General features: G+C 46.6%; 6 protein-coding genes and 1 long non-coding RNA gene across 18 annotated transcripts; 3 read left to right on the top strand and 4 right to left on the bottom strand.

Annotated features, from left to right (window-relative positions):
* Positions 1-55,397: 55,397 nt before the first annotated feature.
* Positions 55,398-87,245, top strand: KCNH3 (potassium voltage-gated channel subfamily H member 3). The gene is made up of 14 exons (XM_035103891.3): positions 55,398-55,527; positions 56,779-56,913; positions 63,571-63,701; positions 63,911-64,163; positions 69,528-69,685; positions 72,060-72,267; positions 75,482-75,748; positions 77,553-77,752; positions 80,564-80,813; positions 81,695-81,909; positions 82,690-82,976; positions 84,066-84,169; positions 84,309-84,376; positions 86,643-87,245. The coding sequence occupies exons 1-14, from the start codon at positions 55,398-55,400 to the stop codon at positions 87,243-87,245; spliced, it is 3,009 nt and encodes a 1,002-aa protein (XP_034959782.2).
* A 2,085-nt stretch (positions 87,246-89,330) lies between these two features.
* MCRS1 (microspherule protein 1) lies at positions 89,331-106,082 on the bottom strand. 4 transcript variants are annotated; one of them, XM_035103887.3, is made up of 14 exons: positions 106,011-106,082; positions 103,909-104,038; positions 100,933-101,071; positions 100,525-100,683; positions 99,382-99,491; positions 98,393-98,501; positions 96,694-96,832; positions 96,524-96,599; positions 95,137-95,165; positions 94,127-94,219; positions 92,823-92,905; positions 91,628-91,715; positions 90,399-90,526; positions 89,331-89,823 (listed from the first exon to the last, which is right to left on the bottom strand). In XM_035103887.3, exons 2-14 carry the CDS (start codon positions 104,016-104,018, stop codon positions 89,737-89,739), a joined length of 1,350 nt encoding a protein of 449 aa, XP_034959778.1. In that variant the 5' UTR covers positions 104,019-104,038; positions 106,011-106,082; the 3' UTR covers positions 89,331-89,736. The 4 variants fall into 4 exon arrangements, with proteins under 4 accessions (XP_034959778.1, XP_034959781.1, XP_034959780.1 ...); XM_035103890.3 differs by having other exon boundaries at positions 103,909-104,022; XM_035103889.3 differs by lacking the exon at positions 106,011-106,082 and adding an exon at positions 104,298-104,454 and having other exon boundaries at positions 103,909-104,022.
* A 3,984-nt stretch (positions 106,083-110,066) lies between these two features.
* ITGA7 (integrin subunit alpha 7) lies at positions 110,067-172,404 on the bottom strand. 7 transcript variants are annotated; one of them, XM_088661392.1, is made up of 26 exons: positions 171,998-172,396; positions 147,566-147,693; positions 145,416-145,495; positions 142,960-143,215; positions 141,974-142,096; positions 134,401-134,608; positions 133,277-133,470; positions 131,435-131,523; positions 131,130-131,257; positions 129,819-129,914; positions 128,982-129,043; positions 128,561-128,730; positions 127,624-127,773; positions 127,212-127,324; positions 126,489-126,678; positions 125,156-125,239; positions 124,983-125,062; positions 123,453-123,530; positions 121,396-121,498; positions 120,277-120,453; positions 116,634-116,735; positions 116,315-116,428; positions 115,715-115,813; positions 114,920-115,045; positions 114,116-114,266; positions 110,067-112,686 (listed from the first exon to the last, which is right to left on the bottom strand). In XM_088661392.1, the coding sequence occupies exons 1-25, from the start codon at positions 172,165-172,167 to the stop codon at positions 114,156-114,158; spliced, it is 3,231 nt and encodes a 1,076-aa protein (XP_088517518.1). In that variant the 5' UTR covers positions 172,168-172,396; the 3' UTR covers positions 110,067-112,686; positions 114,116-114,155. The 7 variants fall into 7 exon arrangements, with proteins under 7 accessions (XP_088517518.1, XP_088517517.1, XP_088517519.1 ...); XM_088661391.1 differs by having other exon boundaries at positions 114,154-114,266; XM_088661393.1 differs by lacking the exon at positions 141,974-142,096 and adding an exon at positions 141,434-141,553 and having other exon boundaries at positions 171,998-172,309.
* Positions 172,405-183,501: 11,097 nt separating this feature from the next.
* BLOC1S1 (biogenesis of lysosomal organelles complex 1 subunit 1) lies at positions 183,502-194,945 on the top strand. The gene is made up of 4 exons (XM_035103886.3): positions 183,502-183,609; positions 185,678-185,750; positions 192,641-192,773; positions 194,465-194,945. Exons 1-4 carry the CDS (start codon positions 183,549-183,551, stop codon positions 194,573-194,575), a joined length of 378 nt encoding a protein of 125 aa, XP_034959777.1. The 5' UTR covers positions 183,502-183,548; the 3' UTR covers positions 194,576-194,945.
* Positions 190,455-196,697, bottom strand: LOC148686754 (uncharacterized). The gene is made up of 2 exons (XR_015947980.1): positions 196,575-196,697; positions 190,455-191,632 (listed from the first exon to the last, which is right to left on the bottom strand). It is a non-coding gene; the product is annotated as an uncharacterized LOC148686754 (long non-coding RNA).
* Positions 196,698-197,183: 486 nt separating this feature from the next.
* RDH5 (retinol dehydrogenase 5) lies at positions 197,184-211,570 on the top strand. 3 transcript variants are annotated; one of them, XR_004691849.3, is made up of 6 exons: positions 197,184-197,322; positions 202,997-203,332; positions 204,585-204,843; positions 209,185-209,348; positions 210,160-210,369; positions 211,219-211,570. XR_004691849.3 is itself a non-coding variant. In XM_035103881.3 (5 exons), the coding sequence occupies exons 2-5, from the start codon at positions 203,017-203,019 to the stop codon at positions 211,440-211,442; spliced, it is 963 nt and encodes a 320-aa protein (XP_034959772.1). In that variant the 5' UTR covers positions 197,184-197,322; positions 202,997-203,016; the 3' UTR covers positions 211,443-211,570. The 3 variants fall into 3 exon arrangements, 2 of the variants coding, with proteins under 2 accessions (XP_034959772.1, XP_034959775.1); XM_035103881.3 differs by lacking the exon at positions 210,160-210,369; XM_035103884.3 differs by having other exon boundaries at positions 210,160-211,570.
* A 1,729-nt stretch (positions 211,571-213,299) lies between these two features.
* On the bottom strand, positions 213,300-234,266 carry CD63 (CD63 molecule). The gene is made up of 8 exons (XM_035103885.3): positions 234,201-234,266; positions 232,784-232,864; positions 221,011-221,199; positions 219,950-220,024; positions 217,427-217,522; positions 215,434-215,568; positions 215,256-215,339; positions 213,300-214,003 (listed from the first exon to the last, which is right to left on the bottom strand). The coding sequence occupies exons 2-8, from the start codon at positions 232,847-232,849 to the stop codon at positions 213,938-213,940; spliced, it is 711 nt and encodes a 236-aa protein (XP_034959776.1). The 5' UTR covers positions 232,850-232,864; positions 234,201-234,266; the 3' UTR covers positions 213,300-213,937.
* Between the last annotated feature and the right edge of the window lie 5,811 nt (positions 234,267-240,077).

The following is a 240,077-nucleotide window of genomic DNA, read 5'->3' as shown; positions in this document are numbered from 1 at the left end:
TAAACCATTATGACCATGTGATGTATTTAGCTTCCTACCCTGAATAGAAGATTGTTGAAAAAGTGTAACTTGTAACTGTTGAGTTTTATAGCAGAAGAGAAATTTGAACTAGGGACTTTCTGGCTAAGAGATTGAGTTCTTAGCCATGACTTCCCTACTCTTACTATCAATTAAAAATGTCTAAATAATTGTTCTCATGGGACAAGCATTAATAAATTGTGGTGTGTTCCAGAAGCACGGCACTGTGTAGGTTAGAATAGGATGGTAGCAATAAATGGCAAAGCAAATCATTTAGAAAAGCATCACTATTACATCAACAAAACATTGCAGCTGTTTGAAATAAAATTTCTTTGCTGTTTCTCAAACCTGCCAGTCAACCGGAGGCCCAACAGCATCTACCTGGTTGCAGACTGAAGCGTTTTGCAACGGCGAAAAGGATATTCAAGCACACCAAGGCGAATCAAGTACTTTAGAGGCATGGGTAGTAGTGAGAAATGAGTGAGGGCAGCATATGTTTTCATCTTCCATTGGTTAGAGTACGTTCACTTCCTGCCTTGGAAGCTTAATCAAGCACACCTCAGCTACTGGTTTGAGAAGATTCAGGTGGGTGTTGGAACATAGGCAACAGGTATAATAATAATAATAATTTATTATTTATACCCCGCCCATCTGGCCGGGTTCCCCCAGCCACTCTGGGCGGCTTCCAACAAAACACTAAAATACAGAAATCCATCAAACATTAAAAGCTTCCCTAAACAGGGCTGCCTTGAGATGCCTTTGTCCCTCCAGATGTTGCTGAACTACAACTATCTGGCATTGGCATTGGCATTGGCATCGCTAGCTAGGACTCATGGAAGCTGTAGTTTGGCAACATCTGGAGGGACAAAGCCACTTATCTAGGTTACAGGATTAACCATTGCAAACATCGAAGGCATGATAGAGTTCTGTTTGCTCGAATGTGTGTAGTGGTTAGAATAGAATGTGTGTTTGTTTTCCATATCCTTGAATACTGAGTGTGTTTGCTTCTATTTGCTAGTGTTCACCAATGGATCTGAGTGCCAACAGTGTTATCAAGGAATCCAAGCCCTGCATCCAAATCCTGCTTGCAGCTTCATGCCATCTCAAAATGTGGTGATTCATTTTTTTAGCTTTTTAAAAATCCTTTCTCCTAGTGCAGTGTTCAACTTGTAAGGGGGGAGAGGGGAGCTAAGAGCAGGTGACCTCCTAAAATTCAGCAGCAGAAAATTCATGTTTTACAGAGCTAGAGCAAGCAAGCTTATCCTGATTTTCCCAGTGAAGCCTTTTAGTTGTCCCCTGCCGTATATAAGCCACACATTTGAAAGTAAAAGAGATCCACTGACTCGTTTATTAGGAAGATGCTGTGAGAAAGGTGTTTTCCTCGGTGAATATAATCCCTGGAGTAGCTTGTTTTGGTTCAGCTTCATATAATTAGGAATATACTTAAGCTGAAATGAAAAATGAAGTACGTGGAAATAAGTCTATCCATAAACAAAGCCTTTAGCTTTGTGAAGTGGATTTGAATAATCTTCGTCTTACAAATGTCTTGAAAATTTACTACTCTGGTGAGCCTAAGCATTTTTAATTGGACACATTTTGGCAAATATCAGGTTTCCAGATCACCCACTCCTCCTCTACTCCCCCCCCCCAATATCACTGTCTCTTCTGCTTGCCTGCTGCTTGCCCACAGCAGGTGTAGGGGGTAGAATAACCTGCTCTACAGGGATGAATGAATTAACTCTTAGGTCCTGTGCCAAAAGTTTGCAGGAATGCATCCAAATATGCTCCCACTGCAACACAGACTTTTGACCATCATATAACTCAAAAAAAAGCTTAGAGTGGCTAACGAAGTTCTTAGAAAGACGGTGACAAAATGAGCAGGGAGCGTGCCTATGTCTCTGTGGCATCGTTCAATTTTTAAAATAAAGTTAAATGTTTAGTCTTCCTGATCCTGGAAGTCCTGAGCATAAAAACACTCAGCCTTGCCACAGAGGGTGGTTCCTCAGAAGTTTGCACCACGTGCTGGAGAGGCAGTTTATTTTTCAATTTAACCCCTAGGAGCAGCTTGCCTCTATTTGTGTAAATGACTGCAGTGGAAAATGAAATGGTTGGAAGAAAAAACAACCACCTCTGTGTGCATATCTCTCCCCCCCCCCCAAAAAAAAATATGTTACACACGTAGCTTTATTGAACTGTGGCAGCGGAGGATCTGCAGCAGTTGGGCTTTCATTTGGAAGGCTTTCGAACAGCTTCCCTTATAGTGGTCAGCTGTGAAATTGGAACTGTAGAGTTAGAAGGGGCACCAAGAGTCATCTAGTCAAGGAGCTACCCAAATAATGGTTCTCAGTAGATACCATTGCATTCAGGTCAGTGTGTGTACTTAAATCTTTTGGGGAAGACCCCAGAATTGTTCAGCTTTTCTTAGAGAAAACCCCAACATAGTTGAGCTTTTGTTAGACCAAAAAAAACCCCAAGTGGTCCCCCCAAAAATGTGACTTTTCGATTGACTTGCCTAAGATCCAGGACAAGGCGCCACATTTTGGAAGTTTCCTCCAGACGGCAATTCTGCCTTTGAAATCTTTGAGATACTCTTGGTACCGACTGCCAAATGGCCGCACTGATAGATATTTTCCTTGCGGGCTAAGAGCTAGGAGATCCGCAGAGGAGGCAAGCTGGAATTGCAGATGAAGCTGCCTGCAACTTCTCCCCGTCGATGGGCAAGTAATGAGTGGCGGAGGTGATTGTGCATCCAAGTGCAGGAGAGGGTAGCTGGGCTTGGGGGATGCAGAACGAGAAAGAGGAAAAGGTGACGTCACCTCTCTGGTTCCTCATCAACTCATAAGGACTGTCGGTTGTAGCTTACTACTCATAATAACTCCCTTGTCCCCACAGGCAACTGGGTTGCTAATGCACAGAAGCAAGGGTTCCTATCCTCTTCTCCCTTCCCCCCCCCCATGCTATGCAGAGCCACTAGCAAAGGTCTCCGCCAGTGAGGAAGCCCGTTGCTCCTTGGTAATAGTTGGGAAGATTTTGTGTTCCAGGAGAGCTGCTGTGCCTCTATGAGCGCCGCTTGGCAAACAGGAATGCAGCTTTCTCTAACTTGCTGCCTTCTGGATGGTGCTGATCTGCAACTCTCATGCTGTCTGGGCCGGATGGGAGGTGTGTGGCTCAACAATATCAGGAGGGCAGCTGCTCTGGGAAGGTGGCATGGATGTAACGGGCACTGCCTTTCCCACCAGCGGCATCATTCAGGGATGTGGCAAGCAACACCTGTTATTCTGCCACAAGCTCTCAGAGCCACAGGGGTCCTGCTAGAATAAAAAGTGGGCTAATCAACCACATTACTTGGTATTGTGTTCAAATTGCTGCTTGACTGCTATTCAGCAAAAGCTTTAGGTGTTTTAGCTGCCCCCCACTTGCTAAAAATGATTCCCATTAAGGGGCAAACAGCAACCTTGTCATCCTTGGCTGTTTCCAGGACAGGACACCTTGTCATTAATATTATATTTTGTTAGGCAGCCTGCACATATTTTTTTTAAAAAAACCAACTTTTTGATAATGCCTAACTAGCCAGCCTCCATTAGGATATCTTGGTGGTTGGTGCATCTGTCTCAAAGCCTTTTCACCTGTGAGTCCATGGGAGCAGCTTCTCTGCCATCTCTTGAGACTGTTCCCCAGTTCTACGTAAATTCTTTTTTTTTTTTTGCCAGTCTATATGATTAGGAACATACAGGCAGCCTATACAGGGAAGTTTGCAATGTTTGATGTTTTAATTATGTTTTTAAATATGCCGTAAGCCGCCCAGAATGGCTGGGGGAACCCAGCCAGATGAGCAGGGTATAAATAATAAAAATTATTGTTAATATTACAGGGAGGGTAAGTTTTACGTTAGGCTCCTGGTAGGCCACAAATACCCACTATGAGATTATCTCCTTTCTGCTTTTGTGACTGGGATGCTTCTCTGTGGAGTGGGAGGTGCTGATGCTATTCCTGCTGCCTCCTCCTTTTCTGTCTAAAATTACTGCTAGCCAGAGCTCGAAAAGGTAAGTTTTGCCTCGCAGAGCCTGCTTTTCCATCCTTAAAATCCTCCTCGCTTCTAGGAGAGCATACAAGATCAGGTACCGGTAGTTGCATAAGCGATCAGGTCAATTCCAGCGTGGCAATGCCCATCTTACCTGGATCATTGGGTCGTGTGTTTATTTCTTGTAGGAGCTTGTAGGATGCTATGGGCGGTGAAGAAAGAACCGTCGTATTTTGGAAAAGAGCAAGGGAGATTTGGTGATGGGGAGTGCCTTGCTGTTCTGTTCTACCACAAAACATAGCTTGGCACAAGCATGGGAGCATTCTCTGAGAGGAGATTGCAGCTGCCGTTAGTTAAGCCATAGTTCGGCTCAACATTACTCCTGAACCAAAGTTCATGTTTCATCTCCTCCAGACAAACGATAAGCTTCAAACTCAAGAACAGACCTTGGCTATAGCTTGTGGTTTTTCTGGAAAGGGCTAAAATGTGAACCTGAGTTTAGGCATAACACTAAGACAAACCATGGTTTAGCTCACGGCAGCGAAGCAGCAGGAAGGAGTGCAGCGGCTAGCTCACGTGTCCAAGTTAAGCCAGAGGTTGGCTTAATGTGACAGCAAAGAACTGTGTGCATATCTCTCAGTGTAAATTATAGGCAATGCTATTTTTCTAGAAAAAGAGGGAACTCACCATGAAAACCTCCCTCATTCTCTTAGAATGGCAATGGCGCCCACCTGAGAGGTGCCGGAACTGAGTTCCAGCGAGTCCCGGCTGAAAAAAATAAGCCCTGATTATACGTAAAACATTTTTAGTAAAATATTTTCGGGTGTGTGGCTAAATGGAGCTCTTCTCAGGCAGCTTTTTCCGCCAACCCCCACCCCGCCCGCTACTTTTGAGCTTTAAAAGTTCTGACACTTTTATGCTTAAATAACTCTGGGCTCCTTAAACTTGAAACTCGCCTTCAGGCTATTCCTGAAGTTGTTGCTTTGCTAAGATTTCAGAACATGTTAATCAGTAACCTAGTTTAAGTGTGGGCGAGTTAACTAATCTCCAGTAGGTACAGACAGGGCTATTACCACGTTACTGCCTCTCCAGCAGGGATGGACAACCTGTGGACCTCGAGATGCATGGCCAATGGTCAGGTGTCATGGGAGGTGTGGTCCAACTATATCCAGGGCAACTGTCTACCAGCTCTATCTGGTACGCAGGCTGAGACCCTACCTGCCCGCAGACTGTTCCGGCAGAGTGATGCATGCTCTAGTTACCTCCTGCTTGGACTACTGCAATGCGCTGTATGTGGGGCTACTTCTGAAGGTGACCTGGAAACTACAATTAATCCAGAATGCGGCAGCGAGACTGGTGACTGGGAGTGGCTGCTGAGACCATATAACACCAGTCCTGAAAGACCTACATTGGCTCCCAGTACGTTTCCGAGCACAATTCACATTGTTGGTGCTAACCTTTAAAGCCCTAAACTGCCTTGGCCCAGTATACCTAAAGGAGAGTCTCCACCCCCATTGTTCAGCCTGGACACAGGTCCAGCTCTGAGGGCCTTCTGGCAGTTCCCTCACTGTGAGAAATGAGGTTACAGGGAACCAGGCAGAGGGCCTTCTCGGTGGTGGCGCCCACCCTGTGGAACGCCCTCCCATCAGATGTCAAGGAAATAAACAACGACCAGACTTTGAGAAGACATCTGAAGGCAGTTCTGTTTAGGGAAGTTTTAAATGTTTGATGTTTTATCGTGTTTTTAATATTCTGTTGGGAGCCGCCCAGAGTGGCTGAACCAGTTCCAACTGGTCTGGACTGGTTCCAACCAGCAGGGGCCGGTTCCAACTGGTCTGAACTGGTTCCAACCAGTCTGGGCTGGTTCCAACTGGCCCAGACCTGTTCCAACCTGGAACTGATTCAGACCAGTTGGAACTGGTTCAGACCGGTTGGAACTGGCCCAAGCCGGTTGGAACAGGTCAAGACTGGTTGGACCAGTTCCAACCGGACCGGTTCCAACTGGCTTGGGCTGGTTCCAACCGGTCTGGGCCAGTTCCAACCAGTCTTGGCCGAACCAACTGGCTTGGACCTGTTCCAACTGGTCTGGGCCAGTTCCAACCGGTCTTTGTTGGTTCCAACTGGCTTGGAGCGGTTCCAACCAGTCTGAACTGGTTCCAACCGGTTTCGACCGGTTCCAACTGGCTTGGACCTGCTCCAACCAGTCTGAACCAGTTCCAACCGGCCTGGGCTGGTTCCAACCTGTGGCCTTGCAGATTGTGCTGGAATATAGCTCCTGCCATTCCTGGTTATTGTCCATGTTGCCTAGGGTGGGTAGATTATAAGACTGGTTGGAGTTGCAGAACAACCACATCTGGAGGGCAACCAGTTGGATAGACCATTTGTCTGAATCGGTGGATAAGGCAACTTCCTGTGTTCCTGTACTGATAATTCAGCTATTTTAGAAATCATTATTAGCATTACTTTTGTGTGAAAATACAACCAAGCGAAAATTCTCACTTCCCCAAGGAGTTGCAGACAAGAAAAGTGTGCCACAGACAACCCAAACATATTCCCTTGTTGCCCAATCAGTTGTGGAATTGAGTCATCTGTCTATATTGGGCAGGGTATTTGCTTTCCAACTTTGTATAATTGTGCATTTAGCCGCAAGTGTTACATAAGAAGCTGGAGCTTCCCCCCCCCCCCCGTTTAGAAAGCCACAGGAATATAAACCAGAATCACTAAAATGAAAGTTTTCCAATATGGTAAAGTGCATGGGAACAGCCCTGTAGCGAGTGAAGTGTTATTATTTAGAGGAGGCGTCATTCGCTGCAACCCTGGTGCTGGTTGCTGTTAAGATGGCTAAGCATAATTAGAGACACTGGACCTCAATTGTGTTTTGATCATTAAAGTAAACAGTTTTAAATTATTTCATAACAAACTGTGACCTTAATCGTACGTCACGCTAAGCCACATTTATGTGTGGCTTTATTTTCATTTACAACAAGGAAGGGGAAAATTATTTTTAAAAGATCTCTAAAAGGGCTTAGAAGTTGGAGGAAAAGATGTAGGTTCTGACATTCTAGTCACTGGCCAATCAGGCTTATGCATGGCTGGCTTCGGTTGGAAGCTAGTAAGTACAGTGGTACCTCTGGTTAAGAACTTAATTCGTTCTGGAGGTCTGTTCTTAACCTGAAACTGTTCTTAACCTGAAGCACCACTTTAGCTAATGGGGCCTCTTGGTGCCGCCGTGCCACCGGAGCACGATTTCTGTTCTCATCCTGAAGCAAAAACCTGAGGTACTATTTCTGGGTTAGCGGAGTTTGTAACCTGAAGCGTTTGTAACCCGAGGTACCACTGTAGAACTGGCTTCTGCTGAACTTGAACCCAGGCAGAGAATTGTATGTGTACAAGTATGGTTCCACTGGGGGGGGGGGGACTCCTGCATCAATGTCTATGGCAGGCATCCCCAAACTGCGGCCCTCCAGATGTTTTGGCCTACAACTCCCATGATCCCTAGCTAACAGGACCAGTGGTCGGGGAAGATGGGAATTGTAGTCCAAAACATCTGGGGGGCCGAAGTTTGGGGATGCTTGGTCTATGGCGTGGAGTGAATGAACACTAAATGAAAGAGCCAGTTTTTGTTGCGATCTATCATGACATAGCGGTGAGGAGAACAGCTCAATGTCACAGAGCTAAAATTCTCAAACTTTGGTTCCCAGGATTCCTTGATGCGAGCGGGAAGCTAAAGTGAGAGAAGTGTGGGTGCAGAAACCTCTGACTTTTTCATCTGTCAGCTTGACTGTAGAAGTAAGACTCCCTTCTATTGCTCCACCCACTTCCCCCCTGGCCTTGCTCGCTCACTGGCATGCAGCACCTAAGCGAATGTGGCTTGGGGGGGGGGATCCCCCTGCTTTAAGGTGCTGTGAAAGTGGGTTATGCTGCAAAAACCTAACTAGGCGCCCCCTCCAAAATCCATTGTTAACAGTTTTGCAGCAGCTCCTCCTTTTCCTGTTCCCCTCCTTTTGCAATCCTTTTATACACACACACACACAGAGAGAGAGAGAGGGGGGGGGCTTTCCGCCTGTTGCAGCAAGCAGCCTTCTTTCATTTTACCCCACAGTAGCAGGTGAGTACAAGACCCCACCACCACCACCACATTATTACACACTTTTTTAAAAAGCAAACTTCCTTGATATGTGATCCATTGCACAGACAATAATATCTTAAGTAGGTTCAAAGAACACAAAATATTCATATAAGAATTTGACTACATAGAAGTCTCTTAGCTAGCATTTAATCATATACTGTAACAGCATGTTGAAATGATCAAAGGTGTGTGGATGGTGTGTTTTGTTTTTTCTTTCTTTCAAAGCAGTAAGCAGAACTCATTAATTTGATGCGGGCTGTACCTTCCTGAACAAAAGGTGAGGGGGGAATTTGGGTTTCCCTTTTTAAGAGACGTGTCCCTCCGTTTTGTACTTAATTTCAAAATGTCAGCAGATAAGAGGTTACTCGCCGTACTTTATTTCTCTGCTAAGAATTATTAGACTCTGTCCTCCAAGCCTATTTTCGGGACGGCTTGTAATGAAGTGTTAAACACAATAAAAACTCATACACAAAGGCTAAGAATAAGCTTATCTGTACAAAAGCAGAATAAAAATAATGGCCACTGAATATTTTGGTGTTTTGTTTTGTTTTGTTTTTATAAAAGAGGGCATTTCTAAAGCCACAGGTTCTGCATATGCAGGGCAGGTTTGAATGTGCTCATCAATATATGTCCTTTTAAATGGGGGCGGGTATTATTTTTGTTTGTTACTGTGGTGCGCATTTTTTGTGCTTTCGTGTTGTTAACTGCCCTGTGCTCCTTGAATGAAAGGCGGTATAGAAATTTAATAAATGAATAAACTAACGTAAATATACCAAGGAGCTCAGAACAACAGCTGACCCAGTTCGCTAAGTCAGCCTGCAAGTATGGGGCTTCCTCAAAAATCACACTGTGTGCTTAGTTCCTAAGTGGGCATTAAAACCTGGCTTTCCAGTTTCCCAGTTTTTTCACCAGCATGCATTTTCACTGTATTTATGAATACTAGTTGCTAGAAACCACAGGAGGGGAGAGGGTTTCCCACAGGCAGGCACTTGCGAGTACAGGATGCTGAGCTAGGTGGGCTAGGGGCCTGATCCCACAGGCCACAGACAAGTCCCTATTTGGTAAACTCCTGTCCCTATTTTATTTGTTGCTTGTTGGACTATTGTTAATGTCAAAAAATTCCTTCAGTAGCACCTTAAAGACCAACTAAGTTTTTATTTTGGTATGAGCTTTCGTGTGCATGCACACTTCTTCAGATACACATGCACACGAGTGTGCATGCACACGAAAGCTCATACCAAAATAAAAACTTAGTTGGTCTTTAAGGTGCTACTGAAGGAATTTTTTTATTTTGCTTCGACTCAGACCAACACGGCTACCTACCTGTAACTATTGTTAATGTCGCTAACATTGCAATTCATCGTTGTCTAGCTGCCTTTTCCAGCAGGGTCCTTAAATGTTGAATCTCTAGGAGGGGGAGCAGCCACACCTCGATTCTAGTGTGCACCCACCCATATGAAGGTGTGTGCATTAACAGTAAGCCTAGACCCTCCAAGGGTCCCTATTTTCCAGGAACATTCCCAGATTTACAGAAGCCGGCCCGGTTTCTGATTTGATCCCGGATTCTCCTGCTTTTCCTTAGGATGTCCCTATTTTCATCGGAGAAATGTTGGAGGGGATTGAGTTATGCAACCTCTGAGCCAAGGAGATAAGTAACTATACAACCTTTAGAAGACATCCCTGTATAGGGAAGGGTTTGTTTTTTAAAAATGTTTAAGGTTTTATTATCTCCTGGTGGATTATCAAGTCCAGGAAGTATGAGGCCTTGATGTGCTTCCTTAATAAGGTAAGAGTGTATAACTGAGGAAAATTTAAATCTGAAATATGCATATTTATATAGCTGGGCATTGTGTTCTGCTGTAAGAGGCTTGCATATCTGGTGCCGTATTTTAAGATCACTATTTGTGAATTGGCAGCAATTAAGAAAACCAAAGCCTTTTTCGAATACTGTATAGGGAAGTTTACTAATGCTCCCTGGAAATGACAGGGGTATTACAAGAGAAATGAGTACAGTATATTCCTGCGTATAAGACTACTTTTTAACCCAGGAAAATCTTCTCAAAAGTCAGGGGTCGTCTTATACGCCGGGTCGTATTTCTTATACAGTGAGTATATCCAAAACTGGATTTTAACTGGAAAAGTTGGGGGTCGTCTTATACGCCCAGTCGTCTTATATGCCAGAATATACAGTATTTCAAGAGAAATGCTAAGTATTACAAGAGAAATGCTCTACACCTATTGAGAGGGGGAGAAGGAGGCAAAATGGGGCTGGGATACCCCATCATCAGGTGACTCACAAACTCTGTCTAATAGCAGCCCATGGCACCACAGAACTACATTCCATACAGCACTTCAAATCACAGTGGCTCTGAATGAATCACATTTTCCCCAGTGAAAAGAACATTACATTTTGAATGCTGGCCTGGAGGAAGAATGCAATATCCCAATATCCATGAAAGTCTTGGATTGAGAGAGAGAAACAATTTATTCTTTGGAGAAAGTTCCTGCAGACACACACACACACACACACACACACACACACACACACACACACACACACAACACACACACAGCAGCAGCATTATGTGTTTGTTGCTTGATTTTCCTAGAAGGACCTAACATTTTATTCTAATCTTTTTCAGACATGGAAAAGAGCAGTCAGGCATTTGAAAGTTTTGATGAATGGATCTGAATTATCTTTCAAACTGCCACGATTTCTGTTTTGCTATTTTTTACTCGCCTCTCAGGTGCTCATCCCTCAGCATAACATTTTCACAGCTACCTCTTAATTTTCTACCACGAGGGCTAGAAACGCATACATTTTTAGAAATGAAAGTTAGGGTTCTCCATGGAACCTGAAGGATGAATACAGAAATGAGCACTTTTAGACGCTCACTCCTTGGCCGTTTCTCTCTCCTCCTGATTCCATCTTCTTTCCTTGCCGCATTTTTTTTACCTTCCCATTGTACCCAGAAAGTATTTTCACCGCCCATCCCACACATGCTGTGCTGGAGACAAAGGCACTGCTTAATAGGTCGGGTGCTCGCCTACACAAGAGTAGGAGATGGTACTGGAGAAGCAGGTACACAGTGAGATAACACCCCCGACCTTGTCACTCTGTCTTCTTTTGCTGATGTGTAGATCAAACTTGCCTTCACTTCTATTGCTGCTAAAGACTCCTTAGATTACTTAATTGTCAGTGGGACGGGGACAATTATAATAAACCCAAGACCTATCTATCTGAAACAGGCTGTTGTGTGAGCAATGGACCCAGACCTTGTTCTGAGGCGACACTTATTACTAACTGTACTTGTGTGGAGGACGATCACAAGAGCTGTGTGTACTTCACGTTTCTGCAGAAGCAGTGAATTTGGCAGTGGTTAGAGAATCTCTTTTCTTTTTTTTAAAGCGGAAATTGAAAGACAGGCTTCTATCCCCTTTAGTTACAAACAAAGGCTGGTTACATTTCACAAGCCAGAGAATAACCTAACTAGGATATCCAGTGATCAGATCGGGGCCTTAGTTACAAGGTTTTTAAAAACCCTCATGTATAGCAGAATAAATAAAGTAAATTAAGGAACTATAAACCCCTCTGCTATTTTTGTGTCTTAGGCTGCAAAAATTGGGTTACCTAGGTGAAGTGTACAGTCTGTTCTGTTACAACTGGCCAATCACAATTTGCTCCAGTAGAGGCTATGCACAATGATCCCATCAGGTGTTACTCCAGAGTAAACCCAGGCAGGGTCAGTTATAGCAAAGTAAACCCAGGCAGCAGAATAGAACCTCTTGCATTTCACTGCTTCCCAAACACACTTTCAGGGTTAGGATGGGGGAAGGGTAGTCATCAGAAATGGCACGGAAATCCAAATTTGTGCAGTTTCTAACCTGGCAAGTATCTATTTGTTTTTTAAAAAACAGGGCTATCCTGCCTTTCTGTTTGACCATCAGCCCCAAAGGCAGCAAACAGTCATTTAAAGCACATTAATAAAAATTTACAAAACAAGCCAAGTAATTTAAAACAGCAGCAACAAAATCAAAGCCAGTGTAATAAAATCGCCTGGGAACCACATGGCAAATGAACCGAAAGCACACTGAAATAAAGCAGTCTTAACCAGGCGTTGAACCATCACTGGGGAGGGAAACCAAATCAGCCCCATAGGTTGGGCACCGCAAGCAAGAAAGCCTTGCCCGGCAAACCCGCCAGCTGCACTTGTGATAGTGGCATGGGACATGGGTGGTGCTGTGGTCTAAACCACTGAGCCTCTTGGCTTGCTGATCAGAAAGTCAGCAGTTTGAATCCCCACAATGGGGTGAACTCCCATTGCTCTGTCCCAGCTCCTGCCAACCTAGCATTTCAAAAGCACACCAGTGCAAGTAGATAAATAGGTACTGCTGTGGTGGGAAGGTAAACGGCGTTTCCGTGCTCTCTGGCTTCCGTCACGCTCTCCTGAAGCGGTTTAGTCATGCTGGCCACATGACCCAGAAAGCTGTCTGGGGACAAACGCCAGCTCCCTTGGCCTGAAAGCGAGATGAGCACTGCAACCCCATAGTCGCCTTTGACTGGACTTCACCATCCAGGGGGCCTTTACCTTTACCTTTTACCTTTAGTGGCATGGGGCACAGGGCAGGGGTTTCTCAAAGATCTCAGCAGATTAGGGCGGCGGACCAAGTGTCTGTCTTTGTGAAGGACATGTGGGTGACGGCCCTATATTTGAAGAGCTGCTGGGTTTAAAGATCAAGAATCATAAGACCAGGAGAGCAATAAGATAAACACAGGAAGCTGCCTTATACACATTCAGACCATTGGTTCGTCTACCGCAGTATAGTCTACACCAGGGTTTCCCAAACTTGGGCCTCCAGCTATTTTTTTGGACTACAACTCCCATCATCCCTAGCTAGCAGGACAAGTGGTCAGGGATGATGGGAATTATAGTCCAAAACAGCCTTATCTGCAGATGTTGGGGACCAAACCGAGGACCTTCTGCAAGCAATGCAGATGCTTTGCCACTGAGTCACATCATTTCCCCCAAACAATTCTGCGTCAAGCAGTTCCTCTGCTTCTGAAGCACCCCCTTGTAAACTTGAAATGAAATGAAGCAAACTTTTAGCATTTTAGTGTGTTTCGTTTCAAACCTTTGCAACTCCTGATTATATATATATATATGCTTTTCAAGTTTATACATTTCACTGATTTTACAATCATTTTAACATTTCAAAACTTGACTTCCCCCTCTTTCTGTGGTTCTTTAAATTTATTTTTAATATCTTCTGCATATCCAAATTAACTTAATTAGCTCATTTATTCATCTAAATAAATACTCTTATAAAACTGCAGGTTATTACAATAATCCTGCCAATGTTCCTATCTGTTTACATTTTATCTGTAAATATTCAATAAACCATTTCCATTCTTTTATAAAAAGTTTGTTATCTTGATTTCTTATTCTTCAATCAGTTTTGCCATTTCTGCAAATTCCAGAAGTTTTTGTATCCATTCTTCCTTTGCTGGGACTTCTGCTTCTTTCCATTTTGGGGCAAGTAACATTCTTGCCGCTGTAGTAGCCTACATGATTAACTTTCTGCACAGTTTGGGTAGTTCTGCCCCTATAATTCCCGGAAGAAAGGTTCTGGTCCCCCCCCCCCAACAAAAGTTATTTTGAACATCCTTTTCAATTCATTGTATATCATTTCCCAGTAAGCTTTAACCTTAGTACAAGACCACCACATATGATAAAAAGAACCTCCTTTCTCTTTACATTTCCAACACTTATTTGATTAAGATTTATACCGAGTAAATTGCAAATCCTGCTTTTGAAACTTCGAGAGGTCCTTTAAAAACAGCAAACAAATCTTAACGTTTTGGGTGAAAAAGTATGACCTACTCTAGTTAATCCTTTCTTTTTTAACCTCGCCTTTTCCCTTTCTTTAATCCTTTCTTTTTTTAACCTTGCCTTTTTCCTTAAAAAAAAAAAATCCAAGATCCACTATAAAGGCAGATAATGTTGGGGTTTTTTTATTAAAAAAAATAAGGATTATGAGTAAATATAAATTAAACAATTTTATAAGCAAATTGAGCTGGGAAATTTTCCTCGAGATGTCCTTCACCCCTTTGAAAGAATCCTCTTATTCTCAAATCCCTCACTAGGTTCAAGGGCTGCTGAGAGAGAGAGAGAGAGAGAGAGAGAGAGAGAGAGAGAGAGAGAGAGAGAGAGAGAGAGAGAGAGAGAGAGAGAGAGAGAGAGAGATTTTGGCTTCAATCCTGAACCATTCTGGAGGGAGCTGGTTGTGCTTCTCTTGTGGGACCTGTTGCCGAGAAACAACCTTGAAGGCCAAGTCTGTGTCTTTGTCATGCAGGAATAGCAGCAGGTGAGGCATCGAAGTGAGACAGCTGGAGTCAACTGCTATGAAAGAAATCAAGGCTGGGATGGGCATGTTTTGAACAACCAGGCTGCTTATATAAACTCTTTCAGAGGGTTCCAGTGCTTACAACTTACGTGTGCTGTACATTGTATCTGTTCCATCTTCTTTGTTTCAGTGCAGCTTATAAAAAAGAAGTTTCTAGCCCTCACGGCTTTTGAAACTTCCTTATTGTAGATTTAACAAAGGCTTGCAAAAATAGATCTGAAGAAGTGTGCAGGCAGACGAAAGCTCATACCAATGACAAACTTAGTTGGTCTCTAAGGTGCTACTGGAAAAAATAGATCTGTTCATTGAAAGCGAGTCAAATGATCTTTTTGGCACTACTCGGGAGTAGGCCTCCATGGGTGCAAGAGCAGGGGCATCATATGAACCAGCCCTATGCGACTGAGACCCCATCTGTACTACCGTGTTTCCCCCTTTTTAAGACGGAGTCATAATATAAGCCATGGCAGGATTTTAAAGCCTTTGTAAAATATAAGACATACCCCGAAAATAAGCCATGCCTGCAGGGTCGGCTCCCAGCAGCGCTGGGCATGGGAGAGAGGAGACTGAGCAGCCACTGTGGCATTGCGCTGCCAGAGACTCGCAGCCACTGAGGAGCTTGCGGCGCCGGGGCTTGCAGGCGGCTCTCGCCTTGCCGCCCTTTCTCCGGCGGCCTCCCGGGTGGGCGCCCAGCAGCGCCGCGCGGAGCACCGGATCGAGGAAGCGGCCTGCCGGGTCGGCGCCCAGCAGCTCCGCACGAAGCACCGCCTCCTCAATCCAGCGCCGCGCTGCTGGGCGCTGACTCTACAGACCGGCGGTGCTCCGCGCGGCGCTGCTGGGCGCCAACCCGGGAGGCCGCCAGATCGAGGAAGCGGCCTGCCGGGTCGGCGCCCAGCAGCTCCGCACGAAGCACCGCCTCCTCAATCCAGCGCCGCGCTGCTGGGCGCTGACTCTGCAGACCGGCTCCTCGATCCGGCACTCTGCAGGACAGCTTTCTTTTGGGCAAGGAGTTTGCAAAGAGTTTAACAGCGCAGTCCTGTCCCTGCGCATTCGGAAGCAAGCCCTGGACCGCTCGGGGGGCCTTACTCCACTTCGGGCGAGGAGTGGGGGGCCCTAAGCATTGCCGTTTTCGGCGGCACGTGGGATCCGCGGGCGGGGGGCGCCTCAGCTCTGGCGTCTCTCCCCCGGGCTGTTTCCTTGGCAATGGGGAATAGAAGCCACGTCTCCCCCGGGAGCAGGAGAAAGGGCGGAAAGGCGAGAGCCGCCCGCAAGCCCCGGCGCCGCAAGCTCCTCAGTGGCTGCGAGTCTCTGGCAGCGCGATGCCGCAGTGGCTGCTCAGTCTCCTGCTCTCTCCAGTGTCCAGCACCGGCGCAGCTGGGCACCGACCCTGCAGGCTGCCTCCGGAACCCAGCAGCAGCAACGCTGGCTGCCGTAATTACAGTTAAAAAAAAATTAAAAAGACACCCCCCCGAAAATAAGCCATAGGCTTATTTTCTTGGGTAAAATAAATATAAGACGGTGTCTTAAAATGTGGGAAACACGGTATGCTTTTAAAGCAGCATCATATCACTTTAAACTGCCACAGCTTCTCTCAAAAAATCCTGTGAACTTGTAGCTTATAAAAGGGTGCTCTGGGAGCAGGTGGCGCTGTGGTCTAAGCACTGAGGCTTTTGGGCTTGCCAATTGGAAGGTTGGCGGTTTGAATCCCTGAGACAGGGTGATCTCCCGTTGCTCTGTCCCAGCTCCTGCCAACCTAGCAGTTCGAAAGCATACCAGGGCAAGTAGATAAATGGGTACCACTGCGGTGGGAAGGTAAGCAGTGTTTCCATGCGCTCTGGTTTCCGTCACAGTGTGCCGTTGCTCCAGAAGTGGTTTAGTCATGCTGGCCACATGATCCAGAAAGCTGTGGGCAAACACTGGCTCCCTCGACCTGAAAGTGCGATAAGCGCCGCAACCCCATAGTTGCCTTTGACTGGACTTAACCATACATGGGGTCATTTACCCCCTTTTTCTAGTATTATTGGGGGTGTTGATACTGGCCTACCCTACAGGGTTGTTGGAAGGATTACTGAAATCATGTGTGTGAAGAGTTTTGAGCACTTGGGGAAAGTAGCATATTGCGATATGAAGTGTGTTTTACCTGCGGCATATTAGAAGCAGGACACTTGAATGTATCCGGCAAGACCATTGAAATAAACAGGAGTCCACAAAGGACACACCTGCTCAATTTATTGCATGTGATTGTTTATTGGAGGGTGTGTATGTGTGTGTGCAGCAGGTATACAGGTTAAGGACCCTCATCTGTGCAGTATCAACAACCGTGCAATAGAGTCATTGTCTTTGCTAGTATCCCTACCTTAGTTTTTTTTAAAAAAAACACCACCCCCACCAAAAAAACAAAGCAAACACCACTGCTGAATCTCTTTACTCAAGCCGAGTTAATTTAAATACAGGTGTTGCCATTGAAATTTCTTTCTATTGAGTGCAAGATGGAGGGGGTGTTTGATACAACCAGGGGCTCTACTAAGTATTATTCCACACGAAGAGAGTGAAGGGATTTCCTGCTGAGTTAAACTGCTCCCTTTGGAAGAGGAAAATAACAGGCATTGATTCTGTTAACAGGCTCCCCCAAGCAGATGAAACTTCAGGGCAACCTTTATAGGGTGATTTGGGGGGGGGGAGATGTAGGGACTTCCAGCGCCTTTGTAATAATCTGTTTAAAAGTGTACAGGTTGAACAGGCATTACTTGGGTGCAGAAACGAGCATGCAGCCAGGCAGCCCTAGTCTCAAAGCAGCATAAATTCCCTCCCTCCAAATCTAAATCAGCCCCTTCCCACAGTGCAGACAGAGGTGATTCGATATGGCTCTAGATGAGGTGCAACTCTTTATAATACAGAGTTGGTCTGCCAACAGGCCTGGTGCCAGCTCCCCATTGAGCACGTCCTTGAGGATCCTGCCATCTTAAATTTTGACCAACCCAGGGCAGACCCCACTGAGACAGGAGTGCGCAAACATGCTGGGGATGTAGGCTGGGGAGAGAACACATTTGAGACTCTTCCCTGCCATGCAATGCCTCAGACCTTCCTGATGCAACAAACGTGAACAAACATTGTCGCCTTTCTCTCGGCCCATTCCCTTTAACTGTAAGGAAAGGGGGGGTTAGTTTTAGTTAACTCAATTTAAAAAGTTTGACACACTTAGACTTAGTGGGTGAGCTGCTTCTGTGATGTGCAAAACTTCAGCCAATTTCTTTCCGTTGTATCAGAAGCAGTTTAGTCCTGCTGGCCACATGACCAAGAACGCTGTCTGTGGACAAACGCCGGCTCCCTCAGCCTGAAAAACGAGATGAGCGCCACAACCCCGTAATCGCCTTTGACTGGACTTAACCGTCCAGCGGTCCTTTACCTTTACCAACCTGCTACTAAAGGCACAGAGCTGACATATAAGGTGCAAACCCTAAAGTTAAATTATTTGGTCCAGTTTCAGCTTTATGGCTTGCAATACAGAGCCTGTCAAAACCCACTGCCTAGAGTGGCATTCTGACATTTGAAAACGCCATATAAACTGGAGAATCTGTTCCCTGCTAGCTCTGGATACCTCTGTAATATTCCACGGCCTCTCTCACTGTGGGCGCTTTGAAGATGCTATGGCCTGGTGGAGTCACATGAAGTGCATTTATGGCAGCCTCCCATGTGACGACCTAATGCTTTTAAAGAGTGCACATTGGAGCCAATTGCTGGGGGTCCCCCCCAAAGTTGACGGGCATTGCGATTCAAATGGTGCACATGCATCACGTCATGGGATCGATTATGCAGGGCAAGGCTTACCTCCCCTTCCCCACCCCCCGTATTTTATTCAAGTCGGCACGCCTGAGGGTGCGTGTTTTTCATCCTCAGTCCGTTTCAGTTCTCTTTCTTCAAAATAACAGACCCAGTTTTTGTGCCTGTGTGCATGTACGTGTGTTCTCTGAGATACGTGTAGCTTCTTAATCTGCACGGGAGCCGAAGCAAAACAACAAAACAAAAACAAAACTCCAAACTTGCAGCTCTACAGGTTGGCTGTCCCTTTAAGGGAGAGCCACCGGGTGTGTCTTAAGTAGCTATGGTAACTTTCAAGTTGAGGATGCTGTGCGATGCTCCGGGTGGCTGAAATTGACGAAAGATGGTTCGGAGAGGGGAGGGAGTGGGCTTCACTTAACAGCCGCTTCTTTCCGAGGGTTCGAATAACCGCTGCCCGACGAGCTGCCAAGTCACGCGAATGAGAAAGCGGAGCAACTTTCGGCTCGGGGACGGTTTGGGGAGCTGCAGAAGAAGAAGAAGAAGTGGCGACGGCAAGAGGAGGAGGAGGAGGAGGACGGCGGCGAAGGCGGCTCTGCGCTGATAAAGGCAGCGCCTGGAAATTATGCCCCGGGCGTCCAAAGCTTTGCTGGCGATCGCGACGCCTGGCAGTTTCTGGGACTTGCCGTCGGAGTTGCGAAGGCGCACAGACCGGAGCGAGCCGGGGAGGAAGATGTTGGCGCTGCTGCAGCGGGGTCTGCCGGGTCCCAGATGGGGGCGCGAGGAGAGGGCAGCCGGAGGGGAAGAAGCCCCGAGCCCCTACGGCTCCGCGGATGGGGACGCATCCTAAGCAGGAGGCAGCCGTCGGGGGACTTCCAGCCGGGATCTCCAGACCACGACCCGGGCTTTTTTCTTCTTCTCGCTCCGTCCAGTCCGGCCACCTGGAGGGCTGAGCCGGGCTTCGCGCCAGGCCACGACCGAAGGGGACTAGGGTCCGTCCGTCTTTGGAGTGGCTGCTCATTTGGGAAGGGAGGGCGCCCCCCTCTCCTTTTTGCCGTTTCTTTGCCGGATGCGCTTACCTTGCTGTCTGGGCACGGGCGAGATCCGAAGGCTGGGGCAGCTGTAGACTTGGCAGCGAGCCCCCCTGCGCCCCACAAGAAGTGGGAGTTGGGTGGGTGGAGAAATCCTCTGACTTGGGGAGACTAAGGGTGTTTCTTCCCCTTCCCCCCCCACCCCCACGACTTCTGCATCTCTTTTTCTCCCAACCATTGGACGATGGAGAGGTCCTCGAGCAAGTCTTAAAATGCCGGTGATGAGGGGCCTCCTGGCTCCCCAAAACACCTTCCTGGATACCATAGCAACCCGCTTTGATGGCACGCGTGAGTTGACTTCCCACCCTCTCTTTTTTAAAGTCCTCTTCCCTCCCCCACCCCCAAATCCCAACCTTGTTGTCTTGGCCTCAGTAGGGAAGCTTGAGGGCTGTCACGTCTAGTTGTTTCCTCTGCAGAAGACCTCCACTCGCTGGGAAAACCTCTCTCCAAAATACGTTCAGGTCCCCCTCACTCTTACCACTCACAATTTCATTCCTGAAACCTTTAATCCGAGCCAGCCTGGATGGGCTGCTCAAGGAAGTGGTGGTGGTAGTGGTTTTTTGCACTCATTCGAGTTTAGAGGCCTGTTTCAGAGGCAACACGATTCCTGCATTCAAAGCGGTCCTTCTGGGTGGGGAAGAGCAGAGCAAATTAAAACGGCGTGCGTGTGCATCGTGCAAGAGGACACATGCTGGGAATCTGCAACTAACTGTAGCTCCCCAGGGTGTGATGTATATGCAACACACTTGTGCACTTATCACATGTGGTGCAAGCCACGTATGGGCTGTGTGCTATTCTTTAGTGGGCTGCAAATTCAGTCAGTTCTATCTCCCCCAAATCTCAATGGACTCTCAAAAAACCTATACAAAGGTTGTTGGGTTGTTTTTGTTTTTTAATGGCTTACCACTGGGGGTTGCCAGCTACAGACAGTGGCTGCAGACACAGTATACCTTTTAAAGCACATTCTTTCCCTCAAAGAATTCTGGGAACTGTAGTTTTGTTAAGGGTTGCTGGGGGGGTATATTACAGTGCCTAGAATCCTTTGAGGGAAAGAATGTGTTTTAAAGGTATGAAGTGTGTGCACACTCTCCATGAGGGGGCTGCTATGCCTTTTAAGATTAGCGCTAAAGGGAGAATTTCATCAAGTGGAGCTCCCTCCCCCCCCCATCACTGCGCCACTGTGGCTAAGGAGAGCAGCATTTAGTGTAAATCATGGCTTTTATGTCACTTACAGCAGTCCTTGGAGTCTCCATTTGGTGACCCAAGTGATCAGGTATCCAAAATAGCTTCTTCTTCTTTTGTTGTGTCCAGGATCTTTTCTTTTCTTTCAGAATTTAGCCCTAGGATTCCTAGGGGATGAATATGCCATTTCCTTCCTTCCTTCCTTCCTTCCTTCCTTCCTTCCTTCCTTCCTTCCTTCCTTCCTTCCTTCATGTATAAACCTGAGAATGCAATGTGTGAATGTGATAGACGTGTTTGCAAACCTGTGTGTCATGAGATACACTCCTTAGGGGGCCAGTATGAACTGTTGCCACTTGCCGAGAGTGCACTTTCAGGTTGGGTTGTACACTTGTGGGTTGTGTGGCATGTGAAATGTGACAATACAACAACTAGGTATTCTACAAGTTGCGGTTCCCTGCTGGGTCTATGCTTGGCAACAAACCTTCATTTGTCATCCATATTCTGTGTGAAATGGAGAGCTGGGCAAAGAGGGTTTTTTTTATTTAAAAAAACAGGACTGGGCTGTGGAAAGGTTGACAGTCCAAGTGATGGAGATAAGAGTGGTCTGTTCTGCGGCGTCAGAAGGGTGTAGCCAGAGATCTGATTTTTCATTTTGACTTTCCTCCAATGAGCTCAGGATGGCATACTCAGTGTCCCCCTCCTTTTATCTCTCACAACAGCCTTGTGGGGTAGGTTGGGCTTGAGAGGTGATGACTGGCTGGCCCAATATCTCCCAGTGAGCTTCTCCTCTGAGCAATGGTTTACCCCTGATTCTCATTCCAAGCCCACGACTGCAGTCACTATACATAGGTGGTGCTGTAGTCTAAACCACTGAGCCACTTGGGCTTGCTGATCAGAAGGTTGGCAGTTCGAATCCCCATGACAGGGTGAGCTCCCGTTGCTCTGTCCCAGCTCCTGCCAACCTAGCAATTTGAAAGCACACCAGTGCAAGTAGAGAAATAGGAACTGCTGCGGTGGGAAGGTAAACAGCATTTCTGTGCACTTTGGTTTCCATCACAGTGTTCCATTGCGCTAGATGCGGTTTAGTCATCTGGCCACATGACCCAGAAAGCTGTCTGTGGACAAACGCCGGCTCCCTCAGCCTGAAAGCAAGATGAGCGCCACAACCCCATAGTTGCCTTTGACTGGACTTCACCATCCAGGGGCCCTTTATTTATTTATTTACCTTTTTATACCACACTGCCTTTCAAAACAACACTGCAAAAAATTATTATGGTCAACATAAAAACCTAAAGGGCAGGGGTGAACTGAAATGGCTGGATGTGTGTGTGTTTGCTAAGGGGCAGGGTGTCCTTTTTGATGGAGGGAAGTATCCTCTTTACCCTTTGTTACAACTTTATTAGTGGCCTTCCTTTGGAGAGCTTGGAAGGCCACACTTTTGCTAAAATGGGGGCGATTCAAAGGATGGACCATGTAGATTTAAGTAAGGTCCCCCTACTCCCCTTCCTTAAATAACTCAGGCATTGTTGAGATGGCTCATTGTACTATGGGGAAGAAGCAAGGGTTCTGGGACGAAGGACTGAGTCACACAACCTTTTTGGAGAGACTTTTTCATCACCCTGAAACCAGATTGGCTCCCTCTCCCCAGTTGAGCAAGTTTGGATTGACTTGTGATGACAGGTGATTTGAATATATTCACCACTTCGCAGCTCATGATCTCTGTTCAAAGCTGTATATTGTACAAACATCTATTCATTGCAAAAAAAAAACCTACAAAGAAACCACTACCATATATATGGGGTGTATATACACACACACACACACACACACACACACACCATATATGTGGTACAGTGGTGCCTCGCTAGACGAATTTAATTCGTTCCACGGGTCTTTTCTTATAACGAAAAATTTGTCTAGCGAATCCCATAGGAATGCATTGAATTTTTTTTTTTGCCCATAGGAACGCATTAATTGAATTTCAATGCATTCCTATGGGAAACCGCGATTCGCTAGATGAATTTTTCATAAAATGAATTCGTCTAGCGAGGCAACCTCCGCTAGAAAAAACCTTTCGTTAAGCGGAAATTTCGTTAAGCAGGGCATTCATTAAGCGAGGCACCACTGTATATATGATATATATAAACCATATATATGGTATATATGGTATATATAAAATAATGCACCACTACCATATAGAAAATAATGCACAACTTGAGTGTGGACCATGGTGTGTGTGGCTAACCTGTGGCCTGCCAGATGTTGTCCAACTCCCATCAGCTGCAGACAGCATGGCCCAATGGTCAGGGATGACGTGAGTTGTAGTCTGACAACATCTGGAAGGCCAGAGGTTCCCCGCTTTCAAATGGACACATACAGAAAAGATAAGGACATACTGAGTTTTCACCACAATAGCCCAAGCTAGGAATTTGTGCTTGGCTATGACTTCCCAATAACTGTGGCTTCTCATTTCAGAGAAGGCTTGCATGTGTGATCATCACATGTGCCTTTCTACATCCAAGTTGCACATCAGTTGCTCCATGGAAGTACCTTCTGGATAGGAATGGTGTGAAGTGCTCTCCTAAATTAGTACTAAATGCATCCTGTGTCCAATGGTTTGAAGAAGACAGTGAGCAGACTTGAAATATTGGAAGGGCTGCCACACAGAGGATGGAGCAGGTTTTCTGCAGTGTTCTTCAGCCTTTGGTCTCCAGATGTTGTTGGGCTACAACACCCATCATCCATGGCCAATAGCTAAAGCTGGCTGGGGATGATGGGAATGGGAGTCTCACAACATCTGTGGTCCCAAAGTTGAACACTGTTCTAGAGGACAGGACCAAGGGGTAGAAATTACAGGGGAGCAGATTTAGGGTAAAGATTGGAAGAAATCTTTGACAGGCAAGACAGTGGAACAGACTGCCTCAGGAGATGGTGGGCTCTCTTTTGATGGGAGCATTTAAGCAGAGGTTGAGCAGCCAACTTTCAGGGATTCTGAAGCAGGTGCCTGCCTTGCAGATTCTGGAGTGAGCAAGGGGGTTGGACTAGATCTGCAAGATATCTTCCAACTGTGGGTAGTATCCATCTCAATAAGTGCAAGAGTGGAATAAATTCTAGTTGCACAGTTGGACTTTCCCCTCTCTCCTCCCCACACTACTCCAAAGGGGGTGGGTAATAAAAGGAGAATTCATGGATGCCAAGATCCAAGTTTGGGACAAGTATACTTTGGTGAGAGAACCCCAGCAGAGATTTTAAATCACAAAATATGCAGCAAAGTATGGAGATATAGGCTATTAGACCTTTAGAATATGCTCTTGTGAGTTACAAAGCTTCCTCCTTCCCCTAGCATAGAAAAAGACCACACGTTTGGGTAAGTTTAAAATCATTTACTTACTCCAAACTCATTTACTTACTCATTCCAAACTCTCCGAAGGTCAGTTTCATGTGCTTTTCCGTCCAGCATTCAGGAACAAGTTGCACATGCAGTAAAACTTGCCTTAGTTACAGTGGTGAAAGTTCCTAAATTATTCATATAGGAACTCAAGGAAGACTTGTTAGAGCCATGTGGCTAAGCTGGAGCAACCAGTTTAGACCTCACACGCTGAGTTCATCAGGTAGACTGAGGTACAACAATAGGCTTGATTCCTTCCTCCGAAGGCAAGGGAGAGAGACCTAGCTAAGCCTGGCAGGACAGCTTACTCTATGGCATTAACCCCTTAGTGCATAAATTAAGCATGTTGGTATATGAGGCTGGTTATCCCACAATTAGTAGGTGGTGGTTTTTGGTTTAAATTATCCCACTTTTTAGCAAGGAACCCTCAAGTCTGCTTCCTTGCCTTGCTCTGGTTTTAATTGAGTTAATAGGAAAGGATGAGAGGAGGCATAGCTGCCAAGTTTTCCCTTTTCTCGCGAGGAAGCCTATTCAGCATAAGGGGAAATCCCTTAAAAAAGGGATAACTTGGCAGCTATGAGAGGAGGGGAAGGGATTGGGGGGGGAGAGCTTTCCCTACCCTGCATTCTTGTGTGCATCCACACATGCACCAATTCCTTTTCTACTATTTTCTTGCTGTATCTCCATCTGACTTTTCCTATGGGAGAAGCACAGAGGCCAGCCCTACCGTTGGGCAGTGGAGCTCAGCCCATTAGGACAAATGGGGTACTGCTCCCACCAGCCTCGGCCTGCTCTCCTCTTTAACCCCAGCCCTTGTAGAACCCAGAGGGGAGGAGGATGGTGACAAATGTAGAAGGAGTTGCTCTGTCAGTCATTGGCTCGGGTCTCCCTGCCTTCTAGTCCCAATGGCCACTAGCCGTTGCCGCCATTAGGCAGTGTTGTGACCTCCTCAGACAGCAGATGCAAGGGAGCAGTCCTTGACTGTTCCCTTCTTCAGAGGACGGAGCTGTGCCCCCCCCCCGGACTAGCCTGTGACCCTCAGGTGCAAGAGGTGGTGGTGGATACTAGGACATCACTAGTACTGAAATAACGGCCAGTCCAGTTCCTGGAATACTTAGTGGTGAAGGGGGGGGAGGCACCATCTTGTCCTTTGCCTCAGGTGGTAAAATGTATTGGGCCAGCCCTGAAGCAGTATTATTGATTGATTGATTGATTGATTGATTGAATTTATATACCGCCCTGTACCCGGGAGTCTCAAGGCGGTTCACAGAATAAAATCAAGATATAAAACCATAAAATGCCTAATAAAAATAAAAACAACAACCCAATAACACCCCCCCCAAAGATCCACATTTTAAAAGGGTAAAGGTAAAGGGACCCCTGGTGTGGGCTAGTAAAGTGGTCCCTGGTGTGGGCTAGTTTTTGTTGGTTTGTGATGGTGGGGCATGGGAATAATCAGTTGAATATTTCTGGAATAACGGCTCATCCACGCTTCCTTTTGTGCCATGCTTAAATAAAGTTTACCAAATAGAGCCTGAAGTAAAGGAATGCATAGTAAGATTACCCCCACCCCCACCCCAGGAGCAACCAACCTTCACAATATCGCCTGTAAGCTTTTGAGATACACAGATCTCTTTCTCCAAACACTGAATCTGAGGAAGCGTTCTGTGTAACTCGCAAGTTCTCATCTGACACAATGCATTTAGATTGTTCCGTTTTACTGTATGAATGATCCCTATACACTTCCAAAAGTATTTTCTCCTTTCCCTTTCCCTCCCACCTCTCAGCCATCCATTTTTCTGAATGTTTCCAATACAGTGGTACCTCGGTTTATGAACACAATTGGTTCCGGAAGTCTGTTCATAAACTGAAGCGTTCATAAACTGAAGCGAACTTTCCCATTGAAAGTAATGGAAAGTGGATTAATCTGTTCCAGACAGTCCGCAGAGTACTTAAACTGAAGCGTTCATAAACTGAAGTGAACTTTCCCATTGAAAGTAATGGAAAGTGGATTAATCTGTTCCAGATGGGTCCGCGGAGTACTTAAACTGAAGCGTTCATAAACTGAAGCATGGGTGTAATTGGTTCCGGAAGTGTGTTCATAAACTGAAGCGTTCATAAACTGAAGCGAACTTTCCCATTGAAAGTAATGGAAAATGAATTAATCCGTTCCAGATGGGTCTGTGGCGTTCATAAACCGAAAATTCATAAACCGAGGTGTTCATAAACCGAGGTTCCACTGTACTACCAAGGGAGCTACCATCACTTTGCAGTTGCCCCTAAGCAAATTATTGTTTTACTCGTCTCCAAGTCAATGTCCAAACTGAATCATTTGCAGGTTGGTTATTTGGGACTGAGAGCAGCCTTACAGAGAAGCAAGGAGAGGGTACACCCAAGGAGAAATTAAAAGAAGCACCCAAAATCTACAGGGAAACTTTATCTAAGAGTATCAGCACACTACCATGAAATCTGATGCAGTGCAGGATAGCATAATTAATGTTCCGAATTAAAGAGCATATCCAAGCTATAGGGCATTGGTAGGCAAACTAAGGCCCAGGGCCCGGATCCGGCCCAATTGCCTTCTAAATCCGGCCCGCAGATGGTCCGGGAATCAGCGGGTTTTTACATGAGTAGAATGTGTCCTTTTATTTAAAATGCATCTCTGGGTTATTTGTGGGGCATAGGAATTCATTCATTCCCCCCCCAATATATATATATATAGTCCAGCCCCCCACAAGGTCTGAGGGACAGTGGACCGGCCCCCTGCTGAAAAAGTTTGCTGACCCCTGCAGTATAGGGCAAAGGGCCCCTCTAGACCGGCTTTGGCCTTTTAATTGGGTGTATTCTGCAACAGGTCATTGATGCAATAATAGTGCATTTGTGGTATATTATACTGATCTATTTACTGCTTTATTAGTGGTTCTTTGATGCTTCTCCAATGTCAATGCATTGCTGCTGTCTGGAAGTATAGTGCAACAAAAGTGGGACAAGACTAAGCTGGAATATTTGTTGTATTTTTTGAAAAAATACAGGGTTTCAGAGGAAATCAAGTGATGTGCACTAATTTTTTTGGGGGGGGGGGAGAGAAGCAGCATGCCTGCCCCAAAACTTTTGCAGGTGCAAATAGTATTGAAATCAAAACCAAGTACAGTGGTACCTTGGTTCTTGAACACAATCCATTCCGGAAGTCCGTTTGACTTCCAAAACGTTTGAAAACCAAGGCGCAGCTTCCGATTGGTTCAGGTGCCCCGGACACAATAGCTGACAGCCGCATCAGAGGTTTGGGTTCTGAAAAATGTTGCAAAACTGGAACACTTACTTTTGGGTTTTCAGCATTCAGGAGCTGATTTGTTCATTGACTAAGCCGTTTGAGAACCAAGGTTCCACTGTATAGACCCTGATACCATCCTGAGCACAAATAATCATGAATGCACAATAACAAGCATGGCTGGATGGGGCTGTGGCCCACTAGGAAGTTTACCACGCAAGTCGCATTGGAATGATTAGCAGCAGCAGCCACATTTCTATAGAGTTTGCAAATTATGTGCCTTTCTTATAAAAAAAAAATGTCCCATCTTTAAAGACACCTCTCTTCTGTTTCATTTCTGGTCAACGGATTAAAGTGGTTGTGGCCCATTTGGTGGTTTTGTTTGTTTGACCCAAGCACAAACTACTTGAGAACAGCCCTCTTGGGAATGCAGTTTGCACAGTGTTAGGATAGCCTGGATAGCTCAGTTGGTTAGAGCATGGTGGTGGTTGCAAGTTCGATTCCTGTATGGGACAGCTGCCTATGTCTGCATTGCAGAGGCTTGGACCAGGCGATTTTCAGGGTCCCTTCCAACTCTATAATTCTATACAGAGGAGTTTGGCTAGCTAGGAGTTTCTGAGAAAATGCTCTGTGTATTTTGAGGGAAGTTGTGGGGGTGCGGGAGGGAGAAGTTGCTCCGAGCCGAGCTTACTGTATCTTAAACGAACACCCGGCAGAAGGCTTCTTTCCCCTTCACAAGTTTGATCTTCTAGTTCTGAAGAAACTCTTGCATCTTATTCCCTTAAGGTCAGCTTCCATGACACAGTAGCAGCATCTATCTACCTCTTGCCCATGTGCTGTGCTTTGCTTTGCTTTCCACACCACAGGAGGCACACATGTATCACGGTCTCTCTCTGTCTCTCCCCCCATTCCTACGTTCTGCAGAGCTGCTGCCCCATATCAGCAGCTTAGCCTGTTCCCACCCATTGCACCAGACCCTTCCAGTCTTCTTCTTCTTCTTCTTTGGTGATCACTCGCAGCCAAGTAAGATTGTCTTCCATAAACACGGTTCTAACATAAGTCCGTAAGTGACTGTGGAGGCCAATTCTGGATCCACACGTCTTTCCACAGTGCGGTCATAGGTTTCCAGGCGGGAGTTGATCACGGTGAGGGTTTGCCAAGTGTGCCATCCTCTTAGCGCATTTCTCCCTTTTGTCCTGATTTCGAGTGTCTTCAAAACTCATGAAAACCTTTGGTAAAGGCTGTTCTCCAGTTGGAGCACTCGCAGGCCAGTGTTTCCCAGTTGTCGGTGTTTATACTACATTTTTTTAGATTTGCCTTGAGAGAGTCTTTGAACTTCTTTTGTTGACCATCAACATTACACTTACCATTTTCAAGTTTGGAATAGAGTACTTGCTTTGGAAGACGATAATCAGGCATCCGCACAACATGACCAGTCCAACGAAGTTGATGTTGGAGAATCATCACTTCGACACTCCCGATCTTTGCTTCTTCCAGTACACTGGCCTGCCTTCCCAGGTGATGTGTAAAAAAATTTGGAGACACCATTGATGGAATCTTTCAAGGAGTGGGAGATGGCATTTATAAGTGGTCCATGGTTCACAAGCACACAGTAAGGTTGGTACTACAATAGCTTTGTAAACAAGCATTTTGTTTTCCCTATGAATATCCCGGTCCTCAAACAGTCTACACTACAATCACTCACAGTACCAAAGGAGGGGTGGCAGAAATCCAAAAGGAATAATGAGATGGCGGGGATGGCAAGTCTGTAGCCCAGGAGTCCAACATCTGCTTTTCACTAGCCTGGATAGCTCAGTTGGTTAGAGCATGGTGGCGATAACACCAAGGTTGCAAGTTTGATCCCCTGTGTGTATGGGACAGCTGCATATCCCTACATTGCAGGAGGTTGGACTAGATCAGGCATAGGAAAACTTGGCCCTCCGGATGTTTTGAGGCTACAGCTCCCATCACCCCTGACCACTGGTCCTGTTAGCTAGGGATGATGGGAGTTGTAGTCCCAAAACATCTGGAGGGCCGAGTTTGCCTATGCCTGGACTAGATGTTCCTCAGGATGCCTTCCAACTTTATGATTCCTGGGTGTAGCTGGTGAGATCCCCATTGAAAGGTTAGGGAAGACCTCTGCCTGGGGGCCAAATCTTACGTTATATCATCACTACAGCACAGAGAAAAATGGACCGAGGAAGGAAGGAAAATCAATACCTGTGTGATTGGGAGAAACTATTCCCAAATGCAATTTGTCTCTCTTCCTCTCTCTGTCTCTGACCCCAAGCTTTTAAAGCAAAAGTCATGGTCCCTGGGTCAGGCAGTGGCAACACAGTGGAGAAAGAAGAGCACAAGCCGGCTGGCTGTAGAAGCGAATGCCTCTGAGCAGGCTCAGCTCTTTTCTATTTTCATATTATGTAGCTAGCCTGCTTACGCAGAGAAAGGTACTCTTAGGAAACCTGGGTTACAGGGCTTGATATCAAGATGTAGAACAGATTTAGTGTGGGCTGTAGTGTACCAACAAGCCCTCTTTCTCCCCCTTGTTTTCTTTCTCCTCACCCCCCCTTCCTCGCAAAAGCAACTTGGTCACATAAATCTTTTGGGAGGATATTTTCAGAACTCCTGTGCCCATGGTTGGAAACTGACAAGATACTATGAAGTTTTGGTTTCCTCTTCCCCCCTCCCCCCCTCTGTGTGTGTGTGTGGGAGTGTGGGGGGAGTGTGTGTGTGTGTGTGTGTGTGTGAGAGAGAGAGAGAGAGAGAGAGAACTTGGGTTGTTGTTTAAGCAGTGGAGTCTCTTGCATCCAGTCACCCTCTTAAGGTGGAATGTGGAAAGAGGTAGCAGGCTCTAAGAGGTGCTATTTCAAGGAGAAACATTCAATGGTTTACCCCTAATTTTTTAAAAAAAGAATCTGGTTTTTTTATCTTGGATAGCAGCTGAATTTTATTTTTAATTTTTGAAAAGCAGGATCTTGGAGAGCCTCTGCCATTCAAGAACCCTCCAGATGACCTGCTTAATCAGCATTCATCTTGCTTTGCGTGTGCAATGCTTACAGAGTGGTTAGACCCAGGGTTCCCACGCTGCACAAGGGGGCAATTCGAGCTTGTTTAGACAAAGTTAATGGCCTTTTAGGCTTCTTCCACATAAACAGGAATTCACTTTTTGAAAAATAAGAATTATTATTATATGTCACGAGCGGGGGGGGGGGGTGAGGATCAGGATTTTAGAGACGCTTAGGTGGCTCATGGCCTAAAAAAGGTTGGGAACCGCTGGGTTAGACTATGCCCAATCTATGTTGAGCATTTGTTTTGATTTGTCCGCAAGGTTGCTTATACACCCCATCACTTTCCAAACCACCAAAAGACTGATTCTTCTTTTTTTTAAGTGGATTTGCTATGCTAGGGCAACAGAATGCTTAAATCCATTTTAACCATGCAATTGCAATTGGATCCCTCCTGCAAAACAGTGACAATCTGGAGACACCCTCGGAGACCCCAGTGGTGGATGACAGAGGCCAGTGGTCTTGCTGAGTTCTACTGCCTTATCTCCTTGCTTGGAGGGCTGTAGCTCCAAACAGGGAGCATAGGAAGCCATGCAGGGCTTTGGTTCTTAAGTCTCATGCAGAAGAGGATTGCATGGAAGCTTACCAGGAATAAAGGGCAACGGCACCGCTGTTGTTGCTTAAATTTGTCACACGGGTGTCCTTCCTCCACCTTTCCCCTTCGCTCTCCTTCCCTTGTATGGCTTCTCTTTTTAATTTGTTAGCCCGAGTGCAGGACCTGCCCCATTTAATGGATGCGAACTGCTATGGGAGACGGTTGCCAGAATGCCTAGGGAGGGGATTCCACCAAGAGGGGGGATTCCATAGGGGGGGGGGAAGCCCTGCTTCTCACACTTGCTCTTCTTTTAGATCAAAAGCAAGTTAGGTACGTTCAGGCTAATGTGCTTTTAGGTAGACACTGGCTTTAGCAAGGCTGTCTGAGCTAAGATTTGAAGTCTGGAGTTTCCAGTCTAAATCCTTTGGGTACTGGACCAGATGAACCCATTGTCTGATTGAGAAGATGTTTTGAACTACAACTCCCACCATCCCTAGCCATTGACTAGTATGCAGGTTTCTGAATTTTGGGGGTTATGGTGGGGGTTTTGGTTTTATAGTCCAACAACATCTGGATTTGGAGAAGGCTTCTGGTTTAGATGGCTTCAAAGGGGGAGCATAAAAATTCATACAGGATCACCCCATCCCATGAATTTCTCTGCCCATCACTGGCTTTGCTGGGGATTCTCCAACATGCAAGCAACCGATAAGCCATGCTAGCTAAATGGAACGTCCAGTTTCAGAGGCAGTTGCTGGGGGACAAAGAATGGGGGCAGCTTTTGACTTCATGTCCTGGTTGTGGAGGGATCAGATTTAGTCACTGATGAATGGTTGCAGAGTTATCAAAGGACTGGCCCTTCCGCTAACGCCGCAACACTGTTTTTTTTTGTGTCCCTTTCTTCAAAGAGTTTTCCTTGCTGGATGAAGTGTTCAGGATCCACAGTATATTAAGGTCTACAGAAAATGTCAGGTCAAGACGTTGTTGTTGTTGTTTAGTCGTTTAGTCATGTCCAACTCTTCGTGACCCCACGGACCATAGCACGCCAGGCACTCCTGTCTTGCACTGCCTCCCGTGGTTTGGTCAAACTGATGTTCGTAGCTTCGAGAACACTGTCCAACCATCTCATCCTCTGTTGTCCCCTTCTCCTAGTGCCCTCCATCTTTCCCAACATCAGGGTCTTTTCCAGGGAGTCTTCTCTTCTCATGATGTGGCAAAAGTATTGGAGCCTCAGCTTCACAATCTGTCCTTCCAGTGAGCACTCAGGGCTGATTTCCTTCAGAATGGATAGGTTTGATCTTCTTGCAGTCCATGGGACTCTCAAGAGTCTCCTCCAGCACCATAATTCAAAACATTGATCCCTTCATGGATCAATGCCTTGTCGCGGCAAAGGGGCTTGAATAACTCAGAGAAGCTATGTGCTATGCCATGCAGGGCCACCCAAGATGGACAGGTCATAGTGGAGAGTTTTGACTAAACGTGATCCACCTGGAGAAGGAACTGGCAAGCCACTCCAGTATCCCTGCCAAGAAAACTCCATGGACAAAGACAACAGGTCAAGACAGTTTCTCACAAATCCTTAATGCCCCATCTGGAATATTAAGGTTTATATACTATTGTTGTACTGTGTATTTTGGGTCTATGGACCGCAATGAAGTTGTGTGTGTATTAAGGGCCACATCTAGGGTTGGCATCCATGTCTTGGGAGAGGCTTGGTTTCCTTTTAACAGCCACATGTTATGTGGAAATCCAGAAGTCATGTGACCATTTCCTAGCGACACGGTAGTGTGAGAAGCTGCACCTGCCGGTCTTCTGCCTACTTTACTGTTAAAGGCACGACTCTACTTGCATTCTGCTGCTGGTTTGAGCATCCTAGCATTTAAAAAATGCATGTTCTTTCCTTTTTTTCTTCCTTCTCTAAAGCAATTTAAGCAGTTCCTATAACAATACTACTGTACTGTGTGTGTTTTCTTTTTTAAAAAAATTAATAATAGGGCACACCTCTGTAGCACGTATAAGATTATTTAAATCAATTTGGGCATTTTAAGAGACGGAACTTGAGGGGAATACATTTGCAAATGTCTCTAGGCATGGAAGCCCGGGGGGGGGGGGGGAGAGACGACATGCGACGACAATGCCTGCATCAATCTATAAATAAATGATCCCTCCATGTAGTACTTAGTAATATCGCTGCAGTTGGGCTGCTGTGTAATTTGAGCATTGACTGAGCCAATCTGGGTCCATCTCCTGCACCCTTTCCTGTTATTTTGGGTGCAATTAGAACTCTACCGCAGTGACATGAACACGCACGTTGAACTCTGGCATTCTGTGCCTGCTTTGTACAGTGTGGTTTGTATCTAATGGTCTTTCTGGATATATATATTTTTTAAAGGGGGGGGTAATAGTCTTGAATGAGACGAGTGTGCTGCTAGCCTGACCTGCTGGTATATTTTTAAATCCTAGGAGGATTAGAAGTGGGAAAATAAAAGTATTCAGAAAGAGAGGCTTTAGGGTCTTTTTTTTCTGTTTCCCCCTCACATATCATTATCACAAGGGTTAAACTCTGCTAGATGCAGAGAGATGATTCCCTCATTAGCTGGCATTGCAAATGTGCCTCGGCTTTGAGATGAGCTGATATTAGCTCACACTTTCCCTTCCTAATCATTGGCTAAATTAGTCAGATTTCTGCAACATTGATACTTACCCATATCTCCCTAAAGAAGATACATCTGCAATGTTAAATATGTGTGTGTGCATATGCAGAGGCATAAACGCACACCTGTTACATAAAACAGATGCAATGGGTGCAATTCTATGCATGTATACTTGGAAGAAGATCCCACTGTGTTCAATGAGTTTTACTTTCAGTGTGCATAGAACTGCAGGCAAAATTGTTAGTAACTGCTGTGGAACAGTTCCCTCTTCCCCACCCCCCCGTGCTGTGGAACAGTTCTGTGCTCTTTGCTCGCTTTCTAGGCTTGGGTCTGAGCAGTTTCCCCCCGTGCCTCCAAGGGAAAACTCACTCTTTAGTGGTAGCTCGGAACAAATGGAAATCTGGGGGGAAATCCAAATTTCCCTTTGCTCTAGTTGAATGCCAAAGAGAGGTTTTCCCTGGAAGGAAAGTGCAGGGCAACGCAAAATGTGGATAAGCTTTGAGAGACTGAGCTAGACATCAGAAACTCTCCGGTTTGAATGTTACCTCAGCTATAACCTGAACTTTGCGGCCTTAGACACTCCCTCTCAACCTCAGTCCTTCCCTGTGAAATATTGTGGGGGGATAATTATACTGACTTACCTTCCGGGGTTGTTGTTGTTGTTGTTGTTGGTGGTGGTGGTGGTATTTTGTTGGTGTTGTTAAGGATTACTGCAAGTTAATGTACATGAAGCCCTTTGAATGCTTGAAAGTGCTATCAAAATGTTAAGTACAGTAGTAGTATTCTTATCCATTACAGGGACATATGGTGTAAATAAACCCATCTCCCCTGTTTTAATGCTGCACAATGCTATTTTTATATAATCCACTTGGAGATTTTCTTTACAGTCAAACGGTATGTGCATTCCGTTAGGTAAAGACCGATTGAATGTGTTCTCATGCCTTGAGAGCTTACACATGAGCGGAGCCTTTTTAAAAAAAGGTTGTTATTGAATATCCATCATTATACAATAGAACATAAACAATAAGCAAATAATGTATAAACCAATGAACATAAATAAATAATCCATAATAATAATAATAATAACAATAAATAATAATAATAACGATGAAAAAAGAAAAAGAAAAAATCAAAAGGTTCACCAAATACCAATCATCCCCGCCACCTTTCCCCCTCCCCCACAAACTTCCCTCCTTTGTTTACTCAACTTCTGTTTTCACTACTAGTCCAATTTTGTAAGTATAATCAATCACTTAGATATATTCTCTGTGTGCATTCTGTCTTTCCTATATTCCTCTATCTCTCTTCTATCTCTCTCTTTTAAAGCCTTTGGAAATTTCCTTACATAGCCCACTATGACATGTGTTCTTTGGGGAGCGCATCCTCCCTCCTCCCTCAGATCTGTGGGGGAGGCATTGCTCCATGTGCCACCTTTTATGGCAGCGCCACTGCCGCCACCTCCTCCTCCTCCTCCTCCTCTGTGGTGGTGCCCACACTCCAGAAAACTTTGCAGACAGAGGAATGTCTGGCCATTTCACTGTCGGCTTTCTGGCATTTAGTTCTAAACATGGCTAATTCTGGAAGGCTGTTAAAAGAAATAAATAAATAACACTGGCTGGTGGCAGTTGGTGTTGGGCTTTTTTGGGTGTGCGTGTGTGTTGTGTGTGTGTTTGCCTGCCAGAATGCAGGTTGAGAAAAACATCTTTGTGTTTTTATTTATGCTTTGCTCTATTTTTGATACTGGGTTTTAAATGTTTAGTATTATGCTTTGTGTTTGGTTTTTTTAAAATCATGGTTCTGTGTTGCTTTTTTGGGTGCTGTTGTGGTGGCAGAGAAAAGGATGTGGCGTACATGTTTTGAAATAAATATTTTCCACCATCGCATGATATGCATGGTAGATGAATAGGTGGTGCAGTGGTAACCTCGGTTCCCGAACGCCTCCGTTGTCGTACATTTCATTTCTCGAACGCCAAAAACCCGGAAGTAAATGCTTCCGCTTTCAAACGTTTTTTTGGAACCCGAACGTGTGACATGGCTTCCACTGAGTGCAAGAAGCTCTTGCAACCAATGAGAAGCCACGCCTCAGTTTTCGAATGTTTTGGAAGCTGAACGGGCTTCCGGAATGGATTCCATTTGAGAACCAAGGTACCACTGTACATTGTTAAAGGGACCTCTGACCATTAGGTCCAGTCATGACCGACTCTGGGGTTGTGCGCTCATCTCACATTATTGGCCGAGGGAGCCGGCGTATAGCTTCCAGGTCATGTGGCCAGCATGACAAAGCCGCTTCTGGCAAACCAGAGCAGCACATGGAAACGCTGTTTACCTTCCCGCTATAGCGGTCCCTATTTATCTACTTGCATTTTGATGTGCTTTCGAACTGCTAGGTTGGCAGGAGCTGGGACCAAGCAATGGGAGCTCACCCCGTCACAGGGATTCGAACCGCCGACCTTCTGATCAGCAAGCCCTAGGCTCAGTGGTTTAACCACAGTGCCACCTGGGTCCCTAGTACATTGTTAGTCAGTGCTAATGAATTGCCTCTTCCTGCTTTGTGGCACTACCCACAAAGAAAGGACTGCCTGCTGCAACAACCAGAAGGATTTTCATAGGGCATCCCAGGTACCGTCAATTAGCTGTGATTACAAACCAAATGTCAGCCCAGCTGCACCTTTACCTGACCCCACTGGCACCAATTCCAGGGGCCCCCGGGAGCCCAGGCACCCACAAAATTGTTGTTGCGGGTGCTTGGCCTCCACACCTGCCGCCTCCGCCACCCAAGTGCCAATTGCTGGGAACAAAGAATAGAAATCTATAACCACCATCAGATTGGCCGCTGTGTGATGCAATGTTAGGCTGACCATTCTCTTTGATCCAGGAGAATGGTTCTTATTTTCTTGCCCTACTGTTTTTTTTAAAAGTCTTATGCTGTTGGATAGAAACTCACAGTCCATTTAGGTAAAGGTAAAGGTACCCCTGACCGTTAGGTCCAGTCGCAGTTGACTCTGGGGTTGCGACGCTCAGCTCGCTCTCTAAGCTGAGGGAGCCGGCGTTTGCCCGCAGACAGCTTCCGGGTCATGTGGACAGCACGACTAAGCCGCTTCTGGCGAACCAGAGCAGCGCACAGAAACGCTGTTTACCTTTCCACCAGAGCGGTACCCATTTATCTACTTTGCACTTGACGTGCTTTTGAACTGCTAGGTGGGCAGGATCTGGGACCGAACAACGGGAGCTCACCCCGTCACGGGGATTTGAACCGCCGACCTTCTGATCAGCAAGCCTAATTTCAGTGTTAGTAGCAGCATGCTGATATTTTTCTTTTTTAATGTTGTCTTAAAGAAATCAACAATTTGTAAAGGAAGGGATGCCTCAAAAAGTGAAGCAAGAGGCCTTGGCAAAGACCTCTTTCCTTGAATCAAACGAAAACCACAATGGGCTCAGTGGAATACAACGGTTCAGGACCTTGGAGAGCTCCACCCCAGCATTCCTGAGAGATCTTGAACTGAAATTCTTGTGTGTGATGTTTTCCCCAGTTCTAGCTGCTAGCAAGGCTACAGCTCCTAGGCAAGCAGGCCACTTAAATGTTTTCCACCGCAGCACCTTTTAATATAAAAAGTTTGGTACAGTTTTCAGGCATGATGACTAGGGGTGCAAGCCTTAATTGGTTCAATCAGTAGATTAAACAACTAAAGCTTTAGTTGATTAGTTGGCGGTAGGAAAATTTAATTGGTGCGGCTGAGAGTTAAAGGCACATTTTCTTTCTTTTTTTAAAAAAATGTTACGTTGGTTCCAGCTTCTTTATTAGAACAGGGAGCGGAAAAGAAAATGTTAAAAGATGGGGTTTTTTTTTCTTTAACTGCAAGTTATCTCATGCTTCCTTTAACATACGAAATAGGGCACTCGTGTTGAGCTATTGGTAACAGGGAGAATATCATCAATGAATAAGCGATAGGTCGGTTAAAAAAGAGTTAATTTTTAATCAACTAAAACTGGGATTGGCTGACAGCCCTAGTGGTTACTTTTAAGAATATTCCAGATTACTTTTATTACGGAGGCTCAGAGCACTCTTTCAGCATTTAACTTCCAACAACTCTAATGTGTTACCACATATTGCTTAACATATGACTTTCCCAGATTTTTTGGGGGGGGGGGCTTTCCTTTCCTTTCTATATTTCTCACACACTTACTTGGTGCACCAGAGTCTCTTGAGATAGGAGCGTGTGACGCCATTGCTTGAATGAGCCCTTTGTATCTCCATGGGAATGTAGACTTTAGGCTGAAAGAAATTAAAAGAAACTGTGTGTGTGTGTGTGTGTGTGTGTGTGTGTGTGTGTAAATTTAGTTCAGATTCTCAGATTACCAATAAATACCCTTCAGTCAAAGTGTTTTAGTTGCAATTTCAAAATTTAAAGGCACCAAACAACTGAAGTTTGTTTTAAAAAAAGAGTTCATCATCTGGCTTTAAATCAAGAACAGGATATATTAGAGCTGTGGTGAATTTTTGCCCATGAACATTTCCAGGGCAAAAAGGTAGAGGAGGGAAGCATTTCATGATCCTCCCTCTTATGCTGTTTCACCACCTATTCAAAGCTGCTTATTTCTCCAATCTGTTACTTCGGTGCTATTTTCATTTATAAGCAGGGGCTTCTTCCTGAAGTGATCCCAACAAACCAGATTTTAACTACATGACATGGTCATGAAGTCAAATCAGAATGGGGGATGGATGAATGGTATCACTCTGAATCATGGGTAGCCGGCAAACTAAGGCCCAGGGGCCCAATCGCCTTCTCAATCCAGCCCGCGTGAATCAGCGTGTTTTTACATGAGTGGAATGTGTCCTTTTATTTAAAATGCATCTCTGGGTTTTTTTTTTGTGGGGCCTGCCTGGTTTTTTTACATGAGTCAAATGTGTGCTTTTATTTAAAATGCATCTCTGAGTTATTTGTGGGGCATGGGAATTCCTTCATATTTTATTTTTTCAAAATATAGTCCGCCCCCCCACAAGGTCTGAGGGACAGTGGACTGGCCCCCTGCTGAAAAAGTTTGCTGACCCCTGCTGAATGGTACTGTGTACATGCTAAACTTTTAAAGCATGTTTCCTCCCTAAAAATAATAATTCCTGGCACTGTAGTTTGTTAATAGGAAGGAGCCCACAGTGGGGGGGGGGACAATCTCCCCCATCTGAGCAACTCTTAAATCTCCCTACCCTTTCTCTGCTGGCCCCAAAGGGAAATTCTCCTTCCTCGAGCTGAACTCGGTATACCCCTGAGCTTTTAGCATGTGCATTTACCTCTTGCACACCCACACCCCCAGCCCACCAATAGCAACTGTTCCCCTGAGCTGCACTCCCCGACAGACTACTTTCCCTGAGTAGGCGAAGGGACATCGCAAGAGGAAGGAGCACACGGTGTCCTGGGGTATAAATAGCTCCAGCCGTGAGTTGTAACAATAGCTGCGCCACCTGTGCTGGGAACAAGTTGCCTATATGCAGGAGGGGAGCTGGTGTCAGCTCTCCCCATCTCGTTGCCACATGCGTACCCCTGAAGGTATAGATTTAGTTGTGTGTGTTGCTCCTATACAGAGGGAAAACTCTGAATTTCCTGTGCAAGGTTTGTGGCTGTCCGTTACTCATTAGGTTAAGGGTACCATAGCGTAGGGTCCCAGTCCTATAGTACAATGATCTGATGGGAACCTCAGCTGTCAGGGGCAACTTGTCTGCATAATAATAATAAAGTTGTTGTTGTTATTATTATTTATGCCCCGCCCATCTGGCCAGGTTTCCCCAGCCACTCTGGGCGGCTCCCAATTAAAAACACGATAAAACATCAAACATTAAAAACTTCCCTAAACAGGGCTGCCTTCAGGTGTCTTCTAAAAGTCAGATAGTTGTTTATTTCCTTGACATCTGGTGGGAGGATGCCACTACCGAGAAGGCCCTCTGCCTGGTTCCCTGTAACCTCACTTCTCGCAGTGAGGGAACTGCCAGAAGGCCCTCGGAGCTGGACCTCAGTGAATGATGGGGGTGGAGATACTCCTTCAGGTGTATTGGGCTGAGGCCGTTTAGGGCTTCAAAGGTCAGCACCAACATTTTGAATTGTGCTCGGAACCGTACTGGGAGCCAATGAAGGTTTTTCAGGCGGCCACTCCCAGTCACCAGTCTAGCTGCAACTAATTAGTTGTAGTTTACCCCAGCATGGGGGGGAAAGTGGGAAGCACCCTTGCCCTCTAAGGCCATGGCCCCAATCCAAATTGTTCCTCTCCCTCTGCTTCATTTACCCTTTTATAATGCCAGAGGTTTGATCACAGGCTTCCCCTCTGTCCTATCTAGTTGCATTCGGAGGAGTATACCTCAAAAATTTATACAGCTCCAAATTTGGTGACTGCCCCCTTATTGGGGGATCCCTTTTGACTAGATTAAGATGAACAGCTGAGACGGTGAACGGTTGCCTTGTATGGACACACCATTCATAGGAATGAGCTCATGTGTCACAGATGAGCAGCAAGGTAGAAAACTGCAACCTCAAACAACATTTTGCAAGGAATGCCAAGATGTGCATTGCAACGTCACCACCTGGTTGCAACATCAGAACTTTTCACACATTCTTTCTTTTTAAAAACAAAACAAAACCCCATCATAGTTGAAATACTTGTCGCTGCTCTTCATTCACTGTAGCCATTCAAATATTCAGAGGTTACATGCGTGCCACAGCTTCTCTGAAGATGGCATTCACGTTCGGGATTTACTTTCTGCAATCCCGAGGACCGGAAACTTCATTTCAATCTATTTTCAACCAATCTGTCATTCTCTCAGTTTGAATGCCCAGGGCGCATGATGCATGAATGTCAAGGAGAAGTATTACCGGTATAGCAGCCAGGGCCGGCCCACCCACAAGGCAAGTTGAGGTGACGGACTCGGGCGGCAGGATCCACAGGGGCAGCAGATCTGGCCTCCAAGAAACCCCAGCTACTGCCACCAGGGCCGCAACGGCAGCTGCAGCACTCTCATTGGATGCCAGATCTGTCACCTAATTGGCAGCCCCACCCAATGCCTCTTCCACAGCGGCTCTTAGTGAATAGGGGGCACTGCTGGTCTTCCCCCACCCCTAGGGAGGAAATGGAAGGAGCTGCCCTCAGGGGTCTCCTGAGCTTTGTACCTGCCCAGAGTGATTCAGAACGGGCCACTTCCCCCTCATGGTGGCCTTTGATTCCCAGTTCAACCATCAGGTCAGGTTGATGTGATTCTCACCTCTACAGTGGTACCTCGGGTTGCAAACGCTTCAGGTTACAAATGCTTTAGGTTACAAACTCCGCTAACCCAGAAATAATACCACAGGTTAAGAACTTTGCTTCAGGATGAGAACAGAAATCGTGCTCCGGCGGCGCTGCAGCACCAGGAGGCAGCATTAGCTAAAGTGGTGCTTCAGGTTAAGAACAGTTTCAGGTTAAGAATGGACCTCCGAAACGAATTAAGTTCTTAACCAGAGGTACCACTGTACTTGTTCCTGATGTATATCTTCATTCTCACCTTGTTCCCAGTGTACATCTTCCCTTCCCCTTTTCTTCCCTGATTGGAGGGGAAATTCTGTGATTCGCATCAGGTGCAAAAATATCTAACACCATCAGGCACAACTTCAGACCCTCCAAGTGTCCTTATTTTCCAGGGATGTCCCTGATTTAGAAGAGCCATCCCGTGTTCTGATTTGATCCCAGAATTTCCCGCTTTCCCTTAGGATGTTTCTATTTTCGCTGGAGAAATGTTGGAGGGTATGGAGTTATCCGACCCTCGAGCTATCTGGAGGCAATCCTGTATAGTTGTTTTTTAATGTTTAGTGTTTTATTATGTTTTCATATATGTTGGAAGCTGCCCAGAGTGGCTGGGGCAACCCAGTCAGATGTGCGGGGCATAAATAGTAAAATCATCATTATGGAATGGGACATACCTATTTTCATGGGAGAAATGTTGGAGAGTATGCAGCTAATGTTCTAATTTAGCAGATACAGAGTCCAAATCGCTGGCTGGTATTTTTGCAATTCTTTTGGGCCCAACGTGCTGCAAAGAACATTGAATTGTTTCTGATGTTTCCCACCCTAGCTGTATACAATCAAGTTGTATTCCAAGCCAACGTGCGGCGCAACTTCTGTCCAAATAGCTTACAGTCAGTGGGGAAGTCGGTGGGGTGAGGGAGAGGCCAAATGAGCCACCATGGTGGGGCAGTGGAGGGTCGAGCAGGGCCAGCATGACTGGGAATCTGCCCACAAGGTCCTGCTACAGTGAGGAGGCTGCCTGGCTGCGGGAGGGGAGGGGTGCCAATGAAGGCGTCTTGCCTGAAGCTGACACAGGAGTTGAATAACAGTGATGGTCAAAGGAAGGCACAGAGGGGGAAGAGGAAGAGGGAAGTGCTTCTTGCATTGGAAACAGAGGAGTGTAGAGAACAGTTTGACAGGAAGAATAAAGGAGGCAGAAGTGTGCGGTGAAAGAGGAGGAAGTTGTGGCAGGGGCTTGCAGGAGATCCCAGCTCACTCTCTCTTTCTCTCAGGACCTCTGGAGATCCTTCGCTGCACCAGACCTGGTGACTCACCATTGCTGAGCACAGCCATGCATTTGACCCACCAGGGGGGGCCTTGCTAAACCCCTCATTGCTGCTGCTGCTTTTGGCTGCCTGCCCTGCTTGGAACTGAAAAAAGCACACAGGATTGCCAAGCGCACACTGGGTGGTGGTGGGGAAGCAGGGCCAACAGTAAGGTTAAGTACAAGGAGCCAACGGGCTGAGTGGGTCGCTCAGGGTGCCTGCTCCCCCCTTTTGCTTTCGTCCGATGCACTTAACCAGATAACTCCCTGAGGATCCCAGAAACCCGGCTGCTCTATAAATACCTAACCCATCCCACATTGCTAATAGTGAGTAACAGCAGCAGGCAAATTACAGAGCAGGTCTCGGCGTTCTCGTAGGCACCAACTCAAGCAGATCTAACGGGTGCATGCGAAGCCTGAAATCTGCTGTCACCCTGGGTATAATTAGAGGGGGGAGAGGAGATGGGGAGCACAGTTAAAACAGCCAGGAGGAGGCGGGGGAGGGCTCCTGCCTGCCGCCGCCACCCTGCCACCCCTCGTCTTAATTGCCTTTTAATTTCAAAAGAGCTGCAGCGATGTACAACAGAGCAGTGGGGAGGTGAGCCCTCGGAGCTGCATGTTAACAGCGATGCTCGCACAAAGCAAGGCCGCCTTGAGGGTGAAGGGTGAAGTTGTGGCGTTGTAGAGAGGGCCGGGCCAAAAGTGGGGAAGGAGGAGAGCGCTTGAAAAGAGCAGCCCAGGGTATGATGCAACCATGGCAAGTTCACTTGGTGGCAGAGGGAGGGAGAGAAAGGCCTTGTTTCACCTTAACGAGAGAGCAGTCGTGTAGGCTGGCGCCTTTCCATGCTAAGGGCGGCGTGCCTTTTGAAATCTGGTGCAAGCATGGAACAAGAACGCAGAATGGCACTAGGCACAGAAACTGCAGTCTTTAGAAGCAGGTTTTTGCATAGCACAGGGGTGGCCAACTCCCAAGAGACTACGATCTACTTACAGAGTTAAAAACTGGCAGTGATCTACCCCCTTTTGGGGGGTTCAAGTCAAAGTTGTTGAGCTTTTTTGGGGAGGAGGAAGGCCCTTTTTTAAAAGGCATTCAGATCAAAGTTGTTGTTGAGTTTTTTTTAGGGAGACGGAGAGCGCCATTTGGGGGGGGGTGCAGGGCAAAAAAATTGAGCTTTTTTTAGGGGAGCCAAAGTTGTTGAGCTTCTTTGGGGGGAGCCAGTGATCTACCATTGATCTACCACAGGCATCCAGTGATCTACCGGTAGATCACGATCTACCTGTTGGACGTGCCTGGCATAGCAGATCGGGGTTCCAAACGAACATGAAACCCCAGGAATCATAGAATTGTAGAGTTGGGTCACCCAATCGATCTCAACAAGTGGTTACTCATCCAATTTGAAACCAGACTAGACCCTGCTTAGCTTTGGAAATGTGCTAGCAGTTTTGTCGCTGCACCACTAGGGTCGCCTGAGGAGAGGAGGGGCTTCATAATAATATTATTAATAATAATTATTTATACCCTGCCCATCTGGCTGGGTTTCCGCAGCTAATCTCTGGGCGGCTCCCAACAGAAAATTAAAAGCACAATAAAATGTCAAACATTAAAAACTTCCCTAAACTGAGCTGCCTTCAGATATCTTCTAAAAATCAGATAGTTGTTTATTTCCTTGACATCTGATGGGAGGGTGTTCCACAGGGCGGGTGCCACTACCAAAAAGGCCCTCTGCCTAGTTCCCTGTAACCAGGGCAGTCTCGAGCAGTTCAGGTGCCCTGGCGCTGAGGGGCAGAGATCGCTCTGGCGCCCCGCCCTCGCAGGGCGCAGCATGGTTTCCGCGCAGCTTCGCCGCGCAGCGCCCCACCTACCAGCCCGGCGCCACCGGGAGTCTACCTAGAGCCGGCCCTGCCTGTAACTTCACTCCTCACAGTGAGGGAACCTCCAGAAGGCCTTCGGAGCTGGACCTCAGTGACCAAGCAAATCAGTTCAATTGCGCTTAATCAGAGCAATGGTTGCAGAATCCAGCTTTTCTTGATACAGAGTTTGGGCTGCCCTTGGCTCTAAATGTCTGGCTGGTTTCTGTTTTGTTGTGAAGAACACAAGAGTGCATGCAGCTGTGAACTAAGGGACCCAGTGCCTTGTGGTGCATGTTCTTTCTGTACCAGGGATCTTTCCCGGGCACTGAGATGAAGCCGCTGTCTCTTGGAAGGAGGAGCTGCTATTTATAAAGCATTTCCTCATCTGGTGCTGTTGATTACAGCTGCAGCCGCAAGCATATAGGCAATTATAGGTAGCAGCCTAGGGCAATCATTTGTAAGGTTAGCACCTCTGTTGCAGGAGCAGGTGGAATGGCCCTTCGCTGCAAAGTGCCACAAGGATGGAAGGAAGGAAGGAATCCTATATAGACAGTGAAGTATCAGGAGGCTTGGCAATGGGCAAAGGCAACCTAGCAACACGTTGGGATGGGAGAAGTCCGATGAGAGATTTTAGTGAACAGTAGGAACCAATTCCCATAGAGACTGCATGCACAGCTCACGACTTCCCCCAGAGAACCATGGAAACTGTAGTTTAAGGGTGCTGGGAATTGTAGCGCTGTGTGCAATAAACTAGAGTTCCAGGAGTCTTTGGGGGAAGTTCTGGGCTTTAAAGTGTTTGATATGTATGCAGGTGGTGCTGTGGTCTAAGAGGCTCGAGTATATACTGTAATTTAATTTAATGTTCCTTGGGTGGCCCGGTACCATTTGATCCACAGACCGGTACCATTTGATCCACAGACCGGTACCGGTCCGTGGCCCGGGGGTTGAGGACTACTGGTCTAAACCATGGAGCCTCTTGGGCTTGCCGATCAGAAGGTCGGTGGTTCGAATCCCTGCGATGGGGTGAGCTCCCGTTGCTCGGTCCCAGCTCCTGCCAACCTAGCAGTTCCAAAGCACGCCAGTGCAAGTAGATAAATAGGTACTGTTGTGGCGGGAATTTAAATGGTGTTTTCAGGTGCTCTGCCTTCTGTCACCATGTCCCATTGCGCCAGAAGCAGTTTAATCATGCTGGCCACATGACCCAGAAAGCTGTCTGTGGACAAACGCCGGCTCCCTTGGCCTGAAAGCGAGATGAGCGCTGGAACCCCAGAGTCGCCTTTGACTGGACTTAACCATCCAGGGGACCTTTACCTTTACCTGCGGTATGTATGCAGCCCTTGAGTCTCTGTGCTTTCAACCATTAGAGGAGGAAGGAAAATCAGAGAGCACACATGCCCACACATTTAAATCACACCGAAAACCCATAGCTCCCCCCCCCAAATCCTGGAGACTGTAGTTTGTTAAAGGGTGCAGGGAATGGTAGCTCTGCGAGGGGAAGCGAGTTCCCAGGATTCTTTGGGAGAATACATGTGCTTTAAACGTATGGAGTGTACACAGCCTTTGCTGTTTTTACTGTAACACACACTAACAAGCCAACCCCTCTGGTATAGTGGTTGCAACCTATGAGGCTGAGTGAAAGGGTGGGAAAGCCAAACAGAAATCATGGATTGGGTGGCTGGAATATAGTACTGGGGGGGGGGAGACACTGATTTACATACTTTTGGCTGCAAAAGTGGACTTCTGCCTTTATTCTGAGTGGATTTATTAGGACGGTAGGTGTACCAAGGGCCAGATACAGAGCATCCCAGCAGAGTTATTTGTCTGTGTGATATGATGAAGGATCCTGTAGGAATTGAGAGTTGTCAAACCTTCTGGCAGCAGTCAGATTTCTGTGACAGTTTCCAAATGCCCAGGACATTTCTGTGATTTGCAAAACTGCCGAACTTGCAAGGAAGGACCGGCCTCGGAAATGCTATTTTTGGTTCCTTATTGCGCTCCCTTCCTGCTCTCGCAGCAGCCAAGATTTGAGGAAAGGGGGCTGTGCTTTGCTTGGAATGTGCTAGGTGAGAGTATGTGCAATTGCCTCTTGAGATTGCCCCCTGGTGGGGCTGCCATTGTGAAGGGAAGGCCATTAAGGACAGTGATGGCAAACAGGCAGGCTAATTGAAATAAGCAAGTTTGGAGAGAAGAGAGTCCTTCCAGCTGAATTGCAAGGAGGGGGGCTCTTCAGCAGCAGCTGAAACGTGGAGTAGTAGGTGAGGTGATACCTTCTATCGTACTGGCTTGCCTGTGGAATATGGAACAGAGCGCAGGCTCTGGCGCTGTTCAGAATGAGGGTTTGCTGCAGGAGCCAGACGGATGCCAGTTGGGATTATAGAAAGGAGTGGGGTCCCTTAGATGTTTGGGGCAAGTGCACCTTAACTAGAGCAGGGCCTTTAGTGTGCTTGCCCGTTTTGCGGAATAGCATTTCTAAGATTCGACAGGAGCCCACTCTCTGCATTTCTTCCCCTGTGTTGGCAAATGACAATTTCCCCAGGTGCCCAGCTCTGAAGTTTCCTTGCCTAGGTGTGCCCCTCCTGTTCTCCCACATTCTCCCTCCCCGTTGCTCAGTCCCTACTACCTACCCCACTGCCACCCAAAGATAGGTGGGCTGGCTTATTTATTTTACTAGCTTCTTGTCTTCTTTGGAGCATTCTGAAGACTCCTGTTTTTCCATGTGCTTGCAGCTTGCTCAGTTGTTAGGTTAGCTAGATGAGAAACTTGTGTCATTGCGTTTTATTAACTTTGCTAGGGGAGAGAAACCATAACTCTTGGTGGCAAAGCACCTGCATTACATATTGAAGGTCCAGGGTACCTGGCCTCTTCAGGTGGTGGGACGAAGAAGAAGAAGAAGAAGAAGAAGAAGAAGAAGAAGAAGAAGAAGAAGAAGAAGAAGAAGAAGAAGAAGAAGAAGAAGAAGAAGAAGAAGAAGAAGAATTTATACCCCGCCCATCTGGCTAGGTTTTCCCAGCCACTCTGGGCATCTCCCAACAGAATATTAAAAACACAGTAAAACATCACACATTAAAAACTTTCCTAAACAGGGCTGCCTTCAGATGTCTTCTAAAAGTCAGATAGTTGTTTATTTCCTTGACATCTGATGGGAGGGCGTTTTACTGGGCTGGTGCCACCACCGAGAAGGCCCTCTGCCTGGTTCCCTGTAACCTCGCTTCTTGCAGGAGGCAATCGCCAGGAGGCCCTCGAAGCTGGACCTTAGTGTCTGAGCTGAACGACGGGGGTGGAGACACTCCTTCAGGTAGGGCTGGGAATGTCCCCTTTCTGAAACCCTGGAAAGCCGCCCTTGCAGACAATAATAGTGAGCTAGATGGACCAATGGTCTGAATCAGTATATGTCAGTTTCCTATGTTCCAAGTTTGGGTTTTGCTTTTTTTTTGTACTTGCTAATCTTTCACTCCCACCCACACACCTTCCTTCTTCATTATTTTTCAAATAAAGTTTTCATTATTTTGGAATACTGTGCCAGAGGTTGGCTGGTTGCTTTATCTTAACTGTGGTTTTATCTCCCGTGAACCAGGCTGCTTGGGCAACACACTCTAAAGTTTGAGCAAACAGGGGGTCAGGTGGGCTAACTCTTCTTTCCAGTGATGATGGAGAGAGTTTGCTGGCTGTTTCTCAGTTGCCATAATAAAAAAACCTGAAGGCTGTGGATGTCCCTGAAGCCTGCAAGTTTAGGGAGTTATAAACTGGCTGGTGGCAGTGCTGCTTAAGAGTTGGAGAAGAGTTTGGATTTGATATCCCGCTTTATCACTACCCGAAGGAGTCTCAAAGCGGCTAACAATCTCCTTTCCCTTCTTCCCCCACAACAAACACTCTGTGAAGTGAGTGGGGCTGAGAGACTTCAAAGAAGTGTGACTAGCCCAAGGTCACCCAGCAGCTGCATGTGGAGGAGCGGAGACGCGAACCCAGTTCACCAGATTACGAGTCTATCGCTCTTAACCACTCCAGAGAAGCGGACACAGAGCAATGGATTCAAACTACAAGTAAGAAGATTCCACCTAAACATTAGGAAGAACTTCCTGACAGTAAGAGCTGTTCAACAGTGGAATTTGCTGCCAAGGAGTGTGGTGGAGTCTCCTTCTTTGGAGGTCTTTAAGCAGAGGCTTGACAGACATATGTCAAGAATGCTTTGATGGTGTTTCCTGCTTGGCAGGGGGTTGGACTGGATGGCCCTTGTGGTCTCTTCCAACTCTATGATTCTATGATTCTATTATTCTACACCACACTGGGTAGTGCTTTTACCTGCTCACCGAGGGAAGATGCCCCCAGTGGTCTCGTAGGCAGGGGCATATTCAGCTACAGGGAACCAGTCAGAGGGCCTTCTTGGTAGTGGCACCCACCCTGTGGAACACCTTCCCATCAGATGTCAGGGAGATGAGTAACTATAATTTATAAACCTTTAGAAGGCATCTGAAGGCAGCCCTGTATAGGGAAGCTTTTAAATGTGTAATGTTTTACAGTGGAACCTCGGTTGTCAAACGTCTCCATTGACGCACGTTTCGGCTTTCAAACACTGAGAACCCGGAAGTAACTGCTTCGGTTTTCCAATTTTCGGACGCCGAAGATGCCTCATGGCTTCCGCGTTGAGTTTGCCTGTTGTATAGAGGCTTCAGTTTTCGAATGTTTCGGAAGTCAAACGGTCTTCCAGAATGGATTACGTTCGAAAAGTGAGGTTCTACTGTATTCCGTTTTTATATACAGTGGTACCTCTACTTACGAATAACTCTACTTACGATTTTTTATACTTACAAATGGAGCTCTGTCCGCCATCTTGGATGCTGTTTAGATAGGATTTTTTCTACTTACGAATTTTTAGATAGGGTTGCTTCAACTTACTAATGTTTTCTCCCAATGCATTCCTATGGGATTCGGCTTACACATTTTTTCAACTTACAAATGTGCGTTCGGAATGCATTAAATTCGTAAGTAGAGGTACCACTGTATGTTGGAAATCGCCTAGAATGCATGGGACAACCCAGTCAGATGAGTGGGGTATAAATAATAAAATTGTTGTTACAAGCTCATACCAGTTTAATGGGCTTGATTGGTGAGGATGCTGAGAACCCCCGGAAAAATATCCTTAAAGCACACATACCCCTCATAGAACTACAATTCCCAGAGTTCCATGAGGACCGGAGATCATTCTGGAGCCAGTTTAAGTCTAAGCCCTAATGTATCACGAGAGGACCCTTATCTGCAGGTCCTGCCCACAGGAGAGTCTGTCACCGCTGGCTCCACATGTGTATTCCTGGAAACAGCTCAGTCGCTGCTGATTGCATGACACCCCCCCTCCCTTCCCTAGTGGCTCATTGCCTTGGTACCCACACAACATCTCCTCAGAGGTTTGAGATGAGCACATCTTGCCCACAGGTTCGGGGATAAGCTCTCCCTTTGGTGTGGAGTCAAGGAGGGGCAGGGGAGGCCCGGTTTCAGAGGGATATGAAATTCGCAACGTCTGAACTGTTCTAGGAGAAATGGCAGGAGGGAGAAGATTGAAATAAGGAGTGTTAAGAGAGGTGTAAAAAATAATAATTCAGGAACAAAGAAAGCTGCCTTTTACTGGGCCAGGTAATTTTATCCATCCAGTTCTGTGCTGTCTGCCCTGACTGGCAGGGATTCCCAACAGGGTTTAAGGCAGGGGACATCCCCAGACCTATCTAGAGTTGCAAAGGTTTGAACTTGTTGGCTTTGCCGGACGAAGCACTTTTTCCTAGCAAGAGAGGGATCTCTAGAAGGAAGGCCACACAGGCTTGAGTGAATTCTGCTTTGAGCCTTGGAGAAGCAGGTCTTGTTGGTGTTGGTCTCCTTGTCAGGGGTGCCAACTTGACTAAAATATTGAATAAAAATAAAATATCACACGATGGGGCATACCCACCCCATTTGAATGGCAATGCCCATCAACTTTTTTGGGGGGTCTGGCCCCCTCAAATATTTTATTGGGGGAGGGCGAAGGGACATCTCCCCAGTGCCGGTCTTTTGGAAATGCAGAATTATTTCTAGGTTCTAAGTTTTGCTTTGGAAATGGATGGGAAACTTCTAGCTACTAAAAGCATTTTTATTTAGGCAACCCTATCCAGAAGTATAGAATGCCGTCGTGTGTTTTAATCTGGTTTCAGCTGGTTGCTGGTTTTAATTATTTTTTAATGTTTTAAACAGTCATTTTAACTGTTTTTAACATATACTTTTAAGGGACCCAGGTGGCGCTGTGGGTTAAACCACAGTCTAGGGCTTGCTGATCAGAAGGTCGGCGGTTCAAATCCCTGCAACGGGGTGAGCTCCCGTTGCTCGGTCCCAGCTCCTGCCCACCTAGCAGTTCGAAAGCACGTCAAAATAAAGCAAGTAGATAAATAGGGACCACTCCGGCGGGAAGGTAAACGGCATTTCCGTGTGCTGCTCTGGTTCGCCAGAAGCGGCTTTGTCATGCTGGCCACATGACCTGGAAGCTATACACCGGCTCCCTCGGCCTATAGAGCGAGATGAGCGCTGCAACCCCAGAGTCAGACACGACTGGACCTGATGGTCAGGGGCCCCTTTACCCTTTACCTTTAACATATACTTTTATTGTTCGGCTCTTTTCGTAAACCACTTGGGGGTTTTATTACAATAAAGCGTTACGTAGATATATTTTTTAAAGTATTTTTTTAATTAAAGATTTCTTGGTTTACAAAACTATGTGCAATATCTTTTTTTTCCAAGTTACATTTTCTACAGATCAGTTTCACTTGTTATGTAAAAAAAAAAAAAATTCCTTCAGTAGCACCTTAAAGACCAACTAAGTTTATATTTTGGTATGAGCTTTCGTGTGCATGCACACTTCTTCAGATACACTAGAAACAGAAGTGTCAGACCCTATATATATACAGAGGGTGGTGGGGGTGGGTAGGAATGGGAGATGGGCTGATGGGAGTGGTAAACCTGTAGATGGGTGTTAATGGCTGCTGATGGCTGTTTTAATCTGGTTTCAGATTATGTTATGTAGATATTGTGAAATCAATCAATCCATTAAACAAACTCCACTGTAAAGCAGAGAGCAAGTGCTTAATCCTTTCCCTGCCAGCTGTTTCCCTTTCAAACCCAACCCCCTCAAGGTGCTTTTCTCTCTGTAGGGGTAAATCAAAGGCAGGGTGATGCGGAGCTATACCAAAATTTCTTAGCTGGTGGTGGAGTCTGCTCGCCGTTAAATTTCAGCATAACCCCTATTTACCGTGCTCCGTCCTACTTAACATCGCTTACGGCCGCGTCTCACCGATATGCCTTCCTTAAAGCTAGGTTCAATGTTTTTCCAACAAACGTGCTGAGACATAGATTTACTAAGGGCCAGGTCTCTTCAATGTGTGCTTGTGAAATTAAAACATCTGAATCTCTACATCATGTTATGTTTATCTGCCCTATGTACAGTTCGGCTCGTGCTAGTATACTAAACTCCATAATCCAGCCTATGGCTGACAAACCAGTTGACCTACAGCTTGCCTGGGTTCTTCAAGATGTGGATCCTTATATTACTCTACAGGTTGCTAAATTCCTAACAGCCGTCCTCTCGTACAAGAGACGGAATGGAATGTTAGCTGATTATTGATAGTTATAAGAATTTTCTATAATGACATCAGATATTGATTTTAGCGTAGTGCCTAAATTTTTAATCATAATCTTAAACTTTTCTTTTTGAATTGTTAATATTTGTCCTTGTGAGCTGTGAATTGTGTTATATTATTTGTGGCTTGTACGAGTCCGCTGTTTTATTTGTTTTGTTTTGTTGTGTTGTGTTTTATGAGGGGCGTAAAGCCGAATAAACATCTTTGTTTGTCTGTAGGGGTAAAGATGCCACAAACCAGCCTTCCTTTAAAGGCTCCTGATTGTCCACTTCTGGGTTCCACAGAAACTTGTGTAATGTGTAGTCTGGCCTTTGACACACAGAAAGGCTTGTCCCAAATCAACTAATCACCTTCACCTAGCAACTTTCAGTGGCTATAAACCTTCCTATATGAATGGGTTCGCTCACTCTGGTTTTAGGCATGGCCTGGTGTGTGTCTTAAATTGGCTTGTCCCGTTCCCTTGCTGTTTGCAAACTGCCCCAGTGCCAACCCTCTTTTCCGCGCACCCGCCCCCTTTAGTCTGCTGTAGCCACTAGGCTTCACTCTCCGGCCTGTTCTGGCAAAGCTCTCACTCTTTCATCCTTCTCATCACCAAGCAGCCTTCTCTAGGATCCATTTCCAGCATCCCACCCCCACCCCCCACGGACTGATCCTCTGGATATAGGAGGGACAAAGAAAAATGCCACTCCAGCAGCATTCCTATTCAAATCTATGCAAATGAATCAAGGTGATTGGGGGGGGGAGGACTCTGGCTCTCCACTGGTGAGAAGTTGGGGGTTTGAGTCCAGATGCTGCAGGCGATGACTAAACTCTGCATGGAACAAACAGGGTAAAAATAGTCAGAAACTGGGGATGTACCAGATGGCGCCAACTCCTGGGGAGACAGTGGGGAAGAGGAACTAGGAATGTTGACTCCCCCCCTTCCACCCCATACTGGGCATCTGGAGGATGGGACATGATAAAGCATTTTTACATTCCCAACTCCATGCTACAATCTATGGTTCCCCAACGCACCTTCTTCCTTTCCATTGCCAGATTATTTCCCCGCTCTGTCTTGATGCCAGTGTTTCGTGAATGCTTGCATTCCTAACCTTGCACAGCTCCCAGGTCCCCTTCCAACAGTACCAGGAGTTTCCTGCCTTGCCGCTGGTGCTGCTCCCTATATCTCACTCAGCCATGCATTTTCAGTAGTTTCACTGTTTATGCATCAAACATGCGCACTCCTTTTCTTGCACATGTTGCACCATGAATCCATTTCTGATGATCGCTGTTGAAATCCAGGGCTGGTTGCAACTGTGCAAACAGTTGAAAAGGGGTGTGTCGCAATGCCGTGCATTGTGAGAGTCACTGGTGGCTTGGTGTCTGTGCAGTATGCACAGTGCAGGTGGCGCTGCGGTCTAAACCACTGAGCCAGTTGGGCTTGCCGATCAGAAGGTCGGTGGTTCGAATCCCTGCGACGGGGTGAGCTCCAGTTGGTCTGTCCCAGCTCCTGCCAACCTAGCAGTTCAAAAGCAAGCCAGTGCAAGTAGATAAATAGGTACCACCATGGCAGGAAGGTAAACGGCATTGCCGTGCGCTCTGGTTTCCGTCACGGTGTCCAGAAGTGGTTCAGCCATGCTGGCCACATAACCTTGAAAGCTGTCTGTGGACAAACACCGGTTTCCTCGGCCTGAAAGCGAGATGAACGCCGCAACCCCATAGTCGCTTTTGACTGGTCTTAACCGTCCAGGGGTCCTTTAGCTTTACCTTTTTATAGTTGAGCCCTTAGTTCAAATATTCTGCTGAGAGCCATGGAGTGTTTACATCATCAAGCGATGAGATGATATCTGGGGGCTCCCCATGTGTTTTATTGTGCATTCGTTATTTGTGCTCGTGAATGGGTAGCTCCGTTGGTTAGAGCGTGGTGCTGATGTTGTGTCAAGAACCTGTTGCAGAATATGCCCATAATTAAACACCATAGATTTTGAGCTATAAAGCCTTAAATGGCGCAGGACTGCAATACCTCAAGGACCGCCACTTTCCATATGAATCGACCCTGAGATCAAATTCTGAGGCCCTCCTTCGTGTGCCCCCCTCCTCGAGAGGTCCAGAGGGTGGCAACATGAGAACAGACCTTCTCTGCACTGGCTCTTCATTTGTTAAATGCTCTCCCCAGGGAAGTTTGTCTGGTGCCTTCATTATATGCCTTTAGGTGCCAGGAAAAAGGGGTCCTTTTTAACCAGGCCTTTGGCTGACCTAATCAACATCCTATACCTATACCAATCCTATACCCAGGTGGCGCTGTGGGTTAAACCACTGAGCCTAGGGCTTGCTGATCAGAAGGTCGGCGGTTCGAATCCCTGTGATGGGGTGAGCTCCCGTTGCTTGGTCCCAGCTCCTGCCAACCTAGCAGTTCGAAAGCACGCCAAAATGCAAGTAGATAAATAGGAACCGCTACAGCGGGAAGGTAAACGGCGTTTCCATGTGCTGCTCTGGTTTGCCAGAAGCGGCTTTGTCATGCTGGCCACATGACCTGGAAGCTATACGCCGGCTCCCTCGGCCAATAATGCGAGATGAGCGCGCAACCCCAGAGTCGGTCACGACTGGACCTAATGGTCAGGGGTCCCTTTACCTTTACCTTTACCTCCCCAGGGAAGTTTGTCTGGCGCCTTCATTATATGCCTTTAGGTGCCAGGCAAAAGCGATCCTTTTTAACCAGGCCTTTGGCCAACCTACTCAGCATCCTATACCAATGATGGGCAACCTTTTGAGCCTGCTGTGTCAAAATTTACCAAAAAACCAAGCATAACTCGGGTGGTGTGTCACTTCGGGAAAAACCCCATAATTTTGCGATATTTATAGTTTAAATAACAAAAATGTATAATTGTTTCCCCTTTAAAAAAATGAAAAAGGGGAGGAAAAAAATTATTAAAGTTTTTAAAATTAATATATATATGTTTTAAAAGGGAAAAGCCCAGAGGCCTTTCCCAGTGGGTGTCTGGGCTCAGGCCTTCCTCCAACAGGTCTGCCGGTGGGGAGGTGGGCTCAGGTTGGGCCTGTGCCAGGGCTTCCTTTTCTGCCTCGAGGCTGTCCGTCAGGTTCGCGGGATGGGGTGGGGTCCGGCAGCTCCCCGGTTGCTGCACTGGTGTCCCCCAGTGTCCGGGCGGTGGCGGTGGCTGTTTCGGTGGCTCAGGAGCCCGTCCAGCAGCTCCTGCAGCGCTGGTCACTTTCAGGAGCTCCACGGCTCTGTGCCGACCGCCATCTTGCCTCCACAAGGCCCCCAGAGATGCGTCGCCTGTGGCATTCCGCCGCCGGCCGGAAGTGAGGTCTTGGCATGCGGCCATGTGTCACTGAAAATAGTTATGCGTGTCAGTGCTGACACGCGTGTCATAGGTTCGCCATCCCTGTCCTATACCCTTTAAAATGTGGCTCTTTTTTGGGGGGGGAGTGTTATTGGATTCCTGTATTGTTTTTATTTTTATTTCATATATTGTGACCTTTTGTGAAATGCCCTGAGACCTCCGGTTATAGGGCGGTATATAAATTCAATAAACAACAACAACAACAACAGCCTGGAAGGGCCCCAAGTGGTGTGAATGCCAGACCAAAAGCTAAGGAGTAATTGCCCAAGTAATTCTTTGGCTTACGTGGCAGGTTCTTGAACTAAGATCTTTGCCAGAACCAAAGTCACCCAGTAGGCATCTCTCCCTCTCTCTTGCAGACAGCAATTTTGTACTGGGCAATGCCCAAGTCCGTGGTGCCTTCCCTGTGGTCTACTGTTCCGACGGCTTCTGCGAACTGACCGGCTTCTCCCGGGCCGAGGTCATGCAGCGCTGCTGTGCCTGCAGCTTCCTCTACGGACCTGACACCAGCGAACTCGTACGCAACCAGATCCGCAAGGCCCTGGACGAGCGCAAGGAATTTAAGGCGGAGCTCATCCTCTACAGGAAAAGCGGTGAGTCCTTTTCTCACGGAAGGGGCTGCCCTGGTAAGGGCCTCGTGGCTCTGTGGGGCTTGGCGGGGAGGTGTCTCTCATATGTTGGGGTGTAGAAGGCTGAAGTCTAGGGCGGGGACTGGTCCTTTCACAGCAGCAAAGTGGAGCCTTGGGTGTGGGGGGACATAGAAAGCAGACCACCTTGCCCAATAGTGACTGCTCTGGCTGGCAGCAGCTCTCCCATCATCTGCTACCTGTCCCTTTCTTTAGATTCCAGGGATTGGAGCTCCTTCATGCAAAGCACTGAGCCCTGAGCCCTTTCCCAGTGTGGTTTTTCCATCTCTCCTATACGTCCTGGCAATTAGGGTTGTCATGTGCCCCTCTTTTTCCAGGACATGTCCTCTTTTGCATGGGTATGTAAAATGAAAGCCGTCATAGCGATCCCTAGTTAAAAGTAGAAGTCGAATGTGTCATTCTCCTCCCTTTTTTTTTTGGCCTGTGGAGAAATGCCGGCTCCCTCAGCCTGAAAGCGAAATGAGCACCACAACCCCATAGTTGCCTTTGACTGGACTTGACCATCCAGGGGTCCTTCACCTTTACCTTTTACCTATTGGACCAGGCATCCCAGTAATGGCAAGAAAGTGTAGGTGAGGCACAGACAGGCTGTTTAGCAGCTCTTCTCAAACCCTAAGAGAGCCAGTGTGGTGTAGTGGTTAAGAGCGGTAGACTCGTAATCTGGGGAACCGGGTTCGCGTCTCCGCTCCTCCACATGCAGCTGCTGGGTGACCTTGGGCTAGTCACACTTCTCTGAAGTCTCTCAGCCTCACTCACCTCACAGAGTGTTTGTTGAGGGGGAGGAAGGGAAAGGAGATTGTTAGCCGCTTTGAGACTCCTTCGGGTAGTGATAAAGCGGGGTATCAAATCCAAACTCTTCCTCTTCTTCTAAGGGCTCCAAGGGAAGAGAAGGTGAAAGGCAAGGCAAGGCAAGGCAATTGACCTATCTGTCCAAGTAGCGCCTCCTCTGTTCTGTAATCCAGACCAGGGGCTCCCAAGCTGAGCTGAGTTTTCATCCAGGTGGTCCACGGCACGTCTGCGAAGAGCACTTACAATTTGAATTCTACAGGATTCAAACTGTAATGCAATGAAATGCAATGCAGCCAAATACAATGATCAATAGAATATAATTAAAACCCATGCAGCATCTAGCACAGTGCATTACAATTGCTAAAACAGTTATTATCACCTGACAAACAAGACTGCTTGTCTTCTTAGGTGTCCCCTTCTGGTGTCTCCTGGATGTGGTGCCTATCAAGAATGAAAAGGGAGAAGTGGCTCTTTTTTTAGTCTCCCACAAAGACATCACAGAGACCAAGAGCAGAGCATCTGCAGACAACTGGAAGGAAGGAGGTGAGGAGACCCTCTGGCTAGGGAGAGCAGAGATTGTCCCATGGGCAGGTCCTTTTAGAGAGTGAAACTTGCCGGTTTCTTCAGCGAGGGGGGGTCTTAAAAATAAGTTGTTGGGTGTGAGGAATTCAATCTCTGGTTATTTTTTTGTGATTGGATAACATTTAGCTTGGTAAGTCTTCATTTGATGAAGAAGCACATAAACTGCTTTTTAAAAACAATTTGTTACTGGTTTTTTAAACAAATACAATAAGCACTAAACAACTTGTCCAGCAGGATATCTTAATGGTGTTTGTTTTATCCATTGTGTCTAGACATGCACTTCCACGTTCAACATATTACTTACCGTAACATAACCGCTCTACTGAGAATACTGAGTGGTTGGTGTATTGATTTTGGTCATTAGTATAGTTAAAGAAAGGGGTCCGCGTTTCTTGGAAGGTATCTCTATTCATTATGCCTTCGGTTGCCCTCCTGTGTCTGGTGAGATGCTCAGACATTGCTGTATCCCAGATATTATTTTCCTATAGGTTCAGGGGTATTTCAATCTGGCTCTTCCATTGCTGAGCTACCACTAATCATGCTGCGGACAATAAGAAATAAGCTGCAATTGGGAAACCATAGAATTTTAATTTTTCCTTCTGAAAAAATCAGGTAATGTGAAATAATAACAACAACAACAAAAATAAAGAAAATAACATTAATATGTAATACAACTACAAGTACTTGGCAATCGTTTCAAATGATTTCTGTGCAATTTGAGAAACATTTTACTTACCAAGCAAAACTAAATTACATATTAATTTGACCCAAATATCTTTTGAATTCCCAAGTCCTGTTACAACTTCTTAGGGACCCTTCATTTTTGGAATTCAAAAGATGGAAAATCCGACACGCCCGAATTGGGCTGCGCAGGGGTAGCTAACACAATGCCTTCTGGATGCTGCTGGACTACAAGTCCCATCATCCCTGATCATTGGCCATGCTGGCTGGGGCTGATGGGAGTTGTAGTCCATCAACCTCAGGAGAGTGCCACACCCCCAAGGCATGGTTGGACTAGAGGCCTGAGAGCTCTGAGCGATTGTGTGATGGAGAAAGGTCATATTTCAGTAGCTGCTAGAGATAGGAAATCCTAGGGAAATTGCTGGTGTGGGGAGTGTATCCCACACCATCCCCTATTTTTTCCTGTGCCTTTACATCTTCAGCAGGGCCTCATGTGAGATAATTATAGCAGATTTCCCTCCTTCTGACTACCAAAACATGCTACCATTTTTAGTCCGCAATTCTAAAAGTGAGAGGCAAGCATTCCTTGAACAGATGCTAAAGGAGGTGTGAATGAGGACAGGTGAGGAGGAGGAGGAGGAGGAGGAGGAGGAGGAGGAGGAGGAGGAGGAGGAGGAGACGACAGAGAAAATAAATAAAAAATACTGCTCCAAATGACTTGCAACTTTACCAGTAGAACCCTCCACACACACACACACACACACACACACACACACACACACACTGCAACAGAGTTAGCAACTTCCCCTCCCACACTGTCCGAAGCCTGGCTCCTGTGCCTTTAACAGCAGCGTGACAGGCAGACATTCAGCAGGTGAAGTTTGTTCCGCCCTGTGGAACACCCTCCCATCAGATGTGAAAGAAATGAACAACTATCTGACGTTTAGAAGACATCTGAAGGCAGCCCTGTTTAGGGAAGTTTTTAATGACTGGTGTTTTAATGTATTTTTTAATCTTTTGTTGGAAGCCGCCCAGAGTAGCTGGGGAAACCCAGCCACATGTGCAGGGTATAAATAATAATAATATATTATTATTATTATTATTATTATTATTATTATTATTATTATTATTATTCCTACATCTCCGTGCTGGGAAAACAGCTCTGTTTGGGAGCCCTGCCTGCAGCGAAGTGGCAACCCTGCTTATTTGGCTTATTGTAGCTTCTTAAGTACAGTGTACTTTGATGCTCTGGCCCTGTCCACTAGGGCAGATGCAGTGCTACACATAACTTGTGATGGCGGCGGCATCTGCTGCCCAAGCCCTTCTGCTGATGCACCTGTGCTGTTTGTTCTCTGCTGCCTCCACATTCAACTCCCCTGCCAAGGAAAGCCAAACGCTGCATTCTGAAAAAAGTTACACATATTTTTGCATAATATATGCTGCTTTTGCAAGCTGCAAAGAGGGACAGCGAACAGTGTAGAGAATTGGATCCCTGCCCTGCACCTGGGGAACCCTGCACAGCCCTCTCTGGCACCTGAAATTCCATGGAAACTGCCCATTCCAGCCTCCCTGATGGCCATTCTTTCCTATGTTTTTTATTATTTTGAAAGGAAACATGGTTGGACAGCAGCAACTTGCGGGTGGGGGCCGTGGAGTTAATAATAATACAGTCGCACCATGGTTTTCGAACAGAATGCGTTCCGGAAGTCCGTTCGACTTCCGAAACATTCGGAAACAAAGGGGCGGCTTCCAATTGGCTGCAGGAGTGTCCTGCAGCCAATCAGAAACCATGGAAGCTGCGTTGGACGTATGGCTTTTGAGGCAAAGTTTGCAAACTGGAACACCTACTTCTGGGTTTGCGACGTTTGAGTTCCAAGTTGTTTGTGAACTAAGCTGTTCAAAAACCAAGGTACGACTGTAATACAGTGGTACCTCGACTTACGAACGACTCAACAACCGAATTTTTTGACTTATGAATGGGGGTAATGGCCGCGCGCTTACGAATGTCTCGACATCCGAAAGAAAACTGTGGCGGTTTTAGATAGGGATTTTTCGACTTATGAATTTTTAGATAGGGTTGCTTCGATTGACGAATTTTTCCGTTTCCAATGCATTCCTATGGGAAATTGCGTTTCCAATGGCATTTTTCGACTTACGAATTTTTCGAACTACGGAGGTGCCATCGGAACGGATTAAATTTGTAAGTCGAGGCACCACTGTAGTTAGTTAGTTGTTAGTTTGTTAGTTAGTTAGTTAGTTAGTTAGTTAGTTATACCCTGCCCATCTGGCTGGTTTTCCCCAGCCACTCTAGGTGGCTCCCAACAGAATATTAAAAACACAATAAAATATCAAACATTAAAATCTTCCTAAACAGGGCTGCCTTCAGATGTATTCTAAAAGTCAGATAGTTGTTTATTTCCTTGACATCTGATGGGAGGGCATTCCACAGGGTGGACACCACTACCAAGAAGGCCCCCTGCCTGGTTCCCTGTAACCTCACTTCTTGCAGGGAGGGAACCACCAGAAGGCCCTCGGAGCTGGACCCCCATGTCCGGGCTGAACAATATGGGTGGAGATGCTCCTTCAGGTATGCTGGGCTGAGGCCGTTTAAGGCTTTAATGGTCAGCACCAACAGTTTGAATTGTGCTCAGAAATGTACTGGGAGCCAATGTAGTTCTTTCAGAACTTCTTCTTCTTCCCCAGCCACTCTAGGCGGCTTCCAACAGAACACTAAAAACAAAATAAAACTTCAATCATTATGTTATATGGTCCCAGCGGCCACTCCCATTCACCAGTCTTTCTGCTGCATTCTGGATTATGTAATTGTAGTTTCCGAGTCACCTTCAAAGGTAGCCCCATGTCGAGCGTGTTGCAGTAGCCCAAGCGGGAGATAACCAGAGCATGCACCACTCTGGTGAAACAGTCCGGCCATTTTATAGAAGAGCCACACTTCAGAGAAGCTGGTGGGCAGCAGGTCACAAGTGCACCTGCAAAATCCCATCTCTTGCAGGCACTATCACAGCAATTGCACATTTCTGTCGGCCCAAAGGTGCACAGAATCATGCAGTTAACACAACCATGCAACTAACGCTAGCTTGACCCTTGGGCACACTTACTGGCAATGTCTTTCCCAACCTTGAGATACTGAGCATTGAACCTGGGACTCTCTTTTTGCATGCAAACCATGTGCTCTTCCCCTGAGCTTGTATGTTGTTGTTGTTGTTGTTTAGTCGTTTAGTCGTGTCCGACTCTTCGTGACCCCATGGACCATAGCACGCCAGGCACTCCTGTCTCGCACTGCCTCCCGCAGTTTGGTCAAACTCATGTTCGTAGCTTCGAGAACACTGTCCAACCATCTTGTCCTCTGTCGTCCCCTTCTCCTAGTGCCCTCCATCTTTCCCAACATCAGGGTCTTTCCCAAGGATTCTTCTCTTCTCATGAGGTGGCCAAAGTATTGGAGCCTCAGCTTCACGATCTGTCCTTCCAGGGAGCACTCAGGGCTGATTTCCTTAAGAATGGATAGGTTTGATCTTCTTGCAGTCCATGGGACTCTCAAGAGTCTCCTCCAGCACCATAATTCAAAAGCATCAATTCTTCGGTGATCAGCCTTCTTTATGGTCCAACTCTCACTTCCATACATCACTACTGGGAAAACCATAGCTTTAACTATACGGACCTTTGTCGGCAAGGTGATGTCTCTGCTTTTTAAGATGCTGTCTAGGTTTGTCATTGCTTTTCTCCCAAGAAGCAGGCATCTTTTAATTTCGTGACTGCTGTCACCATCTGCAGTGATCAAGGAGCCCAAGAAAGTAAAATCTCTCACTGCCTCCATTTCTTCCCCTTCTATTTGCCAGGAGGTGATGGGACCAGTGTCCATGATCTTGGTTTTTTTGATGTTGAGCTTCAGACCATATTTTGCGCTCTCCTCTTTCACCCTCATTAAAAGGTTCTTTAATTCCTCCTCGCTTTCTGCCATCAAGGTTGTGTCATCTGCATATCTGAGGTTGTTGATATTTCTTCCAGCAATCTTAATTCCGGCTTGGGATTCATCTAGTCCAGCCTTTCGCAAGGCTGAGCTTGTATAGAAACATTTAATTTTTCACCTAGGTCTCCCATTAACTTTACAGGCATTTGTTTAAACTCTCTGTGAATTGTGCTCCTGGGTTTTGTGTGTGCAGGAAGAGATGTTTTTTCTTCTTCTTCTCCTACATTTGGAGATGCATGTCTAAAATACTGTGTTTATACTCCTTCAGAGGAGCAATGCCACACAGAAGATGGCATTACAGCCAATTAGTTCTGCTAGCTGGCAGAGTTACTCTGCTAGATGGAATTGCTGACAACCCCTTTGTGTGTGTGCAAGATTAGCATTGTTGCCTGTGCATTGTCGTAGCTAATGGGTAAAGAGCGTATGCATGCCAGCGTAGAAGGAGGGTATAGTATAGACAGAAGACATACAGCAAGACATGCAGGCACACAGGAGAGAAATTTCACCTGCATTCAAAATCTGAGCAGGAGTTTCACTGAATTCCATAGCGCTTAGAACTGAGCTATAGGATTCCGTTTTGGATTGCCCTGTAAAGTTTCTTATCACCATTAAAGACTTAGCATATCAGAGTGCTAAGGAATCAATAGGTTTTGTGTCTCTTTTGTAGGAAATGTTGTGTGTGTGTGTGTGTGTGTGTGCGCACACACACACACACATTGTCAGGCTTCAGGGAATTGGCTTCTTCCCCACCCTGCTTTGCAGTAGATAAGCAGAACAAAGGAAAAGGAGTCTTCTTACCAGTTAGAAACTTTAATAATCACAGCAAGAGAACAAAGAACGCATCTCCTAGAAATGGCGGTGCTTCCAATTAAGGGTTCCACCCGCTTACGTCGCTATTAATCCACATCACTTCTACGTTTCAAAATCTGAGTTTCTATCCTATGTGCTTTCTGTTCTGCCACTTTCTCAGCTCTTCTTAACCTTGGGGAGAACGGATGAATGTTTTCCAAATACAGTGAATCGGTTAACCCTTTCCCATCCCAGTGTTTCTTCTCCTAGCTGGTCCTCATGCTGTATTTCGCAGCTTCTGTCTTCTGAACTATGCCCCTCTTCAAACCACTGTTCCAAATCTATACTGTCCTCCTGCTCCTGGGAAGATTGAGGATGTGGATCAGGAGCAGGGGGAGGCTCCCACCATTCCTTCTCAGCGCTGTCCTCATCAACACGGTCCCTGACATAAATATGCACACCCCTTGGTAATGTGATGTTAATGAGCCGATAAACATGATCATAGAATAATAGAATTGGAAGGGACATATGCACAAGATTCACCAGAACTGGAGATCCACTCTAGGCAACAATAGAGAAGAGTGTGTGGAATCACCCAGAAATGCAAGTGTGTTGAGATCTTTCAAAGTGTTGGTACTAACCTTTAAAGCCCTAAACAGTCTCAGCCCAGTATACCTGAAGGAGCATCTCCACCCGCATTGTTCAGCCCAGACACTAAGGTCCAGCTCCCAGGGCCTTCTGGCAGTTCCCTCCCTGCAAAAAGTGAGGTTGCAGGGAACCAGGCAGAGGGCCTTCTTGGTAGTGGCGCCCACCCTGTAGAATGCCCTCCCACCAGATGTCAAGGAAATAAACAACTACCTGAGTTTTAGAATACATCTGAAGGCAGCCCTGTTTAGGGAAGTTTTTTATGTTTTATGTTTTATCGTGTTTTTAATATTCTGTTGGGAGCCGCCCAGAGTGGCCGGGGAGACTCTGCCTAATGGGTGGGGTATAAGTAATAAGTTGTTGTTGTTGTTGTTGTTGTTGTTGTTGTTGTTGTTGTTGTTGTTGTTGTTGTTGTTGTTGTTGTTATCATCTGCTGGGCACATGCACACATGAGAATTGCCCCTTCCAAAAGAAGGAGCATCTCTTGTCTTAACCCACCAAATGTCTGCCCTTGTCAGGTGGACGGCGACGTTATAGCCGAGCTGGGGCCAAAGGCTTCAATGCCAACCGTCGCAGGAGCCGGGCTGTGCTCTACCACCTCTCCGGGCATCTCCAGAAGCAGGGCAAAGGGAAGCGAAAGCTCCACAAGGTATGTTTGCATGGGGAAGGGAACCTTTTTAGATTGCTTGGGCTGCCCGCAGTGCTTTGCTGTCCACTTTACTATGTGGCCTGGACCGTGTGGGTTTTGATGCGGGAGCAGCCGATATGGGAGGAGACAGCCCTCCTTTTCAGGGCAAGCCCTGTGATTTGGTGTGCTGACCGCTCTTGTCCTTCTCGCTCTCCCCCCCCCCCAACCAGGGTGTCTTTGGGGAGAAGCCTGCCCTCCCCGAATACAAGGTGGCTGCAGCACGCAAGTCCCCCTTCATCCTGCTGCATTATGGGACCTTCAAGGCCGGATGGGATGGCCTGATCCTGCTGGCCACCCTGTACGTGGCTGTGACCGTGCCCTACAGCGTTTGCTTCAGCGGCACCAAAGATGAGGGGCTTCCGGAGTCCGCTCGGGCACCCCCCAGCATCTGTGATCTTTCCGTTGAGATCCTTTTTATCCTAGGTAAGGAGATCAGAATCGGATGAAAAGACTGGGAAGGGGCCATTACTCACGGTTAGAACAAGCAGGAGGCCGTAGAATCAGAGAATCGTAGAACTGCAGAGTTGGAAGGGACCCCAAGGGTCATCTAGCCCAACCCCCTGCAACTAAAACATCCATGACAGATAGCCATCCAACCTCTGCTTAAAAACCTCCAGCTTCAGTTCCCAGTCAAGGATGCTTCATGGCCAAAGGAATGCATATAAGCAGTTAGTTTACTCTTCAATGTCTTTTCTTTTTGAACTATTTTGTACTTTATTTTACAAGTATAAAATTATAACAATACAAACATCCACATCCACATTTACAGAAATCTCTGAACTTCCCACCTTCCCCTCCATGGGTCCCATTATTAAGCTTTTCAACTGCATATTTTTTCAATAGTCTGTGTTTCCATTATCTCCATAGTTCTTGCTACATTACAAGTGTTATTGCAATCCTGCTAAAGTTTCCATCTGCTTACAGTGGTCGCCAAGATAAAATACAATTTCCCCCCATTCTTTGTTAAAGTTTTGGTCTCCTTGGTTCCCGAGCTTTCCGGTCAGTTCTGCCATTTCGGCATAATCCAAGAGTTTAGTTTGCCATTCTTCTCCGGTAGGGGCTTTATCTTCTTTCCATCTCTGGGCCAGTAGCATCTGTGCGGCTGTCGTCGCTTACATACTCTTCATTGTCAAATGTCAGGGCTCTGTCCTCTCCCCCATGCTCTTTAACATCTACATGCAGCTGCTGGGAGAGATCATCAGGGGGTTTGGGCTGGGTGTTCATCTGTATGCGGATGATACCCAGCTCTACCTCTCTTTCAAATCAGAACCAGTGAAGGCGGTGAGGGTCGTGAGTGAGTGTCTGGAGGCGGTTGGAGGATGGATGGCGGCTAACAGATTGAGGTTGAATCCTGACAAGACAGAAGTACTGTTTGTGGGGGACAGGAGGTGGGCAGGTGTGGAGGACTCCCTGGTCCTGAATGGGGTAACTGTGCCCCTGAAGGACCAGGTGCACAGCCTGGGAGTCATTCTGGACTCACAGCTGTCCATGGAGGCGCAGGTCAATTCTGTGTCCAGGGCAGCTGTCTATCAGCTCCATCTGGTACGCAGGCTGAGACCCTACCTGCCTGCAGACTGTCTCACTAGAGTGGTGCATGCTCTAGTTATCTCCCGCTTGGACTACTGCAATGCGCTCTACATGGGGCTACCTTTGAAGGTGACCCGGAAACTACAACTAATCCAGAATGTGGCAGCTAGACTGGTGACTGGGAGCGGCCGCCGAGACCACATAACACCGGTCTTGAAAGATCTACATTGGCTCCCAGTACGTTTCCGAGCAGTTCAAAGTGTTGGTGCTGACCTTTAAAGCCCTAAACGGCCTCGGTCCAGGATACCTGAAGGAGTGTCTCCACCCCCATCATTCTGCCCGGACACTGAGGTCCAGTACCGAGGGCCTTCTGACGGTTCCCTCATTGCGAGAAGCCAAGTTGCAGGGAACCAGGCAGAGGGCCTTCTCGGTGGTGGCGCCCGCCCTGTGGAACGCCCTCCCATCAGATGTCAAAGAGAAAAACAGCTACCAGATTTTTAGAAGACATCTGAAGGCAGCCCTGTTTAGGGAGGCTTTTAATGTTTAATTATTTTATTTCATTTTTCTGTTGTAAGCCGCCCAGAGTGGCTGGGGAAACCCAGCCAGATGGGCGGGGTATAAATAATAAATTATTATTATTATTATTAAGAATGAACACTTATAATTGTTTCCTTGGCTCCGAATACCCACACGCACCAGTCTAGAGTCTATGCAGCTATTCCCAGGCCCATGCTTCATGTAACACTTGCAGCAACTGAGGACCACTCCAGCAGTTTATAACCCCAACGGGGGCAGCGCACATGCAACCGGAGGCTATGCCTGCTTGGAAGCTGCCTCTGCTCTTCTCTCTTCTGTTCCCTTCTGGTTCTGGGAGACAGGGGTGGAAGAAAGGGTGGGGAACTCCTGGTTCCTACCCTTACCTGGGAGGTGGAGCCAGAGGTCTCCGCAGTCAGTCATTAAGCACACCGCTGTTGACTGAATAGCAGTATTTGCAAGATCTCCAGCCTCTTTTAATCCACAAGAGAGAGTTTATTCACAACATGACCTCTTCCTGTATCCAGCTGTGTGATTTGTTCCAAGTTTTATACAGATACATAGCTCCCTTTGTTTGTTAAACCCTTGCTTTGCAAGGGACTGAATCTGCCCGCCTTTGCTGATGTCAGGATCCCTGTGCCAAGTTCAAGAAGCAAAACGGCTTTGTTCACATGTGTGTGTGCATGTAACAGATATCAAACTTTCAACAACAAAGAAGCAATGCAATATGCAGCGCCATGCTTGCCAGCTGCCAACCGTGGCTGATTTCTCCATTTCTTTATTTCATAAAAGTAATATACTGCTTGATACTATACCCTCAAAGTAGTTTACAAAAAACTGAGACTATATAATTATTATTTTTCTTCTCATTTCGCTTTAAATTTGTATAACTCCTTTCTATATTGCTATGCACAAGGCAGTTTATAGCAACAAAATATACAGCGAAGAACACACACCTTATAACAATCTGAATCAATACAAAAAGTCATAATAAAACATAACTTTAAAATGGAACGACTTAGATCTTCTTCTTTCTTCTTTGGCGATCACTCGTAGCCAAGGAAGATTGTCTTCCATAAACACGGTCTTAACAATGAGTCCGTAAGTGACTGTGGAGGCCAATTCTGGATCCACATGTCCTTCCACCGTGGGAACATAGGTTTCCGGGTGGGAGATCATCACGGTGAGGGTTTGCCAAGCGTGTCTTCCTCTTAGCGCATTTCTCCCTTTCGTTCTGAGTTCGAGCATCTTCAGAGCCCATGGCAGCTTTGGTAAAGGCTGTTCTCCCATTGGAGCACTCGCAGGCCAGTGTTTCCCAGTTGTCAGTGTTTATACTACATTTTTTTAGGTTTGCCCTGAGAGAGTCTTTAAGCCACTTTTGTTGACCACTAGCATTATGCTTTCCATTTTTAAGTTCGGAATATAGTTGCTTTGGAAGATGATAATCGGGCATCTGCAGCAGTCTATTAGAATATAATAGTATGCAATAAAATTAACACTCAGAACATCAGCAAATAATAATTAAACAGAAATTCACTCTTAACAATTACAATAAACTATGGTCAATAAAACTAAACGCAAGTCAAATTGCATGAAATACCACAATACATACAAAACCATGTAAAAGGATCAAATTGGGAAAGAAAGACACAAAACTTATAAAACTATTTTTAAAAAATCCTAGCAAGTAAAACAAACTATTTAATACGTTATAAGTCAAAACCCACAATAAACTGAAAAGCACACCAGCATTCTAGATATCTGGGAAGGTTTCCCTAAACAAAAATGAGTTTAGCAGGCACAAGTAATAATACAGTGAAGGCGCCTGCTTCCCTCTCACTAGGCAGGGAGTTCCAAAGTTTAGGTGCTGCCGCACTACCTCACACTACCACACTACCGACTGCTGGTGACAGCAGTCACGAAATTAAAAGATGCCTGCTTCTTGGGAGAAAAGCAATGACAAACCTAGACAGCATCCTAAAAAGCAGAGACATCACCTTGCCGACAAAGGTCCGTATAGTTAAAGCTATGGTTTTCCCAGTAGTGATGTATGGAAGTGAGAGCTGGACCGTAAAGAAGGCTGATCGCTGAAGAATGGATGCTTTTGAATTATGGTGCTGGAGGAGACTCGAGAGTCCCATGGACTGCAAGAAGATCAAACCTATCCATTCTGAAGGAAATCAGCCCTGAGTGCTCCCTGGAAGGACAGATCGTGAAGCTGAGACTCCAATACTTTGGCCACCTCATGAGAAGAGAAGAATCCTTGGGAAAGACCCTGATGTTGGGAAAGATTGAGGGCACAAGGAGAAGGGGACGACAGAGGATGAGATGGATGGACAGTGTTCTCGAAGCCACCAACATGAGTCTGACCAAACTGCGGGAGGCAGTGCAAGACAGGAGTGCCTGGCGTGCTATGGTCCATGGGGTCACGAAGAGTCGGACACGACTAAATGACTAAACAACAACAACACACTACCTCCTAGTCCTTACATGCAAAGGTGTAAAAGTTTCCCTCCTTCCTCTATCACAGCATCAGGCAGAGATTCCGCCTAGCAAACTGCCTCCTCAACCAGCAGGCGCCTTTTATAGCTCTCATTACCTCACGTTACTTCAATTGAGTAATTCCCAACAGACATTGTCTCCACATTCATTTCTGAGTCATCAAATGATAGGTCAATTGATAACACTCACTCACACACACACACAAACAAACACACGATACAACACTTTAGTGTGCAGTCATTAATTGCTCCCATTTATCAGGTGAAGCAGTTAAGGCAGAGCCACCTCCTTTACTATTCATGGTGCCTTTCAGCCCGCAGTCTCCGCTCCTATGCCTTCCTCAGCGTTTGAGCTGAAAGTTTGGGAATGTTCAGGGTGGCAGGAGAGGATATATTGTTTATTAATATCCTTCCTAACTTGCATTAGCAAGTTTCTTTACTTCGCAGAGTTTACATTCCCCTTTTTACATACACAGCAGATAGCTGGTTGCAGGCTCATGCCAGCTTCTCACTGTCTCAGATTGAATTGTACATTCCTGGTAAGTTCCCTTGAATCCCTCTTAAAAGAATAAAGACACCGCAGTCTTATTGATAAGTAACAAAAAGAAGGTTTACACATTATCAGGCAGAGCACAGTGTGATCCCTGAAGGCAGACTTAGTTACAAATATGTACATGCGGATCAATCCCATAGGGAGGAATGATCCCAGTCTTCGGCTAGCTGGAAGCAAGCAGAGCAGTCCTAGCTAGAAGCTGGTCAAATGAGGAAGGAAGTGAAAAAGAGTGAGGTGTGCTGCGTGACTCGTCCTTTTGTTACTTGGACAGGTTAGGGTCACGCCCACCTTCTATCACATGCAAAAGGGAGGATGCTCCAGCCAGGAGGAACAGGGACAGGAAGTTTTGACTGGCTGGATCCAACATTCCCTTGCATATCTTCTCTAGCATTACAAGGAATGTTGTACTTCCCAGAGAAAGGAGGCAGCCAATCCTGATTAAAGCTGTGTTTCTTTCCTTATTTCCATTTAGCTTCACGGCAGACCATAGTCTAGCTCAGCGGTGATGGGGAAACTACAGCTAGCCCTTCACATGCCCTGCTTGACTCCAACACCCATCAGCCCCAGCCAACATGGCCAACAGTCAGGAATTATGGGAAATGTAGTCCAACAGCAATCACTGGTGCAACTGCTGCAGACTTGCTCCTTAACATTTCCGCCCTTTCTTTCCAGATATCGTGCTGAATTTCCGCACCACCTTTGTGAGCAAGTCAGGGCAGGTGGTGTTTGACCCTCGTGCCATTTTCCTGCACTACCTGACCCGCTGGTTTGTACTGGACCTCATAGCAGCACTGCCGTTCGACCTCCTCTATGCTTTCAAGGTCAATGTGGTGAGTTTTTGGTGAGGCGCTGTTTTACAGGATGCAAAAAAGGGGAGGGGCAAAGTCTGCAGCTGCCCATAGATCTCCCGCTGGCAGCCTGGTGCCATTTTGCTGGGCAAAGCTGGCATTATAACCTAGTTGGGTAACTGAGACTAGTCTCTCTCCCTCTCCCTCTTCCTCAACCTTTAATTTACATGTAAGCAAAAACGAAACCCTAGAATATGTTTCTGCAGCAGAGTCATGCCTTCCATCCCTATGGATTACAAGAACCGTGATTCATCAGGCATGAGAGAAATCTACTCTGTATATGCTCAGAGGTGCTCTTCACCCCAGGCGTGAATTAAAATAGCCCATGCTAATGCATCATAGAGTTGATTCAAGTTACAGTATCAACATTGTCTGAAACACACTTCAGGGCCCAGTGAGGGCTAATAATCACTAGCATCTGAGCTTAAACAGTTTGGGAAAGCTGGCATGTCCTTCCAAGCTCGGCAATGCCCAATGGGATTGGTAGAGTCACCTCTGAGGGGATGTACGGCCTCCTTAGGTAAAGGTAAAGGGACCCCTGACCATTAGGTCCAGTTGTGACCGACTCTGGGGTTGCGGTGCTCATCTCGCGTTATTGGCCGAGGGAGCCGGTGTACAGCTTCCAGGTCATGTGGCCAGCATGACTAAGCCGCTTCTGGCGAACCAGAGCAGCACACGTAAACGCCGTTTACCTTCCCGCTGTAGCGGTACCTATTTATGTACTTGCACTTTGATGTGCTTTCAAACTGCTAGGTTGGCAGGAGCTGGGACCAAGCAACGGGAGCTCACCCCGTCGCGGGGATTCAAACCGCCAATCTTCTGATCAGCAAGCCCTAGGCTCTGTGGTTTAACCCACATAGGATGTCAAGCAGATCAGCCAAAGGTTCTGTGGTTTAACCCACAGCGCCACCCGTGGCCTCCTTAGCAGGAGACATTAATGCAACGATAAAAATAAACCAACTTGCAGAAGATTCTTAGGTGATTGCCCAGTGTTAAAAACATGAAAACACTGAATGCACCTGTTTTTTGTTTTTCAAACCATAACAGCTTCAGCGCTGTGTGTGTGTGGGAGGACAAACAGGACTGCAAACATTGAATGTGGGGAGGCAAGCTTCCTCTTCCCCCACCGCCTCCGTGGTGTGGTTCTGCTTAAAACCCCTCCCCACTTCAAAACTGCTGTTAGCTCTAGGCCAGAAGCTTCCATCAGCTCCTATGGAACTCTTCACTCTTAAATTAAGGCATAGTTATTCCTCTTTGCTAGGGGGCTGTCGTGGTACCTGGGCTCCAACCCAGTTTTGAGCTCTACCCACCCAGCCACCCCCACCCCCATTTTGCAGATGACCTCCCAGTTTATGGCAGGCCTATATCCAGAAATGTGATAACGAGACGGCCACTTGGGCTGTTCGCTGGTGTCTTGGTGGAAACGGCAAAAAGCTAAATCTAAGCGTGATGCACTTTAAAGCTGTTTAGCTAATTAAGCTAATTCATTAGCAGACCCGGTATATATTTTATTGCTATTCTTTCCCTTACTCTGCCCACCGCACCCCACCCCGAAAAAGTCATGCTTTAAATTTTGGGAGGAAAGATAGTAAACTTACATACCCTCCAACATTTTTCCGATGCAAATAGGGACATCCCATTCCATAACAATAATTTTACTATTTATACCCCGCCCTTTTTACTATAGGCAGCTTCCAACATATATAAAAACATAAGAAAACATTTTTTAAAAAATTCTCTGTACAGGATTGCCTTCAGATGGCTCAGGGGTCGGATAACTCCATACCCTCCAACATTTCTCCAATGAGAACATTTTCCTAAGGAAAAGTGGGACATTCCGGGATCAAATCAGAAACAGAGATGGCTTCTCTAAATTAGGGACACCCCTGGAAAATAGGGACACTTGGAAGGTCTGAACTTACATTTAATTCAGAGGGAGAGGCATTCTGAAGGGGCAAGCTCCCCCCTCCCCGACCCACCCACATCTGGTTGCAGCCCCATTCTTGAGGATCCCATCACCAGGAGGACCAACCTGTCCCCACAACCGTGGGTGCCTGGGGCCTGGGTGTCATGCAGCATGCTTTGCCCTGGCACCAATATTTGTGGGTGCTTAGTCCCTTGATGGAAAATTTTGTGGGTGCTCGGGCACCCAGGGTTCCAGGTAGTTGGCACCTATGCGCACCACTCTCCCACAACTTCCTCTCAGTCAGCCCTCCAGGACTTCCTCTTCTTCCGTAGTTCGATTCCCACCCGGGCCATCCACATTGTAGCTCCCCTCCCCTCCCCGAGGGGGCAATGCAAGTTGACGCAACTTCTCTCTCTCTCTCCTTTTCCCTCTCCTTCCCACCCCACTCAGTACTTCGGGGCTCATTTGCTCAAGACGGTGAGGCTCCTGCGCCTGCTGCGGCTGCTGCCCAACCTGGACCGGTACTCGCAATACAGCGCCGTGGTGCTGACCCTCCTCATGACCGTCTTTGCGCTCCTGGCGCACTGGGTCGCCTGCGTCTGGTACTTCATCGGGCAGCGCGAAGTCGAGAGCAGCCCCTCTCAGCTGCCGGGGATCGGTGAGTGGTTGTTTTATTTGGGGTGTGTGTGTGTCTTTGCTCTTCCCACCACATAAGCAAGGATTGTGCGAGTCAGTGGGGGCGTGGCACACGTGTGTGCGCGTGCGTGCACGCGCGTGCAAGCAAGCCGATGCTGCTGGTGCCACATAAATAATAGTCCTGGCGCGCACGCTCGCTTTCACTTTGGGGGCGATGAGTTCTCCTATAATTACTGTTGTCTGCCCGACTCCTGGAACTGCGTGACGGCAGGATTAGCAAGCAACCACTTTCTTTACCTTGACTCGGGTCCTCGGTGCTCAAAAGGTGGCGCTTATTCCCACTTAGCGCACAGTCGGGAGATATCTCCCAAACCCCTCGCTTAATTGATCTCCGGTGTGGGATTTACTGACACAAACGCACACCGTTTTCCTCCCCCTCCCCCCCGTCACTTTTTTAAAAAAGCAAGCAATATTTTCCCCTTGATAACTGCAGCTGGCGCAACTGATGTTAGGTGGTTTGGGGGCATGTTTTGGGCTCTTTTGTGTGCGCTGAGATGTTTTTGGCAAGAGAGGGGAAAGGGATTTCTATGGAGCTTGCCTGAAGATCCCAACTTCTCTTGGCCCTTTGGGAAACCAAAGCGAGTGAAAGGAAACAGATCCGACCCCCCCCCCCCGCTCATTTTTCGTTTGCACAGGTATGATGGGCAGAGGTGAGCAGGGATCTCGTGCCCCCTCCTCGTGTTTTTAAATGAATGAGGTGCTAACCAGGAAGTAAGCCCAACTGAATTCAGTGGGGGCTTACTTCAGAGTAGACACAGGTAGGATTGCAGTGGACAGGCTGTGGGGTGCTCCTCCAAAATACGTTATCTCTCCTCCCCCTTCCCCGTCAGACTTGTAGGACAAACCCCAGGAAACCCTCGCATTGTATATACTCCTGGGATTTCCAAAAAGTTTTGAAGTAAGAGTGAAACTGGCTTAGGGGAAGCCACACCAAAACGCAGTGCATTATTTCGGAAGAAACCAGTAGATCCGCCATGGATTCCAAGAATGGGTAAAAACGCCCTGAATCCACAGTAAACGGGAAAGTAAAGGGTAACCCTGAGAGTAGCTGGGGTGGGGAGAAAATGCTATGTCATTTCTGCCAGCATTGTGGGGGCATGGGCAAACTAATTGTGGGGAAGGGAGAACAGAATATTGATGGACAGAATATTCACACACACACACACAACCAAAGGAATTCCATGCCCAGAAAAACTGGTCTCTTCAACCTGTGTAGTCTGGGAGTCCTCAACACCGCCTCTGTCAGCTCAGGAAGGGAGACTGCTGGGCAGCGAGGCAGGCGGTAAACCAGCAGAATCCCTAATCTGTCCCCCAACGTCAGGAATGCACACACTAGATTCCCCCCAACTGGACAGAGAGCCTGGAGATAGAATCTCTATAGACCACAGCAACTCCCACTCCCTGACCCTCGAGTTTGGCCTGGTGCTGCACTGAGTACCCAGGTGGGCAAAGCTGGATGAAACCAACTCCACCCTGTTCACCCACCCGGGTTTCAGTGATACATGCCAGATCAGCCTCCTCATCCATAATCAGATCATGGATGAGAGAGATTTAATTCTGGGCCCACCCTGACATTCAAAAGTTGCTGGCCGATAGGACAACCCCCTGATCTCCCCCCAGCCCCACAACAGTCCGGAGGGGGGAACTGGCAAGGTGCTTCTTCTGCTGGATCCAGGGCGACTCCTCCTTTCTGCTGCCTGAAGACAGCATGCCATTGCTCTCCGCAAGTACCACACGCCTGCTGAATAAGCGCATGAGTGGGATGTGCTGAGACTAGCTCTTCTCTGACCTCATTCACCCATGCCTTCAGCTCGAAAGCCTGCAGCAGGGCAGCCATGGGCGTAGCCAGGGGGCGTGTGGGTGGAGGGACAGCTGCCCCCCACATATCAAGCTTTTTAAAAATACTTGCCGGTAATTAAAAGTAGAAATAATCAGAATGTTTGAAGTTCAAATGCTCGCTGAGGTCACTTGGGTGGCGCTTTCTGTCTCAGGTAGCTCAGTCCTACCTCTCCCCACCCACCCCACCCAATATAAATCCTGGCTACACCCATGAGGGCAGCCTTCACCTGTACAACTGCACACACAAGGGATTCAGCACAATCTGGACCCTGGTGGTGCAAGCTTGTACACATGGCAATCTCCTGTTGCAGACCTTGGGCACAGACACACAGGGCAAAAGGGGATGCCAGTCCCCTTCGTACCCTGAGCTGCTGAGAGCCATTTGACTGTCCTGTTATTGGAAACGACACCCCCTGTTCAGATGAAGCGTTTCCTTCTGTTCACGGGTTCTTCCTTGTGGCAGAAAATGGGACCAAATGCCTTAGCTAAGGAGCCCCAGAGCAAAGATTCTGTGATTGTGAGCAGTAGTGGAGGGAACTGGTGGCACTGTGGTCTAAACCACCGAGCCCCTTGGGCTTGCCGATCAGAAGGTTGGTGGTTTCGAATCCCGGGGTGAGCTCTCGTTGCTCTGTCCCAGCTCCTGCCAACCTAGCAGTTTCAAAGCACACCAGTACAAGTAGATAAATAGGTACCGCTGCGACAGGAAGGTAAGTGGCGTTTCCATGTGCTCTGGCTTCCATCATGGTGTTCCGTTGTGCCAGAAGCGGTTTGGTCATGCTCGCCACCTGACCTAGAAAGCTGTTTGTGGACAAATGCCGGCTCTCTCGGCCTGAAAGCAAGATGAGTGCTACAACCCCATAGTCGCCTTGACTGGACTTCACCGTCCAGGGGTCCTTTACTTTTTACCATGTTAAAACTGGGATATAAAAGCTCCCCAATGGCTTCTGGGACCTGGGTTGCAGGCGCCAAATCAGAATGTCTAGTCGCCATGTCCTACACGAACGCTAACCACTACGCCACACTGGCTCTTACTGGGGTGAACCTTTTTGCTTGCAAAGACACAGCTCCTGTGATAGGTGGAGCTGCAAGCAAGGGGCATTGTCTCGCTCTGCCCATGTAACATGATTATTTCCAAAGTTCTGATGTTTTTATTTCTGGAAAGGAAAGTGCTTACCTGTAAACGGCACAGGAGTGCTCATGCAAATGTGTGTGTTTGTGTGTGTGTGATGCTGCACCCTTTTCCAGATCCTTGGTTTCTTTGAAGGTTTTCGCCGGCTAGCTTTCGGGAGGAGGGGCTCTTTCTAATAACCTGCTTTCCCCCTTCCCCTTCCTCCCAGGGTGGCTGCAGGAGCTGGCCCGTCGCCTCGAGACGCCCTACTACTTGGCTCAGAGGAACAGCAGCGCTGAGGACGATTCCACCAACGGGACCAGCCCGGCTCTGAACGGCAGCACATGGGAGCTTTTAGGGGGCCCCTCGCTGAGAAGCGCTTATATCACCTCCCTGTACTTCGCCCTCAGCAGCTTAACCAGTGTGGGCTTTGGCAACGTGTCGGCAAACACCGACTCGGAGAAGATTTTCTCCATCTGCACCATGCTGGTGGGGGGTGAGTAAGGCCCTAAGCCTGGGGCGGCAGTGGGCTTTTTTAAAAAAGAAAACAACAACAACACGTCATTCTTCTCTTCCTCCTCCTCCTCGTTTTGCTTTTTGCAGCTCTTGGGCAATCTGGTTATCATGACAACCGTGGGGCAAGCACCTTCTATAAATATGGCTTTTATTTTGGTACCGTCCCAAAACTCCAGCAAGGCGCGGTGCTGGTGTTTTGAGAACCTTCCCTTACGGCAGGAAGGTAGCTTGAGGGCCCCAGTTCTTAAAAATGGTTGGTTCAATACAGGCCTAATCTCTAGGTGTTGTGGGACTTCAACTCCCAGCAAGCCCCAGCAAGCATGATCAATGGTCAGGGATGATGGGAGTTGCAGTCCAACATCAGACCCACTGCCCTTAGATGAAAGAAGGTAGGAAATAAGCGAGGAGGGGGGAACGTGAGCACCTGCTGTTAGTATCCACTGTGGCCAACCATCAGCGAGGAGGATGCAGGTTGGCCCAAGTGTTAGGAGCTTGTGGCATTCTTGGACAGGGACAGGAATGTCCATGAGCTTAGCCAAGGCCTACTGCACTCATGCCTGCTGCCCTAGAAAACGAAAGCAGAGAGTCTCGGGGTGCTGGCTTCTGCACCCAGGACCTGTTTCTGTGCGTCTGTGGAGCAGTCACAAAATCAGGGAACACCTTCAGCTGTCGCTAAAGTTAATGAACTGGAGGTGAAATGCCAGATCCCCCCCCAGGAGGCTTTAAAAGAGAAATACGCAGTACAGGGTCTCATCTGCAGCTCTGTTTCTACACCTGTTGATTTGAGACTGATAACCTCGAATGGACAACTCTGCCTTTCTGGGCTTGCATATGCAGCAGAATGAGCCTGGAGTGAGATGGGTTAATTTCTGAGGTGGCAGAATGGCCTGTACTACTTTACGCTGCAGGTGGTGGTGGTGGGGGGGTGAAGTTGTGTTTTTAATGCTCCCTTATGTGAAAAGCACCCCACAAGTAGAAAACGAGTACAGTGGTGCTCCTTTTTAAAAAATTACTAGCAGGGAATTTAATTACTTGCAGGGAATTGGGGGGGGGGGTTGACATTTCATAAAGGTGACCCACCACCTGCAGCCTGAAGAGGTACATTCTACTACCTCAGAATTCTGCAACCTGCATAGTGGTGGTAGTAGTAGTTGTAGTAATTTATACCCCTACCATCTGGCTGGGTTTCCCCAGCCACTCTGGGTGGCTCCCAGCAGAATATTAAAAACACAAGAAAACATCAAACATTAAAAACTTCCCAATACAGAGCTGCCTTCAGATGTCTTCTAAAAGTCAGATAGTTGTTTATTTCCTTGACATCTGACGGGAGGGCGTTCCACAGGGGCCCTCTGCCTGGTCCCCATAACCTCACTTCTCGCAATGAGGGAACCGCCAGAAGGCCCTCGGCGCTGGATCTCAGTGTCCGGGCTGAACGATGGGGGTGGAAACGCTCCTTCAGATATACTGGGCCTAGGCCGTTCAGGGCTTTAAAGGTCAGCACCAACACTTTGAATTGTGCTCGGAAACGTACTGGGAGTCAATGTACGTAGGTTGCAGGTCAATGGATTTTTTGTTCAGGGAAAGGCAGGGCGGGGAAGACCAGTGTCTTAGCCGCCATGCCTGGCTTGTGCTTTTAGGTCACATATATTGCTTGGACTTTGCACAGGTAGGCAGCACAGGGTAGCCATTAATCCCGCAGCAAGGGGTGGCGGAGGGGACATTCTGCTCCATGTTTGGTGGACTAGCTTTGACGCCGTTCTCCTTCCTCTCCTCCCTCCCCCCAGCCTTGATGCACGCGGTAGTCTTCGGGAACGTGACCGCCATCATCCAGCGCATGTATGCGCGCCGCTTCCTCTACCACAGCCGCACGCGCGACCTGCGCGACTATATCCGTATCCACCGCATCCCTCCGCCACTGAAGCAGCGCATGCTGGAGTACTTCCAGGCCACCTGGAGCGCCAGCAACGGCATCGATACTCGTGAGGTGAGGCGGGAGGCCTGGGCGGGGTGTGGGTCCGAACCACGAGGAAGCTTTCCCACCCAGGGGGGGCAGGGGATTGGGAGGAGGCAGAGAGGGCAGCTGGTGAGGAAGGAGATCAGGGCATCTCAGCAGTGCACAGGTGCCTCAGGAAAGCCGGTGAAGCATTCTGTTCTACTGAACACTTGTGAATATCAAATCCAAGGCTAAACTCCTGAGCACCATGCAGTTCAGGGGAATGGCATAGTCCCAGTCACTCTCTGCTTCACAGTTGTGATTAGAATAAATTGGGCAAGGAGCATGATGCGCCACACTGAACTCCTTGCAATAAGCGTTGAATACATGTGAGGATGCGGATCACAACAGAAGCAGGCAGCTGGGTTTTTTCCCCTGGGGGTTGAGCAATGATAGTAAGAGTGGAATACAGGGACATAGCAATGAATGCATAGAAAAGGTGGTTTGGCTATTAAGGGGGTCAAGGAAATAAGAGTAGGTGAGGAGCATAAACTAATGGAAATGTTCGCTCGCCCTCAGTCCTTGCTGAAATCCGCCCTCGTTGGTGCACACTGTTGGTGCTTTAACCTTAAAGCAGACATCCCCAAACTCGGCCCTCCAGATGTTTGGGGACTTACAATTCCCATCACCCCTGACCACTGGTCCTGTTAGCTAGGGATGATGGGAGCTGTAGTCCAAAAACAGCTGGAGGGCTGAGTTTGGGGGTGCCTGCCTTAAACCTTGCATTCCGTTCAGAATCTTCCCCTCTGGCCATCTTTCATTGTGGAACAGCTGCATCAATGGTTCCCAAACTTTTTTTGGGGGGGGGGGCGCCTTGGTTCCATGAGCTCCTCCCCAGCACCCCCTACCCTGTAAACAAAAAAAAACCACACACCATTAATCAGAAGAGCAGTTTGCACGACCCACTGAGGATAGCAGAATAAAATTCATCACAGAAACAACTGCACATTTATTCAAAATCCAGTTAAAATTATTTAATTTATTCACTCGATCCAGTTATGCCAGCTTTTCAAAGTGTTATAGTCACTTACACCTCCAATGTTTCCCTGCTGTCCCCTTGCCTCTTAGTGCCCCCCTAGGGAATCCCACTGCCCACTTTGGGAAAATCACTGAGAGTCCATTGTATCAAACTGCCCTATCAGAGCCTGGTGGGGGAGGGGAGGAGGAGGAGGAGGAGGAGGAGGAGGAGGAGGAGGAGGAGGAGGAGGAGGAGGACACCTGTGAGACCTTTTTCCAAGGATAAGAGTGTAAGATGAGCCCTGCATCTAGTTCAGCGTCCTGTCCATCCCAGTGGTCACCCAACAAGGAGGATCTGAGCACAAGAGCTCTCTCCCTTCCCTTGGCTTCCCCCAACTGGTATTCAGGAAGATTGCTGCCTCCGGCACCCAAGACTTCTTAGGTGTGGGAAGAGCTGTGTGCACATGGTGCTAAAACAGAAGGCGGGAGACATCAAAATGAGCAGCTGAATTCTGCGGCTTGTGTAAGACATTCATATCAAGCCTGTGTGCTGGGTTTTTATGTGGTTTTATTCTGCTGATCATGGAGAGGGGAGGGCAGCAGCAGCAGCAGCAGCAGTGTCCTGGCCAGTGGAAACTTCTTCCTCTGGCACATGAGGTTTCACAAAACCTTCCTGTATCTTATTTCTTTCAAAACAAAACAAGCCATTGTTCATCAGGTGCCGTTTGGTGCCCACTGCAAAATTCCGCACCGTCTCTGAGCTCAGATGGAAATGTAGCAGATGCAGGTGGAATTAAGCAGTATGTTTGTTTTGTCACATTGGCATCCCATCCTTACTCCCAAGGGATTCAAAGCAATGTAGGTAGTGTTATCCTCATGAGTCATGATGACATGGTTGTTGAATGCCTTAGGACTCAAAACGTTTTGGCTCCCAAATGCCACAAACCCGGAAATGAGTGATTTGGTTTGCTAATATTCTTTGGAACCCAAATGTCCGACGCAGCTTCCGATTGAGTGCAGGAAGCTCCTGCAGCCAATCAGAAGCCACACCTTGGCTTTCTAACGTTTTCAGAAGTTGAACGGGCTTCCGGAACGCATTCCGTTCAAGAACCAAGGTGTGACTGCATCAGCAATGGGTTGTGTGACTGGCTGTGGGCCCCACAATGAGGAACGACGGAGGATTTCGATCCAGATCACCCCAGTCCAAATCTTGCATGCTAATCGGGGCTTAAACTGGCTCTCTGCATTCAGGAAGAAAGATCTGCTGCTCCTTTTAAATCTTGGGCTGAATCATTCTTTCCAAAAGTCTCGTCCCAAAAGCTGGAGTTAAAGGGTAGAGCCATAGAGGCCATCCATTTTGGGGACTTGGTGTGTGTGTGTGTGTGTAAGGAAGAGAGGAAGAAATTTGTATTTGTCTGTGTGTGTCTGTATAAGGGAGGGAGGGAGGGAGGGAGGGAGGGAGGGAGGGAGGGAGGGAGGGAGGAAGGAAGGAAGGAAGGAAGGAAGGAAGGAAGGAAGGAAGGGGAAAGAATGTGTGTGAAAGAGGGAGGGAGTAGGGAAGGAAGTCACTATGGTAAGAGACCACAAACCGTAGAATCTACTCTGTATTTTTCATTTTGTCCTCCATTGTGATGTGGTCTCTACACTTGACTTTTATGCACTCGGTGCCATTAGTGGTGATGGTGGGTCTTTGGGCCCATTTAACCAGACTCTCTTCTCTCACTTTTGTGATGTGCTTTTGGGGAAAAGCTGTGGGGAGTGCGCCACCAGGCCACATGTGTTGATGATGGTCCCAGTCCTGATGCTGCCACCCTGACCATTGTTGCCTCCCTTTCCTCCCTCCAGTTGCTGCAGAGCCTCCCGGATGAGCTTCGCGCAGACATCGCTCTCCACTTGCACAAGGACCTCCTGCAGCTGCCCCTCTTTGAGGGGGCCAGCCGGGGCTGCCGGCGCTCCCTTTCGCTCAGCGTCCGCATGTCCTTCTGCACGCCAGGGGAGTACCTGATCCGGAAGGGGGATGCCCTTCAGGCGCTCTATCTTGTCTGCTCAGGCTCCATGGAGGTGCTCAAAGACGGCACTGTGCTCGCCATCCTAGGTACGGGGGGACCTCTTTTGTTCCTGCTCCTTCTCTTCCCTCCTAGAAGGGGTGGGAAATTTGATGGCATTTGGGAGGGAGGGAGGAACAGGCAAGCAGACTCCTCTGCTTAAGAGTTGCTGCATGTGGAGAACCAAAGGTTCAGACTAGGGTCTTCTCCTTGACATGCTATAAACACGAGAATGGGCCTTCTCTGCAGTGGCTCCCCAGGAAAGTTTGCTTGGCGCCTTCATTGTACACCTTTAGGCACCAGGCAAAAACATTCCTTTTTAACCAGGCCTTTGGTTGACCTGATTTACATCCTATGCCCTTTTAAAATGTATTTTTGTTTGTGTGGTTTTTTTGGGGGGGGGATGGTGGTGTTGGGTTGCTGTTTTTATTTTTATTAGGTATTTTGTGGTTTTGTATCTTGATTTTATTCTGTGAACCGCCCTGAGGCCCCCGGGTATAGGGTGGTATATAAATTCAATAAATAATAATAAAGTTTTTATATGGAGGGGAAATGGAAGCATATCACTCCGCAACAGCATCCTGAAGTTGTATACACCTCCAAGACAACGGGAACATTTCCACCCCAAAGATGGAAGATCTGTTCTGTTTTGTGTCCCCAACTCTTAAGCCCTGCCAATGCCACTTTCCATTTCGGGAGTTCATTTAGAAAACCAGCACCCTGCTTCTCTTGCTAAGGCAATCCAGGTAGGTGCTGCAGGTTGGCTGACCCAGGTGCACACGCACGCACGCACACACACACCCCACAACAGGGTTCCACAGAACTAGCTCGACAGACCTTTTGATGCCAAGGGGGAAGAGTGCCTCATTCAAAACTAGTTCTAGTACTATTTTGCAAGTTGGGCCTCACCAATTGCCTCTCGTTCTTTCAGGTAAGGGGGACTTAATTGGTTGCCACATCTCATCCAGGGAGGAGGTGGTCCAGGCCAATGCGGACGTGCGGGGCCTCACCTACTGTGACCTGCAGTGCCTGAGCTTGCCTGGCCTTCTCGCCAGCCTGGAGCTCTACCCAGAATTTGCCAGCAAATTTCGCCACGAGCTCCCGTGCGAGCTCAGCTACAACCTGGGCGGAGGCAGCAGCTTCCAGGTGAGTGGAAAGAACAGCTGCAACAGGGAGGAAAGCACTGTAAGGAATAAGCAACCATTGCCTTTGAAAGGGTCGTGGGTGCTTTAAGGCCCTTCAATGTGACCCATTTATTGAGCATTCATCCTGATTTGCTTGCACAAAGGGTCGGATTGTGTCTGGGTCTTTAGTGAGCATTTGTTCTGATCTGTGATATGACAAGAATTTATTCTGATTTACTTCTGGGATGTCTACATGCCTGCCTTTTAGTCATTCATTAATTCCATGCTGTTCAATTCATTTCCCTCCTGTTTTCAAAACTGCATAATGTCCAGTTCTTCTTCTTCTTCTTCTTCTTCTTCTAAGTAGATTGGTGACAGAATCCCCAAAACCACTTTAACTGTGCGAACCTAGTTTTCCAACATGCACTCGAATTCTTCCTACAAAACAGTGGCTTTGTGGAGACACCCTTTGTGACACTGTCACTAGGCAGAGCTCCTTGTTCTTCATGGCACTGCCTATTGCCCTTTCCGTTAGGATTCTTCTCCCGTGTTGCAGTCATGGGATTGTTTTTTATCACATGATGGTGTATGTTTTCATTCCACATTGTGGGAAGTGACAGAGACAGGATGTTTGTATTACTGTGTTTCTGTGATGTAGGACATTTGTCCGTTGTTCTTTCTCTTTGCTGTCTGATGCTGAAAAGGAAGGAGCTGAGTTACAATGCTCCGAGTGTGTATATGTATATAAACCTAGAAAGCATTTATTCAAAAAAGGCTGCATTTGCTTTTCCTTCCTTTGCAGGCCGAGACCCCATCATTGAGCAACAGGGCACCCACTGCATTGCTTTCCACGTTGGGGAAGGACTCAGATACTTCGTTCCTTTCACGCCGCAGAACTCCATGCTTGCCCCCAGAGACTGTGGACGACGAGCCCTCCAGCCCCTTGATCCCTTCCTCCGCTGGAGGCCACGGCAATCACCCGCCACGGTCAGGCTTTCCACGCCACCCACCTCCTGAAACTTCCTCACGTCCCACAGCGTTGCGGCTACATACAGCTCCCTGCAGTGGCCCCCCAGACCTCAGCCCCAGGTAAGGAGCACAGAGAGACAGACAAGATGAACAGAGCAGTTGAATGGAGAATGCAGGCAGTGGCGTAGGATAGCCTAGCTTTTGTTGTCTAGGCTCTGGCAATCTCTGGGTAAGATTACTGCAGTGAGTCATATGTGGGGCTGCCTTTGAAACAGCATCGGGTGCAGAATTTAGCAGCCAGATTGCTGATCAGGGCAAGATGGTCTGCAGGTGTAGCAGCAATGTTGGCATGACCGCAGCGTCTACCAATTTAGTCTACAGTAGGCTTATTTCAAAGTGCTTCTTTTGACCTATAAAACCCGCAGACAGCTCAGAACCTGCAAATACCATCTCCCCACATGAAGTAAACCGGACACTGCATTCATAATCTGATACCCTTCTCAGTGGGCTGTCTCCAAGGGAGTTGAGGAGGGTGAAGACACAAGAAGAGGCTTTTTCAGTCGTGGCTCCCAACTTACAGAGTGTCCTCCCTTCGGAAGCACACATGGCACCCTTATTGTATGCTTTCAGCAAAAATACTTTTATTTACCCAGGCCCTTTTGGTATTTAATATGGAGGGTCACCAGTTAAAAGGATGAGCATAAAAAGAAATCACAGGCATTAAGCAGGGTGGTAGGATTTGTTTAGACACACAAAAAAACACAATTTAGGTTTTGTTTTATTGCTGTTCTTATATTTGGTTTTAATGTTCCTTGTTATTTTTATCCCTGTTGTTTCTATTTTTATCCTGTAAGTTGCTTTGAGATGCTTCAGTGTAAAATGTGACTGATACAGTATAACAGATGAGTAATGTGCTTCTATAGACACCTCTGGAGAGTTCCCAGCATTTGAGTTCTCACAGAGAGGGGGCATGGAAGGGTTTTTCTCCTGCAGGAAACATCTGCTGCCCATGTGCTCTTAGTCCCCATCTGGCATACCTGCGGCACTTGTCCCCTAAGAACCTGCCCCATTATTGGACTATGAGCTTGCACATGGGAGTCTTCTGGTTACTCCAATAGGGACAGGCTTGGGGATCTGGGATATAGAATTCCATCCTCCTAGGGCTGGTATATGAGCTGCTCTTTCCCCACTTCCTATCTCCCTCTGAAGGGTTGTAGACGGCATCGAAGACGGATCCGGTTCCGACAAACCCATGTTTAGTTTCCGCCTCGGTCATTCGGGCCCGGACTACAGCAGCCCTTCACCTGGCACAGGTAAACCATTCAGCGTGGCCTTACAGGGAACAAGGCATGACAATTAGGAAAATGTGATATAGCAGCACACAGGTCAGTGAGTTCCTGTGGGCTTCATTTTCCATGCCTTTGCTAAACAAGCCCGCTTCTCTTCTTACAGACAGCGGCCTGCTCACAATCCCCCCAGAGCTATCTGGTGCAGACACCATTGAGAAACTGCGTCAAGCGGTAAGGTTTTTTTCCTGTGTGTGTCTTCATATATAGGCCTGGGCAATGCCTGTGATGGTGGCTTGACCAGAGAGTAGGGCTTTCAACATCACAGTTATCACCAGCCAAATGGCGATAAACCATGATGTTGAAAAAAGCTGCACTAGCCCCAGCCGGCGAGGTGCCAGGTGAAACTGCCACAGCGGGAGACTCAGAAGCAGCTGGCAGGCAGCTTCTTCAAAGTGCACCACTCAGTAGAGCAGTTTGACAAGTCAGGGTGGGGGTTTGATCAGCTGAGAAGCGGGCAGTTTAAGCAAGCCTGCTTATCAGCTGTTCAAGCCCCGCGCCTCCAGCTAATGCAATGGCCTCATCCCCCCCTGCTGTGTGAACACAGCCTTCACGAAGTGGCCTCATCTACCTTCACATGAGCAGGCCTCCCGGGAGAAAGAGGTGGCCCACCCATGTGAAAATGGACAGGCTCTGTGCACTTGGCTACTGCCACATGGCTGGGCTATGTCTTTCCTCATGGAATCAGAAGTAAGGAAACTCTGCGTCCGCTAGGGTGAAAGCAGGCAGGCGCCTTTGAGGGAGTCCCCCGGCCCCCATAAGGTGCTGGGGTGAAACCACCCCAACTTCCTCTGAAAGGCTCAGAGAAGCGGAGGGAGGAACAAGCTGTACAGCCTAGCAATGCAGCTTGCTCCACCCTCTGCGGCATGTGGTGGCTTCACCCGGCGATGCCCTCATCCATGCCTTTGAGGAAGTCCTTCTGCCCCTCTGGCAGGAAGAAGCAGTCGAGATACACCAGGAAGATACAGTGGTGCCTCGCTAGACGAATGCCCTGTAAGACGAATTTTCCGCTATACGAATAGGTTTTGCGATCGGAGGTTGCCTCGCAAGACGATGAGTTTTTTAATGGCCACCGCTTCGTCTTGCGAAGTGTGGCCATAAAAACCTCCGATTGCAAAACCTAAAGGGGCATTCGTCTAGCAAAGGGGAACGAGCTGCAGCACCGGAAGAAGGCAAAGGAAGATCAGCTGAGAAGCACTGACAGCTGTCAGCGCTTCTCAGCTGATCTTCCTTTGCCTTCTTCCGGCGCTGCAGTTCGTTCCCCTTTGTGTTCTGCTGGTCTCTGCCGGCGAGGGGCAACCGGCAGAGACCAGCGGAACACAAAGGGCTGTAACGCGGGAAGAAGGGGGGAGAAGTGGAGGAACTGATCCGTTCCCCCACTACTCCTCCCACCACCACGCCACGGATTCCAGGGAGCATCGGACGGGGCTTCGGAGAAGCGATGCGCCTCTCTGAAGCCCCGCCCGATGTCGGCTTTGTGCCAGGCGGCAGTGGGAGAAGCGGAGGAGCCGCTTCTCCCGCGCTGCCTGGCACACAGCTGCTTGCCTCGGCAGCCGCCGTCCGAAGCCAGGCGGCGGCTGCCGAGGGAAGCGAAACCCCCGCTGCTAACTGCCTTTGGCTGGGGTCTGGTGGCGAAAGCGGCAAGAAGGGGTCCTCCCCTTCTTGCCACTGTCGTCAAGCCAGATCCCAAGCAGAAGGCAGTCTGCAGCAGGGTTTTTTAATCGTTTGCCTCCCCCTTGGGGGAACGCAAGCGGCGAAAAAACCCCGCTGCAGACTGCCTTCTGCTTGGGGTCTGGCTTGACGACAGTGGCAAGAAGGGGAGGACCCCTTCTTGCCGCTTTCGCCACCAGACCCCAGCCAAAGGCAGTTAGCAGCGGGGGTTTTCGCCGCTTGCGTTCCCCCACTGCGTTCCGAAACTGCACCCCATGCCGGCTTTGCGCTGCGAGAAGCGGCGGCAGGAGAAGCTTCCGCCAGTCCCCCAGAGCCTATAGGAACGCATTAAGTTTCAATGCATTCCTATGGGAAACTGACGAATTGACCCGTGGAACAAATTAATTTCGTCTAGCGAGGCACCACTGTACACCAATATATCACAATGTCTGGAATGTATCACAGTATTTAGCTGCGGATGTATCACAATGTTGAAAACCAGATACAATCATACCTTGGCTTCCGAACGCTGTGAGTGTTTCGGTTTGCAAACATTCTTTGGAACCCAAAAGTCTGACCGGGCTTCCGATTGGCTGCAGGAAAGCTCCTGGAGCCAATCAGAAGCCGCGCTTTGGAAGGCTTCCGGAACGGATTCTGTTCGACTTCCAAGGTACAACTTGTATGGCCCAAGCCCTACCCCACTTCTAAATTGCTACTGCGCCCAAGAGTAAAGTATAAGCAAACAGAGGCTGCTAATACTCACCCAGTTTCTCCTTGCCTTGCTTCCCAGGTGGCCGAGCTCTCCGGGCAGGTTCAGCAAATGCGCGAAGGCCTGCACTCCCTTCGCCAGGCCGTGCAGCTCTTCCTTCTCTCCCAGACGCCGACGCACTCGCGGGCCGACCCTTCTGCCTACGCACCCTTTCCTCATGCGGATGCTGCTCCTGCCACGCCTCTGCTAAGTCCTCTCCGAGTAGACACAGGACTCCCGCCCGCCTTCTGCCCCCACAGCGTCCCACCGGCCCCCTGCCCTAACGGTGCCTGTGGCAGGGTACAGTGGATGTGGGCACCACCGGCCGGACAGAGCTCACCTTGGCCCGGCATGTACTGGGCACGGGGACCGGGCAAGGACTCCGAGACGGTGCCTGTTTCACCGGCGGGGCACGGATCCAAGGACCAAGGAAGCAACGCACAGCTGCCAAGCCAGCTCCAAAGAGTGAGCTCCCTTTCTCGAGCTTGCTCCCCCATGGACCCTACGGGCCTCACGGAAACCAAAACTTCCAGGACTCAAGCCTGCGATTCCTCAAGCCTCGAAATGGTGCTGATTGGTGCCGGGGATGATGGGTCTGTGTGCAGCGCCCCCTGCTGGCCAGAGGAGGAAGGCACGGGCCTGTGAGTCTGCTGTTGGAAACATGGGGGGGGGGAGTCGAAAAGCCCCGATACAGCATTTTAACGGGGCTGCAGCAGCTATCAACACAGGGACGGGAGGAAAGAACTGGAACGCAAGCTTAGGAATTCTCTGCAGAAGGCTGGAGCATAAGCAGACACAGAAGCGGGACCTATCCTGTCTGGATCGGGGAAATACATCCATTTCAAACTCAGATGCTTGAAATATGCAACTATATATATATATATATACACCCACCCCAGTTTTAGCTTCTCTTCTTCCTTCTGGCACTTTGATTGTTAGCCATGGGATGGCGGGGGAGATAAGAGTGTGAATCCCACTGTGCATGCTGTTCCTCTGGTGGGAGGGCAGAGGATTTTCCTAGCCCTCTGCAGTACTGGGGCTGGGCTAAAGTGGGAGCTCGTTTTATAAAATAAAGGTACGTTTTGGACTCTGACCTCATTCATGGTTTACTAGCTAATTACTCTTCCTTGGGGGTTTATTGTCCTCAATGCGGAGGGAGGGATGAGTGGGGGTCCCCTAGTGAATGAGATTAACTGAACAGTAGCATGTTAACTAGGCCTGTCCGATGTATTGATACATCACCCAGGGGTAGAGCACAACGGCGGCTCCACGGTGGTATATTGTGGGTGAAACCACGGCGCTCCCGAGGCTCTATGCCACCAGTGCTGATTTCAACATCAGGCCGCTGGTCGCAGAGGGAATCGATAGCAGCGGCAGTTCCACCAGCTGCCCAAAGTGGCTGGGGAAACCGAGCCAGATGGACGGGGTATAAATACAGTCATACCTTGGATCCTGAGCGCCTTGGTACTCGGAAGTTTTGGCTCCCGAACACTGCAAACCCAGAAGTGAGTGTTCCGCTTTGCGAACGTTCTTTGGAACCTGAACGCCCGACACGGCTTCTGATTGGCTGTTGAATGGACTTCCAAGGTACGACTGTAATAATTATTACTGTCGGGTCAAGCCGCCATTGTGCTCTGCCCATCATACCACAGCAGGAGGCGCTGGCTGCATCGCTTGGGCCGATACAACTTGTTCCTTCCTTGTCGTCTTTGAACTGCTCCACAGAGGCACAGGCAGCTGCATGCTCCTCAGTGGAGCAGTTTAAAGAAGCCTCCCACCATGTGAGCCAGAGTGGGGGCCCCATTAAACTGCTCCCACTCCCAGCTGAGCGAGCCCTGATGCCTTGCACACAAGCCAGAAAGGCATCGGCGCTCATTCAGCTGGGGGCAGGAGCCTTTGCGCCCCGCAGCTGAGCAGCACAAGGAAGCTCCGGCAAGAAACAGGGGTCAGGCAGCCTGTTCACTCCGCATGCTAGGGAGAGAAACTCTCTCTGCCCCCAGCACTGGGAACATCCTGGCACCAGGGTGAAACTGCCTCATTGCAGTGTTATCACCAGATTGCAGTGCTGAAAACCTGACACCGCCCAGGTCTAATATTAAACCCTCATAGTTCAAAAGACATTCACACCATGCACCGACTCTTCTACAATACTGAAAGAACCGCATCTTGCACATCTCAAGAGGAGCCCCTAATTCTGTCTGCAGAAGCTACACAAAACAACAAAACGTAACTAGCACAACTGGTACCCAAAGGATGTTTACCAAAAGATTGGCAGCATCAGACCAAAGTCAACTCTAAACACCACACTGGAAGCTTCAGTAAAAGCAGCAGGTAGCAAAACTATAGCCCACATTATAAACACTAGGCGTGATCTGATTTTGCCACTGCTTTTTAAACAGTTAGAAATCATTCTTGACAACTGTCACAGCACCCTTCAGAATCTTATGTTACCAAACATAGTTAGGCAAACCAGCTATTCCACTCTTCCTTTAAAAACTTTATGAAAATTAAACTCTAGACTACACTGCAGAGAGAGACAGGCAAGGCAAAACATTAATCACTACTGCTGCAGAATAATGTAGAAAGAGCAGAGTATCAACTGACGAACCTCAATCATTGCATGACTGCTTCAAAGCATGTTCCTCCCTCGCCCCAAACGTGAGAATCTATTTGGCAAGAGCTGAAAAGATGGTTGTGTACAAAGAAGCAGGCCACCAGCACGACAGAGAGTAGTGAGATTTGCAACTATTTATTAGCTCGTTTGACACTTACTCCCCCAGCCCTTAATCTGGTTTTCATCACTCTGTCCCAAAGAGAATCGAGCGCAACAGCCGCACAACCCTAGCCAGCAAATGCCTCACACGGCCAAGAACACCCAAAGAGGGTGCCGGTTTAAGGCCTGGCTCATACCTTTCTTTTACATAGATCCGCTGACTGATGAAGCAGAGCTCGCCGTTGTCCTCAGCTGCATAGGAAAAGGCCCCCAAGAAGTTTCAGTCCTAGCCTAGGGGAGGGCAGGCTCTATGGAGCTGCATCTTCATCATAAAGCATAGTGGTCCCTGCTGGCGAAAGGAGTCCGGGGCAGGGGCGGGCAGCCACACACAGGTCCACTGGAGCTTTGGGTTTGATTCAAGCCTCAGGGCTGGGCGATTTTGGCAGCCTCTGCCTTAATAAGCGCAATCAGGTCTTGGTTGATGAGGAAGACAAAGCGCAAGCTAGCAATCTAGGGGGAAAGAGAAAGGCAGTCAGACTGGGTGGGGAAGAAGTGAAAGCGCTGCATCTTTCACAGGAGAGCTTTCCAAACTTGTCATGTCGGTGACACACTTTTTAGACATGCAACATTTCACAACACAAGTAATTCAGTTTTTCTAGCAGCCGACAACACACTTTGGAAAGCTCTGTTTTATAGCTTAGCCACTTTCCCACCTCACTGAGAGGCCAAACTGGCTGCTGCAAGAAACTATGTCTTCCCAAACCGGAGGTTCTCTGGGTAGATAATAAACAGACTTCAAGGAAGTTGTCTACCTTCCAGCTAGCACTAGGCTCTTGGCTGACAGAAGCTGAAGAAACTGTATCTCAGCGCTTCTTATTTATTATGTTTGCTGGTTCTGTGCGGAATCAAAATTCACAACAGCTGGATGCATGCAAAGGAGTCTAGCATCCCATGGATTTAGGGCTGGGTTCAGCTGCTCTGGATACTGGCATCATCTTGTTATGGAACAAACGACCAAGAAAACTGTGAAACCTTTCACCACAAAGCAGCACAGCCTTCTGCCCTGCCCACCTCCAACAGCTCACCTCCACCACTGAGTTGTTGCTGAGCTTCCATTTGCTGCCACAAAGCACTGGGCGCCCATCCACATAAATGGGCCGCCGGCCTTCGTTTGCCAGGAAAAAGTCGCCATTGTTCTTCAGTTTGATGACACCTGTGTGTGCACGCATGGAGAAATGAGAAGTTAGATTTTCCAAGCAGAAGGAAGAAAATTGGCCACAACTGCTTGCAGAGAATGCCTTGATACTGTGTGTTTTGTAGCTGGTTCGAGGCCCTGCATCTGCTATATCCTTATTTGAAATTTTGGCTCTCAAAAGTGAGAAGCTCCAGCCAATTTTTCCAAGGCTATTTTAAAATGTGCGAACAGGGAAATGTCACCAGACTTGGACTTTCCTAATTGTGCCTTTTTAAACACCAATATATATTATTATTATTATTATTATTATTATTATTATTATTATTATTATTATTATTATTATTATTAGCATTGTTAGTCACTTTGTGTTGCAGCCTCAAGGGCCAGCAATTTAATCTCAGCCAGATCCAACCCCCTTCTACCTGATCATCTGCATTCACAAGTTGTTTGCTATAATAATAATTTATTATTTATACCCTGCCCATCTGGCCAGGTTTCCCCAGCCACTCTGGACGGCTCCCAACAGAATATTTAAAACACGACAAAACATCAAATATTAAAAACTTCCATAAACAGGGGTGCCTTCAAATGTCTTCTAAAAGTCAAGATAGTTGTTTATTTCATTGACATCTGATGGGAAGGTGTTCCACAGGGCGGGTGCCACCACCGAGAAGGCCCTCTGCCTGGTTCCCTGTAACTTTGCTTCTCGCAGGGAGGGAACCGCCAGAAGACCCTCGGAGCTGGACCTCAGTGTCTGAGCTGAACGATGGGAGTGGAGATGCTCCTTCAGGTATAGTTTAAAAGTCTACAGAATTCCATCCAATGTCGTCAAAGTCCTCATGTGGCCATTAGTTACCAATTCCTGATTTAGGGCAAGAAACAGCAACTACCTCGCCTGCAATTTCTGACACAGCAAAATACCAAAGGCACCTTGATATCACATGGCACTCACATCAGGAACCATGGAGAGAAACTAAACACTGAGGCGTAACTTATCAGCCCTATGCGGGCACTCAAAGGGCTGCCTTCCCTTTCCCATCCTACCACAATTTCACACCCCTTGTCCTACTAAGTCCTTCTCCCCGAGCAACTCAAAGGCAGTAGCCCAATCTCAAGCACCTTGCTTGCGGGATATTTTCCAGGCTGGCCCCTCGAGCGCTAGATCCACATCAATCTGATTGTCTTTGGTGGCTCTGCCAAGCGTGATCTGGAAGAGGAAACAAACAGAAACATTCACCGTGTGTCAAGGGGACCAGCGTTTTGCTCAGAGGAAATTGCAATCTACAGCCATCAAAACTAATTAGCCAAATCAACATGGCTATGGCAATCGTTCCATCAGCACAAGCATTTTACCTTGCCTAACAGAACAATCCCCTCTCCTCCCTTTGCGTGCCGTTATGGGGGTTCTCTCTCCTGAACTCCTGAGAACCAATTTTGGGGTGAGCAGTGGAAGCCCCATGGCGCTAGCCAAAGTCCCTGTGTGGGCTTCTGCTAGCACGACTCATTAACTGAATCTGGCTCATTGTGTTTTCTTATTTGGCTTCAACTAGCTGAATTTGCACATTGCATTCTGACACAGATATTGAAGCTGCTGTTAGCAAAAGCCTGCAATCTCTTGGGAGGCCGATTCCAGATTCCACATTACAGATAAAGTTGCGCCATAGCAAGTGGGTGGATTCTACTGTTGTGTCTTTTGCAGAAGAGGAAAATAGAGCTCCTTAGAAGTATAAGCATACTGAAGATACTTCCTGTTTGGGAAAAGGGAGAGTTCTCCAACTCTTGAATGTAAATACACACACAAACAACCTTACAGCTGTTATTTTTTGGCTTAGAAATATAGTTGGGAATTCTGTAGAGGCTGCAAATATACACACACACGTTTTAAAATTTGTGCCAGACACCGATGTTCTGTTACTGTTAGTTCTGTTGCTGACAGAACTACAGTGGTGCCTCGCAAGACGAATTCGTTCCGCGAGTCAATTCGTTTTGCGAAAAATTCGTCTTGCGAATCGCGGTTTCCCATAGGAATGCATTGAAATTTCTTTTTTTTTGCCTATAGGAACGCAATGATTAAATTTCAATGCATTCCTATGGGAAACCACGATTCGCAAGATGAATTTTTCGCAAAATTCATTTGTCTTGCGAGTCACCATCCGATCTCAAGACGCATTCGTCTTGCAAAAAATTCGTCTTGCAGGGCATTCGTCCTGCGAGGTACCACTGTATATGCAACTTGCTCTCTCTGATGCAATCCTACCATGAAAAAGCTCTGCACTGTCTCAATTTAAGCAGCCAAATGATAGACTGGACTCACCTCCCGGGAGCGCATGAGATAACGCACCATTCTTCCACGCAGCACAGCCAATGTCTGGTTATCAAAATCAGGGGAACTCATTCCTGGGAGAAAGAAAAGGAGGGATTAGACAGGCATGGCCTTTGGAAGGCAGGGGTAACCAAAGCATGCTGGGCCACGAAAGGTGGGTTGTGTCTCCAGGACACTCACTTAGTTGCTCTCCCCAAAAGAGCCCTTTATTTAGTAGTAGCAGCAGCAGCAGTAGTAGTTGTTGTTGTTATTTGCCAGCCACTCTGGAAAGCTTCCAACAAAATATGAAATATTCAACTCAAATTCAAACCTTTATTGCGTTAGCATACAGCCATAGCAAAATAAAAACAATACAAAATGCCAGAGGCAAGCAACAAAGCATAATTCAAGGTGATATTGCTGGTGTAATAACATTTAAATTACCCTAAGACAATAATGCAAAGATTTAGGTGCCAGCACCAAAAATCTAATATGCAGATATATGTAAAGCATAAAATAGCCCAAAATAAGCTGGGCACATTCAGTTAAAAATGAAATAAGAGAGAATTAAAACAGGTCCAGGTCTAGGACACACTACCCTGTCAGGGTAGCCCTGAGTTTCAGAGCCCGCACTATGAAGATTGCCACCCCACGTGAAATTAGGGGATTTGCGTCCACAAGAAGCAATTTCAAACAGTCTTCCTTAGATATAATGGTGGGCGGGATCAAGAGGAGGAGCTTAGATCTTATTGGCTCATAAATGGGGCAGTAGAAAAAGAAATGTAGAAAGTCCTCTATAAATATGAAATATCAAACACTAAAAAACCTCCCTGTACAGGGCTGCCTTCAGATGTCTTCTAAAAGTCAGATAGAAGTTTATATCCTTGACATCTGATGGGAGGGCGTTCCACGTTTATTCAATGAAAATCTATACATTACTGAATAAAAAACCACCCTCTATGAAATATTCATTCAAAAATAGCAGTAACAGCAGACTTTTAAAAAAGTAGGCGATATTATTATTATAGAATACAAAATTGTAAACTGTGTTGAGGTTTATTAGAATAAAGCGCTATATAAATAAAACTATGAAAATGGAGGCCAAAAAAAAGGCGTAACAAAAACAAACGCACATAATAACATTACGTTGTCTGGATAGGGTTGCCTCCACAAAGCTGCTCTTAGCAGACGTCAAAAGCAATAAACAAACGCGCTTGCCTAATGTTAGCTGGAAGTCCCGGGGGAATAGGCACTGCATCACTAGGAGTTGGGATTTCTCACCCACGAGAAGAGACATAGTGTGACTCTTCTCTCACCTGTTATGCTGTCCACCAGCACCTGCCACTTGTGGAGCTCTTGCTCCAGTTGACGGATTTCACGCTTCTGTCTCCGGTCTGCCACCGTCAGTTCTGTGTGGAGAAAGGCCCCAAGCGTGATGAATGGATTTTTGAAAGAAAAACAAAAGTAACTTTAAATAAATAATCATGAGAAACAAGGAGAAAGAGAAAGAGAGAGAAGTGGTCTTGGGGCTGGATAAATTATTCCACTGCAGGTAAAGCTCGCTTCTGTCTAGGGTTGGATCTACATTGTTCTTCTAAACGTTTTTAAATTTAACATTCTATAACGCTTAATGCAGTTTCCCTTTGCTGGCGGCTCGCTGCTCTGCAGCGCCCTCTGGCGTCACGTGTTAATAATGCGTTTTTTAAACCACGAGTGTAGATCCAGCCTGTGACCATTAGGACAATACTAAGGGGGGGCAGGGAGAGAGAAAGCTTAGCTCCTCTCTCTGCAAGCATCCATTCCTCAACCCATGTTGAGAGTGCTGGCACCCACAATAAAGGGGCGGTTCCCTGACATATAGAATACGTGAAGCCGAGTTCTGCTACCTGCCGATAGCTTCCCAATAGGGATTTTAACATACTGTGGTACCTCGGGTTTCAAACGCTTCAAGTTACACATGCTTCAGGTTACAAACTCCGCTAAACCAGAAATAGTACCTCAGATTAAGAACTTTGCTTCAGGATGAGAACAGAAATCCGGGGGCATGGCAGCAGCGTGAGGCCCCATTAGCTAAAGTGGTGCTTCAGGTTAAGAACAGTTTCAGGTTAAGAACAGACTTCCGGAATGAATTAAGTTCTTAACCAGAGGTACCACTGTATATTACAAGTGATTCAGATTTTACAGATCGGAGTTTTTTCTCAGTTTCGCCCAAGAGCTGGCTCACAGGGATACACCAGCCAGAGTCTCTCAGAGTTTTATGGAGACAGAGCCATTTGAAGAGTGTTATTTTTGCTCCACCTCTTGCAACAAACAGCACCCAACTCACCATGCTCCAACACCTCGTCTCGGACATCCCTACAGGAGAGGAGGGAGGGAGGGAAGGAGAGAGAGAGGTGTTAGATCTTGAATTGGTAACTGATCACTCAATTCCAGTGCCTGAGCCACAGATAATATGTATATATAATCTCAAAAAACACTAGCCCATGTTGGCTGGATTAGGGCTCAGCCATGCGCATGTTGAGAGAACCACAGTAATGCTCAAAACTGCAGCACGGCAGGAGCCGGACTGCTGGATGAAAAATTAGGAGAAACAAAGCTCACCATGGACTCCACTCATTAATTACCCTAGGTCTGAAAGGCCCCATATCTGCTCTCTCAAATGGGTGGCTTCAGGCATTAAGTCACACGGCGTCCTCATCTGGACAATGACAGCAGCAGCGACTTGTCTCGGATTTTAAAGTTTAAGGATGATGTGTGCCAACTGGGCACCATGTTATATGTTATTGCCGCCTAGTCTCCCTATCTAGAAATGCTTTGGTTTTCCCAGTGTCAATCTGATCAAGCCTTAGGATCAGTTAGCATGCATCAATTAATTGCTCCCACGTTGAACATCTACCTAATCCGGTTTAGACCAACTCGTTTAGAGGAAAAAACCTCTCTCTGGCCTTCTTCTCGGTCACTTTGTGTTGCAGCCTCAAGGGCCAACAATTTTATCTCAGGCAGATCCAACCCCCTCCTACCTGATCATCTGCATTTACAAGTTGTTTGCTGTAATAATAATTTATTATTTATACCCCGCCCATCTGGTTGGGTTTCCCAGCCACTCTGGGCGTCTCCCAACAGAATATTAAAAACATTATCAAACATCAAAAGCTTCCCTAAACAGGGCTGCCTTCAGATGTCTTCTAAAAGTCAGATAGTTGTTTATTTCCTTGGCATTTGATGGGAGGGCGTTCCACAGGGCAGGCACCACTACCGAAAAGGCCCTCTGCCTGGTTCCCTGTAATCTCACTTCTCGCAGGGAGGAAACTACCAGAAGGCCCTCGGAGCTGGACCTCACTCCTTTAGGTATACTGGGCTGAGGCTATCTAGGGCTTTAAAGGTCAGCGCCAACACTTTGAATTGTCCTTGGAAATGTACTGGAAGCCAATGTAGGTCTTTCAGGACTGGTGTTATATGATCTTGGTGGCCACTCCCAGTCACCAGTCTAGCTGCTGCTATTCAAATTGTCTTCACGTTATAAATTTAAAAATGAAGATAGATTCCTATTCAAGTGTGGACTGGATGTGAGTTGAAGTAACCCTTAGCCTAACATATGTCCAGGCTGGAACCAAAGTTTCTCCAGACAAAGTTAGGCCAGGAATACTGATGGCTGAGTTTTTCTAATAAACAGAGGGAATGCAGCTGGCCTTAGCCCCACCCCTTTCACTTACTTTAGTTTGCTGTCATCTATCATGTCTTCGGCATCGGAGAAGTTGAGCACCTGGTCCCCTTTGGGCAGTGGCTGCACTGGAAGAGACCAGAGAGGGCAAAGGATGGTTCAGAATCCTGGCACAAGCAGCAGGTTCCAGACTTTACCTGGCAACAGATTAGCTGGCCATACCTGTTTGATCATCCAAGAGGTAGTACTGCTTCATGAGTTGCCAATGCGTCTGTAGGACCTTGGCAGTGCGGGAGGGGTAGAAAACCTCGGGGTGCTTGTGCAGGAGGTCCTGGAAGGTGTCCAGGGTGGGTTGGCTGGTCTAGGAGTATGAGAAAGAAGGCTCAAGCAGGAAGAAAAGAACCACTGGAAAGGTTGCTCCTCACATTAATTTTCCATGAAGAAGAGATTTTTAACTCTAGTTAAGCCCATCAAGTTAAAAGTCAACTGTCAAGCTTGCAACCGTAAAGCTTGCAGACTTTACATATAGAATAAGAGAACAAAAAGAACATATGTTTAGAGAAGATTGGAAAACGTTTATTGAATATATGGGAACTAACTGTGTACAGCTGAAAATGATGGCAGCATTAAGATACGGTGGGACCTCGACTTACGAGCTACTCGACATCCGACGTTTACGACTTATGAGCGGAAAAAGTGGCCGCGCGCTTACCATTTTTTCGACACCCAAACGGAAAACCCGTTCGCGGCTAGATGCGGTTTCCTCGACTTACGAGTTTTTAGATGCGCTTTCCTCAACTTACGAATTTTTCTGCTTCCAATGCATTGCTATGGGAAACTGCTTGTCCTATGGGAAACTCGACTTACGAAGTTTTTGACCTACGAGTGTGCATTCAGAACGGATTAAATTCGTAAGTAGAGGTCCCACTGTAAATTCAACAGTGTAAATAAGTTTTGATGGATGTCATAATGAAATACTGAATGGTATAGTTTTTATGAAATACTGAATGATATAGTTTTTGTAAAATATGCAGGGATTTATGATATGCAAAATGTAATGAACCGTGGCAAGAGAAGAAGGGAAGTCACTGATATTTTAAGGATGTAAAAATGAGTACTTTAAAATTGTAGAACAGAAAATTTAATAAAAGAGAGAAAGGGAGAGGGGAGAGGGGAGAGAGGAGAGAGAGGAGAGAGAGAGAGAGAGAGAGAGAGAGAGAGAGAGAGAGAGAGAGAGAGAGAGAGAGAGAGAGAGAACTGTCAAGTTTTCAAGAAAGACGAGAATGAAATTTACAGGCCACAAACTTTGTGAAGCCATTCCATCATCTCAAAATGATATAAGGGAGGCCTTCAAGAAATTCTTGCTATGTGGACTGCTTATGTTCAGGCTTCAAGCTTAGCTTGGGAAAGCCTTTGGGAAACTCTGTTCCATTATCCTTCGTCCCTTGGTCTTTTTGTCGCATCCCCCACCCCAGTTACAGAGACAGGGCATTCTGTGCCCTCGCTTCTGGTTATCTCCCTCTCTTCGGGCTCCTTTTTCTAATGATTACGACCACTTCTGCAAACCTCAGGGTTTCCCCCAAACCTGTTGATAACCCTTTTTCATGAGGAAGTGGTGTCATTTTGGGTACAAAAGGACAACACTTAGAAACAGAGTGTGCTATTAGTATACAAGATATTACAATGACACAAACACACACACACACACACACACACACACACACACACACACACAATATTTACAAGCATAAAGAAGAAAAGGTTGGTAAATGCCAGGGTAGCTATTATATCAAGCAAGTCGCTTGCTATACAGGGCATGGCAAAACTCTACCAAAAAACATCAGGGAGAAAAATAGCTACTCTGAACCCTGTCCTGAGTTAACCAGGGCTACGGTTGAAGTAGCCCAATCTTGATCCTTACCGATCCTACTTTGCTTAGTAGCTGCTCCTCTGCTTTGCTGAAGAGCACTTTACTCTGCATAGAGGCTATGGCTTCCGGATGCAGCTGCCGCATGGCCTGGCATGACAGCCTATTGGAGGAAGGGGGAAAGAGAATGAAAAAGAAATCAGTCGCCCCACACCAAACAGCAACCAGCGGCATTCACCCAAGAAAATATATAACTATTTTTTAAAAAGGAAAAACAAAGGTGTGTGTGTAGTTGGTTTTCTATCCTCACAAGTGCCAAGATGGACCCATAGGGAGTCTCATTTGTGCAATCAAAACCCACTTTTATTAGGGTTAAACGCATGTGTCAAGGTTCTTAAAACTTCCAATAAGCCTCATAAATGCCTTAACCCCAGAAACACAAGCAAAATTGCCTTCTTAGGTGAGGTTTGGATATGCCAAAGAGGCAATTCACATTCATGCACTGAGGAAGCAGAGAACAAGCGCTTCCCAGGGAAATCAGCTCTGCTCTCAGCAGCTGTTTGGAAACAAACAGCGCTGAGATTCCATCTTTCAGTGCCATCTCATCAAGAAGCCTGATTTTATTTTATTTTTAAAGTGGACTAAATCGAGAACATTGCACCCTTCCTCCTACTCTGTAGGGCTGAAGAACGAAGAGGAAAGGAAAATAAAGGAACTTCCTAGCCAATACACAGATCCTTCCATTCCGAAAACGAACATGAAAGGCAAGTACCGTTCATTTAAAAAAAATAATTACTTCCAAGTAAGAGCATTTATGAAAACTTTCGGAGCTAGGTGGAAACCATGTTCCTCCACCAGTATAACGGATTGTCTTCCCTCCCATCACAAGCTGATCTAGTCCTAGTCTTCAAATGGAGATGGTCCATAGATGCCAGACAGAAAAGGAAGCACTTTGTCCTTGAAAGACAAGACACCCCTTTAATAGGATCAATCCCCATGCCTCCCACTCTGAGAAGCATGACTCTGTGGAGGAGAAAACTTACTTGGAAATCACGGGGTCATAGAGCAGAGCGTACCACCTCTCCTGGATCTCCCGAAGATTAAAACGGCAGCTGAACTTCACTCCCAGGTGCACAGAGGTCAAGTCATTGGTCTTCAGAGAGAAAGAGAGAGAGAGAAATTACTCTTGGGAATAATGACTCTTCCTTGCATGTAACAGACGTCTGCGAAGCCTGACCATCCGAATCACAGTCGCTCACACAGAGATGCCCAACTCTCTGTGGACAACCATGCTCCAGCATAGGGCAAGCAGACTATTTAGAAAAAGGCACAAGGGAACCCCATTGGCTTCAACTGCTTTGTGCTCAAACAGAACACACTGGAGGATGAAGTAAGAGGGTTATTGTTCTCATCTTGTTTTTATATAGTGTGATCTTTTCTGTGAACCGCCCTGAGACCTCCAGGTATAGGGCAGTACAATAAAATAAAAATACCTTTATTGGCATTACAAACTACTAAGATAAATTTAAAAGGGATAGGAGTGAGGCTGTCGGGGGTCACAAAGCACTTGATTGTTCTGTTTCACCCTGTCTATTCCCTAGAGCAGTGATGGCCAAACTCGGCCCTCCAGCTGGTTTTGGACTACAACTCCCATCATCCCTAGCTAACAGGACCAGTGGTCAGGGATGATGGGAACTGTAGTCCCAAAAAAACAGCTGGAGGGCCGAGTTTGGCCATCACTGCCTTAGAGGGATGATTCATTAAGAACCCTTTTGGGTAAGATGGAGATTTAAAAGGGCGGTATATAAATTCAATAAATAAATAAAAAGGTAATTACTGAGCAATGTTGAAAATGCATGGAATTAGAACACATGAGAATATATATATGAAGCTGCCTTATATGGTCCATCTAGCTCAACACTGTCTACACAAACTGGCAGCAGCTCCCCAGAAAATTTGGGAATGCAAGGCCCCAGGAAAGTACCCAAGCCAATATGGCAACAGGGCACCTGGGATGTCATTACTTAAACATCTGCACATGGAAGGCTGGCTGGGAACCTCAATTCAGTCACTAAGAGCTTCTTGAAATCAAATACTGTTCCTGATCCACTGTGGATCTTGATTTTAAGAACACCTGGCATCCCTCTATCTGCCTCTATCTATATGTCTTAACCCCATTCTACTACCTGAAGCACAGCGTTGATCAGCAACAAATCATCAGTGGGTTTCCAGCGGCCCAAATCCTTGGTGACCTGCAAGGGCTGCTTGCTCTTCTTCATCCGCTTGGTGAGGCTGGGGTTTGGAGCTGGGCTTGGAGTGACAGGTGCAGAGACGGATTTGGACACCTGCGGAAGCAGAAGTTGGCATACATACTGCAACAGGCACAGCAACACAACGAAGCCAAAATGTAGCAGAGAGCCGTGGCCGCTGACAAATTGCATCGCAAGGTTATTTAAGGGGCACCTGCAACAGCACAGGACAGCACTGAGATGAAAACGCTTGCAAGGGTTTCAAAAGCATCAAATTTGAATAATGGGGCCACATTATCTGCTATGGTGGTTCTTATCGAGGGAGGTATATGTCACCCAACTCACCTTCTTCTTCTCACTGGAAGAGGGTTCACTCCCAGAGCAGCGCCCTGGCTCCACCCCGCTGGGGCCCTTGGCCCGGCTAGATGATTTGGCAAGGCTGCTCTCTACCAGTTCATCATCAAACTTCTTCCGCTTGATGAACCTAGAATGAGGAAATTCCATGTTATATTGCAGCAAGTTACCTTCACCAATGGCCTAATCAGCACTGCTACAGACAGTATGAATATGGGTTGTCAATGGAACTTCCTGAAGGCTGAAGTCCACAAAGGGATTCTGAATGATTAGGGGGTTTCCCCACTTAACGGAATTTGTTTACAGGTCCAGTGAAGAAGAAGAAGAAGAAGAAGAAGAAGAAGAAGAAGAAGAAGAAGAAGAAGAAGAAGAAGAAGAAGAAGAAGAAGAAGAAGAAGAAGAAAGAGAAGAAGAAGGAGATGATTTATATCCCGCCCATTTGGCTGGATTTCCCCAGCCACTCAGGGCGGCTTACAGCATATATAAAAACCTAATAAAACATTAAACATAAAAAAGCAGAATATCTTATACAGGCTATAAATAAACCAATGAATCAGTAGAAACTAATAATACTAATTGCAATAGTAGTAGTAGTAATAATAATAATAATAATAATAAAGTTTACAGTTATACCCAAATTAAAATAACCGTCAACCCCAAGTAAACATTAACCAACCCAACGAAAACAAAACAGAGGAACAGAAATTAGAACCGTTTAAAACGTTATAAAACATTTTAGCCAAGAGTTGTTCCAGCAATGTCCCTCCAGCCTCCCAGGAGCCTTTTTTAGCTGTTTGAGGCGAGTCTGGGCCCCAGCCCCCAGGAAATGGGCCTTGCAGCAGGGAGCAATCCACTCCTTTGCCTGTATTTGTTTTATACTGACTTTAATATTGTATTGTGCGAAAGACAGGTAAGAAATCAAACAAAAATGGTAAAAGGGGAAATGAATAAGGTGCCAGGTTACAACTCTGAATGGAGCATATTTGGTTCTGAACCCACCAGGACCACACTTGCAGTTACTGTATTTATATGAGCCCTTTGCGAATAAGGCGGATACAGAGGGGCTGCAGGGCGGCACTGCTCCTCCTAGCTTCTCCTATGCTGAGCCGTAACTTACAGAGTGGAGGAGAGAACCTTTTCCACCTGTGGAAGCTCCCTGTGTGATTTGGAAGTCAGGGTTCTAAACTGTCCACGGCTAGAAAAGGCTCTCCACTTCAGAAGCCGTCCCTCAACAGACACGGGGCCAGACTAGAAAAGCTAACCACCAAACTGAAACTAGCACAGGGACCAGCAAGAGAGGATCCCTATACCTCAGTATGTCCCCCCCTTCATCATATCACAGATCAACAAAACAAAACAACATAGCCTCCCCCCCATAGCATACAAATTGATACAGCTAACTTGAGACAACAACCCCTCTCCTACACAAAGAAAACTCACTGCAAGCAACTAAATGCACCCAATAATGCTACCGTCTCTCCAAGCTCCCACACTGCCAACAAAATCAAACAAACAGATAAAAGAATCTATCCTCACAATGCTGAGACAAAAAACTCTGCACATGCACTAAGCAAAAGAATGAAAAATATCATGCCCACTTCTTTCTCACCCCCGCAACCTCACAATGTCTATAACAGCAGTATCACACCAAATGTACTGACCTGTAGAAAGGACTCGATGAATTGAAAACAAAGACGTTGTATGCACCCTTGTTAACTATGAAAATACTTTAATAAAAACAACTATTTTAAAAAAAACCCACAGATACGGGGCCAGGAGAAGCTGCTTAACTTCAGGAATAGGGTAAAATGCACAGCTCCATTAGAGCCATGTTGCCCCTTCATGTGAGTCATATGTGAAGAGGATTGTAGTCACATTGTTTTGGGTTCCTCCATCTAATTAAGAGCTTTTAGGGTTTTATGCTATGACCCCAAATGTGAATTTCCCAGTTGTCTTCAGAACAGTGGAAACCCCAAGGCAAAAAAGGAGCCAGACTATTTATCGACCCTTTAGCACCTGGTTTTCAGGGGGAGAACCATCGCCAACCCACAATTATCTCTATGCTACTCAGCTGCTCCAGTCTCCAAGCTCAGGCACCAGGTGTCCTCCTTTTCCCTAACTCAGAGGTTTCCAACCTTTTTGAGTCCATGGCTCCCTTGACCAACTACATTCTTTCTGCGGCACCCCTGTGGGGCTCAGGAGCCCAGTAATGTCACCCCTTGCCTGCAGAGCTGCATCCTCTCGCCCTTTTTCGAACATACCCCCTTGTGCAATGTTCCCTCAGCCTTCTCTCCCCTCTCCTTGGGAGTCTCTGAGTAGCTGCTGCTGTCGCTGATCTCTGACCCACCCACTCCGCCCCAAAGAGAGGTGCCTTCTCACGCTGCCCCATGGGCCTGGGAAGAGGATGCCACTAGCCTTAGCGGCCTGATGGGAGACTGGCCAAAGGTGAATGTGAGGCCAGCACCTTACTTTGGGAAGCAGCAATGGCAGCAGCGGGCACCGCCAGTCATGCATGGTGGAAAGACTCCCCTTTGGAGCTGGGCACTCAACTCCCAGGCAGGCCTTGCACACTGTAAGCGCAAGAAAGGCCAGCACGGTGCCTGCCTGCCTGCCTGCCCAGGCTCCCACTTGTCCGTCCATTCCCAACAGCAAGGACTGGCGGATTGGGCTCCCTTGCCCACTTGCTTGCTTACTCTGAGTCCACCCCAGCTCCTGGCAACCAGCACCCCCTGGCCAGACCCAGAAGCACCATTCGCCCAGGGAGCTAGTAGCCAGGGCTGCTGCAACAAACAGCTGTGCAAGCCTTTGGGAGGCAGAGACACCAGAGGGAGGGAGGGAATGAAAGAGGGAGGGACAATGTTGCCCGCAGCACCCCTGATTATCATTCAAGGCACCCCAGGGTACCACGGAACATTGGTTGAAAACCACTGCCCAATGTTGCCTCTCCAACCCAACCCAGCATGGTACCTGGAAGAACTGCGCCGTTTTGGAATGGCACCCGACACCTGTGAGGAGCTCCTTTTTTGCCCTGCCAGAGACTCTTCGTCTTCAGAACGGCTCGCTGTGCCCGACGCCATCAGTCTGGAATACAACACGTCTGTGATATATAAAAAAAGGAACAGAATCACTGGCTGCATTATTACTCTGATTTAATACCATTCTGGACTAATCTTAACCATGTGGCCAGTACTGGATGCTGCAAAGGATAAGCAATAAGGTCGGCCCCCCCCCAATTCATTCACAGATTTGTCTATTGATTCACCCATAACCTGGCAGCCCCAGGCATTCATAAATCAACCTGAGTTTGGTTGTGCTCCACAAGAACCCTTTGTTTGTGTATTCCTAAATACATTTACCTGGAAATGTATCATCCGAGAAACTTGCTTCTAAGAAAATGTCCTCAGCGACTCTTTTTAGTATTAGACAGAGAATACCTTCCATGGCAATGGCTTCCATAAATCTATTGTCACAATGTTAATAGTAACATTTGGGGCCATCCAAGGAAGCTGAACGCTGGAACGTTCAGGACACACAAAAGGGTGGTTATTCAACATGCTCTATGTGGGGCTTGCCCTTGAAGACAACTTGGAAGCTTCAACTGGTGCAAAATCTAGCAGCCACATAACTAAGGGCAAAGGCCGTGGAGCAGAGCAGTTGTCTCCCAGCACTACCTTCTAGAATTCTAAAAACAGGCTGGCTGTTGGGGCAAACCAGAGGCTGAGACTAGGGAGGCCTTTGGTCTGATCCAGCATAACTTTCTTTTTGATGTTGCTTTTTACATCCCCTGCCTGACCCCTTTAACTGGGAACTGAGCCTGGGGGCTCCTGCAACTAAACTAGCACCAGAGAACTACGATAGTTTCAGTCCAGGCCACCTGGAGCTGCACAGCAACCACCCACTCTTTACCCCCCCAAAAGGCTATATCTGTGGCTGGTACCTGCTAGACATTTACTCAGTTTATGCCCAAACATTTATAAGAGCTGCCATACGTCTGGAATTTCCCAGACAGATGGCTGTCAGAAACATTGCCCAGGCGGAAATCACTGAAATCTCCAGGAAAATCCGGACATATGGCAGCCCGTGCCAAAAGTGTAGATTTTGGCAAATTCCTTTTAAAAATAAAAAGCGCTCAACAACTTTTGTGCCTGGATTTTCACTTTTTGAAATATAGCAACTAAGTTTTAAAGTTCTACTTACAGGTAGTAGCCGTGTTGGTCTGACGTAGTCAAAACAAAATAAAAAAATTCCTTCCAGTAGCACCTTAGAGACCAACTAAGCTTGTCATTGGTATGAGCTTTCGTTTGCATGCACACATTTCCCTGTATCTGAAGAAGCGTGCATGCACACGAAAGCTCATACCAATGGCAAACTTAGTTGGTCTCTAAGGTGCTACTGGAAGGATTTTTATTATTTTGTTTCGACTAAGTTTTAAAGTGGTTGTATAGTTTACAACTGGGACAGCTCAGTTGGGGCTCTTAATCTCAGGGTTGTGGGTTCGAGACCCACATTGGGCAAAAGATTCCTGCATTGCAGGAGGTTGGACTAGATGACCCGTGTGGTCCCTTCCAACTCTTATTCTGTGGTGTAGCAGGTAGTGTGACAAATTTGCTCCAGGGAGACCAAAATTCAAAGCTCCACTCAGGTCATGGACAGTTAATTAAATCATTATACGGTTGCCATTTTTCAAAAGGTGAAAATCCGGACACAAAAGTTCCTGAGCTTTCCAAAATCTCGGAGAAACTGGTCGTTTCTGAGCTATTTCTGCTTGTGTCCGGGAAATTCCGCACGTGTGGCAACGCACTTTTTTAATCGGCGGGAAGGGGGAAGCGTGGGCAAAAGCTTGCAAGGGTTTCGCCCTGAATCTCGCTCGAACCCGACGCGAGGGGAGAAACGCAGGCGTCGCGCGCCTGCGCAGCGCCTCCACCCTCCCTCCTCGTCCGCTGCCGCGCATGCGCTTTCCACCCCAGGCCTGCCGTTTTCGACCTTAGCTGTCTGTGGCAAATGTTTCCCCCGCTTAACTGTCGCCCACCTCCAAGGTTCTAGGAAAGGTTGCCCCGACAATGCCTCACCATTCCCGAAAGTTACGACGGCTCCTGCCTCTCTCCGACGTCCATCTCGAAGACGCGAAAGAAAGCTGAATCACTTCCGGGGGGGAAGGAAGAAGTCCATGATGCCACTTCCGGTTTGTCATAGAGACGCCCAAGCGAAGCCGAGACGGCCTTCTTTGTTAAAGGCACAACAGTCGTTTGGGGTTCCCCAAAACCGAGTAAACGGCATTTCCATGGCAATGTGCCGCGAAAACATTTATTATTATTATTATTATTATTATTATTATTATTATTATTATTATTATTATTATTATTATTATATCATCATCATCATCATCAATTTGTTATATATATTCTTCTTCTTTGGCGATCACTCGTAGCCGAGTAAGATTGTCTTCCATAAACACGGTTTTAACAATGGGTCCGTAAGTGATTGTGGAGGCCAATTCTGGATCCACACATCCCTCCACAGTGGGGACATAGGTTTCCAGGCGGGAGTTGATCACAGTGTGGATTTGCCAAGCGTGCCTTCCTCTTAGCACGTTTCTCTCTTTCGTCCTGAGATCGAGTTTCTTCAAAGCCCACGACACCTTTGGTAAAGGCTGTTCTCATTTTTTCCTTAAGATATCAATGGCCTCCCTTTTTCTCTTTCCTTATCTTTTTTTTTAAAAATAAAATCACTGATTTATTTGCATGCCATCTGCTAGGCATGATGGTTTTGATTCCCGGTAGATTGGAACAAACAAAAAGAGGTGAGGTGCTGAACCGCTTTAAAAGGGGATTAGGCAAATTCATAAACGTATCAATGGCTATTATGCATGATAAATAATAGAACCTCCGTGTTTAGAAGCAGCTTAGAACTGTGAATGGCAGTTCCTGAGGAGCAACGGCAGAAGAGGGTTGCCTTCATGTGCTGCTTGGGGGCTTCTTGGAAATACCTGATTGGCACTGTGGGACACAGGATGTTGGACTAGATTTGCTCATGTAAACTGAGTTTGTGAATGGAGCTCGGTCTTCGGGCTCCAAGCTATGTAGTGCCCAAGTTCTTTATGGTGCAGTCCTAAACTCAGTGGGTCTTAAGGAGACATATATAGGACCGCGCTGTAGGGTTGCACTGTTAATCCTGGCAACGGTCAGGCCCAGGTCACACATAACACTAAGCCAAAACATGGCTTAGTGCAAAAGCACAAGCATGCAACTTCCCAAGGAGAACATTGTGGCGGCTTTTTCTGCTGTCCAGCCCTGCTAACGTGCTGCTCTGAGCTAAACTACAAGGTTTGGCTTAGCATGTTGTTTGAACCTCTGAGTGGAATCTAGACACATATAAAAACTGTTCTGAATATGCTTTTCTTTAAAGCGTTTTGAAAAATGCATTGAGTTCTCCATAAGGCTCGCCATCGCCATCTGGTATCATATTGTATATTGCACTTAGAACACACTTAAAACCTTTCATTTGTGACTGTACAATTGTACCTTAGATCCCAAACGCCTTGCGAGTCGAACGTTTTGGCTCCTGAATGCCGCAAACCCGGAAGTGAGTGTTCCGGTTTTTTAATGTTCTTTTGGAACCTGAACGTCCAACACGACTTCCGAGGCTTACGATTGGCTGAAAGAGCTTTCTGCAGCCAATTGGAAGCTGTGCCTTGGTTTCTGAACATTTTGTGAGTAGAAAGGACTTCCGGAACAGATTCTGTTCGACTTCCGAGGTACCACTGTATAGCTGAGTCCCTGGTGTGTTCCTCCAGACAAACCACAAGTTAATAAGCAAGGTTCATTCTGTAGGGTAGCCAGCCTCTAATAACTAGCATGCTTGAGTCTAATTAATACAATAAGGGGTTAATACAGTAGAGTCAGCTGTCCTGCCAAGCTTAGTCTATTTCATTTCTGCTCACATCTGCATGTGAATTTGGTGTGTGAGCAGCTCTGGACTGGCTCCCTCCAGCTGCCTGGCTTTTACCAGCCTTTTTCAGACTAGCAACTATACCAATAGTTTTGGAAAGTAAGCTACGTTTTAAAGCCTGTGCATCTTTTCTTACTGCTGTATGGAAAAGCACATGACTGACCTTTGAAGAGTTTTGTAAGTAAACCATTTTATAACTTATCAAACACGCTAGGAAAGTGGGATACTTTGGAAATAACTATTAAAGGGGACATTTTGGAACTCACTGGAAAGGGCACGTTTTAAAGGTTTTGCAGCTTATATTTCCACACTTTTCTTTGCTCCTTGTTTTGCCATGTTGGAACTCTGCTGGGGTTTTCTCACCAGAGTACTTGCCCCAGACTTGGGTGGTAGTTTCCAAGGATTTCCAACACATTCTTGGTTGGACAAGCTTATGGTTTGTCCGAGGGAGGAAACCTCTTGCATTTGCACTGAGTCATGGTTTGATATAGCATTATGTCACAACTGCACCTCAAAATCTTTCACCAGGGCAGCTCACACAGTACTTTTGTTTGTGTATATATAAGGTATGTTAATCATTAATTAAGAATGTAAAGTGTGAATATGTATATATGCAGTGTTGTTTTTCTAGAAAAAGAGGTGCTGGAGCTCACCATGAACTTCTCTCTTGTTCTCTTAGAATGGCAATGGTGCCCACCTGAGAGGTCAGGAGCTGAGCTCTACTGAGATCAAGCTGAAAAACAGTCCTGGATATAATACTTTTTGAAACAAATTTGGTGCCCACCGAGTATGGCGGACTCCCAACTCCCATCAGCCTTTGCCAAAATAGCCAAAAGCAAGGGATGATGGGAGCTGTAGTCCAAAAACCCCTGTAAGGCACCCCACTGGCCACCCCTATTATAACAGATCTGGGTCCCTACAGGGAAAGTGTCAAAATCAGGGTAATTGAGGTTTTTGAATCGCTTCCTTCAAGTCCCTCAGTTGTTCCATCTGCCTAATTGATTATCCCTCTTGCACACCCAACCGCAAGTCATGTATGGGCAGTAAATTTGCTCTCTCTGATATATGCTGCGCTGATGTTACCGTGTGAGCTGATTTTATTTATGACTAAATCCTCAGTGCAATTGCTTGTGGTTTCAATAGCGTCTTCTGTTGCATGTTTTGGAAACAGATGGTGTATCTGTTTGGGGTGGAGTGGGCTGTTACGCAGAGATCCTTCTAGTTCCTGGATCCAGCAAATGGTTCCATTAAGGGAACAAAGGGTGTGGCTTTGCGCCAGAAAACAAATTGGTGGCCCCCCTCCCTTAAACTGTCTGGTAGTTAGAAAGACAAAGACCCTTGTTTAGAGCTGGAAGCTGGAAGCAGCAGGCCGGAAAGCCAGAGAGAGTGCAATGCTTGATTTCTGTTTGAATCCAAGGCTCCAACTATGGGGGACGCAAGGCATTCTTCGGAGTGTTAATGCTTTGAGCCCCTCCATCATAGCTGTTGTGTTTTGGCATAACATGCAGTTGTTTGGGAGCATGACAAGGAAAAATAAACGTGACAACCCAAGTGTGCCTAGAGGAGGGGTAGGCAACCTAAGGCCCGTGGGCTGGATGCGGCCCAATCGCCTTCTCAATCCGGCCCGTGGACGATCCAGGAATCAGCGTGTTTTTATACGAGTAGAATGTGTGCTTTTATTTAAAATGCATCTCTGGGTTATTTGTGGGGCATAGGAATTTGTTCATCCCCCCCCAAAAAAATATAGTCCAGCCCCCCACAATGTCTGAGGGACAGTGGACCGGCCCCCTGCTGAAAAAGGTTGCTGACCCCTGGCCGAGAGCCTTTCCTCAATGTCCCTTGCAACTGAATATCACCCTGAGGGATTTCTGTCCAAATATGTTATTAATAAGTTTCATGCTTAATGTATTACACCTCTTCAGCAGGAGGCTGGTTTTCAATCTGCAGATGCCTTCTGTGTTTTTCAAGTAGCGTTATCCAAATATCACACAGGAGGTTGTGTTTGTGAGCTTCCTTTCTTTTCTGCTTAGCCCAAGTAGGGGAGTTGTGCTCCTTTTATCAGCCAGCCATTTCCAGTTTGCTGCGAACCTACTGAGGAACGCAACATAAACCCACTGCGGCTGAGACCCTGATCACAGCAGTCATTGAACAGCAAAGAGGTTTGCAGCACAATACAGTAAAGATTACCAGATTTATTGTGTGGCATAAACTGGAGTGTGGACTGGAGAACTTATGCTTCGATAGATCTGTAGTCTTTTCAGAGGCCATAGTCCTTTGTCGTTTCCACTGCACTAACACTGGTCTCCCTTCCAAAAGCCATTTAACAGTGGGTTTAATGGGTTTGCTGCAAGGCCTTGCTTTTATGAATTTCAGTAAATGTTCCAGGGTGGAAAGCTCTTGCCCTGCTTTTTCCACACCTTATTCTACCCACTGGTGATTCTGGTCACATCCACACGCCATACATTTAAAGCACTGTACCACTTTAACAGTCGCGGAGAATCCTGGGAACGGTAGTTTTGTTATTTAACAAACAGCAATCACAAAAAGGTAGATCTGAAAGCAATGAATGTCTGCAAATTGTCACCATTTGCTTCTGACAAGAGACTGGAAGGGATGGTCCTTCCCGCAAAATTCATATTAGCATTAACATTTTTTCCCGGGCCTGGGGAAAGGCACAGCTTGTTGGAAAGCATGGAGTTGAATGTAGGAGCTAAGGACACCAGTAAAAAAGGGGGTTATAGGCACCTGTTCTTATTGAAGAGTGGTCAGAAGGGGTTCTAGAGCTTACCCTTTTAGTAAGAATACTGGGAAGCCAGTGTCTCATACGCCCACCAACTTCTGATACTTTATGATTTAAAGAAATCCATTTTGTTCCTGCATTAAACATCTATGTCAACAGTGTGGTTCAACAGATCAGACCCTCCAAGTGTCCCTATTTTCCAGGGACGTCCCTGATTTAGAAACCATCCCAGTTTCTGATTTGATCCCGAAATGTCCCACTTTTCCTTAGAATGTCCCTATTTTCATTGGAGAAATGTTGGAGGGTTTTCCGACCCCCGAGTTGTCAGAAGGCAATCCTGTATAGGAAAGGGTTTTTTTTTAAAAAAAGTTTCATTGTGTTTTTATATATGTTGGAAGCTGCCCGGAGTGCCTGGGGCAACCCAGTAAGAAGTGTGGGCTATAAATAGTAAAATCATCATTATGGAATGGGACGTCCCTATTTTCATCGGAGAAATGTTGGAGGGTGTGGCAGATAAGGGTAGGGGGCTTGACCCTGGCTGCCATTTTTATCACCCAAAATTTCAGTGACGTTCTCAATAAGGGCTGTGAAGTATTTTGCTTATCCTGCTCATCATCCTCACACTACCCTAGTGAGGCAGGTCACTGCATACCAATGTTACGAAGAAGGAACTGTGGGCAAAGAGGCAGGGGAGTTGTCTAGGCCATCAAGGAAGGAGGTTGTGAGGTTGTGTGTGTGTGCAAGTGCGCATGTGTGACAACTCAACTGAAGTTGCCACTGCCATTTGGTGACCAAGGAAGAGAGTGAAGGGGCTGGGAGGTATCCTTCTGCATTCATTGTGTGGCACAATTTTTAAAAACGTTTTTCCTGCAGGCCCTGCCCTTGCCACATTGTCCCCTACCCAGGCTGTGGTTATTAGCATATGATTAAGACTGGCAGGGATGTCCTTCCAGAATGACAATAGCCGTCCTTGTTTTTGAAGAAAGCTGCAAACCATACCAGAGAGCCACCAAGGTTAGTGAAGAACTTCTGTTGTTACACCAGGGATGGAGAACATGTGGTTCTCTAGATGTTGCTGGACTACAATTTCCCATCATCCCACACCATTTCGGCTGGACTGGTTGGGATTGATGGGAGCTTGAGTCTAACTTCATATGGAAGACTGCAGATTATTCACTCCTGCACTAAAGCATGTTGTCTCAAACCCAACCTAGTTCTCAACTTCAGGCATCAAGGCTCTCCAATATTAGTTAGACAAAATAAATTACAAAAAGCTAGCATGAAAAAAACGATCTTGCTCAAGAAGGGGGGAATCTCTTGTCTTCTTCACCAGGGGTGGTTGGGTGTGGGGTTTTTTTTTGGCTCTGAACCCCTCTAACACACCCAAGGAATCCAGGTTCTTCTCTTTCCCAAAGAATCAGGTCTTGTAGCAAATGTATGCCCCATTTGCAGCAGAGTAGACAGTGATAGATGCTATTCCAACTCTCAGCAGCAAAATGCAAAGTTCTTTTCCCAGCAGATAAACGCTTTAGGAAACTAGAAATAGAGGGTTCCTCCTGCTGCTCATTCAGTTTTCCACATGGCTGCTGCCCAGCTTTGCAAGGAAAAGCAGAATACCAGAAAAAAAATATCCTTAGCAACCTTTGGCTTTGCAGAATCTGTCACTGTAACCTCCATGGCTAAGCACGTGTCCCCCTGAATCTCTGCTGAATCCCCCACAAGAAAGGGGCAGTCCAGTGTCCGCAGATCTTCCAGAGAGGAGAGCAGGCAAGGAACCCTACTATCAGCCAGGCTGGTGTCAACACAAAGGTTTATCCAGTAGCAGCTCTCTCTGCCAATCAGAAGCATGCCACAGGGAGGGCAGGGCAGGGATGTATCTAGGCCGAGACAGGAACGTGACCATCGCCCTCCGCATTCCAGTTAGTGACCCAGTCCTTCTTGGTAATGGTGCCCGTCTTCTCCTCACGGAAAAGCTGGCGCTCCTGGTGAGGAATCTTGACTGCATGATACTGCGGCACTTTGTCTTCATGGTAGCGGGTACGTTTGAAGAAGCCAAGCTGGGGAAGAAGAAGCCACAATATTCAATCTATGAAAGTAATGAACAGATTCCCCAATGGAACTGCTGGAAGGCAGGGCAGGATGCCCGCTGTTTTGCCACCAACCCATGGGCTGCATCCTGCAGCTGTAACCAGCGGTGGTGATGTATGTTCCCAGGGGTCCTCTCCAGACCCCGTTCTTCATCCCCTGGCGTGGCACACCATGCATCGGGAAGACATAGCCTATTAGCATGCACCTTTAACACTTACAAACACTTGTGAGGATTCATTCATCAGGGCACTCTCACCCCCTTGCAGCCGTCTATAGATTTCCCCTCCTGTATGCATTTCCTAGCCGATTACTGAAAAGCGTCTTGCACTTTTGCACCACATCCAGGGGGATGTTTACCATATTCTGGGCTTGTAGGGTGGAATCTGTGCCCCTCCAAATCTCATTGAACTACTACTCCTATCATTCCTGGCCCTTGGTCATGCTGGCTACCATTGGTGGAAGAAAGAGTCCCATCAACATCTGGTGAGTCACAGGTTTCCCCAGTGCTACTACAGCACACGAAATATTCTGAGCAAAGGCAGATACTCTGGCAGTCCTAATGGGGAGCCAGGTGTTTTGGCTATACACATCCTGTCTGCTGTGGTAGCTTGCTGGGATGGAGGAGATAAAACAAGACCAGATAGAAGGACCTGCATGTCTGGACACTGGAGGTTCAGAAGTGCTGAATTAGGGCATCTGTTCCCATAAAGTAAAACCATGGGCCCAATGCAGAGAGAGAGAGAGGATAGGTAGCAGCTCCTTGTCCTTGCCACTAGCTGCTGACTTACTTAGAACAAGCAGTGACGCTAAGGAGAACATACAATAGAGGTAGGGAGCTTCAGGGGTTTGCAGTGGGTTTAGGGACTCATTGAGTGCCCAGCAATGCCATCCAGGCACCAGCTATCTTAACTAGCCCGAAGATTTTGTCGACTGTCATCTGCACTTGTGAGCACATACCTGAGTAGCAGCTAAGTACTTCACACTCCTGCTTTTTTTGCAGGCACTCACCTGACTCTCAAGGCATTTGCAGAATTATATTCTGCTACACTCTCACATGCCGTCATTTCCAACAGCATTTAGGCTTTTGGTGCTAGTGCTTCTTGAAGTCCTTGACCATCCGTGGATTATTTCATGGCGATGTATTTTTAACAGTCAACACCCTTGCAACCCGCCAAGAAATCCACATGCACAAAATAATGGTAATCACTCTTGTATGTTACGATCTACAAAGTCCTCCACACACACACACTCCCGGGTACACTGAGGGCATACTTGGAAGTCCACTGGCCTGCTGTTTGCTTGCACATGCACTAATATTTTTAGTGAGCTCACATTAAGAGCACTCCATCACTTGTTATTCCCATTCCCACATCTGTGCCCTCACTCCTACACACGTACAAGCAGGGGGTCAGTCAGGCGGCGAGGCCGGGCATTACCGCTAGGCCTCCATGGCCTGATTATCGGCATCAGACGGCTGTATGGCCAGCCGAGCCCGGTAATAGTTCGCGGAGTATTTGGATTCCCGGCTTGTCCTCTTGAAGAAGCCGCACTGGGAGCGAGGAGAAGTATGAATGGCGTTATCAGCTTTGCATATGATCTGTCTCCAAGGATGGGGTCTAAAGGCCTGAGCAGCAGCAACAGGATGGCATCCTAAGACTCATCTGTGTTCATGGGTACCCCTCAAGCGGAATCCATCTCCCATCATTATCCATGGGTAGAGGCTTTAGGTTGCCTGCCACCAGGCAGTTAACTCCAAAATGTAAATCCCAGCTGATACGGTTCAATCGTTTTGAAAGGATGTGACCTTGGGGCTCTATGGCTGTGGGGAATAGCGTCTAGGGGTTGGACATTTGTTGCAATGGGAATAATCTCCAAGGGTCTTTATCAAGGCCATTATTTGCAATAATGGACCCTTGATGCCCAGATTCAAATTTTAGTGTGGTGAAGTAAACTGGAACCACCTTGTAAACTCTGCTCCAGCATCACAGAATCGTAGAATCGTAGAATTGGAAGAGACCCTGAGAGTCATCTAAGTCCAACCCCCTGCAATGCAGGAATCTCAGCTAAAGCATCTATGAGAGATGGCCATCCAACCTCTGCTTAAAAACCTCCAAGGAAGGAGAGTCCACAACCCCTGGAAGAGAGGCAAAGCCCCACAGAAACACCCTGGTCACCGCTGCCCCTTTCTCCAGGCCAGCTCACCTTCCATAAGATGGAGACGAGCAGCCCCAGCACTAGGATCCCAGCTAGTACTGCAATGAGGATGATCCACCAAGGCACGCCTCGTGCCACGGCTATGCTGGGATCCAAGTAGACCATCACTGGGATCTGGGGGGGAGAAAGCAAGTTGCAGAAAGTGAGAGAGCAGGCCAAAACGTGGTGAAGAATGGCAGCCTAAGCCACTGCTCAGCTCGGCTGTAAAACCACCTCCCTCTCTGAGGAACAGGCACCACTATCGCTGGCACTTTCTGAAACAAAAGACTGTGATCAAACTAAGGGTGCTTACAGACTGGTAGTATCTTTGGACAGTCTGCTGCTGCTATTTGGGAGGAGGTTCAGTCTGCATGGCATCCCATACTGTTAGCAACACTCTGGGCTATGTGCATAAAAGCCCATATCTGATTTAAAAGGCTGGTTTTCTTGGACAGTATCTCGCTCCTCATTTTCGTATCCTTCCCCCCTCCCTTTTTAAATGGGCATTGCATATTTTACTGGGACAGGGAGAAGTGGAACTGCACTGAGTTTATTTATGATTTCGGTTAAGATTCCCCTTCTCTCTGACCCGGCAGCAGCAACGGGGGGGGGGGGGGAACAGTGAGAAAGGCATAACTGTAGAAATCATTTATTCATTTATTAAATTTGTACGCCGCTCTTCGCCCAAAGATCACAGGGCAGTTCACAACCTAAAGATGCAAATTGTCCTTGGCTGCAAAGTATTTCAGATTGCGCAAGGAAAATAACAAGGGGCAAATGAGCTAAGCCGCGAGGCTCCCGTACCTGCACCGTGGCATCCTTCAGAACCAGGTTGCGAATGGTAGATTTCACGGTGATGCTGGCTCGAACAATCACTTCCACCGATGTCGTGTCATAGTACTCCTAAGGGCAAAAAGGGAAGAGGGCTCAGAATAACCAAAAGTCTTAGAATCATAGGATTGTAGAGTTGGAAGGGACCCTGAGTGCCATCCAGCCCAACCCCCTGCAATGGAGGAATCTTTTGCCCAATGTGGAGCTCCAACCCATGGCCCTGAGATTAAGAGTCCCCTGCTCTACCAACAGAGTTATCCCAGGGAATGGACAAGCCTGCAATTAGGATGCTGAAAACCATTGCCATGAGTATTGCAATGGTTCCCTTGCATCCGATGTGTGACTTCATTTTAGATTCTAAATGGCCCTTTTAAGTGGAACTCTCCCATCTAGGACTGCAAGAAATTACTGCTGTGAGCCAAGCCACACAATTCATGGAGATACTCCCTAAAACATATTCTTTGTGACCTGAAATTAGCTGGGCAGGGAGAAGTCCTTAATTTGCGAGGTCTACTCCAGAGGTTTGCACATATTGCTGTTCATCTAATATCGAACAGGGGGAGCCCAACTAACCTCTAGGAAGGTGCTGTTCCAGAGACGGCCCCAGATGCTGAGCACAGCTGAACGGTCAAAGCTGTAGAGAGGACACTGGAAGAGCTGGCAATGAGCAGTACCCACAGCACAGTCCTGAAGCATGAGGCAGAGAGTCATCAAGGATTTTAGTACCAGTCGGTTTGCCGGAAATTATATCCTACACATCAGTGATCCATCAAAACCCAGGTGTTTAAGGTTGTTTAATGAAAAACAGGTTAAGAGACAGCAAAATTTGAGTGGAGGGGCAGCAGACATAATGCTTTCAACGTCTTTTATGAACGTGAAAAATCTCACTCACCAATGTGACATTTTTTTGCTTTCCCCAATAAGTCAGTGGCCGGCTAGTGGGCACCTCAGGCGGCTCGGCCTCTCGCTTCTTCCTACCTTGGTGAAGAGGCTCCTAAAGAAAAGAGCAAGGGATTGGGGACACTTCAGAAACGTGTCGTTTTCTGATCACAAACCAAAAACTGGTCCTCACCGCTGCCTCAGGCAGGCAACGGATTTGCAGGCAACTGTCGAGGATCCATTAAACGCACACACTGGACACAAGGCAGGAAAAAAACACCAGCAAACTGATACACACGTGAATTGATGAATTAGATCATGGGTAGGCAAACTAAGGCCCAGGGGCCTGATCCGGCCCAATCGCCTTCTAAATATGGCCCATGGACGGTCTGGGAATCAGCGTGTTTTTACATGAGTAGAATGTGCCCTTTTATTTAAAATGCACCTCTGGGTTATTTGTGGGGCATAGGAATTCATTATTATTTTTCCCCAAAATATAGTCTGGCCCCCCACAAGGTCTGAGGCACAGTGGACCGGCCCCCTGCTGAAAAAGTTTGCTGATCCCTGAATTAGATTAACTTTAGTTCTGTGCTTTTGAATTAAGAAGAATGTGAAACAAAGCCAGCCCTATGCTTTTGCACACAGAAGATGGAGCTTTTGAACAGAAGTGATTAGAACCTGACCGTGTCTTGGTATGGGAAACAGCATAGAACAAATCCTTGTGGACAGGGACTGATTTATGATTTAGTTAACAAAACTTCATTGGTTGGGAGAGGAAGCAATCCTGGCCCCCTCCTCTCCCACCATGTTACCGTGTTTCCCCTTTTTTAAGACACCGTCTTATAACTTTTTTCCCTCAAAAAAACACACGGTGGCTTATTTTCAGGGGGTGTCTTTTTTTTTAAGTGCTGGTACAACTGGGTCCCACTGGCTCAGGACACTCGGTGCTCTCTTCCGCGCACATTATAAACACCACACTCTAGCCTACTGTGCTATCCAGGTTTTACTGTCAACCAGGCTGGCAGCAGCTCTCCAGAATTTCAAACTTGGGGGTACCTGGGGGTTAAACCTGGGATCCTTCTGCTCCCCGGGCTCTCTCACGCCGGCCGAGGAATGAGGAGGGAGGCCGTGACCCGTCCCGCTCTGAGATGCTTGTGAGGGAAGCGCGAGGGGGACGAGGCTTGGGCCCATGCCCCTGGCGCGCGCGCGCGGCTGAATGACGAGCCGAAGCGGAACCTTTTCTCTGTGGGGGGGGGGAGACGCGCGCGCGCAAACACACACACACACACACACACTGAGAGAGAGACACGCACAGGGAGAGAAAGAAAGAGACGCGCGCGCGCACACACACACACACACAGAGAGACGCACGGGGGAGAGAGAGAAAGAGACGCGCGCACACACACAGAGAGAGAGACGCACGGGGAGAGAAAGAAAGAGACGCGCACAAACACACACACAGAGAGACGCACGGGGAGAGAAAGAAAGAGACGCGCACAAACACACACACAGAGAGACGCACGGGGGGAGAGAGAGAGACGCGCGCGCACACACACACACACAGAGACGGACGCACAGGAAGAGAAAGAAAGAGACGCGCGCACACAGAGAGAGAGACGCACGGGGGAGAGAGAGAAAGAGACGCGCACAAACACACACACAGAGAGACGCACGGGGAGAGAAAGAAAGAGACGCGCACAAACACACACACAGAGAGACGCACGGGGGGGAGAGAGAGAGACGCGCGCGCACACACACACACACACACACACACACACAGACGGACGCACAGGAAGAGAAAGAAAGAGACGCGCGCACACAGAGAGAGAGACGCACGGGGGAGAGAGAGAAAGAGACGCGCGCACACACACACACAGAGAGAGACGGACGCACAGGGAGAGAAAGAAAGAGACGCGCGCGCACACACACACAGAGAGAGACGCACGGGGGAGAGAGAGAAAGAGACGCGCGCGCACACACACACACACAGAGACGGATGCACGGGGAGAGAAAGAAAGAGACGCGCACAAACACACACACAGAGAGAGAGACGCACGGGGGAGAGAGAGAGAGAGACGCGCGCGCACACGCACACACAGAGAGAGACGGACGCACAGGGAGAGAAAGAAAGAGACGCGCGCACACACAGAGAGCGTGCGGCTGCAGCACACACAGAGAGCGTGCGGCTGCAGCGCTCACGAAGCAGCGCTGCACTTAGGGGAAGATGGCCAGGGAGGGGGGCTGCGGGGTCAAGGCAACGCGTGAAAGGGAGGGATGGCGAGGAAGAAGTGGGGAGTGAAGTGATCGGGGCTTTAACATGCCCGCACGCGCAAAAGGGAGGCTCGGAATGTGGAGATCGGTTCTGGCTGCTTCTCTTAAAGTGCCGCAAGTAACGAGCCTCTCTCTCTTTCCTCCTGCCGCTCGTGCCCTTGGTGCTTCGTGCGGCGCTGCTTCACGCTTTGTCAGCGCTGCAGCCGCCACCGCTTCTGGGCACCCACCCGACCCCGCAGGCTTCCTCCTCCTGCCGCGGCCGGCATTGCAGGAGCTGGGTCCTGCTGGCTGGTGCTCCGTGCGGCACTGCTGCACGCTTTATTGGCACTAAAGCAGCCACCGCCGCTTCCGGGCACTGACCCGACCCGGCAGGCTTCCTCCTCCTGTCGTGGCCGGCATGCTGGGTCCTGCTAGCTGGTGCGGAAGTATGGCTTATTTTCGGGGTATGTCTTATAGCTCTCAAATGGTTAAAAACCCTGCCATGGCTTACTTTCTGACTACGTATTAAAAAAGGGGAAACACGGTAGTTGCTGGAGGAGTTAGGCTATGGCAGAGTTGTCTGTCCACTGGTCTCCTAAGAACAGATGAGTGACCAGTGGCCCATCTACTTTCCATCCTGTTCTCAGTAGCTGACTAGATGCTTGTGGGAAACCTACAAGTCTCCACTGACAGGGGTTATGCCGCTGCAGAGCTTCTGCTGCACATGCGGAAGAAATCAACAGGTGTTTTTACTGGTGATAGCAAGCCCAGGGCACCAAAGCCTAGGGATGGTACAGATATTCCTCCACCCAGTTGCTTTCAATGAAGGGGGAGGGAGGGAATGAAAGATGTTCAGCTCCACCAGGCTGAAGAGCTTGGCAAAACTTCCATACAGGCGCCCACAAAGACCCCTTCACATAGCTACCCTGACCCCTCCCCAGACCCACTTAGAATTGCTCCACCTGCCGGTTGTGTATACGACGCAGAGTGCAACAAAAACCAGGAATTGTGCACTTCGTATCAACGCAAAAACAAAAAGCCACATCTCTTTCTGCAGATAAATTTTCCACCCAGGAAGGCAAAAATAAGTGCAAAAAAGGAAAAAAAGAATGGGCAATGTTTGGACATCCCGAGGAGAAATCATGAATACACAATATTAATTGTGCTTTCACTATTACAAACAGCAGGTATTTATTAAGAACCTGGCAGCAGCATGTGGGCCTGACTACTATTTTTATGTTCACCATGAAAACGACAAATGAACCTTAAAAAACACCACAGCAACTAGTACCACAGAATCAAAGACATATCTGCCCAGAAGAGAGGAGATGAGTGGGGCAACCGCTATCATCAACATTGCCTGTTTATCATGCAACCCCTGTTTGTCAAGTTCCCACGACACCTACCAGAGCCAGATTCAGTGAGTTGGGTTTTGGGCTGCAGATCGTGCGATGCTGAGGCTGGGATGATAGCTCCAGCTTCAGTGGGTAGAGGAGCCACTTTCCATTTGCAATTTCATGGGGCCACATGACGTTGAGGAAGGCTGAGCCCAGCGTCTTCAGGGACTGGCCTTGGTTTGAGACCTGGTGTGTGGACAGAGAGGGACAAGCTGTGTTGGAGGAGAATGAAAGGGAAACTGGGTGCTGAAGGGAAGCAAACTCCTCCTCCAACCTCGCGCCACCCCCTGGGTTTTACTCCATATAAACAAGGTTACACTTGTGTGCTTTGCATTAAGCTTGACTAAGTACCCCCTCCAATTGTTAATAACTATTAACACGAGTGAAATCCCCACTATCCATAAATATGCATTGAAAAGGCACATACATATTTGGTGATTAATCTAAGTAACTTTGATTAAGATTATTCTTTGCTATTCTTTGCATTTGTGGGGTAGGTGAGGGAGAAGATCTCCCCCATTATATTCCCCATTGTCAGCTCCATCAAATCCCCAGAAAGAGATTTTTGGAACAGATGCTTGCACCGCCACAGGGACAGAACCCTGAGGTGAAAATATGTTGGTTATTATCTGACTGTGATCCACTTGTCACATGCATGGCAGCCCTATTTTCCTAAAGTCACTAAAAAAGTACTCGTGCCAGCTATGCAAAAGACAATGCTGTAGACTGTGCAGGCGATTCTTTAATTTAACTTATTGTAAATGTTTCTTTTAACAGGTTTTAATTGGCTTGCTGGGTCTGTAATTGAATTTGAAATGGCTTTTAGTGACACACAATAAATGATTGCTTGATTGCTTAAGATTATTGGAGCAGGATATTTGACGTGCTCCCATTGATATATAAAGGAAGAAAGTAAATCGGTAGTTGCACAGGGAGGACACAGCAACCATAAACAAAAAAACCCACAGTCTCTTTATCTCAAACAGCCTAGATCCCATTCCCTATTCAGAGCAGACCCCCACCTCCAAACCTCCTGCGTTCCAGCAGTAACTGGCTACGATACTCTAGAAATACTCTGATTGAAGTGGTTGCAAACTCTCTGATCTGGAGGGGACAAGTGTCACTTACCGTCACTTGGAGAAGCACAGGACTGCCCACCTCACGTTCCCTCTTCATGGCACTTTCACCCCGCACCACCCCACTGAAGAAGAGCTTATTTGGTTCGGCCACTCTACAGAAAAAAAGAGATCATTTATTAATTAGATTATTTATTCTCTCCCAAGGAGCTCAAGGTGATGTATGTGGTTGTCGTCGTCGTCGTCCCCATTTCGTCCTCACAACAACCCTGCGAGGTGGGGTTAGGCTAAGAGACGGTGACTGGCCCAAGGTCGGCCAGTGAGCTTTGTGGCCGAGCGGGGTTCGAACCTTGCTCTCCCAGGTCCTAGTCCGACACTCTAACTGTTACACCACAGATTATTAGATTAGATGAGAGTGCATGGGAAGCTGGAGAAACAGAAGCCCAGGCCACATCACAGCTGCTGGGAATTGCAGCTCTGTGACAGGTCTCCCCACATCGTTTGGGGTTGGGGTTGGGGTTGGGGTTGGGGTTGGGGTTGGGGTTAGGGTTAGGGTTCCCAAGATTCTCTGAGGAAGTCATGAAGGTCAAAGAGGTATAAGAAAGCTTTAAATGTATGGGGTGGACGTGACCTCAATCTCTGTTAATCTGCTCTGTATAGATGTGCATTGAGTTTTCTGCACAAGCAGCGTAGCTTTTTCGATTTAATCTCTTTGGCCATGTGAACAGGCCCCCTGGTCAGGTCCGGATTTAGGTTTGACAAGGCCCTCCCTAAGCTACTGAAGGTAATGGGGCCCTTTATATGTCCAGCTGTTCTTTGTCAACAACAAATTGTCGCTGTTTTTTGTTGAATATATGCTGTACAGTAATTTATGGACCTAATAGGTATGTAGGTTTTATTTTATTTGTTTTTTATATTCTATATTGGAAATGTACATCCAGTCCCTCCCCATTTAAATTTTCGGGGGGGGGGGCAAGAGACATAAATGGCACTGCCCCTGGTACCAATGATTCAGGACAGAACCAATTTATTTTGGTGTGCAGTTCACTACCCATGAGGGCAGAAAATAAGTTCCCGAGATTGGCAGAGAAGGTCAAGGCAGGCTGGGAGTGGGGATTGACTTGTGTATCAAGCTAGCCCAACATACTCTTATGAACAAAATACTGTACACATATTTAACACATTTGCATGTGATTCCTCTTACAGTGCAACTTTTCCACCATTGCAGCATTTTGGAATGGGCTTCATGGAAGAATGACATGCAGGAATTGTTATATCAAAATTTAAAATACAAGGTGGATTTTTAAAGAATGATCCATGAGCAAATACAGTGGTACCTTGGTTCTCAAAAACCTTGGTTCTCAAAAACCTTGGTTCTCAAACTTCAAAAACCCAGAAGTAAGTGTTCCGGTTTTTGAACATTTTTTGGAAGCCCAACATCCAATGCGGCTGTCGGCTATTATTTCCGTGGCACCTGCATCAATCAGAAGCTGTGCCTTAGTTTTCTAACATTTCAGAAGACAAATGGATTTCTGGAATGGATTAAGTTGGGTGTTTTTTTTGCTATTTTTTTGCATTTTTGTTTTTGAGGCTTTTTTGGTTAATTTGTTTTTGTGACTGTGTGGAACCCAGTTCAGCTACTGATTGATTGATTGCGGAAATCGATAAAATCCCCCCATCCAAACAATGACTCTCATTAGTGCAGGTAAGAAAAAAAAATAATTTTAATTTTTATCATCTACAATACTGTCTTAATTATGTTATAATGCAGTACATTGTTCATTGCTTTCATTTTATGGATCAATGGTCTTGTTAGATAGTAAAATTCATGTTAAATTGCTGTTTTAGGGGTTGTTTTTAAAAGTCTGGAACTGATTAATCCATTTTGCATTACTTTCTATGGGAAAGCACACCTTGGTTTTGGAACGGATTCCGGAACGGATTAAGTTTGAGAACCAAGGTACCACTGTATTAAATTCCAGGTGGCTTTTTATCATGCATGCTTCTGTTCTGAATGTATCTCACAGCAGATGCAAAACGTTTTAACACTCTGACAATGAAGTTGCATTGACTTGAACTGGATGTGAACTATCTCCATGTGACCCTTACCCAGAAACAGAGAGAGGAAGTTCCATGATCACGTGGGCACGTGCTAGCACTGGGGCCAACCCAGGCTGCTCCGAGATCCTGTAGGAGAGAGGAGAGTTGGAGGAGTTCAGCTTACGGGTCCCTCCAGACACCATGTTTTTAGGGCACTCGAGCAGGTCGGGCGCCCTGGCGCTGAGGCGCGGAGATCGCTCCGGCGCCCTCGCAGCGCGCAGCACGGCTTCCGTGCGGCTTTGCTGCGCAGCGCCCTGCCTGCCAGCCCGGCGCCCGGCACCACCAGGACTATATCTAGAGCCGGCCCTGCATGTTTTATTGCACATTCATGCTGATTAGCGCTCGTTATGCTATCATGGTGATCATATGCAAGCTCACTTTCAATATTGTCTGTGCCTAAAAGATTTAAGGGCAATCACAATGCTTCCTATCAGTGCATATGCTGCCGACATCTCGTACGGTTTTTTACAACAACTGTTATGGTTTAATTTTGTTGTACTAAAGCCCCTCTGGACTGCAATGTGGTAGCACTGGGAAAGTAAAGGAAAGGTAAAGAGAAAGGACCCCTGGATGGTTAAGTCCAGTCAAAGGTGACTGACGGTGTGGTTGTAGCGCCCATCTTGCTTTGAGGCCATTTGTCCACAGACAGCTTAACGGGTCATGTGGCCAATAGGACTAAACCGTTTCTGGCGCAACAGGACACAGTGTTGGAAGCCAGAGCGCACGGAAACACCGTTTACCTTCCCGTCGCAGCAGTACCTATTTATCTACTTGCCCTGGCATGCTTTCGAACTGCTAGGTTGGCAGGAGCTGGAATAGAACATCGGGCGCTCACCCCGTCACAGGGATTCGAACCACCGACCTTCTGATTGGCAGGCCCAAGTGGTTTAGACCATAGCGCCACCCGTGTCCCTATTGGGGAAGTATGGCAGAACAACTAATAAAGCAGGCTAAACCAACCAGCAATTATTGTGTCAAGAACAGTGCTTTTTTTTCCCTAGAAAAATAGGTGCCGGTACTCACCATGTTTACAGTAAGTGCCGCACTTTTTAACAACACCACAAAGTGGTGCCAATACTGCGTACCCTCGAGTATCCCCTGAAAAACAGCACTGGTCAAGAATATTTTGCAGAATACAGCTGCAATAAACACCAGTTTGGACAGGAGAAGCCCGACAGGGATTGATACCACCACATGCCAATCTCTGCTACCTGAACCCTCTCTTTCCCTTGATAAACTGCCTGACACCTACTGCAGCCTCTCTGTAGCCCCTGACCTAAGGAATTTCTACAATCCTCTGATGACAGCAAAATATACCTAATCAACGAGTTCCAAAAACATAAGCAAACCCAAGTTGCTTAGCAGTTTATATTTTTTTGGAGGCTGACCTTGCAAGATCCGAGCTCGGGGCCACCGTTTGTAAATTTACCCAAATAAGCTCGTACAGGTCTTGCATTGCTTGCGGAGGAGCTCCTGCAATGTGCTTTTGCTTTGGATCTAGCAAGCTCAATTCTGGGGAGGAAGGGATGCCCTACTCACGTGCTAAGTTCTAGCCCTACTTCCAGCTCGGTGGTCTCCAAGGTAATGCCTGAGGTTTCCAGAACAAGGTAGAACCGGACCTGAAGAGAGGAATGGAGTGGGTTTAAGGTGAAAATAAGAGCTGCGAAAGAAGCATGGAGGGGAGGGAGTGGTGGTGCCGATCCGAACCTCACCTGTGCTCCACGTTTCATGGGGTTCCCAAGCTCGCATTCCATATAAGAGGCACTCTGGTTAGACATACAGGTTGGGGCCTTCTCCTGTGAAAGACAAGGTTTTTATTTCATCACCAGAAGGTTTGCAGGGCTGTGTGTTGATCTATGCTAACAAGAAAACAAAACCTACCAACCCACACCGATCTAAATCCTGCACCAAAGTTCCCAAACAATGTGATGAGAATAAATGACTGCATATTTTCGGCTCGAACAATTTCCACACCCCAAAGATCAGATTGCAAATAATTCAGAAAAATATGGCAAGGATTGAAGCAATGGAAAGATATGGAAATTGTCACTCATTGAGCTATATCAGGGATGTCCAACAGGATGATCGCGATCTACTGGTAGATCCCTGGGACGTTTTGGTAGATTGCGGTCCATCGCCCCCTCCCCCTCGCCCCGCCCTTCATTGTTGCACGATCTGCAGGATGGAAGACGGAGTTTACTCAGTGAGGCTGTTTGTTTCCCTTCCCCATCGATTTGTTGGTGAGTGGCTGTTCCTCTTTCTCCCCTAAAACCCTTAAAAATTGGGTTTTCCTCCTCCCTAAAAAAAAATAAAAAGCTCAAAAACTTTGACCTGAACCCCTAAAAAATGGGGATCACTGCCAGTTTTTAATTCTGTAAATAGATTGCAGTCTCTTGGGAGTTGGCCACTCCTGAACTATATAAATAATAGCTCAATAGCCTATACTACTCTAAGTTACCATCAAAAGTTGCCAAACGTGTTCCCTAGCTTTTATTTACGATCGTGTTAAGAACTTCAAGAACTGGTGCTTGAATTTGCCTCTTTCCCCTTGCCCCTTGCCATTCCCTTTGTATTGTGTATTTTAATTGTGTATTTGTAAGCCCGTGGGTGGGGACTGCATTTTTTTTTAAAAAAAAAAACCATTTGACTGTAAGCAGCTCTGGTAGCCTTTTCTGGCTTACGAGCAGGGCGATTGCGTTTTGCACAAATATTTAAAGCAACCTCCTTGGAAGTCAGCGACTCAAACTCTGGTCAGCCTCCAACCACAGAGGTAGCTGCCTCCTTTGCGGAAGTAGCTGGTGGAGGCTGGTCTATTAGGGTAAATGAGGCACTGTTCCACAAACCTGTCTTGATTCCCCCAAGGCTCCGCCTCTCATTGGTTCTGGCACCACCTACTGTTGGCCTGCCCTACCAGTCCCAAAGGGCACCAGCCACCGCTGGAAGCATCTATTCTGAGTGCCATCTCAGCCAATCCCATAGACCAGCTCTTTCCTATGCTTCCCTCTGTGGACTATACAGTATATTACAGCCGTTTCCAATGTGTACCATGGCATCATAGAGGCGCAAAGCAGAATAAGACAAGGTAGGTGGCAGAGAGACAAGCAGCATGGCTTCGTGGGCATCGTCTCCATCCCGCTGTGGCTCAGCTGCATCCGAAGGAAAGTTGGTGACATGGATCTCAAGGGCTACGACTTTTTGGTCACTCATGGAAAAAACATCCAAGCCATCGTCGCCTCTGGAGGAAAGGAAGAGAGGTTACCATGAAGGCCTTGGGTCTTTTGGGGATTATGGCAGGCATCCCCAAACTGCGGCCCTCCAGATGTTTTGGCCTACAACTCCCATGATCCCTAGCTAACAGGACCAGTGGTAGAGGAAGATGGGAATTGTAGTCCAAAACATCTGAAGGGCCGAAGTTTGGAGATGCCTGGATTATGGCTACATGAACTGGTCCCAGTCTCAACCAGCTCCCTGTTACGGCTGACCTCTGCAGCATCCCTTCACAAAAATCTAGGAGGGATGCCATTGTGTTGGAGATGCACGGTAAGGCACAGCAACTTGTGTGTTTCCTCACTCACAACTACTGTGTGACACCAGAAATGTTCCTGCTAAAATTATTTGTTTTAATTTTTATAAAAACATTTTTGTACCACCTTTCAGCCCCAGCAAGCCCCCACCCCCACCCCATGATTTACAAGAACAGAAAACACAGCAAAACCAAACAATTATACCAATGCTACCGCCAGGTAATAATTCATACCCTGCTCTTACCTGGGCAGGGGATGGAATACAGCATTATCAACACGAGAACAGAACCGGTAGTTCAGCTGCAGGTTGCTCTGACAGATCTTGTCCTCCCCACATCCCTGCTTGAGGAAATTCACCTGGGGGAACAGAAAAGGTATGGGTGGGCATGGCAGAGCTACAAGCGGGTGCAGCTCCAGAGGCACTCTTACAAAGGTCCCCTACAGGAGGAAAGCACTCACTTAAAAACTGCTATAGGGCCACCCAATGCATAGTGCAGATCTCTGAACAAGCCAAATACACAGAGGAGACAGAATAAATGGCAATGGCAAGACATAAGGCTCCTCATTTGTTTCTCACAATGAAACATGCCTTTGCTGCTCACGTGTTGAAGGGGATCCAGGCTTCAGCCTTGGAACCAGCTGTCACACATGCCTACCTCTGTCCTCTGAGTGCTGGGTGGCACAACATTCAGCACCGGCATTAGTGGGCCCAGCGTGGCGCCATGGGCCTGGCGCTTGCTGCGGGCATGCTTGATATTGTAGTTCATCATCACCACAATGGGATGCAGCTTGTCCCGGACTTGGTCCTGCAATAGAGGGCATTGTTGTTTTGTATGGAGAGAGAAAATTCCCATGACTCCCTTTCCCCCCACAAAACAGCAACAAATTCCAACCCCCTGCTGCTCAGATCCTATCCAGCCCCTAAACAGATTACAGTCAAGGGAACGTGGCCCTTGTCAGAAAGAAATGTTCCTCCCTCCTGACACGCAGCATGGGATTGTATGAAGGTAGAAAGGTAAAGGACCCCTGGATGGTTAAGTCTAGTCAAAGGTGACTATGGGGTTGCGGCGCTCATCTCACTTTCAGGCCGAGGGAGCCGGCGTTTGTCCACAGACAGCTTTCCGGGTCATGTGGCCAGCATGACTAAACCGCTTCTGGTGTGACGGAACACTGTGATGGAAGCCAAAGCTCATGGAAACACCACCCCGTTTACTGGCGTGCTTTCGAGCTGCTAGGTTGGCAGGAGCTGGGACAAAGCAACAGGAGCTCACCCCGTCATGTGGATTTGAACTGCCAACCTTCTGATCGGCAAACCCAATAGGATCAGTGGTTTAGACCACAGCGCCACCCGCGTCCCATTGGCTTGTATACCACCCAGTGACCCAGAACAAGGTTTCTAACTCAGGGATACAAGAAAGCTGGGGGTGTGGAAGGGATAGTGTGGGTTGTAAGCCTAGTGCTTAAACAGGGCTGCCATACCGCTCCCATCAACTCCCAAGTTCTTTTATTCCTCAATTACTTTTAAGTGGCTGAGCTCCCAAAGCTATTGCAGGTGGTTCTGGCAGCCCAGGGGTGCTCCAGTGAGAAACCCACCTTCAGCTGTAGTGTGGCCTTGGTACAAGAACGGACATGTTGCTGGGGCAGCTCCACTACCCCGGAGAACTGGTGCTCAGCGTCTGTGGGCTTCTGGTTGTGGAAGGTGACTCGGGAAGCCTGGCCTGATTTCCGGTGGTCAGTATCAGCGTCAAAAGTGTACTCAAGCACTGGGGGAAGGAGCGGAGGCTGTGAGTTGGGGCAAGGGAGAGGGCAAAAGAGGAAGAGACAGAAAGCTGCTTCTATTGGTGTCAGGATTCAGCATCTCCTGGGTTTGCTTATTATCTCAGTGCTGAGAGACAGATACTACTAAAAAGTTCAGATGCAACAGGGGGGTGCGGAACACAGTGCGCTGCCTTGTAACCTAGCTAAGCACCACAAGGCAACAAGTAATTACTGGGGAGGCCCAGCCAATACTCACTGATGGATGGGCTGTAGCTTGGGGGGTTGGCAGTGTAGCTGAAGCAGGCTCTTACATCCATGCTAAGGAAGGAAGCAGAGAAGAAACTCTTATTAACAGTAGAACTCTCCTGAGCTCAGTAGGCCTGAACATATCTTGGGTATGGGGTAGCTCCTTTTTCGAGACTTAAAGAGGACTAGTCCTGGATTAAGAGGCCTATGAACACTGAAGTGTGTCACTCCCCCTAGGCAAAATCGAGACTTCCCCCAAATCGTTAGATGTACCCCAAAGACCACACCTGCACTGTGGGATTCTGGCAGGAGATATGCTAACTGGACAAACAGCGCCAGAAAAACAAGGTGCCCGAACCATCAGATAGCTCTGCTCTGGTGACTGTAAAAATCCTGCCCGTAGAGCCACGCAAGGGTTTGGCACAGCGTTAGGTCCACTGGATCAGATAAAGGTAAAAAGGTAAAGGACCCCTGGACGGTTAAGTCCAGTCAAAGGCAACTATGGGGTTTGCGGTGCTCATCTCGCTTTCAGGCCGAGGGAGCCACTGTTTGTCCGCAGACAGATTTCCGGGCCATGTGGCCAGGAGGACTAAACCACTTCTGGAGCAACGGAACACTGTGACAGAAACCAGAGCGCACGGAAACACCGTTTATCTTACCGCCTATTTATCTACTTGCACTGGTGTGATTTCAAACTGGGGCATATCTAACAACATGCAAGAGGATAAGGCAACAGGTGTATAGGCGCATTCTTGAAAGCACCATTTGGCATCACCTGTGAAAGGGAACGGGAAGAGTGGCAAAGAAGCAAGGAAAGAGACTGTGCATTAAGAAGACTAGTTCTCACCAAATGCCTACATGGTGGCGGCAGTTCATAGCCTCCAGGTCAACATTCTGGGGGGAGATGGTGACATTTCTGGAGATGCGGATGACAGGTCGGGATCTAAAATGTAGATTGGACATGCATAAGAGATTGGATCACTTGCAGACAAATTTGGGTGGGTGGGTGGGTGTGTCATTGGACCCTGCCTGGTAATGCAGTGTTCTTAAGAAGGTTGTTGCTTGCTGTGCATTCGAGGAAACTCCAACAGAACATCCAAGTAAGGATGGGAAAGCTCCCAGATGTAAGCGAAGAGATATTTTATCTTCCCTGTCTTGCTTTCTCTGTTTCCCCCTACAAAGTCCCAGCAACGTCCATGCTTTCTATCAGCCTCTTTCTGACACACATTGCAGCAGCAGCAGCAGCAGAAGGAAAGGACATTTTACAAAAGTCTGAACAGTCACATCACAGTGGTGATGGAGTCCAGAAGCCAGCCACCTTCCTGTGCTGACATAAGCAATCTCTTTTGCAGAACGGTTTGGCTGCAGGAGTTCTGGATTTGGACTACAGTTTCGGTGTCATCCCTTGGTGACCATAGATTATGTGGTGGTCAGCAGCTTTCAGGAGATTCTGTACAGAGCCCATGGATGTGTCGTGGCCCCTGGCTTATCCCATTCCAAAGGAAGTGAAACAGTGCACATTGCTATCTAAAGAGTCCCACTGCTGCAAGACTATTAAGTCCAGAGTCTAAAAAAAAAAATTACCAACGTGCATCAGTGAAATAGAGGGACCTGAGAGACAAGGAGCATGGCAATGGGGGCACCAGGCAGTGGTCACGAAACCAAAACCTAGCCACCCAGAGAGCCCTAAAGTGAAGCCTCCCCCAAGTCAGCACCCCTCAGGGCCAGAATCATACAATCACTAAGCCCACCTTGGTCTCAAATTCCTGCACTGAACCTGGCAAAAATGACAAATTGTACAGCTATGCCAGACCTTGATGGATTAAATAGGCAGCATGGGGCTGTCCGGGGGTCTGATGCTCCAGTATGATCTTATCTGCTACTTGTACTGACTCTCTATTGTTGGGTCTGCTCTGCCACAGGGATCTCCTCCTGCTATCTGGTCTTCTGCTTGCAAGCAGGAGAAGACAGGACAAGAGAATCTCCCAGTGAAAGAGGAGCACCCCATGCCTTCTTAAGGGAAAGCAGCTGTGTGAGACTGTGGGTTAAATACGGTCATGACTGTGAATCCATAGGGCTAGTTGCTGTACTGCAATGTATTTTATGCATCTCAAATCAATGAGGATTCATTCCTCTGTCCTTTTTTTTTAATGCTCACCTGTATAGGACTACTGTGTTGGAAAGAGATCCCACTAGGAGATCTGGGTAGAGGTTGCCATCAATATCCAACCCTCCAGAAAAGGAATATCCAAACATCTTGACGCCAACACTCTCCCCAGTCAGAATCTGCAGAGGATGATGGGGGCAAAACAGGGTAGTAGTGGTGATATATTGGATCATGATTTGGGGTGAGAGCAAAGGAAGGATGCACAGCCAAGAGGGAAATGGGAGGAAGGCCACAGGAATGCAGTGTTCCCCAAATCGCTCCCCTTTTACTGCAAGGTGGGGATAAGGGAGACTGACCTGAGCAGGTTTGGTGACAAACCCTGAATTACTGCCGTGATAGATGTAGACCTTGCCATCGCCATCCAATGGGGCTCCCACTGCAAAGTCTGGAAGAAAACGAACAACAGCAATGGTAAGAACTGTCCCTGCCTCCCACATTAACGGACTTCTTATTGGCTCTCAGAAATGAACTGAGATGTATAATTCTACCCAGATATATTGAAGAGCCACAATGCCACATCAAGGAAGCCCCATCTATTGTCGCATGGTGCCTGGGCAAAAATGGCTGCAGGTGCATCAGACCCACCTGCCAGCATTTCACACGCAGCCAACCTAATTTCAGACTCTCACATAATTGCATACTGCCACAGATCATCTTAATGTACATAGTAGTCTACAAAGCAGGCACACCTTGCCCTATCTTTATCACATAAACCAGGGCAGCACAAGATATCCACACCTCTGAGATCATCACATCCTCTTGCATTTTTTTCCTGTTTCACATTTGCACGTACGCAGCTACTCCCCCTCCTTTAACCTGCCCATGTTTTTCTCCCATCTTGATCCTCAAGAGTCATACACTTCAGTCATAAACATGCACACTTGGAAGTTCATTCCACTGATGCAAAGGGAGATGGCTTTCAAATGCAGACACTCAGCTCGATTCCTAGATTTCCCTTGTCATGAGCCATGACCTAGAAACCATGCTTCTTGCCCAGAGCTGGAAAGATGCAAGATACCTATTAGGGTGGACTGGCAGATGAAACTATTGGATTACATTACACAGAGATGGCAAGATTAACCGGGAAAATCAGAAATCGGGAGGATCAAAACTTCAACAAGGAATGGGACAAATTTATATTGTATCTGAAAGACTACTGTAAACACTTGAATTTGGCAGGTTTTAAATAACTCTTGCAATGATACATAGATTTTGGATTCAGTGGAGGACTGCAAAATAGGTGGAGTTAAAATATGCAGTTAAAAAAAGTTACTTAAGAACCCACGGAGGAGGGAAGTCTTAAGATTCAGAAGAATCTTGTGCAACTTTTGTTATTTGTAATAATATTATTTATGTGAATGACTTTGTAAAAATCAAATAAAAACTATTTCGAAAAAAACCCCCAAAACCATGCACTGCATAATGGATGTCTCAGAGGAGGATGAGGTTATAGCTCCATCCTGGAGGGAAGAATTGGCAGGAACTTCATCAAAACCCCTTAACTCAGCAGCTGAGCATCTCTGCATCGTATGCAGAAGGTTCCAGGTTCAATCCCCGGGTAGGGCTGCAAATGTCCTTCATCTGAAACTCTGGGGAGCTTCCAGACAGACCAATGGTCTGGCTCAGTATAAGGCAGCTTCGCTATGCCTCCCCCAATGACTTCAAAACCAGTGGAGATATGTCAAAACAGTAACCTAGATTCTTTCAGCCGTAGGACACAGTCCTGCTGCTCTCCTCTAGTTCAGAAGAGTCTCCCATAGTAGCCCTGTCTCTCCAAGCTACAGGAGTCAAAGACTGCAAAATAAGGAAAGGAGCCCTTTAACAACAAGTCAGCCCCTCTTGGGAGGAGGGCCATACTACACTACTTGCCCAGTCAACATATAGAAGGCTTCAGTTCTAGCTAGGTGCTTGCAGAGGCAACAGCTTGTTTAGCTGCCACAGGGAGCTCTCCGTGGTCCTGCAGGTGCTGTTGGTACCTTGGACTTACGCCTTGAATTGCTGACTCAGACCATTGATTGGATACCACTGTGCTTCCCCTGTGACCCTTGACAGGACACCCCCTGCCTCTAAACCTACAGTCATAGCTACTTCAAGCAGACCAATTCAAGAGCCCCCACAGGCTCTCTCAGTTCTCTCACCTTGGAAGCCGTCTTGGTTGAGGTCTCCAACAGCCCCCACTGTGATGCCAAACATAGAGTCATAGGAACCATTGAGGCGGATGGGGAGGACATTGTCCCAGTGCCCTGCCTGGTTGATATAAACGTAGACTGCTCCTCCGATCCCTTCCTTGCGGTCAAAGAGGTTCGGTGCTCCGACCACCAGGTCCATCCAGCTAGAGACAACATGCAGTGAGTTCGGCTGCCATGGAAAAACCCATTGCTCTTAGAGTATCCGTAACCACATTGGATTCCCAGAATGGGAAACAGAGCAAGCGACTCAAAACCTCTTATAGCAAAACCAACACATTGCTACTCTTCATTCACTGTGCTGTGAGTCGTATTCTCCCCTGCTAGGGGTTGTGCATCCAGAAGCCCACAGGGAAGACATTATCGCCCACATCTTTTCCAAGAGTGGAATTGCTAATCCCATGGAATAATAGGATTCCACATTTTAGATGGGATGTAGCTACTCCTATTTTCCCCCACGCAGCTCACTTTCTGAAGGACTGTTAATCCACCAGGGGGGAAAAACAGCCTGATTTGTTACTATGCATTTATTGGCAATTTAATGTGCAGAAACCAGGTGGGTGCAGCCTTTTGTATCATGGAGATAAACAGCACTGCTTAGTACTGTAGTGTCTGCACCTCAAGATGCTACATTAGCCAGCTGAAATATTGACAACCCTATCCCCACCCCCACCCACAGTCCAAGAGGGAAGAACACATCCAAATGTTATTGGACTACAACTCCCATCATCCCTGACTATGGTTAGCTGGGGCTGATGGACATTGGAGTCCAACAACATTAGGAGAGCCTCAGGTTCCATACCTCTAGTTTAGTTTGACACTGTTCTAGCTGCTACACCATAGTGGCTCTCACAATGTGTGTTAGGAGTCCATTATCTTGTAAATCACTGGAGCAAGTTGTAAACCAAACCCAGTTCTAACGTCTCCTGTATCCCTTGCCCACCTGTGCTGTAACTCCTGCTAGTTGGGCATCTTATGCTCTTATTACCACCCAACAGACCAGGGTGGCCTTTAAAACAGAGAATGGGCCCAAGCATCATTCGGGCAGAATGCTCCCTCCATCATATCTTGCTCACCCATCATGATTGAGGTCCACCACAGCCAAGGAATAGCCAAAGGATGAAGTGAGCTTCTCTCCTGGGATGATAACCTCAGGCACCAGGCGGTTGACGTTGTCTTTGTGCAGGATCACCACAGCTCCTGTATGGTTGGCTCGAGGAGCCCCTGTTACAAAACTCAGCTCATTCTTCCTGGTAATCCCCACTCCAGAGTCAAGGGAAAACCCTGGAACAACAGAAAAGCATGTTAATGATCACGGAGGGTGAGGCTGTTATGGAAAGGTGTTAGTATGAAAAGACGTATGCGGTCCCCAAATCACCAGTAAAAGCTTTAAAGTCATAAGATCTCAATGCTGGTCCAACTCTTGGCTTCTGAACTTAGTGTGCACATGCGCATGTACACAATGCACGTTGTACGAACCACCAATGCTTAGAAACTGTCCATTTCATTTGGGTCGAGGGTGTCAATGAAAGCTGTTATTTTCGCAATTTTGTTTCATTGGAAAACTGCTTACACATGTGAACAAAGCTATTTCTTAAATCCTAGGTAGCCAGATTTGTTCTCCCTTTTCTCAACTTCTTGCTTTTCACCTATCCCATGTTAGCCTCAGTGGGTAAGATAAGGAACATGTCATCTGCCTCCTCTGCTGCTTGGAGCTGGAATTGGATATCTTCATGTTTCTTGACAGTTGGGCTAATTTAGGGTTTGTCCACACTTACCTTTCCAGGCATGGTCTGTGCTTTAAAGCTCTGTGTTTGAGCACCCTCTTTTTCTGCTCTGGAGCTTGCCCCATGAAAACCCGCTCTTTAAAGCTCAATTGGAGCAAACAGCAATCCGAGAAAAACCGGAATTGACTTTGGTCCGATTGACCGCTAGAGAGTGAATTATTGCTGGGAAAGCTCAGAGGTAACACCACCCCCTCCCCCCAAAAAAAATTGGGCACAGAGCTTTAAGCACATACCTGTGGCTAGAAAGAGCAGGGCAAAATATGTGTGGGATAAGCTCGTAATGGCCAACCCACAACACAAGTGTCACAAGCAGCTGGGGTTTGTAGCATATCTAGCCATGAATATGGATAATTTGGGTCTGCCTAATTATGATTTACAGCAGGTCAGCCTCCAGCACGCTGACCTCCAGAAGTTGTTGGACTCCAACTCCCATCAGCCCCAGCCAGCGGAACAAATGGTATGGGATGATAGGAATTGGAGTCCAACGATGTCTGACCAACACCAGGGTGGGGAAGCCTGCACTAAAGAATGGGCTTCTTAAAGGAGGAGCAGGTTTTGTCCAAGGACTGCGAAACATGCACAGACCAGGAGCAGGATGTCCAGCTGACTGGTTTTAAAGCAGCCACCTTCTTTAAGATTATTATCATTATTATTATTATTAGTTCTCTAAAGAGCTGCTGCTGTTGCTTTTTAAAGCTGGGCTTCAGCATCACAACAAAGGGCAATTAAAATTTATACACATTTTAATTAATTAACAAATGCAACCGAGAAACATGTCAACCAGCTGCAGAAGGAGGGTCAGGGATGCCTCCCACCACCTCTCATAGCTGTGGAGTTAAAGACTTCTCATAACCAAAAAAACCCTGCCTTTCTGAAAAGGTTCTTCCTGCAGGAAAAGCCCGTGGACTCTCCACCCCCTGCTTCCCGCCCACACTCTCTCCCTGTCACCCCCTTCCCCACTGTGTGTTGTGGGAGCCAGAGAACTGGGAGAAAGTCCATGGCTGAGGGGTGGACACTGGCCAAGAATGCAAATGTGACTCCTTATATATATACATTACAAGTAGCCTCTGCGTGGTGGGATGGGAAGCAGCAGGAGGCCTGGGGCCTCTGCTCTGGAGAGGAGAAGGCTTTCGATAGATGCGTTTGATAGGGCATGCAAGGCTTTCCCCGGAAAGCAGCCCTCAAGGCATAGGCTGCCTACGTACCACCATACATTGAAAGCACGTGACGTCCCCCAAGAATCCTGGGAACTGCAGTTTGTTCCCAGGATGCTGGAATGACAACTCTTCTCTGCTTTTCAGCCACAACCATTTTCCAGCCCCAAAAGCACATGGGACTTGAAAAGAGGGAAGAATAAATGAAAGGAGGGAAAATGCAACAGCCAGGACGACTCTTCCAGAGCAGCAGTGAAGCCTGCTGGCGTGGCAGGGCTCAAACGACGAAAGCGCTGGCACTAAACCACAGTGGGTAGCTCTAAAATATCCCTTGAAGAACCAAGATCAAACTTCGAAGGGATGGTGTTAGGTTGCAGGGGAAATGGGAAAAGGCACTTTGTAGCCCCAGTACTAAAATCTGGTCTTACCCATACCCATGACACAGCCATTGCTCAGAGTTGGCCAACGTGGTGACTATGGCTCCCATCAGCCCCACCCAGCATGATCAAAGGTTAGAGAAGATGAGAGTTCTGGGGTGGAACTCAAAGTCATGCTAAGGTGACCTTTGCTTGCCAGGTGGAAACATTTCCCCTCTTTTTCTGGCGCATGCTGTTCTGGGGGGGGGGGTACTCCTGGATCCAGCAGGGTGGAGGAAAGAGGGGAAATCCCTGCAATGCCAGTGGGACTCATTGCACTGGTCTCTGCTAGCGCAACTATTTAGTTGAATTTGGCCTACAGTCCAGTGACATCCGGAGGGCAACGTGTTGGATACCCCATCTATCTAAGAGCTATCTCAGGCAGGAGGGGCTGTAATGGGTGAAATGGCAGCTGGGTGGGAAGCAAAGGCACACTGTGGCTGGCATGCATGCAAGAGCAGTCCGTAAGCTGGGTGGGAGACTGGGAGGGTTGCAGGAGGCAGGCTGTTGGAGGAAGGTGGGGCTGGAAAGAAGCAGGTGTGAACTAAGACAGGAAATCTTGGGCCCCAGGATAGTTCTCTGGTTTTTCAAAACCCCTGGCACTTCTCCAAGCAGGGCTGGTCCTTTGCCACCCCTCGTCCTCCTCCATCAGCAGCAGCTGAATCTCACTAGGTTCCTATCCTACTATGAGACAAAGGATGCTCTATTTGAGGACAGCAAGGGGCGGGGACAACTATGAGTAGACAGGTGCCCTACAGCCCTGTTCCTGTTCAGTGATTGGCCCACTGTAATCCCAGGAAGGTCTGGTGCATTAGCGCAGGGGTGAGGACTCCGGATGCTGCTGGACCTCCCAGCATCCCTGACCATAGTGGTTGGGGCTAATGAGAGTTGGGAGTCCAACAATATTTGGAGGCCAGAAGGTTCCCTATCCCTGTCTTAGAAGGTAAAAGGTAAAGGTAAAAGACCCCTGGATAGTTAAGTCCAGTCAAAGGCAACTATGGGGTTGTGGCGCTCATCTCGCTTTCAGGCCGAGGGAGCCAGCGTTTGTCCACAGACAGCTTTCTGGGCCATGTGACCAGCATGACTAAACTGCTTCTGGCTCAACGGAACACCGTGACGGAAGCCAGAGCTCATGGAAACGCCATTTACCTTCCTGCCACAGCAGTACCTATTTATCTACTTGCACTGGCGTGCTTTAGAACTGCTAGGTTGGCAGGAGCTGGGACAGAGTAACGGGAGTTCACTCTGTTGCGGGGATTCGAACTGCCGACCTTCTGATCGGCAAGCCCAAGAGGCTCAGTGGTTTAGACCACAGCGCCACTTGCATCTTAGAATATAGGAGAACACATGATGGACCAAGCATGAAGCTCCTGCATCAGGTAGGATCAGCCAGAATGAACATTCCTCCCCACTGCTTAGTACCAAGCATGCAGACAGGCACAAGCAACACAGATACCATGCAACAAGGGGCAGTCAGTGGGAAAAGGGTGGTTCTAGGCTCCCCTAAGTGCCAACCCCCACATCTGCAGTCTAATCCTGCTCCTCTCACACTACATAGTTTCCCCCACTCCTGTTTTACCTTTCTTGTCTATGCTATGGTAAATGTATCTGTGAGCCACACAGCAGTTCCTACCCCACCTGCAGCTTTTCACCCCACTGCTCCCCACCCCCCAGCTTACAATGACCCACCTTGCTCCTCAGCTGGTGCCCTGCTGACTAGCATTTACAGCAGAGGATTGGCAACGGATGATGCCGGTCCCTAAGGCGTACAGTCTACCCCCCCCTTCAACGCCGCCATCACCTCCAGTTGCCAAATGTCTCTGCCACCTCCAGCCAACAGAGCTGGGTGAAGTTGGGGGCCAAATGTTAATAGGGGCCCTTCACAGCTCTACAGAGGAGAGGTGTCCATTCAAATCACTAGAACTCAGGGTCAGCCAATGAAACTTACTGAAGGCAGATTCAGGAGAAGCAAAAGGAAGTGCAAATTGATATGCAATGTGAAATTAGCTCACTGAGTCCATTGCTACAGGATGGGAGGACAGGCTATTAGCATAAATAGCTCTTAAAAGGGTTAGCCATGCTCACTGGGCATAGGTCTATCTGCAGTTGGTAGCTGTAATATCAAGAAACTGAATCCTCTTCAAGCAGACAGGATACCTCTAATTAATATATACTGGATATTAATAACAGAGTGCAACTACCTTTTTCACACCCCACTTGAGAGCTCCCTGTCCGAGACAAGACCACATAGATCTATGGCCAGACATCACACTCTTATGTTCTTTCAGAGCTCCCTGCACCTCTGGTGTTGGTCAGGCCAAAGGGCACCCAGACTTCAGAGGAGCCTGTAGCCAGGCTTGGAGCAGTCACCATCCCCTGTCAGTCACCGGTGCAAGATTTCCACCACAAGGAACCTGGAGGGTTTGCAGCCTGTGTTTGCTCATGAGAGCAAACCATAGTTAACAGCAGGCCATGAAAACACTGATTGCTCCAGCATCACTCCTCCCCTAGAGGGAGCAACAGACCACAACCCACAGTTTGGAGTTAACAACTCAAACCAGGTATCATGGTTTGGTTTGGTTTGGTTTGGTTTCATTCCAAACAGACAGCAGTGTGAAGCCAAGGTCTGAGTGGGCATCTTGGAAAGCTCCTCTGTGTCAAAAATGGCCTTCATGTAAAAAGTGAGTGCATCGGAGAGAAGTGTCCCAGCTCAGACTTCTCTCTTATGTGCTACCTTCCAACAGGTACAGAGCTTATGATGTAGGAGAGCATTCAAGCCTGCAGTCCCACACATGTCCTTGTTAGAATCGTAGACCTGTAGGGTTGGAAAGGGATCTCGAGGGTCATCGAGTCCAACCCCCTGCAACGGAGGAATCTTTGGCCCAACATGGGGCTCAAACCCATGGCCCTGAGATTAAGAGCCTCATGCTCTACCGACTGAGCTACCCCCCACCTGAAGGCAGACATTGCAAGATGCTTTTTTCAAAACATTCAAGTTGGTTCTGAGTGCATGTATGCAATGTTTGCATTGGGGCATGTTTGAGTGTGTGTATGTGTGTGTTTGTGTGTGTAAAGTTGCTATTTATACACTGGGAAATTTGCCTGCTACTTCTTTTTTTGGGTGCTTGTTTGTTTTTGTGGAATGCCGTGCATTATCTGGAATCTGGCACCCATTCCCAGGAATCTCATCTTTCATTTCTTGAAAACAGCAAGAATACAATCCAGCCAAAAGCAAAGCACTTTTAAGTTGCACTGGAAGAACTGACCATGTGCTCCACTCTTAATTCTTATTATTGCTTTTATACTCCACCTTTCCTCCAAGGAGAATGGTTCTTCTTTCTCTCCCCCATTTCATCCTCACAACAACCCTGTGAGGTAGGTTACTCACAGAGAGGTGGTGGCCGGCCCAAGGTCAACCAGTTAAGTGCAATCATATGCCTGTTTACTCAGAAGGAAGTCCCCACAGTGTTCACTGGGGACTCATCTCCAGATAAGTGTGCATAGAATTGCATCCTAGGTTATCTCTCCCCCACTGAAGACTCTGCCGTAAAAGAGCTTGGTTGAGACTGCGATTCAGGTTTCTAGCTGTCAGGGTTGTAAGGATATATTTTGCAGTATCAGCAAAAGATGCTCCTGTTAGGAAGGTAGAACTTCTGTGACCAAGCTCAAACCTTCCCTTCACATGGCTATAACTCCCTCTCTTGTGACGTTTTCCACTCCAATCTAGGCTTACAGCTCAACATTTGGCTTCCTTTCCAGTTCTACTGTCCCTTTCACACACACAAAATTGAAAATTCTATATCAGGCATCCCCAAACTTCGGCCCTCCAGATGTTTTGGACTACAATTCCCATCTTCCCCAACCACTGGTCCTGTTAGCTAGGGATCATGGGAGTTGTAGGCCAAAACATCTGGAGGGCCGCAGTTTGGGGGTTGCCTGTTCTATATTGTCTCAGAAGCTCAGATAATACTGGGATGAAACTAAAAAATACCAACATTATGCAAGAAAACTTCTTCAATGCAGCCCATGTTCTTCAAAGCACACACAAAACCTCTTGTGCTCCTCTACCTCTTCTCTAATTGTTTTAAACATAGGTTTCGTTTGTTTATATGTTTCAAATCTTTTTAAGCTGCCCTTTATTTTTTAAAAAAAGACTCCAGGGACTATACAAAAGTGCAAATAAGATTCACGTGACATATGAACAGAATTTAAAACCAACAAATAAATGAAATGCAAGACATAGGTTTAAAAAATCAAAAACAACAAAACCCCAAAAGCTTAAAAAAAACAGAGATAAACAGAATTCACCTGCCACTGAAAAGCTTATAATGTTGGTGCCAGAATGCCTCCTTAAGGAGGGCTTTCCAAATATTAGAAAAGGCCCACGGCAAAAAGCCAATTTAATACCTAAGATACTAATGGTAATGCATACAGAAACTAACTGCACCTAGAGGTCAGTTATTATGAAGCCACTTACCCAGAACTGCTTCTCCTAAATCTGTCATAGCCACCTAAATTACCTGACTATTGCTAAATCAGAATCTGCAGCTTTCTGCTCTATTCCACTACACTCATGTATTGGTGGGTTTGGGGGGGTGAGGGGTTGCTGGGGCTGACAAAACACAACAGAAAGGGGAGAACAACATACACTAGCAGAAAAAAAAAGAAATGCTAAGGAAGAAGAGGGATTTCCAGGGAGAAAGGGCGAGAGGCAGAAATCACAGGAGACGGGCACACCAACACCTTACAAACCTAAGTAACTATTGAGGGCCACATCTCCAACACTCCCGGGAACCCGTTCGCTGGGCTCTGGCGTTTTATAGACCAGCTGGTCAGGGTCTGAGCTATCAATGTTTGTCACAAACAATATCCCTGCAAGGCCAACGGAAGGAAAGAGAGAGAGAGAAGAGAGAGAGGTTAGCAGTATGAGAAACCTTGGCGCCCAGGCAGGGAAGCATCACAGAGTCGGGGAGACTTAGCAGGGCCTGGGTCGCACCTGGCTGGGATTTTTTCCAGCATTGCCTTGTCTCTGAGCCACCAGTGTCGGCAACTGGCAAATCGGTTAAGCCAGGTTTGCCCTAAGGTCATGAGAATGAAATGTCTGCTTATTGAGAATCCCACAAATAAGGGTTCTCGTTATTATTTTTTATGATCGTTGGTTGTATTTATGGCTATCCTTGAAGCCAGAAGCTCCTTTCCAGATGTTGCTCTTTAGCCTCATCAACACCCTGCCCTGCGGGTGGCCTGTCCAATTGCTCTGCGATGCTTCGCCTGCTGGGCGCAACCCCGTACCAAGGTAGCTGTTGGCAGGCAAGGGGATGAGCGAGGGGTCCTGGTCCTTCTCTCCCCCGGCTTCATACGGCCCGTCGTCGTAGTAACTCAAATTCAAGCCACTCAGCTCTGCCCGTATGGTCCCTGCCAAACCAAACACCTGTTAGTGATTGGCGGGGGGGGGAGGAAGAGGTTGGGTTGAGGATCCGCGGCCTCACAGCACAGTACGACAGCAATGCGTGGGTGAATTGCACATTGCAGTTTTCCCAGCTATCTCCAATGAGACTCGGAAGCTGTACCTGGTTCATCCACCAGGTCCATATGGGGTGTGTGGGTTCACAACCCAGCAGGTACTCAGAACTGGAACGCTCATTGGGCTGTTCCAATTGGCAAAGAGATGGCAGGGGTGCGTGATGAGCATGGCGATTGGTGATTCACGTGGTTCTGACACCCCTGACTACTAGGCAATCAAAGGTCAGAACTGCCATGCATCCCACTAGCGTTTCCTTGGAGGAGGTGTAAATCACCAGCAATGCACAAGGGGTGCTGCTGATCAAGGTGGGAGCACCCAGTGACTTTTCCATCTGCCACAGAGGTGCAGTACTGGTCATGTTGGATAAGGGCCTTTGCTCAATGACAAAGCACATGCGGGAAGTCCTGATTTCACTCCTGCCATCCTCCGGGGAGGGGGGAATTCTGTCTGAAACCCTGGGGAGCAGCTGCCGGTCAGTGCAGACAATACTGAGCAGAATGAACCAGAGGTCTGACCAGGCGGCTCCCTGTGCTCCCAAGGAAATGGAAATCGCAAGGATGGTGCTCTCTGGCCCTGCTCCATTCTCTAATTTTGGGGGAAGCAACAGGACCTTCACCAACTGACCTGCTGGAAGCTATCATAGCCTCCAAACCCAGCACAGTTGGTTTACATAACACTGATGGGTGTCAGGTCAGAGCTGTGTTATTTAACGCTCCCCACGCCCCCTGGGTCAGGCATATGTGTGGCAGCTTACCCTTCCAGTTGTAGGTACCAGGCGCTCCAAAGAGGATATAATGCCTATCTGCAGTGAAGCCGGTCGCCACTCCTTGCTGGCAGAAGCCAAAGCGGTCGTGTCCCTGTGGCCGCCCTTCACAGAATTTCCACTCGCCGCCATCCAGTTCGTCAGAGACTTGCAGCCCCTCGCTGAGCATGTAGCAGCGGCCGATTACGTCCCTCGTCTCCAGAGATTCGTTTACCCGGTTCCGTGCTTCGTACAAGTGGGCACAGGTCTGGGATACATGGGAAGGGAAAGGACATGGCAAAGTGGGTTAGGAAAAAAAAATCTGCTGCCTTCTGGCATCCCTGCACAGAACTGCATGGTTATATCAAACATTTAACCCAGGAAGCTATTTACGTGGCTTAATTCCTCCCTTATGGTATCTAAGCAGAAGGTATTTAAATGTCCCGATATGGAAGACCATATGACAACATTTACTCCAAGCTAAGTCAGTTCTTGGGTAAAAAGGCTTGGGGGCAAAATGCCATGTGGTCATGCAAAACAGTCCAAGATTTCTTGCATACTGAGGACACACACATAAACAGGTGGAAGGGGAATATCCCAGGGTGAGAAACCAATAATGCTGTTAGAAGATTCCAAAAAGCAGGAAAGCATCATCAATGAGTTGTGCTTTCTCTTCCCAAGGTCATTTGGAAAGAAGGTGCAGCTCATAGTTTGCACAACTTCCCCCCACAATGAACGGCATCTATGTATATATAGGGTTTATTGTCATAAACACATACAGAATACAATAAAAATGATAGATCCGGACATATGGTAGCCCATGTCGGCAGTGTCGTTTAAAATCCCTGCACTCAGAAAGCAATTGTGTCATTAATAAGGGTTGGCCTAACCTATTCCCTAACACACTAGCTTTCCATGTGCACAAAGAACTTAGTGTGTGCTTTCTCTGATGGTGTAAATTGGCTCAGACACAGACCATGTTCATGAATTGTTATATCAGATCAATACATCCTGACTTCTGGGCTGTTCCCAAGTGACACAGGTGTACAGAAGTGCGTGTTCCTCTTTACAAAACAGCAAACACACCACTAGAATGATTTATCCATGTGGGTGTTATCAGAGTTGAGCCTTCCCCAACTATACACCCCTTCCCAGGCTGTTTCAGTTACAAGACACAGAAATGCCAAACTTTCTATCCAGGAAGCAGAGCAGTTATATCTAAGAGATCCTCACACAACTCCACTGAATGTGACCCTAATGGTTGTGTGAAATACACCTTTCTGAATAACCCCACCTACCAAATGACCTAGCATTGGTTTGCACTGCTGATGTGAACTAGGGCTGGACGATATGCAGTATCATTGTGATCATCCAAAACCGGTTTAGAGTCCATACCCTACTATCAGCTTCATAATTTTTGACCTGGCAATGTGTCGCAAATCGTGATGCGCGTTTGTGTGTGCTAGGCAAAAATCATGATGCGGGAAAAGCCCTGAAACCAGCCAATGGCCTCTACATAGCTCCATCCTTATTTCAGACATCACGATGTTATCAGTATATTGTGATGTTTACCTGGAGATATATTGTGATGTTGACAACCAGATATCGCCCAGCCCTAATGTGAACACAAAATCAGCAAGGGGGGGTCTCTTCTTAACCTCACCTTATCCCAACTGTCCTCAGCTCATCTGAAATCTGTCTCCTTTCATATCCCTCCACCCACCTGCTTCCACATAACTCTTTCCACGATAATCCGCTAAACCTGTGGTTCCCAACATGGGGCACACGCCCCACAGGGGGGACAATCTGATTTTTAAGGGGGGCAATTCGAGAATGAGTTATTAGCTTCCTCCACGTGAATAGGAGTTCACTTTTTGAATAATAAGAATTTTTATGTCACTGGGAGGGGGGCGGAGATCAGGATTTTAGAGATGATTAGCTGGGGCGTTGCCAAAAGAAGAATGGGAACCACTGCACTAAACCTTCCCTCCCCAAAGAAAAAACCCTGAGGAAAGAGCAAGGAGCTCCTTCTCCTGCTACTGTGGCTGCTGGGTTCTTCCGAGTTGCTGGGCGCTGCCGCAGCTGGCATACTGGGTCCCACTGGCTGGCTGGGGCGCTCGGCGGTCTCACTCCACATGGCATGAAGGTATGTCTTATTTTGGGGGTATGTCTTATATTTTGCAAAAGGTTAAAAATCCTGCCATGGCTTACTTTATGACTACGCCTTAAAAAGGGGGAAACAGGGTATATATGACACAGAGGTAAAGGTAAAGACCCTGACCATTAGGTCCAGTCGTGACCGACTCTGGGGTTGCGCGCTCATCTCGCATTATTGGCCGAGGGAGCCGCCGTATAGCTTCCAGGTCATGTGGCCAGCATGACACAGAGGACAGCAGCCTATATTCTGAAATCCAGACCCAAACAGGTTAACAGAATGACCACCCACCCATCCATCCACGGCCACTGACCACAATCTTGCCGCCGGGCCCCTGGCTCTTGACGGTGACTCCCAGCCATTGGTTCTCCTTGCTCTCCTTCTTCAGGTCAACTGCAAGGTATGGAGGAGATGGAGAGACAATATCAATCTCAACTTACGTATGGATTCAAGCTCATCCCTCCATTATGCAGGACAGGATACGGAGCATTTGCTCCTTTCCTAATACAGTGGTACCTCTACTTACGAATAACTCTACTTACGAATGTTTCTACTTACGAATGGAGCTCCGTCCGCCATCTTGGATGCAGTTTAGATAGGATTTTTTCTACTTACGAATTTTTAGATAGGGTTGCTTCTACTTACGATTTTTTCCTCCCAATGCATTCCTATGGGATTAGACTTACAAATTTTTTCGACTTACAAATGTGCGTTTGGAACGCATTAAATTCGTAAGTAGAGGTACCACTGTACGTTGGGACGGAAAATAACCTCAACCAATCCGGTGGCCAATGAGGGCCAGACTACTTGTGTCTTGGGAGATCCACAAATGGGCCTCTTGAGCTAAAATTAGATATACGGAGCTTGATTTGCATAAAGACTGCAGCACTGCGGGGTGGGGTGGGGTGGGGGGTATTAAATCCCTCCCCAAAGCAACCACGAGCACTGGAGGGAAAATATTCAGGTGTCTAAGTTTAATGTACTCAATAGAGCAGCCGTAATTAATTTGGGTTGGTGCACTGGCCAGGATTTTACATAGCATGCCTTGACAGGATCTCTCCGTTAAGAGCAGGTACAATGCAAGTATTTCTGTGTTTCTCTCTGAAGCTCCATGGAGGCAATTTGGGCTGGAGATGCAGCATAAATCTCCCTCACATAGAACTGTGGCTCCCGTCCACCTAATGCTGTGGCTCCCGTCCAGTCACTTTTAAGAAATCTGGCAGATTTAATTGCAGACCTCCTGTATCACATGTAGTATGGTCTTAAGGAATAGAATACTCTGGGAAGCATGTTTGTAACAATGTGGTAAGAACCCAGAAAAGGGTGTTAGACTGGCAGCATAATTCTGTGCTGGAATGCCAAGGTGTCTGATCCAAGCCAGTGTCCATAGGAATACTCCTCGTTGTCCTCTAAGGAGAACTGAATTGATCCAGATAAGATTTAGGGACCATAATCCGGACTAGCTTTAGTACAGCTTGTACTAAATTTCTGGAGGTCGAGGTGCCAAGGCAAGCTTGTGAGAACGGTATTGTTACATAATGGTAAGGGAAATGCAATCAATACGTGCTCAGTCACTCAACCGATTCTTACTTAACATGTTCAGAGTGTGAGCAGGTGACTGAAAAGCAGGTTGCAGGTTTACACTGTGGAAAATCCAGGCAGGATCAAATTAAGCCATGCACAGGATGCAGGAAATGGTATCAGTATACCTGAAGGAGCGCCTCCACCCCCGTCGCTCAGCCCGGACACTGAGGTCCTTCTCCGAGGGTCTTCTGCTGGTTCCCTAACTGCGAGAAGCAAAGTTACAGGGAACCAGGCAGAGGGCCTTCTCGGCAGTGGTGCCCTCCCTGTGGAATGCCCTCCCTTCAGATGTCAAGGAGATAAAGAATTACACAACTTTTAGAAGTCATCTGAAGGCAGCCCTGTATTGGGAGGTTTTTAATGCTTGATGTTTTATGTCAGGGACGGAATGATCTACCCCATTTTTTTGGGGGGGGGGTTCAGGGCAAAGTTGATGAGCTTTTTTAGGGGGGAACCCATTGGGGGGGAACAGGGCAAAGGAAGAAATGAATTTAACCATTCACCAAGGGATCACTTATGAAACAGTCGACCTCGCAGCGAGACCTCTGTCTTTCGTACTGCCGATCTAGAGGGCAGGGGGAGGGGGAGGGGCCAGATGGAGAAGCCAGTGATTGACCGTGATCTACCAAAACTTCCCGGGGATCGACCAGCAGATCGTGATCAACCTGTTGGACATCCCTGCTTTATGTTTTTAGATATGCTGTAAGCCGCCCAGAGTGGCTGGAGAAACCCAGGTAGATGGGTGGGGTATAAATATCATCATCATCATCATGCCCAACTCCAATTCCAAACTGACTCCAGTTTAATCACCCTGATCCAAATCAGACACTGAATGACACCATAGGAAAAGCCTTGGGTGTTTTCACAGTGCTGCTAGCTTACCTCCCTCATCAATGGGCACTCGGTGGCAGTCATTAATCTCATGGGTCAAGGGACAGGCATACAAGCCGCCAGTCCTGTTGGCCTTTTGACCTGGCAAAGCAGCCGCCTGTGGTGCTCCCACCAACAACCTGAAAGAAATGGAGCAAAGCGTTAGCAGGACTGAGAAAGAAAGCTGGGAGAGAGTGACAGGGGTCCCTGGGGTGGCGAGGGCACCAGTTAGAAGCATGCTCTGATCCCTGGTCCCACTGCAACTGGGCAGCTGTGGGATGCTGAGAGCTAAGACATGTTAAAAGATAGGGAGGTCCTAAGCTAAGGCACATTCTACCCCACCCCGTATCTCAGAAGCATAGACTGCAGTTTCTCTTCTGCCTGTATTTATATACAAAGGAAAATGCCAAAGGCTTGTGTACTCATACACACACTTTCCCTGACATCGGTCCTTAAAATCACGTGCTAGACAAAAACTAATTTGTCTCATGTTGGCAACCAAACCACCAAACGACGAAACCAATGGCAGGGTCACCTTTCCATCTTTCTTCCCGCCTGGCAAAAGTCTGTCTCTGGCCGCTGGGTTCTGAAAATTATTTCAGAAGGTTTTTCCTAAGGAAAAGCAGGACATTCTGGGATCAAATCAGAAACCAGGATTGCTTCCAGGACTTGAGAGGGTCTGCCAGCATAGGGATGATATATAGGAGAAAGCACCAATGAAGGCATGGGAGAACGAAACAAAGAGGGCTAAAAAGCGCCGAGGGGCCTGATTTCTGCTGAGCTGGCTAAGGCCGCCTGCTTCCTTTCCATTATGCACTGTGCCTCAGTGACCTTGAGCATCTCACCCCTCCCCCTCCCCACGACACTAAGGGGCTTAATGAAAACGCCAATTAGTTAAAAGGGGAAATGAAATCAAATTCCACCACAAGCAGTTTTCTGGGGAGTGAGAAGCGTGGAGGGGAGGTGGTGAGCAGAGGGGGAGACCTTTCAATCCCTTCCTTCAGCAAGGAGATGCAGCAGCAGCAGCAGCAGCGCACTCCCCAGCAACCATGTGCCTCTCGGACCACAACATTTGCATCCATCACCTGTTCCTGGATCGCCACAGCAGCTGTCGTGCCCTCCCTCCAGCTCTTGAAACACTTTATGGCAGGGACATGAAGCGATTTCGGCCAGCCCACAAACTGTTTCACACTTGCCCTAAGGAACAAGGGCAGCTTCTCTCTCTCCCTCTCTTATAGTCTAACATCAAAACAGATTAAAGAGAAGGCTACCAGGCTGAACTACCTGTATATCCTGAGGCTTCCCTACACCATAGCTGCCAAGTTATCCCTTTTTTACAGGGATTTTCCCTTATGCTGAATAGGCTTCCTCGCGAGAAAAGCGAAAACTTGGCAGCTATGCCCTACACCAATCAGTATTGTGTGGCTGTTTTATATATTTACTCAGTTGCACACTTGCTTTAAAAGCATATACACTGGCTGTGAAAATGAAAACTCAAGGCGGCTTACTGTAATAAAATACCTAACGATGCATAAAGCGAAAAATGGCAGTACTACAAAACACACACACACACACACCTCTGATCATAATGAAGCTGTATTTTATATAATCAAAGCAAAAATTAGTACAAATGGCAAAGAGTTTGTAGCATGAGACAGACCCTGCTTCCTACCCAGATAAATGTGATGCAACACAATCTTAAGGGGAAAGGCTGTAGCTCCGTGGCAGAACACATGATTCCCATGCACAAGATTCTGGGTTCAATTCTTAACATCTCCAAACAAGGCTGGGAAGGACTTATTTTGTCAGCAATCACCAGACACATACTCAAGATTGTTTGATAAGGACTTATCCATTTAAGTATTTGCCCGGTCGCCTCAGGAGACAAGGGTGAGCAGGCTGGCAGAGAAGGGACAGGATGCCCTGTCTCTCTGTGCTCAGCACAGAAACCAAGCTGCCAGAGAAGGGAAGTTGCCTCCTCTGTGCCCTGCAGAGAAATGGAGTGGGCTGGTCCTCTGACAGCTCCCAACCCCAGCTGGATAGTTTTTTTTAAAAAAAAATCAGGCTAGTAACTTTTGTATATTTGGTCTAAATCAGGCATCCCCAAACTGCGGCCCTCCAGATGTTTTGGCCTACAACTCCCATGATCCCTAGCTAACAGGACCAGTGGTCGGGGAAGATGGGAATTGTAGTCCAAAACATCTGGAGGGCCGAAGTTTGGGGGTGCCTGGTCTAAATGCTGCAGAACAGGAGAACAGATTTCAGTCAGTACTTATCAAGGAACACATCAAAATCTGAAGCCCTGGAGAAGAAAGGTCCTATATGTTTCTTTATTTTGGGTGAGGGGGGGGGACATAATGTTGTTGGACTACAACTCCAAGCATCCCTGACCATTGACTGGGCTTTGCTGGGGCTGATGGGAGTTGGAGTCCAACAACATCTGGATGGCCACAGGTTCCCCACTCTTGCTTAGCCTGGTGTTTCTGTGAAACGAGCTCAACTTATTTTACCCCTCTTGTCAAAATTTAAACCCTTAAAATATTATTTGGAATTCTCCCCCGAAATTTTACGAAAATTCCTTCTGGAAGATTCCTCAAGTCCAGTATCATATGATGTGGCCAAATTCTGCACTTTAGCTATTAAGAAACGTAAATCTCTTCTATTGAATAATATATTGCAAATTCCTTCTGTGTAATTGTTTTGCTTCCGGTGATGTTATTGCTGATCCTTTGTCTGGAATTATGGTATTTTGTATTGCTGGCTTTTGCTGTAATAAAACTAAACTGAACTGCTTCTGTGAAACCTTGGAATCCCTTTTCCAGAATTTCCTGACTCTTTCAGACCAACTTTGAAGATGTAGCATCGATTCTCTCTCTCTCACCTCCCCTTGCTGCCTAAAGTAGCAGCCCATATAATCCATCCACACCCTGCCATGGTCTACAAGCTCCAGCGTGCATGCCACTGTTTTAGAGGCCCAAACTCTTCCCAACCCTTGTGAATGTCAGCTCCTTTGGGGAATGAAGCTTTTAAAGGACTCTCCTTACTCCCCACATCCACAACATCCTGCTTCCCTTCCTCTCAGGGACCTAGAGGCTCTTCCCACTGGATTGCCATGGCTTCTGGACAGAGATTTTTCCATGAACATGGCCAAACAAGTGGGTTGCAACAGTTGGGGGGTATACTTTCATAAATGATTTCCCCCAAGAGAGCCAAAGCAGAATGTCAGATTCAACTGACTGTGCTTACCAGGAAAGGGTCTCATGAGAAGAGTGGTGGTTTGAAGGGGAAAGTCTAGCACAGGAATGCTTTAATGTGGCAAAAGTTGTGGGCAATCATGGGGTACCAGTGTCCATCTTCCCTTTTCTCTCGGATCAAGGCATCCGCCTACGCACCATGGCCAATACAACAATTTAGTACAGTATGCTGAGCAGCTGTGATCTTTGTTATGGTGCTGTTATGACTGCAGAAGCCCCATCCAATGTTAGCTGCTGCCAGGTTTCCTGGCTATGGGGCACAAGGAAAGCTGGAGGCAGGGCTCGTCTGCACCTGCCAGTCCACACATATGACCTTTCTCCCCTACTTGCGCAGATGCCTTCATGCCAGATGCAAAGCAATAAAAACCCTCATGGATTAATGCCCCTCACAATGAAGGGGTGAAGATGAATATACACTTAAGGGAAGAGCAAAGATGGAGAGCTAAGAATGATGGCCAGGGCTGTCAGCTTGGTAAGGATGCCTGGAGGGTGGAATGGGAAATTGCATCTGGAACAGAATATGGGTAGCTGAGAATTTCAGGGTGGGTTTTTTTTAAAATAAAAATAAAGAAAAAGAGTTCCTAGCCATCACTCTGGACAGCTATTGCACAATACAAAATTAGGTGGATCTGTTCTCTGACCTTAAATCTAGGAAGCCTAGATCTTCATTCCTCCACAACATTCATCCATATACATTAATACATTCACAGGGCATAAATGCATGATAATCGCCACAACTACAGAAGTTTTCAAGAAGTCACAGAGGGAAGCTTTCATTGTGTCATAAAAAGGCACAAACAGCTATGCATTCCCCTGCTCAATTGCACACATACAAAACAGAAGAAGGCACAAAAGTGTGAACAATTCTAAAGTTGTTCTCTGCTGGTGCTGGAATGAGGAAAAACCCCACACAGTCCTTCATTGCTGAGTAAGGCTGCTTTGCTGGATTCACAGAGGAGAAGAGAGATCCTGATACACACAAGTTTACATGGGTTAACTTGAGAGCTTTTGAAGTAAAGAAATGAAAGAGGGAATCATTTTAGTACAGCAAACTACAAATTTATAACTTCCTCTCTTTAAAACACACACACATCACGACATAAATAGTTTTCAAAACCTAGGCCTTCAGAAGGGAAGGGTAACTTCCTTAAGGATATATGGGAAGATTACAGAGAAGTGCTAACTGCTCCCTAATCCCCCCCAGCAGAGACTGTCTCTGAAAGCTTAACTTTTAGCTTTATGCTACCAGCATGAATATGTATAATGTTTCTTAAAAACTCCATAGTTAGAAAGAGGAGGTATTGCTTCTGTACCCAATGACAGGGTGGTGTATCCTGGCTATTAGAAGCCTTCTTGAAACTTTATCCATAGCTTTGGGCACAGGGACCCCTCTGTAAGCAGCTCTGCCTTGGCCTGGCAAGGGATACAGCAGCAACTATACCTCAGGCACTGATCTGGAACTAATGACAAACTAGTTGAGGGTTGCGTTCGTAATAAAGGAGGAATGATGTCTGGTGAGCACAGCTGCTGCGGCAGTGCCGGGAACTGGCATGTACAATAAATAAGCTGCCTCTGAGTAATTAATCGAGATAAGATGAGCCACCGAGAGCAGAGCGGAAAGATGGCGGGGTCAGGATGAAAGCTCCCTCTTCCCTGATCTTCCCTAGCAAAACACACCCTCTGATCTCAGCTACATCCATACTGCAAAAAATTCAGCAAAGTCCCAGGGGAGTTTTAATCCTGGCCTGTGAAGAACTCGCTCTGACCCCAGAAACTGCTCTAGATTGAATCCAGAGTGAGTTGGGCTACATGGTCCATATGGTTGGGTGTCCAGGAAAGAGATTTCCACCTGAAGAGTAACAAGACACAGGGCATAGGGACATGAGTGGTGCTGTGGTCTAAACCACTGAGCCTATTGGGCTTGCCGATCAGAAGGTCAGTGGTTCGAATCCACATGACGGGGTGAGCTCCTGTTGCTCTGTCCCAGCTCCTGCCAACTTAGCATTTCGAAAGCACACCAGTGCAAGTAGATAAATAGATACTGCTGGGGCAAGAAGGTAAACAGTGTTTCCATTTGTTCTGGCTTCCGTCACGGTGTTCCACTTGTGCCAGAAGTGGTTTAGTCATGCTGACCACATGACCTGGAAAGCTGTCTGTGGACAAACGCCGGCTCCCTTGGGCTGCAAGCGAGATGAGCGCCGCAACCCCATAGTCTTCTTTCACTGGACTTAACCGTCCAGGGGTCCTCTACCTTTACCTTTTACCTACACAGGGTGTGATGCAGGCACATGGGGCTTCTGGACACATGACAATGTCCCTAAGTCATCCCTGTCCCACATGGTTGGGTCTATCTAACGCACAGTCTGAAGGTCACCTCCTACTGGAGCAGATCTAATGACTCCATTCCTGCTTTCCTACCAGAGTTTCATCACAGTAAGCCTGCAACGCATGTGGGGGTTACGTTCCGGAGCTTGTGCCTAAAGCCAAAATTGCACAGAGACAAAACCTATTGGGTTCAATAGTGGGTGGGATTGCCAAAGTAATTTTTCCGGGAACCTCACCCCCTTTTAATTTCTCTCTCTCTCTTTTTTGCCACACACAGAAGGCTGAATGCGCACAGGTTAAATGTGCGCAAGTTGAGGGCTTAACTGTACATTGAAAAAGTGTAACTTTTTTTAAAATGAGGAAGGATGCAGGGAGGTGTTATGTCATTTCTGCCAGCATTGTGGGGCATGGACAAACTTATTGTGGGGAAGGGAGAACAGAATATTGATGAACAGAATATTCACACCTGCATACACACCTGCATACACACAGACAGTAATAACTCCTACTTTAGGCAAAGAAATCACATGAAGGTACAGTATATACAATTGCAAAGTACTACATAGAAAAATAGGGGACCCAGGTGGCGCTGTGGTTAAACCACTGAGCCTAGGGCTTGCTGGTCAGAAGGTCGGCGGTTCGAATCCCTGTGACGGGGTGAGCTCCCGTTGCTTGGTCCCAGCTCCTGCCAACCTAGCAGTTCGAAAGCACGTCAAAATGCAAGTAGATAAATAGGAACCGCTACAGCGGGAAGGTAAACGGCGTTTCCATGTGCTGCTCTGGTTTGCCAGAAGTGGCTTTGTCATGCTGGCCACATGACCTGGAAGCTATACGCCGGCTCCCTCGGCCAATAATGCGAGATGAGCGCGCAACCCCAGAGTCGGTCACGACTGGACCTAATAGTCAGGGGTCCCTTTACCCTTTACCTTTACATAGAAAAATACTCTGTGGAAAAAACCAAGTTCCACGCATTTCAGCTCCATGCTGTATGTACACAGCAACAATGGAACCAAGTGGTCACTTTTAAGTATCCACAGCAACAGAACAAGCTAGAAGCAACCCTGAACAATCATGTAGCTTCCTGGAAGAGTCCAAGAAAAGAAGGGGGAGCAGTGCCCTCTAACCACAAGGAATGACTACAGAACAGAGGTTAAAAGGAAACATATTCTGAAAGCAAGCTCCCCCCTCCCCGCCCCGCTCCTTGACCATATCCCTAAACAGGCTGTTAATTAGAAGGTATTTTCTCAGCAGAGAGGGTGGATATTGAGGTCATAACAATTGTGCAGCTGTTGAGTTTTCTGCACATGCACTCACACCACCATTTCAGTTGGGTTGCAACCACTACAATTTGCTTTTTTCATGAGCTCCTGCAGCCTTGAGGTGCAACCAGATAGCGATAGATACAGCTCATTCTCAGAAGCTGTTGAAAAATGGGGAAAAACCTGAGTGCGTCATGTCATAAATGGAAAAACCACTCCCTCCTCAGTTCAACACATGCAACTCTAAATACACACAAAAGGGGCATTTGGGTTAACTTCAAGTCAGAAAACAACAGGTGTGGAAATCTGTCCATGCGTAAATGTGCCCTGCTACTTTCTTATGTTCCTTGGACTAATTCCACCCAACTTCAACATGCTTAGAAACACACACACATGTAGGGTGGTACTTTTTGGCACATGCAAGCTTAGACATTTCCTTGAACAGCTGCAAAAGCAATCCCATGGGAAAATGAATGTGCCTTCACTTGCAAGCACTTGGTGTATCCTCCCTAGATAAACCCTTATGCCCGTTCCCCATCAGCTACACACCATCTCCCCAAGAGCCTTCAGATCATGCATATATTAAACAGAATGAAAATGAATGTGATGCACTTGAGTATACTGAATGGGCCCTGGGTTGAAGGGAATCAGCTAGAATAGGTGCTGGGTATTTTCTCATTGTGAAATTGTGAAGGAAGTGGGGCTGGCCGGCTGGCAGGAAAGTCCAAGCCCGCCACTTAAAAGACAGCAGCACTCTCAGGCTCCCCTCTCTGCTGAGTGCCATCCGAAGTCCTCTGTTTTTTATTCCTCTTTTCTATAGGGTTGTGTGCGCACTTGCACACAAACGCAGGAGCACACACACTCTTTAACCACTTCTCCAGGTACAAAAGTAGCTACTCGGTCACTATTTTCAGGCACAGTTTCCTTCCTCAATTCTTCCCCCTTTTCCATTACCACGTGGAGTATCTTACACAGTGTGGCCTCCCCACCCGACAGCCTTTAACAAAACTGGAAAGGTTAAGAGAAAATATTGTCAATTGCACTGGCTCTTCTTCATTTTCTGCTTTTGCTTCTGGAGCATGTATGTGCACACCAATACCAGCACATTAATATTTCCAACTTAAGACAAAGCAATCCAGAGGAAAGGTCCATGAAAGTGAGAAGACTTTCATCCTCAGTTTTATTATTAGAGACCAGAGAGGGATGGCCGTGAACAAAATGGGAACTGGGTAGCAATGATTAATGAGGTAGTGTCACAGTGTCAGCCAGTCAGAAACAACCTGGAGGCCAAACTACCTGTTGCATTAATGATGCTCTCTTTTAAAGGCATGCTCAAACGGGCCACTTTTATACTGAATGGCGCCCCAATCCAGAACATGTTTCGAAATGTATTGTGCTACCAGCATGATCCTTGCTTTTTCTAAAAAACGATGTTGCAAATCTGGCTTCAAATGGATTATTTGCCCTTTCCCCAAACCAGAGGGGGAATACGTAGAGATTCTTCAGCCATCAAGGCCTTGTTAACTTCCAGTTGTTACATTCCAGACAACCCACTGAGGAGATATCAGTGAATCATTTCTGACTATTAGCAAGCAATCAGCTTAACAAAGGATGGTCAGGAGCCAACCATGTAATCAAGCACAATAGGCTCTGGTATTCTCTTTGCCAACTGGGGAAAACTACAAAGACTGTTATGAACATCTCATTGCTCAGGGAATAGAGAAGGAAGGCCCTACAAACTGTGAAATGTCATCAAGCAGGAAAGCCCAGAGCAGCTGGTGAAAACAAAGCAAGAGAGTATGGAGCAGGTCTGAATTGGCACACTGAAGGTCAGCCAGGCTGAACCAAAGTTGTTAAATTGCAACAGGGCTGAAATGCATGGATACAGTACTATGAAAGCAGGTTGTTTAATGCTGAAATCATTGTAACAGTTATAATTCAGAGTAGTTAGTCACAAAAGCATGGGAACATGGCTACTTTAGATGTCACCTAGATTAGAAACCAGGGTCAAAGCCAGACCAAGCATCTGCACACATGGCACCATCCGAGGGCAGTGCCTCGACATCCCCTGCCACTTTGCAAGGAATCCTGGAATATGACTATCGGATTACACGCTGCTTCATTATTAGCGCCTCTAAAATACTACCATCTAGAATGCTTGCTTGAGCCGCCCACTTTTTGCCATCTCTCTATGCTGCTCCCTGCTGTGAAAAGGGCAGCCAGGAAGTCTTTGCCCCTCCCTTATTCCCATAACTGACACCCCTACTCTTTTAAACAGCATTGCATGGCGACTGGGTTAGCCAGGAACTGCAGGCCCCTGCTATAGATCTGGCTTAGGGAAGAGGGTAATTCATAGGCAGGAAGGAGTCTGGGAGATGAAGGGGGGAGAGAGAGAGAGAGAGAGAGAGAGAGAGAGAGAGAGAGAGAGAGAGAGAGAGAGAGAGAGAGATGGTAAAAATAAACAGGAATTCACTCAAAATAACTCAGCATCCAGCATGTCCAAAAAAGGAGGAGGCCAGAAATATTTGTGTGTGTGTGTGTGTGTGTGTGTGTGTGTGTGTGTGTGTGTGCGCGTGCTGCCCCAGGGGTATAACCACCAGGTTCCAACCCCATGAAGGCCACTTGCAGGCAAGATATAATTACTGCACAACTTTCTCAGTGGATACAAGCAGCAAATGTTTCCCTCCAACTTGGGGCTGCCCACATTCAGATCCCCTAGAACCATTCAAGGGTGGGGAAAACGCATGGAAAAAGAGAGAATTCCATTAGCGCCACTTATTGCCAATCTCTCATCTCAACATGCTCCAGCCCAGTGCTCTCCAGTCAAAATCAGCCCCACCGTTATGCAGGGTGTGAGGCAGGCAACAGGTTTTGGAATAAGCATAAAGAGTAACGATGTCTTAATTTGCTTATTTTATTATGACATTTTCACTATCATGTGGGCAAGTAAGTGTTGGGATTTCTTGCCCCCGGCCCTAAAACGTGTTGGGGTCATCCCACTTTACCGGGCAACAGAACCTCCGCTTCCCTGTCCAGGCTGCTTCCCTAAATCGTGCTGCTGCTGCAGCACTGATTCTTGCAAATGAAACAGTGCCCTTCCCCCAAAGGCCATGAGTGAGCGAGACAGAAGACAGGAGCCCCTGCCACAAATACCCGCCTGAGACAACCAGGAGCACAAGGGGAAATCAAAAATAACCAAAGACATGACAAGAATTTTGAGTGCTTGTTTGTTCTGCCCCAGTTAGGTCACCAGCCTCTTGTGATGTGCATGAGAATGGGCCAGAGGGGTAACATACATTTCAGTATCCCACCGATTGCCCCTTTTGGATAGCAAGGCTATGTATGCAGGGGCATTGCAATAGGGGGCGGGGTGCCCCAGGCTCCGCTCTGCGGGGGGCAGCACGGCGCCCCCTTGCTACTGTGGCAGCGGCGCAACTGCCATCATGGAGGCCCCAATGTTTCTGGCCTCCCCCCTCGCTTCTTCCTGGTGGGGCAGAGGCATGGGGTGGGCGAGAGAGCAGCATCAGCGGTGACCGCTGACGCCCCTCGCTGCTCCGCCTGAGTACGAAGAAGACAAAGCGCGTGGAAAGCCGATGCATGCGGCATGACGTGCGACACATACACGCGACGGACGCCCCGCCCCCCCAGGAGGGTGCCTTCTGGTTTGCCACCCCGGGCAGCCAGAAGGCTAGCGACGGCGCTGTATGTCTGGGTTTAACTCTGGCTCAATCTACTCACTATGCTGACAGGGGTTGATGGAAGTTGGAGTCCAGCAACATATGGAGGACCACTGATTCCCATCTCTGCCTTTATCCATGCTTGCCATAGACATCTTTCACTTCAAAGAGAAGGGAGCCTGGAGATGTGCAAAGCCACACACAGCTTTTTCCCATTCAGGGCCCTTCCAGGTATCCGTTTTATGGTGATTTACAACGAATTGTGCTCACTATGATCTTGTAGTGGTCAGGGCCGTCTTAAGCGCCCCTGGCGCCGTGGTGCGCCGAATCCCTCTGGCGCCCTCCCGCCCCTTTCCCAGTGGCTGCCACAGGCGCTGCTGCGTGGCAGGCGGGCAGGCGTAGCGCGGTCGCCGTGGGCGCAGCAGCGCAGCGGGCCGGCCAGCCCTGGAAGTGGTTATAGGCAATCCTACTTTCAATACTGTTTGTGTCTGATGAGGGCATACTGCTTCATTTGCAAACAGTGCATGTCCCATAACCTTCGGCTGCAACCCTATAAGTTTTCATACCGTGAATGATCTGGGGTTTTTTGGAGGGGGGGGGTCTTGCTGCTTCTATTGTGTGCTATAGTGTGTCCCTCCAGAGACATCAACATGTTATTAACACTGGAAAAGCATCACAGGACAACTAATAAAGCAGGATATTGTGTGGACAACAACTGTTCATTATAAACCCACCACTACTAAGCTATTATTGCACCAACAACACACCCACACAAAAAGCCACCTGTCTGGAGGGGCTCTTAAGCTCTCTATCCACTTCTGAGTGCTGTGGTCCAGCACTTCATAACTGTTTAGCAATGGCTTCAATAGTACATTACGCCCTAGCACTTTACAATACTTGCTGTCACTCCAGCAGGCTGCCCTGCCAGCTCAAGGCACAGCATGGGATCTATAGCAAAGAGGGAAGAAGATCTTAAGAAAAAGAAGAAACAAATAAGGAGAAAGAGGTCATAGCTCAAATCTCCTGGGAAGCCTCTCCCTCCTCCATCTTTGCCTCATGGAATTTTATTTTGAATTTTTTTTAAAAAAGAAATCAGGCAGCAACAAAAACAGAACACGCATCGTAATCCAATAAGATCACTGAAAGTATAAAGAAATTCACTAACTATAATCCTTAGCAGTGCTTTTTTTCTTTAAAAAAATGTTTAGGGGTATGCGTCCCCCTGCATCCCCCCAGGAAAAAAGCACTGATCCTTAGTACAGTATATCATGCTTTACGAAGTAAAACAGCCCAAGAAGCTCACTAACTACAAAATGTATAAGTTATACATGACACAGGCATTATGATCAGAGAAAAATACAGACATCTGTACTTCTTTTGATATAGGAGAACCTAATCCCAGGTTTACACAGCACCAGCTGGGGTTACTCAGTGGATTACAAAATTTCCTCTGCACATACTCAGAGGCATTCTTCATTATTACTTAACACATGCCAGGGTTATGTACTTGCACTCAAAACAAGATTCAGGACTAATGCTGGGCTCAGATCATACCCTGGTGAGATCTGTAGATATTACTCTGTAAAGAGCAGACAATGCAAACCGACATGTTTTCACCACGGTAACTGACTGTCAGATAAAAACAGAAAAGCACTCTAGCCACTTGGCTAATCAAGAAGCTAAATCAGGCCCAGAGAATCAGATGAGAAGCCCCTGAGAAACCGGAGCTGATCACGTGGGGAAATAGCTCCACTCCAGAGTGCTAGAAAACCAAGCCTGGTACAAGAGGGTACAGAAGGGACCCTGTTCAAACCTTCCAGGCTCTTTGGAGAGAAGTGCTCGTAAGGACATTTATTTATTTACGCTAAGCTGCCACCTTGCCTTGGGTCCGTTGCACAGAAAAGTATCGGCAAATCCCCTGGAGGAGGAGGAATGCGGAGAATGTTTGATGGGATTTATAATGGAGAAAAATAATGCAAGAGATGCTCTCTTACACACACACACACACACACACACACACACACACACACATAGAGAGAGAGAGAGAGAGAGAGAGAGAGAGAGAGAGAGAGAGAGAGAGAGAGAGAGAGATTGTGAAGCACATGGGAACAAGGGCGTACCCACCGCGGGGCAGGGAGGGGCCGCTGCCCTACTCTAGAGGCAGGGCCGGTCGGGCAGCTGCGGGCAAGAGTGGCGCTGCCGGCGGGGCTGGTGGGCAGAGGCGGAGGACAGCCCAGCGGAGCGCGAGTTCGGCGCCCGCAGCAGTCTCTTGCGCCCGAGCCGTGCGGAGTCCACACAGCCGCGCTGTGTGGGAGGGGGCAAGGGCTGACGCTCCCGACGTTCGGGAGACCTTTGCGCATGCGCAAAGCGGGGCGCATGCGCACAGCGCGGCTGTGGACTCCGGCGGCCGCCGTGCAGGGCGCATGCGCACAGCGCGGCTGTGCTCAAAGGTCTCCCGAACGTCGGGAGTCGTTCAGCGCCTGAGACCGCTGCAGCAACGGAGCCTCGGATAGCTTCGCGGAGGCCGGGGCTTTGCTCCAGACCTCCGCGGAGGCCCCGATCCAAGCCTGGTTCCCTTCTCTCCCCCCCCCCGCCCACCCCCAGACTTCCCTCTTCTCCTCTAGGCGGCCGCTGGTTTTCTCCCCTTCGCCGCCGTCGCTTCAGGTTTATTTTGATTTCACCTGGGCTCTGTAGCCCCGCCCACATTCCCACTTTGTGGCCCCTCCCCTCCCGTGCCTTGGCCCCGCCCCTTGCCCCCCCCTAGTTTTGATCCTGGGTACGCCCCTGCATGGGAACCCTCTTGATTCCAGCCAAGCTCCTTGCTACCACTCCACTGAGCTAAAGTCACGGGTAAATATCAGAAAGGACCTGTTGTTCCACCCTGCAGCAAGAGATGGCAGGCTGTTGGTAGGCAGCTGCAGCTTGGAGGGGAGGGGAACATCTGGTTCCAAGTCAGGGTGCCAGAAAGAAAGGAAGAGGGGAGCACAAAAGCAAAGGGAACGGCAACTCTTTATATGTTACCCATCAAGTCTGGTTTCCTTATCAGGAGCACAGCTCTAAGGCTACTTGTTGCTGGAGTGAAGCAGAATGCACAGCATTTCTCACACTTCAGGGATTCATATTGAACTGGCATTGCATATGGAGGAGGTTCACAGTCCGTGGGCATGATCTGGAAATTGGACAATGCTTATACAGCCAGAGCCAGAGTCCGTAGCAGTCCTGCCAGGAAGCCAGCTCACACCACCCTGGAATCTCTGTGGGCGCTTGCCTAACCCTGACGGCTGACCAACAAAGAGCTTACACATAGAGCTGGGAATACCAAGGTGCCCTTGCCCGCACATTCCTTCCACGGCTGCCAGTTTGGCCTCTGAGTCACAATGAGCAGGACTGTGAGCAAATGGCGCCTTCTCCGATTCAGTTGCTGACCAGCAGGTGTTCGTTTGGCTTACAAGAAAGGGCCCACAGGGAGTTCCTGTTCCCACCCTGGCTGCAAGCAGTGGCACAGAAGTGACACAACGGGCAGAAAGGGAAACGGTCTCCCATTTGTAAATGCGTGATCACATCTGGGGCATTTTCACTAGGCAGGGACTGCAATCCTCCCAGGATGCTGTCCTACAGAGACACCCAACAGTCGCTTTCTGCTCTTGAATGAAAACTTAACAAGAGTTCCTGGTATACAGCAGGAAAGGCAGCAGGAAAGGAGGGCTAAATCTCCTTCACCCTCATTATCACTGTACTGATCCAAACAGATGGATTGGTTGGGATCTTTGCTTAGTGGTAAAGCAGATGCTGTGCATACAGAAGGTCCCAGGTTCAATCACAGAACAATAGAGTTGGAAGGGACCCTGAGGACCATGTAGTCCAGGGGTCCCAAACTATGGCCCGCGAGCCAGATGCGGCCCAATTGGCCTCCCAATCCGGCCCGCGACAACCCCCGCCGCCCGCTGCCGCCGCCCGCTCTTACAACGCACAGCGCGGCGGCGCGCTTCCAGATCGGAAAAAACGCTGAAAATCGTTTGTGCGCATGCGTATGGGCCTCTCCCGACCCAGAAGAGGTCATTTCCGGTGCACTTCCGGGTCGGGGGGAGGCCCATATGCATGCGCACAAACGATTTTCGGCAATTTTTCCGACCTGGAAGCGCGCCACTGCGCCAGTAAGTGTGTGTGCGCAGGCGCACGGGCACGCACTCCCCTGTCAAAGCCAAGTAAGTCTGGGGACCCCTGATGTAGTCCAATCCCCTGCAATGCAGGAATATGCAGCTGTCCCATACGGGGATCGAACCTGCAACCTTGGCAATATCAGCACCATGCCCTAACTAACTGAGCTGTCCAGCATCTCCAGAAAGGACTGGGAAAGACTCATTGAGAAAACTACTGCTAGTTAGTGTCAGGGGACCCTGGGTGGGGAGCGAGTTCGCCCAGGGACAGGAACTAAGGGGACCAGCCAAGCAAGAGGAGGGCTGGCTGGAGCGCGAGCCGGAAGGCGGTGCAAGGGCTCTGAGCGAGGCGGAGGAGTCTAGGGATGCTACCGACGTGTGCCATAGCTGCCAAGTCTCCCGTTTTTCACGGGAAACCCCCAGATTTTAATCCGTTTCCCGCTGTTATCCCGAATAGAAAAAATCCCATAAATCCCCTGATTTCCTACCTGCCAGGGAGGCTCCTTCTGCGCATGTCTCGACAGGTGCAGAACTGATTTCGGGTGCCACTCTGCCCATGTCTGGGCACCAGAAATCAGGCAGAGCGGCACCGGAAGTCGCTTCTACGCAGCGACTTCCGGTGCCGCTCTGCCCATGTCTGGGCACCGGAAATCGGGCTACGCGTGTGCGCAGGAGAGGAGGCGTCCGAAGGTACTGCAGCAGGGGAGGTATCGGAAGTTGGGGAATCGAGGAAGCTCTTTAGCAGTTCGGGGGAGGGGGAAAGAGGCGGGCCGAGGTTGTTTTGCTGGCGTAGATTGAGACGCGCGCCAGTTCCGGATTCTGACTCAGAATAGGCGGTCATGTCTTTCTGAACTCTGAACTGTACATATGTATATAGTATCAAAATCTGAAAAGCCATCACTGAGCCTTGGAGGTCTTTGGTCGTGGGAAGCCGCACACCAGCCCTGACAGCTAGTGCTCATCCACACTTTTGCTTGACTCACATTTTGATCATATTGTGCGCCGATTAATTTCCCTGGGTCCGAGAGCTATTCTCATTGTTCTGTGGTTGTGCCTTGTGAAAATCCAGTATTGCCTGCTGAATCAGATCTCAGCAGATTTTGCTTAACTGAGGGCTTGTCTACACTTAGATTTCCTCCCTTTCTGGGCACGGTCTGTGCTTTAAAGCTCTGTCTCCGAGCGGCCTCTTCTTTGCTCCAGAGCTTTCCCCACAAAAACCTGCTCTTTAAAGCTCAGTTGAAGCAAACAGCAATCTGCGGAAAACTTGAACTGCTATTTGCTGCAGCTAAGCACTAAAGAATGGGTTTCCGATGGGAAAGATTGGGGGGGGGACACTCAGAAATGGAACTTTTAAGCACGGACCCATGCCTGGAAATAATGGGGTAAAAGATGAGTGTGGATAAACCTTGAGCTTCAATTCAGCAGTTAAGGTCGGACTATACTATACTATACCTTTACTACCGGTAGTTATATAAACTAGATAAGATGCAAGAGTTTTACTCACGACCCACACGGCAGTGGAGAAGTGGAAAATGGCAGAGGCCAGATGATTTCCCACCTCCAACAGTAAATAATGATGATGATGATGATGATGATGATGATGATGATGATGATGATGATGAAGATGCTATGCACATAGTGCTAGGTATGTCATATTCCCCTCCACTACCACACTAAATGGCTAAATAAAACGAGTATATTAAAAAAAACCTACTGAAACTCTCTCTAAGGTCATTTTTTTAAACTATCCATAAGGGTTTTATTTATTTTATCACACACCCTTGGGCCTTACTAGGGGGAACACAGATTTCCGATTTCCAGCTGGATTATTGATTTCAGCTGCCTTTGAATAATTGAGGAGTTGGGGCAGGGCGGGGTTGGGGTGGTAGGCCGTCTACAGCAATAAAGACATCAGGAATGGAAGAAGCTTCCTGGGTTGCTGGAGGGGGGGATACATTTCACCCCCTGGGAGGCTCATGGTGAAGGCCAGATTGGAGCATATGTGTGGTAGGTGGGGTGGGGGAGGGAAGAGGGAAAGGGGGCTGCGGATTTGGGTGTCCCTGCTCAAATGTCCCATTAGCGATTCTACGTGTAGTCAGTGGCTGGAGGAGTTGTGTTATAAATATTCATCACTGCATCCATTAATTCTATACAACCCCTTTCAGTACTATAATGCTTTTGGCAGAGAAGGCTGAGTGAGAAATGAAAGCGAGCTTAACCCCTGGATTTTCTCACACAGAAAAGCATTAGGGTATCGCAGAAAAATGCACAGAACAAATGCGGATTGCCACATGGCGTGACATGCGAACACGCATCTTTCTCCAGAGAAACTGCAGTTGAACTGTGGCTCTTCAAACCATGTCACCATGCACAGATCTAATGGGAAAGGCACATGTGCGAATAATGGATGATGATGATGACCTTAATGCAGGTCTCATTCATTTTCCCACACCAAATAGCTTTCTGGGTGGGAAAACAGTAATGCCCTATCAACATTCAGAAATAAGAGGGGATATGATGGCGGTCCAGGCCAAGATTACACAATCAGATTGGAATTGCCCTACACACAAGCAACTGCAGTGTAACTGTTATCACATACAGAAGCAAGCTGGCTGTGAACTGGGCTGTACAAGGAGACAGGTGGCAGGCATCCGTTTCTGCCCTTGCGACAATGACAAGAATATCCACAAAGAGCCTAGGTGGGTTGCAGTAGCAGTATCATCCAAATGGAAGCATTTATATGGCCAAGGGGAAAGTCATGAATGTTGTTGTTTATCATCATCATTATAGCATTACAAAGGAGTTCAAGGTGATGTACATGGTCCTCTCCCTCCCCATTGCATCTTCACAAGAACCCTGTGAGGTAGTTTAGGCTGAGAGACAGAGAGTGGCCCAAGGTGAGCTTCAGGGAGGGAGATTTGACCAAAAGGTCTTCTTCAGTGGTCACTAATGTATGGGTATATTCCATACATTATGCTGCGTGGAATATACACACATAAAGGTAAAGGTAAAGGGACCCCTGACCATTAGGTCCAGTCGTGACCGACTCTGGGGTTGCACGCTCATCTCGCATTATTGGCCGAGGGAGCCGGCGTATAGTTTCCAGGTCATGTGGCCAGCATGACAAAGCCGCTTCTGGCAAACCAGAGCAGCACATGGAAACACCTTCCAGCTGAAGCGGTTCCTATTTATCTACTTGCATTTTGACGTGCTTTCAAACTGCTAGGTTGGCAGGAGCTGGGACCAAGCAACGGGAGCTCACCCCATCACAAGGATTCGAACCGCCGACCTTCTGATCAGCAAGCCCTAGGCTCAGTGGTTTAACCACAGCGCCACCTGGGTCCCTTATACACACATAATAAGCACTAAAATATTTCCAGCAATGAACCTAAGTTGTTTAAAACTTTGTGAATCAGAAGCAACAACACTCAATTAGACCAATTATAATAATCCAGGTCAGGTCAAATGGTTGCCCTGCATGCCCTCCAAGCACCCAAATTTCCCAGGGACAGTCCTGGAATTACAAAATCCATCCCAGCTTCTGATTCGATCCCAAAATATCCCTATTTTTCCTGCTACTGCTGCTGCATTGGTATATGTTTTTCTTTTTGTAAATCTACCAAAGAATAGAGATCAAGGGTTGTTGTTTTTCAAGGCAGAGGTTGTGCTGTGTCCCTTTGCTGTAGTGGTAGCACTCCCCCTTCTTTGATAGGAAATGCTTTGGGGGGCACAAAAAAATGGGGGATAATAGAGGGTCAGTTGGCGGGGAGTGAGAAATGTCTCTATTTTCAGCTGAGGAATGTTGGAGAGTGTGGCCTTGTATATAAGATAATAAAGAATGGTTCTATTTGTCAGCATGAAGTGAGCATCACAGGCTGAACCAAAGGAGGAAAGTTATGTTTGTTTATTTACATTATTTTTAAGCCACCCTTCATCCCAAAAGAATCCAGGACAGTGTACAACAGAAATAAAAACATTAACATATCAGATATAGTTCCACATACACATAACATTTCTCCCATGAAAATAATGATAATTTCACTATTTATACCCCACACTTCTTACAGGGTTGCCCCAGCCACTCCAGAGAGCTTCCAACATATAGAAAACATAAAAAACACCTTCCCTAAACAGAAGGCCTTCAGATGGCTCGGGGGTCAGGTAACTCCATACCCTCCTACATTTCTTCAATGAAAATAGGGACATTCTAAGGAAAAGTGGGACATTTCGGGATCAAATCAGAAACGTGGCGGCTTCTTTAAATCAGGGACATCCCTGAGAAATAGGGGCACTTGGAGGGTATGTAGTTCCATGAAAACAACATTCAAACCACAAAGTGCAAAACTGTGAAACAGATTGAGGCAACATAGACATTTAAATGCCTGAGTGATTAAAACTGTCTTAACCAGGAGCCAGAAATTTGCAGTGTTGGTGCCAGTCAAACCTCTTTGAGGAAGCCATTCCCAAGACAAGGTGCCAACATAAAGAAGGCCCCGCTCCTTCGCACGCGCACACACAACTAGCATCCACTACAGAAAACACTTGGACAACAGGCTCCACGGAAGATCTCAAGATGGGGAGAGCAACCTGCAACCCTCCAGATGTTGGTGGACTACAGCTTCCATCATCCCTAAGGATTGACTGTGCTGGCTGGGACTAATGGGAATTGCAGTCCAACAATATATTGACAGGTGCAAGTTGCCCACTGCTGCCTTAAGACATGGGAAGAGGGACTCCTGAGTATTTGGGCCCCCAAACCATTTAGGACTTTAAAGCCAAGTGCCATCATCTTAAACTGGGCTCAGAATTCCATGCATTGCACAAGAGTTCTACATGCAGACATCACAGGAACAGAGCATCCAATAACATAAGAACACAATAAAAGCCTTGCTGGATCAGACCAAAGGCCCATCTAGCCCTGCATGCTGTTCTCAAAGTGGCCAACCAGATGTGTATGAGTAGAATACCAATAGAGATGAGAGAGCACAGCCCGTCTCATTTTTAGGATCTTCAAGCTGAGAACTACCTCCCCCCCCCCCCCGGTACACATACAGTACACTGTATTTAAGATGGATTTTTAAAAAGGGAACTGGAACGTGTGCATTCATAAACTTATTGAAGGTTCTTAAACAAAGGCAGGGGCTGGACTCTGACAAGTGAAATATGCTGTGAGGAACAGGAGGCTGTTCATTGGCCTCAAGCACAATCAATAACTCGCTTGTGATGCACAGATTATGTGGGGGTGGGAGGCAGAGTGGGTTGGTTCACTGGCTTTAACAAAAATTGAGATGGATAGAGAGTCGAGGAGGAGCTCATAACTTCCCTAGAAACTGCCTGTGTCTCCCTTAGGGATCTTCTTAGTCTGCAATGATGGATGATGTGTGAGCCAGAACTGGCCCCAAAGCAATTTTGTCTGGCTTCTTGCAATTCTACCAAATATTAAACAAGATATGGTTTTCTTTAAAGTTTGGCTGCACTTTCCATTCTAAGAAAAACAAATGTTTTCCAGTTGCAAGTGTCCATAGTTTAACGTTATATCACACTGTAATTGATTTTGTACATTGTTGTTGACATCCATTTGTCTCGAGAAACAATGGAGCGTGCCTTCGGGGATGAAGTCAAACCACTGTATTAGCAGCGCCAAGGTGAACTCCCCGGGGTGCAAGCCTGGGCAGCGTGGATGGAGGTCCTGGGCTGCCCAGACTGCAAGACCCCCCTCTCGGCCTCACTGATGTGGTCCAAAGGAAAGCAGAAAGCAATACGTTCAGCACCAGCTTGGCTGCAGGAGTTGCCAGGAGGAGGCATACAAGACACCATCCAACCATCTTAGGGACTTGGGTGGAGTACCAGCACACACATACATGTACAGTCATGCGAGAAGTATCATTGATGTTCAAAGTCACTTTCCGGCCACGTTAAAGCACTTAAGGAGTGTATCAAGAAGGACCGATGTGGAGTTAAGCATGGGTAGAGGGCATGGTCTGGGAAAGAGTTCTAAGGGTCAGACAGAGAGACTCTGAGGATTGTGTTTGGCTTGAGGTTCCCCATCCCTTGTCTAGAGAGTGGCGCTCAAGAATGAGGCCATGTCAGCCCTGTTCATAATTCATAGCCAAGCAAACCTTTGTAGGTACCAGGGAGCAGGCAGGGCTTGGTCCCTGATTTCACACTGAACTCATAAATGTCAGCTTGAGGTCAGAGGGAATCCATACCCGCACCAAACCCAAGTGCGGCAGAAGGGTTGGTACTTGTTTCTCTCATGCTCTGCCGGCAAATTTCTACGAGCGTCGCAAAAGTACAGCGCCAGTACACGAGAAGTTGAGTCCTCCTCTCAAATTTGAAGCAGAGGGGTGGGACCTGGGGGACTATTCCTGCAGCTATATTACACAGAACAAGCCCCAGCCCTTCTCTCAACCTTGGAGCTGGTGAAAGGATGGGGGGGGGAATCCCTACAGAAGCCCTCTGAGCACCTGTGAAGCACAGTACAACTGCTGGAATAACGCCTCCCCTCCCCACACCTTCAAGCTCGAGATGAGGGCTGGGGTTGGTTCCTGGTCTCCTGTGCTTCCAAGGTGCTTGGAGAGCCTCAGGAATGTGGAAGTCTCGGCTGCAAGAAGGCGGCTAAGGATTGTTATGCTCTCTGGGCTTGGTTGTTTCAGGGAGGACATGCCATAGGAAGTGTGGCAAGTGGAATTCTATAAGCTCGTGATTTAATTATGGCTGTACTTGCAGAGTTCTCTGTGCTCCTGCAAGAGAAACAGTATCCCTATGGTATGTTCCCATTTAAGCATGAACATGGCACAGGAGAACGCGATGCCAACATTGCTGCTGGTTGTACTTGGCTCTGTCCGCAGGGTAGATGGAAAAATGGGACGTGTGAATCATAGCAAGGATGGCAGGAGTCTGATAAATCCCATACACACTGGATACACACAAGTCCTCAGCTGCAGACACAGTCTTTGAGAACCAGGGCTCAAGTACTAGGTATTCTCCCTGCTAGAAGATAATCATTTCCTTTCTGGTCTTCTACCACATTGTTGGTGCTACAGCCTGAAGGCTGTATACTGTTCTACAGCTGAAGCTAAGCAGGGATGCCTCCAGAATAATGATATTTTGCAGGAGAAATTCAAAAGTACACAGGAACTTTAGGGTTGTACATTTAAAGTGAATCAAAGGGCTTCTTTTTATATAATGGGTTTTCTGCAGTAAGGAAAGTGATAGGGAAATGCATTGAAAAGTGTGGGGTAAGCAAATGATTCACATAGAGGCATGCAAATGCCCCACAAGAAAATCAGGGTGAAGGCTCATTGCCATTTAACCACCCTGCAAATTAATCATCAGAACTTGCTCAATAAAGACTAGATATATTATAACAACCACATAAGCTTTGTGGAAGCAAATAAACAGGAGGGCCCAAAGATTTGGTCACATGAGCTGCCCGGATGGGAAGTTATCTGGGAGACCTACATAAGCCTCTCTGAGCTCCAGGTAAATAAATATTAGTTTGATAATGAACAATCATTTATGATGCACATTAGCCTGCTGAGTCCTCTGCAGTCTGCACTTGGTTTGCTTTCATGATCCTGATATTATTATTCCCATTTTACAGACGGAAACTGAAGTTTAAGACAAATGAATGGATTCATGAAACAAGAAGGGCTTGAAACAAGGTAATCAAGCGCTCAAGTTCCCTAGCCACTGGACCATGCCATTAAATGGCAGCAGTAGAACTAACTTCTTTCTCTGCAGCCCAGGATCGTGTATTGAAGAGAGGCTCCAAGCAATGCAAAACAAAGCAAGCCAGCCATTCTTAAGTAGAAGTAATATTAAATGTGAAGTATTATTCAACGGTTCATCCAGTTTGCTTCTGTGCATGAAGTTGTGTGTGTTGGGGGTGGTGCACCATCTCATCGTTCATCTCAGGCAGTAAAATGTATTGGGCTGGCCCTGGCTTTGAGTGGCTCCAAAATCAATTGTGGGAGTTTACAGAGGAAGCTAGCTTTAAGAGAATGTTACTCAAATTGTGGGATTAGCCAGCCCAGATGCTGACCTGGGACCAAGACCATCCCTTATCCTAGGCAATTCCTGTTTGTAGTTGTTGCTGGTGCCGCAGTCCTGGGTGCAATGTTTCTTTAAGACACTACACAATCACAGTTATCCTATGAAAACAAGGTAGCTAGGCTCCGAGCAACAGGAAAAGGTACAGTATTCAGTGAAGGGTGAATGGAAGACACAGACAGGCAAAGGGTCTGACAAAGCGGCTCAGGAGGTCTGTTGTGGCCTATAGGCTGCCTGTTGAAGAGCAGGGTCTTAGGAGCACATTCAGAGCAATTAGGAGCTTCATGCTGTGTGGTACCCTCAGGGCAGGGCTAGAGGGCAGACCACTACCAGATTACAACATCGCCATCACAGTAAAACACAGGAGAAATCAAACACTTAAAAGAAAGCCACCAGAATTCCCCCACTTGTCCAGATTAAAGGCAGATAATCTCACCCCGGTCTTTTGGGACCACAGGCCTCATAGTGATGCTTCCAGCCAAGCCTTCCTAATGCATTTGCAAAACCACCATTATGAGAGGTTAATATGTCCACACCCTGGTTTTTCTCGCCTGACCATTCGCCACATGGCCAGCTTTCTGTCCATTCAAAATTATGCAACTCCCATATACTACAAGGCATGGCGGCGGAGGGCGGGAATGCAGGAATGGCTGTGCTCCACAAGCTTCAGTTCAGTATAGTGACCTTACATTTACCCTAGAGAAAATTAAGATGATACTACGATCAGAATCCACCCCTAGCCTTGTGGCAATCAGTGGCTGGCTGTGAATTTCATCCTTGGAAAACGGAGAGCCACATTCAGCAATGATCAAGCTGCACGGTCACTGAATGAGTCTGCATTCATCTTTGGAAACTGATCAGAATTTGACCTTTCATATCTCCGCCAGGATGCAGTAGCAGAAGCAGAAGCAGCAAAAAAAATAAAAAAAAATATCAGGGTGCATTCCAGAAAACAGCTCACACACATGGACAAACAAAACATTTCAAAATATGCCAGCTGGTTCATTAGTGAAATTCAGAGGGGTGTGTTCAGTGGGGGGTGGAGAGGCTGTAGGGAAAAGGTTTGTTAAGACAATAGTTAGCAAGCAAAGTCTGGCAACTAATGCTGCAGGTCAAAGATTCCCTTCCCTCCAAAGAAATATTATAAATATTTAGGGATGGGCAGTGGAGAATGTAATGAGGGTCTGTGTGTGTCCACATTTCCACCCTGCAAACAATGTACTACAAAAGCATAATAAGAATGGAATTTATGCTTTCTTTTTTTAAAAAAAAACACCACCCACTCCAGGGGCAGAAGAAACAATTTCCCCCAACATCAGCACCTTCCACAAATCCCAACTACAACCAAAGCACAGTGCAGGGAAAGAACAGCTTGTAAATAACTCAGCAGTAGCAAAGGAAGTATTACAGGTCACACAATTCACAAATTTCAGTCCCAAGGCGGAAGACACAATGGACATACTTTTAAATTCTAATAGAGAACGAAGCAGAGATTATTTAATTCACACCCACATACAGAGTTTCAGTGCTTAAAACCCGACACGTCAAATTCAGAAGACCACCCGGCAAGTTTGATGGCTCGGGAGAGAGTTCAGTGCCTCATCTTCCTTGTGTGTGTGCATGTGCGCAAATCCTCACACTCACCTTTCGGATTTGCCATATGGAGAGAGAGAGAGAAATCAGAATAAGGCACCGTCATGCACGGCACGGAACTCACCAGCTGACAGGCTGTGGTCTGAGCTGCTGGTGCAATGCCACTGAGAAGCCAAAGAAGCTGCCGTTTTCTCCATACTTGAGGATGGTTTCAGTGACATCCAGATTGAAGGCTGAACTCCGTAGGAGGTGGAGGCTGAGGCAGAAGAGACAAAAGTAGAGTGTCCCAGACATGCTTGGTGGCTCACTGCAGGCACAATGGTTGGGGAATGCCACTGCAACTATTCCCGGCAGTCTCCCTCCCGTGGCTTTAGAGACAGTTGCCTGGCTCCTGTCACACGCCTGCTCTTTATGCTGCCTGCCTGCCTAGGCAGTTTGAGATTGTAAAAATCCTCAGGCAACCTTGCCTCACATCCCTTCCTGCTCGTCTCCCTCTCTCCCTCCCTCCTCTCTCTCTCTCTCTTCCATTCTGTATTGCAGCTAGGAGGAGCACAGCTTTCAAACAGCAAACACGCCCCCTTCCTACAATCCATTACTGGACATGATGGAGAGGAAAGCTACGAAAGAAAAAGCAGGTGTGAGGAATCGGACAACCGCAGATCCAGGGGTTATTATGAGGAAAACTTTGCCCGTGAAAAGAAAGAAAGAGAGCTTCCCCACCTTCAAGGGCCCACTTCTCATCAGATATTGCAACTTCCTCTTCTTAACAAGTATTAAATACTTTAGAGCAGGGGTCAGTAACCTTTATCAGCTGTGGGCCGGTCCACCGCCCCTCAGACCATGTGGTGGGCTGGACTATATTTTTTGGGGGGGGGGGGAAGAATGAACAAATTCTTGTGCCCCACAAATAACCCAGAGATGCATTTTAAATAAAAGCACCCATTCTACTCATGTCAAAACACCAGGCAGGCCCCACAAATAACCCAGAGATGCATTTTTAAATAAAAGGACACATTCTACTCATGTAAAAACACGCTGATTCCCGGACCGTCCACGGGCTGGATTGAGAAGGCGATTGGGCCGCATCCAGCCCATGGGCCTTAGGTTGCCTACCCCTGCTTTAAAGGGCTGAAGACAAATAACTGTTCTTAAGACAAAATTAAAAAAATTCCTTCCACCTTAGAGACCAACTAAGTTTGTTATTGGTATGAGCTTTCATGTGCATGCACACTTCTTCAGATACCTGTTCTTAAGACAGTTGAAAGTGATTCTGAGAGAAGCATCACTTCCAATGGTGTACACAAACGCACACAGAGAGTTTCTTTTCCTCCCACGTTTGTTTCTATGCTCAAACAGGTTTGTGTTTGTTTTTTTAAAAAGGAAAAGGCCACTGTCTTAGCCCACAAGAGAAATTCTAAATTCCCATATTAAGTCAATACCTTGATTTTTTAAAAGAAAACTTGCAAGTGCAGTTAACATCTGGTCTGCATACTAGATCATTCAACTCTCTGGGAAAAAAGTTAACACCTGCCTCAAGCCTTCAAGGCTGAGAAATTAAAGGAGGAGGAAGCTTAACCTGAAAAACCACAGTGCTCAGTCTGCACTGTGTCAGTAGCTAAATGTATATTCATTGCAGCAGGGTATAAGCATGATAAATTCCTTTTTCAATATTGGCCGCTGCCCATTGCAATCATATAATTATGCTTATCCAGTAACAATATTATAATTCAATTATTAAGTATGAAATTGAAAAACAGGTCACTAAACCTAAACATCATTGGAACTCTTAATTAATCCGCACAACAATTTTCAAATGAAATAGTGACAGCAATTGTTATGATGATGCCACCCAAAACAACCTCCCTTACATGCTTTGTACGTGGAAGATCCCAGCAGGGATCTCAAGTCTTCTTCTTCTTCTGCTTCGGTGATCACTCGTAGCCAAGTAAGATTGTCTTCCATAAACACGGTTTTAACAATGAGTCTGTAAGTGACTGTGGAGGCCAATTCTGGATCCACACGTCCTTCCACAGTGGGGACCTTGGTTTCCGGGTGGGAGTTGATCACAGTGTGGATTTGCCAAGTGTGCCTTCCTCTTAGCACGTTTCTCCCTTGCATCCTGAATTTCAGTGTCCTCAAAGCCCATGACACCTTTGGTAAAGGCTGTTCTCCAACTGGAGTGCTCGCAGGCCAGTGTTTCCCAGTTGTCAGTGTTTATACTACATTTTTAAAGATTTGCCTTGAGACAGTCTTTAAACCTCTTTTGTTGACGCTTTCCATCTTTAAGTTCAGAATAGAGTAGTTGCTTTGGAAGACGATCATCAGACATCCACACAACATGACCAGTCCAACGAAGTTGATGTTGAAGAATCATTGCTTCAACACTGGTGATCTTTGCTTCTTCCAGTACACTAATATTAGTTTGCCTGTCTTCCCAAGTGATGTGTAAAAAATTTTGGAGACACCGTTGATAGAATCTTTCGAGGAGTTGGAGATGGCGTTTATAAGTGGTACATGTTTCACAAGCATATAGTAAGGATGGTAGTACAATAGCTTTTTAAACAAGTATTTTGGTTTCTCTGCGGATGTCCCGGTCCTCAAACACTCTACACTTCAATCAGGAGAAAGCCACACTCGCAGAGTAATTTCCCTTGGCTGAGTAGGGACCATCTATGCATATTTCCCACAATTTACCTTTAGAATGCAATCAGCAAAGACCAGAAACACTGAAAGCAGCTATTTCATAAACTGGAATACCCAGAGCTTGAAAAACCCCAGGCTCTGAAATGCCTATGCTCCTAAAAATTTGATATGAGAAATTGGAAATATTTCCCCAAGCCTGGGCATTTATCAGTGTAGACACATGAATAACTTGCTTCAGATGTTTGTGGGTTGATCCCTGATACTCGAGAAGCTCTGGGGATTCAGACCTGGTGAACCCCAGTTCAAACCAACTCAGTCCAGAGTTGCCCGTAAACGTATTGAAAAATAGAGACCAAGAGTCCTGTTAATTCAACCCCGGCCATGAGCCACATAACAGGAGGGAAAGCATCCATCACATTTTCCAGTACATGGGGGCTATTTTTAAACAGCTGCAGAAGCTTTAAGAGGCATTGGAGCGTTGGCAGAGGCCCCTCGTCCCCGGGAATCCAGCTTATTTGCAGGACACAGCGGTGGAAGAACAGCACAAGAGTCACAGGAACTTGGAAGTCCTCAGTCCCTCGGGATTGCTGTTCTCGTTTTAGCAGGGTTGTCCTTTTCACAATTCATTTTGCAGCTTGCAATCAAAAAGTGGGAAACTGTCACTTAGGGGGACCCCCTTCTATACTTTTTCTGGTGCCCTAAATCTGCATTCATGTTCCACCTGCCTGGCTACCTCCCAGTTTTTGACATAGTTTTAGACTGTCATGAGCAGGGCATAATCATTGCTGGGAACTGGGTGCTTTATTCTGAACAAAATCTGGGAACTGACCCAATTCCTTCTTAAGATCCCAGGGAGTATATTTCTCGATTCCCGCGACCCACCATTTTGCACGCACACACCCACACCCATGAATAGATGCTCCATGCTATATCGGGCAGCTTGGCTCATAAGCAAAAGATTTCAGCTTGCATGCCCTTCCCACTTGGTAATATCTTTAAAATGACCCTGTCTGGGAGGATGTCATGGGTCAGATTGGATAAATATAAACAGACTCTGGAGTTAGGAAACACAGGAGAACAAACACTGTCTTTGGATCTGCAGCGGTGTTCACTGAAGCTATTGGGCTGGAGCTGAATTTGATTGACAGCTGAGTGTTTGGTGGGTATGAAACCTCCCCTGCAGTCATTCTGTTGGGCATTTTTCAAACTTCTAATGCCATATCCAGACATGCAGACTCTTTATACCACACATCAGAAGCTCATTCTAGATTTAGGCTGTGCACACGCATCCATTTTCTCTGCATTCAGTGTGCTCACACTGCTGCTTTGGGAAACAGAATACAGCTGACATTAGTCACAATCCATATCTATCCTACCAACCCTTATGAAATACTGGGTTTTGATGCATTTCCCCCAAAACAGCTGCAATCTGAATTGAGGGGGGGGGAATTACCTAGCTGCATTTTAAGCCACTAATGTTACATAGAATTTTTAGACCACTTGGGTTTTGTTTGTTTGTTTGCTCCCTTACATTGTTTGTTTGTTTTCAAAGCATTTCTGCGAATCTGAGTTCCTCTGAGCACACTGATACCTGCCTTTTCTTACATTTCCCAGCTGGGCTGGTGCACACAATTCTTCTCCAATATTTTATTTTATTTTAACCCACACATTTACTCAGGTAGAATAATAAATACAACCAGGAGGTATGTAAGATGAAAGGCAAGCAGGCTTACGCTACAGGATGCTCAACAATAGATACAGAAGACAGGTCACTGCTGACAACACGAGAGAGACAGCCAACTTTTTTTTTTACAATGTACATGTGGAAAAGGGATATCTGCAAGCCATACTACGGTACTTCAGCCAGCACCAATGAACTGGTGTTGAAATGGAGAGAGAAACAAACTGGAGACTACAGTGGTACCTCAGCTTAAGAACTTAATTCATTCTGGAGGTCCATTCTTAACCTGAAAATGTTCTTAATCTGAGGCACCACTTTAGCTAATGGGGCCTCCTGCTGCCGCCACACCGCCAGAGCACAATTTCTGTTCTCATCCTGAAGTAAAGTTCTTACCCCGAGATATTATTTCTGGGTTAGCGGAGTCTGTAACCTGAAGCGTTTGTAACCTGAGGTACCACTGTACTTTAAACACCTTTGCTATCTTTTCTGAAAGGTTCCCTCCTTATCTGTCTCATAAAGTCTCTCACAATTGCGACCTGTTTCTCCAAGTTCTTTATTATGCACTCATCATTCCACTTTACGAAATCATACTTTGTGCCCCAGCAGAATTGCCATGTTTGGTATCGGAGGCAACTACACTGCATTGGTGGTGAGTAAAGGGATCACCCTCTAGCTGTCTCAGAATGGCCTTTTGGAAAGAACAAAAGGCATTATATAAATGCTACTTCTCCGCATTAACTCTAGATGACAGAAAGTGTGTACGTCCCTCTTGGGAACGGATACAGATTTTTTTCCCTGGTGTTGTTACTTCATAAGTGGTAGCTGGGGAGATTTTCCTTGATATGCGAGTGCCAACTTCCAAATTAGGTTGAAGGCACTCTCTCAACCCCCCCCCCAGCTCTCTCTTTCTCCAAATTTAATTCTGAGGGAAGCTTTTTCCTTAACAACTAAGTCGGGGGCAGGGAGGTAGCATCAGCTGAGCTAGATTGCCATACCTCTGGAATTTCCCGGACATGCCTGGGATTCGGTCATCGGAAACAGCGTCCGGGTGGAAATCGCTGAAATGTCCGGGAAAATCTGGATGTATGGCAACCCATATCGGAAGTGGCGATTTCTGGGGGGAAATAGCTCTAAAACCTCAAGGTTTAGAGCTCAACATCTTTACATTAAAAAGCTCAACAACTTTTGCATTTGGACTTTCACTTTCTGAAATATGGTAACCCTAGCTTAGCAGTAGAATTTGACAAGTGAAAATAATTCCTTGTTTAGAATATTCAGTAAGATTCTGAGCCCTTTCTTGGAATCAACAAAATCTTTTTTTAAAAAAACTCAAACCTCCATTCACGCTGGCTTCTGTGAAACAGCCAAACTATCTAGTCAGCTTTCAACTAACTATGAGGAGGAGGTTTGACAGCCAGGGTAGCAGTCAGCCATGAAATCTTCCTTTGGTAACTCTGACTAGCCTAGGGGAGGCTATCCATCCTTGCCTCTTTCAAGAGGAGGTACTGTAGGTGGGGCTAAAAAGACATACAGTGGTATCTTGGGTTACAGACGCTTCAGGTTACAGACTCCACTAACCCAGAAATAGTACCTCGGGTTAAGAACTTTGCTTCAGGATGAGAACAGAAATTGTGCGGCAGCGGGAGGCTCCATTAGCTAAAGCGGTACCTCGGGTTAAGAATAGTTTCAGGTTAAGAACAGACCTCCAAGACGAATTAAGTTCTTAACCCGAGGTACCACTGTATAATGTAGAACAATAATGTAGAACAAGTGAGTGCCAAGGGAGCTGGGCCCACTGGTTTCTTTTTCCAAGTATATGCAAAGAAGGACAGAGCAAAAAGAGAAATTGTCCAAAGAGCCACACCTATGAATGCTTATTCCATTGAGGGGCGGGGGGAAGAGAATAACTAACCTTCACTATTTATTCCAGAAAATAACACCCAACTATCGAGAAGTACACATTAAAATATCAAGCAGTGAATAAATGGGAAGTCAAACACTAGAGCAGCCTTCCCCAACCTAGTGCCCTCCAGATGTTTTGGATCACAGCTCTCATCAGCCCCAACCAATGGCCAGACTGGGGCTGATGGGAGCTATAGGCCAAAATATATGGGCTACAAATGTAGCCCAGGCTGTGGAAGGTTGTAGCAAGAGAAATATTTAAGATGACAACCTTTCCCCCATGATCAGAAAAGGACATCTGCACCTCTGGTTCTGCAGGCATCTTTGGAATAGGACAGTAACTATCTGCTTGAGCACACTGCAGACTGAGCTACTGTAAACGAACATTCATTTCCTACATTTTTATACCACTTTTATTTTTTAAGTCACCAAAGTGGTGCAGAGCTTGTCAAAATTAAACCAGCCCCAACAGGGAACCAGTGGGTGGATCAGTCACCCTTGTATGTAGAGTTGCTTTAGGTGTAACTTGATCTGTTATGACCCTGGGACTCTAAAAATCAGGCCAAGTTTCCATTCCCTTCCCGCAGTTCACAAACCCTACTATATGATCTATCCAATGTATCTCTATCAGATCTCAGCTTCTCAAATTATTTCCAACTCTTGTGCTCCTTCCTTCTTCCAGCTACAGATTTCATCTTTCTACAAGCAAATACTTTTCTCAACTACAGTACTAATATGGGGCTATATCAGGCATAAGGAACCTCTGGCCCTCCAGATGTTGCTGAACTACGACTCCCATCAGCCCCTGAAACCTTCCACTCCAATCTTGATTTATACAGGCACCCTTGACACAATTCTGCTACTAAAATCAGAACTGCTGGCTACGTGAGCAGCCCATACATTTCCCCCAGAAGCTGTCATATTATCATAAAGTAGGAAGGGATTCAGTGACTCAATTAATTCAACCCCTGATGATGCAGGACATCCTAGCCTCTTATTTTTCTACACATGGATGAAAGGAAAGTGGTGCCAGCTTTTTCTCATTCCTACTTTAATGAGAATATATTGTTTCAGATCAATGGAGTCGCATAGAACAAACACAAAACATTCACAACATACCATATTTTTCTGCTTCTTTTTAGCAACCCTAAAACAATGTTCCCATTAAGCTTCTTCCTCCAAGAAAAGATTCCACCAGTCAGTGGCCATTCTACCTGGCCATATATTTAAGTAATGTATTCAAATTTCTTTTGTTTCACGTTTCTGGCTTCTGTCCCATCTTCCTTTTTCTGGTATTTCTGTTACACTGCAAATCATTTTGGCAACCACCTATCAATTTTATGCTTTGCACAGCACCTACCAGAATGTTAAGTGCTAAATAATCTTATCAACCTGCAGAACTCAGTTGTTCCCTTGGGACTGCAATGTTCAAAGGATGCAAAATTAATTGATAAAGGGGTTCACTGGCTGGCATTAGCTAAAACAGCCAGTGGACAGGCATCAAGCTATTTGGGGAATGAACCTATTTACACTAGCCTCTGTTATATATTTCTCTAAAGCGTCCAATGCTGACTGTTGTTAAGGACTGTCAAAGAGCTGTTAGACAATGTATCATGTGCATGACCGAGACTGAAATTGTATACATTTACAACAAAATAAGTTCCATTGGAGTTCTACTTTTGAATAAACATGCTTAACAGTGTAAGAAGAATTGAATATCTACTTTATGTCATCAAAAAAGTGACAGGTGCCCCAGCTCCATTCCCCAGGAAATCCCACCCCTTTCCCCAGATGTTCCTCCTTTTAATATAAATGTTATATGACTTGATATAAATTTTAACACTAGTCCAGATGTCAAAGGTAATAATACATCAACATAGGGCCTTTCCTTAGTCCAGGTACAAGAGTACAAGCCTGTCCCTACACTTCTTTTATTACATAAAATAGGTATTCTATTGTACTGTAAGAGTGCAATCCCATGAAGATTATTTATCTTGGTGTAAGCTCCATTGTTGTTCCCTGATGTTGGGAAAGATGGAGGGCACAAGGAGAAGGGGACGACAGAGGATGAGATGGTAGTGTTCTTGAAGCCACCAACATGAGTCTGACCAAACTGCGGGAGGCAGTGGAAGACAGGAGTGCCTGGCATGCTCTGCTCCATGGGGTCATGAAGAATCGGACACGACTGAACGACTAAACAACAACAAAGCTCCACTGTACATAGCAAGACTTACTTGCGAGTAAATCCCACCCACCACTGACATGCGACCCCCCTCAAAAGGCTGTCCAGAAGAGAATGTGGCTCTCAGACCGAAAAGAGTTCCCTGCCCTGAGGATGGATTAAAACAGGGTTTTGGGAAGAATATAATGGCACCTGAATGCAGTGGGAAAGTAGTTAGAGGAGACCGCTGATGATGTTGAAAGAAATAAGAAAAATGGCAGGGGAAATGAAAGACTCGATTAAAGTTAGAATCAATGAGGTATGTTGAACAGTTAGATCAGGCATCCCCAAACTGCGGGCCCTCCAGATGTTTTGGCCTACAACTCCCACGATCCCTAGCTAAGAGGACCAGTGGTCAGGGATGATGGGAATTGTAGTCCAAAATATCTGGAGGGACGAAGTTTGGGGATGCCTGAGTTAGATGAAGATGTCAGGATGGCCATCTCCTCAATATATGCATATGCAAGTAAACCCAATTGCAGTTCCTGAAAATTTCCTCAAGATTCTCACACACCGTCTGTAGCTGGGTACTATATCACAGCTACATAGATCTCAATGTATCATATCCAATTGTCCAGCCTTTATTCTTGGGACTTCTTTGTTCTTTTTATCTTTTTCCTGTTGCTCTTCCCCACCTTGTCCATTACAAATGGCAGTGTCCCTGATCCAGCCCCAAAGCAGCATTATTATTTTTAATCCAGCTCTTAACTCTGATTCACACGCTAATCAATCCTGTGAGATCAGATGCTGCGTCAGAGTTTGCTGACTCACCCTCCCTCTACAGTTATCGATGACAGGGCATAGCCAACAAACCTTGATTACGATAATGTTCCTTGGTTCTCTTAGCAATAGCGGCTAAGTTCATCCCTGTACCGTAGCCAGCTCCTTACTGATTGCTCATTTTAGATCATCATCTTTCCAGCCCATCATAAAGTAAACAGCAAAACATATTCTTCTTTTTTCTTATGGTCTCTTCTAAGTGCAGGCTTAATATGCATGGGAGATAACATGTAAAAGCAGAATAACCTGGGATAGAGGAGAGGCTTCTTTCATATGCATGCCATATTTCCATTTTGAAGCTACTGTACTGCCCATATTCAACAAAACAGGACTCTGTGGTCTATGAATGGCCAGTTATATTTTAATTTATAAATCAAAATGGCAACTATCTGAAGAAAAGGAGAACTGAAACAAAAGACTTACATGCCCAGGATTGACGAGAATGCTGCAGCACCGGCAATGAAAGGAGCCTTTGTAAGACTCTCAAAAATAACTTTGTAGAAGTTACTACACGTCTCACTATTCCAGTGCGCCATTCTTGTAATTTGCTTCCACACTGCTTAACAGAAGTCAAATATCTTACCGACCAAGGGATCTAGAGGCATTTCACATTTGCAAAAACTGGAGACCCGCATTCAAAAGAAGCAGACTGGGGGCATAGGAAAACCGTACTTACATTATAAAAATAAGCACACATAAATTGTTGTGAGCAAAAAGTGTCTCATTTGTGTGCATGAAAATGTGTAGCAATCCTCCAGTAGGAAAGGGAACAGGGAAAATATATGCAGAGACATGTGGAGATTCTTGCGACAAAGTAACCATGGGATGCATAAATGAATCACACAGCCCTATGTTAAAGTTGCACCCAGCTGTTTACTTTGCTGAAATGGTCCTCAGGATGTTTTTTTTTTAATGCAGGCAGGGAGTCCAGAAGGAATAAGAATGTTAGAGCACCAGCTTTGTGGTGGAATGGTTGATGGTCATAGAATCGTAGAGCGGGAAGGGATCCCAGGGGCCATCTAGTCCAACCTGCTGCAATGCGGGGATCTCTGCTAAAGCATCCATGACAAATGGCCATGACGGGGAAGGGCAGTGGCTAAGTGAGTTGTAGAACAGCAGGGCAGGGCAGGGCAGAGACAGTCCCCTGCCTGAAATCCCAAATTTATGACCAGCCAGTGTAGACAATACAGTGGTACCTTGGTTCTCAAACTTAATGTGTTCTGGAAGTCTGTTTGAAAACTAAGGCACGGCTTCTGATTGGCTGCAGGAGCTTCCTGCACTCAAGCAGAAGCCGTGTCGGATGCTCAGCTTCCAAAAAAAGTTTGAAAACAGGAACACTTAGTTCCGAGTTTTCAGTGTTCAGGAGCCAATTTGTTTGACAACTAAGCCCTTCAAGAACCAAGGTACAATAAACTAGATGGCCTCAATGGTCTGATTCAGTATGATGATGATAATAATAATAATTTTAATATATATCCCGCCCATCTGGTTGGGTTTCCTCCAGTCACTCTGAGTGGCTTACAACATATACATAGAAGACATCTCCCTGCGTTCCTATGATAAAATAGGATACAGCCAAGGAGATATTCAGAGTGTTGTTTTTGGAGTAACTTGACCAACTTACCAGCCTGTCCCCTTTTCCTTTTATATATATACTATATATTTTTTTAACTCCCCCCCCCTGTTTTACACTTTATAATATTCATTTAGAATCATAGAGTTGGAAGAGACCACAAGGGCCATCCAGTCCACCCCCCTGCCAAGCAGGAAACACCATCAAAGCATTCCTGACAGATGGCTGTCAAGCCTCCGCTTAAATAACTCCAAAGAAGGAGACTCCACCACACTCCTTGGCAGCAAATTCCACTGTTGAACAGCTCTTACTATCAGGAAGTTTTTCCTAATGTTTAGGTGGAATCTTCTTTCTTGTAGCTTGAATCCATTGCTCCGTGTCCGCTTCTCTGGAGCAGCAGAAAACCACCTTAAAATGTCAATGGCTTCCCTTCTCATTCCAGGGTTCATTTTGCGTATCGTAAATCCCTGCATATTTTACCTAAACTAAACCATTCAGTATTCCATTATTGCATCCAACAACAAAACTTGTTTATACTGTTGGATCTATCTTATAATGCTGCCAACGTTTTCAATTGCACACAATTTTCACCCCACCCACTTTTCCAACTTCAGCTGCATCTATTATACCTCTACCTATATTAAAAACGCAAAACTTCAAAGGGCGTGGCGAGATGGCGGGAGGGAGATGGTAACGATATCTCGAAGGGTTATTTATACCTATTTTCGACATCTTGCTTCTCCAATGACGGGAAGAGGGGAGGGGGGAGAGAGAGAAAGAGAAAGAGCTTGGCGAGTCATGTGACGACGGCTGGAGTCATATGACGAGGAAGAGGAGCGAAGAGGACTCTCTCCCCGTGTCGCTTCTTCGCAGCCATGCTCTCCCGCTTGCTGAGGGAGCACCAGGCGAAGCAGAGCGAGAGGAAAGAGCTGCAAGGTGAGCGCGGCCTAGCGCCCCTTCCGAAGCCTCCGGGCTCGCGTAGCAGCTCGGCTGCTTCGCACGCAAAATCAAAACACCGCGGGGCCCCGGGCGCGCGGGCCTTGCTCCGAGCGTCGCCTTGGCAACCGCCCACCGCCAATGAAAACGCCCTTGCGGCAGCTGTGGGTTGTCGTTATTGGTCCAAAGGGCTGTCATTGGGAAGAAAAGGGGAGGGGGGAGGAGTGCGTACCTGCCGGCCGCCAGGAGCCAAACGAACGGGAGTTTCCGGCGCCTCTGCTTTACTCTCTTGTGTACGTTTGAGCTCAGCTGTGAATAGGAATGTTACGCACTTTACCTATGGCGTTTCGGGCCCTCCGGGTTCCCATACCCCCCCCCAACATTTCTCCGATGTAATAGGGACTTTCTATATTATTATTTACTATTGATACCCCACCCATATGACTGGGTTGCCCCAGCTACTCTGGATGGCTTCCAACATATATTAAAACATAATAAAACATTAAACTTCCCCTTCAAATGGCTCAGGGTTCAGATAACTCCATACCCTCCAACATTTATCCGATGTAATAGGGACTTTCTATATTATTGTTATTATTATTATTTACTATTTATGCCCCACCCATCTGACTGGGTTGCCCCAGCCATTCTGGGTAGCTTCCAGCATATATTAAAACACAATAAAAGATTAAAAACTTCCCCATACAGGGCTACCTTCAAATGGCTCAGGGTTGAGATAACTCCATACTCTCCCAACATTTCCCAGCTGAAAATAGGGACGTCCTAAGTGAAAGGGGGACTTTCCAGGATCAAACCAGAAACCGGGACTGTTCCTGGAAAATAGGGACACTTGAAGGGTTTTGGGTTCCTGCCGTTTACTTGTAGAAATCGAGGGTTGCGTTGAGCGCAGCAACCATAAAAACCAGGAAATGGGGAGTTGTGGAGCAAGGTTTGGTGGGGAACATGTGGCTTGCTGGATGCTGAGGGAAGTGTTTTGGGCTATCCAAGCCCAAAAAGTGTTTTTCCGCTTTGGCATCCGTTTGCGTTGGTGCCCTGCCACTTTATCTGTTGGGTGGCTTGTTGCTGTTGGACCACAACTTCCATCACCCACTGGCAGCTTAGCTAATGCTCAGGGATGATGGGCATTGTAGTCCAACAACAACCCGAGGTTGAAGAGCACTGCCAGACTCATTTTTTTAAAAGGCTACTTCTGATTATTCTGCCTCAGCGTCCCCCTTCCAGCACACTGTCAAATTAGTAGGAAGGATAGGTAAAGGTAAAGGGGACCCCTGACCATTAGGTCCAGTCGTGACCGACTCTGGGGTTGCGCGCTCATCTCGCATTATTGGCCGAGGGAGCCGGCGTATAGCTTCCAGGTCATGTGGCCAGCATGACAAAGCCGCTTCTGGCAAACCAGAGCAGCACATGGAAACACCTTCCAGCTGAAGCGGTTCCTATTTATCTACTTGCATTTTGACGTGCTTTCAAACTGCTAGGTTGGCAGGAGCTGGGACCAAGCAACGGGAGCTCACCCCGTCACAGGGATTCGAACCGCCGACCTTCTGATCAGCAAGCCCTAGGCTCAGTGGTTTAACCACAGCGCCACCTGGGTCCCTAAGTAGGAAGGATATTGATGCACAAATATAACTTCGTGCACACATTTAAGGCTCGGCCACACTCCTGCGTGTCCTCTGCTTAGAAAGCACGGGCTAGATCGGTTTGCTGCTTGCCACACTTTCCCAGGGAAAATATGCTCTTAAGCTTTAAATCTGAACAAATGGTTTGCTCCAACTGAGTGCTAAATAGCGAGTTGGGGGGGGGGGGGCACAGTGGAAGTGTGGAAAAGCCCTCAGTGTTTGCTTAGGGAAGTGAAGATGAAAATACCAAACTTGGAAGAAAAGGCAACAGCACATGCATGCTTGACGATCTAGTTCTGGCATTATGAGGCCAAGTTGCATGAAGCAAACAGAGTGCTAGTGTTGATGCATCTTCGATTTGTGCCGCTCGCACAAAACATATAGACATTTTGAGATGACACTAAAGAGGCCTTTGCTTCCCCTCTCTCTAGAACGGCGGAGGCGAGAGGCCATTGCTGCAGCCACTAGCTTAACTGAAGCCCTGGTTGACCACCTGAACGTTGGGTAAGCGGTACTGAGTAATGATGGCTCCATACAAATTTTTGGTTAATAGTACCACATACGCGGATGTTACCATCTCGACATGTGAGCTGTTTTCCACCTTCAGGCTGCTAAATTGCTCCCTAACAAGGAAGTGTCAACTGAGAATCTGCATAGTGGTGGGGGACAGTCATGACTCAGTAGAAGTTCCAGCTGCTGCAGACTGCGGACAGTGATAAACGGCTCACGGCTTGTGATACCTTTGCTAAAACATCTGCACTGGTTGTTTGTATCCTACCTGGTCAGGTTCAAGGTTCTTGTGTTTATATGCGAAGCCCTGAAAAATGTGGGTCCAGGATACCTTAAGGATCTCCTGAGCCCAACTCAATCGCAGATGATGATACACTTTCTATTGAATTCATAGCTTTCAAAAAAAAGTGATGCAGGCCCCATCCATAGGCTATTAGTCCCCGTCCCCCGTCCCCCGGCATGTTGAACATCTAACTGGCCTGCCCTAGGAGTTGGGCATTTCATGTTGCCAGCCCCATATTGCTCCAGCCCAGATTCAGCTAGCATCCTTGCTTTTTTACTTCCAGGCATCTCGAAGACTTTTTTTAATGCTATGTCTTGTGGCAGTGAATTTCATAGTTTAACTAGACGTAATGTGAAGAACTACTCCCTTTGATCTGTCCTGAAACTCCCCACCACTCAACTTCATCAGATGACTCCTGCTTCTAGTATTACAAGGCAGGAAGAAAACCTCTATTTGCTCTCCACAGCATGAATAATTGCATAAAATTCTCACATCCCTCCATAGTCACCTTTCCCCACTCCTAAACTAAGAGGCCCCAAACATTTCATCCTTTCCTTGTAGGGAAGTTGCTACTTTGGTTGCTATTTGCGGTCCTTATCCGTTCTGTAATATCCTTTTTGAGTACAGCAGTCGGATCGGTACACAACATTGCAAATGTGGTTGCATCATAAAATTGTAAAATGGCATTATGATATTTGCAGTTTTATTTTTCCTTTCATAATGATCCCAACATCATCTTGGTACACTTCTTTAAGTTGCTTAGCGCTGAGTATTGAAGACTGGGCTAGAGAGTTCCTGCGTCTGCTGAAGTAGCTTTCCAGTTCCTTTGATTTTTGCCTTAGCCAAGACCTCCATATTGCTCAGCAAAGCAATTTGCCTTAGCCTGAGAAAGTTTGATATGATTGGGAGAATATTAGCTTTAAAAAAACATAAGTGTCTAGCCTGCGGTGTTGACTGCAAAGGTTTTGGAAGAGTGACTTAAGATCCACAATGCGGAAGGAATAATTGCCAGGAATAATGACTGAAAAACACCCTAAGGCAAGAGCTTTTTACGTCAGCAAAGTATAACATGCTAATTAGAAGGGCATTCTTTCTTAATTTTGGTCAGCTAAACTCTTTGTGGTCCATGTTGCATTTTAAAGAATATTCATAAACAGTGGACAGAAGGGCCAATAACCCTATGCTTTATCCAAGCTGCAGACCTGCCTCTCACTGCCATGAAAAGTGGAAGTTGCTGCATTTTTATAGCATGACCTATTATCGCCTTGACAAGTGGTGTCCAGTCTCTGCTATTGGCGCCATCCAGCTCTGTGGTTAGCTGATGAGAAATCTCTGCTGCTTCATTCTTCTGGCCCACACTTCCCTGGGGGCTTTTGGCAGCGTTGCTAAGTCTGTATTGATTGTTTAGGATGGGAGAGAGCACATGGCTACCCTTGCTTTGCTCTTTCCCAAGCAGATTGCCACACAGTGTAGATTGGAGGGGAACACAGAAAACAAGGTCTATAAGCAGTAGTAACGTTACGTGTTAAACAAATCTGAAGTAAGCTTTCAGGCGTCACTACTTCTGCACAGAAAGCATGCCTCCTGTTCACCTTCCTGCTTCTTGCCTGCTATTTTAAAGCAGGGATTACTTCACTGTTCCCAAACACTTGCTGTATTTAGCTGCCCTGGGAGTTACTCGGATTCCAGCTGCATGACTTCCAGGGCTGGTGCGATGGGGGGAAACAAAACCTCTGCTTTGACCAATCAAGCTTCCTGAGTCTGTCACAGTTCAGGTGCTAGAAGGCAATGTGAGGTGAAAACCCAGTGCTGCCATTTTCACTGTCACCTTGCAAAATGTATGCGGACAAGGTATCCTGATCTTTGCCCCCCTCACAGAGAACCACCTGTGGTCACTCTAGAGATGATGGTGACGGCTTTTGCTGGGCTAAGATGATAATGTTTTTGCAGTTACCGTACTGCCCCTTCCCTTCTATTGGCAACCTTTGCTTGATTTTCAGCTTTGAGGAATAATTCCCTTTGTTATACAGTAATTTTGAAAGCTTGGCTGCTATTTGTATGTGGGCTTGATAGAATGCAGAATTAAAGGCGCCCAGCCCCACGACATCCGTACATAACCTCCTGAGCTATAATTGCTTGAGTAATCCTTCCTTCGAAATTCAATCTAGGAAATTTCCATTGATATAAAAATATTTTCCATATTTTCCATACTTGACTACATTGTGTTTATACAGTAAATGGTAGTTTGAAAAAATATAGTTCTCCATGCTCCGTGCTTATTAAAGACGGAATGGTGCATTCTGCTGTTCTTTTGTCAGTTGCCATGCTAAAAACATTCCTTGCTTGGTATCTTTTTCAAAACATCTCTTGTTTTAAGGAGGCAAATGATTTTTCTGCCATGTATATGTACATGAATCCAGCTCTTCCAAGTTAGGATTCATTCTCCATCGTATGACCAGATTTCTGCCTGGTTTTCCAATGCTGTGATGAAAACAGCAAGCTGCTCCCTCCTCTTGTCATTTCTAGCTGCTGAAAAACTAAAATGGCCCTCTTAAAAAAAATCCCACAATGCTAAACCTGTATCAACTAGTCCTTCATTTACAATACATTATATCCTTAATTTTTGGTGGGTCAAGGCTTCTTAACTGTCACTCCAGCTTTTCATGTAATGACTTAATTTTCTTCCATCTAAGAAATATTATAATCCCCATCTCTGTGGGAATTTTTTTTCAAAGGAATATCAGGTGAGAAAAAAACTCATAATTGATTATCAAATATGATTAATGTATCTGCATTGGAAAGGAGAGGGGGACCTCCAAGCATCCTCGACGGGCCGCTTTGTGCTGACCTGTGTGATCTTCTATCAGCATTAGACCAATATTCTTAGGGTTGCTGTCCTCACTTCTTCACTTCCTTTCTCCCATTCTTTGTGCCTCCCTCATGAAAGCAGACATACTTGGAACTCTCTTTTGAGATGCAAGAACAAGCACAGCTTATTGCATCTCCACACCTATTTCCAACAATAAATATTAGCTTACTTAATTTCGGAAACCCAGAGTCTCAGTGTGATTGTATCAAGAGTAAAGTGTGCTCCTCAAACGGAGTTTCTGTTTCAGTCCACCTTTTGCCAGCGTTCAACTCCAGATGCTAAGATGCAGCCCGTGGGGTTGGCAACTTCTGCGCCAGCAGGAGCATCACACAAGTAGAATTCTGCTCATACAAGCTCTAGATCCAAGCAAATGTGTCCAACCCCGCTGGCCCGTTCCTGATTGAAGCACAGACACATACAATAATCTAAATACTCTTTAACTATCACTTAGCTTTCCTTACCATATTTTGTACCCCTCTCTTCAGCCAAAAAGGCTCCTGGAGCGGCTTACATACAACCAGTTAAAACAAGCGAGCCCCTGCTCACAAGCTTATAATCTAATCTTACAATCTTCAAACACTTCCTTAAATTCCCCCAAAAGTATTTAATATAATTAACACACTTTATTACACACATAATGTATTTCCTCACTATAGAGCTTAGTAAGAAGATGCAAATTTTGTTGAATAACAGGAGACTTTTGGAAACGTGTTTGACCAGATGAGTTAGACTGTTCACATTTGTTGAAAATGTGTGCAATGAAGTGTTTGATGACAAACCTCTCACTAGGACAATACCAACAAACGGATTCACTACTTGCACAAGAATCATGGCTGTCCCATATGCCAGATTTAACCCAGGTCTCCTTTGGAAGGCCGCACCTCACGGGTTCCTCTTGTGGCAGGAGGGGGCCCGTGGGGAGGCGGCACGAAGAAGGAGGAGGATAAAGTGAATATTTTAAGGAAAAGGTTGTGAATTAGGAATAGAAAACCCGCTATAATTATATTAAGAAACTAAGAAAACCAGGAAGAAGAGATTCGAGGAAGTCACAAATACAATGTTAAGCAATTAAGAATTGGAGAATTTTTAAACTATTTGTTTGTTTGTGTGTGTATGTTGAAGGACTAGCTGGGGGGAATCCAAACCTCAGTACTCCTCCACCCCTGGCCTCCTGGTGGCAGGGGGGGCAGGGGGAGGAGGGGGGAGGACAAACTCAGCTTTAAAATGGACCACCTTTGGCTCTCAACGCCCACGGGGTCTACTGGTGGCAGAAGTGGACTTGTGGGGGAAGGGAGGGAAGAAGGATGGAGTATATATATTATGTTTTGTCTTGTTTTGTTTATATTAAAATCAATGAAAATTATTACCGTATTTAAAAAAAAGATTTAACCCAGGTCTTTTGCCAAATATATGTGCCATTGTGACAATTCAACCAAATATATACAGTCAGGTAAGAAAAGAAAATACATTATCTCAATTAAGAGGTTTCCTCCCAGAAAATATATCCCCTTACAAAATACAAAAATAATTAGTTCACTGAAGAACATTTTTAAATAATTTAACAAGGACTATTAAAATACTTTATTAATTGCCTAGTTCATTAAAGACAGGAACTTGGTGGATTATAATAATTCATTGAAGGCTAGGGAAGTCTTCTCAAAAGAATACCTTGGATTAAGCAGCAGAATCTCAAATAAACGCCTATTTGATTAAAGAAGGGACTGGATCAGAACGCAATTAATAATTCATTAAAAGCTACTGAAACTTAATTGACCCAATTCATTAGGCAGGAATAAATGAGAAAAACATTTCATGAAGGGATGTTAAAGGCTTACTCAGAGAGTGGCATAGATGAAATTCCTATCAAACCGTAAATGCATTAATAGGGATATATATAATTCCTACTACATGAACAAATAATGCATCATTCAGGAACCTGTTTCATCCAACTAAGGCAGGTGTGGGGGACATTTTTGGTTCCTTGGGCCAGATCCTTATTAGGATCAGCCTCAGGGGTCCAAACTTGACAGTTGGGCGGGGCTGCCCAGCTGTCAGTCACACAACATTATTATTGACAGTCACATGATTGACAGCTGGGTTACCCTGCCCATCTGTCAAAATCCCTTGCGTGGGATTCCCAAGCACCCAACAGCCACTGACCATAGGGCTGGCCAAGTGCTTCCTTCTCCTCTCCCCTGGGAAAGACAGTAATAGCCCAGCACCTGGCATCGTAAACAGCATACGGGTGGATGAGTCAAATCCGGCAGCCAAAAGTTTCCACGAGCGTTTCTCCTATTCTTTCAAGCTGCCTTCGCCTTTATAGCAAGTGTTCTTCACTCTCTTACGTAGTCGGTTTACTTATTAAGCTAGTCAGGGTATAAAACCGTTTCATCTGCTTCACTTGGATATCTCAAGTTAACCTCGTTAAAGTTGTCATAAAACCGTATGTGATCAGAACAGGCAAAGTTGCCCTCCCAGTTTCCGTTCCAAGGGTGATATTTATATGGCAGAAGAGAGCTCCAACAGCTCTTCCAGCTCCCCAAAGGTGGGCTTATTTGTCTGCCTTTCCACAATGACATGGTGCTCCACTTTCTTTTACCGTTTACCAAGCAAAAGACATTCATTTTCAAGACAGGTGCTGGCTGGACACAGCGACTTGCATCTTGCTGGTCCCGTGGAGCAAGGTCCTCCCGGTTTTTTTCCTGCTGTTAACCACAGTGCACCCTGTGTATGAATTATGGGGAACACAAAATCAAATGGACACTTATAAAACCAAATAGAGGACTGCATTTGTGACTTCCCGATCCCTTGCCAGTCGCTTATGGCAAAAACGACTTCTTCTACTCCAACAGAGGCCTGGGTTTTATGCCCACTTTTGGCAAGAAATCACTTTCTCTTGGCTTGGAACTGAAATGGGGCAGGATGAGGGGTGTTGGCACTCCAGTGTTCTGTTTTTAACTAGGTGTATTACTCATCCATCCATTTCCCCACCCCACATATGGCTATTAGAGCATACAAAATAGTTCAGGTAGTGCCTCATGAGCCAGTAATTTTTTTTAAAAAAAAGTTTGGATGTCAAACGTACAAGTTGCATAGAACCATTCCTCAGGCAGGAAAATCTGTACTGTTTTCTGAAAGTGTTCTGGAAGCATGGAAGCTTGCCACCCTGAAACGCAGGCGATCGACCCAATTGAATCTGAATTGCTTTAGATCTCGTTATCTCTTCCTATAACAGCAGCGCAGCAACAGATCTTGAAACTACCATGGCTGCCTGCAGTCTCCCCACTCTGTCCACACCCTTACTGTTTTGTGGGGGCAACTGACCTGCCCTTCCCTGTTATCCACCCTTGTTTGGGTGATTTCTTCTTCTCCCTTGGTGAGAAAAATCACTCACACACCACGCCTTATCATTGCCCAGCCCTTCACCTGCCTTTGCCTCGGCCATGATAGGATCCAGATGTTCCCACTGCTGCATAATGATTGCCAGATGTTGCTGAGCCATTAAATCCTCTACAGCTTGGGAACTTACCCAGCTGCAGACTCCCAGCGCCTGCCTCTGCCCCTGGGGTTAGCTCGCTCCGAGCTGGGAAGCCACTTGGAATGGCGAAGAGCCGAGCAGAAAACACAGCGATGGAGGGGTTGGCAAAGAGAAAGATCCTCTGTTTCCCCCCAACTTGTCTTAATTAATAGCTGAGCCTCTCTCTTTCTCTCTCTCTCCCTCTCCCGCTCTAGGGTGGCGCAGGCCTATGTGAACCAAAGGAAGCTCGACCACGAAGTGAAGACATTGCAGATCCAGGCTGCCCAGTTTGCCAAACAGACCAGCCAGTGGATCAGCATGGTGGAAAACTTCAATCAGGCTCTGAAGGTCGGTGAGATAGCTGCTCATACGGGGGAGGCACATATCTTGCACAGTAACCTCAAGATTAGCCTAAAAGTTGCAACAGGACTTGATGGGTGATGGGAGGTGAGGTTTGGGGATGGGGAAGCAGGGCTGGGTTTGCACAGAGAACAAGGGAGAGAAATGGTCTCATGGGCAATAAAGGAGAATGGATTTGGGCAGGCTTTGGTGTGTGCCAGAACAATTGGAAGTAATAAATTAGCCCTTGAGTATTGCGGCTTGCTGAGTAGTCACAGTTTGTCCCTGACATCCAAGGCAGTAGGTGATCATAGAATCAGAGTTGGAAGGGACCCTGAGGGTCATCTGGTCCAATCCCTTGCAATGCAGGAATCTCAAATAAATAGCTCAGTTGGTTGGGGCATGATGCTGATAATGCCAAGGCTGCAGGTTCGATCCCTATATAGGCCAACTGCACATTCCTGCATTGCAGGGGGTTGGACTAGATGATCCTCAGGGTCCCTTCCAACTCGACAATTCTATGATTCTGAAGCCTCCATGACAGGTGGCCATCCAACCTCTGCTTAAAAACCTCCAAGGAAGGAGAATCCACTACTTTCCAAGGGAGTCCATTCCTCTTGCTGTCAGGAGGTTATTCCTGATTGTCTGTGAGGGATGCCGCTGTGTATTAAGCCTATACATGAGAGGGAGAACATGAAAGTATGGATGGGGAAGCAGAGAATGAGAAAACACCTGGCTGGAATTAAGGAGAGTGAGACACGTTGGGGAAACCCAAGAGCCTGCATATTCTAATTGACAGCTTTTGTGCCGAAACAATATAGACTCAGATTCTAGTCATGGAGAACACTTTGTAGCTGATTCCAGTTGTACGTAGGTAATAATCAGTTGGAGAGCTCCACCTGCTGGGCATGGGGCTGCCCATGTTATAACGGTAACTCAGCAAGAGAGAGAAAATAATCAGAATATGTTAGCCCCACAAAATTGTATGTGTGAAATTTATATCTGCACAGTTTTCCACCCTAAGTGTTGCATAGAGAAATTTATTTAAAGCTGCCGTATATAGCTGTTTTAAAACCCACAATATATAGCTGTAGTGTCTTGTGGAATTGTTTTCAAAGATAAGAGTATAACGTTCTGGAACATTAATTGGAAGTATTAGCATGTTTGGTTATGCCTGATCCTGGCAGGTATGTGGTTCTTCTCCCATACCTTAGTTAGCAGTTTCATCTATTGAAATAAAGTCGCAAGCTATTTAAATGATTGAGAATTGCTCGTGAAGAGTAATTCTTAATAGGGTGCTGTCAATTTACATGGCATTTTACCAAGTGGTATAAGCAATAGAGAATAGTCTCCACCCCAGTGAGACTGCAGTCTTTTTGTCCGTAGTGTAGGAGACAACAAGGAGGCAAGGGTAAACTTGGCAAATGTTTTAAGCTTGATGGAAAAAGTGAGGGCTTCAAGGAGGAATTTGGAGAAAGAAAAAAACTGCATAAAGAGGAAGGGACCAAAGGAGGATCGCAGAGAAGTTAGGCCAAATCAGAGAACTCGGAACTGTACAGTGTGCTTTGAACTCGCCTGAAATCTCCCTGCCCTAACTGGGTGTCTGGGAGTAAGATTGAGGGTAGGTGGAGAAACAGGGTGCATGTAGTTTGAGACGCAAAGAGATGAGTGTTTTGACAGAGACTTCTTCTTTCCGGCAGGAGATTGGCGACGTGGAAAACTGGGCACGAAGCATTGAGATGGACATGCGGACCATTGCCACGGCCCTAGAGTACGTTTACAAAGGGCAGCTGCAGCCATCCACCTCTTGAAATGAACACCTTTCCTCCTTGGACCCCCTTCCCTCGCTCCATGCAGCCAGCAGTGTGGGGGCGCAAGTAAAGAAATGGCAAATCCCTTGTCTGCCAGCCCTTATTAAATGGTCAGCGGCTGCCTTTTTGTAGCAGCGGGCGAGATCTGCCCTTGCCCCCGCCCCCAGCCAGCGACTGAAAGGCATGTTGGCCTGTGTGTGTCACTGCTGAGTGGTAGTGGTATCTGGTTCTGGGGAATTAAAAACAAACCAGTATTGATTCGGGAGAAACACACAATGAAAGGTGGAGAAGGGGTTGTGCAGACCAGCTTTTACCCTCTCGCTGTGATGAAGCTAGAAAGAACGGAATAAAAACGAATGGTTTAAACACATGGCAAGTGTTGGCATGAATCACTAAGGGGAGTTCAGCGTGTGCCCTGGCTACATCTACTGCCCAGGCCCATCTTGGAGAGGAGAAGCAAAGATGGTATCCCGGCTCCCCTTATCCAAACAGGCAACCTCACAGAGACTTGAGTACTTCAGTGTAGGTTTGGCCCAGTGCCTGATAGGCCTCCCAGCCTGGCCTCCTCATCCTCTTTAGTTTTTAAATCCTTCTCTGAAGGTCCTTTTCATGCCTTAACAAAGGAACCCTTCTCCAGCTAGTTTTGTCCTAATCTACTGTGATTCAACATGCAGTGCCTGCTTGTTAGGGGGCGATGTGTGTGTATGTGTGAGTGTGTGTGTGTGTGTGAGAGAGAGAGAGAGAGAAACGGAATGAGAAGAGGGTTAAGCCCCCCAAGTTCCAGCCTCCCTTCCCTTCCCCCTCCCTACTACCCAACCTTGCTGCACAGGAGACAGAAATTTCTATAAAAGGCCAAGGAAAGCAAAGTCCTTGACATCTCATACCCCTCCTACTTTTTCTGTGAGATGCGTTACTGTTCAGTCTCTTCAATCCCACTGACCTCTTACAAGTAGATTTCATAACTGTAGTGATGGGAGCTCTTGAATCAACAATGCCTTTTCATTACATTCCTTCCAAGCAATTCCATTGATCACAAGACTTGGGGCAGAGCTTAGGCATGGGATCCTAGCTTCCAACACACTCCTTTATCCTGCGCGCTCTGATACTTTCTCATCCCCTTACGGTCTCAATGGCAGGTTCCCCCTTGGACTTAGGAGGCTCTGTCCCACTTTAAAGCAGAGAAGTGGCAGTATCTGATATTTCCTCCAAGTTGCTTAGGATTCCCAGCTGAAGGATGTCCACACATGGAAGCAGCCTTCATGCGAGCCTCACTTTGGCAGAGTGGGAGATGCTTAACGCTCATCGGTACACCGCTTTCCACGCTGCATGCTTGGATGTTGGTGGCGTTCTTTTGTTTTTAATCAGCGCTCCTGCCCTATTTACACCCCCACCACATGTGAACATAATTCCCTGTTTCCTGGCATCCCCTCCAACAGAACACCGAATAGTCCTTGTTTATTTGATTTAACCTGACTGGTGTTAAATACCATCTCCAAATTAATTTATAATAATTTTCTTTTCTTCTTATAGACAACATTTTCAGCGTACAATTCTCCAATATTTCCCCCCAGCTTTGACTATCTGCCCTGTTGTCTCCTTTTTCCCACACCTCTTTTGTCTTCTTGATCCTCCATTTCTACTCCATTTTATAAACTTCACTGGTAGACAGCCCTCCTGCCAAAGTTCTCAGGGCAGTATACAAACAATACCATAAAATGCAACTCATAGCTCATTCATAAAATGGCAGTGGACAGGGACCAACCAGCCATCTCCAGTCCAAAAGCCACACAGAACATAACAGGCTATATTCAGCCAGGACCCATTGAAATTAATGAACCTAAGTTAGACATGGCTGCTGACTTCAGTGATTCTACTCTTGAGTAGCAATTGTATTGATTACCACCCTATGTTTTCTTAAAAACTGAACTCCAAAAGACATCAACAAGTGGGGGGCATGCGAACTTATCTCAGTCCCATAAACAAGGCGGCTATGACTTACCACTGAGTGTGCCACACACAGATGCAGCAGATCTTGAGATGCTATTTGCAATGGGTGCAGGGTGGTGGACACTTGAACTTCCCTAAGGAAAGGTGGGATACAAAATACTTTAAATAAACTTCAGATGTGCATCTGATTTACCCTGACGTGATTAAACACTGGAAGGATTTTTCAGTACCAGCCCTCCTCCTACCACACCCTCCAGTTGTTTTCCCTTCTCAAGATTTTTATTGTATGTTTTATGCTGTGCATTGCCTTGGGGAACGTTTAAGAAGAAGGGTGGTAATCACATAATAAATGAAATTGTTTTTAACAAATAGTCTTGTTCCACCTCGAGCATGATCCGTGAGGACGGGTTTCAAGGAAATGCAACTCTTGTATCCTTGTATCAGCTTCTTCATCATAGCCCAGCCCCTTAAGTCTAAGATTTGTCCGATTCCTCAATACACAGCTCCTGAGAGATTTAACTGGAATTCAGCCGAGTGGAGGTTAACCGGGCAGATTGCTTTGCAGCTGCATCAAGGGTTAATGCTGGGGCTGTGTCCCTGCCCCTTGGTGTCCACCGGGAAGCTGATTGGTGAAAGCTCTGGCTTCTTGCCCTCCTGGACTTTGGCTAGGAGCAAAACTCTTGTCTGCTCTGTACAGCAGAAGCCAAGCAGGGTAAAGGGTCCTACACCCAGCAGAGACTAGCTGCTGCTTCTACCGCTGGAGTCTGCCAGGTTTATCAACAGCTGCATCTGGTGAGAAGGTAAGGAGGACAATGGGTGGGCAGACTGGTATTGCACTCCACCAAAGTCCCAGGAACTTAACGGAACAAACCTGAATCATCTTCCTCTGCATGGCTGCAACCCTGTGAATGGCAAGGTGTGCTGCTGATCAGTCCATATTGCAGTTGAGAAAGCTGTGTGTGTGGGGGGGGTGTCTAACGGGAAGAGCTGAAATCCGAGTATGGTCTTGACACCTGAATAAACTTACTGTCTGCTTCAGCGCAAGTAGCAGCTGTTCTCTTCTTGAGGGAGCTGAAATTGCACGTGAAAGACAGGAGTGGAGTTAGGAATTCAGCCTCCTCCTAAGCTCCAACTCTGGAAGAGGAGAGCCAGTTACGGAATGTCTTAAAAGCTTGCTCTTTGAAATCTTGAGTTCTGTGTTGGCTTCAGCCACTGTGGCTGTGCCAATGCACAGATGCCCATCTCCTCTGCATCTGGTGGGCTCTCACCACTGGGTTTGAGAAGTGGTATACACACAGCATTAGCTGCATTCCACATCTATGCTGTTTGTTCTGAAACAATTGTGGTTTGATGCATCTACCGCCAAACTACCTTTGATCCAAATTGAGGGGGAGAAAGATCAGCCTAGCTGCATTTTAAGCCAGTAACATGTACAAAGTCTCTCTGCCTTTAACTGGACCCGAGATCTTTCACCCTGAGCCCGATTGGTACAATTTTCTTCCTCCCCTAGGGATGTCTTCACACTTGCCTTGGAACAAAGAGCCACTGGCATCCAAGTTTGGCATCCTTTCTCCTTGAAATGGTGTCGGATCACAATCCAAGGTTTATGCAGAAGACCTGGGTGCATGTACATGAGGCACCATAAAGTGACTGCAGAGGGTCTCTTCAGAGGGGGTGGGAATTTTTTTTGTAAATATTTGGCCTGGTCTACACATGCAGTAGAATGAGGTGGCAGAACTCTGTGGCAATAGAGTGATACAGGTGAGAGAGAGCATTTGTGATCACCTTTCATGTCCTAACAATGCCCAAAGGGCCAGAGATTTTCTATCCCTGCCCTAAGATTTCGTTATAGTATCTACTAAAGAACAGTAGCCTAGCTAGTTCTGCATCTCTAGACATAATCACCTTTGACCCTCTGCTTTGCAAAAAGAGTGTGACCTCTACTCTGTACCAGGTGAAGTAAAGGTATAAGGTAAAGGACCCCTGGATGGTTAAGTCCAGTCAAAGCTACTAAGCCTGCCACACTTCAGACTGATCGGTGTTTAAGTGCGATCTCTGTGCTAGAAGTACTGCAGAAGTGAATGTGCTTATATGTAAATTACATTAAAAATAAAGGCCAATAAGCATTATTATCATTTGCCACAACTGCTAGGACAAAGGGAAGAAATCTTAACTCACCATCCCTTATTTGGCCTGTCTGAGCGAATAGCAGACAGATGCATTTGAATTGTTTTTGAGCCCACAAGTCCTCCCCTGACCTTTATGTGCTAGATTAAAATATGGAGCTGCATCATATGGTATGTAATGCAGGCCTCATGGTCCTTGACCCTGAACGGGACCTGGCCACTTACAAAAGTGGGTTATGAAAGCTCCCCTGATCCTTGCATTCTGGAGCAAGGGGGAAATCTTCTAGTACCCAGCCACTGGAGTCTCAAATGTATGGACTGAGCTTCCGCGTGAGAGAAAGTCGGGCATCGAATTCCCCTAGAATTGAGCTGGCATTAATAAGGTACCACTGTCCCATCCATGTCAGGTAGCAGATGTCAAATAGGTACCATGTTTGTTGCTGGATTAGTTCAGATTTGGACTTGAGGCCGAACACAGTGGCTGCTGACAGAGATTTTCCAAAGGATATGGCACACTTGCATTTTTGGCTGTTGATTTTGTTTCACGATCCCAAACGAAGTCTTACAGCTAGGATGCCCTGCTTTGCTTCCCCATCTACTGCCTGGGGGTTGAAGGGGGGAGCAAATGACAAGCTACTTTTGCAAACTCACAGCCTTGCACTCTGCATTAATTAGTCCAGAGTAGCTTTCTTTGCTGACAAGTTTCCCAACACAGCTTAGAACTCCCTCTTTACCCACAAATATGCATGCAAAGAATGGCAGGGTCTTGTGCTTCTGTTGTTGCTTTTACCACATGACATGTAAAGTATGAGGCCAAATGTGCACACACATTCTGTGGTTTAGTAATTGCTGGAAAGAATAGTTTGGGTGATTTTTATTTTAAGCATTATAAATCAGTTGCTGGTGATGATGCGGCAGTTGGTGAAATCCACAGAGGAATTCATTTCATACCCGTTAGGGGGTCTACCACAAAGGTGGGTCCAGCCAGCCTCACACAGTTGGCTTTTTGAAGCAACTTCAGAGTGCCCGGTGGTGAGCTTGGCTGACTTGGAAACACACACAAACGCCTCACAACACCCCTGTGAGGTAGATAAGGGTTGGGGAGTGTTATTAGCCCAAAGGCACCCAGTGAATTTCATAGCTGAAAAGGGATTTGAACCTGGGACACCCCTGCCTTAGCTGGTGACTCTAATCCAGGCATAGGGGAACTCGGCCCTCCAGATGTTTTTGAGACTACAATTCCCATCATCCCTGACCACTGCTCCTGTTAGCTAGTGATGATGGGAGTAGTAGTCCCAAAACATCTGGAGGGCTATGTTTGCCTATGCCTATTCTAACCGCTATGTCATGTTAATATTTTACATAAGCAGGGATGTTATTGGACTTCCACTCACATCAGCTCCAGCCAGGGATGACTGGCTGGAGAGGCCCCTGGCTTAAAGTACATTAATATTATTTTGCGACAAGTTTGTATTAATTGGCCCATTTTAAAACAGAGGTTTTTGCTCTGTGCCTCAAATATATCTGCATAAAAGAGTACAACCCTATGTTATGCCTACGTTTGTCTAAAGAACTAAGACACGAAGCTGGAAATCTGCTGCTGCTGCTGTTATCCCATCTAATCTCAGTCACACCCAGGCTTGTGGCCTAGTTTAGGGCAGGTCACCATGGCAATCGCTAGAGCAGGAAGGATGTAGAGGAATGTGTGGCATAAAATGTGTGTACGAGCCCCTGCTTAGAGCTGTGGGAACAACCAGGGCTGATAACCTGGTCCTGTTTTATTGTTCTTGGACTGCACTGCCAAATTCTCCCACTAGATGCAATAGCTCTGGAGAGACAGTCAAGTGGTCATATATAGACAAGGACAAGGCTGCCTCCTCATGAGGGCACTGCAAGTCGCAGGCTTTGATCACAGCCCTGGAAGATTCCCGATCCTTGGCTCCCCTGAGACTTCTAGCTTCTCCATCCCTGTGTTGAGCAGAGTTCGTCCAGATGCTATAACTTATCATGCCCACAGGAAACCTAAGACTACATGCACAATGGGTGCAACGGAATGATCTCCCCTCAACCCTCCAGACCAATTCAGAACTAAACCACATGGGAAACTGTGGTCAAATATAAATAGCAAGCTTAAATCTAGTTAATGCATGGAGGGGTGAAGATCACAGAATTGTATTCCTAGACCCGGTTAGGTCACGTTCCCTCACCTCCATGAAGGAGGAAGTGATATTAGATCTCCCCTCCTCCCACATCATGTTCCCAAGCCAGCACAGATGCCTCAATTGCAGTTATTTGGGTTTTTTAAAAAATAAAATAAAATAAAAGACTAGTCACATTAGGGTGAAAAATGCAGCATTACGTTTAGTTTGGCCCTTAGTGTGCTGGTTCATTTACAATTACCTCTCTGGAAGAGCCTGAAATGGGTTAAAATATGTTGAGGATTAATTAAAGCATTTGTTTTTTTCTGAATTGCCCCTCATAATCTCTTCCTATTACCTCAAAGTATATAAAGGACAATCTATTTTATGTATTTCTTACTGGCCCTTCACCATAAGGTCCAAGGATGGGTTATGTAACCACACTATATACCAGTATAAAAACAGTGACTTTTTAAAAAAAAGCAAGTTAAACCATTACAAAATGATACAATTCAGCCAAAGAGGTGGACCTCACAAAACAAAATACCTTAGCTACCAAAGGCCAGGGTTGAGAATCTCCCAAGTGTGATTAACATGACTAATTAGATAACAGCAGACTAGAACGATATCAATAGATAGCTTCGTTCTAGATTCAGAAGTTTACTGATTCGCAGGGGTTGGGAATCTCCTGCCCTCCAATACAGCCAATGATCTAGGACAGGGTTTCCCAAACATGGGCCTCCAGCTGTTGGACTACAACTCCCATCATCCAGTGGTGATGGGACCTGTAGTCCAAAAAAACCAACTGGAAACCCTGGTGTAGGATAATAGGAGATGTAGTCCAGGAACACACTAGGTTTCCCACTAGAGCACGGGTGTCAAACACAAGGCCCGGGGGCCAAATCCGGCCCGCCAGACCTCGTCATGTGGCCCACCGAGCGCCCCCGGCAGCGGGACCCAGCAGCGGGACCTTGCTGCTGAAGCGCCGCGCCGACAAACAGCTGGAGCCGGGGGGTGGGTTGAAAGGCAGCCGGAGCAGCGCCGCACGAAGAGTCCCGAGCCTCTGCGACGCAGCAGTGCTCTGTAGCACTTTGAATCCTCCTCCTCCTGCCACGGCTCGGCGCCTGGAAACGGCTGCTGCTGCTGCTGAAGCACAGACAAAGCACCCAGCAGCGCCGCGTGGAGGAGGAGGAGGATTCAAAGTGCTACAGAGCACTGCTGCGTCCCAGAGGCTCGGGACTCTCCGCATGGCGCTGCCAGGCACCGACCCGGCAAGCCTCCTCCTCCTCCTCCCTCTTTCTTTTTCTTTCCTTCTTTCCTACTCTTCTTTCTCTCACCTCTTTCCTTCCTCTCTCCCTCCTGCTCCCTCTTTTCTTCCTTCCTTCCTTCCTTCCGTCCTTCCCATCTTTCTTCCTCTCCCTCATTCTTTCTTTCCCTCTACTTCCTTCCTTATTTCTCCCTTTCCGTCTTCTCTCCCTCTTTCTTTTTCTTTCCTTCTTTATTCCCTTCCTTATTTCCTACTCTTCTTTCTCTCCCCTCTTTCCTTCCTTCCTCTCTCCCTCCCATTCCCTCTTTTCTTCCTCCCTCCCTCCCTCCCTCCCCCTCTCCTCAGAAACATAGGATGCTGCTTTATACTTCTGGCCCTTAAACCCTGGAACCAGGAGAGCAGTTCCAGTGAGTCAACCTCAGCCAGTCCCTTTGGTGAAGGGTGGTGGCTCACTGGCAGAACATCTGTCCTGCATGCAGAAGGACCCCAGCATCTCCAGGTACTAGTAGCTCTGCAAAGCTCCTGCATGAAACCCTAGCGAGCCTCCACCACCCAGTGCAGTTACCAAAAATCATTTTTCAATAAATTGTACAATAATTGTACATTTGAATATCTACTTGCCATTATTCTGACTATGTTTCTGCTTTCAGAGCTAGTTATTACTTACATTATTACAAAAAACAGTAATAATTGAATGCAGTGACAATAATTTATGATAATAAAGAGTGGACACATAGTCCTACAGATACAACCGGCCCTTTGAGGGTGACCAAACTGCTGATGCGGCCCCCGATGAATTTGAGTTTGACACCCCTGCACTAGAGCTTGATTAGGAGAGATGGATATTCCTTATTGCCCTGGGGGGGGGGGGGAGCAGAATTCAGCACTTAGAGCTGAGAGACTTGTGCTCAGCCCACCTTGCCCATTTTCCCTTACCCCACAGGTCTTCGTTGAGACTCTACTATGTTGTGTTGCTATGCTCTGCTCTTCAGTATCCTCTGGATTGTGGTGTGGTTCTTGCGCGACCGGCGGACATTGAGCTCCTACAAGGATAAGTATGTCTTCATCACAGGCTGCGACACAGGTTTTGGGAACATGCTGGCCAAGCGCCTCGACAAGAAGGGCTTCCACGTGCTGGCAGGATGCCTAACCCAGAAGGGGGCCGATAACCTGCAGCGGTCCGGCTCGCCGAACCTGCGCACCACCCTGCTGGACGTCACCAATTCCGAGAGCATCTCTAAAGCCGTGCAGTGGGTGAAAGGTGAAGTGGGCGAAAAAGGTGAGTCTCTGGCCCCAATAGGGATCCGGGGGTGGGGGTGGCAGTGGGGGGAGCCAGGTCTGAGTGTGTGTTGTGCTTCTACAAAAACACGGATGAGAAAGGTCAACGTTCTGGACACTGAAGTCAACTTTCTAAAATTGCAGCTTTCAACCAATGCAGTTCTAGCCAGAACAATAAAAGCTCTTGAAAAGAGCAGGGTTTTGACTGCCTTACTCAAAAACACAGGGCTGTGCACCAATGTGCTTAAGGATTAAGACAGCAGCACAACTGCTAGTATAATTGCTGTTTTGCTGCTGTTGGTGAACTTAAGCTGTTGCCTTATGCCTGACCATTGATGCTGACAGCCCAACACTGTCAACACTGGCTGGCAGTGGCTTTTCACTGTTTCAGACAGGAGTATTTTCCCAGTCTCCTGCCTGGATATGCTAGAGACTGAACCTAGGTCACTCTGCATGCACGACATATGCCCATTAATGCTCCAGTTGCAGCTTACTAGTACTAGCTTTAATTTACAGTGTGGTGTACTCATTATATTGTGATCCCAACATCGGCCACAAATATACCCATTGTACAGGTAGGGAAGTGAGACAGAATAATGTATACAGTCATACATTACTTGGAAGTCAAATGGAATTCGTACCGAACATCTGTTCAACTTCCAAAACATTTGAAAACCAAAGTGCAGCTTCCGATTGGCTGCAGACGTTCGGCTTCCCAAAATCATTTGAAAACCAGTACAGTCACTTCCGGGTTTCAATCATTCAGGAACCGATTTGTTCAGGAGCCAAGGCATTCGAGATCCAATGTACGACTGCACTCTTAAACCTAGATCTCTAAGCTTTGGCTACAAGATGTTGGTAACAACTCAACATTTTATCCCCCATAATAAACCTTTGCATACAAAACATCTCAGGCTTAATCTTTGGTATCACCCATTAAAAAAGGGTTGTTGTTGTTTAGTCATTTAGTTGTGTCCGACTCTTTGTGACCCCATGGACCATAGCATGCCAGGCACTCCTGTCTTCCACTGCGTTGTAGCAAGGCTGAATAAAACCTCCGCCTGAAATTTTGGGAGAGCTGCTGGCAAGCACAGTACACAGTACTACGGTAGGTCAGATGAGACAACAGTCTGACTCAGTATAAGGCAACTTCACATAGAATCTCTTTTTCCCCACAGCGGAAAACACAGGATTCTATAAAGCCAAGGTGTGATTGTCTCTTTCCCACCTCCCCAATAATTCTCCCTCTCTAGGGCTCTTTGGCCTGGTGAACAACGCAGGTGTGGCCAACCCCATTGGCCCCACAGAATGGATGAGCATTGAGGATTACCGCAAGGTCATGTCTGTCAACACCTTTGGGGTCATTGAGGTATCACTGGCCTTCCTACCTTTACTCAAGAGGGCACGTGGCCGAGTGGTCAACACCTCCAGCGTCTTGGGTCGCCTCTCAGCCAATGGCGGTGGCTACTGTATTTCCAAATACACTGTTGAGGCCTTCTCCGACAGCCTCAGGTAGGAGAACAGGTAGGGCTTTGCTTATGCTCACCCCATAGTTGCTGTCAGGTTTCCCACATCCGATTCTCATGACCTTTTGCTCCCTTATTTTCTCTTCCATCCCTTTTCCTCCTGTTTTATCTCATTTTCTCACATTCTCTCTCTCTCTCCATTTATATCACTTTTCCTCCAAGGAGCTCAAGCTCATGTAAATGATTATTCCGTGTTCCCATTCTATCCTTGCCACAACCTTGTGAGGTTGGTTAGGCTGAGACCAAGGTTACCCAATGACCTTCAGGGCTGAGGGAGGGGCTTCCCAGGTCTCCTTGCCAGACACCCTAACAACTCTGCGACACTGATTCTACGTTGCCCTCCATGGTAAGCCTACTTTAATCCAGTAGACATCCTCTAGCAGGGCCAGCCCACTTGTGAGGCAGTCGCTTCAGGTGGCAGAGCCGGGTCCACGCAGCATGCACTGCTGCTTGCCTCCTTCTCCATGCCCTTGCCCCTTGCTACCACAGCACAGTGGCGAGGGTGGGGTGGTTTGGGGGTGCAGCAACACAGGTATGGCAGGGAAGGAAATGGCAGAGGAGGGTGGGCATGGATCTGAGCAGAGAGAGAGGCCATAGAGATAGTTGCCTCAAGCAACAAAATGTCCTGAGGTAGCCGGGCCCTCTCTTCTTTAATCAGGGGTGGACTTTGGTCTTTCAGATTTCAGCAGTGCCCTGTCCTTGCCCTTGGCACCCCCACCTCTTGCCTTCTGTTCTGCTCAATTCTGTGGCACCCCATACGGCTGGAAGCTCGCAAACATAGCCGAAATACTGCAGTTGACTTGCCGATCAGAAGGTTGGCGGTTCGATCCGCTTGACGGGCTGAGCTCCCGTTGCTCTGTCCCAGCTCCTGCCAACCTAGCAGATCAAAAGCACACCAGTGCAAGTAGATAAATAGGTACCGATGTGACAGGAAGGTAAACGGTGTTTCCATGCGCTCTGGTTTCCGTCACGGTGTCCCGTTGCGCCAGAGGCGGTTTAGTCATGCTGGCCACATGACCCAGAGAGCTGTCTGTGGACTAACACCGGCTCCCTCGGCCTGAAAGCAAGATGAGCGTCGCAACCCTGTGATCACTAAAAGTCAGCATGGGTTCCTGAAAAATAAGTCATGTCAGACTAATCTGATCTCATTTTTTGACAGAATTACAAGCCTGGTAGATGAAGGTAACGCTGTGGATGTAGCCTATCTTGATTTCAGCAAGGCCTTTGACAAGGTGCCCCATGATATTCTTGTAAAGAAGCTGGTAAAATGTGGGCTAGACAATGCTACCATTCAGTGGATTTGTAGCTGGATTACTGACCGAACCCAAAGGGTGCTCATCAATGGCTCCTCCTCATCCTGGAGAGTAGTGACTAGTGGGGTGCCACAGGGTTCTGTCTTGGGCCCAGTCTTGTTCAACATCTTTATCAATGACTTGGATGATGGGCTTGAGGGAATCCTGAGCAAGTTTGCAGATGACACCAAGTTGGGAGGGGTGGCTAACACCCCAGAGGACAGGATCACACTTCAGAATGACCTTAACAGATTAGACAACTGGGCCAAAGCAAACAAGATGAATTTTAACAAGGAGAAATGTAAAGTACTACACTTGGGCAAAAAAAATGAAAGGCACAAATACAGGATGGGAGACACCTGGCTTGAGAGCAGTACATGTGAAAAGGATCTAGGAGTTTTGGTTGACCACAAACTTGACATGAGTCAGCAGTGTGATGCAGCAGCTAAAAAAGCCAATGCAATTCTGGGCTGCATCAATAGGAGTATAGCATCTAGATCAAGGGAAGTAATAGTACCACTGTATTCTGCTCTGGTCAGACCTCACCTGGAGTATTGTGTCCAGTTCTGGGCACCACAGTTCAAGAAGGATACTGATAAGCTGGAACGTGTCCAGAAGAGGGCAACCAAAATGGTCAAAGGCCTGGAAACGATGCCTTATGAGGAACGGCTTAGGGAGCTGGGTATGTTTAGCCTGGAGAAGAGAAGGTTAAGGGGTGATATGATAACCATGTTCAAATATATAAAAGGATGTCATATAAAGGAGGGAGAAAGGTTGTTTTCTGCTGCTCCAGAGAAGCGGACACGGAGCAACGGATTCAAACTACAAGAAAGAAAATTCCACCTAAACATTAGGAAGAACTTCCTGACAGTGAGAGCTGTTCGGCAGTGGAATTTGCTGCCAAGGAGTGTGGTGGAGTCTCCTTCTTTGGAGGTCTTTAAGCAGAGGCTTGACAGCCATCTGTCAGGAATGCTTTGATGGTGTTTCCTGCTTGGCAGGGGGTTGGACTGGATGGCCCTTGTGGTCTCTTCCAACTCTATGATTCTATGATTCTATGATTCTATGATTCTAACCCCATAGTCGCCTTTGACTGGACTTAACCGTTCAGGGGTCCTTTACCATTACCTTTTTACTGGAGTTGAAAGCAGTGTTCGGGTGGAAATAGACAAAGAAAGAAAAAAGTCCAGGAGAATCCGGATGTAGGGCAACCCATGTCGGCAGTGTCAAAACAAAAACCTTATTTTTTAATTTTTAAAAAAGCCACCTCAGCAGCTTTTGACAATTCCTTCAGCCTCAAGCTCCTTTTATAGCTGCATGTTGTCAGCAGCCAGACAGACAGAGGGGACAAACACCTTAGATTAGTGGTGTCCAAACTTTTTTCAAAGAGGGGCAGATTTAATGATGTGAAGGGCCATGAGGGCCGACCAAAGTTCTTGACCTTTTTTTAGGATTCAAGTTGCTGACCTTTTTTTAAAGGATTTTTACCCCAGGAAATAAACTGCCATTGAGGCCGGATTAAACCGACCAGTGGGCCGGATTACACCCACGAAACGGATTTTGGACATGCCTGCCTTAGATCAACTGCTCCTCCTGCTGGTGGGAAAGGAGTAATATTTGCCTTTAAAAGGATAATGCCCAGTTCTGATGTGCTGTAGCTCATTCCGAGCCATGGCTTTAACATCACATCTGAACACGGTCAGTGTCCCACATCTAGAAAGGATGGGTTGTAGCCAACTAAGTGTTAATGGGCTTAATTAAGAAATTAATGGGCTTAAATTAGTTATTTTCAACAGGTCTTCTATGAGCGTGACTAATGTTGGATGCAACCCCATGGATTTCAGACTTCTGCAATTGGGAAAGGCATCAGTCCATTTGGTGCCTGTCCTCAGCATACTTGATGCTGAGACAAAGCCCACTCTCAAGCTATGCCTTTTCAGATCTCGTTCTACATACTCCGCACCTTCAAGCTAGGGGAAGCCAATTCAGTCTCTTCCCATCCTGCAGTTCAGCGAGTCTCAGCATGGCACCCCCATCCAAACAGGTGGAATTGATCTTCTATTCTGGTTGCCGATTAATTAGTGTATCAATTGTCTGCATCACCATCCTGGGCTAAGCCAGAACCTAACAGGAGAGCAGGAGTGAAATCACATAACAACTTCTTAGTATATAGCTGGTAAGACCTACAACATTATGCAAACATCACATCACATTTTTTTAAAAAAAGAAGATATGGAAGTGTGCAAGAAACGTCTTCATCACCTTTTCCATCTTGTGTCCCCATGCGACAGCTGCTTCAATTGCTAGGAAGGAGAAGGTTCACATGGCCTTTACCCATGTTTTCATCCAGGTTCTAGCAGTGCAATCACGCTAGTTTTCCAAATTATTTTAAGCTGTGACGTAAAGTAATATAGGAAAAAGGAATTGTTTTGATGACAAAAGTCAAATGTGGCATCACAGAGAGGCAGATTTCCCACAACAGGAAGCTGCTTGGGTGTTGAGCTTCCCTCTTTGTGCTGGCTGCATATTGGAGTTGCCAAGTTATTTTTTTGCTGGCAGCAATCCTGTACTTTTAGCCACTGCACAATAATAGGTTCAGCGGCTGCATTTCCCCCCATAATGGAAATAAGAGCTCTAAAACTTATTTTATGTGAAAAGTAAAGGTAGAAGCCCAGCCAGTAAAAAAAAAAGGTGGAAGACATATGTACACACAAAGACATGTTCATGATCACTTGATGTAGGCTAATGTTTACCCTTACAGTTGCAATCAAATTTATTCAACTCCCCTCCATTGCAAATCAGGTTTATTGTCACAATTTACAGACTTTCAGCTGTTTGCAATGAGCAAATCAAACAAAAAGCAATTGAAATAGCTTGTCACAAAGGATGCTTCAAGCGGTTTCCCCAAATTCAGCTGAAATTGCAACATACTGGCTTCTCCATTCAACCCCTGCATGGCAAGCTCATGGAGCGTGTTCCTAATCCTTGCAATGGTGAGTATGGAATATGAAACTCCTCTCTTTTTTCTCTTTTTTTAGGAGGGATATGTACCATTTTGGGGTAAAGGTCTCTATTGTGGAGCCGGGCTTCTTCAAGACGGCTGTGACCAACCTTGAAACAATAGAAGCCTCCTTAAGGCAACTCTGGGACCGAATGAGCCCCGAGACTCGGCAGAGCTACGGTGAAGACTTCTTTCCAAACTGTGAGTACCAGTGCAGTCACTGACTGCTGGAGGGAAAGCAAGTTTAGATCTCGTTTCTGAAATACAGAGCCATTAGCTGTACAAAGGAACAGAACAGGCACAGAACAGCAAGAACTTAATTCAAGCCCTAGCACAAGAATGACTAACCTAAGTTCCCAGACCCAAGATGATCAAGGGTCTGGAAACTAAGCCTTATGAGGAACGCTTGAAGGAGCAAAGTATGCTTAGCCTGGAAAAGAGGAGACAGAGGTGAGATATGATAGCCATCTCCAAATGTCTTAAGAGGTGTCACATGGAAGAGGGAGCATGCTTGTGTTCTCCTGCTCTGGAGGGTAGGACTTGAGGCAATGGCTTCAAGTTGCAAGAAAGGAGATTCCAACTAAACATCAGGAAAAACCTTCTGACAGTAAGAGCTGTCTGACAGCAGAACCGTCTCCCTTGGGAGGTGGTGGACTCTCCTTCCATGGAGGTTTTTAAGCAGAGGTTGCATGGCCATCTGTGATGGATGCTTTGGCTGAGATTCCTGCATTGCAGGGGGTTGGACTAGATGATCCTTGGGTCCCTACCAACTCTAAGATTCTATGATTCTAACCTGAGACCCTCCTGATGCTGCTCAACTATAACTCCCATAGACCCAAACCATCCGCCATGCCGGCCAGGACTAATGGAGGATGGAGTCCAACAACACACAGAAGGCCAGTTTTCCTATTGATAGTTCCCCCCCCACACACCCCATTACTTCTGTTTTGCAGCAAATTCCAACCCTGTTTCAGCTTCTTTTTAACCATCACTTTTATCTTTCACCTGTCAGCTAAGCAGCACAAACCTGCAATGGTTTCTCCACGGTTCAAGTATTTGCTTTAGTTCCTTGGTAGAGGCTCCCAATACGGCTAGGGATGAGCTAGCGCTGGATCCCTAAACCCACACTACAACCTGCTAGGACGGCTGGCGCTTGCAGAGTTCCCTCCCTCCTTCCTTCCTTTGGTGGTAATGTCTTGGCATGCACAGCTTCTCATATGAGGTGGGTAGGAGGGAAGAGACATACTTTGTAAGCTCAAGCAAATCTTTCACCTTCTAAGTGGAGCTGGGCAGTTCAGCTCAGGCATAGTGGTATCAGCCAGTTTCATAATGGGGCTTATAAAAGGATCAAATCCTTGGTGTACACTTATTTAGAGGCATGGGATTAGGGGGAAATCAACTGCTACAGGAGGGGCAACTGCATTTTTTATTTATTTCCTTATTTCATTCATATAGCACCTTCCCCCCCCCCCACTAAGGAGCTCAAGGTTCTTCCATCTCCATGTTATCCTCACAACAGCCCTGTGAAGTAGGTTAGGCCAAGAGACAGTGACTGGACACCCAGTGAGCTTCCTGGCGGAGTGTGGATTCGAACTTTGGTCACCCAGGTCACAGTCCAACACTTTTAACCATTACACCACACAGATACGAAGAGGTCATGTCCCCTGGGCAAAACCCACACATGGTGCAATCCAAGATACGTGTTTCATAATGCATGTAGAGCCAAGTTACTAGTTCCTCTGAATTTAAGTGTTCCGGAAGCCATCAAAGTACTCTGGAGCCATAGTGTTACATGCACTCCAAAAAAAGAGAGAGAGGATTGTGCAGGTGACTCTTCCAACATAGATGCAGATCAATAAAAATGCCAAGCAGGTGCCTAAAAGTTCTGATTTTGATCTGAAGTACTAGGTCCAAGACCAGGGAAACCAGGAACCAGGTGTGGAGGAGGAGGAAGAGGGTAGATAGTAATTAGGATGGAATGGATGCACTGGGCAGGCAAAGGCAGGCAGTTCATAAAATGGTCCCTCTCTTTTTGTTTTTAATGACTGCAATCATACCTGCCTCTCCACAGACCTGAAAGTCCAGAAGTTCATCATGAACATCATCTGCGACCCAGACCTCAGCAAAGTGACCAACTGCATGGAGCATGCCCTTCAGGCCAAATACCCCCGCACCCGCTATAGCGCTGGCTGGGATGCCAAGTTTTTGTGGCTGCCAATCTCTTATCTACCTGCCTTCATGGTGGACATTGTTTTGGCTACCATCCTACCCAAGCCAGCCCATCGGGCCCGCTAGACCCCCCCCGAACCTCACACCTCGCCTCTCTCCAGGACCAAGCCTGTGGACCAGCTGTCAATCAGACCGACCACATTTCTTCGCAAGAACTATGAACAAATAAAAGTGTCATTGTCAGTAGGAAAAAAGCTGTTTGCCCAGTCTACTTGCTCCTCTTCCGCAGATCAAAGGGTGTTATGGAAACTTTCAATAGTACTCCAAAAAACCATGATGATATTATAGATCATGGTGTTTCTAAGCCAGGTACCAACCATATATAAGGAAACAATAATCCAGACTGGAAGCACGATTAGGGAGAATCCACACTTGCAGCTTTCATTGTGAGCTGGTCAACCAGTGCAAAATTAGAAGCAGAGGATATTGCAGCAGCTGAACTGTCTAGGGAAGTGGTTTTTTAAAAAAGGTTTCTAAAGCAACATTTTGCAAGAGGTGCTCTTGACAGTTTGGCATTCAATCCTCGAAGGTTGAGGATCAAGAACACGTTATACAGGGCAGTTGCTAAGGGTGGTGGGCTTTTACAAGGCAATAGTTGCAGAGTGCGGAAGCCGATTCAGGGAAACTCAAACTCTTCTTTCTCTTCCACACACACCCCCCTCAAACTTTTAAAGGACCTCAGGGATTAACCCAGACTACGGAATATAGCTTGAAAGTTAGCTGCTTGCGGCAATGTTTCAGCCACGTGTGAGACACCAAGTGGAAACCTGTGGGGGCCCAGGGCCGTTTAAATGCATGCGGGTGGTTGAAATAGCACACAAGAAAGAATGCAGCCTTTGATATAGAAAAGGCTCCCCACCTCATCTTAAGATGGCCAGGATCTGCTTGGGAATGGGATAGATAAATTTAAGTTGGCTAACACACATAAAAAGACTGTACCCCAGCTGAATATGAGCAAGAGGGGCTGATCCTGTGCAGAGGCAGAGCATATCACCACTAGGTTAAAGGCAAGCTTGCTTTTGACATATGCAGAATTAGGGAGTCGGAATTTCCAGCCAAGCTGAAGCCCTTCATTTCTCCACTGCAGCAGCAGGACATGGGTCTTTCCCCCAAAGGTGTGAAGACATCCCAGCTACAAGGTGCTGAGTGAACAGGACCAGTGAAGCACAGAATGAGGGGAAGCAACAAGACCTGTACTGCTTGCTTTTTTTTGTCTCATTTGGGGCCTCAATCAATAGCTAAGTTAGCCCAAAGAGCATGGTTTTTAGAGGGATATCACTACTGAAGCATGTGTGCACTCATTCATAATTTTGGAGAGGCAGGCTACCCAAAGGCATAAAAAGCATAAATAATCCTACCATAAATGCGTAACTGTGCTTCACGTAAGAAGGCATGGTTATTCATCACATGAGAAATAGCTGGTGGCTAGGGGATTATTATTATTTGCAAATAAGAGCTCATGTGTTCTCCAGAACAGCTATAGTTCCTTTTCCTGTGACCTCAACCAAGGGAGATTTCAGCTACACAGAAGTTCCTCCTAGCAGGCTGCAAATTACTTATTCATCGCAGCAGACAGAACTCAGCCCAAGTTCTGTCTGCTTTTGTAGGCTACGTTAAAGGTCAGTGTGGCAATATATTGACACAGTTGATATAATACAAGGAAGGTACTGGACAGAACGTGGGAACAAAAGCGATCCGTTGCCAAGAACTAAAGGCCAGTTAAAAACCAGGAAGAGGTAAGGAGGTGATAGAAGTCTAAGGTTATAGAGTGATTTGGCTCCCAGAGAAATCAAAGAGGTACCAGGAAGATTTAAATACGTAATTACAAATGCAAGGGAATTTCTTTTTGTAGCTTGCCACCTATCCACAATGCAGACAAATGCAAATCAGGATGGAGATAGCACATAAATAAGCCAGAACACATGGGAGAAACAATGTCTTTATTTTCCAAATAGTGAATTACTGGCTAAAAAACAAAATCCCCACAATTTTCCATCCCATTGTGGTTTCCAAAACAACTATTCTCACTTGATTAAACAGACTGTCTTTCCAAGGGGGGGAAAAGGAGCATCCTAAAGTATATAGCAGTCTACTTATTAGGTGAGGTGTCAGGGAAAATGCTGCAGTCCAGAAGTCTTGAAGATTGAATCTAGGAGAAGCAAAAGTTCAAAGGCCCTCGCTCAGGCCTATGAAAGGGACTAAAAAAATCTGCTGGAATACAAAAGCAGTCGTGTATCACAAGATGCCCACTAGATCGTGATATAGCATGAAAGCTAATGCAACTTTTGAAGTAGGAATGGAGTGTTGAATGAGAAGACAGGAACTTTGAGGGAAACATCCCATTAGGGGATGGGGGGGGGGGAAGAGATAAGGCAACATGTGAATCCTTGGGAGGGCGGCATACGTGTTCAAGAAAGGCAACAGAAGAGGAGACATTCACCCAGCGCCTGTTCTACAGGCATATATAATGGTCAGTTGCACCCCCAGAAAAGGAGAGAGAAATATCCCAGGGGTTCTGTGATTGCTGTTGCAGTAACCAGATGCGATAAGTTGAGATGTGGCTACATAACCTCATAGCCACTGCGGATTCCTTTCATGAGACAACAAGCAAAAATGATGCCCAGGAGCTGAGGAAAGAAGTTACAAGAAAAAATATCAGCTGCAAGGTGTAATTTGCAAGTAAGAGAATGTTTCACTACACAGTGACCCTACAAGGAATAGAGGCCATGCAACCACTTCCTAGGGTGCGTGTGTACAAGAAATTTCTCCTGCTCAGCTCTCTGAAATGCACCACCAAATTTGCTTAATTTTTACATGCAGAGCCATTATTTGCTTACCTTCTGCATGCAAAGCAGATACTCTCCTATTGAGCTACAATCCTTTGTCTCCACTTCAGGTGATTGTTTAGGCAGTCATAACTCTGGAGGCAAGGGGAACTGGCAGCAAGGTAATCCCTCTACAGTCTAAACAGCTCAAGCCTGCAATATCCTCCTTCGGTATGCACATGCCACAGGAACCGGTTATATAGCTCACAAGCTACTTTTGTTCACTCAGTGCAGCAGGCATGTCTGGCAGGAAAAGATTGCCCATTTCCCCGTAACAATCCCCATGCCCCGAGCTCTGCACTAGACTGCCAAATGAAGGGCACAATCCACCACAGTTGTAATGACAGCAAGCAGTACCGGTATCTCTCCAGTGCTTGCAATTTGCTTTAGTGAATCGAACATGGGCCAACACATTTCTACCACCCACAGTATAGACTTGACAAGCTGGAGGAATATTCTGAGCTGGAGCCAAGTGGCATGGAAGAGCTTTGCAGAACACCAATAGCATTACTTCGCAGCTTAACACTACACACTAGTCTGCTAGTCAGCAGTACAGATGAGACACAGGATACAATGCAACACTCTGTGTACATCAGACGCACATTGGATTACTGAATCCTAAATTCTACATGGACCTATGGTGCCAAGTTCAAGTATCTTCTCCTTTTGTTTGGATGACAGGGAGAGCTGTTTCTAAACATTTTAAGATTGTGAACCAAACTCTGGAGAAATAGGTGGGCAATGCTTGGGTGAAGTCCCAAAAGCAGGCTTGCCCAGAAGCCAAAAGTTGAGTTTTAGAGTCCTGCAGATTCCATTGCTGCTAACTAAAGACACTAAAATCCAGGATGATGAAAAATTTAACCCAGATCACTTATCTGGGTTGAAAGATTAAGATGTTAATGTCAAACTCCTTTTTTAAAAAAGAAAAGCACTGAATACAGACAGATCTGTAGTTACTAGTTTGCCCCAGCGTAACATCGTGGTGCAGATGTGCGTGCATGCGCACTCACCCTCCCAGCCACAGTTCCCCATAATCTATTATAATTCTTGGTACCTCAAAGAAGGCAATGCCCAATGCCACTCCAGCCACAATTATGATGTGTTTTCTCAACCAGGCTTCTATTTTTACCACACAGCCCTGCAGGGAGAGAGGGAACAAGGTTTTACAGCATCTGCCAGAACCCTCATGCTAGGAACAAAGCTCTCCTTTCCCAGCACTCATCCATCCATACCTCCTGGTTGATTCTGTCCACGGTTGGATTGTTTCGGCAATCGGTGTCATTGCGTTTGCAGCATGATGGAGGTATATTTGAGGACGTCGTTCCATTAAACCAATCCGTGTAATTGAAGGCTCCACAACAGCTATACTACAATTGGAGAGATATGAGGGTGGGAGAGAGAGAGAGATTAATATCTTCCAGGCCAACAGGGATTGTTAACTCCCAGAACAGAGAACATTTCCTTAACATACCCAAGTACACCGCATGGTAATCCATTATCACTCCCATTTTGCAAATAGGGAACAGAGGGCAACTGTAGTGATCTGCACAAAACTACCCGTTTAATCACTGAATCCAGGTTCTAGTCCAACAGCATTTAAGAACATAATAATAGCCTTCCTAGACCCATTATAGTTCAACAGCCTACTACTATCACTGCGGCCAATCAGATGCCCAGAGGAAGCGGGCAAGCACTCACTTCCCACTTGTGATTCCCAAAAACTGATATTCAGAGGCATGCAGAATATATATATATTTGTCCACCCTGAATATTCCAATGATCAGCTTCATTGTGTGTCTCTTGAGTTCTAATGTTACGAGACAGAAAAGCTTCTCCATTCTCTTTCTCCACACCAGGCATCAATGTATACATGCCCCCTCCTCAGTTGCCTTTTCTCAAAACTGAAAAGCGCCACACGTTGTAACCATTCACCATAGGCAAATTGCGCCACTGCCTTGATAATTTTGGTTGCCCTTTTCTATAACATTTCTTTGTTATTTCGCCATCTCATTTACACCGATGGCAGCTTCACTTTCGTCAAAAACCGGTACAGGGCCTGCACCGTCACATCATTCGTCTTGATAAGAGTCTAATTTCTTCTTGTTGTCCATTCTGCTTTGTGCCCATACTCTATATCAATTATGTAGATTGTCAACCATAAAAATAGCATACTGTTGTAGAACAACTATCTCCACCAGGTTCCCTTTCACCGTCTTTTTACTAGACCCCTCATTTTTGGGAAGTTTCTTTTTTAGAATTCAAATGTGACTTCTATTGGTCTTTGTTGGCAATTGTCCATTACATATATCAATATAAGTTTATTGTTTTAGCCAAAGGCCATAACAAATCTGCAGCAACAGTACCAATAAAACAATACAGATCATACAGCCAACATTAACAGAGAGGTTAGCAGAGATACCAAATCCAGCCTGATTTCAAATTAAACCTATGAATCACCAATTTACTGTACTGATTTAATCTAACTCCTTTTTCATTGTTATTATTTTGCAGTGTTAAAATAAAATAAAGGGACCTCTGACCGACTCTGGGGTTGCGGCGCTCATCTCGCATTATTGGCCAAGGGTACAAAGCTGTTATTGTCACCCCAAAAGAAACTGGGCCATTTCTGCCTGGTTGTACCTGCTTGTTTGTGTAGACAAAGGTTTCAGAAAGCAATCTCTTGTGTGGAACCAGCAGCATTTCAGAGGACTCTACTTTGAAGGTCCTGGCTTTCTACAACCTACCTAACAACTTAGATTTCGCTTCCAGGACCTTCCATTTATTTCCCCATGTCACTGACACCAACATGCACCACAACCACTGATTCCACCCCAGCACTGATTCCACCTTTCAGTGGTTGACTTACTGTCTTTAAAGAGGAAAGGTGGGCTTTTAACGCAGCAATGCCATTTTTAAAATGGGGGGAATCTAATGTACCGACAGATCCATTATCTCCAAGACAGCTTTACATGGCAAAACTATTATAATACTGAGAGCACTTTCAGAAAGGAGTCTGTGATATGACATGGGGATCTGCCAAGAAGTGAAGAATCCCATTGGGTATACCTTGGCCCTTGAAAATGTTTAGTTACCCTTCAAATTATGGGTAGGGTTTTGTTCCCAGCTCTTAGCAGAAGTTGCCATCAGAAAACAAGGACGATCCCCTGCGAGCATTGCCTCGCCAACAATCAGATCTAGGAAGCAGGGCTTCTGTGTTACATTCACCTTCTCCTGCAAGTCATCCAACACCTTGGCAACCTTTCCATCGTTTTTGTAGACTGCTATTTCTGCCCGGATTTCTTTGTCAATCACTGCTTTGATCTGGAAGAGGGAGCAAGCAGAAAAGGAGAGGGAAGAATTAGAAAGGACATCTGATGAGGGTTGCGACGATTGGCCTCTGCCTTTCGCCTTTACTTCTTCAAACCTCTCAAATTAAAAGAAGTACTAACAGGGGTTTATGAGGTAAAATAAAAAACCTCCCACGCTTCCCTTTAGTCTTACAACACACCCCTATAACTCTTGGGGTTTTAGAATAATTTGCGAGTAGTATTTCCAGCACGTACGTGGCCAGGTACCTTAATGAACCCAGGGCTATAAGTGAGACAGTTCCTTGTGTACACAGATAAGGGGTTCACTCCACTAGAAACTCCCCTACTGAAAAGCTTTCCTCCTTCCTGAGGTAACTTTGAACACAACCCAGAACCTGTCTCCTTCCTGTCCCCTCCTCCTGGTGCACTCTTAGACACAAACTAATCCTTCTAGTCCTGAAGGCTGTTTTGTCTTTAAAAAGAGTATTCCCACCAAATGAGTTTCAGGATACCTATGCTGGAAAAAATATCACAGACAATGGTTTGTATAACACTTCAACTATGCACATTTATTGTATTATTTATTGATGGTTGCTTTCGGGTTTTATTAGTACAAACTTACGTTTCATTGGTATTGTTCCTAATAAGCAAATATCAGATAACCTAACAAATACCACATCTACTCTAATCTACCCTCTTCACAACCTCCCACACCAAATCCCTCTCAACTGACGTAACGGTTGCCCTTTCTATTTAAACCCTCGGCAGGCCACGCCTCCCATGGAATGTTGCTGTCAGTTAACCAGGAGTCTGGGTTAACCCTTCGATAGGTCGGTTGCGAAACAAAAATATAACAGAACAGTTTCTGTTCTGTCACAAGGGTGATTAAGCCTCCTTAAGATTTAGCCAAGACCAAAAACATGGGTAAATTAAGCATTCCGGGGGAAGTTCCTCCCCTTTTGAGAACATGAGGAACTGCTGGATGAATTCTCTAGTGATGGTCTTCAATCTCAGGGTCAAAAAGAAGTGTTTCTCTTTAGATATTCCCTCTGCCTATCTCTCTCTAGGGCAGGTGTGGCCAACATACAACCTGTAGTCGTTGCTGGGACTCCCAACTCTCATCAACCTCATCCAGGAGGGCCAATGGCAGAATTGAGGGATGTTCTAGCTAAAGATCATCTGGTGACCAAACAAACTGGCTAAGATGTGTAAGAATGTGTCAAATAAATGTTGGGAATGCAAACATACTGAAGGGTCATTTTTTCTTATGTGGTGGACATGTATAAAATGCTAAAGTAAAGGCTTTGGGGAAATGATACAAAATGAATTGAAGAAAAAAATTAAAATAGGTTATTCCCAAAAGCCCCGAAGCTTTTCTACCAAGGGATAATAGGGATGGAGGTCCCAAAAAGGATGGTTCAACTATTCATGTATGCAACAGAAGCAGCAGCCAGAATCCTGTATGTGCAAAAATGGAAAGAAGGAAAGGTACTAATCAAAGAGGAATGACTTCAAAAGTTAATGGACTATGTGGAAATTGTGAAACTGACAGCAAAAATAGCAGATCAAAGAGATGAACAGTTTATGAAAGAGTGGAGACCTTATGAAGAACTGCTACAGTCAAATTAAAAAGAGGGCAGGGTTTGAATTATGAGCAGTGGAATGAAAACAGTGATAAGTGAAATAGAGGATAATTGCATCAGGAAAAAAGGTATATAAAGCAGTAGATAAAGGGTGCGAATAAAAACATCATGGAGGTAAGGGTGGGAAGTAAAAAAAAAATTTAAAAAAAAGGTTTATTTATGTATGCCACTACAGTGGCCTGTGTTTTGTTAGTCCAAAAATGGAAAACGAGTGAGGTCCCAACCAAAGAAGAATGGCAACTTAAACTGATTGTATATGCGCAGCTTGAGGATCTAACGTATAGAATTAGAGAGCAAGAAGAACATACATTTAAAGAAGATTGGAAAATATTTATTGAATATATGGGGGAAATCGTGCACACTTGAAAACGCTGGCAACGTTAAGATAAATTCAACAGTGTAAATAAGTTTTGATAGAAGCAATAATGGAATACTGAATGGTTTAGTTTATATAAAACAGGCAGGGGTTTATGCTATGCAAAATGAACCATGGAAAGAGAAGGGAAGTCATTGATATTTTAAGGTTGTCTAAATAAATATTCTAAATTGTAAAACAGAAAATTGCATAAAAAATGTAAAAAGTCAAAATTTTAAATAAAACATATTGAAATTTAAGTACAGTAAATTTGTAAAACCTCTGAAATCAATAAAAAATATGGAAGAAAAAATGTTTTTAAAAAACCTCTGGAGACCCCCATGTTGGCTACCACTACTCCAGGGGGGTTGCAGCAAACATCAGGCGATAACAGCAAAACCACCCTTTACCCACAGCCACGGGATCCAGAGGCACCTCTTACCTCATCTTTGTAGATGTAGCCAGCAATGGCAGCTGCAATCTCCACCAGGAAGATCAGTGTCAGCAGCACAGCAAACTATTGAAGGAAATGCAGTTATTAATAATACCTATGGAGTGCTTGTTGATCCCCACCTCACTGCCACCCTTCATTTTGGGCTTAGCGGTAAGAGAAAATAGTCCGCCCTCACCCTTATTCATATGAATCTCACCTTCTGACACCAAAGACTGTGTCCACTTAAGAAGCAGCCCTACCTCTGAAAAGGAGAGCTTTGCCTAAATAACTCTCCCGCCCTGTTGTCTACAGTGGCCTAGCCAGCCAGAGGAGACAGAACCCATTCATATTCAAAGCCTATCAAATTTGTACTGTGAAGCCAGTGATTTGCCCCATCCTGACTTCCAATATTCAAAATGGGGAACGATGACACCAGGCGAGAACAATAGTTGCCAATGTGGTGCCCCCCAACTCCCAATGTCCCTGATCAGCCATTGGCCATGCTTACTGAGGCTAGGTCTGAGTGATAGCTGGCTGTCGTGAAAGATCACCAGCTAAACACTGCAATACATTGAAGTATCACAATGTCTGAAATAAGGATGAAGATGATTCATTGTTTTTCCTGCTTTGTGATTTTTGCATAGCGTACACACACCCCATGTTTCGTGATATATTGCCAGGTCAAAAATTATGAAACCGTTTATCATGATGATGGCAGCCATAGCACAATATCTGGAGAGCAACATATTGACTACCCCTGGGCAAGATGGTTTTGAGACCTGTAGTCGGGCAAGGTTAACAACACAGGCCCTAGATCAGCAGTAAGACGAAGCGTAACTTATGTACTTGGCAAGCACGGTTTATTCGCTATCCTTACTGCCTTCCATTTCTCAAGCTCTAGAAAGGGTGGGGTGGGGTGCCAAAGGCTCAGATGCCTGGATTAGATGGAACTTTAGAGGCTGTGATCCCGACTATTATGCTATATTAGCTCCCTCCAGCCAGTCAGATCTAAGAGTTCAGTTTCCCACCCTGCAATTCCAATGCCTAGCTCTCCCCTTCATTCTCCTCACCGTGGTGACCATGCAGTAGTTCTCTTTTAATGCTCCGCAGCAGCCAAAGAAGGAGATGAAGAAGACTATAACTCCAACAGCCAGGATGACAATGGGAGGGCCCGACGCAGAGGCGCTGGTCATCACCAGAGTGTGTTTGAGTTCAATCTGTACATAAATGCCCAAGGCAATCAGAGCAATGCCGCAGAGCTGTGTGGAAGAGAAATCAACCATTAGTGGCGGAATTGTCCACGCATAACCAACAGAAGAACTGCACCATTGGAGTCGGGCAGAATATTGCATCAAGACTCACAATTACCCAGAAGAGGGGTGAGGGGAGGGGGAAAGGAATAACAACTAATAATAATTTTTTTATTTATTCTGTTTCTTTTATTTATATATTATTTATAACCTGCCCATCTGGCTGGGTTGCCCCAGCAACTCTGGGCAGCTTCCAACACATATAATGAAGTAAAAGTACAAAAAACTTTACAGGTATTGTTTATTATACAAGAAACTAGAACAGAGTTAACATTTGCTTTTCATTTTGAAGTAAAACCTGCACTGCCAGCTACTCTGCAGTGTGAAAACACCATTGATTTGACCTTAAGATGTGCATCGTGGTTTCAAATAAAAAGGAAGATGCCAAGACAACACTTCAGCAAAGCTTCGTAATAAAGGGGGGGGGGGTAAACAGTCTGTTAACAACTGAAGTTGGGCTTAAATAAACCATCTATGCAGTGTTAGAAACTGGGATAGAAAAGCTAGGAGCCAAATGGCTCCTGGGACCTGGGTTGTGGGGCGCCAAAACAGAATGTCTAGTCGCCATTTAGGGGGTGGGGTTGGTAACACTTTATTTTGATAACCCTGTACCAATACGCAGTTCATACAAGTGACACATTGTTAATATGACATTTTTAACATACATTGTTAAAACTTAATACTGTTTAATTTGGTGTCTGAAAAAAACCTACCATACTTCAGTAGTCAAAACACTCTGTTTATTGTTAAACTCCTTAACATATTGCCTATCCTTAACATACACTTTGAGGCTTCAAAGCACATACATTTCAGTAATCCTTGAGTGTCAGCCAGGCACAAAAAATGGCAGCCACTTTTTTAAGGCATTCGCAAATGGAGAATCTTTAGGCACGAAATTTGCCTGGCGCCCTGGTAATTTCCAACCCTGCATCCATGTTTAAATGCAGGTTCCACCAAGTGTTTCTGCCAGCATTAAAGCATCTGAATTAGAAGGGGTGGAAAGTGCTATCAGGTGTTAAAGGACTCATGTCGCATCCTCATTGTCTTGTTCCACCATGTATTCAGAGGGTGAAGATCTGCAGCAGGGAGCCTGCTGTTCTCTGTTCCCCACACAGTTTAGAAGCCTGTGTGCCTGAAGTTCTAAACTCAGCAGGGAGCCAAATAAGAGCAGGTCTCCCCAAGCACATAAATGGGGCTCAAAGGCATGGGGCTGGGGTGGGGGATTGCAGGTCCAGGCCCCTAGCACTATGACAGAAGGGGATGGGGATAGCAAATGTGCCTCTGCACTGCTCTCTCCTTATTACATCAGGGATGGGGAACCTCCAGCCCTCCAGATGTTGTTGGACTCCAATGCCCATCAGTCCCAGCCAGCATGGCCAGTGATCACAGGTGGAGTGTAACATCTGGAGGGCATTACAAGTTTCCTATCCCTGCCTCACATGGTTCTAAGCGTGTAGGCTTAGAACTGAATAGGGGTCTGGAATGAGGATGAATTCAGCTCATAGAGCAGGCTTCCTCAACCTCGGCCCTTTAGATGTTTTGGCTTACAACTCCCATGATCCCTAGCTAGCAGGACCAGTGGTCAGGGATGATGAGAATTGTAGTCTCAAAACATCTGGAGGGCCGAGGTTGAGGAAGCCTGTCCTAGAGTTTTAATACTATTGAAGGCATACATTCCCAACATTCACAGGTAAAGTGACACATTTGTGTTCTTAAAAACACCTTCATTTCCACAACAAAGCTCACAGTCTCCCTGCCCCTAATCAAAACCGAATGATTATAATAAAGGCTTCTCCACCCCAGATACTGTGTACACTTATTCTGCAATATCCTGCTCTTGTGGCTTTCATGACCAAGCCATTTCTTTTTCTTTCTTTCTTTTTCTCCCTTTCCTTCTTTCAAAAAAAGATAACTCATTAAGTGACATTTACTCTCAGGGTCTGTGAATATGGAGGAATGAGAAGGGAAGGAGCACATTGGTATGTTGCAACTGGATGCAGTTTGGGCCTGGTCACGTGCTTTTTAATAATGCCCTGCTTGCTTGCTCTTTTACTTGAAAGATATACTAGCAGGGTACAGTTATGATAATAGGGTCACCATAATTAATAGTCCAGAGGAAGCCAAAGCTGCTGTGGGTTTGTTTGTTTGTAAAAAAGACAGGGTAGGGATTATAGGGACAGAAGTTCAATAAAAGACAATTAAGTTGTTTATGTATGTAATGACAGCAGCTAGGATTCTTTATGCATAAAAATGGAAAGATGGAGAAGTTCCCACCAAATAAGAATGGATAAGTAAAGTTATGGATTATGGGGAATTGTTTTATGGAAGAACAGAAGCCTTTTTTTGGACTATGTAAAGAAATATGCTAGCATGTTGAATTCATGAGCAGGACATGAACTATGAGCAACAGAAGGAATTGGAGATTATTGTATTATTGTTATGATATAAGAGAGAGAAGACAGAGTGTGCAGCAAGGGGGACAAATATAGAAAACACCATGAAAAATGGGATGGGAAGTCAACGAAACAAAAGAAAAACCTATTATGTATTGGAATGTTTATGTGAAACTTTTGAAAATTCAATAAAATACATCAGTTTAAAAATGGCAGAGTATGTTAATACATGGCAATTTGGCACCGATACCATGTGCAGTAGCATCAAATTGCCACCCACAAAGTTACTGTAGACTTGGCAACAGGTCACATATATGAGAAAGAGAGACCAAAACCGAAGAATGACAGCTGTAGCAAAATAGTCTTAACAGGGCAGTTATTTATCAGGGAGAGGTACCAAGAGAGTCAGAGTAAACGGAGACCATTATAAGCAAGATCAGATGAAGGCACCTAGCTCAGGACTGAGTCAGCACAGCTGTAGGGACAAATTCCCACCCAGTTCCCAAATAGGTGCTGTGTTTCCTGGAGCTGATATTTACCTTGCCCTATCACAGCAGGGTGGATCCACCTAAGGCAAAGAGGCCCAAGCCCAGTTTCCAGATTACCCACAGCAAGCTTTGAACTTGCAGGCAGATCAGCAGAGATCCATTACCCCCATCACTCGCCAAGGGAAAACTCTGGTGGCAAGTTCTGGATATTCCCACTGGCTCAATATGAGGGTAAAGATCGGCTAACTCTGATCCGAGGTGGGTATGTGGATGGATGGAAGGGTGTTCACAAAAGAGCACCAGAGAATGCATAAACTGTTGGGAGGCACTGGAAACAGGGCGGTGCCCGTTTGTCTTGCAGGAGTGGTTCAGCCACACATGCAATTTCCCCCTTTCCTTCCTGAAGACAAACAGCCAATGTCAAAAGAAAATGGTTTTTATTATTTGCCTCATTGCAACAGGTGTGAGGGGAGCACACGGTTCAAAAGCTTTTAGTGAGTTTCCTTTTTTTCCCTGTGTGCGAGAATAAGCTTTAGGGTGTCTCCAGAAATCCCTCCTCCTACTTCACTTGCACTCTGCAGCTGTTCTGTTCTGTATAACCTCCACATGATTCCTGCGCCAAATAGGCCACAGTGCAGGCAGTACAGCACTTGTTCACACAATCAGGAAGGGTTACCCGAAGACTAAGCAGTTTCATTAGTTGCTATCTCTTCTGTCACACCTTTTCCTGTTCATGTTACAGAAGATGCCGCCTGGACGCAACAATAGGGCATTTTATGCTGGAAACCTTTTCTGGAGCAGCAGTCACCACAGAAAGTAAGTTGGAATTACTGGCTTTCTGCCCCCAAGACACACCCTTCAGGCTAATATCTTTGTTCCTTCATAAGTCTTTTCCCGCAGATCCAAAGGACACCTGGCTGCTGTTTACATTAGACCAAAGCAAACCATCCCATCAACTCCACTGATCGAATGCCGACTCGGGTTAATGTTTTCTGGGGAAAGCATGCTTTCCCAAGGCACAGGAAGTGGAAACGGGAAGGGCAGCTAAGCGCACCGTACACTCGCAACAAAAAAAACAAACAAACCCAGTCTAAGCCAATTTCTGCAAGTAGTCCTAGTCCAAACACTCATTTCCCCACCTCATCCTTCCTAAGCCATATACTAACTCCAAGCATAATTGTTTTTATAACATGGGGGTGTTTTCACAAGCAATGCCAAGTCAGTTCCCTCCATTTCTCACATTAGCAATTAGAAGAAAGGAAGGTCTTGTGGCATCTTTAAATAAGCTTTTGTGGTTTGCAGTCTACTATGAAGAGTTGTCCTGAACTGGTGAGGTATATTCATCTCTCTCACTCACACACAGAGGAGGAAATGTTTACAAAAATTAGGGCAGAAAGTCCAGCAATTCAGAGATCAGGTGTACAGACACAGGTGTAAATGAGACCCAATCAAGGTGAGTGCGATCCACTTTTCATTGGTGAAGAATTGGTAAGGTGAGATGAATAAACTTAAACATATAGGGTCCCTCCAGACTTTCACTGCTATGTGAGAGGGATTGAAGTGCATGCTGGGACATTAAAGTGCTCTGTCACCCTAGTACAACGAATATAAATTTTAAAAAAACACAAAACCAGACATTTTGCAATTTGGAAAGTGACGTTGAAATGCATTTAAAAGTATGGGATGAATGACTAACAGGGTAAAACGAAGGGAGAACCACGGACATTGCCTGAGCTCCTTGAAGGGATAGAAATGTGATTGCTTAACAAAATAAATAGCCTGAGGAGAAGACTTCTGGGTGTGGCAAATAAGGCTCTACCGAACAAAATATTGTGACATAGTGAGGTGGTTAATCCTTAAGGTTCCCCAGGACTCTAGCTAAGCTGGCTGTCATAGCTAAAATAGCTACACTTCTGCCATTGAAGAGAGGAAACATGTATAAAACAACCTTGACTGCTCTGGTATTTAAGGCACAGCAGCAGCAGCTAGGCCAAATATGAGAGAGGTGCCTATAAAATGAGCACATACAGAAGATTCCCCCCTCTGAACCCAGGAAATGCTTCACACTGCTGTTCCGTTACCCAAGCAGGGGCAAAGCCACAGTTTCTGCCACTTCCTGGCTTGTATCATAACACAGATCGCACCAAATGGCATCCTAACAATAGCAAGCATAAACACTTTTTTATTTGGTACATTGAAACTGTCAACAGCCTATACAGTCATACCTCAGTTTAAGTACTCCTCGGTTTGAGTATTTTGAGTTTAAGTACCCCGCGGACCCGTCTGGAACGGATTAATCCACTTTCCATTACTTTCAATGGGAAAGTTTGCTTCAGGTTAAGTACGGACTTCCGGATCAATTACACTCATACCTTGGGTTAAGTACGCTTCAGGTTGAGTACTCTGTGGACCCGTCTGGAACAGATTAATCCACTTTCCATTACTTTCAATGCGAAAGTTCGCTTCAAGTTAAGTACGCTTCAGGTTAAGTACAGGCTTCCGGAACCAACTGTGTTTGTAAACCGAGGTACCACTGTATTTTCTTTTTCTTTTTTTTTCTTTTTTGCATGATCAAACTTTATTGAAAAATAATGTCTTACAGAAAATTTACAGAAGAGAAAAAAAAGGAAAAGATAAAATAAAATAAAGAACATTATCATTTCATCACCTAAGTATCTGATACATCAGAATTCTACCATTGACTTCCCATCACCATCTGCAACTTGTCTCCTTTATATTCTTTATGTACTGACATTCCTCATCATAATCTTGTTATTTTTTTTTGTACATAATAAAGCTTATTCTACCAATTTGTCTGAGTGTTTGTTATATGCCCATCAATACAAAACTGCCATGAAGATTCCTTTCCTATTATCAATTTCTTGCATATAATTCCTAAATTTTTCCCACTTTTCCATAAATGCCTGTTTGGATTTTCCCTTTAAACTATCAGTTAGCTGAGCCATTTCCATAAAACCCAATAGCTTAACTTGCCACTCGCCAACTGTGGGGATTTTATCTCCTTTCCAGTTGGCAGCTATCAGCAGGCAGGCTGCCGCCGTCGCATACAGGAAATGCTCTCTGTATTTTACTGGCAGATCTGTGTTCAGGATTCCGAGGAGGAAAGCCTCTGGCTTTTTTGTGAAGTTGATCTTAAGCATTTTTTTCAGCTCCTCATGTATCTGCTTCCAAAACACTTTAATTTTGCGGCAGGTCCACCACATATGTATCATATCTCCTTTTGCCTCTCCACATCTCCAACATACATTTGCAATGCTTTTATACATTCTAGACAGTCTGGAGGGCGTAAGATACCACCGGTATAACATTTTATACATATTTTCTTTAATCGTGTATGATACCGTGAATTTCATATTGTGTTCCCACAGCTTTTCCCATTCCTCCATCATAATTGCATAGCCAAAGTCCTGGGCCCATTTTATCATGACTTCTTTCACTGCTTCGTCCATTACTTCCAGCTCAAGAAGGAGGTGATACATTTTAGATATTGTCTTATTATTACTATTCATCAGATCTTTTTCTAATCTGGACATTTCTGAATTGAATCCTATTTTTTTGTCCTCCTTAAAAGCTTCATTTAATTGATGGTAATCTAACCAACTTACTAATTCATTTTTAACTTCATCATATCCTTTTAATTTAAATTGTTCGTCCTCCTTTATCAGCAGTGATCTATATGTAGCCCATTTGTCCTTATTAGTTTTTTTCCTTACCGCCTTGGCTTCCACCGGCGAAATCCATAAAGGAGTTTTTGGCTCCAAAAGATTTTTATATTTCGCCCACACTTTATAAAGGGAACCTCTTATTATGTGGTTGCTAAACCCTTTGTGTACCTTGGTCTTGTCGTAATGTACATATGCGTGCCAGCCGAACCTTAAATCAAATCCTTCTAAATCCAGCTGACTGGTTCTCTGGAGCAGAAACCAGTCTTTTAACCACGTGAAGCAGGCCGCTTCATAATATAAATTCAGATCGGGGAGACCGAATCCTCCCCTCTCTTTTCTATCTATAAGCAACTTGTGCTTTATTCTCGGCCTTGCTCCGTACCAAATGAATCTGGAAATTTCCTTCTGCCACTCTTTTATACATCCTGTATTGCGTATTATTGGGATGTTTTGAAACAGAAAAATCAGTTTTGGTAATATGCTCATTTTTATTACCGAAATCCGTCCCAGGTACCACTGTATTTTCATATGGTTTCTACATGCAAAACAGAAAACGTGAGAAAAGCTCAGTTCTTTCAGCTCTAGTTGAATAGTGGGATCCTAACGAATACTAATCACATAACATTTCGAAAGACCTAAAATATAATACGAGTTTGGAGTTTGTATGTATACTTTATAGTTTTCGAAGCATGGGATTCCGAGTCCACAAGATATACTGCCTAAAACTAATGGAAACACACATTTAGAACTTAGAATTAACAGGGTTTCGGGAATTCAAGTTTTGGTGTGTATACTAGGAACAAGTGAACAAATCATTTCAGAGTCTAGGGTCCAGGATGGAGCTTGGATTCTAGATCCATTATCTTCAGCAGAGTTACATGTAACCACCACCCCTTCTCCATTTGCAAAGGCTGTATTTACCATTCTGATCACTTTAAAAGGGAAACCAAACAGGTTGCTAACTCGCCCATCTTTATGACTGGCAAAACAAACACTGGCTTGGTTTGCACGTCACACTTAGCCAAACCGCAGCTGAACTCAGATGCATGGGCACCTAGAGAGGAGACTGTAGCTGCTTCACTTCTGCCCAAGTCAAAATTTTGCTGCTGTACCACACTGAGCTAAGCTGTGGTTCGAATTACTGTAATGTGTTATCTGAATTCAGGTTCATGACTTAAGTGTTCTCCAGACTAACCATGAGTTGTAACAATGGGTTACAGCTCATGGTTTCTCAGGTGAGCTAAACCACAAGCCCAGGTCTGGGCAAGATGCTAAGCCAAACCATGGCTTAATCTCATTGTGACATAACAGCAAAAAGACAGAAGAGCAGTGTACTCTCCCAGAGCCCACAGACTTGCATGTTCATGCCAAGTCATGGTTCACCTTCGTATGTGTGAACCTGGTCAGTATGACACAAAGAAAGGTGAAAATGTGAGCATAGCTAGTCAATCTTTTTCCAACACTAAAGCCATGTGACTTTTAAAAAGTTGGTTCTCCTCTTCCCAGCATAATAGCTCCCCATCAGGGTTGCCGTTTTGACTACAGATAATAATGTGATTAGCCTGATAGCAGCAACAGGATGCACCTGGCAAGGAACACTTTGGCCCCTGTGTAATAAGACAGATGTAAAACATTCTTGAATAATTCCAAAAGATTCCAGGTTTATAGGGAACAACAACGGGAGCCCTTTGAGTCAATTCAGTGGGTGGCAGCTGTGCCCGCTCCCATGCCCAGTTGCTGCCCAGAAACAAAAGAGAAAGAGGTGAGGATCCTATGCAATAAGACTTGACTACTTTGTGGGACATTTTCTTTGTCAATTGACGAAAGCAAGTTAAGTAGGCAAATATAGCTGGGTGAATGCATCCTTCAGTTTAGCTATATTCATGTGATATACCATGTGACACACAGAGACAGACAGACACCACTAGAGATCAGGTCAAGATGCCAGTACATAATCTTAGGCTTCAGTTTCCATCATAGCTACAGAACTAAGAGACTGAAACTGAAATTGTTCTTGCCTTGTCACCCCAACCAAATTCTTCTTAAAAGTGGCCACCCGCCAAAAATAACTGCATATAAAGATTCTAAACCAGGGATGGGAAGCCAGTGGTCCTCCAGGTGTGATCCAACTCTCGTCAGCCTCATCTGCCATGGCCAATGTCAAGCAGGATGGGAGTTAGAGGGCGGGATTCAACCAACGAGTCTCATCGATGGAAGCCCTGTGGAAGGGCTTCTGCTTTTGCAATTTGGCTTCTCCTCCTCCCCTTATGCAGCCCCCCAAATTGGCTCAGGGTGGGGGGTTTGGGAAAGCCCCTGGAACAGTTCACAGAGACAGGAGAGGGCTGTGCGTGTGTGTGTGTTTTCCATCAAGCAAGCCAAAATACTTACCTTGATGGAACAATAATCTAAGTGAGATGCTGAATTCTTCCCATAGCCCAGCAACACCTGAAGGTACCACAGTTTCCCACTCCTGCTGCAAATCTTCTCCTCCAATCTCTTCTCACTCTTTTCACCCCACTCATCCATTCGGTGGACGCTCCTACCCTTGCCACACCTGCCATTCTGAAGCCTCTCTCAACCTTGGATCCCCAGATGTTGTTGAACTTCAACTCCCATCATTCCTAACCACTAGTCCTGCTAGCTAGGGATGATGGGAGTTGCAGTCCAATAACATCTGAGGACCCAAGGTTGAGAAAGGCTGTTCCAGTGACATGGGAGAAACAATCAAGAAAAAGAGGAGAAAAATATTTTCCTTGTATGCTGAACCCATCACAGGGCATCACTAAAAATTCTGTCCATGATTCCTGACACCCAAGTCAGACCTCTTCCAATTCTACTGGAAGTGTTCCATCCTCTGTTTTTACGTTTATCCTCTCTCCTGGCTCCCATACTACCTTGATGGCAGGGAGAATTAATGTGGTTCCCTCCAGATGTTGCTGGACTACAGCTCCTTTCGTCACCTCATTTTACCCCAAGTAAATTATTCTTCTAAACTGCATTGGAACATTCTGTTGTGAGAAGAATTCAATAGACCTGACCATTGGTCATAATGGCTGGGGCTGATGAGAAGTGGGAATTATCTGAAGGCAGCAAGCTGACTACCCCTGGCTCCATGCAACACAGGAATTTCATCAGAATGAGCAATAGCTGGTGTCTGTTAGGAGCAGTGAGGTGAGACTGGCACTGCTGTTGAGCAACAGGAAGGCCGTTTCCACAAATTTCATGTGGGTGGGTGATTCATCCTGCGTCATTAAAAGTGCATTAAGACCCTGACCTCACCTTCCAGAGTACAGAAGGCATTGCAAAGGAACCCTGTCTGCTTTGCTCCACCACCAGAAGCTGCTGTCCACTATGTGTACATATGTCAGCTCCCACTAGTCCTAGACGACCATGACAGCTGACATGGGATAATAATAATATGTATTATTTGTACCCCGCCCATCTGGCAAGCAAAGCCCTTCACCAACACAGCTCTAAGAGCAGAGATGTCAGCTTTTGAGGGTGATTGGGAGGGGGAGCAATGTCAAGTGTGTGACACCATGTGTGGCATCGACATCATGATTTCAGGAGGAGCTGGAGCAGAGCCAAATGCAGCAGGTGGGCGGCTCCTGATGGTACCACCACCAGTGGAATGCTGCTTCGACCTTCCTTCCCTTCCGTGGCAGCAGGAGGAGCCGTGCTTCCCTTTTTGGACATTTGGGAACGCTACCTCAAAAATATTTTGAGGTCCCCAAAGGGCTCGGCCCCCAGGAGCTGACATCTCTGGTTAAGTGGGAGTAGGACTGAACTGATCCTTAACGAAAGTTTGTTCTTTATTTTCTAATACACACCATATGCTGCATACCCTGCATTCCATATGCAATTTTTACAGGGGGTTGGACTAGATGACCTTTGGGCCCCTCCCAACTCTATGATTTTATGAATTACAAGAACCCACTAACACTTTCCCTCCTAGAAAGTGCCAGATAACCAGTGTACTTGTTTATTGAACTGCCCCTTGACATTTATTACATTTGCTAGCAAGCAATCACCAACCCCAGATAAAAAACATCCCAGGGTCATGGAGCCATAGCCTTGTTCACACATTTCTTGCACATAGGACACCTATGTTTTCAAGAGGAGGGGGGGACCACGCTTCTCATCCTCCTCCAACATCACAATCCTACACTAGCTCTGCTCTTTAACACACATGGAACACAGTTCTCTAAAAGGGAGCCCCTAGTACTGCAAGCAGCTGATGGGAGTTAGGTTTGCCACATCACTGGGTTCCAGCTGTGTGGAAGCCCTGTGTGCCAGCAAGCTACTTGCTTGAAACCATGAGTGCCTTTAGACATGAATAACACACACTATTGTTTTCTCAATCAACAGGAACATCAGTTTTGTCTATCAGACTCCCAAACCATCCTGGAGAAGTGGGATGGGGGGAAGACTAAAGCTCAGTGAAGCTCCTACCTGTTTCTTTAGAAAGATTATCAGCAGCTCTAAATCTAAACTCCCAGGGTCTTTGAGAGGAAGCCATGGCAGCTACTGGTTTGAGAAGGCTAAGCCATGTAATTTAGATATGCCTCTGATTATATCATTGACAGGAAAGCCCGATAAAAATGTAATGCAGACCAAGGAAGCCAAGCCAGACTCTTCAAGACACACTACCTCTCAAGTCTGGCAGGACTCGGAAGGAAAGTTTGCCAGTGCTCACAGAAGCCCGAGACTTTTGGCAACAAGTAGCCCCTACAAGGAGTATAGTCAAGCCATTTTAAAAAAGTTAAAAGAAAATGAACAGAATTTAAAACAGTCATGTTAAGGCTCTATAAGCCCGTTATCCAGCTTCTCTGCCAAATAGAAAATACCAGCAGTCAAGATACATAAATTTTGTTGTACGAACACCACCTTTTTTTTCTTAAGCAGGCAAGAAGTAACTGCTACTCCTCGCCTGTTTGAAGCACCAAGGCCCTCCAAATCAACTTACCCAGAAAATGAAGTTGAAGAAAAAAACCAGGAATTTAACGCATTTCATACCACCGTCGACCCCCATTTTGCGTATCTGTCCCTGCAAAGTTTAAAAAAGAACGTCAGAACCAACAGACTCAGGCAGCATAACCTGCACGGAAGGTACATATCAGGGAGGAGGAGGTGGGGATTATGAACACAAGGGAAGTTGGGGGGGAGCACCACACAGAAAAGCAGGAAGCTTGGAGGAGTCAGCCTTGAACGGGGTGCGGGGGGAGAAGAAAGCGGATATGATCCCAGTCATTGTAGACACAACTCCCTCCAGGGAGGGAAAGTCCTTCACAAGTGCATCAGCCTAGAAATACTGTTAAAAGGAAGTAGGACTGCACCCAGCCTTCCTGTTCTTTCTCTGCCCCAATTCCCTCCACCCAATGGGCGTAGCCAGGATTTATGTTGGGGGGGGGGGCAATTTATTTATGGGGGGGGAGGCAGGACACCCACCTGTCACCAACCTCTGTCTGGTTTTGTCTAGTAGATTCAAAAGCTAAAATTTCTTTCTTCTGACCCCAAGCGCTCAGAAAAAACCATCAAAAAATTTCTCAAATTTCCATAATAATAATAATTTTTTTATTTATACCACAGCCACTTGGGGTAGCTCCCAGCAGAGTATTAAGATCACGATAAAAGAGATTAAAAACTCCCCTTTTACTTTTAGTTAAGCATTTTTTTTACTTTATTTAGGTGGGGGCAGCTGCCCCCCACTCCACCCCGTTCTTCTCCCCCTCATCCAGTCACATGGCCAGCCTTAACAGCAAAATACACATAAGGCCAACTCTATACAGTGCTCGTCGTTACGGCGAGGGGTAGGGGAAGAGGAAAGGGTCCCTTTTCTTTAGTTTATTTAGGCGGTGTGCAGCAGCCCACCCTTTTCCTTAGCCACACAAAAAAGCTTCGCACAGTTTTAGCAACAGCTTCTGGGTTCGTCGAAGGCTCACGGCGGGGAAAGGCTCCTCTCTCCCAACCTCACCCCACCTTCCCTTCCTCCCCAGGCAAAGCAGATTTCAAGAGCCTTCAAGGCGTGGCGAGGGGAGGTAGGAAACTCCAGACCCGGAGGGTTGCCATATTCCAAACAGTGACAGGAAAGTTTTTGAGATTTTTCGTTTTGGGGGTGGGGGCGCAAAGTTGTTGAGCTTTTTTTTGTAAATCGTTTTGCCCAAAGTTGTCGAACTTTTGGAAATTTCACAAAAAGGCCGTTTTTGAGTAACCCTGAGGCGCCACCTCAGGCCCCTCACTAGTCCGCGCTTCTCCCTCTCCGCGTAAAAGCGCTTCCCGCCCGCAGAGCAAAGGCTCCACTCCCTCACGTCAAAGAGAAACTTCTCGTCATTTGCATTAGGGTTTTTGGGGGGGGGGTGTTGGGGGGGTGTTGCTTCTCTTACCGTCCAACGACTTCCTCGTCCCCAAGGGCCGTCGAGCCAACAAACAGCAGCGCGCGCTTCCCAACTTGGTAGCAAGTAAGCGGAGCGCCGCGTCGGCGGAGCGTCTTATACTGGCGGGCTCCGCCTCTCGCGTCACTTCTCCAGAACTCGGGTCATTTCCCCCCCCCACACACACACAGCTGCTCGTCATGTGATGGAAACGGGGGAAAGTGTGAGGGGCGGAGGGGAAGGGGCCGGGCTCAGTCAGAAGCGGCTCTGTTGGAGTCAACAGGAAAGGAGGGACTCCGGGGGCCCCACAGGCAGCGAGCTGGGCGCGAGCGCGCACTTTCCCTTGCGCTTTTCACTTGTTGCCGCCGCCGCCACCCGCGCCCGCTTTGCAACCCCCCCCCCCCGAGAAAGTCCCCTGCTTTTTCTCTCGGTGGAGCGTGTGTGTGTGTGTGTCGCCGTTTTTCTGTACCCTCTGCACTTGATGGGATTTGCTTCCCCCAGAGGAGGAGGTGTGCGTTTTATTTGTGGATTGATGAGGTGTAGAGAGCCTTCCCAAAGTTGCCCAGGGTGACAAATAAGTGATAAAACAAAACAACAAATGTAAACATCTATATTGAAAGTTCAAGAAGTACATAATTATATGTGCACTAAACATAGTGAGACGTAAATAAAAGAAAAGGAGAAAGAGAAAAGAGTACCCTGCAGAAGGGAAAATGAAGGGGGGGACGACCCCAAACTTTATACTTTTCAGGGTTGTTATTGTACTTCACCATATCTCAACCTATTACAATATTTGTCAGAATGTATTCAAAGTATAGTTGAATTTGCCCATGGCAAGTCTGCGTTTGTATGCAAGTTGTTCATATGTTCCGAATTTGTATGAGTCTTCAATCCAATCATAGAAGGGAGCCGCGTTTTTATTTTTCCAATTCATCAGGATCAGTCTTTCTGCTGTGGTAAGGGCACGGAGAATCCACTCCTATTGTCCTTTTGTAAGGTTCCATGTGCTGGGTATATAATTCAAGAGGATATTTTGCTTTGCAAATGTAAGGTTGCTCCGCACAGTTCTGTTGATAGTTTCACAGTTACCTTCCGCCAAAAATCTTTCAGTAGAGAAGCATTATCCCTATTGCATCTCCAACAGTGATAAAACAATTAAAATAAACTAAAATTAAACCAGTCCCAGGCACAGACTGGGAACGATTCTCAGCTGGAAAGGCTTGTTGGAAGAGGAAGGTCTGCAGCAAGCGGATGTTTGTGGGGAGGCGATTCCACAGGGCAGGGCGGGTGTCTCAAGGCTAAAAGCATTGTGCAAAATTGACCTTCCAGTAAGATGATTTCTTCAGGAGGCCCTCGTCTGTAGAGCGCAGTGGTTGAGGGGGAATATAAGGGATGAGACAATCTTTCAGGTATCCTGGTCCTAAGCTGTATATTAATTATTATTATCAATCAATCAATTCATTTTCTATGCCACCCGTCATCCAGGATCACAAGGCACTTTACGATATAAAAACATAAAAATACATGTCATAGTAAGAAAGAAAAGCAATACCCCCCCCCCCCGCCATACAGTTAAAAAGGACAAGATAATTAGCCAAAGGCCTGGAAAAATAGAAATGTTTACACCTGGCGAGCCTCCCTGGGGAGAGAGCATGCCACAAATAAGAGAACCACCACAGAAAAGGCCCGTTCTTGTGTTGCCGCTCGCCGGACCTGTCACAGAGGAGGCACACACAAAGAAGGGCCTCAGATGGTGATCGCAGGGTCCAGGTCAGTTCATATGGGGAGAGGCAGTCCTTGAGCTATTGCACACTGGAACACCTGGGGGGTCTCAAATTTCACCAGCATCGTGTGACGCCAAAATTTGGTACTCCTGCCTTTCGCCTTTCATTCTACCTCATAGTTGTGGCGTCCCCAAGGCTCTGCACCCAATGTGGCCAAATGGTCGCACTCCTCTAAATCCAACTCCATATTGCGGTACTGAGCCATTGAAGGCTTTATAGGTCAAAACCAGCACTATAGAGCTGCCCCCTTTAGACCAGAGCTTTCCTTTTTTAATATTATTTTATTAATTTTCCAAAAAACAAAAAATTAAAACAATACATATTCAAACATAGAAAAAATAGAGTTGACTTCCCCCTATTCCCTTCCCTGTTTCCATTTGTTTATCATCATACAGCATGTCCATTTTAAATTAGAAAATCATTAAAATTACTTATTGTCCAGTCTTTATGAGTATTTTAAAATACTGCTAATGTACAGTGGTACCTTGGTTTGCAACCGTTTTGGATTACAACCACATCAAACTCGGAAGTGCATGTCCCTTTTCTTATTATTACAACCCAAATTTTTTTTGAGGCCCCATTGGCGAAAGTGCGCCTTGGGTTACAACCTGTTTTGGTTTACAACCGGGCCTCCGGAACAGATTGTAAACCAAGGTACCACTGTTTTAACCTTTGTACATTGCTTCTGTATATATGCAATCAGATCAGAGCTTTCCAAACTGGGTGTTGTGACACATAAGTGTCGGCTGCAGGGTGTAGGTGTGTCGTGTGAATACTCCCCACGTGCCTTCCAGGGCTGGAAAGGGGTTAGTTTAACCTCCAGTTCTCTAGTAAAACTGAATTACTGTGTCACAAAAGGATGCATGTCTATCTTTTTATTATTATTATTGAGCATCAATCTTTATACAATTCAACATAAACAATAAACAAATAATCTGTAAACCAATAAACATAAAGAATAATCCGTAATAAGGTAAAGGGACCCCTGACCATTAGGTCCAGTCGTGACCGACTCTGGGGTTGCGCGCTCATCTCGCATTATTGGCCGAGGGAGCCGGCGTATAGCTTCCAGGTCATGTGGCCAGCATGACAAAGCCGCTTCTGGCAAACCAGAGCAGCACATGGAACGCCGTTTACCTTCCCGCTGTAGCGGTTCCTATTTATCTACTTGCATTTTGACGTGCTTTCAAACTGCTAGGTTGGCAGGAGCTGGGACCAAGCAACGGGAGCTCACCCCGTCACAGGGATTCGAACCGCTGACCTTCTGATCAGCAAGCCCTAGGCTCTGTGATTTAACCACAGCGCCACCTGGGTCCCACAATAAACAAATAATCTGTAAACCAATAAACATAAAGAATAATCCGTAATATCCATAAATAATAATAATAACGATAAAAGCAAACAAAAAACCACAAAATTTCACCAAATACCAATCACCCCCCAACACCGACCCCCCTCCCCCACAAGCTTCCCTCCTTTATTTACCCGACTTCTATTTTCACTTCGGCTTCAATTTTCTAGGTATAATCCATCACTTACATATATTCTCTGCATGCATTCTGTCTTTCCTGTATTCCTCTATCACTCTTATCTTATATCTCCACTCTTTATTTGTATATCCCTTCATATCTTTTTTTTCTAAGCATGTGAGCATGCCCTCTTTTAAAAAGTATTTTTTAATATATTCATCATAACTTTCCCATTCGCTTCTTAATTTTTGTTTCGGTTGATTTCTCAAGGCTACTGTCAGCTTGGCCAGCTTGGCCATTAATAAATACTCACTAAGCTTGTTTATCCACTCTTCTTTTGTTGGTATTTTGGATGTCTTCCAATAAGTAGCTATTAGAACCCTGGCTGCTGTGCACGCGTACAAGAACACTGTCTTATTCTTTTGGGGGATCTCTTCACTTAATAAACCTAATAGGTAGATCTCTGGTTTTTTCTTTATCGATGCATGTCTAAAAAGTGTGCCACCAACATGAAAAGTTTGGGAAGCTGTGCTTTAGATGGTAACGTGCATTGCTGTGCTTACTTCAAAATGTGCTCTGCTTGTGAGATGGGGTGTCCCTGCTAACAAGGGCCCTGGACATCTCCCCCAAAATCCTACCCTGATAACACCAGACAGTTTCTTCATGCTGTTGGTATGGGTGGTGGTTACCCTTGCTTTTTGTCTGAGCACCCCCAGAGTGTGTCAGATTCCAGTTTTACCCATTTCGCCAGAGTTTCTTGGGGAATCTAGGGCTTCTGCATTCAGAACTACCGGTAAGTATTCTGGAAAGCATGGCCTTCATTTTGAAAATGGCAAGTTTGTAACCCACATGTGTTTGCAAAGCAACACCTGTGGGAAATGTCTGCTGAAGGTTCTGAAGAGTTCTGGGTGGTGCCTCTGGTGTGGATAGTGCAGATGCAGTTTTAGTTGCTTGTTCTATTTTTTCCGTCTCAGGCGAGGACAAGTCTGATCTTTCAGTTGCCCATACCAAGGAATCAAGTATTCATTAGATTTAGCTTCAAGTTTCCCTGTGCGTAAAATGATTCCCCCGCTTTCTGGCAGAAAACTTTGCTTCAGGTGTACGGAAAGTTATCAGAAATCATTATAGGTAGGGTGACCTGCCCCAAAGTAAGGCAGAGCTAGTATATATTTTCTCTACCTTTTGAAGACTATTTGGGAACACCGAGCTAGCTTATTTTTGTATCTTGAACATGCACCTGTTTACTCAAGCATTCCCGACCACCCTGAGCCAACTTTTTAAAGTGTTGATTTTTATGGGTTTGTTTTATTGTATAATTTAAATATGAATATTTAATGTTCTGGTGAGATTGTTTTGTTGTGTATCGATTCTACAACTGGTTTTATGCTTGCAAATTGCTTAGAAGCCGTTCTGGAATGAAAGCAGTATATTAATAGCTGTTGTGCGGAAGATGGAATTTTGCTGCATGCAGCTTTTCTTAAACCTGCTTTTCCCAAGCTGCACCTACCTGTGGGGCTGGTAGCAGCGGCCAGCATTGCTAGGCACCCGCCAGGGCCTAGAGTCGGCCCTTGGAATCCCTTGGCTTTGTTGTCACAGGCTGTCCATCTTTCCTCTCAAAAAAGACCCTGTATACAGGGGCGTCTTACCCATAGAGGCTAGTAGTGCGGGGCGCCAGGACGCCAAGTTCTGGAGGGAGCCAGGGAAGAGACAGAGGCTGGACGCATTGCCTCCCGGCATCAGCTTGCTGCCCTTGCCCGCCTCCATGCCGAAGCAGCACTGCGCCCGGAGCCTCTGTCTGCCGTGGCCACCACAGCACAAAGTGGCCAGCTGAGCCGGGAGGTGCCGCATACAGCCTCCGCATTTTCCCCGCCGGAGGAGCTGCTCTCCAGCCACTGCCCACCTCCTCCAGCCCCACCAGCAGCGCCGCCCTCCCTAAAAAACTCTGGGGGGGCACCGGAGGGAGCTTTGCACCACGGCGCCGGATATGCTTAAGGCGGCTCTGCATATTGGTCAAGTAGGGCAGCTCCCATACAAAGCCGGGGAGAGTTGTAGCCCAGCAACATCCAGAGGGCCAGTGGTTCCCCACCACTAATATGTAGGAAGAGAGCAATGCTATCAAGGATGGGGATGCTGGGCTACGCATGGGACACTGTACACAGGAAGCCAACTAATAGCAGGTGAGATTATTTGTCCGTCTAGTTCAGCATTGCCTACTCTTACTGGCAGTAGCTCCCCAGCATCTCAGGAAGAGTTATTTCCCATCATTTGCTTCCTGATCCTCATAACTGGAGGTGCCAGGGACCAAACCCCAAGTGCTGGCAATCCACGCTACGCCACTGAATGGAACAGCTTCCCCTATCTGAAGGGGAAGGGCCAACGTACCTGCCGCGTACATCCTCTGCCTCTTCCCCACTCTAGGCTGCCACCACTACCATCCAAAACAATTCGGTATTTCACAAGTGTGGGGGTGAGCTGCATTCTGGGATCTCATTCAGGAATTCCAATGTGGCATGCAGGGTGGAGGGGAATGATAAAGACCTGAAATATGAAAGGTGGGTGGAAAGTGAGCCACAGGGTAGCTTTTAGGATGCTTGCTAACCATACCAACAAAATATGTGGAATACTTTGACAGGGAA

The sequence above is a fragment of the Zootoca vivipara genome, chromosome 2 (assembly GCF_965207765.1).
Source record: "Zootoca vivipara chromosome 2, rZooViv2.hap1.1, whole genome shotgun sequence".
NCBI lineage: Eukaryota > Metazoa > Chordata > Lepidosauria > Squamata > Lacertidae > Zootoca > Zootoca vivipara.
This window is presented reverse-complemented; position numbering and strand designations above follow the sequence as displayed.

Excerpts from the sequence above, each read along its gene's own strand:
- CD63 (XM_035103885.3), bottom strand. The coding sequence starts at position 232,849 with ATGGGGGTCGACGGTGGTATGAAATGCGTTAAATTCCTGGTTTTTTTC. Across the intron at positions 215,569-217,426 it reads TGGATGACTTGCAGGAGAAG|TATAGCTGTTGTGGAGCCTT; the intron begins GTGAATGTAACA and ends CTCCAATTGTAG. Across the intron at positions 214,004-215,255 it reads TGGGCATTGCCTTCTTTGAG|CTCCTGGGCATCATTTTTGC; the intron begins GTACCAAGAATT and ends TTCTTTCCTCAG.
- ITGA7 (XM_088661389.1), bottom strand. The coding sequence starts at position 172,167 with ATGTCTGGGACACTCTACTTTTGTCTCTTCTGCCTCAGCCTCCACCTC. Across the intron at positions 129,044-129,818 it reads CGCCACCATGTAGGCATTTG|CATGGATGTAAGAGCCTGCT; the intron begins GTGAGAACTAGT and ends TTCCTTCCTTAG. Across the intron at positions 127,774-128,560 it reads AGGCCACACTACAGCTGAAG|GACCAAGTCCGGGACAAGCT; the intron begins GTGGGTTTCTCA and ends CCTCTATTGCAG.
- BLOC1S1 (XM_035103886.3), top strand. The coding sequence starts at position 183,549 with ATGCTCTCCCGCTTGCTGAGGGAGCACCAGGCGAAGCAGAGCGAGAGG. Across the intron at positions 185,751-192,640 it reads GTTGACCACCTGAACGTTGG|GGTGGCGCAGGCCTATGTGA; the intron begins GTAAGCGGTACT and ends CTCCCGCTCTAG. Across the intron at positions 192,774-194,464 it reads ACTTCAATCAGGCTCTGAAG|GAGATTGGCGACGTGGAAAA; the intron begins GTCGGTGAGATA and ends TCTTTCCGGCAG.
- RDH5 (XM_035103881.3), top strand. The coding sequence starts at position 203,017 with ATGTTGTGTTGCTATGCTCTGCTCTTCAGTATCCTCTGGATTGTGGTG. Across the intron at positions 203,333-204,584 it reads AGGTGAAGTGGGCGAAAAAG|GGCTCTTTGGCCTGGTGAAC; the intron begins GTGAGTCTCTGG and ends CTCCCTCTCTAG. Across the intron at positions 209,349-211,218 it reads TGAAGACTTCTTTCCAAACT|ACCTGAAAGTCCAGAAGTTC; the intron begins GTGAGTACCAGT and ends GCCTCTCCACAG.
- KCNH3 (XM_035103891.3), top strand. The coding sequence starts at position 55,398 with ATGCAGCGCTGCTGTGCCTGCAGCTTCCTCTACGGACCTGACACCAGC. Across the intron at positions 63,702-63,910 it reads GGAAGCGAAAGCTCCACAAG|GGTGTCTTTGGGGAGAAGCC; the intron begins GTATGTTTGCAT and ends CCCCCCAACCAG. Across the intron at positions 82,977-84,065 it reads CCCCCAGACCTCAGCCCCAG|GGTTGTAGACGGCATCGAAG; the intron begins GTAAGGAGCACA and ends CTCCCTCTGAAG.
- MCRS1 (XM_035103888.3), bottom strand. The coding sequence starts at position 104,397 with ATGGAAGCCATTGCCATGGAAGGTATTCTCTGTCTAATACTAAAAAGA. Across the intron at positions 98,502-99,381 it reads TATGACCCCGTGATTTCCAA|GCTGTCATGCCAGGCCATGC; the intron begins GTAAGTTTTCTC and ends TTCCTCCAATAG. Across the intron at positions 90,527-91,627 it reads GAAAATATCCCGCAAGCAAG|GTGTCATCAAACTGAAGAAC; the intron begins GTGCTTGAGATT and ends GTGCACACACAG.